The following is a 288,358-nucleotide window of genomic DNA, read 5'->3' as shown; positions in this document are numbered from 1 at the left end:
CACTCTTCTCCCTGCAGTATCTCCCAGCACTTCTGGGGACTCCAACCCAAAATTCCACAACAGCAGTTACAAATTCCATGTAGGCACCTAACTCTACTGACTCCTGAGCAACTCCTGACAGGAACAATTTAAATACCCATGTAAAGCTAACTTGTGTGTTTACAAAACCCCAAAAATCTCTGAACATTGTCCAATTCAGTAAATTAGAAACTCGCCCTTTTTCCCCAAACAGAACCTGATACTATACAATTACCAAAATGGGACTTTTTTTTTTCAAAATTTAAAAATTCATTTATTCTATGTATGGTAACAACAGCATTTATAGATTAACATCCAGACTGAGTATAAAATCTGATAAAAATGCTATTGTATGCTGGAAGAAACCTGTTTTAAAGGAACTTAGCAAAGAAAGGGAGGGCTTCTAATTAAAGCCTATCCAATTTGGTAATGAATTTTGCTGATTATGCAGGGAACACCAAGACCTTCAGCTAAACACACCAGGATCTGACCAGCACCACTGGGCCAGCTGGCCAAAATTAATCAAATTAACCAAACTTTGAACAGGTGGGAGAAGTGAGAGTCTCTTACAGGGCAGACAGGACAGTTTAATTTGTAGAGCCCATCCTGCCCACTTCGGGCAGGAGAACAGTGCCAAACCAGAGTCCAGACAACAGGGAAATCGAGAGGAAAAATCTCCTTACGTTGTTCAGAGGAATAAAATGCATATTCCTCTACTGGTTTTGCACAGGACTGTGAGTTCTCATGGATCCTGCACATTTGATTAGAGCTAAAACTGTTCCTCATTTCAATAGAATTCCTTCCCCACTACTCTCCTCCTTACCAAACGTGAATTTAAAGCAGAGAGAGAGAAACCACAGAGGAGACTGTGGCCCCAAATGCTGTTTTAGGGACTAGATTTGTCTCCCCCAGCTGACCACACTCCATGGAAACCAGACTCGCATCACACAGCTGGCAAGACAACACTCTGATAAAACAACTGTGTTTTATAAATTCCCCAACTCCAAACTCCAGGCTTCAAAATTCATTACTGTGACGGCTTGTGTCTGCCCTGCAACTGAGAGCAGAGATAGCAAACACATTTATTGTGCCTCTCATAATGCTCCTCTTTGTTTCAGTCAGCAGCTGGTGGAAGGCACTCCAGATCTGCTGCTTTCAGATACTTCTACTCACAACTATTCATACTAGCCCTTTTTTTTTTTTTCCCCCTCCTCCTCCTCTTTTTTTATTAAAACTGTTGGGCAACATGATAAAGCACAGACAAGCTAAACAAAGATAACACCGTGACGTAGTGTCTGCCTATAGAGCAGCTCTGCTCTCGCTTGACACCAGCCCATGCAGTCAGCAGGAATGTGCTTTACTTTAACCGCTTCGGAGCCTCAGCGGAAAGTGCTCTGATCCAACACATGCAAACTAAATGTCTGTCAGGCCAGCAGGGCTCCTCGCAGCCCCGCACAGCCCTGGCACAGCTCTCTGCCACCAGTGCATGTCCAGCTCTGTCTGCGAACAGTGCATGTCCAGCTCTGTTTGCCAACAGTGCATGTCCAGCTCTGTCTGTGAACAGTGCATGTCCAGCTCTGTTTGTGAACAGTGCATGTCCAGCTCTGTTTGCCAACAGTGCATGTCCAGCTCTGTCTGTGAACAGTGCATGTCCAGCTCTGTCTGTGAACAGTGCATGTCCAGCTCTGTTTGTGAACAGTGCATGTCCAGCTCTGTCTGTGAACAGTGCATGTCCAGCTCTGTCTGTGAACAGTGCATGTCCAGCTCTGTCTGTGAACAGTGCATGTCCAGCTCTGTTTGTGAACAGTGCATGTCCAGCTCTGTCTGTGAACAGTGCATGTCCAGCTCTGTTTGTGAACAGTGCATGTCCAGCTCTGTTTGCCAACAGTGCATGTCCAGCTCTGTCTGTGAACAGTGCATGTCCAGCTCTGTTTGTGAACAGTGCATGTCCAGCTCTGTCTGTGAACAGTGCATGTCCAGCTCTGTTTGTGAACAGTGCATGTCCAGCTCTGTCTGTGAACAGTGCATGTCCAGCTCTGTTTGTGAACAGTGCATGTCCAGCTCTGTCTGTGAACAGTGCATGTCCAGCTCTGTTTGTGAACAGTGCATGTCCAGCTCTGTTTGCCAACAGTGCATGTCCAGCTCTGTCTGTGAACAGTGCATGTCCAGCTCTGTTTGTGAACAGTGCATGTCCAGCTCTGTCTGTGAACAGTGCATGTCCAGCTCTGTTTGCCCTTCTCCGCTCAGCGGGAGCCGCGGCCCCAGCAGAACGTCCGCACAAGGCAAACACCACTACAGCAAAAGGCGTGTTTTCACAAGTGTGCGCTCGACAGAGAGACACCAGAGGAGTCTGAGATATGTCTGAGAGCTCCAGGAGTCACCAAAGACTGGAAAAAAAAATATACACCACTCTGGCAGCAAGCTTCCTTCCTGTGACCCAGCGACTCGGGCTGCACGGAGCCGGGGCTGCCATATCCTATCCCCCTCCCAATTTCCTCTCCCCCGCTGGCTGCCTTTAATGCAGAAGGTCTGAGCATTAATTACAACCCAGAAATGAAAGGCTTTGTCTTGCCAGCTGAAGATTGACATGATGCAGACCTTAGACAGGTTAGAATAAAAACTCCTCAAAAGAAAATCCCGGCACTGCCCTTGCCCGTTTTACTTTTCTGTTCTGCATCTGACAGATGGATTTATCCACAAGAGTGAATTCCTGACAAGTTTATTAACTTTTAGAAAAAAAACCCCAAACATTTAAAATTCCTCAGTTGTGGCGTTTGTCATGAGGGTCCTCACCTTTAAGGTCTTGGATTGAATTACCATGACCTCAGGCCATTCTATTGATTAAAAACATGGGCAAGAGCATTTAACAGACTTTAATTAATGGGCATCACACCTTTAATTACCTTTACCAATACCTGCAGACAAACTCTCATTAGTGAAAGGAGCTGCCTCATGTTCTTAAGGCCAAATTCCCAGGAATGAGTAGTACATGAAGATCTTCAAGGGCAGTTTTTTCTGTTGATTCAAGATCAAAATTTACTTTCATGGCATATGCTGAAGAGCCAAGATCTTCATAAAAGCAACACAGATGTGAAAAGGATAATATAAAATAAAATTTATTTTTTATCCCTATATTCTAAAAATCATTAGGAGATTGAATAACAAATAGATTGGAATGAATTTATAAACTATTGCATGTTTTATTCCACTATGGCAAACACAGAAGCCAGTCTGTGCCAAGACAAATTGGGATAAATGGCGTAAAAGTTTCAATTCATGCACCAAAAAAAAGAAATAATCACATGATTTGAGATATCAAATACCAAGCAGGGAAGTCACCACAAATTACTCAATTCAACAAGTCATCAAAACAAGTTATCAACACAGAACTGCAGTGCAGCACCAGAGTCCCTGTGCAGATGCTGCCAGCTGCCTGCTCTGGGTGTTCTTTGGCCTCACACAATAGGGTGGGAGAGGACTGATAGCCCTGGCACTGGGAAATTCCCCAGGAATCAGAGCTGTGTGAAACAGGCTGCAGGCAACCTTAAAACTGTGCAGTTCAAGGCAGATTTGCTTCACTTGCTTGACCAAAGACAACGAATTAATCCATTCATTCTCCCCAGGAGGAAACCTTTGGTCACCATGAAAGGCATCCCAAGAAGAATTACAAATTATATTACTTATATCATTGCTGAGCACTTCTGCAACCCCCACTCAGACCAACAAACAAAATCCCTTTCCCAAAAACTAGCATTCTGCACCACTACTTTATTTCTGGGTTGCTTCCACAGAAGATCTGATTTAAGATGAGCTTAAGTAAGACTTAATTCTGGGAAGCAGTGTATCAAACCCTGTAAACAGAGTCACAGTAGTCTGTATTTCCTTTAGAGTACATTAAACAGGCCTATCTGGAGAGCGTAATAAAACAGCAAACTGCAGAACCACAAAAAATTAAGTATTAATGGCAGCAGCCTGATGAAAAAACGCTGCTATGAAATCAGATCTTGAAAATATTCTCTATTATAACTGATAGATTTCTTTCAGCAGGCAACTTACTGATTCCTTTATCTGACACATATTTTACTGGCTTTCTGCTATGATAACAAAAAACTAATTTAGGAAACCAGAAAGTCACATATACATGTGGAGAAAAATTGGCAAAAGCCTCCTCTTCTCCTCCGTTTACAAAACACATGAAAAGCACTTACTCCTGGAACCAAGCTCTGGCTACCACTGTGCAGAGATCTGTATGCCAGAAAACCCATGGCCAAAACCAAAATACAGTGATTAAAGTGACTGCTCTGTGCTGGCTCCTCCAGCTGCCCCTGCCTGCCAAGGAGGGACACGTTATGCTCCACACTGCAGGCAGGGACATAAAATAGTGACCTCTGCATTCAATCACCTCCACCCACTTTCCTCATCTTTCCTTCAAAAGCCTCACAAAGGAGCCAGAATTTGGTACAGCAGCATCACTGGCAGCCTGCAGCAGGCTCACTTGAGGATCCTGCCAAAAATATACTGTTAATCAAAATTAGAGATGATTTCTACTTAATAGGTCTTGAAAATGCTGTATTGTGTACCAAAAACTACAGTGCAACAGGCAGAAAATGGCAAACTGGCCTCCCCCGAGCCAACATCACCCTATTTGTTCCTTCAAAGGTAGTGTGAAAAACAGACTACTCATCTTAAGTTCTCTCTCATCACGCTGTAAAAGCACAGCTGTACAAAATACCATTGCTACATCAACTGCCTTGGCTGGGGAACTGCTTCAGCTCCACAAACTATTTCACACGTACATAAGATTAACAAAAAGTCTTTGCTGAACGCTTCAATAATGGCTGAAAAATTCCCTCTGCTCTGCTAAGTAGGTACCAGCTGAGGGAGTCTCCTTGGTAAGGAGGCAAAGATTGATGGCATGGGAAGAAGGAGGGCAGCAGATCTGCCACAGGGAAAGCAGGATGGAATAAATTCTAATGCTGTGGTCTGGCAGAGCTGCTTAAGATTTCCTCTGTCAAACTGCAGCTTTCACACCTCAGCAGTGTGACTGTGAGGCTGTGTTCAGTGCCAGCCCAGCAATGAACTCAGCCTTGGGTCTAACTTAAGAGCATGAGATTACCTCATAAATTTGCAGCTCTCACTTGAAGATAATGTCCCATTTAGGTAGCTCTTACAAAACTCTGAAAGAAGCGTTCTTTTCTTCTGCTTAGAGTACCTGTACTCGTGCAAACTGTGGCTAAAACAAGATTGCAAATATCTGGCAGGCAAGATTTGGATGTAATCAATGCTAAACTACACTGATCTCCAGATAAATAACACCAGGGTTGTTTACAAGACTTGTTAACATCAATGTCAGAAAAGGATTTCTCCGTGTTCCAGACACAGGATGGGTTTGTGCTCAAAGAGCTGGGTTCCTCCCTAGGAGCACTCCTTTGAGCCTTTGTGCCAGTTCTCCCAGGAAAAACCTGCATCAACCATCTCAAGTCAGTTGAGGGACTAAAAATTAGCACAATTATCATTTTGTGTTGGCTCAGAGAAGAACCAAGCTCTGGGCTAAGCCCAGCTACCGAGTTCAGCCAAGGGCAGTCGTTTGGGCATCCCAAACACAGGAGGGGAGAAAGGAAGACAAAGGGAGAAGAACCAGCTACATTTCCTGCAGAAAACAGTAAATTCCATACTCTTTTATGCTTAGCAAACAGGACATTCCTCTTTACTGGGCACCAAAAGACACGTGTGATAATGTGGTATTATTGAAAATGTAGAAACATTATCAATAAAAAAATTTTAGTGAATGAAATATAATTAAGGCAACATGTTGAAGATGTTGTTTCCCAGACCAAAGGTGGTTCCAGAGCTAGGTGCTCTTTTTTTTGTCACCCAGTCTGAGAGTCTTAAATGACTTTGTTACATAAAAGATGACAAAGCTAAACTGATCAAAGACCAGCCTGTCTTTTAGCTGAAACAACCAAAGCCAGACCTGCCATCTATTTCAAAAGTAAATCAAAGTCACAGCAAGGTCACAACAGAAAGAATTCTTAGATTGGGGGCTAAGGCAGTATTTCAGTGCACTAAATCCTACCTTAGAGCAGTATTTTAATGGGATGGCAAAGAGAGACAGATTCAATTTGTGAAAGCTCAGATTTGACTAATTCCCCCTAAAGAGAAAATATTTACTACCCTCCCTCTGTTTGTTTGTTTTTTTGATATTATTTCTATTAGTGGATACTCAGGTTTAAAACACCCCCCTCTGCTCTGATGGCTGATATTCCATGGATATGATCCTGTAACACAAATTAAATTCTGGGTATTCAGTGTCCCTTGTGGATATGAACAGAGTCAGGATGCTCTACAGCAACCATGCTCCAAACATTAATTCTGAGATGTTCACTTGCAATGGGGTCATAGTAAAAGTAAATCCAATAAATCGTGCACTCTTTCCTTCATAAGGATTTGAAGCAAAAGGTGCAACAGAAAGGTAAAAAGAATATTCCACTTATTTCAACTGGAGCCTATTCTTAGCAATACTACAAGCTTTTATTGCAGTTTAAAATAAACATGCTCTGAACACCTTTTCTCACATTATTCTCCTTTGCTACATGTGGAAAAATTTGGAACACCAAGAAAATGAGCTTTCTAAAAGAGCTGTGAAATCTGATATTGCGCTTTTCCAGAAATGTTTCTTTTAGTCCCATTTTATTTTTCCCCATATTCCCTACCTGGAAGATAAAATGGCCCTCAAGAGAGGGTAGAAATGCTTTAAAATACGAACAGAAAAGCAGATGTATTTAAAATGTTAGCAAAAGACATGCACAGGTGGGTGCTGCCTTTGGGATGGATCTGGAATAATGCAGGGTCACTCTGCTGGCTGCAAGTCCTCAGTGCCCACTCCCTGAGGGGATCCCTGGGGGTTGCATCCAAGTGACCAAATTCTCTTCCTAAACCACAGTGAAATGAGAAAAAACAATCACATTTGGCCCCGTGAAGACAGGAGAAAGTTGGATTTCCATTTGGTTTTGCTACCTGATGGCAGCCTCACAGGCTCCCGTGTGAGGGACACGGAGCCCCTTCGGCCACGCTGGACAGAACAGCCAAGATTTTAATCCACTGAGCAGCAGAACAATTCCAACCCATCTCCCACAAAGAATCCATTGTGGAGAACAAAATCCCTTTGTCCTTCAGAACGGGCTCCAAAATCCCTTCTGCAGAGGGAAGCGAGGGAGCAGTGACAACTGTGCAGGGCACTCGAGCACTGGGAATCCTCAGCAAACCACAGCAGCCATTCAAAGGGAAACAAGATCGTCTTTTGACCATGCTCTGGCCATGGAAAATGAGCAGGACGTGCCAGTTCCTCATGTGCAGGGCTTTGCTGAGGCTGAGAGAGGGCCCAGCCTCTGCCTCAGATGGTAAAATAGAGCAAATTGAGCTCAGCACAAGCCCTGCAGGGTGGATCATAAAGAACCTTCAGCCCTCTGGATTTGTATTATTTTGAGACACACCTCAACACTCGTTCAGATGCTGCTCTCATGCAGCATTTTAATAACCAAGAACTTGCAAAGGCTTCTAGAGGAGTGCAGAGAACAGAGCAGCTCGTGAGATACAGAGGAAAGGATTCCATATAACTTCTCCAGGGTTATGGGTGCTGGTATAAGAAACATAAAATCTAAAATATCACCCTTGTTCCTGTCAGGACTGTCTTCCAAAACAAACAGGCACATACCACCACTAAGAAAAAGATGTTAATTCTGTGCCTCTGACATAGCAGTTTTTAATCTTGGGTTCATGACACACAACTACATTAAATTTACTGGGGGAAAAAAAAATGGCTATGAAGAGATGTACAGAAAAATTTTAGGGAACCAGAGAGCACAAAAGCTTGAAAACTGTTGCTGCACTAGAAGATTCAGCTGTGAAAAAGCTGGTAGCAGAGAATTCATTCCTGCCCAGAAGGACTGAAGGTGGTGGATGTGAATTCAAACACCCTCACCCAGCCCAGCAGCAGTGCTGGGATTGCTGGAGGCTGTCCCAGGGATAAAAGGGAGCCAGTCCCGTGGTGCCAGGAGATGGATGGCAGCACTGTCCAGCTCAGAGCCTGGCTGTTTATTTCATAAGCAGGAGGGTGGTTTGTGGGGCCAAGCTGCAGGGTCACTCCAAATCAGTGTTCTCTCCAAGGGGAAGCTAGGGCAGGGCAGATAGAGGGAGGGATTGTGTTTGCTACCAAGAAATTACATGCTGCTGAGCAGCCTTTCTCACAGTTTTCTGGGCACTGAGGACAGGTTTTCCAGAACTCTTGGAAAAGCAAGAACAAGCAGAGGTTCTTATTTTTGAAGTTCTCTTGACAGCCATGGGGTTGGAAGGGGTGAGCAGTGCCAAAGTTACACTCTGCAGCTCAAAGACCTTTGATTAGGGCTGTGTCTTCCTGCCCTATACCTACTAGTCCTTAGCCAAATCTCCCTTTTGACAACAACTCCAGGCTCCTTCTTGATGTATTTCAGAGAAAGAGAAGCAACTCACTCCTGACAAAACCCAGAAAAGAGAGGGAAGTGCAGATGGGTTGGTAAAACAAAGGTAAAGAAAAAATGTCAGCTGTGTGTTTGTGACTCACTACTCACATCACCCTATCCCCACAGGAGCCAAACCTCTCACTGCATTACTGTGATACCATTCCCCAGTGAAATACCTGTTAAATCCTTCCCTGTCTCCCTTGAAAAACATTTCTGCACATCTCTACCCCCTTATCACACGTTAAAGATGCGCCACCCCATAATTAAGCAGGGGCTGTACTAACTGTGAAGCCTTTAATGGAACCAAACAGCAGTGCTGGGGGCAGTGAGACACTGCATTATTAATTAAGAGGTTTGGGAGCACTGCTTGAGGTCATAAATGGGCTCAGCCTGGCTTGCACTGCACGAGCACAGCTGGACTGCTGTTTCATTAAGTCTCTGATCCCAACTCATCCTCCAAAGAGAATATAAAAATTAACTGCCAGCATCCTGGGCACATTCCTTTTCTACAACTCAACAGGCTCTGCTCTAAAGGAACAGACCTGGGGAGGTCCTGTGGCTCAGACAGGGGAGCTTCAAATTCTTCCCAGCATTGTCTGTAAGGGCTCATTCCTTTCATCAGCTAAACGAACTCAACTGCATCCACTGAAGGAGATTCCATCACCTCAGTTTGGGTGGGGTCCACTACAAAGGGGCCAAAGTCACAATATTTTGGTCCAAAAGCTCCTCTTTCCCCTCCATGACTGCTGAGCACAAAGCAAGGATCAAGTCCATACAGCAGCAGTCCAAGTCTCATTGTTTTGGTCTGCTTAGCTGATTAATTGCGTATTTTATTTGCACATATCAAACAGGTAAAAGTAATTTTCTTTAGTAAGAGGTCACCATAAGGTTTAGCAGCTATGGCAAAATATTCCAACTGAGGCACTTGGAATGCTGTCAGCTTTATCCCAGATTTCTGTGAATTCAACCACTTACAGCTCTTAATTCCCCACTGTAAATAAGGATAACTTTCACTGTTTATTTCACAGGAGTGGCTAAAAGTTGAATTAACTGGGCTTCTGTGAGAGCACGGATTCTGCAAAGAGGATTAAAAATATATGCAAATGTGAGTATTACAGTGTTTGTTGTCATACTTGTTTCTAAATGCACCAATTGAGAAACACTTGAACTCAAACGGGGTAGTGTTCAATTTACTGTACTGCAAAGAAAAACTCAGAACTTAGCTGTTAAGGCAAGTATAATGTACCTCAAAGCAGTTAAAATCTTAGATACTCGGACTTCTGAAGGTTTTTAAAGAAAGATAACTTAATTTTTAAATTTTTTTTTTGTGATGAGCTGAGTTAAATACATGGATTATGTAACATCACAGAGAGAAGCATTTTCAAAGATACAGAACCCAGCCAAGGCTCTGTGAACATCCTTGCAAATGCTGGAATTCCTATTTTTGCCACCCTTGGCAAATAGCTCAGTGTGATGCCTAGAGAGGGACAAGAGCAGAGTGCTCACCTCTGGAGCTGCAGCCCTGGGTTTGGAGTGTGCACATCAGCATTCCCCCAGCCAGCCCGAGAAGATTTAATTCACACCAACCACAGAGGGGCTGCGAGAGCTCTGCAATGCCACAGCAGGAAAACTGCAGGGTGGGGGTTAAACAAGCACCAGTGCACACCAGATGTCTGGGGAGGACATCTAAAAAAGATCCGGAGCAGGAGGGAGAATATTAAAAAAAAAAAAAAAAAATCCCCTTCAATGCCATAAATATTTCTACTAAATCCAAGGAACTGGCTGAGTTCAAACTTGTCCTATATGAATCATACAGCACATCCCTCACCCCATCTTCATTTCATGTGTTCTGGATAAAAGCTCCACAAAGGAGGTGCCACAGTTGTGTCAACTTCTTTTTCTGTATGGTAAGAACACTTTTTGTTGAGCTGCTTTACAAGATGTTACCTTCCAAAGAATATAAACACAACAACTAAACAGTCCTATTTTTCTTGGCTAGCTCTTGTGCAGCATTTACTGATCTTCCTAGATCATTTAGATTCATAGAAATAGTTTCCTTTTGCCTGAACAACATTAATTTTCGTTATAGGGCCATTTAATTACAATTAGCAGAGCATCACAGAGAAAACAGCCCCAATGTTGTAATCTGGAGCCAAGAAACCATAATCTTCTGCTCTGGAAGTGTCCAAACCTGGTATTGTCACAAATATCTTAATTTACTTTCAGAAGTGAGACCTACTGAACATTAGCAATTAACTTACATTAATTGGAAGTCTCGATACCATCTCTAAAGTGCAACCACAGCATGTTGGTATCATTTGTAAAAGAAGTAAATCCCCACTCATTCCCAAAAGAACAGCAGCTACTCAAAAAGATCCATTGGGCAGCTTTGGGTTTCACTCTTCTCATGCAAAAGATGGCTGGGCACTTTGTAGGGTGTACAAGAGCTATTGCCAATCTGCTGGTCTGGGATTTTGAGTTAAAACAAAATATAATAAATGTTCCAAATTGGCTTATATTCCCCTACAGCAGTGCCATTCCTACCCTGGGCAAAAAAAAAGAGGTAGGATTATTTACTAAATCTCTCTCACATCTAACTACAACCCATATTTAAAAGCAAAAAAAAAAAAACCTATTTCTGCATGCTGAGAAATAAATATTAAGCCTCACAAAGCAGGAAAGTGCAGTGCTGGGAGGTTTCCATGGCTGCCCTGTCAAATGGGTTTCCAGGAAAAACTACTGCTTTTTAAACACAACCGGTTCCAAACTTTTCCTGGGAGAGCAAATATATTTCCTGGAACCTGCTAGCAACGTTTGGAAGAAAAGGAGGAAAGTTAAACACTACAATGCCTGGTTCTCACAGCTGACAGGGAACACTCCAAACTGACGAGGAGTGAAAAGGAACATGTCTTTAAATAATCAGAGACTCTGGTAACAACGGGAATTAGGAAAGGACAGGAGCCACGGGGTTTGTGAGGGAACTGAGCTGGCACCAGCCTGCTGAAGGCAACTTCCCTTTCCCCCTGTGTGCGACAAAGGCTGCAACATTCCACTTTATCCCGAATATTACCTGCCTCCATCCATGAACACCCCATTGTGGATGAGCTTTGCCTCCAAAACTAAAACGAGGCACAAAGCATCACGTAACATTTTTGGGGGGAAAAGCTGGAGTGCACCAAGTGCTACTAGGTCTGACAAGTTCTTGCTTTTAACAAAGCAACAACAAATTTTACAAGGAAAGGGAAAAAAAAGTGTTACTTAAAAAAAAAATCTGATACGAAACAGTGCCATGAAATTTAGGAAAGGAAACATTCTAAACTCTTGTTTAAAAGACACCTGATACCAACCAGTGCTGTGAAACTTAGATAAGGAATGACTCTAACCTCAGTTTCACACTTTTATCCCCACCACCCATATTTCTGAGATTTAAGGACTGCCACTCCTATTAAAACTAGACCTCTGAAGATCTTTGATGCAATCCCATCACCTCACCGAGGTTTCTGGGTGACTTCTTCTTTGGCTGGAGCCAGTGCTGTGGTGGTGCAGGGTACCTCAACTGCACCAAGGTTGCACAAGAAGCTGCACTGAGATGTTTCTTAACAAGGAATGACCTTTTCTAAGGAAATGGCCTGAAGCTGCATCAGGGGAGGTTTGGATTGAAGATCAGGGAAAGGCTCTTCCCCCAGAGGGTGCTGGGCACTGCCCAGGCTCCCCAGGGAATGGTCCCGGCCCCGAGGCTGCCAGAGCTGCAGGAGCGTTGGGACAGCGCTGCCAGGGATGCCCAGGGTGGGGTTGTTGGGGGGTCTGGGCAGGGCCAGGAGCTGGACTGATGGTCCTTGTGAGTCCCTTCCAGCTGAGGATATTCTGTGATTCTGAGAACTAAAGTCCCCCAAGCTCGCCTTACCCTACAACCAGTGCCAGACTACTCCTGCTATTAAGACCAAACCTCTTCCAGCTCCATCCATCTGTGACATGAGGTTTACAAGTGGACAGAGATAACCCTAATTAAGAGCTCAACTGCCTGTTCAGTGCCCTGAAGGATCCATCTCCCCCCATCCCTCCCAGGACACACACCAGTGCTCCCCGAGCTCCACATACCGCTGAGCCCACTTGTAGGGACAGGAGTGAGAATGAGAACTCCTAAAAAAGCTGTGAGATGAAGCGCCGGGGGCAATCTGCCTCCAGGAAATCCAGAGGGAGTCTGTTCGTGTCCCCCAGCCTCATCCCACAGTTCTCCCCAAAGGCAGGGACAAACAATGCCCCTGTGTGTGCAGCTATCCGTGCTGATCTGGGGAGCAATTTCCAGGGAGATGATACAGGCTGCAGGAAAAGCTGGCTGGCTTTAAAGAAGGAATTCAACCCCAAACCCCTCACGGTTCTTCAACACTGAGGAAGTATAAAGCCATTTTTGTAAACACTCCTCCAGGAACTTGTGTTCACCACTACCTCACACTATTATCAGTGAGAAATTATAGGCTCTGTCCTGCTGGATTATTGTTAGTGTAAACAACTTTGCTAAATTGCTTGGCACTCTGTCTGCATGCAGCATGTTCAAACTCTGTAGTCTATTCAGCCAAAATCAAATATAAAGGCCCATCTGTATTAAACCTCAAGAAGAAATTAATAGACAACTATTTTCATGCAAAGCAGATATTTAAAAAAGGCAAAGCCAATACATATGGATGAACTTTTTCATTCATAATTTTAGATGCCACACAATGAAGACTGTTGTTTAAGCTTTATTTTTTCTCTAACAGCTCTCCATACAATACAGTGCATTGTTCAAACTCTGGAGCAATTTAAGCTTTTTCAATGTCTCCTAAAATCCCTGGATTTATATCCAAAGAGACCTGGCACTGTAACAAATTTGACTTGTGAGTAACAAGTTACAGCCTTTAAGCAAATTGCTCATTAACACAGAATTCAACTTACTGCTACAAACCTCACTACCTTTTATCTCAGGAAAAAAAATATGCTGCTTATCTTATCTACTGAAAGCTGTGGGATAACACTCTATTATATTTGAGTTTTTAATTTCCTTGTTTGAGTTCTCAGTACAAATGCTGAACTAGCATCCAGGACGAGAACAACAGAACTCCAGGGGAAAAAAAAAAAAAAGGTTAAGTATGACCTAAATCTATCCTGCCTTTGATGAACGAGGAAAATAAACTGAATTTTGATGTCAGTACTGAAGAGGATATTCCCAACTTCATGCTAGGAGGAAATGAGTAAGAAAAGCCCAACTGTGAAGCTGAGGCTCTTTGTTTTTTCCTGAAGATGAAAGAGATTGAAAAAGCAAAACCCACAGAATGTTCTATAAATGGGGAACATTCTGTAGGTGCATCTTAATTTACATGGCTTTGAACGGAAATTTTACACTGCATTACAAATAAGAACACTTAATCCGCTGTGAAGGAGATTCTTATCCCATTCTTAGCAGAAGAACAGTGCTAAAGCCATTTTATATATTTAGAAACTAACCCAAACTTTGGAGTTAATAGGAGAAACTGATGTTACAAATGCAGAGAAAAATGCAAGGTCAGCAGAGAGAGCTGATGGAAACTCTTCTTTAGAACTTAAGAAAACATGTTGCATTTCATTAAAAAGCAAATGAAGTTAGCAGAATCTGTGCCTCTGATAGCAAACATCTGAAGTGGCCTTTGGGGAAGACAGACACATATTCAGGATGCCTTGCAGTGCCCTGAGAGGACACTCAGCTCTGCAAGCCAAGGAACGCTCCAGCATTACAGGAAGTCAGTGAAATAATTATGTAATATGCCACTAACTAATGAAAGCTGTCCTGAAACCAAAAAGGGGTGTTTTTCTAGAAATCTGGATCCAATTTTCTTCATTAAAAAAAAAAAAAAAACCAAAACCAAAAATCCCAGTCTTCTAGACTGTCCAGAGAACTCTGCATAACTATTTTGAGTGCTCCAAGTCTCGTAACACGCCTGGGGGATTTCTTAGCATCTTATTGCATTTCTTTATGCCTCTCCCAGCACAGCAGTTCCAGCCCTGAGAATGCAGCAATAACCCAGAGCATCTGAAACTGGGAGAGAGAGAGGAAGGAAGGCAGAAATCTGCCTTCCAACACACCACCATCTGTACACTCCCTCGGATAAACAACAGAATGAAACAAATCTGCCTGGAGACTGCACCTCCTCATGCATATTCCGTGGGAAACCAGGAGCCAAAACTCACTGGACAGCCCTGGAGTCAAAGAGCAGGATCACCTGTGCTCTGTTTTGTTTAACTCTGAGCACTCCATTACCTCACACACCGGGCTGAGAAAGAATATCGAGCTGGAGTTAAATGAGTTTCCACCACAAAACAAGATGCAGCTGTTCCAGCCCTGAATACCTGCCCGGATCAAGTGCCTGTCATTTGATAGGAAGCACTGGGAATGCCAGCCTGCCTCAGAATGGTGCTGCTCCCCGGCCTCTGCACCTCAGCGAGGGCTCCCAGGAGCTTTCTGATGTCCCTGAGCTCATTAGGAAGAAAACAATGATATGAAAGCACTCCTCATTAAACTGGCCGTTGTTGATCACTGGCAGCAATGTTAAGTAGAAGAATATCAGATGTATTCACATAAAGATAAGCATCCAGATGCCAAGGCAACAATTCTCCAATTATTTCTTCTTTTCTTTCCTATTGCACCAAATATATTACAATATATTGCTTGAAATGGTCAATCATCACTAATATAACTCATTTTCCATTGGTGAGGATTAAACAATCCCATTTGAATGATTTAAAAATTTTCTTTCACTGGGGAGGGAGACAAAACTCAAATGTCTCCTTTATGCAGCTTGTGAAAAAAAACACCAACTCATTGAAATTCAGATATTCCTCCAAAAGCATCAGGTGGATTTGAGATTATCATGGGACATCATGGGGGCTCAAAACTAGTAATAAGATTAAGAAAACCCTCAAAAGGATACAAATTATCCGTGTAAAACTAACAACCTTTAAGAGGGGAAATGGCTTTATTCTGGGCTTCAGAGTTATGGACCCCCTCTCAGAAACTCTTCCCCCTCGTCCCTGGTTATAATCCTTTTCCTGGCTGTTTTAATTACATGAGTGTGCAGAACTTTCCAAGAGGCTAAAAAGGCACCCCTAGAGATCATCTAGAAACCTCTTGCTCAAAACCAGTCTCAACCAGGCTGGGATGCTCAGGGCTCCCGGTGGGATTTGAGTATCTCCAAAGGTGGAGACTCCACAGCCATTCTGGAGAACCTGTGCCAGTGTTATACCAACCTCACAACAAAAAAATAAAAGAAATCATCCCATGGTTGAGAAAATAGCCAACCTCAGGTCAGGTTCCACAGCCTCCCTTCTGAACAGTTAATGGGGAGAACTTCCAGATCTCCCACTCCCAGCCCAGCCCCAGCAGGACACTTTGCTGCCCACAAGGCAGATCCCATCTATGTTATCACCATTTGCCCTCTTCCCCCAGAGAGGAAGGCAAAATCAGAAATGTGTTTAATGACCCAAACAGCACCTGCACACTGTTTCTGTGCTGGAAACTCCATGGCTGGAGCTTGATCATGAATGGCACCATTTAGGAACAGCAGGAGATGAGGTTCTTGGGAGGTTCCAGCCCCTCCCAGCCAGGGAAGGCTCTCCAGGGCTGGCATTAACTCAGCAGCCTGCAGCTCACAGATAACAAATTGCTATCTGTGACTCTTGCTGGGCAAGAAAAAGCAGGACTCCTCTCGGGATGCAAATTACACTCCTCTGCTCCATGTTGAACTAAAGGGCTGCCAAAGGCACACGCTGGAGGAACTTTCCCTATTTATTGCTTAGGTACCAACACATCTCTCGTGCACAGGCTGCAGCTGCAAATCCAATAGTTGCAGTGCCAGAGGTGAAGGAGTAAAACCACCAGTAAACTTCATAAAACACTACTGACCCATCTCACCAGCATACACACCATCTCAAAAAACAAAACCAAATGTTTCAAGAGGGAATCTAAAGGAATAAGGAACCCATCTATTTCCTGTGGCCTACAGGCCCATCCTTCTTTCCTCTGAAATTTCAAACCTGTTTTCCCATCACATAATGTATTTGTATCTTATCCTTTATCTTCAAAAGTACTTTTCAGGAAGGCATCAATTTATAAGTAGTTCAAGTGTGGCCTTCAATAAATCCTAATTAATTGAGTTTGAAAGGGCATTTTGTTGTCAATATAGTAACTACTGCAACAGTGTTCCTGGAAAGACAAGATCCATCACTGCTGACACAACTCACTTGTAAAATAAATACCATGGCAGAGGCCTGGAAGATCTGTAGGCATCTCTAAAACACCCTTTGAGTTCAGAGCAGATGTTGCCAGTGTTTATACTTTTTAAACCATTGGGATATAAACACCTCACTATAAACACCACTGAAGTTTTGCTTTTCTTTTCTTGATTTTGTGTGTGTTTATTTTAGTGTTAAAAATGTTAACTTCCAGAATAAGGAAAATAGCAACAGATGTCTAACCTAAACAAAAACTGCTCCAGTAGAGTGTATTCCTTTAGCTGTTCTTTTGCTTTTGAACCATTAAAGCTAGGATCTGGTTAAATAACAATTACTGGAGAAGAGGGTGGGCAAAAAAAGGGGGCTGGAAAGAATAATGTTAAGCATAATTACAATGAATTGAACTAATGAGCCAAAACTACAGATCAACAAAACTTAGTCAACAAAACACTCAGAAAGATGTATTATGTAAATAAAGCTTTGCATAAAATTCCATGGTCTTCACCAGAAGTTATCAATTGCCTCCAGTGAAAACACTAATTACTGCAGGGAGCAAGCAATGAAAATTTAAATGATCCTGAAATTAGAAAGCTAAAGGATCCTGAAGGTTGTTTTTCCTTTTCCTTTTTTTTTTGTTTGTTTTTTTTTTAACTAGTTTTCTTGCTCTAACAAAGAAAGTATGGGATAAGAAAGAAGTTGGGACCATTGAATCCGAGCTCTGTACTATTCAGCTCAATCTTCTGTAAAAGAGCTTTATTCAAATGAATATATACATATTTGTGCAGGAAAGAAAAAGAAGGAATAAAAGGAGAAACAAAGATATTAACAGTACAACAGGGAGCCCCTCCACTTCCTGAAGGGAAGAAACCGTGCTGGTTTAAGGGACAGAAAAGACTGTAATTTCCAAAGTGAGATTCAGCTGCCTGTGTTCTGGCCTGGCCTTTTTCTGAGCAGTGTGAACAGAAATCTCCTTGGCCTGTGCCTGCTCCGCATTGTTTCTTTCCTGACAACTCCAGCAAGTTTATTTTCCAAACGAACATGGAAAACGTTCCTGCTGAATCAGAAAAAAAAAAAAAAAAAAAAAAAAAAAGCGCTTTTCGCCGTGCTTGTGTGTGGCTACAGCAAAACCAGCCCCGCTGCCAAGCCGAATTAGCTCAGCGGTGCCTTTCTCTCCAGGCAGAGCCAAGCCATAACCACTTCTCCGAGCCGCACGTAGAGAAAACTCCGCGAAGATCAAGAAACTGATTTAGCCCTGTTACCTCAGGCGCCTTCCCAGCAGGGCCGAGAGCGCCGGCAGCGTGCGGGGAGCGCGGGCCGGCCCCGCCGGACACCGGGGAGCCGCGTTGTGTAAGCCCGGCGGGGCCAGGCCGGGCGGCGCTGGGGGAGGCGGCTCCGGGGGCCGAACAATGGCCAGGGCCCCGCGGGGACACGCCGGACACGGGGGACACGCCGGACACGCCGGACACTCGGCCCCGGCAGCGGCCGGGCCCGGCCCACACGTGTCCGGCCGCCAGCCAGCCCCGCGGCCGTGGGAGACGGACAAACCCCCGCCCGCCACCCCGGCCTTTAGTCCCGGCACTGCGGCCGGCGAGGGAAAGGAAAGCTGGCGCTGAGAACGCGGCTTGTGAAAAAAAAAAAAAATATATATATATATGAATAAATAAATGAACAGAAAAAAAAACCCCTCAAATGGAAAGAAAGAAATCCCTGTCCTGAAACAAAGCTCTGACAACAGCCCGCGGGGCGTCCCGCACCGGCGATCTCCGAAAACATCCCCGCTGACAAACAACAGCGAGCACCGCTCGCCGAAGGGATCCATCCATCCCTCCCCGTGCGAGGGCACCACTGATTTCCCGTGGCGAGGCACCATTACCTTCGTAGCACAGGATGCCGATATTGTTGTTCATCTTGTCCAAGTACTGGTAGTTCAACAGGTCCATCCTCATAAACAGCATTTATCGGGCTGGCGGAGAGGAGCGGCTCCGGGAGGGGGAGGCGGCCGGGCAGACGGTGCCGAAGCGCTCCCGGCTTCCAAACTCCAGCAAAGGCCCAGCCTGGAGCGGGTCGGGAAGGGGGAGCGGGCTCCGAGCGCTCTCGCTCCGCTGCCAGCCCGCCGAGGGGAACGCGCTGCGCAGCGGAGGGGGGGCCGGGGAAGGGGGGCCGTGCGGAGTTCTTCCCAGTTAAAAAAAAAAAAAAATTAAAAAATAACAATAATTAAAAATGAGAGTGTAAAAGCGAAGCAGAGGCGGCGGGGCAGGGCAGGGCAGGCAGGCAGGCAGGCAGGGAGGAGGGCAGGTCCGCGGGCGCAGCCCGCTGCGAGCGCCGGCGCTGACAGCGGCAGTGGCCGGCACTGCCCGCGGGCCCCGAGCCCGCTCCGCCGAGAGCCCGGCCCGCCCCGCGCAGGCGCTGCCGTGCCCGGGACGCTTTGTGCTCCCGAGCGGCCCGAGCGGAGCGGGGGCCGGCAGAGAGGCGGGGAGGAGGGGAGAAGGGGAGAAGGAAGGCAGGGAGGAGGGGAGGAGGGACGGCACGGCCGCGTCAGAGCCGCTCGCACAGGAAACGCCGCCCGGCAGCAGCGGCAGGAGGAGGCGGCTGCAAGCGGAGGAAGGGGAGGAAGCGGCGGCCGCGGCGCTGAGGGGCCTCCTCCGGGCACGGGCGGCAGCACGGCAGCTTTGAGGGGCGGATGCTGATCCTCTGTTTCAAACGAATGCTGCCTCTCCAACGCGTATTTCCCTCCCCAGCACGGCCTCAGTGCCTTACAGCGAGAAGTAATGCGGTTCTACAGCAAGAGGACAGAACAGCAGCCATGGAATGGCGGGATGGCATCGCAGGAATGATAAATGGAATCACAGGAATGAGAGAGACAATTAAAATAAAAGGCGTGAGCCAGTGGCCATTTCCCCATGTACATAGTTTGTATATAAACAGTTTAAAAAGGTTTCTCCCCATGCATATAAACAGGCATCGCGCACATTGCTACAATTCCACCAGGGCACAGCCAGATCGGATTTTTCAAGGGCTATTAGGGGTTAAACGTTCCGGGCTCTGGATCTTCAGCAGCTGCCAAAGCTCCAGTTGAGGTGACAGAAATGATGGAGACTGGTGCTGCAACTCTCTCATCCCAGGATGTGGGCTGCCCTTCTGCAGTCCCAACCTGGAGCACAAAGGCTCCGGCTGCTCAGACAGATGTGTGCGACTCATCTGGGAGGGCAGAACATCTGGGAGGGTGGCAGCATGCGCGAACCTCATGGGCACCGGTTTGCATTTCCTGCGGCTGATCAGCACTTCAAGTCTGGGGTTGATACAAAAAGAGAAATAAACCCCGGGGAAGTTTGCTCCAAGAGAAACTAAAAAAGGTATTGGAGTCCTAATTTTCCCTCTGCCCTCTTCAGCCTGGAGCACGGCTCATCCCTGCCTGTCTGGAACAGAGAATCTTCATGGTACACACAAGGGCAGACGGTGAGAACCAGTAAAACACTTTAATTTGCACCCTGAGAAGTTCTCCCCTCTGCTCGAGAAGGGGAAGGTAGGACATGACAGAGCCAAGCCACAGGGTGACATTTTGAGAGTTACTGCTTGAATGCTCTGGGTATTTCAGTGAGAACAGGTGGTTTAAATTTACTGCTGGTATCTACTGAATATTCTAAATAAGTTTGCCTAGAACATAAAAAAGGTTTCTCCTCACTTCAGATACACAGTGCTGAGGTAACAGCACGTTTCTTGAATGGTATCCAATAAAAAGTTGCAGTTGTTCTGCAAAAGTTGCAACCACACAGACCAAAGCAGCCCATGCTATTTTCTAAAAATAGAAATACCTTTAACAAAGAGTAGAATATAGTGATTTTTAAGCAGGGCACTAGAAGTTTTGCATATTGTGCATACACAGAGATACTCTACACCCATCCATCAAATTAAAATAGCTGTCTAATCAAGACATCAAGAGAAGTCTGAGCCCCCTAAGATATAAACAGCAATAAAAATCCACACCCGCAACATTAAAAAAGAGAGGCACGCTTCTTCAGCATGAAATGCAAGTTCCTCACCAATTTTGGGGACAGCATTTTGATATGTACAGTTTTTAACATAGAGAGCATCCCTGAATTCACCTGAATGCAACACATTTATTGGATGCTTGGGAAGGACAAGAAGTATTTAATCTTTTCACTTTAAAATACTTGAATTTTTGTGGGAGGTGCAGGAGATGAGGAAGAAAAGAAAGCACTATTTAAACTGATTTAAAGCAGTGCCCTACTAGACAGGGGTGCACATGGGCATTACAATTCCAAGTCCAATTTGAATTCTCCTATATATTCAAAGTTACATATTTCTTCAAGCTGTTTGGAAAAGCATGGTTGGGTGTTGTCCACAAACCACTGACTACTCAGTGCAGTCCAGACATTAATAAAGGAGTTAATTCTCCTTTATTAGACCAGCAGTCACTGGTGTGCAGGTTTTTGGGCAATAATGATCCCTGTTAAGTGAATGGCTTTCAGCATTTCAGTGCACACTCTGATCAGACTTGTCAAATGTTGCATAATGAGCAAGCTTCACAACAAATAATAATAAACTGGTACCAAACACCGGGAGCATTTTTAACTTCTAAATTAAAATATCTATGCTGAAAACAAGGCAATGCCTACTGAAAGAGTGGGGGGAATTATCAATGTAAACCTATCTCATATTACATTTTAAATCCAAAATCCATTCTTAGGAAAACTGTCTTTGAAAGAAAATGTATCAGCTCAACAAATCCAAATCCAGCAGGCACTGACCTCAAATAGTGACAGGGTCACTGTAAAGTACTTATTTCCTGTCAGCAAATTCTCAATTCAGATTGCTGCTCATCCATCTGAGCGTCCTTCCACCGAACTGAAACCAATAATCAATGCCTCATCGGTGGGTTAGAAAAAAGGCTATTTTTCATCAATTCCTTCTACATCCTGATAGCTGCAGACACAGTTCCGTGCTGTGGTATCCCTGCCTCACATTGTCTGGAGTACTTCCTCTAGGATTGCACGCTCCCTCCTCCTGGCAGGCAGCGAATCCCCGATCTGGGATCCGCTGTGAACCCACTGAACTTTAACACAACAGCAGCCTCTAGAGGCAACGGGAAAGCCGCGGGCTCCAGTGGGATTTACATGGGATTTCAGTCTAATTATCCCTCAGAGCAGGGGAGAGACCTCAGCCTCTCAGGGCTCTGCTGCACTTCAACACAGACAGCAAAAATTCACTCTGCACACAACAGTGTCTCACCACAGAAGTGTTCTGAGGCACAAAAAGCAAAATAAGGGAAACAAAAAAGAGCAGGTCAATCACCACTGTCAATAATAGGACTTAATATAAAAATAAATCCTTTCTACTGGATATTATTTGTTTAGCTGAATTTTTATAGGGAAAAAAGTCTCAATATATCAAGTCTATGATGTCAGATTTGACAGTGAGAGTTTATATGGGTTTTAGAGCATTTGAACATTACAAACATACAGGGAGATGCGCTTTTTTTTGCCTTTTCTCTGCCCTCCTCCACCCTCTTGTCCCTCTGCTCTCTCACAAGTGCTGCCGCCTCAGGCAGTGCTGAAGAGCCTGAGAAAATAAAATGCCTTTGGTGCCTGCACTCCACATCATCTTCCAGGGGGAAAATGGGCAACACTGGCCAAGAATCAACCCCACAGATGGGAGACAACTGAAATTCCACCCATGAAGGTCATCACAGAGAGCTACTATTGAAACAGCGACCAGTTCTGCAACTGAGAGAAAATAAATAGGCTTTCTAGAGGTGAGACACACTCTGATATGTCTGTGTGGCCACGCAGTGCTGCTCAGTATCATTCCATTTTTGAGTGGATAATTATCAGCTGCACCTCCTCAGGTCAGACAGGCACCTACTGAAACCTCAATGCACACCGAGGAGGAGGTGGAGGAATAAAGCAAGCACATTTAAAAACAGGTTTTACCTTTTTTCTTTCCCTAGGAAAGGAGCACGTTGGAGTTGAGGGTTGCTAGGTGGCGATGTGCCTGAAGGAAAAGGCTTTTCCTGCACACTCCCCTGCAACACTGCTGCTCTCACCACCCCAGTTCTCACATTTCTGTTAGAATGGATTTCACAGCAGAAAAGGAAAATAAGAATTCTCCTTGAAGCGAGATGGGGTGTTTGCTTTGAAATCCATTCAGGTGTGATGAGGAAATACAGTTAAAAAGGACTGAGCACGCAGCAAGTCCAGAACAGTACAAGGAAAATGACATTTCAAGTTCCTTGCAAGCAGCAGTCTCACAGCTGAGCCTCTGAGATCCACAGAGAGCAAACACAACTCTTCCCTCAGTGAGTCAGACACCACAAAACATAACTTTACACACTTCTTACAAAGCATTAAGTACTCACAACTGCACCAGTGAACAGAAGATATCAAACCACACATTCTTCCCGATGTGCATTCTTCCACTTTTCTTCCTTTTAAGTCAGAAAGTTGCATTGCAAATAGATTTGAATCACACCAAACTAGCTGTTCCCTTAAAATAAATAAAAAATTAAAGAAAGCCCCACCAGGCAGAGCATCTCTGAGCTAAAGCTGGTGCCTTCCTTCCTCTTTTACCTGTCCCCCAGTTAAAGGTTCCACCAACATGCCAGACATTATAAACACAAAAGATGCTTTTATAACTATCACTGGAGCTTCTCAAGACTGAAACAGTAGGCTTACACCCAGTATTGACTTGTAACAAAAGAATTTGTATATTCCACCATTCTTGTCATACCCTAAACTTAGGCAGTGCTGCTTAAAAATCCCAAACACAGCATGGTCTAGTGGGGAAATCTGTTTATGAGTGTGTGTGTGTGTCCCAAACTAACTTAGGAATTCCCAGCAGGACCAGGCCACCAGAGAGCCTGGCTTCAGTTCCCACTGAACAAAACACCAGGGAAACCAAAAACATGGTGATGCCTGAGACTGTCTAGAGCTGCAAGCACTTGTAGGGCCCAGGAATAGATGGTAAAGACTTGTCTGGACTGGCAGATGGATTTTTTAAGTTTTTTTTTTATTATTTTTAAAATATGCCTTGCTGTAGCGCAGTTCTTATTCTGTACTGTGGTTCTTATGCTGTACTACTCACTTTCTCAAAGACACAGAGGTTTTAAACATCACTGTGATGGTAAACAAAAATTTCAGATAACTTGTTTGTAAATATTTAGCAGTTTAGGACCAGCTATTTCACACCAGATCAGAAAACTCCAAGGTATTTATCAACTCAAAAAGCTTTTGGTGAATTTAAAACCTGCCCTCATCAGCAAGAACCATTTGTCTCCCACCCTAAACTAAACACACCTGCTGTCCTTCCACAGCCCTTTTCAGGTGGGAGTTGGGGCCAGGAAAGGCAGGATCCAAGGCAGGGCACAGACAGAGCTTCCCTGAGATCCCATTGGGGCTTGTAGGGGTTTTTTGGCAACAACCACATTTAAGTTTGAGTGAATATATAAAATATTCAGAGGTGCTGTGTGAGGCCTCTGATTTATCAAGAATGTTTTCCATTTCTCAATGGTATCTTGCAGCTCACAATTTGCAGTAGTTTTTCTCTTTTTGTTTTCTTAGGCTGTGCTGAGAACACTTCAAAAATGCAGCTAAAGCACACACAACAGATTAATCTAGTTTATCTGGGTGGAAAAATTGTTACGTGCTAATTAAAAACTTGATAATCTTTTCTGTTATTTGCATACTAATTTAAATTTCTGAAGGGTTGATGATAATCACAAACATAATTCAACTTGAACTACAAAGAGTCTCAAACACCACCAGAGCCTCCAGATGCAAACAGTGAAGTGCAAACATTGCCATGCCCTGACACTGTGTTAGCAGGGCAAAGAAATTACTTTGTCTTCTTCCAATATGAGAGGATTAAAAAAAAAAAGAAAATTAAAAAAAAGACAGAGTACTAAAGAAAAAAAACCCTATTTTAAGTCAGCATCTAAACAAGTTTTAGCTTAGGAAAATTAGGAGCCAGACCTTGTTCAGAGGTTAGATTTCAAAATTACTCTGCATATCCCTCAGCTTTGGGAAGAAGCAAATCCAGTTTCCAGCAGCCACTAATTACAGGGTTTAGAAATAAAGCAGAGAGCTCCAAGATCACTGAAGTCTTTGAAAACATTTCCCCTTATAGCTCGCTTGGCAAGACATAAAATATACTCCTTAAAATATAAATATATATACACACACAGGGCCTAATTGAGCTTAGATGTCAACATATGTAAATCTATGGAGCTGACCTTGCTTGCACACAGACTGAATATTACAATAATTAGAACTACCTTATAAATGAGATAAAACCAGGATTCCCAGTGCTGTCCCATGCACTAAAATCAATCACACATTTTCTTACAAAACAGAATAATTTTGGCTTCTACACATTAAAGCAATTACTTATCCTAAATATTAAGATTAAAATATTAGTAAGTACCTATTGCAAAACCCAATTATAAAACTTGCAACCTAGTCCATTAAATTTAAATGAAATTTCGTTCATGCTCTAAGGCTGTTCTTTTCCAATTGAGGGTCTTGTTCTCTATTATTGAAAAAGTATTTGACCTTAATAATATTTTTTTACCACACCAAGAAAAGAAATTGCCCAACCTTAAACACGCTCTCACTTATCCCAAACTGCAGTGCTCACACAAACCCAGCCACCCAGAGAACCTTTGCTCAGGATGCTGAGGAGCATCCTCTGGATCAATAGAAGAAAAAAGAACAATGAGGTGATGCCCTTGCATTGTTTATTAACACAAGAAGAGTAAGTTTTAACTGTATCTGATTTATTCACACACACATGCATGTGTGCAGTGCTCTGTAGGACACAAGTGGAACGTTATCAATTGTATTAATTCCACTAAATAAATACTGCAGAGGATGCCCTTGCTGTCCAAAAATACAAATTCAGGTCTCAGAAATAGAGAAATAATAGGGAAAAACCTCACAAAAGTAGCCAAGCCCTCCCTGTTCCAAAACACAACCTTCCAACATTGCTGCTCTGCAGCCAGGACAAGGCCTGACAATGAATGGGAGCTGAAACCCTTTTTCCAAAGGATCAAAGTCACCATTTCAATTTCCACAGCTACACAAGGCAAGACATTTCTCCTTCCAAAAATGAAACCTAGAGAATGCTGAAAATTCTCCACCAAAGCTATTTTTCACTGGAATCAATGCTAGCTTTTCTTACTATGCTTGTGCTGTTTTCACTTTAAAAAAGTGGGGGGAAAGGGTTTTTTTTTCATGTTTTGCATTTAAAAAGACACTTATTTGTGATTAACTTCCAGATTTCTGCCAAAACAGTAAAGTCTTTATTTGCATTTCCCATCACTTCCCCTCTGCCAGCTCTACCCTGCTTTTCTTAGGGATCTCACAACCATCCCTCACCACCTTTAGCAGAAGGGACCGTTCTTTAACTCCAAATGTTGGTTTTTAATTTACCAAAAAGTCATCAAAACCTCCCTCTGGTGAGCACTGCCCATGCCACAGGTTGTACTCAAGGCTATGAAGAATCCCAGGTGCTGCAGGAATTTGCAGTGACCACAACCCGAGCTTTGCCATGTTTCAGCACTTGCTTGTTTTTTTTTACCCAGAGAGGAAAGGATCACAACTCCCAAATTTCACCCACCAAAAAAAAAAAAAAAGCCTGGGGGGTGCAGATTTATGGGTACAGATCAGTTTTTTCCCCCAAGGCTCACATCTACCACCCCTTCACTTCCTGAAATCCAATTTTTCCCAAACGCCACAAATATTCCACAACGTCCCCAAAATTTCTTCAGCCTGTCCAAGGGTTTCCCATCTTAACACCCCCTTCCACTCACCTACAAGCTCCTCTCTCTCTCCCTCTCATCCCAACAATCTCAACACTCTTCCTCAAGATGTGTTCTCCAGACACCCTAAATCCCATCCCTCTCTTCCTGAATGAAGAACTTTTCCCAGCAATCCCACCTTACCCAGAGCCCCCCCATCCTCTCTCACCACAATTTCCCAAACAAAGATTAATTCTTCATGACCCAGGATTTAAAAATTCCCTCTTTCCCTCTGGATCAGCCACAGCTGCTCAGCTCCCCTGGTTCTGGTTCCTGGCAGCTCTGGAGCCACAGGACAGCACCAAAAGCTACTTGGTCATGGGATACTGAGATCCCAAAACTGAAGTGACAGATCACACTCTCAGAATGCCTCCTTATCTCTCCCTGTCTTGGTCCTTTTCCTCTTGACCTTTTATTTCCTTTCTCCCGAGCTCCAGGTGCTCTCAGATACGTGAACTCAAGATAAGCAATGTTTGCTTCTCTAACTCAGTGATACTCCACCTTCTTTCCAAAAAGCTGGAGAAAGAGATATCCTGAGTATACTGGAGTTCACATCCTCCTCCTTCCAGGGGAAATGGTAAAAAAGGCATTATTTTGTGACAGGACTGGTGGCTAAAGGAGCAGAAGAGTCCTAATGGTCCCAGCAGCTCCTTCTGATAAAGACTCCACTCCCCTATAAACAAATCCCAGCTCCCAAGCAAGACAAAAAAAAAAAAAAAAAAAAAAAAATCAGCTGTAGGTGGTGAGCTGGGCTTATTACGTAAATCAGACTAGTGCCAAGAATTCTGGGCTTGTTGCTTCCAGAACTTGGAGAAATTGAACTGTCATATGAAAATGAGTGCTCGGGCTGGGCCAGGACAATTAAATGAGGAGTCACATCCCTGGTGTGAAGCGCTGATTTGCTGGAACGATGATAAACCAAGAGGCAAAGAGACACAGCATGCACCAACAAGCATTCCAGCCAGGCATCAAAGTCAGGCAGTGGAGCCTCAGAATCAAAAGCTCCCAGTTTACGACCTTAATATTGAGTTAATGTCAGCCTTGGAAATGTGTCTGGAGCAAGAGCGGCTGCCAGGTGTGTGAGCAGCGCTGGGTAACTGTTCATGAGCTCCAAAATGCACACACACACCCCCCAGGAGCAGCCTGGTGCTCCCAGCACCCCCAGCTCAGCTGCTTTGCTGGGCTTCTGTTTTAGAAGAAGCAGCAGCAAAAAGGTTACAAAGCAGAGTTTAACAAAAAGCCAAAAGTCCTGAGCTGGAGACGTTCTGCTCTTTACCACGACATGCCTCAGGAAGCTGTTTTCAGGATAAATGTTGTAATAAAATACAGACATGTTTAAAGAGTATTGCTCCTTTTTTTTCTGCATGTTCTTTACGTTGCAACTTCCTAATATTGCAAAGTTTTGCAATACTGATGCTTTTCTTAAAGCCCCTTTTCTCCCCTGGGCACCTGAAGATATTGCACACAATTTATGTTAATTTTTTTTCAGCTTTTAAATCTAACAGATAGAAAAAAATAACAATGTAAATTAGGCCTCAAAGTGAATCCACAAGCTCAGAACTGGAAATTAGTGAAAACCTTGGAACTGAACATTTTTGAAGACCAATCGTGCAGCACCAAAATGTTTGGGTTGGGCAGAACACAACAACTTTTTAAAAGTGCAGATGGATAAAGACTATCAAAATACATTTTCTTCTTAGGTGTCTCATCCATCAAATGCACTCAGCCATGAAGATATCTTCTGTCTCAGAACAAATTCACTATCTTGAGCTTTCTCTGAAGCCAGATACTTAAACATCCATAACACAATGGAAGAAATTATTGTATGTTCCAGTTACTTTCCCCAAAGAGAAGAAAGAACGCACCTAGACCGAAGCCATGTATTTTTATTTTTGAAAAGGTGAATTCTCTAAAATCTAATACAGACAACAGATTAGAAATATTGCATGCACAGAACTTCTATCTTCGAGGAACCTCACAAACATGAATACATTCAGATTTCACCTGAGGCAAGTATCCACCTCTATGGCAGCTGGAGAAATCCAGGCAGGAAGATGAGATTTCCCTGGAGGCACAGAAGCCAGTCAGATCCTGACTCTCCTCGCCGGGCCAAGGACCACGCCTTGCTTTCATCCACTCTGGTAATTAGAAATAAAAGAACTCTTGGTCTGGATGTTCTTTTCAGGCAGAACCTGTCTGACCTGTTAATGCACTGACAGTGTGCTCAGGAAGCCACCAGGCAGCCAGGGGAGCAGCTTTATTAAAGGAATCCTGGTCCTGCTCGTGGAACACCCTCCTCCTTTTCCTTGCTCCAGCCTGTGCTCAGGCTGCAAACTCCTCTCTTCAGCCTTGTTGATGGGGGATATAAACTCAGATTCTTCCAGGGACCACGAGGAAGGCTGGATCTCACAAGAAAGTGAAGCATTTACCCTCTGCATGAGAGAGAAGCAGCCAGTTCCTGCCTGGGCATCCTGATTGGCAAGCCCAGCGTTGCAGCAATCAAAATGTTACCATTTGGGAAGCTGGTTGAGTTGCATATCTTCCATATTCCCGGATTCTTGTGACCCTTCACGCATCTCAGTCTTAACTTCAGCTAAAAAACCTGACTTTAGTCTCAGGAAGATGTCCTCTCACAGTTTCTCTGTGATACACCCAGATCAAATATAAGAACGAGGACTCCACGTCCACGAACCTCACAATAATTAGAATTAATTATTGTTCATGGGAATAAGCCCTGGCAAGGCAGCAGCCTCAGTAAAAAAATCTGCAGTGCAGATGATCCCAAGATCAAAGTTCACCTCGCAGACTTATCAGCAGCAGGATGCAGCTACAAAGGGAAACTCACCGTCGGTTATATCAGATATCCCCACAGATTCTCCCTGTGCACACATCCCTTCCACAGGGAAAGCCAGAAGAACATCAACCAGGTGTCTGTTGATTTTCCCAAACAAATAATCCTCCCAGCTCAAAAGCCAGTAAGTCCTTGATACCTTGTCAGGCTGCAGCAGATTTGCCACAGGTAAATTCGTGCCACTAACAAAATAGGAGATCAGCGGTGCTGCCAGCGTCCAGCAACACTCACACATCACCCTGCCAAAGCTTCTGTCTGAATTCTTATTTTTATTGAATTTTATGCCACCAAGAAAATCCATCTCTGGTGAGCTGTGTACCATCTCAAGGTTGTGCTTATTCTCTGAACACAAATGTGTACATGTGGAACACGAGTTTTTAAGTTTAACCCACCCTTCGCAGCCTGGCAGTTTCGCTCTGCTCCCACTGCAGTCACCCTTCTCACATCACTCTTACCTACTGAAAGGCAGTAACTGACTGGTTTTTATACCCCACTTTCTCCTTGGGTTTTCCACGTACTGAACAAATATGGAACCCTCGGAGCTCTGTCAGCCTCAGAAGTGTTGGTAAACTGTGCTGGAGCTTCTCTCCAATCAGACCAACACAGGAGACAACCATCACACTACTGGATACTTCAACACCGTTTCTGTTGAGCTAATTTAGGCTTTGTTTTATACTTCCAGACAGGCCAACCAGCTCAGCTTAAAGCCTGCTCGATTTAGGTTTCCTTTGCTTGCTGGAAGACTGAATTTGTGTCAGGAATGTCTGTGCAGTGAAGACAATCCCAAAGAAACCAATTAGCCACAGCAGCCTGCGCAGCAGCTGGCTTGGGACTCAGCATCAGGAGCGATATCTGAGCACTGCCAGAGGTTATCAAACACCCAAAAGTTTGCAAAGTCTCACAGAAAAAAAAAAAAGTACTATAAAAAAGGGATCCAACTGGGTTTGCTGTGTTGCATAACAGAGGTTCAGAATAAATCCTGCACCTTTGGATGCCAGCAGCAGAATTGAGCAATGTTGTTTGTGATAAGCTCAGCACAGCAGTGATTGCAGACAAACAGGTCCAAGTGCAGGGTGTCAGCAGATGGCAGAGAGGCCTCCCAACTCCAATCAGCACACACAAATCCTGACAGAAACAGCAAGTTCTTGTCTCCTCACGCTTACATGTCTCCTCTAATAGTCCAGTTACAAAGCTTACTCTTGGTCTGATCTGACTGAAGTGCAGTCAGCCCTCTGAAGATTGGAATCAATGAAAATGCCTGTATAATGATACAGTGTGTGTTAATCACATCATCAACTCACTGAGCTGATGCTGCTGTGTCATGATAAGGGTCTGGTTTCACAAAGTTGGTTTCCTGTATTGTTTTCCAAGTAAAATTGATAATACACAGCCTAAAACTGGGAACAAACTGGGGGGGGATGTATTGATGACGCCAAGATTTGTCCTGCTGTTATTTCATCCCTCATATTATTACTTTATCCCTGCCATTGCACCAGCACAAGCTGTTGTCACTGATTTAAATCACAACAGATTCAGCACCTGCTTCTCAGTACAGTGACAAACGCAAACCCCACAGTCTGAAAAAACAGTGATGGGCTAAAATATGATTGTAGCAGACTTTAAGGAATAATGCTGCAGCTCTTAAAGGATCTTTTAAGTTGTCAGTTCTTTTCTCCTCACCTCCAGCTTAATTCCCTGTAGAATTCCCTATGCTGTTCCAGTTTCCTTCTCATACTTTTGCTTCAGAAGAACCTGGATATTGAACCTTTTAAAACACATATCTAAACTCATAGCAATTATGAGCTAAAACAACAACTCACTCCATGGCAAAGAAATTGTACTAAGAATGTTCTAACACAGGACAGCCTTGTCCTTCTTTCACCCCCATTTTCACCATTTCTCACCTCTTCTTTCACTCACTGTTAGAGTTTTCCACCTTTGGAAGAGCAGCTATCAAATTGCAGAGGTACATTTCAGTTAAAGCTGATGACACTATTTCAACAAAATGCAAAAGAAACTCTAATTTAAAAAACAACAACAACTGTTGCTTAAAAGCATTAAATATTTTAAATGTTTCATTACATTAATAACAATTAATTTCTGTGCAATCAAAATAATCTCAGTTACTTCACAAACGACATTGCGTGGATTTCCTTACAGCCATACAAAATCAAGGACACCCATTCACATGGAACATTTAATTAAACAGCTGGCCCATGGAATTTAATCCCAGCAATAAGTTGCACACTCATTTGCAGCCTCCAATCTATTACCCACACACCTCTGCCTCCATAATGGCAGGTAGAAAGAAAATTAAAAATAAGACCTCAGAGAATGCAGAAAGTAAATTGAAAGAGACCTTAAAAAAAAAAAAAAATCTTCATTTACAGCTTCTATTTCTTAAAGAAAACACCAGTTATTCTACAGCTACCAGAGAAATTACTTATCTTTTCTATGTTTTAACAATCAAAGGTCACAAGGTAGCATCATTTGCATCAATATTTTCCTCTTACTTCAATGAACATGCAATTTCAGCCAATTAAAAAGGAAAATTATGACCCCTTTCCAACTTAATGAGGAGCAGGAATCCAAAGAGGAAAGGGAAACAAGGAGTTTGTAAAAGTATATTTGGAATCTGTCATGTCAGAATGAAAAAACTTTGTCCCAGCCAAAACCAGGACATAATCCAATCTGAGAAATAAATAAAAGGTCTTCCACAAAACTCTTCTTTGGTACTTTACAGACGTTAATTGAAATTACTGCAGTGCTACCAGAACCTGCTGTTATCAATAACTGCAGTTGAGAGGGACACGGGTTGGAACAGATCAACAAGGGAACAGCCTCCAGCAGTGGTAAAAATCTACATTTTCCTACTGTCAGCCTTCCTCCCGTTACTAATTAATATTTGAGTGTGACTGAGAGCAGAAAGTGGCATTAATGGGATTGCATTAAGGTCAGTGGAACAGCTCCTAATGCCACTGTGTCTGATTTCTGAGGAGCAAAAAGAAAAATAAATTTAGGATAGAGCTGCCAGGTTATCAAAAGGTCAGACAGACATAGGCATGCAAATCTGAACAGAGAACCATAAAAAAGAGTCTAGGCAGGGACATCTAGACTGGGAACACAGCAGAGTACAGGCAGAGAATAATATCCAAGTTTTTATTACAACATGACACCACAGGTTTGCCAGTTCCCCTCTGCTCTACCTATAGGTATGGATAAATTTAATCTTGAATTCTTGCAAAAACAGAGCCCTTAGAACCCCAGTGATTGTGTCTCTGGCCATTCAGAACCCCACCACATCCTAATTGCTCCCATAATCTCTGTTCTGACATGGCACTACCCCTTTAAAACATGCCCTGCCAGTTGTTGTGGAAGTGGGTATGGTGAGATCGGGTTGGATAACTCGGGAAGTGAACAAGAAATTCCATTCCTGATGTCAACCCACATTCCAGCTCTGAACTCTGCTGGCACACTCTGGGAAGTGAGGAGCCAGCCTGGACAAAGTTAAAGTGACCTTTAAAGGCACAACATCCGTTGGGAGTCATGAGAAGCTCAGCCCAAGGGATTTGGGGAGCTGAGCCCATGGAGCCACAGGGTGCCCGTGGAGCAGCTCCTGGCAGGAACCCACCGAGGCTCATCAAGAACAGACAGCTCAGAGCTCTCCATTGAGATTAATAACTATTATTTTTAAAAATGCAACAAACAAAAAGCTAAATTTTTCTTAATTTTCCAAATTCCTCTTTCTTTCTGCAGAAGGCAGCAGTGGAAAGCCCATTACTTTCCTTCATATTCAAACATTGACAAATGATATTCTTAATAAGCTGTGCACCTATTTTATTTAACATATGAAAAACTATTGATTGATAATTTTATTAAGGGCTACTATCAATGTTGATGTATTTAAAGCTAAGTAACTACTCAAATACACTTCTAAACTCAGAGTTCATCATTTTGAAATAAAGCAATAGTTTGAGTAGGTATAAATGTAATATAAGATGATATAATTATGTAAGTACCAGCATTCTGCAATAAATATACTCTGAAATAAAAATATTCTGAAATGAAAATATTCTGAAATTCTCCCAAAGACAGATCCTTGCACAGTAAGATCCCAGATTTCAACACTGCTCAACTTGAACATATTGGAATTCCAGAGCACTACTGGAAAACCATTATATTGTCTATTGATGAGGTAAATCTAAGGATAAAAAAAACTGAAAGAGGTCCTTAATAGACCTCATCTTTTGGAGGGGAGTTCAAATGGGAAAGTGGAAGTTTTGCATGTTTTACAATCAAATATTATTCCAGGTCAGGCTAAGCAAGAGGTGCATTAAGACACAGAAACTGGAGAGAGGGAGGGACGGAACCATGGATGAACTGGGCACTCTTCTGTCAGGAGCCAGATCCATCCAGCTCCAAAGAAAGCAAATAAAGGCAGGAGATTTCCAGTAATAAAGTTACAGTTGTAACACACAGATGTTTTCACACAAACCAAACAGACAGCGTGGGCATGACCCAGAAAATAACAGCAGTTGCTGCTCCTGGCACAGCTCCAGCAAACCCAGTGCATGTCCTGAAACTGTTCCCTTTGAAACTGAAAACACACAAAGGGCCGTTTCTGCCCAACTGTTCAGGATTTCTCTGCCTTACAGAGCAATAAACGTGTATCTAAAGCAAATTTGTGCCAGCACTATGAAATTATTATCACCAACAACACTGTTGCAGGGGATGCACAAAAATACTCTTGTGGTGTTTTGGGGCACCTTTCAATGAACGTGTCATTAAGCTTAAAGTCAGAACAGAAAGGGAAAAATAAAATCAGAGGAGAGTAATAAATCACTCTTCACTCTTCAATTTGCTAAACAAGAAGCATTTCTCCTTTTAAGCTTATGGATGACAGACGTTTCTGTGGTGACATTGTTTATAGCTGCCCTGCCGATTTGTAGCCAGAATTCTGCTTTCACAAGTAATTGATTTTTGAGTCAGCAGCAAAAGACAGGGAAAAAAATAAAAGTAATTTTGGTGTTTGCTTCGTGGGGAAAAAATAAGTTCTCTTCAGCCTGAAGCAAAGCACTGCTGTTTTTTTTTTTTTCCTTGTAGAACAACAGGACAAAATGCAGAAGTTAGTAAAGCAGAGTGTTAATTGACTGTATCCTCTTTTTGTTTCACAAGCCATTCCATCGGATCACGCACCTTGGACTGGAAAATCCATGTTCAGATCCCTCCTCCTGCAGGTCAGAATTCGAATGGCATACCAGAAATAAAGTCTGGGTTCCCAGCCAGGGAAAAGAAAATCCCAAACAGATGCTCATTAACTAAGAACTTGCATGTTGCTTTTTACAGCACAACTGTAAAATTCTGTGATCATTTCACTAAAGACTGTGTGACTGAAAAGGGAGTGAAGGTTGCATAGGACCACCTCCATTTTAAGGCAATTTTAACTGCTTCTAAAAGAATTGGGTTTATAATGCTGAGCCTGGTTTAAGGCACGGTGTTAGAGGCAACAAGGAAGTTGCAAAGTGCTCTATTCCAACCCTTCCAGACACTTGATAAAGTGCTGAAATAAGTACCTACAGAAACAAGCACATAAAAAAAAAGTAGAGAAAGTAGTAAATATGCCAAATCCAAAGTGCTGCTGAAATCTCTTAACTCCTTTCCTCTCACCAGTTCTGCCTCGCTGCCTTTTCGTGTGTGGCACTGCCATTTCCAAGAATGTCCTGTGTGCTCTCTGTGCTCTTACAGGACATCCTGGAAAGCACCCTGCATTTTTCTAGTCAGCCTGTAGTACTTCTAATTAGCAAAGAACTCTTTTTTTTTTGCTTTCTAAAACAAAATTAAACACACCAAATCCTATGGACCACGAGAAGAATGGCCAGATTTCCACAACCTAGCATATTCCAGTTGTAAAACCCAGTCCATTTCTGCAGTTTTCATCCCCACCAGAAAACTTCACAGACCGAACCTCATCGGTGAATAATTTCCCTGCATTGTTGGGGAATTCAGGCTGTAAGAAATCCGAGTTCTGGTAAAACAGACAAGCTGAGCACAAATCCCAAGCCCAGCATTAGAGACACGACAATCATTTAGGAGCATGTGCACTGACAAGTTCCATATGGGATGTGCTCTCACCCTTAACAGCGCGGTTTTCAGCCAGCTGTGATTTTCAGAGCCCTGCCTGGTATCTGATGACAAATTCCATCCCAGCGAGAAGATTCCTCCCCCTCCACTTGCCAGACAACATTTAAAGAGAGAATGTTTCAGCAAACACCGTTTACTTGGGGGGGGGGGGGGGGGGGAACACCACCACCAGCCCCCATATTTTATCCCCAACGAGCTGAAAAGGGCTCAGGAAGAAAAGCCACATTGTGTGGCTGCCGCTGCTCAGGAGCTCTGGGCAGGAACATCTGGGATGCTGAAGGATGCTAGGACGTGTTTACAAACTGCAGGCTGCTGAACTTTTGAAAAATTAATTCCAAAGGAACACGCAGGCCCTTTGTTCCTGCAGGAATTTCCAGCCCTCCGCTGGCTCTGCTAATGGGGTTCCCCTGCTACGAAAACACATCGAGGCGCCAGGCTGACAATTGCCCCATTTTCCAGCCTATTTAACAAGTTGAAAACATTCTTTTATTTTCTTGCTACAATAAACTCGGAGAAAAAGAGGGTGAAACTTTCTGGGGGTAAGAATAATTCATTGTTTTTTTAAACCAAAACAAGCCAAGCAAGCAGCTGTCCTACGTAACACTCCTTCCAAGAAAACCCTAAAATTAATGGGATGGCCCTGACACCACTCACAGGAAGCTACTCTGTGAGATACTGAGTAATACAAACAGCTAAAGCTTTTGGAAAGACAAGAAGTGGGATAGCAGGAAGTCAGTCATTCAGATATTTGACTGAAAACCAGATTTACTGATATTTAAAACAGAGACAATATTAGTATTTTCTGTGTGGCTCATCAATTTAAAAGCAGAGCACTCTGCATGTTATTACTCAGAGTTTTATTATTTCAAGCTTTTGGTATTCATACAACATCAGATGAGTCAGGCTGCATCTCAAGGATTGAACCACTTACGTTTTTCCATCACATTATTACTCAGCTGAAACATCACACTTCCATGTTTTTCCCCTTCCATTAAAAAAAAAAAAAAAAAAAAAGGATTATTTATGTCACAAATTCCACTCCAAAACTAACAGGACTCTATCTACCACTGATCAAACATTACTTAAATGACAAACTGATAAATGTACTTTTAACACCTCTCATAGCTGTTAAGGGATTACAAATGTAGATTTTTGCTGACACTGCTCCTCAGAAATTAGAGCTTCTCCTTCAGGAAATTTCCATTTCTCTTTTCCTGGACAGCACAGATAAGCCCTGACCACAAGCACAGTTGCTAAATCATAAAAACTATTCTGTTACTTAATTACACATTAATTTCCACAATTAAAGAATCCAGGGTATCAAAGTGAGTTGCAGAACACCACAGTCTAATCACACCTCTAATTTTTAAGACCAACTTTTTGTGTATATCAAATATCTGCCTCTTCTCTGAACCGACCTGGCAAAAAGACAATCAAATCAATATTTGAATTAGTCATAAAAGAAGAAACAAACATCCATGTGGTGAATCCATTTATATTCACATGAGAAATTATCCTGGAGAACTTCTTATCCTCCTCTCAACCAGACGAGGTTCTGAAGGAGTTGGCAAGCTCTAAATCAAAGCTCGTGCTGGGTTAATTAATAAGAGACACCCAAGAGCTGACAAACCCTGATTAAAAAACCAAGCTCCGAAAGCACTGAAAAACAACACGCATACAAAATACTGTTAAATTTATTTACAAAATGCAAAAGAAAAATCTGAGTTCAAGTGGTTGTGTTGCCCTCAACCAAGGAGGATTGCAGCAAGTATTGTCCCACAAAACAAAAAACTGCATTGCTGGAGGAGTCCTGGAAGTCCCAGGAAGGAAGATTTTTAGTAGAAGCGTCATATACAACCTTTTCATCCTAAGGAAAATTCTTATTTAGGCTGAATTGGGAAAAGCCAAGACGGGGATTTAGTCAGTCTCTGGAATGACTCCCAGGTAAAGGAGCAGAACCCAACACCCTCCAAAGCAAGGAATTTCTTAAGGACACAAACATATTTTAGGTGTCAGAAGAACCCTAAACACGCTCCAGGATGCTCTTCTTAAACCAACTGGATTCCCTTGCACCCCTGAAGCAAAAGCTCCATGAATGAGCAGCAAAACTGAAACCTCTCTGCATTCAGAACACAGCCAAGACCTCTTCCATTTATTTCTTTGTTACAAGATTTGCTGGTTTGGACCTACATGTGCCAATGAAAGTACAAAGGGCCATATGATAACAGTGTGCCCCACTGGAAATTTTTCATTGTTCTGAGTAATGTTTTGCCATAGAGTATTTCTTGTCCTTACACTACAATTCCTCCCAGTTCTACTTGGAATGGGGGGAACTTGTGAGCAGAAAACAAAGAAAGGTTGTGACATGAGACTGCTGTTTCACTTCTGTGCAAAACTGCCTTCCTGGTCCCCATTTTTCTGAAGCAGGTGAATCTCTAGAAAAAGGGAAAACAAACCCCACACAACCAAACCAATGCTGAAAAAACCTCTAAATCCTCCAAAAAACAAACTGCAAATGATCCTTGAGACTTTCTTTGCACCAGCTGCATTCATAGAGCAAATTCCATCCAATTCCTCACTTTCAGTCACCCAAAACACCTTCAGGATCAGTGCTGATGTAACTGTTCCCACAGCAGGATGGAAGCTCTTTAAAGTTCTGCAAACATTGACATTAAAACCTGCCTCAGGCTCACTGCCCATAATTTGCCATAAATTTACACAACAAACAGTAGCAGTGTGGGTGGAAAGTCCTGGTGATGCTGGAAATATTTCATCATTAATATCTTCAACACAAATAACAATACTCAGGTCTAATTCTGCTATAAAAACTGCTTGTTTTTTATTTAAAACAGTAAGCTTAAAGAGTCATCATCTTCCTCAATAGTGCTAAAAAATAATAAATTCTCCTCAACTCAGCCTTGAAGCAGGACCTTTTTTTTTGGGATTAACTATCCAAAACAAATAATCATTGCATATTTATTCATGAGGAGGTAGCAGCCAGCACAAAATTCATGCTCCTAATGAACTCCTGATACCAGAGAAGAACAAGTAAAAACTCATTGGTGGCTCTTGTCTACACGAGGATTTTATTACAAAGTGGATTAGGGCAGGGGATTTTAAAGCACAATAATTCTTCTGTACTAGAAGTATCAACTGTATGGTCTGGCTTAATTATTTGAAGTGGATTAAGCTAAACCACATAAAAGTAACTGTTGCCAAACAATAACACTGTTCACTGGCAAGAAGTGTGGAACAGCAATTCCAGGCTTCCCTGCACGCATGTGACTGATGGCACATGTGCAAGGAGCATGGCTTCATCAAAGATAATTCCTTTTTTTTAATGTAGCTCTGTATCAGTTTTGCAGAACATAATTCAAGGCTCAGCAGGTATGGACTCAGTTCAAGGCATTAAAACACAAAGCTGTTACCCAGGACTTGGTGGTGCCATTTATGAGCTGTCTCCAAACCTTGCATTTCCTTAAGGAAGTGTACTTTCTCCTGCTTGCCCACAGCAGACTTCACTAAATTTCCCTGAGGGAGTGAGAAAAGACATGGTTTGTCTCACTCTTTCCCATATTTTTAAACTGGGTTTACATATTGGAGCTCAAAATCCATGCAGTGCTCACCACACAATCTGCAAGCACAAGTCCTGCTTAGTATTTTTCTTCCCTGTTTCCTCAATAGCAAGATTATGCTATTTAAAACTCTGCTTATAACTGCAAGACCAGTTCCCAAACCCCTTATATGAGATAAATACAAAATGCTAATCCTCCTTACTGCTTGAATACTTGCTTAAGCCCTACCAGCTTATCCTGTGCTCCTCTAAAAGCATCCAAATTGAACCCTGAGCAGATGAGAAATCAGAACAACCCCAGCAAGAACAGTGCAGGGAAAGAAGAGGGACAGAGGAGTAACGAGTGTCAAGCATCTCAACGGAAACTACAAAAATCAAGTTTACAATACCCCAAATTCTATAAGGTTTAAGGCATGATAACAATGAAAAACCAGCACAGATGCACATCACAGAGATGGTTGCTTCTTCTAAATCCCATTCCTGAAGCCCTGGAAAGATCCCAGCAAAACCTTACAGGTGCCACTTAGAGATGAAATAGTTGCACATTACCTATAGCTCCTCATCAGGATAAACAGACTTTTTATGGCCTTTCCTCCACTATTGACAAGTCAGAAAGGAGTGACAAGCCTTTAAATGTCTGGCTAATAATGACATCACTGCCTGTCTCCCTTCGTTCAGCCTTCTCTTCATTTTTTATTACAGACCCTCTGTACCATAAACCTCAGTAACTGCCTACATCTCTGTGGTAAGAGTTAAAATCCAAAACTGCAGTAGCCATTTCTGCTCCATAATTAATCTTTCCCCTGACACAGCAGTTAAACAAATGTGGTTCATAAATTTGCATTGCTAACAAGTGCAGGATGATTTAAACTGGGAGCTGTTGAAACCCAGTCCATAATTCCTAAACCAGAGAGGAGACAAAGCAGCACCCAGGGTTAACTTATCACCAACCAAGGAACATCCTGCCCAGTATGGAAACTGGGGGAATCAACTGGGGGCCACCCATCAGTGCTGGCCATCAGTCAGTGGATCTGTCTTGGGTTTTATTCCTCTTTCTCTTTTCATTATAATATTTTATTTCAATAATTATATTGTTCCTATCTCAACCCACAGGTTTTACCCTTTTTTCTGATTCTTCTCCCCACCCCAGCAGTGCTGGGGACATGTAAGGGAGCAGCTGTGGTTGCTGGCTGAGGTTAAGCTCATTTCTTTAAGTACTGCTAAGTTGAAAAGCACTTGTTTGAAACAGTTCAAAATCTGTACATACCCCAAGACAGTCCAGTATTACTTGGCCCTGCAGTGAGTGCCCAAGGAGATAAGAGGATCCTTCACATTTCAAAGCATTAAATTCATGAACACTGGCAATATTCCTGCACTCCTGGTCATAGCTGGACTATTGGAAACTCTGCAGAATTCTGTTTTAGACAAAGCGAGTGGGGATACAGAAATGCAGAAAGCACCACTGCTAGAACCTCGCTGAAAGCTCAAGCCTAACTGCTAAATTCAAGATCAAAACTAACTTCCAAACTAACTTCTTTTTACCCAGAATGAGGTCCTAAAGCTGACACAGAAAGGCACAAGCTCAGGGACTGCTCTGCTCATTTCTTTCTCTCAGCAGCTCCTCACGCTGCAGCACTTTGGGGTGTGATACAGCAGCAGGGCAAGCTGGAGACAGCACAAGTTAGAAGCTGCAGAGTGGCATAAATCTAATTAAGTCTAAGTGGTAGGACTAAAGGAATGTAAATTAGAACCAGATACACATCAGCTCCCTCACATGCAAGTGGCACTGAATCAGACTTCCTCTGGATTCTCTAAATCCAGCCCAACATTCCTACCCTGTGCAGCTCAGAATCAAACTACAGTCTTAGGCAATAGTTAACCAAAAAGAATGCATTTAAGCTCAAGAAAATTGAGAATACATATTCAAAATATACTTTTTAAAATGTAGCCAAAAGAAATCCCCCCCCAGGCCAAAACCATGATTGAAATTATTTCTTCAAGGAGCTCCATTTCTGTTCATTTCACCAGTAATAGTCAATAACTGGGGCAAATCAACCAGATCATCCCTCTGTAGTGGCACCACTGAAAACTTGGTACTTATCCAGTAGCAGAGTGAACATGCAAGAACAGCAAAACCAATGTTCATTACAAAGCAGATTTACAGCAGTAAACCAATTATTTTATTCAACATTCAAGGCAAACAGTTTTCAAAAACATCTACGGAACAAAGACCAAAAAAAGAAAAGCTGCATTCATCTTAAAAGGTGATTTTATGCTCAGAAGCTACTCACAAAAGCAGCTTGAAATCCAAAATAGAATTTTTCAAGTCAGCACCTCCTGAGGTTGATACCCAAAGTGCACACACTGCTCAGAAAGCACCAAGGACACTCACTAGTGAGCATGCAGGTGACAATCTGATCTGTGAGGTGGCACTGAAGCATGGCAGAATTGAAAATATTGTTCTAACATTAGTTACCCCACCTGAAACTCTTACCCTGAATGGTAAAAGCAAAAATATTACCCCAAAAATGGGCAACGTGAGCCTCTGACTGTGTTCCAGTCCTGTGACTCCCTTTTGCTGAAGTGAAAGGCAAATGAAGAGCTCCTCACTAATGACAACAGTCACTCCAAGAGTAATCAAGTGAAATCTTTGCAACCCACTGGTGCCCACCCAGCTGTGTGCTCTTAAATGAGAACAGGTCTAACCAAAATTATCAGAGTCTGAGTTCCCAAACTGGCCTTAGTTTGGCAGCAGCTCCATCACAACTTTTTGTCTGCTAGCAATGCAGATGCAACTGGGAAAAGAGAGGAACCTTTTTCATGAATTTATTTTAGAGTAACAGCAGGGATTCTCTGCTGCCCACTGACCAATTTAAACACAAGGTGTTGGGTTTGCACCAGGGAGGACAACCTCTGAAGGGTTTTCTTCACCTCTACATGACCCTGGAGACAGTTTTCTACACATCTTGGGCTCAGTAAAATTCCAAGCTGGATCGAGCCAGCCTCTAGGCTGATCCACAGTGCAAACATAAAGCAGCTGGATCCAACAAGGCAGGGAACTTACGTTTCTCATCATCAGCATGTACCAGAGATGCTGCTCTCGACAAAACATCCAAGGGAGTCTCCATTCTTCTCTGGACCCTGCAAAATTCAGAACCAAGGTTTCAGAGAGTAAACTTAAGGCAACGCTCTGGGTGCTGTGCCAGCTGTTGAGAGCACTCCACAACAGGTTTACAGAAGGAAGCAGTGATGCACAACAGGAGCACGGCAGCAAAAGGAATCAAAACCCCAAGTTTCTGCTGCTCTTTTCATGCTATACCAACACAGGACTCACTAGAAGTGTCATTGCTGAAAACACTGGGATTGGCTTTGCCACCAGCTACTCACCCAAACAAAGCAGAACACCAAACCCCTAGTGCTGGAGCTGTTGGACTGCTCACACACGCTCCAACAGGGTTGTTACCACCTGCTGGAAGTGGGTTTGCCTCCCACCCCAATAAACAGCTACTGGAGACAATACCCAAAGGTGCAGGGACAGCTGGTCTGGATTGCTACAAGGGCATGGATTGCTTTAGATCCTCAGGATTCCATACACTTCCCCTCCATACTCTCTCCTATGCCCAACACAGGATCATCCAAATTTTATAAATTTATTAAGATTTTTTTTTCCCCCACTAATAAACACATAGTTGAACTCTGGGTATGTGTACGTACAACCACACACAGAACTGTATTTTTTTCAATCATAATCACACCTCAGTAGCTGTTTGTTCCCTGGGTTTTGCCCCTTACAACACACAATTCCCATCCATGAAGAATTAACCCCACCACATTAAAAATGCCTATTCCAGCACTACACCAAGCAGCAGACTGCCATAACACCAATGATTGCATTGCAGCTCCTCAAAGTTTCACATGAACGGCTTCAAGACTTAAATAAAAAGTCCCAATATGAAGTTCCAAAAATATGAAAGGGAAAGGAAGGAAGAGAATAACACGTTGTCAAGATGTTTTTGTTGTAAGGCAAACAACTTATATGTTTTTCCAAATAAAAAGGCAACAGCACAGGCAGAACTGTTAAGAAAAAAAAATGGAGAAAGAAGAAAAAACCCAGAACAACTAATGGTTTTGTTGAGGTTTTTCCACAAAAAACTTCACAAAAACTTCTCCCATAAGAACTGTTTACTGTAACTTACTTTACAGTATGATCTTAAAAAAAAAAAGGTAGTGGCAGCTCCAGAAATCTCAAACACATGTCCTGCATGTACATTGACTTAACAACAAGCACATGTTTGGGAAGCAATTTCCTTGCCTTTGCACTAAAACAATAAACCTCACTATCCTCACTCCCTAAATAAGTCAAAGTCTTTCAACTAATCAAAGACTTTAAAGCCTAAGAGAAAGGATTTTAAAGCATTTGTAAGTTGAAACAATGTATTTTTAAGCTTAAAGCATGTATTTTTCAGTTTAAATAATGAAATCCAGTAAGATTTCCATAGAGATGTGAAAGAAGAGACAAACTTGAAATAACCAAGTGTGTTAAGGATTAAAACATGCTTCTCCCTCCCTGCCAGAATCAGCTTTTGCTCAGGAAGAATATTTTAAATAAACTCAAAGTCAATTAACTCATTTAAAGACAGTACCTGTGAGCAAGAGGGTTTAAAAACAAGATTTTACCTTATTTTACTAAGTTTGTTTTCATTATTTATTCCTTTCACACCTGGCCACATTCTCCTCCAAAGCAAAGCAAAGACTGGGAAGAGGGTGTTCCCTGAAAAGCCTTCAGCACCATCCCACTTGGGTCCCTCAGCCCTTGATGCTTTATTTCTTTCATATTTTTGTTTTCTTGGAGTTTAAAAGAGCAGGCTGTCCATTAGTGACCCTGTCACACAAATTCCTCTAACAGCGTGAAAATTCAGTTGGGAAATGATTCAGGTTTGTCTGACCAGGGGATGCAGCTACACCAGACTGAGGTAACTCAGGATTCAGTGCTAGCTTTGTCCTACGCTTCAAAGACAGTAATACAAATATTTTTGGTCAACTCTTCAGGAAAAAGACCAGCTCTTGCTAAAGAACAATGTAAAGGACAGTAAAATGTCTCATTAAAAACAAATTGCCCTTTTTCCTTCAGCTTTCCAGTAATTTTCAAATAATGGGAGCAGCAGATGCCCAATCCCTTTCCAGAGCGTGCTCCCAGTAAGAGAATTAACTGGTGACAGAAAGCCACACTGGGAGAGGGAAACAGGAACCAAGTCTTAAATCTGCTCAGGAAATTAGACACTTTAAAAACAACTCGACTAAAAGTGGCCTCAATAGAGTTCTGCACTTTTGTGTATCATTAAAGTTCAGATCATGAGAGAGCTGCTGAGGGGCTCCCCTGAGATCGAGGCCTTGTGAAGGATGCTGTGTTCATTCAAAAACTGCAAATCCCAGGGTGCAATACCAGATATTCTGTGACTTTTAAAACAGATTTTTAAAAATTACCTGCAAGGAGCTGTACACTGCCAGATTATTTTTCAAATAATGTTAAATATCCCTTTATTTTTCAAATAGTGTTAACTATCCCTTTATCTCTAAATTAGACTAACAAGTTGGTACTTACGGTTGAGGAAAGAAATTAAGGTTGCCCAGGAGAGTGAGAGAAGAGGGATCCTCTCTTAGCTCCAAGTTTAAAGCCCTAATTTGATCAGGGCAAGGTCAGCAAGTGCTGCAGCTGGGCCAGGGCTGCCTTGAGAAAGCAGCCCAGCCATCCTGGGGGAGTCACGTTTCAGAAAGGAAAGACCAGTGCACTTCCCAGGGTTCCAAGAAATAAACAACAACAAAATTTAAAAAAAAAATGTAAAAACCAAACGAACAAAAAAAGAAAACCACACACAAAAAAAAAAAAAGCAACAGTTAAAAAGGAGACTCCTGACCAAATCCTGCTGTTTCTCAGTGTGACAAAAAACCTGTGTATGCAGCAGAATCCAACCTTGAATTTTTGTAGGTGTCCCCCACCAAAACCCAACTCTGTGCATGCACTCGGTAAGGGAAAGCAAGCGAGGAGTGAAACACAAGATACAACTGGACTTTCCCTGGCTGATTTAACCACCATGGAAACAGTTTCCCCAGTGTATCTCACTGGTTACAAAGTCTGAACTGTTAGACTCGAGGAGAAGCGAGCCAAAAGGACTTTTACAAGCATTCAGGATATTTTCATCTACTGTCATTTCAAATATTAGTTTAATATCTCAGTCAGTGCTCTTATTTATCAGTTACTGCTCCCACTCAACACTGCCCTGTTCTGGCCTCTCACCTACACAGCAGCAAAGAAACACTCTGGAAAACAGCAAAGACATGAAATGTGAACTCAGAGATGTCTAAAAACTCATCTAAACACCTGCATTTTTTATGCAGCACTTGGAGCCCACAATGCCCCATCACTGAAATGAAACAGCACATTATTTTCCCTCTCCTTTTCACATTTTTGCAGGTTCCAGAAACACAGTACTCTCAGCTTTGCAAATGCCTGCTAATGTGCTGTTTTGGGTTTTTTTTGAAGGCTATAGAGAAGTGAAAGCTTTAGAAAATGAACAGTTAAGGGATTTATACATCACCTCCCAAGCACCAGGAAGAGCATGCAGGGAAAAACCCTGAGGTTGCTTGTTTGGAATTCAGTCAACAGGCAGCAGAGCAAGCAGCAGCACTCACTCAGCCTGAACAGAGAGACAATTATTGAATCCCTCCAGAGTTAATATTCACAGTGGGGGATGTCAGGAGAGACGGGAGATAAAGAGAAGAGCTTTACATTTGATTTTAAAATAGGGGGAATAGCAAAGGGAGAGAAAGGAAAGAGAAACAAAGATGATGTTTGGGATGTGATCTCATTATGGAGTTAGCATGGATTTGGCCTAGCACAGACCTCAGCTCAAGTCAGATGCCAAAAACAAGGGCAAAATTGGGTGGTGAGAACAAGAGACATGAGTGCAGGCAAGACAGAAAGAGAAGAATTTTGATACAGTTTGGATATGAAATGCCAAAGGGAAGTCTCAGCCAGGACAATGCCTGGATTTCAGGAACAGCAGCACAGCCTCTGCAAACACCTGAGGAACACCAGAAACAGCTGCTCAAACCTGCTGAGACACACATCTACACCTGCCAGGGGAGAAAGGCTGAACCTTCCCATGATGGACAGAAAAGCCTGGTACTTGAATTCCCATCTGGAGAAATTACACAGATAAGGTTGGAGGGAGAAGAGAAGGATTAACAAACAAAGCCCATTAGAACAATGAAAAAGTGATTCAAGAATGGGAAGGCACTCGAGAAACCATCAAGATTGAAGTGTAGATAAGCACAAGTACAGGGAAAACAAGATTAATTGAAAAGCAGGGTCAAATAGGTCAAGAGCAGCTCCCACCTGGGGAGATACAGGCACAGAACTGCCCAAATTCATCCCCAGAAGTACCTAGAAAGAGACAAACTCTGCTGATTTCAATGGAAGAAAGCGAAACTGAAGAGGAAATCCAGATACAACTGACCAGCACAATCAGTCCACACAAGGAAGGGAGATAAAGCAGAAGTTTGATGAAAAATAGATAAATATCATTTATTTTTTTATGACAGAAGAGAGCAAAGCATATTTGCCCCATGAATGAGAATAATGCTAAGCATGTTGTAATCAATATCTTTTTCAAAGAGTTACCAAACATTTAAATTTCTTCAGCTATGCTTAGACCAGGGCTTCTACTTGTGGATGGAAAAATGCTGTGTTGAGATACCCATGTAAAATGTTAAAAAGTGGAAGAGCTCTCTTTAGGTCATGATTACCAAGTAGCATTGATCATCCCTACATTTACAACTCACAGTCTTGAGTGTAAGTTCAGGCTATTTGGTTAAATATCCCTTTTTTCTTTTTCTTTTTTTTTTTTTTTTTTTAAGTATTTATTCACTACTTTGGGGGTTTTTAAAACCATGCTTGTTATGCATGTGGAAAATGTGTTTGAACAGGCAAACCTTCAAACAGAAACAACGATTTAACTCATCACACAGAAAATTATAAGCTTAAAGCAGAGCTTTGGTATTTTTCCTTGTGCTTTTTGTTGTCTTGTTGCATAAATCCCCCTTAACAAGGCAACATTTTAAGAAGAAAGCTATTAGTAATGCTATTTGAACTGAAAGCTAACAAAGCTGAGAAACTTAAGGTGGGAAAGTCCAAGGTGACCTTGTCTTGTACCTACAAGATCACCCAGAGCATCCTAAATGTTACACAATCTGCTGCAAACACATTATGAAACGTTTAACCACAGTAAAGAGAACTGAACCAAAGCTCCCTTTTCCAGCAGAAAACTTTCAGGTGTCTCTGGAAACAAACCAGTTCACCACTGCAGTGTGGAGATGCTGAGGTTAGCAAAGCTACTCATATGTAAATAAGAAACTGATGGTTTATGATGTGAATGCTCTTAATTAACCTGCCCCAAAGGTCTGTACAAATGTTTTCTATCCTATTTTAGCTACCGGCCTTATTCTGTACCAGACTGTCGGATCTGCCCCTCTCAGCAGCGCTCCTGGGTGCTCACCACTTCAGCTCTGGCCCAGTTACTGCTCTAGGTGGGTGTAAAAGCTGACCCCCATCCCACAGAGAGGTTGCTGTGCAGAGAAGGAACAGCATCCTGCACCAAAACATCCCATCCCTGCTCCCTACAGCGTCCATCCCCCACAGGGGATGCTGGGGGATTCAGCAGCAACTCTTCCAGCCCAGGCATTTAAATAAGAAAATGCAAACGTGCAACAGGCAGGATCAAATTCTACCAAGAGTCTAACGGGTCAGATCCATTTCTTGTGAATCAAAGTAGTTCTTGCAACTGATCCCAAAAAGCCTCATAGCCTGATCCCAAATATCACGATTGTAACTGTGTATCGATGAGAAGAGGTGTAGAGAATTTAAGCTAAACATTCCACATTAGAAATCTCCTCACAAGTTCACAGAGAGGAGAATACAAATAAAGGTCTTAAAGCCTGGAGAAGAGTCTTAAAAAAGTTTATTATTGAGGCAGGGGAGGGATGTTGCTGCCCAATTTTATAGAGTTTTGGATCCAAGGGTTCTCAGTATCACTGCCTGCAAAGAGCTTCACTCAGGTTTCCCAACTTGCAGCTTGTTTCTCTGTGAGGAATGCTCTTTAAACAGTTCTCTGTTCTAAAGTCAGAGAAAATCTAATCAAAGATATTACCCTGCAGGAGAAATCCTGGAACTCTTGATCAATCAAGTCGTCTTTGGTTTAATTTTAAAAATGACCATTACTTCTTGTTCCTGATAATCCTGAAGCACCAACACAGCAGAAGGGAAGAGAGCTGGCTTTATGGATTCTCGAACGCCAGTGGAAACGGGCGTTAAATTCCCATTCATCCACTCTCAGAAAAGGGTGCAGTGGTATCAGCGCGGACGGCTTAACCCAGGGAATTAATGACTGCTGATCACATCTGGGGAACACACAGCGAGCCCGACCCCGCACTGCTAAAGGCTAAATTAAAAACCTCTGCCGATGTAATATAGAGGATGCAGCGCCAAAAGCCTTCACAGCGCCCTTGGGACGCGTTCTAGAAGGTTTCACCTCTGCTACCGAGACGGCGCCGGGGATTTTCCCTGCCGGAAGAACGCGCTCGGCGGGAGCCCAGCTGCGCGCTGCGGACGGCGGGAGCGTCCCGCTGCTGGGGATACCCCGGCACAGGCGCTCCTGCCGGGGCAATTCCTCCGGGTCCCGCTGCCTGTGACCCCGTGGGTCCCTCCCCACCTGGAGCCCGACACCGCCGGGAGAGCTCGGGAGCTCCGCGGCCGCCCCGCGGGGGTTCCCCGGCCGCCGCCCGGCCCGGCGCGGCTCCCGCGGGGAAAGCCCCGCGGCGCGGAGAGGACGGCCCGGGGCAGCCCCGTCCCAGCCCCGTCCCGGCCCCGTCCCGCCCGCCAGCGCCGCTCCCTCCGCCCCCGCGGCCACCTGTGCGCGCTGTCCCCGCGCGGCCGCTCCCCGCGCACTCACCGCGCTCCGGGCGGGCGGCGGGGCCGGGCGCTGGCGGCAGCGCGGCCGCGGCGCCCCGCGGGCCGGGCCGGGCCGGGCCGGGCGGAGCGGAGGCGGCGGTGTGGGCCCGGCGGCGGCGCGGAGCAGGCGCGGCTCGCCCGGCCCCGCTGGCCCCGCTGGCTGCGCGGGCCCGCCGAGGAATCCCAGGAATGATGGAATTCGGCTGCGAGCAGGTGGGGAGCGCCGCCCGCCCCCATTGGCCCCGCGCGCCGTGACGTCACCCCAATTAGGGTAATGAGGCGCTGACGTCACATCCTCGCAGGTAGGGAGAGCGCGGGCCCGGCCCCGCCCCCGAGGAGGGGCTGGAGGGAGCCGGGGGAGGAGGGGCGCGGGTTCGAGCCCCGGGAGGGCCGGGAACGACACGGAGGGGACAGGAGAGCGCGGGCGAGGACAACGCTGCTTGTCTCCCACCCTGCTCTAACCCTAAACCTTCTCCTCCCCCCGCAGGAAAAACTACAGGCAAACAACACGAACTAAACTACACCTACAGGAAAACAGCAACAAAAAAGTCTCTCTCAAGAGGAAAGCACTTTTTAAGAGCAGAAATGCGCGTTTCGAATTAAAGCGCACTGCCACAGCATCTGACAAAGCGGCTCGGCAGCCGCAGCCGCACTGAAACACGCACGAGTGACGAGGAGCGAGTGTTTCAGAGCCTGATGGAACTGGCTCGGCTCGGCTGGAGGATGGGGGTCACATCCACGCACCCCGCACGATTTGACGGTAATTGGTGTGAGCAGATCCGGCACTTTGTTTCCTGTTTACTGCTCGCACTGCAGCGGGGTTTTACAGAATCCCTGCTCCCGATATGACTCACTCGGCCATGGCAGGAGCTGCCAGCAGCCAGGCGTGTGTGAGAGCAAAGCTGAGCCCTCGCCATGGCCAGCGAACTGCTCCCCTCCCCTTCGTCTGCGGGGCAGGCGCTCCTCGGCACCGCTGCACAAAATCGGAGCGTCCGAGCGATCCCGTCCCCGCACACCGCGCTGCTGGCAGAGCATCGCACCTCTTCTCACCATCCCGGCCCTCTGAGCACCGGCACAGCCCCGGGCATTCCCATGGCAGCGCTCATTCCCAGTGGGCCAGTTCCAAGATTCCGGCAATTTAGGAGCCAGTCTGGCTGAAGCACTCTGCCTGTTTTCAGCAATGTTCTCAAATCAAGCTGTCGGGCAGCTTGTGCATCGGGAAGAGCCGCTTCCCAGAAGCCAAGCCAAGGTTTCTCCAAGGCATTCTGAAGAACCTGGGAATGCTGTTCCCAGCAATAGGCTTGCAGAAATTAATTCCAGAGCAGGAGAGGATATGGGAAAGTGCTGCACTGACTTTCTGGTGTCCACACTGAACATCAGTCGTCACCAAACAGGTCCTAGAGTGCTGCATTTTATCCTCACAAGGATCTGAGGTTGCCTCAGGCGGCTCTTGGAGTGCATTGCAAAGGGAAAGACAGAGAACAAATCAACCGGAGCCCCACCAAGAGCCTTAGGGTTGCAGATTTGTGGTGGAACCCAAAAAGAGCACAGGGCAGCAGAAATAGTGAGGGTTTCCATGGAATTCTGCTCGTGGCATTTCTCCTGTCCAGCTCCCTCAGTGTGACAATAAATGCACAAGTACAGAAAAGGCACCACAAATGTCTGTGTTTGCTCAAGGAAAAGAAGCACCAAGGCACAGCAGGGTTTATTTGAGATGCTGAAACTGGGATTTCTGCATGAAATGGTGGAGGGAACACAGCTCCCACACGGAGCCAGAGGTGCAGCCAAAGCAGCAGCCCAGCCAGGCAGTGTGGGAGGTGCAGGGCAGGGAGTGGCCGGGGATGAACCCACACACCCTGCACTTGGATTCCTTGAAAGATCCAGAGCCCATGAAGGCTCTGCGCTGCCCAGTTCCCATTTAAAAGTCCATCAAAATCATGCAAGAATAGCTGACACTGAAGTATTTTCATATCCTTGCAAGGACAGGTCATGAGATCTCCGGGCCACCAAAAGCTAGCCAAAAAGCACATTCCAAACCTAAATTAAACCCAGATTTAGACTCCACACACTCAGTATATCTAATAGGAACACTTCAGTTGATAAAAAAAATGAAATGCATGCAGTGTTGGAACAACCATGAACCTCATTTCATCCATGTGGCAAAACCACCTATGACATCTGTAACAATATAAGGTAATATTTATATATTTTTTAAAAACTGATATTGTATTAATAGACTAGTGGAGATTATTTTCATTACCAGTAAGCAAGAAGAGGAGTTTGATGACCTAATAATTGGGGAAAAAAGTAGTCAAAATAGTAATATAAAACTTGTTTGAGAAAACAAGATACTGGACAAGAAAAATACCATGAAATATGGAAAACAAAACCACAGGCACTGAGAAAAGATTTGAACTAGACATTGGTACATATCACAAGAATTAATTGCTGCAGACTAATTACAAGGGTTTTTAATATGTATCTCTGAGAAAAAAAGTCTGCCACTCCTGTTTATAACTGCTGGAGGGAAGAGGTGGGAAGGGTTTCTTTGTTTAACCAGACAGAGCTCCTGGGATGAGGAGGAGCTTGAGAAAGGAGAGGTCAAAACAGCTTTTGATCCTTTGGAGCTGCTATTACAGCTCCCAGCAGAAGTTTTAGAACAGGATATTTATTAAACATCTAAGGAGCCTGAGGAACATCAGCTGGCTGGGAACTGTGACCCCGTGCATTCCCCTGCAGACAGACTTCCCACTGCAGTGAGGTGTCAACATCTGGAAAAACCAAAAAAATGAAGTGCAAGTTGTCAAACGTTGGAAATCTTGGAAAACAAACCTTAACACAGCATTAGAAAGCCTTGTTGGAGCTGCTGAACTCAACACATGCTGTTCACCGGGCAAATTCACAGATGACGAAAGCAAACCCAGTCTTGGGTGATGAGCTGCATTTTGCTTTGCTCGGGTGTTGAGATTTGTCTTCATTTAGCACAAACTTTCTAACCCAATGGTATCAAAGGCTCTTTGCCCACTCAGATACCAGCAAAAATTTATTCTGCTCAAACCCCAAAACTGACCAAGATAGTTGAGGGTTTGTAGGTGAACTAAGACAAAAGTAGTGCTTCAGCACCCAGGCAAGGCACCCAAGGCATGATGCAAATCCTGGGCCAGACTGCAGCTGCCAATCCTGTTCCAAATGGATGTTAATCACCAAAAATTAAGCCCGTTCTCCACACAGCGTGGCCAGTGCAAGAGAAGGCTTAACCCCTGCATGAGGGAGCGGGGACTGTGGCTGGCCATGGATCTCAGCTGCCTCAGGACAATGTTTTAAGACTTTTTTGGGTTTTTTTTTTCAGTATAGAGGCAGGAAAGGTCCTGAAACCAGAGGGGGGAATCCCATATTCTGGCAAATGCAGTCGCAGTCTGCAGGGAGACCCCATGGCCTAGTCCTACAGACCCTACTCAACCATGGATCCTGTAATTATTACTGAAATGAAGCCTGGCATCTATTCCATGACCAACCCAGAAAATAAAGCATTTCCACTATAATAAGAGTTTCTTACTGCCATCCCATTTTGTTTTTCAAACAGCAACAATACAGATGCTTATTTTCCAGCAGCCAGGAATGCCTGAAGTTCCCTGGAGTCTGCAGAGAAGCCCAGTGTGTACCAAACTCTGCACAAAGATGATGAAATTGGTGCCAAAAGCAAACACCTTTCTCAGAGCTATCACAAACCCCATCATCTGTCACAGGTTGAATAAGGCATGGCAGTGCTTTGCCCCCTCTGTCAGTCCAATGCATGCTTCCATCTATCCACACCTTCTTTAAATAAAACTGCTTAATTTTACACCAAATGCCAGCAGCTTTTAAAATCAATCTCAAAGCATGCTTTATCACACACAGATTACCTGGCCTCAGAAGCAAACATCCCTCCAGCAATGTTAACACTCCTAAACTCTGAATCTAAAACTCTTCCTGGCAAAAATCCACATTCATCTACACTGCAGCTCAAAGCTGCCTTATACAAAAACATGCCCAAAATTTAAAACACATAGGATTTAAATTTTCTTGAAGATAGTTTATTATTTCATTATACCACAATGTGTTAAATTGCAGTAATTCCAGCCAGACAAGTCGATCCAAACTGTAAGTTGATGGAGATGGTTATTTATTACCTGCTTCAAGACAAAGCTTGCCCTCTTCATAATTGTCTGCCTGATCATCCCAAGGAAGATGAAAAGAGACAGTGTAATTTCAGATGCAGCAGGGTCAGAACAGCAGCATAATCTTCGAGCAAACAATGAGATACTTTCAGACTCAAACAGAACCATGAACACCACTAACTCTGCTCTTTCAGAACATTTAACCACAAGAACTTTTTGCTTGCTTTGTTCTAGAAAAGGTTTCACCTCATGGAGGTTCCCATAAGATGAAGACAGACAAGATAGCAGAAAAAAAAATTAAATACAAAAGGAGTGTCAGATTAACAAATTAAAAGCAACCTTTTGCCACAAGCCACTGGTTTTAATTTGTTAAAGTTTTGTTAAACGATGATAAAAAGACCACAAATGGTTCACAGCAAAACTCCAAATGGCAAATTTAGTGTAAAGGAAAGGTCAGTGTAGTCAGTGATCCACAACTGAAGGTAAATATTCAGAGGAACCTCTTTATTACACACATTTTCCTTATGCAGTATACATCCATTCATAGATTTAACTCCCTATTTGATTTGTATCCTCTCTCACACAGGACCAGATGAACTGTAGTCCAGGTGGCATATTAAAATCATGAACAGGTTGCAGCTCAAGATGAGATGCAAAATTATTTTCAGATTTTCCACATTAATTCATGGTAAGTGACATCATTTACATACATTTGCAGGCTGTAAGAAAAGGCTCTTCAGTCAGCAGGTCAGGCTCTGCTCCCAGGGAACAGGGACAGGAGGAGGAGAGGGAACGGCCTCAGGCTGGGCCAGGGGAGGCTCAGGGTGGACAGCAGCAGGAATTTCCCCATGGAAAGGGCGCTCAGGCCTTGGCACAGCTGCCCAGGGAGGTTTGGAGTGCCCATCCCTGGAGGTGTCCAAGGAATTCCTGGAGGTGGCACTCAGAGCTCTGGGCTGGGGACAAGGTGGGGATGGGGCACAGCCTCGACTCGGTGGTCTGGGAGGGCTTTTCCAACCTAAATTATCCTATGATTCTCTAGTACAAATAGCACAGCAACTTTCAATTCTATACTGGAAGAGGAATCCTGCTAAGTCACAGATAAACTGGACAAACAGAGGAGACATTCTTTAAACAACAACAAAATAAAGCAAAATAAACCAGATCTTTACTCTAAAAGCAGCTGTGTGAGTATAACCCTCCAATAGAATCCACTTAAAATGCTGTAAGAATTTCAAGTGCAGGGATGCATTTCATCCTCAGCTGTTTCCTGCAGGGAGCTCACCTTCAAACTGCCAAAGTGCTGCTGACTCAGTCTGCTCCTTGGGAAGGGTCTCATGCAGGGATGCAGGGACAGAGGGAACAGGGGTGTGCAGAATGAGCACAACTTCACCACCTGTGACCCAACACCAGACTCGGGAGGCAACGAGGGGAAAGAAAAAGAGGGGAAAAAAAAAAAAAAAAAGAGAATGTCCAGAATTTCTTGTGCAAATAACTTGGTTTTAAAAAGCTTTGCCCCAGGCTGTAAAGCCAAAGCACTGGGACAGCATCATGAGGCAGACACTGCTCTGTGTCAGCCCACCCCCTCTCCTGCAGCACTTCTTGAAGCATCCCAGGAAGGTACAAACTTCTTGGCTCTCACTCTTGTGCAGGGAGTGAGCCAGACATCTCACCACTGCTGAGAGCAAGACAACTTGAGGGTGGCAATATTAACAGAGAAAACCAAAACCACAACCAAAACAAACAAACAAAAAAACCCACTGAATGCTCCCCTTTCATGCTTCACTATGAATTTTAAAATAGGAGGTTTAGAGAAACTTTGGCAGGAGGCAGATTAAGCAAATAATCACTGTGTGGGAACACAACCTTTCAAATTTACCACGTGCACCATGGAGCTAAATAGGTCCCATGTAGAGAAGTAATACAAATTAATTCAATAATGAGATATTTTACTATTTATTTGGCTTATTTAATTGAGTAGGGGAGGTATCCTAAACATCAGGTTCAAGGCTTTCAAAGGTCTCACAGTACAACAAAGGGAAGCGAAGGAACCAAAACACAGAGTGTTATGATCAGGTTTTGGTTTGTTTTGCTTTTAAAGACAGCTCCTTGTGGCTGCAAATTTCTAAAAATCAAATTTATTCAAATTTAAAACCAGGAAGAACCCTCTATACCCACCACACTCGCACAGATTTTCAGTCAGATCAGAGTGTTGTCTTTGCAGCTGCAAGACCTTCCATTTCTCAGAAAAAAAAGTAAGTGTATAATCATGCAAATTGTCCCCACCACTACTGGAAAGGATTTGGCAGAATGCCGGATTATGAAGGCAAAAATGACATGGAAGTTCTTAAATTAAAGAGATAACTAAAATGTTTGGAGTTTGGATGAATAATTTCAGAATGTACACTCTGAAGCTTCCCGTTCATGTATTAAAACTTAATCCACTTCTAAACATTTCTGATTGAACCAGGCTGAGTAAGAGGTTAAACCACACAGGAGAAAAGCGATTACTGCCTCTCCCTAAGGCAGACATTAAGTCCAGGATCAGTTAGCAACAGTGGTGGAGATTTTTATCTAGAAAAACAGGTAAATAAGGTCACTGCAAAACTTTATGAAACCACAGTACCAAAAGTGACAGAGCAGCTGTTGGCTCAAACAAAAAGCAGAGCAGAAAATAGCTGTGTAGAGGTTATGTCTCTTCTGCTGCAGTAGGCAATACAAAGAAAATTCATTTTCTACACAGACTGTATGGCCAGCAGAGTGACTTTGAAAATGAAGAATACTTTGTCCTCTCTCAACACCTTACCCACAAAAAGCTATCAGACACACACTGACCTGATATTCTGACCTTCAAGGCATATTTCAACTTCAATTCTATTTTTAAAATAATTGCTGGGAAAAGGCATGAGTCACAACACTGCTTGGATCCCCCTGCACTGGACACTCACCAAGGGCTGTGTTTATTCTGAAGTTTCTCAAGTCAGAACAGGCTCTTGCATTACCACCTCAATGTGAAGAACAAGGTCCAGTTCCCTCAGCCACCCAGGAATCCTGGCCTCTACATCCATTCTGACCTTCCCAATTCTGGCACGGATGTGTATTACAAACATCAGGAAGCCCTGGGATACTGCAAAGGATTTCTACCAGAGAGGGACCCCACTTGCTCAGCTGTCTGCTACCCATGGGCACCTTCCTTATGCTCAGGTTGCAGCATTTACTCCAATCTGCTGTCAGTGAAGGTCAACAAAATGCAAAGAGAAACCTGAGGGAAGCACAGGTAAGAAACACAGGCTCTGCACTTAGAGATATAGGTGGAATTTGAAGGGTCCCACAGCCAGGCACCTGGAGAAACTCCCTCCTCCAACACTTGGAAAAAGGGGAAACGTGCAAGCGATGAGGAACACATACACATGCTGATGGAGGTCAGCAGCCTGGGTGGTTCAGCTTTGTGCCCTCCCCAAACCGAGTTTAGGAGCAACCAAATGATTATGTATCCAGTCAAATTTTGATTTCCCCTTCTTCCTGTGTCATCCAGTTCATTCCCTCTGGAGCATGAGGCTGTTACACACCCCACTGGCACTGTGGATGTCAGAGGCAGCGAGGCCCATGCTGCTGACTCACCTACACAAACCCTCAGGAGTTTGATTGGGTCCAGGCTCTTCATTACAAAGAAGCCTTTTAAGACATCAGAAATAAATCATCTGCCTGGTTGCCTTTAATGAAAGCTCTGTTACACAGGAAAAAGGGGGAGGGAGCATGAAACAATATCCATGGTGGAACAGCCAAGCCAGAAAAGAAGGATGTCTGAAGAACAGAATGAAAGACTTGAGAATTAACTCAAGAAGAGAAACAATAAAGCAGCATGGAAATGGAGCAGGAAGGTATAAACAGGAAAGTTACAAATGGAATGAAAGGCTAAAGTGGCTTTTTTTGTTGTGAAAGAACAAACACACCTCATTAGGACAAAGAGTCAGTAACATATTCCCATGTACCAACTTCCCGTGGAACGATCCCCGGTTATTTTAGTGGATTACAGCTGTATGACCAGAAGAAATCATTTCCACATACTGGTGGGGAACTTCAAAAGCAGCTAACAAGGCTGAAATCAATCTCTCTTCTCTTAAAAGTTTTACATAGCAAAGCCCTGTAACAACTGCCCCGAGTATTCTCTTAACAATCGCGAGGAGTTCAGAGCAAGCTGCTCAAGGCTATGATTCATTCGTGGCTCTCTGCCAGAAAAATAAATACATTCAAGACCAGTGGCCCCAAGGGGAAAGGTAGGCCACTCTTTAAAAAGCACAAGATAAATGATTTACAGAGCAGAATCCAGTTTTCAGCCTATATGGAGGAGGAAGAAGGACTTTTTTACGTCTCCCAAAGATTTAGTGCACAGACTTGGATACTGGCAGTGCATCAACAGATGGAGGGAACCAGGAACTATCGAGCTGGGATTTGCAAAACTCACTCCAAAGAGCAAGAAATGATCCCTTATACTGCTGTACACAGAGTTCATAAAGCCAAATCAAGACTTGCAGTGGGTATCCAGCAACACAAGACAAACACAGCTGGCTCAGGTTACAGGGAAGTGCAGTAAAGTCACACCTGTGCAGGGATCCTCTGGCAGAGGGACAGTGACAAACAGCTCAGAGGTGGGCAGGGCCTGACGCCACACGGCCCCTGCTGCACATAAAAATGGTTAATTAGCTGCTAAACAACAAGCAGTACCTTACTTTTTTTTTTTTTCCCCACAAGAACATTATTTCTGGGATAAATGCTCAGCCAGGGAGGTGCAGGATGGAGACTGGTGTTTCACTGGCTCATTCTCACACCAGACTGATTTGTCACTGCCCTCTAATGTTCTTTCATCCAGAAGGTCAGGGCTCCATCCTGAATCTTTTCATTTGTCCAAGAGCTTTGGATCTCTCAGGGTCTGCTTCTACCACTGGGATCAGTATTTTCTGTTCCTAACCTTCCCACTGAGCACACTTGAGCAAGTCAACACCTGGCTGTAGATTGCTTTTTATAAAGCTTATGCTGAAAAATGAAAAGTGCTTTGGCTACTCCAAGTCCTCACGACACAGGTTAATATACTCTACCCACCTTACAACTACATATTAAAGACTTCTAGATTATCTAGAAAGGAACCTCTTCATGCTAACAAAAAAATCCAGCCAAATCCCAAGGTTGAGTTTATTTAAGTGGCTTCAATTCCCTAGTTCCATTTTTTATAATATAAACTTTTCAAATTGGGGACTTCAGCCTCTTACTAATAGGGACAGAGAATGCCAGGGCCATACAAACATTCTTTGTCCCCATAAAAAGTTTAGGCAGCCTTGTGCCATCAGCAAAGGGGCATTTGAGGGGATTTGTTTTACACTTTCTATCACCAATAGATAATGCAAAGTGTTAGGAATCTGCCTCTGACGTTAGAAAGCTTCACTGTGATTTATTTCCTATTTCACAGTAATTATTTCCTGAATCTGGATTAAAATTTCACATTCAAATATTTAAAAAGAATCAATATTTAAAGTTTCCCTGTGATTAGAGCGAGCCTGCATGAGTCATATTACATACAACAATGGGTTTTCTATTTTCTTTCTTAAATTTATGCTCTGAACTTCTCTCTGGAAACAATTATTGGACAACTTCATTGAAATAATTTCTTTTTTAAAGTGAGATCACTAAATCAAATGTAGCATCAGGGCCAGAGATGGCCCTGATGATCACATAATACACAAGAATAAAAGCAAACATGCTAATCAGGAAAGATAAATTTTATTTCCATTTTTACCATTAAATTATTTTTATCATTGACATTCCCACAAGTAAAATGAAATCTTTGCTGTATTTATTTCTATTACAAAAAATTTCCCAAATTAGCAAACCCACCTGAGTCAGTGTGAAAAATATTCTATTTACAAAAGATCCTGCCAATTTATTGCACCAGACATGGATACTGCCAGTAATGCCCATTCTTTCATGGCAGGATTAATGTAACAAGTCATGTAAAACCCCAGTTTTCTTTCCTTTAGCTAATTTAAAGGGAGTACAAGCTCCATCTTTGTGGGCAGTATTTTCAGGGGAAAAAAGATTATCAAAGAATTTAAAAATATATGCTTTTGTTCATAATACTCCCAATTTTCCAGTGTTTGGATAGAATCTTCTGCCAAACAACACCTATTTCATATGTCTGCCCAAGCAGAATTCTGATTTTCCTTCCACCTCTGGCCCTTGTGACAATGTCTGTGAGTTGGGCACTTTTCATCTCAGCCTCATAAGAGGAACACACAGTTCTATTGTTACTAAATATCCTTATTTATTAACATTATTAAATATCCTTCTTAAAGGATCTGACAGCGGCCAAGCCGCTCATTTCCCTCTCCCACACTGTGGCAGCTTTTTGGATTCAGGATGTCACACACCTGAGAAATAATTTCCCATTCACAAGGTCTGCCCTGCAGCAGCACCCAGGGAGCATCCTCAGGAATTCTAAGGATGAACCTGGCAGTGCAGGAATGGCAGAGGACAGTTCCACACCTACTTCAAACTCCATGGATTCCCCAGTTCTGTAAATCCCTGAAAGGACTAAATTTGGGACATTAATTATTTTGAAAGAGACCCTGAGGGTATTTTGGGAAGTAAAGCTAACAACACATAGAAAATGAGTGACTTTGGGTTTTAATCCATCTGTACAATCAATGTTTCTTACTTAGAGTTCTTCAAAATTCAAGCTCTAATATACAGGAAAATTCATTTCAGTATTTACAGAGTATAATTCCTTTGCCCTATTGCCAACAAACCTCCCATTAAATGGAAAATTGGGCATTTAAATCATCAGAACAGACTTCTTAAATACACTGTAATCTTCTCAAGTATGCAAAGTCACATCTGCAAAACATTTAGAGAAAAAGTACCATTTATTTACCCATACACAGTATGTAAAGACTCAAGATGTCTTCTTTAACCCTCCTTTTGTCATCTTATATAATTTCTTCATACTGTAAGTTATGGATTTCTTTGCCCCTAAAAAGCAAAAAAAAAAGAGGAAAAATATCAACATTTAGGAAGGCTGACTCAGAAGGTGCTTAGTACATCAAATGAAGTATTTCCCTGGGGGAATGACAGCCTAATCCAGCAGGCAGACATGCAAATAACCTTCCTGTCACAGTCATAACACAGTAAATAATGACACCAAAAATACTTTTAATGCTATCAAAGCAGAGAAAATAGAACAGAATTCTGGTAAATACCATGCCATTGCACTTGGCATACAGCAAAGGCAGAGATCTCAATTTTCAGAGATACAGCAGCAGTCGTTGCCTCCATGCATTGAGGAGTTTTAGATATGATGGGATTGAGGATGACCCCCACACAATTTGTAAAATGTATCTTCAGAGTTAAACAACTTCCGAAGTTCTACCAGAGATGACAGACCTAGAGTAAAAAACCCACAGCCTTTTGCTGGGTTTAGTCATCGAGTATTTGTAAATTTAAAAACAAAACACTGTTAGTCTTGGCATTTCAGGGAGGTTCTGAGATCCCAGCCAGTGCAGCTACTTGCTTTTCCTTTTTTGTTTAAAAAAATCACCCCAAAACAAGCAAAAAACCCAACACAACACACAGAGTGACTGTTCAGGTTACAAGGCAGTTTAATCACACCCTTACAAATTCACAACTGAAAAGGCAAGTTTTTAATGCTGCACAAAAAGCTCCACTTTTGACACCTGCACAGATTAAAGGTATAGTAGATTATACTTACTACAATCTTTGCTATGTTTATTTAATTGAACACCTGATAATACTGACTAAAAACACACAGAAGGAATTTAGCCAGAAGTCAAACAACATTACAGACCAGAACACAAGGAAAGATCTGCAACAAACAAGCAACCTCAACCCAAGTTTAGCCATGTGCTGCACTGGATTTTTTAATTTTTTGGGGGCATAATAATAGTTGATTTGGAAAGACCTCAAGAAAAAGAAAGAAAAGAGAAGCAAAAGAAAGAAATCATTTAAAGATATAATATTTTAAGTGATAGATGCATTCAAATTTGAGTTGCAAGAAGTCAAATGAGTAGGCAGCAATAAGGAAAAGTGCACACTTTTATTTGTGAAGGAATGTGACAGAGTAAGAAGGCTCTGATAACAAACAGGCTGCAGACAACCATTTCTGCACTTCTCATGTCTCCAACTGCAATTTAAATAAACACAACTTCACCTTTTGTAAGAAACCATCCATACATGTATTTTGAACTCACAAACCCATGTGCATCCCATATGTATGCTCCAGCTTTTCCATATTTAATAGGTTTTTGTAAAAGCAAGCACACTAATGGAGTCATGACAGGCTTTTCTTTGCAGCATCTCAAATAACAAGTAAATAACCATGTAAATCCTCAAGTGCCTGACATATCTGCATGGAGCTTGCACACACAGCAACAATTCCTGTTGCAGCACAAGGCCAAGCTGAGCTCTGGCACAGCACAAATAAAAGAAGCGGTTCCAACCCACAACGTTAAAACTGTGGCTTTGCAAATGCCCAAGCTGCTGGATGCAGCCCCTCTGACAGAGGAATTGCTCTGCCATTCCAATGAATTCCAGGTACTTCTGGAAGTGCAGTCCAGCGTGTGGCAGAGCCACTGCAGCACAGCTGAGCTGGGCTGGCACTGCAGCCTGCAAGGAAAGCGCTGCTCCCAGCCTGCCCGGCCCTGCAGCCTGCAAGGAAAGCGCTGCTCCCAGCCTGCCCGGCCCTGCAGCCTGCAAGGAAAGCGCTGCTCCCAGCCTGCCCGGCCCTGCAGCCTGCAAGGAAAGCGCTGCTCTCAGCCTGCCCGGCCCTGCAGCCTGCAAGGAAAGCGCTGCTCCCAGCCTGCCCGGCGCTGCAGCCTGCAAGGAAAGCGCTGCTCCCAGCCTGCCCGGCGCTGCAGCCTGCAAGGAAAGCGCTGCTCCCAGCCTGCCCGGCCCTGCAGCCTGCAAGGAAAGCGCTGCTCCCAGCCTGCCCGGCGCTGCAGCCTGCAAGGAAAGCGCTGCTCCCAGCCTGCCCGGCCCTGCAGCCTGCAAGGAAAGCGCTGCTCCCAGCCTGCCCGGCCCTGCAGCCTGCAAGGAAAGCGCTGCTCCCAGCCTGCCCGGCCCTGCAGCCTGCAAGGAAAGCGCTGCTCCCAGCCTGCCCGGCGCTGCAGCCTGCAAGGAAAGCGCTGCTCCCAGCCTGCCCGGCCCTGCAGCCTGCAAGGAAAGCGCTGCTCCCAGCCTGCCCGGCCCTGCAGCCTGCAAGGAAAGCGCTGCTCCCAGCCTGCCCGGCGCTGCAGCCTGCAAGGAAAGCGCTGCTCCCAGCCTGCCCGGCCCTGCAGCCTGCAAGGAAAGCGCTGCTCCCAGCCTGCCCGGCCCTGCAGCCTGCAAGGAAAGCGCTGCTCCCAGCCTGCCCGGCCCTGCAGCCTGCAAGGAAAGCGCTGCTCTCAGCCTGCCCGGCCCTGCAGCCTGCAAGGAAAGCGCTGCTCTCAGCCTGCCCGGCCCTGCAGCCTGCAAGGAAAGCGCTGCTCCCAGCCTGCCCGGCCCTGCAGCCTGCAAGGAAAGCGCTGCTCCCAGCCTGCCCGGCGCTGCAGCCTGCAAGGAAAGCGCTGCTCCCAGCCTGCCCGGCCCTGCAGCCTGCAAGGAAAGCGCTGCTCCCAGCCTGCCCGGCCCTGCAGCCTGCAAGGAAAGCGCTGCTCCCAGCCTGCCCGGCCCTGCAGCCTGCAAGGAAAGCGCTGCTCCCAGCCTGCCCGGCGCTGCAGCCTGCAAGGAAAGCGCTGCTCCCAGCCTGCCCGGCCCTGCAGCCTGCAAGGAAAGCGCTGCTCCCAGCCTGCCCGGCCCTGCAGCCTGCAAGGAAAGCGCTGCTCCCAGCCTGCCCGGCGCTGCAGCCTGCAAGGAAAGCGCTGCTCCCAGCCTGCCCGGCCCTGCAGCCTGCAAGGAAAGCGCTGCTCCCAGCCTGCCCGGCGCTGCAGCCTGCAAGGAAAGCGCTGCTCCCAGCCTGCCCGGCCCTGCAGCCTGCAAGGAAAGCGCTGCTCCCAGCCTGCCCGGCGCTGCAGCCTGCAAGGAAAGCGCTGCTCCCAGCCTGCCCGGCCCTGCAGCCTGCAAGGAAAGCGCTGCTCCCAGCCTGCCCGGCCCTGCAGCCTGCAAGGAAAGCGCTGCTCCCAGCCTGCCCGGCCCTGCAGCCTGCAAGGAAAGCGCTCTCCTCCTGCCCCTCCACTCCCTGAACTCCGCGCACCGCACGGAACGAGCTGCTCGCACCGCTGCCCCAGCCCAGGCACAGCGAGGGTTTGTCCACCCCGCTGCTTCCCTAAAGCAGCCCTGGGGCTGATGAATCACAGCTGCAGTAAAAGTTAATGGTTGTAATTACGGCTCGCTCTCAGAATCCGAAGCAGTTGGACCACATGAAAATGTCTTTCTACTTCAGCTCTGAATCTGGGACTTGGTGGTTCCACCTCCCCTTTGGATTTTTCCACTGTAGGACACAGAACAAAGCCCTGATGCACATGGGACCAAGCCCACAGCATTTCAGTGTAAACACGACTTGTGCCTGGTTTCACTTAATCCACGTTGAGTTTTCTGCAACTATCAGTGCTGGAAGACAGCATTTTGGCTGTCAGTCCCCCAAACTTTCCTGGTGGGTTTGCCCAGCTGCAGTGCCCTGTATTTCCTTTTGAAAAGGAACACTGATGCAGGTACTGCTGAAGAGCTGCCATGTGGAGCAAACAGTTTATATATTTGTAGTGCACATGCAAACCTTGTACAGATATTTACAGTGAAGCCAGTGGCCTGCAGTATCTGCTCAGGCAGCTGCTGAGGAGAGTAGTTATCACAAAACCAGAGTATTTTATATGTAAACCTGTTCCTTAAAAAGAAAAAATCCTTGAATCATTAAAAACAAACACTGTTCAGAACATTCGTGCTAACTTAAAAGCATCTTGAACAAATGCTTCAACTGATGATTCAATCTATAAGGTTGTATTTATAGAAAAAATTTCAAGGCTTGCAACATTCCTTGAGTAAAATATAGAGAAGAAAGAAGCTAAAGAAGTACCAACATCTCCTTCAGAGGAGCTAAATATAAGAGCTGCAGAGCAAGTTCCCAAAGCCCAGGCAGACTCTGGCTATGTGGGAAAACAAATCAAAGCCTGGTGCCATCTCTAATGGGAAACAGAGAGGCAACCTCACCACAGACTCGAAGAAATACACAGGCGCATTTTCAAAAACTAAATAGGGCATTTAACAACAAACAAAAACAGAGCTGGAGCTTGACTTGAAAACCACATTGGCAGAGAAAGATGAAAAAAGTTCTCTTAACTGGGTTGAAATTTCTTCTTGTGCTCGTGCTTCTTGGCAGTAATGTTAATACCCAGCATGGCATCTCAGCACAGCTATTGCTGATTTAACATTGAATTTGGAAATGCTGTACCTTGCACTGCCATGCTGTGGACCAGAGCAGGCATCTCACCTTTGCTGGTGTTGTTAAGATAAAATAATCAGCTAAGGAAAACAGAGTGTGTGCCCTATAACACTTCAAAAAGAGGGATGGCCAGCTAATGAAAACTCTCTTTTGCAAGCAAAGTATTTGTACAGTTACTAGGAACAGCAATAAAAAGTCAGAGCTTACTTCATGGAGCCACAGATTTCATGGATCTCTTCCATATTTCTTTTATTTAAGCTACTGTTCTTGACATAAGCACTGTAGAAGGTCAGAATCTTATACTTTTCCTAAGGTCTCTGCTAGAAAGTGTGAGAACAGGTCTTAGGGGAACAGAATAGTAGACAAGATTTGGATAAAGAATAAAGAAAGAAATGCAGCATCCTTAGGGACTGAATTTCAAGCTCCACATTTTCCTGTAAAACACATTCCTTGCCTGAGTCAAGCAAATACTTCCATGTAGGAGCCACATTCCTGTTTTCTCTGTGTAAATTCTGTATCCTATGAACATGGAGAGCCCCAGGAGCTGGCACAACCAGAGCAGCAGCAGGAATGCTGCCCTAGGGATGCATTTTAAATTAAGAAACCATGACTGGGAGAAAATCCAGAAGATACTGACAGATTTAACAAACTCAATGGTGTTTGGATATCTAAAAAAAAAAAAAAAATTAAAAAGAGCAAAAGGTTTTTGCTAACTAACTCCTAAAGCCATGGACACCCATCCCTCCTCAATTCCAGGGCAGATCACACAAACATCACACCTCAAAAATACTGAGGTGACATCCCTGATCAGTTAAATTTCACTCCTGAATTCTGTCACTAATGATTTTGGCCAGATTCTGGCAGAAGAGTGTAAATACATTTAAAAAAAACCCAAACCTGAAAAAAACCTAAATTATGCAAAAAGTAAGAAAAATCCACTCCCCCAAGCCTCCTTGCTCAAATTTGGCTTGTGCTGGAGGCAAAGGACCAAAATTGCTTTGCTCTACCTGAATTAAATCATAAAAATACATTTCCACCACTTAAACCACTAATAGAAAATAGTTTTCAAATACAACTCTCCATAACTGACTGATTAGAAGGAAACCATAGTTTGTTTTAAAGCTAAAAAAACCCCACTACATATAAAGCAAAAAGCAGTTAAGACAAAGGGAAATAGAGACATTTCACAAATAACTGGTTTCAGGTGCACAAACCATGATAAAAATTACAAGTGCTATTCAAAGATGCATTAGGACCCCCCAAAGTCCCAGGGCCAAGAGAGGCTGTCAGTGATTTACTGCATGACACACAAGAGGAGCTGACGAGCCCCAGAGGTGATTTTCTGTCCATCAGAAGAGGTAGGGAGGGAGCATAAATAATCCACACAGCTTAACTATTTCTGCTCCTACTCCTGCACTTACACAGAGAGCTCTGCCCACAGGGCACTCAGGATAACTTGAATTCAACAGGAATAACAGCCTTTAAACCCAGTAATGGCATCATTTGAATATCATTGCTTTAGTGGAAGAATTGGGAATAGGTATGAATAAGTTCAGAAATTTATTTGAGCAACTTTAAGCCTTTTGAATACAAAAAGTGAAGTTCTAGTGTCCATCAGCCAAATCTGGCCTGCAGAGAAAATAAAATTGAACCCAGAAGCTGTTTTTTCTTACTTTTGGGTTGTTGAAGGGTTTGTTTGTTTATTTAAGAGTCACACAGACTGCAGTTCCTTTCAGCATTTTATAATTTTACAATAGTTACAATAAAGCCTCTGCTTTAAATGTTGCTTTTATTTTCCAGGGACTTTTAATTAAACACACAAAAAGTTTATTCTTTAAACTCCTGTAATGAGACAGTCTGGGGGCCCTGTCATTTTTCCTTTGTGAAATCAGAAGGCCCATGTTGACAGAAATCACACACATTCTTACCAGCTGTCAGGATGGTTTTAGCACTCTGCACTATACTGGAGGATCTCACAATTCCTGAAATGCCTGCAGAGGGAAAAGCACACAGATGTTACCCATCTCAGCACTGGTGTGGGGATTTTTTTTACCCTCCACCATGCACAAATTAAATATTGTTCCAGTTATACACTCAAGCTAGCCTGAAAGTAAAACATACACCTAACACAGAGAAGATTTGGGTTTGCTCTGCTTTTTCATACTAATTAAAAGTATTCTCTAAACTATTTTAAATTATTTTATGTATAACATACAGAAAAAAAAACCCAGATCAATACTGAAACAGACAACAAGCAGTAGGAATTGACTGAATCCATTTATTTAGTGTTCCCATTAGTTCTCTACTAAGAGGATTAATCACAAAGGATTCACAGATGTTTCATCTAAGTGCTGGTAAATTAGCATTCTAGAGCAGAACAAATTATACTCCCTGTTTACTTCAACATGAAATTGGGATTTGGCACTTCTCTGATCAAGCAGACCTACCTCTGTTGTGCAGTGCTTGCCTGGCTTTCCTAAATTACAGCTTTTGGACATAAGGCTTGTTTACCACTTTGCACTGTGGCACATTCAGTTCTCATTGTCCAGTGGTTCTTAGGTATTAAAAGAATAGTACATAAAACCTTAATTTTTTTTTTCAAAACGATTAAGTTGTATTTGTTCTACCATATATAAAAGCATACTGATATGTACAAAACTACTCCCATCACTAAAAAAATGAAATAAATGTAGAGATGCAGCAGTCCCGGAGCTAGTCTTCCAAACGGACACATTCCGCACTGGCCCATAGAATATAATTTCAAATATTTTTAAATCCTTCCTTCAAAGCTACTTCCATAATGAAGAACAAAGCTTAGCATAGTCCATGTATAAGTAAGGATACAATATTCCACTGGAAAACCATTTGAGGGGTAGGAATAGGGAAGAGAAAGGAACAAATCATGACTATGTAGCAAAATATCTTGGGACAATGCAATTCAACTTGAGTAATCAGCTTTGTCTTGTAGGATTCCCAAATGGCTTGGCCTGGCCTTTACCCAGCTTGATGAATTAGTAAAATGCTTTGGCCACAAAAGTAAGAGCATCTTGATTTGTTCTCCTAAGAGTTTAAACTGCTGGGCCTGAGAAGACCTGTCCAGGGCTTGACACTGAACTGCTGCTCCCTGTGCAGCCACAGCTGTGCCTGCCAGAGCTACAGAAACACAAGCACCAGCATAATGAGCTCGGGGGGGTGACTCAGAGCTCTGTGTGCAGCTCAAACACTGCATCCCCTGCTCCCAGATCCAGCTTTTATCCTGGTTTTTATCCCATAATTGCTGCAGCCCAGCACAGAAGGTGTCATGAAAGAAGCTGGACACCTCCATGTCCAGGTGCAGTTCATCCCACGCTGTCTGTGGAGAACTGCAACACCCAGGAGCTTTGTTTGCCCCAAAGAAATCAGCCTGAGAGCTCCCTCAGCAGCTGTGTCCAGTGGCTCCCAGGCATCTAGGGAATTTTTGTTGTGCTCAGGGAGCTTGCAAAATTTGCTACCTGGAACAGAAAATGTGTCAAGTTCTTAAAATACATAAAGGACTTCAAGTACTAAGCTTTTTCATTTCTCTGCAGTGTACCAGAACATCGGTGTCTGCAGCATCAGCTTTAACTTGCTCATATGACATAATCTTGCCTCAGAGCAGTTGTGCTGATGAGAAGCACCTCAGCCTTTTCCCTCCAAGCTGGAGCTCTCTGCCAGGGCTCACATGTCTGGGCTAACCACAATGACTGGGAAGGGTAATGTCAGCAAGTCAGAAAATGACCTCAGCCTTGCAGTGTATGACTGGGAGGATATAAAGCTTAATATTTTGATGAAGTTTTGCCTGAAGATGGAAGCATCAGAGTTAGGTGATCTAAGCAGGCCACACTATTCCCTAAGTGCTGCCTCTTTCAGGACCCAAACCACAACACATCTTCCTATATCACTAGGAATGCTATTGATAGTATTTCAGATAAGCTGTTTGCAATCAAATCCAAACCCAGGCTTTTAGGAATGTATTTCACGATTAATCTCCTGGATCTTTTCACCCTTCTCTTTAAATCATCCTGAAATAGAAGATCATACACAATAGATTTGTATATCTATCGTTTCTTAAAGGAGATTACAGACATTGGTCCAGACCTACCTTGATTCACCACAAATCCACAGTCAGGGTCATGGGCCACTTGCAGTAAAATTTCTTCCACATCTCTGTTCTTTCCAGGAGGGTTTACCAGAGCAGTTATCTTTTGTTGCAGAGTCTTTGGCAAAGCCATAAGCTGTGTAAATTGACCTTCTGGACTTTTATCAATCTGAATGTTATAAAAATAAGACATTAAAAACATTCAGTTCTTTTTTTTTTTTTTTTTTTTTTTTTAAAGAAGTCAGAAAATTGACCTGTGATAAATGTCTCACGGAACCTGATCCATTTCACTAGAAAAGGTCATTGACAATGCTAATAAAAACTTCCCAAGCACGGGGAAATGCAGTATCTCAGGTCTCAACCTGAAGAATGACTCAATGCAAGGGTTTTTATTCAAGGGAAGACACACATGATCCTGCTGTGTCTGCAAGTAAGTTTTCATTGAAACTGTATCATTTCTGTTGTATCCAATTTCCTTTGGAAACATAAGTACACTACAATAAAACAAAAGTTCCCCAAAGACCACTTAGCTGAGTTTCTTCTGCCTGAGTATAATCAAACTGCAGACACACACACATTTCAAGTTCAGCTTGAAAACCATTTTCTCTGCTTTAAACTCCAAACCACATCTGGTTTGTATAATTTGAAGAAAACATTCATCCCACATTTTCCAATCTAAATCAGAAATTCAACGACCCTTTTTTGAATACAATGATACCAACATGCAGGCCTGTACAGATTTCTCCAAAATGTAATGCAGGATGGGGCAGAGCTCTCCAAAAGCGGAGGAAAATCTGAAGAGCTCCTTTCCTCCCACACAAGGTTTTAGACACTTCATGGAGACATCAGACAGAAGTCTGGTTGCCCTCTCCACTCCCTTTTGTCAGTGTGGAGAAAATGATCTCCAGATGAGTCAGCCACAACTCCAGAGGCAGCCGGCAGTGAGCAGCTCTGAGCACTGTGTGGGAGGAATCCGTGCCTGAACCAAAACTCAGAGCTGGGGGCTGCCTTGCCTTGGTTCTGAGGAACCTTTGAAGGAAGAAATTTTCTCTGTAGCTCTGCATGTCCTGGAGCAAGGGGTTCTATTCTGTGCTAACTGCACCCCCAACAGTAGTCAGCCACCTTTGGACTCCACTGGGGAATTACTGCCAATACCCAGAGGAAGGTGTGAGCAATAAAGTATTAAATGCTTTGCTTCAAATCAACAGCAAAATGAGGGCATTTAATCAACAGTCTTGATGACTATTGTGGGACTGTGGAGAGATTTATTATCCAACAATAAATTTGCAGTATGCTACCAGGATTTGTTTAAAGGTAAAACAACAGGGAGTTTTTTCTTGAAGGAAGTATTACTAATTGTTTCCCAAATTCATTTAAATACTGCTTCCACCAAACTGTTCACAAGCAATAAGAAAACATGGAGACAGCTGCAGTACAATACAGATTTGCCTATGTTTTATTCCAAAGCATTGCAGTAAAACTGTTTACTGTGCTCAAGCCTGCAGTTAAGCCAATTTCTAACAAATACACATCCTAAAAGGTGGCATTTGGGAGAGAATTACCCAGGCTTGAGGATAAAGAGGTGCCCATGCCCATGAGACAACTGGTGCTATTTGTGACTTCACCATGAAATTTATATCACACACGAATGTTCACACAGGGACATGCAGATTATAAGAGGAAAAATTGCTGCTGACTGTGGCATCTCTCCCCTAAGTGCACTGTTATACCAGAAAGGTGGAATTTGAGATACTGGTCATTCTGGATTTCCCAAAATCTAAGGAAAAAATGGTTTTGTATGGGTATTAATGCCAGAATGTCACTTGGGCTTAGTCAGTTGATCGTCATAGCTAGCACTTAATGAGGTTTTTCATGAGTTTTTGATTGCAGAAAGTTGCACCTCTGAGTTACAGCCTGATCTCTCTAACACAAACCATCTGTTTATTCCTCACTTCCTAGCCTGTTATTTCCATATGGAAATCATTAGAACACACGTTTTACAATGATCTGTGCTGGTTGCCTTGCTGGGGTCTAGTTCTGTGCCCATACTCAGAAAATGAGCAGTAGTTCCTCCATATGAAGAAACTGGTTTGTAAGGCAAGTCTTCTGGTGGCAGAATGAACTAAACAACAGAAACATAACAAACAGCAAGTACAGAGCCTACAACTGCTCTCCTTTGTGTGTGGCATAATTCCTGCCTTCTGTCAGTGTGATAAAGCACTTCCACTTGCTTGGTTTAAAGCTGTTTAGAAGGAGAACACTTGCCTCTAGCCTTCCCAGATGGTGCTTGTACACCACTTGAGGGCAGTCCTGGAGTATGTTACTGTACAGCTTCTGGAAATGGGCAACGTTGGGTTTCACTATGTTCTGCACTTTGGATTTGTCTTCTCCTATTATCATTCTGAAATCACCTAGTCAGGAAAAGAGAGGGTGAAGCCATCAGGAAAAACCCAAAAACAGAAAGAAGGAGAATATAACAGATACCAACATAGTACAGAGCTGTCATCGAAAACTCTGTTCTCCAATACTATATATGCCTATACAATCCACAATAAGGTTCACCTCATAGTGAAAAGAACTATTCAAATACCTTCAAGCACAGAAAAAATGTCCTTGAAGGCACATATTGTTACATGGCCCCTGATAAAATGTCATCGGCCCATGTGTCCACATTTTCACTTGGGCAACAATATAATTCCAGCTGTCAAGTGGCAGTAACAGTTACATTCTTTGCAACCACACCTCAGACTCAACAGATTACTAAACAAATTGCCCAGTCCTCACACTTAGTATCCACAAGCAAATAAACTGAAATTTTCCAATTTGCGAGGAAATAATTTGCATTGTTTCTGCACTCCAAGGGCAGTACCTGGAGTTCAGCTAACGGCACTCATGGTAAGATCACTGGATCACCCTTTCCTCTGAGCCATGTATTGTGTTAGACGTTTCAAAAAGAAATTCCTTTCAACACCACTGTTACATTACTGGCCTTTGCACTTTCTTTTCTGATACATGACTGAAAAGTTTCAAAGAGAATAAGTGAAAAGACAGTCAGTCTGTATGAAAGCATTCCACTACCTCTGTTAGGTACTAGCCTGGCTGTTTCCTGGGTTTCCAGCCAGGAGTTAGATGCTCAGTGTAGCTTGCATCAACAACCAAAATTCTGAATCAATTCCTTTTCCCACTTCCCACATTCAGGAGATAAATGTTGTTGAAAGGTGGCAACTTGCTAGCCTTCCTTAGTTTATTTCAGTTTATGCCAAGCCACAAAACAAACACTTCGTATATAAATGGTACTGACTCAGTGCTCTCAAAAAATGCAGAAAAAAATAAAGGATAAACATTTTCTAAATTAAAGCTTGAACAACTCTTTTCAGCAGTCTCCAAGGAGACTGATTAGAGTAACACATAAAATCAATTTTGTCTACTAGTACAGCCTCTGAAAGACTTAACGAAACGGCAGCAAAATAAATATCCACAAGCAGCCTTTTTCTTGTGCATTCCCAACTGGGAGCTGTATTGTTTTAGCTTTGTTCACACAGCACAGCCAGTCTCAGCACTTTACTGGTTTTTGTTTAATTGCACTGTTTCAAAGAGTATATAAAAAGTATCTTGGTCACTGGTGCCCACCAAGAATCCAATGCCAGTGCTGGGCAGGCTTCAGGTGGGCAGATAAGCAACAAACATCCCTGGCTGGCAATCCCACTGTCAGCACCCTCTTCCTGATGCTCTAAAACGGGCAACAATTCAGAAAAGAACTGCTCTGGAAAAGTGAGTTGCAATCTGAACTGTGCTCTGAAGTGTTACATAAAACAGCAATGCTCCTCAGAATGGCCAAGCTGGCTTAGACCCCCCTGTGCTTTCTTTAAAAGCCAAACTTGCATTTCTGTATGAGCAAAGGAAGTGCTGTGTAAAGCACAACTCCAACCAAACTTGTTCACAGTAATTACAGTAAGGATGTCAGCATTTAAAAAGCAGTGCTGAGTTAAATTGTAACAATTACTTCTTATATCAAAGAGCCATTTGCAGTAGTTCCTTCAATATTTTTCTACCAATTTCCTAATTAATGACTAAAAAAAAAGAAACTCAACAAATACCAACCAGGAGTGTTAAATGTACATCAAAGAATCATAATCTGGATCTATAAGTTAACTAAATAAGAACCTTAAACACAGCACACTCAAAAGGAGATGACAAGGTATGAGTCAGACTATCAGATGACTCAACATTGCACTGAGTGGAAAGAAAAAATTTTTTCCCAAGGTTTTGAAACATTACACCAAAATACAATCCATGCAAACAGAAGAGAACCCACATTATTTCATCATATCCAATCACTCACACTTAGCTGTTCATAAATCAAGCAGGTATAAGCAGTGTTGCTGATGTACCTACCCCTGTTTCCTGTGAATAAGCCCAATTAGTGTTCTGGAGCTGTTATGTAAGCCACCATTCAGACAGAATTTTTGATGCACACAGCAGTGCAGGCCCAAAGCAAGAAGGCAGATAATTTATCACACATGAAATTCCAGCTGTGGTACAGCAGCTCCAACTACAGCTCTTCTCCTCAGCCACTTCAGACCCCACAGACTCACCAGAGTAGGAGAGTCCTGCAATCTGCATGTAAAGGTCCTCTTCAGAGAAGCTCTCTGGCAACATGAGAAAGGCTGCTGTGACTGCACTCTTCAGGTTGCTGACAAGAGCAGCTTGCAGCTTGCTGTTCTCATTCTGGGCCAGGATTTTCACCTGGAAAAGCAGAGCCATTGGAAGCAAAACTTCAGGAAAGCGCTACTGAAGATGGAGCTAGAAATGTTATTTATTTTTCATGCTGGATTGATTAAGAAATTAATTTAAGATTAGATCTTATTAGTGTGGTACAGTAAGTACTAGAGTATCCCCTTCTATTTACACCATGTGAGAGAGAGGAACATGTTTTTAAGAATTAACAGTCTGCTGGAAAAGGCTGTTTTTACACACAAGTTTGGAACTGCTATATGCAACAGACATTAGCTAATCTCTGACAAGCTAGTCACCTTTTCATATTCATCAATTTAAGGTTAATCAGAACAGGAAATATGAATGCATCAACAGAAATACTTCATATGGGATTGTGCAATAACAAAAAAGACTATTGTCACACTGAAAGAGAACCGAATGCCAGACAGAGATAAGTTTTCTTATTCATCTTCATTCTTTTTATTTTTTTTTAATAGAGGACTCCCCTATCAAATGCTTCAAGTAGTTTCTCAGAAGTTGTCCTAGAAGAAGCAGGGCTTTATTTCTGTACTTTGCATGAGAAGAATGTGAACTCGAGGGGATCTTCACTTATCCATGAAGAACAGGTCACTTGAGTGCCTCTACCTTCCCCAAGAAGTGTTTATTTTCAGGAAACACTGAAACTGTTCAAGACCAGCTACAGAATCCAATCACCTAGGACATGGAAATATACTGCAATAAAAGGCAGATCTTTGGTAAGAACTGAAGATAGAAACGCACTGTTACAGAACACCAGGCACATGAAGGCAGCCTGGTTTAGGAGATGGATAACTATGCACTTCTGGAAACAACTCCCCTAGGAATCCCTGCTTGGTGTGAGTTTGTCTTTTTCAAGTGTTCTGGTTAAGCAATACTGTCTTGCTTACAAAAGATGTCTTTTCAATGTTTGTCTACTCTACAACACCTTAAAATTCAAACCTCAAACCCACTGGCCATTGTGAACAAAGGTATCCCCCTTGATTTTTCTCAAATCCCATCAACCAATTCACTTAGATGTATGTTCCTAACTTGCTGCTACAGGGAAATCTAAGGGAAGTCAGAACAGAAAAATCTGTGGCGCCCCAAGCAGTCACACAGGTGACTGCAATACCTTAGGATTGGCATAGAAACATCAGCAAGTTATGGACATGTTAAGGACATCACAGTTAGAGCCTTTTACAACACGAGACTCAGCAGAGATACTATTCCTCCTCATGGAAGACCCCAGCCTTGTCTTAGAGAAGCAAAAGGAATAACCTCCTCCTTTTGTAAAAATCCCCCCCAATACAAAGCAGGTTTTTTTCAAATGAAAATAATATGCTAGGCTTCAAAATCTGAATGCCTGAAACACTGATAGCATTTACGAACAAATTTGCAACAGTTCAGAGAGCTGTAAATCTCCCAGGAAGTCAGAGTGCAATAGTTATCACCCTGGTACAACAAGGATGAATGTTGATTCCTGGGGTAAAACTGAAAGAGCAGCAAAGTTAAGGAAGGCTTTTTCACAGTACAGAGAATTTATATTCACTGTACCATGTCACAAATCAAAGCAGCAGCAAATGCAGTCACACTGAAAATAGCTATTCACTATTCACTGTTGATATGACATCCAGAATTCTTGCTCAGTTATCTTCCTCAATGTATTAAGTTTCAGTCTTCACAAAGACAACAGCTGCTCTAACCTGGATCATGCTGTAATATGTCTCTGGAGATAAAGCCAGCAGTCTGAGACAATCTATTCAAACTTTCACTCCAAATTTTTTAGTTAAAAGCATAATTAACTTGTGTTCCAAGACCTGAAGGGATTTCTCCTCTAATTCTCCCCCTCCCCTCCTAACAAATTTTCCCTTAGCACTGCTGCCATCTGCTGAAAGCACATCAAGGCAGGCACAAGGGGGAAAGCAAAGACTATTTTTTATGACCCAAATATGGAGGAGAAAAACCAACGTGCAGAACCCATGGTTCATTCAATTATGAACCCGACAGTAACTGCACAGTAAAGCTGCTTTCACCTTTAAAGATTTCCATTCTTTAACCGTGTTAAATTTTGGCCACCCCTATAATCTGTTATAAAAGGCAAATAACACATTTAACATTGAAGGGACTTGACATTAAAAGAGTCCAGTTATTCAAGATCTACTACAGGCAGAAAACTGTTATTAATATACTCACGTTTAGGGGTTCTTTTTCCACATAACACAGAACATCATTAAGAACCACATTTCACCTCCTTTCTGAGAGATTATCCCTCTAGGGCTACACCCCTAAATCAGGGCAGATTATTTGTGCAATACTGATGCACAGATCCCTAACAGATAAAGTTCAAACTCCAACTGATCATTTTCCAGCCCTGTAATTTCTTGCATTTCCAGAGAGAGAACTGAGCAGTTACCGGCTTTTGTAGGCGCCCAGCGACATAGAGAGTTTTCCAGTGAAACAAATCCTCAATCAGGGCATCAGTGCTAATTACTCCATATTTTATCATCTGGAAAAAAAAAAAAAACAAAACAAAACAAAAAAAAAACACCAAAGCAATATAAAGGCTTTTGAAAAAACCTATACTTGCATTGTTTTCCCTACATGCCATAACTGTCCCTAATTCTAAGGAACACGCACCTCCAATAAAAAACTGGATGCGTAATAGGAAAATATTTATCTGTTTTAATTAACACACAAGGTAAGAGAAAAATTTCCCATTTATAAGCAAACTTTACATGTTGGAATAATTCACATTATGATATTGAAAACACTCAAGAAATAGTTTGTCAGAGACCTAAATTAAAACCTACAGACATTTATGTATCCTGTTTTTGGGAGGTGGGTGTGTATCAGGGAGTTTTTTCTCTTGCTCTTTGATATTAGGAAAAAAAATTGTGATTTTGTAGCTTATTTTATGTAACTGGAAAAGTCATGGTACTTTCCACAGTTTGTTATAAATTTGTATTACCTGAATTTCCAAAGATTATCACCACAGCAAGGCAGCCAGCTCTAGAATTTCTGGACAACAAGGGACCATAGACTGTAATAGGACTGAGTCATTAGAAAATAAGACCAGGGCATAAAGAGCCAAGAACACAATGCCATGGCCAAGACCACTGGTCCTTCCCATGAAATCCCAAATCCCTTTTTACATCAAGCAGATAAAACTTAAATCCTGAAATCTTGTACAGGGACAAGAACACCAAGACTGACAGAGTGTTTCCCTCACTCCTTACCAAACAGAGGTGCAGGACTTGCTGGATGAGAACCACTCACCAAAATTATTAATTACACTCAAGCCTCGCAGGTCAGGGCATTAGACATTAAACCACACAAATGTCAGTTCCAGCTTGCTGTGTTGGAACTTGAATTTTGTATCAAAAAAATGGTAAAAGACCACTTTGCTGTTACTACATGGTCAACTGCTGAAATTAAGCACCACCAGAACTTTACCACCACCAAAACTGGCAGACAGCAAGGGATAAGGAATATAAATCCAGTTCCTGAAGTGCTTTAGCTTTACGTTCCAAACACTGCTCACACTTTCAAGGTGCAAGACCAGCTGCTCTGTTTGCTTTTTAATTAAAATGCTGTTAGTGAAGCAGTTTGAGACATAAATATTGAAGATACCACGAGTTAATCTGCAATTACAATCTGCAATATTTGCTGCCTGAAATCTGCTTTAAGCTAATAATTTTAATACTTCACAGACAGAAATATTTGACTTAACTCACTCAGACTACTTGTACTTACCCTGCCATTGCATGGCACTAAGGTGTTGTAGTAAATTCCCGCTCCATATCTTTGCATGGTAGTTATCTTTTTGGGGCCAAAAAATTTTAGGAAGGAATAATGACTCCTGTTCTTTAACAAGTTTGCCATATGCCAGCTCACAGCATCATCAACAGCAAACACGAAGTCCAGCATATTGTTCTGAGGATAAGGAAAAGAGTGTTGGGGTTTATATGTCAAGAAGAGCCAATGTTATCATAATAATTTAAGATATACACAGTATCAAACTTCCAGCTAATCATTTTTCAGGAGCGAAAAATAAAAATAAAACCCAAAATGGAAATATTAGTGTCAGATCCTGCTTAAAGGTTCTAATGAAGTTGTATGTTTATTGTCAGTCTATCAGACAGTCCAAAATTTTCCTGTCCTGGTCATGACCAAGCTTCAACCCTCCAAAACAGGGGAGCAGGTGTAAGATCTCCACCACCCTAATTCACAGCTCAGTGGAACAGCTTACAGTACTAATGAACAGCACTTTTTGGCCATGAATGGAGGGACGTGGGCAAATAAAGGCACCACCCGAGAGCTGGCAGCAAGGAATTGCATTTCTAGCACATTCTTTTCTAGTGTATTCCTTCGCTTTTGTCAACAAAACAACCCAAAGCATAAAAATAAACATTATATCCAAGCTGTTGGCCCTCAGACGATGAGGAAGCCCCCCAGACTGCCATTTCAGTGCGGCAATATATTTTAAATTCCCCTCATACGCTGCACAGCAGTTGGACAAGCTGCAGTAGCTCTCTTTAAAGGCAGTGGTAAACAACCTGACACACATCGGTACACACTGGGCTGAAAGGGGACCCCGAGCCCCCCACAGTGACAACCCCACTGCCGGGGCCACGCCGGGCAGCCCCTGGGCACGGACCGGACCCCCGCCCCGCCGCTATTCCCTCGGGGATTTGGGATCTTCGCCCCTTGCCGTTCACACGCCGCAGGGCCGGAGGCGGCTCCGGGATCCGGAACGCCGCGGGGCCCGAGCGCTCACCTCGCCGTGCTCGGCCGAGGCCCCCGCCTGCCGGAACACCCCGGAGCCGTAGGCGAAGGCCAGGCTGAGCTCCTGCGGGAACTGCGCCAGGACCCGCCGGAACTTCACGGCCGAGCTGGACAGCACGGGCAGCGCCATAGCCCCGGCCGCGGGCCCGCCCGGCCCGGCCGCTCCCGCCCACCGGCGGCGTGAGGAGAGGCCGCGGCGGGGGAGCGGCGGCGCCGCGCTGCGCCCCCTGCAGCCCGGCGTGGGCATGGCGGGCTCGGCCGCGCCCGCAGGGGCTGTGCCGTCCGCGGGGCGCTGGCAGGGGCCCGCTCAGCGTCCCCTCAGTGCTCCATTCAGAATGCCCTCAGTGTTCCACTCAGCGTCCCCTCAGCGCTCCGCTCAAAATGCCCTCAGCGCTCCGCTCAGAATGCCCTGTGCTCCGCTCAAAATGCCCTCAGTCCTCCATTCAGAATGCCCTCAGTGCTCCGCTCCGAATGCCCTCAGTGCTCCGCTCAAAATGCCCTCAGTCCTCCATTCAGAATGCCCTCAGCGCTCCGCTCAGAATGCCCTCAGCGCTCCGCTCAGAATGCCCTCAGTGCTCCGCTCAAAATGCCCTCAGTGCTCCATTCAGAATGCCCTCAGCGCTCCGCTCAGCATCCCCTCAGCGCTCCGCTCAGCATCCCCTCAGCGCTCCGCTCAGAATGCCCTCAGCGCCCGACTCAGCGCTCCCCTCAGTGTTTCACTCAGGATCCCCTCTGCTCCACCCAGGACTCCCCTCAGCCCTCCCTTCAGGCTTCCCTCAGGGTCCCGTCATGGTCCCCTCAGTGCTCCACTCGGGACTCCCCTCAACGCTGCCCTCAGGACTCCGCTCACAGTCCCCTCTGGTCCCCCTCAGGCTCCTCTCAGGCTGCCCCCAGGGTGCCCTCAGTGTCCCCTCTCTGTCCCCTCTGAGTCCCCTCAGGGTCCCCTCCCCCGAGCTGTGCTGTCCCACCGAACCCAGCAGCCCCAGCACAGTGAGGTGATGCTCAGCATGTGTGTCTAACATTTATTCTTCCGCCCCACCGCTGTTCTGGCTTAATTTTTTTTTAGGTCATCACAAATCTGTGCCCCTTCTTTGATTGTTTTTCCTCCTCTCTTTTTTTTATTTTTTATTTCTTTTTTAATTCATGCTTTATCCTGTTCCAAGGCTTTCCTCAGGACTTGTTGCCGGCGTTACAGTTCTTCACACATCCCCCGAGGAGCACAAACACAAACCCACAGCTTTTAATCATCGTGGCTGTGCTCAGGGCTGTCTCACGCTCTCCTCGTGCAGAGCCTGGCTTGGTTTGAATGCTCGAGTCCTAAATAATAAACCTGTCTCAGCTCCGTGCGAGTGCTAGATGTATAAATGTGCCTCATGAAATTGAAGCGTGCCTTGTTCCCTCATGATTTCACACTTGCCTGAATCTGGTACCCAAAAATCACATTTTACCTTCCTGTGGTTTATGGCTTTCAAAATTCCTTACCTGAGCTCTAAGAAAAGGCCAGCAGTCAGAGATAAATTTATGCTCACACTAAATTCCAAACACAATTAGATCTTTAAACATCACCGGGCTCTTAATATCTGCTTCAAACAAACATGAAATGTGCTGTAACCCTGTTACACCCACGGAAGTTTGATATACACAGCTAAGTCACCGTCTATACAACTGTTACTCTGATGGCAGATAAACACATGATAAATCAGCCCGTGTGTGACCCTGGGCATTGGGAATTTTGGGAGGGAGCACCTGAAGCAAGAGAACAATCCTTTTATTGGCAAATAATGTAAAACTTTAATGGTGTGAGGTGGGTTCCACCATAAAACTGCACCAGACCTCAACTTTTCTGAGCTTATCTACATCAAATGGTGCAGCCTGACAGACCCTTCTGAAGTCTCTATTCTAAATATCCATTTTCAGAGGAGAAAACAGCATGCTAAGAGGAATGTGTTTATATTAGAAAAAATCACATTGTAACTAATGAATTTTTACTACTCTGAATAATAAGATCCCAAAGGTCCAATTATGGCTGGGGTTTGGAGACTTTTGTTCTCCCCTAGGATTGTGATTCAGTGCCCAGTAATGTCTCTGAACTGATTTAACTACTCATAAGTCAGATCATGGACCTTGTTCTTTCCTTAGTAAAGGTATTTTAGTTATTAAAGGTATTAATAACACATTGATATGAAACACTACATTATTATATATACACTATAATTAATAATTATTATTTAAATACTTCATGGCACACAATATAAAGAACAGTAGATTTGCTGAGCTCACATTTTAAGTTTTTTCCTGCTGCTTAGGTTAGCCAAAGGTTTTGAATTACTTTTGAGAGAACGATCTAGCCCCACACAGTTTATGGAAGTACACAAAGAAACATTTTGGTGGTATAAGTAACTGGTATTGCTTGGCTAGTTCTTTTTGCACAACTGAGAAAGCTTCATGCAGAAACTTTCAAATATCTACACTGACTTACTGGTCAAGTTTGTTTTCTAAACTCTATTCACCTTCTGTGCTGCTATAAAGAAGTCTAATTTCATTCAGTCAAAATAGAAGCTGGAGGCCTTTATATATATATATTGTTATGGATGGTACGGAACTAGAATACACTTATTCTAATAAATAAGTAAAAAAGGGGAAGCTTCTTATAAAATTAACGGGCTGGTAACCTTTCAGAAGGAAGTTATATTGTTGGCTGGCATTAAAAATTAGAGCAACAAAGCAAACTTTTGAGAGGGTATGATCTCTGGGACATTTTGCCTTGGATATTTGTGTATTAGAGGAAATCTGGGGAAGAAGTTGCTCGAGTGTTGCAGAATAGTCCATCTCAACCTCTACCTTGCCAGCTCAAATTGTCTCCTTGAGGCTTCCAAGGTGGATTTTGTTCAAAAACTTAAAGGCCTTGTTTTTCGGCTTTCCTACGACTTTATTCTTTGGCATTCTTCCTTAGCTGACTTTCATGTATTTTAGGCTAAATCTAAAGTTTGTCTCTTGCATCTACTACTGACTTAGAAATTGATTTTGTTTCCAGTAGCACAGTCAGTGTCGAGACTAATTGTCATCTGGGACAAAACTCAGAGCTCATCTGTAAGTTTATATAAAGCTATCTTACACCTCATACTGATTCTGAACTTGGCCTCTAATCTGTTTTTCAGTGGAAATTTTGCTTTGCTAACTTTGGTAAGAAAGCCTGCAAACACCAGAAGGTCTTCAGTTTGATTTTCACTCTCAGCCAGCACTGCTGATGAAGGGAGCAGTTTTCTTCTACCCGCTTGTATCAGTGTAGGTGTTTGCGTGGCTGCAGATCAGAACAGATTGGGGAATTGATGTGGGTTCAAACCAACTGTTTGGGGTTGTTGGGGCTTTTTAAACCAGTCTAGTTTTAACCAGGTCACCGATGTGCTTCACCACACATGTTTGTGTTGGTACAAGCAGGAGAGATGAGAAGATTTCTTCTTCTGTTGACAGTGCTGGTTCAAAAGAGAAAAGTACTTGTTTGGGGTTTTTTAACAAAATTCTTGCACTTAAAATCTTGGCTGTGATTACATCCATGCATTAAAGTTGTGTAAGGAAGGGAACAACATTCTGCATGTTGCACAGTCCATTACTTATATTCATTCCTTTCCAGCCAAGTAAGTTCTAATACTTACTGCAGTATATGAGAGAGCGTGACAGGAGTGTGACCTTGAGCCTTTATTTTATTTTTTTGGCAACAAAATGCACATTTTGAATAGCCCCCACACAACTGCACGTGTGGTTTTTGTTTCTGCCTTGCCACCCCTGTGCTCTCCAGCTCCTTAGAGTGAAGGAGCCTCACAGAGGTTGACTCTGTTCAGTGTCTGAATTCCAAGAGATATTTGCAGCTCCCTGTATCTGTTGCCCTATAGAAAGTTCCAGTCTGGGTCTTCACAGTTATCTTAATAACAGCATCTTCAATTAAAAGAACTATTTCACTGACTTACTGTGGGAATCTGAATATTCACAGTCTGTCAGTCCATGGGTTGGTGGCAGTCTGGAGCTGGGCTCAGCTCTCCTGTGTGGACCAGTGGCTCCTCTCTGCAGCATCAGGAGTGCTGTGATTTGGGAGGTGCTGAGCACCTCACTTATGGTGGTTTTGCTGCCCAGAGTCTGCTCAATTGGTTCTTCCTCTGCTCTTGCCTCCGTGGATCTTTCTCCAACAAAACTGACAACTTTGTGCCCTTCGGATTTTCAGTAGTGGGGAATCTGTCCTACTTTTCCATAGCATGTGTCTGTTTGGTGGAGGTGGCAGACTCCTGTGATTGTAGAGTTGCTACTTCTTGCCTGTAACTGTTGTAAGTAAAAAAATTCATTTTCATAAAGTAGTGGCAGCATCTGGAATCAGAAACTCATGTTGTTTGTTTGAAATATCTGTGTGTTTCTGTGATTGCACTATTTAAAAGTCTCCATCACTCCATCTTTTATTTATTTAAAGCATGGGTTCTGTTAATTGTTGCTGGTGCAGCTGCATACACATCTGAATTAGATTGCTGTTTTTATACGCTAACAACTAAACACCACCAGGTGCCCTCTGTTTCTGTACCAGATCTGAATTACCTCCTAGAGATCCTCCTCTGGATTCGAAAATATTCATTTTAAACAAACCCCAGGGGTGAGGGGTGACACACAACCCTTTTTCTCAGCTTTGAAGAGGTTGTGGTGCGCAACCACTGGGGAGTGTTAGGGGATGTGCGCTCTGGTACATTTGGCAGTACAGCTTTCCCCCTCACCCCCACAAGCTTATTTGTGACCCTCTGACTCATCATATCCAAGGGATTATTTCCCAGCAAGGACAGAGATGCAGCTGGATATTTCCAGTTGTCTCTTCCAGACCTGTTGCTGAAACCAGCTCAGCCATCACCACATGCAGGCTCATCCTTCTCTTGCCCAGAGATTATTGGCAGGAGCAGTTAGTAGCAACCAACACATGCATTTTTGCTAGGCAAGAATAATAGTCGAGATAATTGAAATTAAAATGAGCATCAAAGTTGGTTAAGTACTGAAATTTGTGTGTTTTCTTCTTGCCTTGGTCCTGCCTCCTTGCTTGTTCTAGTCAGGAAGGGATTTCTGTGACAGACTGGCAATGTGTGAGAGAACATGTTTTTACTCAGCAACACATCCCTCTGTGGGATGCAGTGAAGCACTGGGAGATGAAAATCGTGCTGTGTCCTTGCAGGTGGTGCACTGCAGGCTGCTGCACCCCGGGCCAGGGAGATTTATTTTGCCCCCAGCCACTTCTGAGCCCCGGAAAACTGACCTCTCTCTATGGGAGCAGCTGAAATCCCTGGGGAGAGGGGAGCCCATTTTGCAGAAGTGATCAATAGCACTTGTTCTTCCTGAATGCTTTAAACCATTTTAAGTATTTGGATAAGCAATAAGAAAAAACCCCCACATTTTATGTTTTTTTTCCCTCTCTATGGAGACATCAAACAGCAACAAATGAGGGGGTTCCATTGCGCCATAATTAGATGGAACAAACAGGAGCCGTAGGTTATCCCCACTTCAATACTTTCTATTTCAGCTCCCTACTCCTGAATTATTCAGAGCCCTGGCTCTGGAGTGGTAACAGAACTCCAGCTGCATTCCCAGCAGCATTAACCTAGAGCCACACCAGATGGTGGCTCGCCAACGGCTCTGTGAGGCACTTGATGAAACCACCTGAAGGTGACTTCAGAAAGAAGTGATTTCAGTGATGGCAATGCTTTCAAGGGCACTGACTGTGACAGGATGTTTCCTTACCACCCTTTGTTAAAAAAAAATTCATTTTGTGAATATTTCTAAACATAATTGGGTGATTAACCATAATGTTTGTTCCTGTGATATGTGTAGATGGTGATAAGTCATGTAAGGGTGTCAGGCTGAGGGTATGATGGCTTGAATTGCTGAATGATCCCCATGGATTCTGCAGTGGTATTCCTGTGAATTTTAATTGATCAGCTGTTAATTACAGCTTAGCCACATTTGATTGCATTCTAGTTCATGAAAGTGAGATCTTGTAGTTAGATCGTACAATTTGTGTGCTGGAGGAACTTTATTGGACAACAGCTTGAATTCGAGTGTCTGAATTAAAGTGAATTTAGCTGCCTCTGTTATTACTAATATGCTAATATATTTAAATCATAAGGAAGGCAGCTATACAGCTTCAATACAGGACATTATTTATTAGCTTAATAATTGTAGCCACCAAACTGCATATTCTCATCATGATGAATTACCAAAGCAGAATTGAAATTCTGTGCACACACAAGAAAGAATAAAAAGGATCATTAAGCAGAATAAACAGCAAGTGACACAGAAAAATACATTACAGTGATATTTTAAGCTAATGCTTGTGTGGGCTGTGCGAAAGCACAAAGAGTTTATCTCCTACAATCATTTCTGCAGTTCTGCTACTAAACAAGGGGTTTGTTCTGCTGCTTCCTTTTACCTGGCCAGGCTGGGTAAGGCCCTTTATGTTCCGAAGCAAGAGAGGGAGGACAGCAAGGTGAGAGGGCTGCAAAATGGGATAAAGATGAGGGAAGGTGTTGATCTAGAAAATGACTATCACACAATTGGTGGCCATTTCTTCAGAATGTCATTTTCAAAAACCTTCATTCATTTTTATAAAGAGGTTGGTCTTAATCAGGAGGAATTCTTCGTCCCTCAAAAAGTGTTCATTTATGTTCTTTATCCTTTCTAGGTTCTAGTCCAACTGGAGGCCCTGTGTTGGTATAAACAGCCTCGTTCCACAGATGAAAGGGCAAATTGTCATTCTAATTCCTCCTTTATGACAATATTCACTTGTGTTACATTGTTATCAGTGGCATCCTAGCTGCTCTTCCATTGCTTAAGCTGATTCACTTGAAATTGTTATAGTGGGAGATGCAATCAATGGAATTCATATTCTGTGAAAATTGGAGCTTTTAATACTGAATATAGGTCATAATGTCATGGCAATAATGTATTATGATCATGAAAAATGAGAATATGCATTTTTTGGCATTTTGTAATAATTTAGAAATGACCATTCTTATCTGCATTTCACGTGAACTTTGTTATCTGTTGTGGAAATGAAAAATATTTAGAAGGCCATTTTCATGTAGCTAATCAGTGCTATAGTGTTTATGTTTCATTTCTTTCACCATAAATGCTGCTCCTTGAAGTGCCTAAGCAGTTCTGTCTGAAATGCCTGCAGTCCACATGTGCAGTTCCCCTGAGTTGTGGTTCTATTTACTTTCCTATTCTGCACTTAATTCCATAAGGCTTTGTTTTCTCTGCTTCGAAGAATCTCAGAGGATCTGAACTCCATTGCAGAGCAACAGTTACACACTAAATCTTTCTTGTGGTGAATACTTTTCCTTTGGTCTCTCTTGTAGTTATGAAATCTTCAAGACACTGTGTTAACAAACATCTCTAAACTTCAGTGCACTCATAAATGGATAAAGGCAAAGATAAAGAACTGAATTTTAACTTTTGTTGGAAAGGCTTCTCTTTGCTTTCATTTAGAGGTTCAAAACTGTTGCAAAAATCCCAGTGATGAGCTCATTTTGCCCCAGCTTTGCAAGCTGCCTTGTTTGTGTGCCTTATATGATAACTTATATGACCCATAGGTAATACAACTCTGTAAGAATATAGCTTCACTTTTTCTGGGGAGGGTGGAGCTAGCTCCCTCTAATTGTTACAAATTACATTAATCTCATAGTTAATTAGACTTCTAAAAAGAATGCTATAGAATGAACATAATTAGTCATTCATAAATGCTTTCTGTATTTCTTCTCCGTTGAAAATAAACTTCCTTGGGCTGCCACAACATCCTTGTGACCAAAATGGTGAGGGATGGGCTGGATCAGAGGTGATAAGCTGAGCTGCCAGGCTCTGAGGGGAGCAGGCAGTGGGGCTCAGCTGGAGTGGCAGCTGGTGACAAGTGCAGTTCCTCAGGGGACAAAACCGAGTCCAGTATCCCTCCATAGTTTCATGAAGGGAGTTTGATGCTGTCTGCACACCCTCTCTCCCTGCCCCATGAGTTTTTTCATCCAGGTGAATCAGTACCTGTGCCTGGGTTTGCTCGTTCAATCAATCCAGGCTCATTAGCTGCAAGCAGGCGATACTTCAGTGCTGAAAAATCCCCCATTTCGATGATCAAAGTCCAACCAGACTATTGCTATTTTTCTAAAAGTATCACACTTCTATTAATTATTGGGATTTATTTGCCTTTCAAATGTATTGGTGCTGAGACAGCAGCTTCTATGTGCAGACCAGTGAACATCCCAGTGTGGCCAACAAAGCAGTTTGGGTTGTATAACTGTGTAAGATTTGTTGTTGCCAGAGGGGAAGTAATTAGATGTTCTTGGCCTTGTTAGTACTCTGAGATCCTCAATAACCACTTTGATGTGTGTTTCTGTTTGTACATATGTTTTGTGTAAAATATTCTCTGGATTTCCAGTCTGCTTCAGATTCCAAAACAAAATAGAATGTTACTGTTGAATTTCTTTGAAGAATTTGTGATAAGCTGATGAAACCAGTCTTGCACATAGGTGCTGAAGCAAGAAATTAATAGTATAGATCTGTAAAATACATCTTAAACGTGTCATGTCCAAAGTAATAGTAATCATAAATAGTTAAATCTGGAGAAACCTTTTTATCACAGGAAAAATGAGAATTCCCTGGGAATCTTAACTTTGAGAATTCATCCCAAATCTTTGAGATGCTCTAGATGGAAGTGTTAAATTATCTGGCACAGTGTTTTAAAATCAGGATGTTTCACAAAATCTCATTAGTGTTTTATGATGGAAATGGTATCAAATGGTATGGAGAGGTGTAATTTTAATTCAGGTAGGTGGTTGGGGGATTTAGCACTGCTGAATTGAAATTAAAAAAGGAAGAGAGATGAATGCATTTCAGGATAAATGATTTATTACAGGCCTACCAACTTCCCCACAGAAACAGTAAAAGGAGTATTGTTTCATGCATTTAGAATTCTCTCAGACCAGGTAGTAGAGCAGCAGGAGGGAGCAAGAATTTCTTGGGAGAGCAATACACCTATGAAAAATCTGAAATTTGACCTGATATCCCTTGTGTACAACTAAATCACTGCCCAGCTTTCTTCAGATCAACCTGTTTGAATGCAAGTGTTGTGCTGTGGAGGAAGCAACATGAAATATATTCTTTTTAGGTACTAGAACAGCAAAAAGTAATTTCTGATTGTTGGATTTTCTCTAAATTGAAGGGCTCTAAATATTCAGTACAAACTGCACTGAGCTACTGAAGAGATGGAGGCACACAAAGGTGAACTTCAGAAAGGTTTTGTCTACTTCTAGTTCTTAAATTCTTACTTATTTTTGAAAAAATTCTGTGTTCCGAAGGCTGAGAACTACCTAATGAATCCAGTAAAAAAAGCAAACTGTGGATAAGCAATCAATTTCAAACCAAAACAGGTTATTAAAGGAGCTTGAAGTGGTTTTAAAATTTTTCTGTGCTCCAAAGCCACAACTTTTGAATTGGATAACTTGCATTTGAGTACCACCTGTGTGATGCTCTTTTGGCCTCATGTTTAGGGTTAGTAGGAAACTGGATTTCTAGCTGTCATCAGAGAATCTGGAATTTTGACAGCTGTGAAGGATGAAGATGAAAATCACCTTGGTCGATTCAGATGCACATAGAATGCTCTTTCTGACATTTTCTGTGACATAAATCATATTTACTTAAATACAAGGTTGTTAAATAGACAAATACAGACTGTATTACCTAGACTCTTGTGTCCTACATGTAGTTTACATAACCTATTCCTGTTTGGTTTGCTTTTAGGACTACTCTTATTAGCTAAATAATAGATTTAGAAGAAAATTCTTGACAAGATTACTAGACACCTTTGCTGGAGTGAGACCTTGCTTTCATTAATTTTGTCCAGTAGCCCGTAGTAACTATTTTTGTAATGTATCTCTTTATTGCAACTGCATATTTGAGTGCCTGAGTTTTGATCAGTAATTTGGGATGTTCTTTGGCGTGCCAGTAAAAATTGGGAAGCAGCATCATAGCGTTCTAATGAATCTGAAATCTGAGAAGTCTTGAGATAATATTTCAGCTTAATCTGAAGTAGCAATAATATTGAAGGGTTGTATGTTGCACAGAGCAAAAAGTTCCACGGTTTCTGACCCGTAGTGTTAATGACATTTTCTGGGGTTTATTTATGTATTTTCTCCTTGGACTATTGCTTCTTTCATTTGCTGTTTTGTCAGAGCAAAACCACAGACTTTTACCAGAAGTCTGGAAACACTAAAAAGCTTTTGCTTCAAATATCATTTACAGTTCATGGACTTAGAACACAGATCAGGAGTTGTTTTTCCCAGCAACTTGAATCTACTGCTCTCAGAATATATTAAATTTTGGCTGTTTGCTCTGTTCACTGAATTCCTGAATTACTTAATAATTACTTGCCTTCAGCAAGGGATAAAACTCTTCTCACCTTAGTTATCCATCTTATTTAGGCAAAAGTAGTTCTGGTAAGTGGCAATGTTAGTGGCAGAGCACACACTGAAGCAGTTGTGTTAGTCACTGCTCTCAGTCAGCACAGAAGGTTCTCACGTTGAATCAGGGAGATGTCAGCTGCATGGCTGGGTATTTTTAGTGCTTTCCTTAGGTTCTAATTAGCAGTGTCTTAAAACACAGCGAAAATTCAGATGATTCCTGGACTGGCTGTTTATCTTCATAGTAAATGAGAATAACAACTGTTTCTTGGTAGAAAGATGCTGTGTTTGACTGCCCTGTTAGAAACAGTCTGTTCTAATGCTGTAGGTCAGCTTCTGTAAAGATAAATAGGTTTCCAACAGCAGTTCTTGGAAGGGTCACTCTCTGCTCTAATGATGTCAGGATTTAGATGCATGTTTAAGGAAACTGAGGTGCTCCTGTAGCCTTTGGGAAAGGATGTACAGCTCTGCTAGCCCTTCACAACAGCATTAAGGTGTACCTGCCTTCATTAACATCAGTGACCTAATTATTCTATGCATACCTGGGCTGGGAACCTTGGATACATTTTGAGCTTAACCTATGGGATGTAACTGTTAACCCTTTTTTCAGTGTAAGTGATTATATAGCAAATATAAGCCCAAATTTAAAGTTAAACTCTGATATTCTTGAATTTTGGACAGCAGTTTTTATAATTTGGTCAGTGCTAGAATCCTTTCTCCACCCTTATTTTAAGTTAAAGGGGTAAGCAAGCTTTAAGGGTTTTATTTCAATATGCTGCTAATAGTTTTATAGGTCTGTTTGGCAGACTAAATTACATATTACTGAGGAGAAAAAGGTTTCTGTGTTAGTTAAGTGAAAGATATCTTCACCTTTACAGGTACCCCGAATTGAAGGAGTAGAACATAAACTGGGTCATTAAAGGGAGCTGCCAGTGCTACTGTTTGTGCAGTGACTGGAACACATTTCACATGGCAGGTGACCAACTTTGGCTGGCTGGAATCTGCCCAGTTCATGACTAGTTCCTGCTGTTTGTGCATCTCCAAAGAAAGAATATCCCTATAAAATGTGTAGATTATTGCTATAATTCTGAATAATTACAAGGCAGCACAGGAGGCATTTCTCAAGGTGAGCTCTGCAGTTCATTGCCAGAAGCGCAGGAGAGGTCGGAGCAGCGACTTCGTGCTTTCTGTTGCTGGTCTCTGGCCATGTAGGAGGTTTAATTCTCAGATCTATTTTTCTGCTGTCTTCCAAGAGAATTGAAATGTCACTGCTTCAAACTCATGTTTTCAGAATAAAATGCACAGCCTCCCAAAATACGGTATTGACTGAGTAGTTCACCCACTTTAAGCCAGATTTGTAAAGAATCCAAGCCAATTAAGCTGGCTCGGATCTCACTTCTTTAAGGCTCCTCCATTCCAGAGCAAGAATCAATGTCAAGTGTTTCTGTTGACATTCTGGGCACTATTTAAAAAACCCAACCCAGTTTCCTTCTCTAATAGCAATAGACTGATCCTTCTGACAACCTTAGGGTTGGATTTCAAAACAAAGGTTTCAGTTTTGATTTTAAAAAACCTATATAGCTCAAGGAACCAAATAATAAAAGCACATTGGCAATGCAGGATACTTCACAGCTTGGCACTGAGTGCTTTCTTTTACATGGTGACATGTGCAGAGCTTCTCAGACAAAAATGAATCATGAGCAAATGATTTTCTCTCTTACAGAGAGCTTTGGGGAAAAATAGAACTGCAAAATACCAAAAGATGTTTCCCACAGGAAAAGTAGAGGGAAGTATATTAGGGTCTTGTTCAGCAGAAGACTCTTAATGGATTGTAGAAATTTCTGCTGGCACACAGGGTGGCTTTTCTCGAGCTCTGATCTGGGCAGATGCAGCCCATCAGTGTCAGGGAGCCAAGAGCTTCTGCCTGCAATAATGAGACCTGCTGGGGAGCAGAGTGTGAGAATTCAAGTGCTTGCACTGCCTCTGGGTGTGCAAAGAAAACCTTTTCTGCCTGTGACATATCCTGTGGACATACAGGTAAAATCTAAACTGCTAGAAAATTGCTAAAATGTGAGAAACCGCTCATTATTTAGTGAGTCATATCCTTAATACAGCTGTAGGATGAAGAATAATAAAGTAATGTGTAAGAAAGAACTTGTGTTATTCTGAAGGGAAGGTGAATTAGTCAAAGTGTTGCAGAAGAACTTGAGCATCTGCAGCATTACTGGAATTTTAAATGCAGGCACAGATTTATTTTTTGGTTGAGCATCAAAAATTCAAGTCTTGTGTATTCTGCAGGTAGCAAAGACTGATTAGGGATTCAGACAGATGTAAACAATATTCCTGTCAAATTTTCCCATGGAAGAATGTCCATCTTTAATTCAATCAAATGTCCAAGATTGTTCATGTACAGATTTTTCTTGGGGCATTTCTCATTGCATCAGGTTCCCAGAGTTTTATTTCAGGACCTTCCTTTAACCATATTCCCCCCTCTTCCTTCACTGTACCATCACCCTCCCTTCATCTCTAGAGTTTATCACAAACTTCACTTTCCCCTGCAGAGTGTAACACTCAATATTTTTTCCCTTGCCTTTCCTCCAAGCTCTGATAAGCCCAGCCTGGGCTCCCCCTCTCACACCTTACCCTGCACATTCTGGCAGCACTCACCTCGAGCTGCTCCACTTGCCTTGGGGTTCTCCTGCACTGCACAAGGACACCCAGAGGCTCCACGCAGGATGGTGAGTCTGGCATTCCCTGGGGTGCAGCATCACCATCTGCTGGCCCCATCCCCTCTGGACACTTTGCTAATGCAGAAGGGGAGGCAGAAGAAATGGTCAGTGCTGTTCTGTGCATGAAAGCAATTCTTTGGTGTTTTCCACCTGCTCTGGGCTCTGAAGTAATTGTTGCACTCTTCTTTCCAAGAAGAAAGGTGAGATATGAAGTCCAAATAGAGTATTCCTGAGGTTTCGCATTCCTTCACTCAGGATGGTTTCAGGAGCCTGGCTCTTAAATAACAGCAGAGAGACATTTAATATCTGAATGACTCTTGCGCAATGAAAAAATACTCAGAGGTCCAAAGTTCTTTTAGACAAAAATGTACCACAGTATAATCCAGATGTACCCCTGATAACATAAATTAATTCCAGTGTATGAGGGCAGTCAAGGTGGTTAATGTCTCTATGTTACAGAAACACGTCCTTTTCTTATTGCTTTTTTTTTTTTTAATCCCAACTTTATGGATCCTATCCATAAAAAAAGTCTGTAACCTTTGCCATCACAAAACCTTCCAAAATTGATTTGCTTGCAGATTGTGAAGTTTTCTGTGGAATTCCAGACTGTTTTAACTCTCTGGCCGTGGAATAATGACCATCATTCTCCCTCCCCTCCTCCTTGGTTTTAGTGTCAGTACTGTATTTACTACATATGAACAATTTCACATATGATGACTATATGAAGTTGTTTGTTCACTACAACACAAATATCATTTGGGCCTTTTTCCTTGTGGTCAGTCCATGTAACCCTCATTACAGCATGATTTAATAATTAAAATGCTTCTCCTCCCAAAGTTTCCTTCCCTTGCTGAATTTTAACAGGAAATTTGTGGGTAATCAAACATATTGAGCACTAAGAAGAGGGGGGGGAATGTATATTCTCTCAGTCTAGATTTATACAAACAGTCCAGAATTAATTATATAGTGAGGAACAAGCAGACTTCAAGAGAAATTAAAGAGATTTTAATATTCATGTAAGAGAATATGTCATATAGTTTATTTAAATATATATATTTTAAGATACTCATTAAAATGGTCTTCAGATCAAATTTTGCTTTCAGTTGCCAAATATCTTGCTGATTCATTTCTCTTAAAATTTGGTGTGCTCAGAAGGAACTTGAAAAGAGTAATCAGTTCAGTTTTGCAGCTGATGATTTCTGCATTTACCCAATTTGACCATTTAAAAGAGCAGCGTAAGTGAAATAATCTGTTCCTATAGCAACACCGAGAGTCTGGAGGAGCTTCCATGGTGTAGAGATGATATTGGAGCCTTAGAAAACCCCACAAGATACAAACAGAAAGTATGGATTCTGAGACAGCCCATCTATAATGAGCAGTAGGAGGACATAGCTTGTGTTAGGCATTAGAATGCCCTTTATTAAGGTGCCTTTGACTGCTTCTCAGCACAGGTTTTGGGAATTGCAACGCTTGCCTGACCTCACTGCTGCGTTTGCCAAGCAGCTGATGGGGGCAGTGGCAGCGTGCCTGACTCAGGGAGCATACAGCATGAGCCATGTGTTTAAATACTGAGGTGCTGGCAAGAGGCTTCTTGTGGAGAATTAGAAAATGATCGGTTGTTTCGTTCGTTGTCTGGCTTTTTCTTGATAAGTCAGACTTACCTTTCTCATTTATTCGTTGGTTGAAGCCTTGAATTCCAAGTAGAATACGGTGATCTCTTCATTTTCTTCTTGTAGTCCTGCTTTCATAGTGAAGAGATGAAACCAGTCCTTGTTGAAAGACAAACTCCAAGTGCTGATGAGCAGTCAGCTGTCCTGGTGAACAGTGCTGTTTGTCTGCCAGTCTCGTACAACAAAACACACAAGGCAAATCTGTCTTTTCTCATGGACATCGCTGTAGAGCAACATCAGCGGAGAGTGAACCTGGTGAAGCCAAAAGGTTTGGAAGGGCCCTTACTTGGAGAAAGCACAAAGTCAGAACTTCAAATACAAATAAGTGGAACCATGTGAATGTCTGATAGAAGAAGAATGATGGTTTTCTGTTAATACCATTTCTAAAGTTTAATATAAATGCTGCAGTACAATTCACAGTTGCCAAGTTATAGTTTGTGTTGAAAGTCTGTATTAAAAATTTCTTCAGTACAAAGTGTCTAAGATGAGAAAAAAATGTATGAAACTGAGAGAAGACAAGGTTTCTAGCAGTTGAAAACCTCCATTTTGTTACACACATGATTAAATTATATATAACAGGATCCAAATTTCAGGGGGGGGAAAGCTGAAGTTCAATACTAAAGAGAGCTATAATTTAATGATGGAGATGTACTGGATTAAGAGCTCTGCTTATTGAAGGAAAAAAATCTGGTGATTTGCTCATCCTCATTTGTTCCTCACCATGATCCTGCCCCTCTGTGCCCCTTTCCAGCCCAGCTGTAGGGGTTGTCTGCGGGCTTAGGCTGAGTCAGCTCCAGCACCCGGGTCAGCTCCAGCACCTGGCAAACTCTGCTCTGAATTGGGCTGTCACTGCTTCCAGCAGCAGCCAAGCACCAGACAGCCCTCAGGCAAGCAATCCCTGAGTGTGTGGAGATGGGAGAGAGTAACAGTGTTCCCCTTTCAGGTCAGCAACCAGGGTTTCTTGCTTAATCCAGAAGAGAACTCCGAATTCATCTGGAGTTTTATTTATGTCTCTAACAGTCTTGATCTTATAAAGATGTTTACAAATAAATGTATTGATAATTTCTTATTTAATTTTATTTTTAAAAAGAAATTTATAAATCTGTACAACTCAATAAAAATCCAGTGTTTTTTGTTTTTTTTTTTTTCTGAGTTCTTGCATAGCTCTCTAAGAGCTACACAAAACAATTCTTGTTTGAAATGAGTTCTTGACTCCTTTTACTGTGGTCCTAACAGTTAAATTGTTTGCTTGTGCAAAATAGCATTTATAAGGACCATAATATGAGTGCTTGCAGTAGCTCAATAACATATGTTAATCCTAAAACAGATTTATTTTGAGTTTCCTTACCATTTATGACTGGTGAGGGTAGAAAACTTTGGATAATAGAAGTATGAAATCTATAAGGATGAAATCTGTAACTGTTTGTTAGGGTGCAGTTTATTCTTCTGTCTCCATTGTATTTCCATTACCTTTCCCTAACTGGAAAATTATCTGAGCTAATTTAGTACATTGAGAATAAAATTAGTGTTCCCTGTCTTAAAACAATTGGTTTTAACTTGCATGTTAATGTTTAAGAAATGCAGTACAACTGTAACATTTTGTATTCAAACTAGAAGGAAAAGTTCTGTCTCTTGTTGGTTAATCCAGAAATTCTGTTTTTCTCTCTTTTTTGTCCTTACAATCTGAAAATGAAGTCAGGTTTCCTAACAAAAATTACTTTTTCATTCTCTTATTTGTACCTTAATCTTATTATATTATTAACAGCTAGACTAAATAATTTATTTCTTTAAGTACTTGGAAAGCACTTTCTGGTTATTCATCCTGGTATTATATGCAGTTTATATAGATATAAAACTTTCTCTGTCCCCACTAGAACTGTCCAGGAAAGAAAAGCCTGAACACAGAACTAAACTCAAAAGCCCACTTTTTTTTTTACCTACTAGAAACACGTACGTGTTACAGGGTTAAGTTAGAAAATCACTTGGGTTAGGGAACTTGGAATTTACTAAGTGTAATTAATTGATAATATTTACATTACTAACATGCAATTAAGAAAGGTGTTACAATAAATCAGAAGAGGACTTGGATGCCCACGATGACGACGACGACGTGGATGACTGAGATGACAACAGTCACTTGGATGACAGTGGCAACAATGATGACTTGGACACGGCCAGTGGTGACTCAGAGGCTGACTTGGATGTTCACTTGGATGAGAGCAGCTCAGATAAGGACGTTGACTTGGATGTTGATGATGAGAACAGCTCAGATAGTGATAACAACTGGGGCAATTACAATGCCAACTCCAACTTGGATGACTTTGATTTGGATGACACCAGCTTGGACAACGTTGACTTGGATGGCTTTAATGTGGATGGCAATGAATGCTGAGCCATGACCACAGCACAGGGCTTCATTCTGTCCCACATATGAAGGGCACTGGGACTAACTGCTCTCTTTAGCTGTGTCATTACTCCAAAAATGCCTTGCAATGAAATGTTCCTTCACTAGAGACTGCGTTCTCTTCCCTCTGCTTGTACACAGAGCTGGCCTGTGAGCAGTGCTTCATTTTGCATGCTGTGGCACTGAAAGGTTTGACCAAAGCCTCCTTGCCTTGTGCAGGGTTCAACAAAGGAATTTGGCACTTCACAACTTCTTAGCATGAATATAGTTGTTGCCTTAATAAATTCATTAAAGTATTTTGTCTGAAAACCCACAACCACATCCTTGAAGCCCCAGAGCTTTTTCCATCCTCCTTTTTCTGTGTTTGTCATTTGTGCTTTTTGTCTGCTGATGCTTGGCGTGTAGATAATTTATCTCATTTGATATGTCAGGCAGTAAAAGCATTAGAAATGTCTTGCATGCGAGAGGAAATGTATTTTCCATTGTGCAATGCTTTCATAATTTTTCCAAGTGTTCTGTGAGAGGACGGTAAGGCAAAAGAGAAAAAAGAACATTCTTTTGAAATGTTTCGAGTCACTTGCACTTCTATTTTCTGCAGGAATTTCATCTTGTGCATCCCTATATAGGTTTGAAAATTAGGATAACACAGTTTGCACACCTGTATTGCAGACTGCACACACCTGTAGGCAAGGGTAAATATTCTGGTCTGCAGGTGATATTCAGCTGCTTATAAGTAGTGTGAAACAAAAGCCAGTGCTGTAGAAGTTCAATCAGAACTCTGGGCCCTCTATAAAGCCCAAGGAATTAGACCAGGAAGGCTGTACCTGATAAATGTGGAACACAGTCAGAGACACTTAAACTGATGGATATGGATGTAAAACCATGTTTGAAGAGGAGCATACTGCACTGTCCCTGTTAAACAGCCAGTTTAACAGGAATGGTGTTTTGCACACTTGCTGCAAGCTCTGGGTAAATCCTGGAGCTTCTTTGGGGAACACAGGAATAGACACAAACTCCTGCAAGGCAACGAGCAAAATGAAATCCTGTTTGCCTTTGCTTTTTCTGAGTGAAATAAGAGTCTGATAACTCTGTCAGCTCTAAGTGCATCAAACATGGCTGAAATGTCTGCGTGGGAAGAAACTTGGATTCGATCCAAAGGTTTTGAGGCATTGCAACTGGAGAGAATTAGTTCATATTATACGATGAGTTTTGTTTAGATAAGTTCAGGAGTATCTTTCATTCTTATTTAACACTGTCTGTAGCCTTTAGCACTTGTAATATTCTGATTACCACATATGAGGGTGAGCCAACAGAAGGCTCTTTCAAGTGCAGAACCACAAACTGGCAATATATTCAAAGTTGCTCACAGAAACATTCTTTCATTCTACAAAATCTTAGGAAAATATATATCCCTGTTCTTCACTGGGAGGATCCTAAGACTTTCAAAAACATTTCTGAGAAATGCACTTTAAAAAACATTACTGAGAACAGTAAGAAGACATGAATAGAGTGAATAACCTGAAATATTAGCGTATTTCCTCTCTCCAGAAAGAGTGGTCTCCCATTATACTGAGTGCCTTTATGGCTGAAATTTTGTTGAATTTTCCCAGTTGTCCTTTTTGGAGCTGTACAACAATGTATAGCTATTTGTATTGCCAAGATTCTAAGTACCTGAAATCCATGCTCAGAAAATCTTTTTCTGAATTGTGAACATTTACAGAAGATTAAATACATGAATTAAGAAAGAGGTGGCCAAAGGGCAAACTGTTGGCTGGGGAATTACCTGGGAGCATGGGAGAAGGACAGAACAAGGACTTAAAGTAGTGGTTTGCACACTGCAGCCAATTGTCACAGTCAACAGACTGTTTCTTTTGGCAAACCCCCCCCCCATGTCTAATTAAACTTCCCCTGAGCAGTGGGTGTCATGGCCAATACAAACTAAGCAGGGTTGGAATTTCCTCTCTGCATTTCCAAGTGACTGACCGTCCTTTTCTTGTTTCGGGCCTTGCATGCAGCATCTGCTGGGCCACTGACCTGCAAGAGTGAGAGCACTGTGTTTCTGTCTCCACCAGGCTGCTCAGAGTTCCTGCTCTTCCTGAGGGAGCTGTTTGCCTGCCCCTGCTCCCTTTTTGCCCATCCCCAGCACAGGGACCTCATTTCACAGGCATCTGTGCATATCATTTGCAGCAACTGTGAATATACCCATGTGGAGACACTGAATATTTTTGTCTCTGTGTTAAAGAACTGAAACTTTGTTATGCACAGTGCCCTGTATGTGCCTTTCACTGTTTAATCAAGGTGAAGAGCAGAGCTCCTGAGGAAATTCTGTAAATAAGCACACCGAGTGCTGGGCAAAGAAATTAGCAGTCATTATTTCTGTATGGTTAAAAATTTCAGACAAACCTGGGTTTTGATTGCTTGTTAATATTGATTCACCTGTTCTAGAGAACTTATGTATTGTCTTTTGCCTGGGTGTCAAATCTGTGCTAGGGGCAAGCTTGGCAGCATTTGCAATCCTGCAGCACTTTCCTGGCTTGTTTTTCCCCAAGTGACAGCCATCATCACGTCAGGAGGTAGAAGTGGCAGTAAAAGTAGTGGTACCTCATTTTGACTCTGAGTAGTTATGCTTTTTAGCTATGCCTTCCAAGGAAAATTAGGTGAGATGGATGCTAAGTGTTGGTTGAATGAGGTACAAGAGGTGCTGTCAAATAGCAAAAATAAATCTTTGTCTAGATTTTAAAGATCAGTTTATGAGAAATCCCTGGGTGGAGGTGTGGGTGGACTGCCTGCCTGGCCTTGCCTGAGCAGCACATTCTGCAGGGTGGTACCCAAACCCCAACTCTTCTACTCACACATGTTCCTTTTCTCATCTAATGGGCAGCTAACAGGAGTTCATTTGGCTCTTCCCAGAACTCTTTCTGTTCAAACTCTCCTCAGTTACTGGATTATCCAGGAGCCCCTCCCATGGAGCCAGCAAGATGACTCTCATTCAGCAGCCATATGAAGCAGATATCCCTGTATTTTTAGACACAGCCTTAATGCCTGGCTGATGCTCCCATTTTGTGCTTTGGGGCATAAATTGATTACTGCTGAAATCAGAAGGGAAGGCCATCTCTGAATCTCTGCCTGCTGCTCCAGGGAAACGGGCTGGACACGTTATTGGCAGACTGTATTCCTCTATTGCTGGCTTCTAACTCTGCTGTTAACGTGAGGTTTGTTCAGAATGTAATTACAAATTGACAGGTACATATTTATTCTAATTACATTTCATAAGGCTACTTAATCTCCATAAAGACACTGAGTCTGCACAGCGTCTCCGTGTCACAAGCAGTGACTCACCAAAAGAAGGAGGGGAACACAGAACTTTACGTCTTTATGGTGCTCTGTCAAAATCTAAATGGGCCTAACAAGATATTCTATCTTTAACTTTGTAATCAGTCTCCTTTGCAGGACACTTTCAGAACCTACTATTTCATTCTGACATTAGATGTGGAACTAAGTTATAATATGCATTTATAAAAATATCTGGAAACCTTTTGTTTGGGATTTGATAGCTGAACATCAGGGGTTTTCGCAGCAGTCCTACGGTGCTTATTTTCTGTTCCTACAACCAAATTGCTCTGGAGAGGAGAGGATATATGCATAAGGGGAAAGAATAAAGGAGTCAGTGCAGTTAATAAAGCAGGATTTATAACAAATCAGTTTGACAATTTCATTATGCTTCCACTCACTAAGGTGATATAACAGAGCAACGCCAGGCAGATTGAATGATCTTCCTACATCCATTGATCATTTATGTGCTTACTGATTGCTTAGCTCTAAAAGGAATGTTTTGGGGAACATTTGCAGATCCTTGGAGGGGGAATGGAGCTGTGTGAGATGGGTGTTTTGTTAGCATGCTGACGGTGAGGATGGTTCTGGCAGAGGCTGCAGGGCTGAGGCAGCATTCCCTCAGTCACTGCACTGAAGTTCTTACATCCTTGAGGTGTTTGGATCCTCTCTGGGGGCTGTCTCTCACCTCAGGGAGTGGGACAGTGAACAGCAGCATGAAAGCTGAGAGAAGTGTCAAACAGTGGTTCCAAACAAGCTGGAACCTGGCTCTTTTGGGCTCAGTTCTTACTTTTGCCGGTTACTACTGGTGTTTCTATCTTTCTAGAAGTGATAGATAAGAATATTCATGTATACACATGGCTAGTCCCTTGGGCAGGAACTGGGAATGTGCCCACCCATGGGGAGTCAGAGCTAACACACCCCTTTTAGCAAAGTCCTGGGCACCTGAGGTGGTGAACAAAGAAAACCACTTCATAATGAATTGCTTGGCAGTTTTGCCAAGACCTTAACCCAAAAGCGATTTTTTCCCCCCAACTAGAATGATGAAATCTGCATTTTGAGAGGGGCACTCTTCCAAACAGGCTGATTGTCCCCTGGATGGAGTGGGGGTCACTTACAAAGCCTGAAGGACTCTGCTGCCTGGCCAAAATGTAAATATAGGCTTTAAATAAAATACATTGTTTGGGCTGACTTGCCCTGGTATTTATGACAAAAAGCCCAGGGCTCATCCCCCTGGGCTGCTGCCCCTGCACTGGCAGAAGACAAGACCCACCTCTGGGGAGTTTATTTTCATAGAATCCTTTGGTCTCAGCACCATGCAAACTGCAACTGCAGAGCTTGCACCAGCTTGGGTGCAGGCAGGGATCACCATTTAGCCATCAGACAATGATGTCAAGGCAGAAGATTAAACTGGGGTCAGAAATACAGGTTCTGCTGCTTCTGTAGTCCCAGGAATAGGACTAGCACAGGAGTAACAGCTTTGTGTTAAATTAAAGCATTTCTTAAATCTTTAAGAGTGAAAAGTATTCCTGTAGAGTGTTTTTGAAAAGTACTAGATAAATACAGTAAATACAGCCTGAATGGCCTTTTCCAGAAATTCCCATCACAGCAGCTAATGATTAGAGCGTTGTTTAATTGAGTTGCTAATATTAATTCATTAGCCATAATTTGTTTGTGGCTCAAAGTTAGCATCCTGCTGTAAAAACATGAGATGGGATTTTTAAATTGAAATCCTATTTAATGAGTTAGTGTTTCTGAAATTGGGAAGGCTGTTGCTTGGGTCCTGGGATACTCACCTGGCTTCATGGGTTAATGATATCTCTGAAATGAAATATAGGATATTCTTCCTAGTGTATATTCAGCACTCATCTGTTCTGTGATCCAAATAATCTTCTACCCATCCATCATCCATACCACTGAAAGGAAAGCTAAATGGCAGCCTTTAGCAATGAACTGGATGAGATGGGATAGAAATGATATTCTCACTTCCCTCTGACAAGCCATGTGATTGACAGTGAAAAAATTCCTTCTGAAGCCTGAGCCAATACTGCAGGCAGGGCCGGGGTGTTTGTGAGAGTTTTACAGAATTCCTCGTGTCAGTTAAACCTTAGGAGACAAATCCCTGTGAGCTTCTGCAGAGGAGCAGCCACACTTCTGATAGAGAACAACACAAACCCCTCTTATCCCAGATCCTGTGTAGATTCTGTGAAGGGTGTGGGTACAGAGGAAATTGTGGATTTGGATTTAAGGGTATTTGGGGCAAGAGAATCCAACATACAGATATATTTTTATCTGCTAGACATAAATAAATCCTACAAAAAATTTCAAGCAAACCAAAAGTGAGTGTAATATAGGTAGCTGGGATTTTTCTGTGCCATATTTTGAAACATGAATGTGCTGCCTGGAGGCAGGCCTGGGAGAAGATGCAGGGGCAGTATTTTGCTTCCCATGTAAGTGATGCTGGTTTCCTTTGCATAGCTCCCTCAGAAAGTACCAATTAGAATGTCAGCACATGGCTTTGCTCTCTGAACAAGGCAAATATAACACTTAACACTGGGGATTTAAGATCTTAACTCAGCTCCCTGTTGTGTATAATTTAGAATGCGGTCTCTAATGACATGATCACGTTCGTTTTCTCTCGCTCTCTTGCACACTCTGTTTTATTTTGGTTTTTCTGCTCCCTCCCTCCACCTCAGTGAGAGCACTGACAGCTTGGGCAAGATGAGTCAGAGATGTTCAGTAAACAGAGACTATTAAATTTCCCCTTCCTATGCTAAAAAAAGTTGCATCACCTATGTCTAAATAGCCACCTCTTTGAAATTGTAGAAATGGTTTTCAAGAGGATTTTAACCCTGCTATAATAGACCAGTTGCTTGCAAATATTGAGAGCATAAAAAAAAGACTGCCTGGACAGACTGATAAAAACAGTGGAAACTGTTGAGTCATGCAGGCCATTAATTACAAAAAAAAAGAAAGGGAAAACATCAAGAGAATGTTGTTAAGACACAGCTGCCTTTTTATGAGTAGAAAAAATCAGGCTAAAATTACTTTAAAACATAGCAGTCGGAGTAAGTGATGGTGAAAAGAGATGGAAAAAAACCACCTTTCTATGATCATAGGTGTTTTGATTTAAAACACGATGAAAATATTTGTTTAGTTTAGTCTAAACACTTATATGACACATTTAGCTTTTAAAATGCTTGAATCTCTTTGGCATTCTTTTACACTGGCATATGGAGTGATAAATGTGCCACAGTTTCTCAATTCTGCCCTTTACATTCTAATTAAAGGAGAAACAACCCACTTTTCTGACTGTTTTCCAGAAGGAGGAATGATGAAATTTATGCTGGTTTGTGAGTTAGAGCCTTCTCCCACTTCCCCTTCACAGGACCTGAGAGAACAGAATCTATTTCATAACTGTTAGAGGTAGGAATCTTCTAATGAGAGAATCTTGACATAAAAATATCACAGCTTATTTCTTATCCTGAGAGAGGGTAAACAATGAAAGATTTCTTATGTTCTCTAGTAATGGTGGCATTTTGGATGAACCAAAACCAGAATCTTTCTCTCCTAGGGCTAATCTGACATGTGGCTAGTCATTCTAATTGAAACCAAATTAATGTTCCAGAGTTTTATGTGGGAAAAAGAACACTTAATATTCTCAAAGGAAGTTTCTTTACATATCACTCCAGTTTATCATTCCCTCACAGAATCAGAGAGTGGAAAGGACCCCTGAGTGTTCCTGTTACAACGCTTTTGCTGCCTGGTAATTGTAATTAATGACACTAAATGCCCATAGTCTGTCCTCTGGGTGTTGCTTCTATCTGTAGGAGCTTTATCTTGTCCAGATCCAGCAGAATGTGCAGAAGGCAAAAGCAGGGCTAAACAAAAGAAAAGAGTGCCAGAACCAAGAAGTGCCTGGGAAGTGCTGCTGGTGAAAACGGGCATTCTCACCAGGGAAAGGCACCAGGGATTTCAAACCAAACTTGATTTGAGGCATTCTTCACAACTGAGGGAGAGTATGAAAACATTCATGTAAGTCAAATAATATCAGCAAGATAATTGCCCTTAGTGGCCATCCAGGGGAAGGCCAGCAGGGACAGAATTTTTGCAGAGTGAGCCACCAGAGAAGCACCAGAGGCTGGAAGGGTTCTCTGGAGATCACCTGGACTAAGTTCCCAGGCAAAGCAGGACTGTCCCTGGTCCTGGACGAGCCAGCCAAGGGTGTGAGCAGCTGGCCAGGGGCAGAACTCCGTCCCTCAGGGCACTGCCCAGGGCTGCAGGGCTGCTGAACACGTTTCTCTTCACAGCCCAAGGGAAAGACCCAAGCTCCAGGCTGTGGCTGCTGCCCTGGCTTTGCTCCCTTGCAGGTTTTGGCCAGTTGTGTTTCTGGCTGCCCTACAGACAGCTGTGACCTCGTGTCAGATGCCTCTGTCCCCTCCTCTTCACCAGATGAGCCACCAACTGATAGATCTTCAATTAAGCCATTTAATTAAAAACAAATGCACTTCTACTCTGTCTCCCACAGCGAGTATTTCCTTTTGCTTTAGGATGTAACTGCTTCTCACTCACATTGCAGGACTTCCTCCAGTTTCCCTTCTTGCACCATTGCTATTCCTGCTTGAGGAATCCCTGCTGTCCCTGTCCTTCCCACAAGACAACTTCACTCCATACTGGGTTTTTTTCCCCTTCTGTTTATCATTTCCAATCCATCTGTGTTTTTTGAGGTGGGACAGTGGGAAGTCACAGTTCCCCCAAGTGTTCCTTACAAGAGTGTTATTAAGTAGCAGAACACCTTCTAATCTTCCAATTCCTTCTTAATCCTTTTCCTATTACTTTCTTATATTTTCAGTGTCTTTTCTTGTTAATCCTGTGTTCTTAGAGAGCCACCAGAGCATCTTCCATATATTATCTGAGAGGTAACAGCTAATTTTAAAGTTGTAATTGGGTAAGCAAAGGAATTTTTCCTGACTATGCACTGCTTTGCACTTCTCGACATTGTGCATTTGATTTTCTCATCACTCAACGAGATCCTTAAAGCCTGCTTTAGATTTTGGTAGTCTGAAAAACTCAGTGGGTTTCACCCTTTCAAAACTCAGTGGTTTTTGCCCTTTCTTGCAGAACACTCCTGCAGGTGTTTAACTGTACCAGTCCCAAAAATTGTGCTTGGTGACCTCAATATCAATATTGCTTCTTCGTGAAAACTCTCTGCTTATTCCCGACCTTTTTTGTTTGTTAAAAGATTAGTCCATGCAAAGGCTTTTCTTTTTGTTCTGAGGGGATTTATTTTCCTGAGGAGCCTTTGGTGGGATGTCAGAGGTTTGACATCTCCCATTGCCGTGCACTTACGTAATTTTAGCTGATACACTGATTCCTTTTAAGAGCTCTAGAAGATTTCACTCAGCCTTTCTGGGAGGGCTGCATCTTCCCTTTTTGCTTTAACTTACATTTTTCCAGAGAATTTTCTGCTCTCCTAGAGTTCTTGTCCTCATTTGCTTTTAGCATTTGTTTGTTTGTTTGGTTGGTTTTTCCCCACCAGCTATCATGCCTAATTACATGGCTTAGGTTATTTTAAGCAAATATGGGATGCACAGAATGAGCTAAATGGTGGCTATAGGAGAGTTGTCATTGTAGTTTTTAAAGAGAAGCCAATTAATAAATGCAGCTTTCAAAACAAGGCCTGAAAATATTATGGAAGCTGACTGGACTGAAAGCAACAGAAAGTGGTTTAGGTGTGGCTGATTAAATAGAAGCACTAAATTCTCTGGGTATGTCTGTGCACAACCTTACAGAAGACGTGGTGATTTTTCATAGTTGCATTTATTCCATTTTTTGTAGCTGCTCACTGCTTCTCCAATTTACAGCTGGAGCAGATATTGTTACATAACTGGGTTTGTCATTGTATATGGATGGGATTTTCACACGGGAGCAATGAAAGGGCCCCTCTCTGTGCACGATTTTCTGAATTTCCTTCAAGAGAATTAAATTTCTGAGCCATGCATCCCAAAGGTATGGGCTTGTCATTTGTTGGAGTGACAGTTGTGACACTGATTGACTGCTGCTGGAAATGTGAAAATGAAAATATTTGTGCTTGGCAGCTGTCTGGAGACAAGACCCAAACCTCTGACTTCGTGGTGACACAAATACCCACATAAAGAGGAAAACAGGAGCTACAAAAGGAAGGGTGTTATTTCTGTTTTAAACCTCTCAATTTTCCTTCTAAAAGCTGAGTGATAAGGGCCACGTTTCCCATGGCAAACTCAGCCTTTGCCCGATCATTTTCAGTCACAGCCCTGCAGGGAGGGCAGTTTTTGCAAAGCACTGATTTCTGTTTATGATCAATTACAATCGTAAAAGCACTGCTGACCAATATGGAAAAATCCTACCATGGTGTTCAATTTCCTACATAATCCCCAATTTTATTTTTCTGCAGATGCATCAGATACTGTGCAGTAGAAATATCTGCTCCAACAAGGGAATTGTGAACAAGTTTAATAAATTGTAGATGGGAAAGGCAAGAAAGAGCTCACACACTGGTAACTTGCACATGTAGGGATGCTGCTGTTGTTCTGTGCAGCAGACACCTCCAGCAGCTGTAAATCAGCATATTTCAGCCCAAAAAAAGCCCTCTCTCTGAGTGTGGTGGTTATGCACAATTGCAGCATTTATCCATTTTTAATTTCAAGTGGTTTTGGTTTTTTTTACTAAAAGACAGATTCATATCAATAGGCTCTAACTTAGCCTATTGATTTGTGGAATCATGGGATGGTGGAATTGTGGAATTGTGGAATCATGGGATGGTTTGGGTTTGGAGGGTCCTTCAAACTGATCCAGTGCCACCCCTGCCCTGGGCAGGGACACCTTCCACTATCCCAAGGTGCTTCAAGCCCTGTCCAACCTGGCCTGGGACACTTCCAGGGATCCAGGGGCAGCCACAGCTGCTCTGGGCACCCTGTGCCAGGGCCTGCCCACCCTCCCAGGGAGGGATTTCTTCCTAATTTCCAATCTGAACCCACTCTCTATCAGTTTGAAGCCATCCCCCTTGTCCCATCACTGCATGCTCTCCAAAAAAGTCTTTCTCCATATTTCTTGTAGCCCCTTCAAGCACTGCAAGGCCACAATGAGGTCACCCCTGGTCTCTTCAGTCTGGACAACTCTCCCAGCCTTTCCTCCCAGCAGAGCTGCTCCATCCCTCTGCTCATCCTGGAGCCCCCTCTGGCCTCTCTCCAGCAGCTCCAGGTGCTCCCTATGCTGGCCCCAGGGCTGGGGCAGCTCTGCAGGTGGGGTCTCACCTGAGGGGGCAGAGGGGCAGAATCCCCATCCCTTTCCTGCTGCCCTCGCTGGGGCTCAGCCCAGGGCACCGGGGGTTTCTGGGCTGGAGCAGGTCCAGGTTTCACCCATCAGCACCCAAAGCCCTTCTCCCAGGGCTGCTCTGGAGCTGGTCATCCCCAGCCTGGATTGGTACAGCAGATGTAGCAGCAGAAGCCTGGTTTATGGACAGGTGGTGTTTGTAATGCACAGTCTCTGCAGCTGAAAGGTCCCTAAATATTGTTTTCACCAGGCTTTGTTCCTACAAATCGCTGTCTCTCCAAGTGGCATCAGTGTGGGAAGGCAGCTGGCAATATCATGTGAATCAGAATGTGACTGCTGGCAAAATATTCCGAAAACAGTGAGTGTCACTGGAGCCCTATAGATTGAGGATTTCATCTGGCAGGTTTCTCAGCTTTTCTGGGAGAGCTGGGCTCTAGTCTTTGAGCCGTGTAGTGTTCATCTGTATCAAGGAAAGCTTCCAGCTGTAAACACAGCTAAGGCTGTCTTCATGGCAAAGGGAAACCTTTGGAAAAGAGGCAGGAAGCATAAAGTAATGAGTGGGTGCCTTATATGGCAACAGGGCATGCTTTTAATTACAAGGTGCAGCAAAACCTCTGGGTCACCTGCTTTTCCCGCAGGTCCAGGTGAGCATCCCTTTGTCCTGGTGCCAGTCCTCCTCCAGACAACCTGACAGCCTGGATTCTTTGCATTGCTCCCCTTGTATATCCCTTTCAATAGCATCCTTCAATTGTCTTATTTACCAGAAATGTCTTTACAGAATTTGATTCCAGCTCCCCATGAAGGCAGGGAACTAAACAGCAAAAAACCAGGACTCACTCCTGTTTTACCTATCAATGGTCTCATCTAAAAGTTTAACTATAAACTTGGCTGCCTCCCACAATGGCTGCACAATGCAGTTAGGTAGGTGCAGTCTGTTCTTTTCAACAGATAACTTGAATAAAGAAACTCTTTTGGTGCCTGCTTTGAGGGAAAACAGCAGCATGAAATAAAAATGTGGGGCCTGTGTTTGTCGCAGGCGTAGTCTCTGCCACCTTCCATGTGTGATGGCTGCTTTTAAGAAACACAGAGCTTAAAAATTTCCAAAGTGACTGCAGAGGTGAATTATGGACAATGTTCTTTGTTCAGCTGCACTGTAGCAATTTCTCTCCCCCCAGGGGAAAAGAGAACATAGGAAAGGTGAGTAGAAAGGTGGGAGCAGTGTGTCCTCCTCCAGGGACACTTTGGATAGAGCATCATCCTATTGATAATCATCTGCTGCCTCTGAGAACAGCCTGTTCCTGGGCTCTGGAGTTACCCTGGCCCAGCAATTCTCTGTGATTTGCTTTGTTCCAACAGGCCCTATAACAGGATACTTATAACTGGAACACAAGATTTGAGTTGGGCTCTTTCTGAGCCTTTGATTTTATTGGGAGGTGGGGAGGGAGGGAATCCTTTGGCTTTCAAGTGTAAAACAGAATCAGCAGTTTGTATGTTTTGCTAGTATTGCTTTTTTAAACATTGTCCTAGACATAAGTGGTGTTGAATCTTTTCCATTGAAGAAGGTAAACAGAATTGATTTTTCTCTTCATGCATATTTATCTTCAGAAAATCATTTATACATTCTCTAATTTGTGCTAATAGTAAAAGTCCTCAGATGTATTCTATCAGTCTCTTTGAAGGCTGGTACATCATTTCCATTAGGGAAGCCTAAGAGGAATATAAAGTAGACTTTTCTGATATTTTTTTAACTCAATGAATAAAGACATAGATATAGATGTGGCCATGCAAGATGCAGAACCTGTCCCTGAAGAAAACCAAAGTTAATACAAAAGTATATTGATTTGGGTTGAATGCCAATTTTGCTCAGAGCAAAACTCCTGCTCATTAAAGTGGTTCCTCTGAAATAAAAGCAACAAAAATGTTGTGTATTTTTGCCTCTCTGTCCACCCTCCCACTCCTGTCCTGTGTTCCTCTCCCCCCGTTTCTCCTCAAGGGGAGGCAGTGTGGCTGTGCCCACCTGAACCCTGGGCTTTTATTCTTTTCTTTACCATTGCAGGTTGGCTCCTGATGGAATGCTCTGGGCCTGAGTGTATCTCGTCAGGAAATCACAGATCTTTAATCTGATAAATATTGTCTCTCTGATCTTGCCTTGAGTCTTGTTTAAGGAATTGAATAATGTGAGGGTAAACCAATCTTGTTTGAAGGGGCACTGAGTGAACACAGTTTGCCTTCCCCTCTCTGACCATTTATTCTACAGGGCAAATCACTAGAACTGTGCTCAGTCAGGACAGGTAAAGACTACTTCTGCTTTGTAACCGAAGATCCAGACCAAATTCCAAGATTCCCATGGAGATTCCCATGGAGATTCCCAGCAGTGCTGGTTCCACGATGCTTCCTTTGATAAGAACTGGATCTGTCTCTGAGTTTTGTTGTCTCTTGCTGTGTGACAGTGGTATCAGGAAACAGTTGAGAAGAAGGAATACATTTGTCCTTTAAAAAAAACCAGCAACTGTTCCAAACTGGGTCTGTTTAAAAGTAGGGCAGCTATTAAGATTTTTTCCTATATTTTTTTATTTACACCTGGGCTTTTGTAACCAGCTACAGGTGGGTTTGTGTTGTAACTAAAAAATGTCATGGCTTGTCCTGGGAGGATAATCTGAGTTATACAATTTCCATAATTTATTAAAAACAAAGTAACCACACCCACTTAATCTCTCTAATAGGAACTTTTGGAGAGGGAGAAGAAAGCTTGTGTTGGATGCTGATCTCACTTGTGTGAATGGAGCGACACTGAAGAAATAAGGCTGAGAAATGGAACTGTGCAATCCAATTTTTATAAAGAGATCATTGAAAATTCCTGCTATGATCAGTCTAATTAATGTTAATTATTTAAGGCTTTTGGATGCAAATAGCCACAGGCAAGCCATCGGGTAGTATGTAAATACTTGTGAAGGAAAGATGTGAAAGATATGGGTTTATTTCACTCATTCATGAAAGCTTATTAAGGATATGGCAATGTTGTCAAATCAATGTTGTTAAGCACTTAAATTTTATCCAACTTTGGAATCCTCAGGCAAACCAGGCAAAGTGTTCTCTCTCCCTCTTTGGGATTCATCAGTACTCCTTATGCTGACCTCTGCAGAAATTCAGCAGAACAGAAGTACAAATCAAATTTTCTCTCTCTTTCAAGCTCCTTGACATCCATTTAGTCATCTTTTGAAATGATGAGAAGAAATGAAAACACCTATTATTTCTGTAAATCTCTTTCTGAGTGCCCCTGGTCTGCAGTGACATTGTGCCAGAGCAGGTGGGAAGGAGAGCCACAGCAGAGGCATTTCCCACAACAAACTGTGGATTTCTGTTTAGAAAGCTTAGAACCAGTTTTGAAAGCCACTTCTGTAGCATTTGACTTTAATAATCTTTATTTATTATTACTTTCTGGTGAATCAGTAGGAGATTTCCATAGTTAAGGCCTTTGTGGTCATGGATCACGTTATCAGAACTTTCCCAGTCAATGAAAAATGGAAATGCAACTGTTGGCAATTTCTTAGAGAGGAAAGGAAATCTGAAGAAAGGAAGGCTGGAATGCTGCATGTCCAGTGAATAATGACCTTGGAAAGTTCATCTGTGTCTTATACTTTGGCTTTCCATTTGCAAAGGCAAATACTGACTGTGTTATCTACCTCTCAATCATCAGATTGCAGGTCACGAGCTCATTTTGTATTTTTGGGCCATGCTCAGTATGGAAATCCAGTTCCAGCTGAAGTCCCTCCATACAGCACAAACCACCCCCTTCATTCCCTGCTCATTCCCTGGGCAGTTTTGGAGCCAGCACAGGCAGGCAGTGTTTCTGCAGCCGTGTTTAGGAGCAGACAGGTCAATCCTGACCTGGGGACTCTTCTTGCTGTGTTTGAGCAGTGGATTAAGGCTGTAAATGCCCTCTGGCTTGGAGTGGCAGAGAGAGCAATCCCATATTGCATCCCTGTGGGGCTCAGGATTGCTCAGGCACTCATTGAGTCCTGGCACATTCCGGAGGAGTTGTGCTGTTGTCTCAGAGACATCTGGTGATAGATCATTGAAATCTGCTCATTTGATTTGTGCTTTATGTGGGTTCATTTCTGACAGATCTTATTAAAATAAAATAAACCCCAAAGCATTCCTGCAAGTGATTTCTTGCTTTTGCCTTGTTTCCAGGTTTTTCCCTAAGTGTAGCTTTGCCTTGTGCTGCACAATAGATGTTCTGAGATTACCCACACTGAGCTGTTTTAAATCCTGCAATTACAAAGTCTTTCACTAATTTTTATCATTTCTATCAAACGATTTATCTTTTGTTTATCAGGTATTTGGGGGTTTCTACTGAACTATGAGGAAATATTTATGTTTTAGAGAGACACTGAAATTACCTGGGAGAATGAAAGGAACAGCTTTAATGTACTTCATCAAAAGTGTATTTGTCTCTAGGATTGTCAGTGACATGTGTGAGGAACTGCCAGAAACAGAAAAGGTGGAATACTTAGGATAATCACTCTGAAATACTGAGCCTGTATTTTATTTTAGGTGCTCGGACAACCAGTAGGATCAATCTATAGCTAACAAAACTTATGAGTCACGTTGTTACAGAAAATTTCCTCACAATTCACTTTTTCTATTATTATTATTTTAATCTCCCACTCCGAGTGCAGAAAGAATCCCAGTAAAAGGATTATTACAAACCCTGTTATTTTCTACTCCAAGTATGAAGGGCAACACTTCCACATTTCCTCCCCAACCACAAGCACGTCACAGCATTCCCAGTTCTGAGTGTGCTGTGAGTGGTGGGAGTGTGGACAGGGCACCTGTGTGTGCCAGAGGTTAGCCAGGCTACTTAATACACACAGCAGAGAGTGTTTAAATGGATGTTACTGCCTGACTGAAGTACTGAAAACACAGCAGAACAATGAGGGATGTGTTTGATGACAGAAAGGTTTGGCGGAAAAAACCTTGATTGCCAGTAAGGCATGAAATCTGTAGTTTAGTTTTGTAGTGTTTAAAGATTATTCTCCATCTTACTCAAACCCTACTCCTATCATTGTTTAGAGTTTCCTGCAGTCATAAAGTTCTTTTCCTCTCCCAGCACTGATGTGCTGGCATACCCTTCCTCTTTTTAGAGACTTCCTGTTGCAATATCACCTGACCTGGGTAAGAACCCAGGGTGAAGGGGTGATCACCTCTGTGAAAAACTCTACAGAAGCAGTTTCATACCTGATTTTTGCAATCAAATACACAAATAACTTCTGGGAATAACTTATTCTTGTTTCACCTCACCAGCTACCAAGGTACCAACATTTTTAAGAGTTATCCTTCTTTATTTCACTGGTGAAACTCCAGATATTTGTGTTTTCCCTGAGCAAAAGGGCACTTGTACAACATGCTCTGTGCTGCTGGTGACTGTTATCCATCAGCATCCTGTCATGACTCAGTCTTTCTATCTCCATTCAGAGCTATATTCTGCTAGGTCATCTTTTACTGCTGAATGTGAGAAATGTTCAAAATAACAAATGGAAACTGATTCTTAAAATGCACAGCCAGACTGACTGAGACACAGGGTGAATGGCAATGAGCAGTGGTCACAGAACGTCCCTCCAAGGAAAATCAGAGCAGCACCAGTGGGCTTTTAGCTCAGGGCAACATTTGCTGAAGTCAAACTGCCTCTGGCTCAGAGAAAATGAAAGTGCCATTATTGGCCTTCAGGAGAATGCTGGAACTGTGTGTGTGCTGTTCCTTTTGAGAGTATTTGCTTCCCATCTGACACACACATTAAGAACCAAGAGTAAATACTCAGCTATCTTAATTATCTTGCTGCCTTTATTATGCTGTGCTTGGTTTTCATCCTGGGAAGTCATACGTGAAAGCCTTGCAGGATCAGTCAGACAGAAAGTCTGGTTTGCCTTCCTAGAAACAAAACAGAAATCACTTCTAAAACAGAGGTCAGCCCAAAGTGGGGCTGTGGCAGCCTTTGATAATACTGATACTGTGCAGCATTAATTCATAGTGCACAGCTTTTATTTGTAGTTAGCAGAGATGTGCACCCTTGAGCCTCATCTAACCTTTCAAGAGTAGGTTAGAATTAGAAGTCACTGGTGGAGGGCTCATCTGTTAAAAAGCAAGGAGCTGAGCTGCTTCTGGGTTTGCTTTCCTTTCTCTGCAGGCAGTGAGATGCCGGCTTCTTACGTTAGCAACACAAGTCCCATTTGCATTAATAATGCCACAGTCGATGCAGTGAAGTAAAAGATGCAATTAAATTTCCCTCAATAGATGCAGAGCAGGTTGTAAAGTGCTAAAAAGTAAATCTGGCAAATGAAGTGCCCAGATGAGCAAACCAAGTGCCGACATAGAGACAGGGTTCCTGGGAAAATCAGGTTTCACTTGTGATAATTCAGTGTCTGATTTAGGAGATGTTTCCTGTAGAATAGTATGCAAAACCATTCCATCATATATTTAATCCTATCTGACATTAGTTGCCTGAGAATTGTCCCGCACAGGTAACAGGAAAGGCAATATTGAAATAAGGATTTCCTAACCATCTTTCCTTAGCAACTCCTAAATTATTTCTGATGCTCTGAGCCTTCCTCAGTCTAGACTTGCATTTTAGCTGCTGTCACAGAACCTTTCAAGAGAAAAAAATCCCAAAACAACACCCCCCACTCTAATCTAGAAAGGATGGGTTTTGCCTAATTAGCAATAAACTGATTTTTAATCAGCATAGTTGAAAAATTTGTAACAGAACTTTAATGTGAACTAACTGCTGCACTAGATCTGCTGGTCTTTGACTCTCTGTGATAAAAGACTGCTATGGCATTTCGTTGATATTTGGAAGATTTTGTTAATGATCCCAAGAAGTCATTAGGTAAACTTTAAAGAAGACTAGACTAGACTAGACTAGAAAAATGTGGTGTTTGTGTTTTGCAGGTTTCGCTTGTTATCATTCCTAAAATTAGTCAGGGAGTCTTAACTCATTTTGATGTTACTTTAGCTTATTATACTTGTAGCTAAATGGAGAAAACTGTGTCTTGTACAGGAAATTAACTTCTCAGACTCTGGAGCAACACTGTGTCTATCGACATCTGATACTCTCTGAGCTTTATGCCACTATTCAGGCTGGATGTAGATTCAAATTTGAATATGCAATATCTCCACAGTTAGGACTGTAACAGATCTCCAGTGGTCACACGGTAGAGCAGAACTCCATCCCTTTCTTATTAAAATCCAAAGATTCTTCTTGACCAACAATATTTTCCTTTATGTATTTCTGGTATTCCTTCATCTGCTGGACACAGAACAACCTTCCTTGGTGTTGTTTAACTTTCTGTCTCCTCTTCAGAGTCAGGAAGTTTGCAGAGGTGATGCTGAAGCTCAAAGTGAGCTGAGAAGGGAGCAGGAATATTCTGCAACAGGAATATTCTGCAGCAGCACTGAAAAATCCAGCTTTGTGTTCATCCAGAGCCATCCTGACCCCGGGCTGGGAGAATACCACACTTCCAACTCTGTGCACTGCTCCTTGCTCCTCTCTTCCCTCAAAGCTGCATTGAATTCCCTGCATTCAAAATATAACCCAAGCTTTATACCTCGTTTTGTGCACAGAACTTCTCAACTGGTAATTAAGCAGCCATTTAATTTGCAGCGAGCAGTTTGTCTACCAGAAAAGACAAAGCAAGGAAGACTTGTTTGTTAATGACATTGTCTCACTGTTGGGGTTTTGTTGCTGCTTTGTTCTCTCATTCTTCTTAATAGGCAGCAAGGGAACTGAAACTAAGTTGTTCCTGGTGTGCAGGGAGTATTTGGGATAGGATCCACCGAAAGCTTTGAATTTTAATCCATCTTATGTTTCCAGAAGAGACCAAAGAATTTTCTGAGGCTCCATAATCTCCTCTACTGCTGCATATTTTGCCGTACCATTTACATCTAGGGCATTTTCAGACCATCTGGAGCAAATCTGTGTGCAAAAGAAAAATGGAAAAAAACTCCATGTTCCTTATGGAAATCTATTCCGTGAGCCCCTCCTCGAAGTGAGGCTCTCAGGTTTTCGCCGTGTTTTTCTCAGGATGGATGGAACTCTGCTGCTTATGTAACAAAGCGACGAGTTTGCCTTTTAGAATCAAAAGTAGGGTAACTAAGCAACAAAAATCGTCCTTGCCCTGAACACAAATTGCTTTCTGATCGTTAGGCTGCTAACACCAATACTTTCAAGAATTAAACACTGTGAGCAAGCAGCTTTCAGCCTTCTCATTCTCATTATGTTGTTTTAGTAATGCTCTAATGGTTTTAGATCCCTTCTTCTTGTGCAGGGAGAAGCTATGGTCCGGCTCTTTACTCTAACCCACACAACTTCCAACTAAATGCTGCTGTCCTCCCCAGGATGCTGGCTTGCTGAGTTTGTCTGCATGTGTAAATCAGGATACAGGCTGCAGGTACTTTGGTTGAGTAGAATTTAATTCCATTAATTCAGATTTGTTGCTACCCTCCCAGTGCTAGCCTTCAAAAACTGAACGTGAAGTTTTAAGCCAGGGTTTGCTGGCGCCTCAGCTGAGCTGCCAGATGCTTGGCCTGGTGGTCACCTCCAGACAGGGGCTGTTAATAAGCCAAGAGCTCTCATAAAACTCCATATTATCCACACACAGAACACAGGACAGGGCAAGCCTTGGTTGGAAGTACCACCTAGGGACACATGAGCATTATGACACTTTCTTACATAGCAATGTGTGCTGTATGTGATAAAGGAATTCTGTTTAAAGATACCATTAAAAAAAAAAAAAAAAAAAAAAGAGAGAGTATTGTAGTCAAATTTTGAACCACAGGCTTTTTTAGGGACCACAAATGGAAGAAGGGACTTTATCAACTGTGGAGGATGAAAATTTCCAGACTTACTTCAATGCAGACTTTCCAGGTTTTAAGTTATTTCAATTTCTACTCGTGTAAACAAAGGCTTAAATAGGAAAGAGGACTGGTATGGCCACAGAAAACACAGCAGGAATGGGGAGTCAACAAGGCCATGAGGAATTTTGGCATAGCCCTTGTTTCCTCTGGGGTGGAGGAGCATGGATGCAAAATTTGGCAATACAAACTTTGTTTTCCTTCCCTTCAGAACACTCTCTGTCAGCTGGGGCCTGCCTGCCTGTGCCCAAGACAGAAATTTGGTGCTGTAAATACACTTGTACACTGATATTGAGAGCTTTGGGTAAGGAAGTTGTATCTTGATATGGAGGAAAGGTTGTCAGATAAGTACACACTGGAAACCAGCACTGAAGAAATTAACAAAAACAGGAATTAAGGAGACGATAACCAAAAAACCCTAAACAAAAAGAGAGGATGTGTAGCAAAGAGTAGTCTGACAAGTGGCCAGAGAGAAAATATCTGAAATAAAACACTGCATAGAGCAGCAGGAGGCAGAAGTACCCATCAGAATGGAAAGAGGGTTCTCCACAATTCCCAGTATCCAGGGGCTGGGGCAGAGAAGCTGAAGGATAAATGCCAGATGTGGAAGATCCTAAACACAAGGAGCAGGAGAAGATCTGTTGCAGTAACACAACCGAGGGTGAGCTGTGTCTGCAGACCCAAGGGAGGGAGCACATTTTGGGGTTTTGTATCCATGCAGGCTTGGGCAGGACTAAAATCACTTCAAAGCTGGAGCAAAGAAAGAGGGTTTGCAGGAAAAGTTATTCAGAGATGAGATCCTGACCACACTCTGCCATTTGCTGTGTTGTGCTGACATTAAAGGGAGGAGGGAATGAGGGCGAGTTTAGAGCAGCAAAATCCCCATGTCTGGGACAGTGGGAGCGGGGCTGGGAGCAGAGGATGGGAGCTGGATGATAACCAGTGGAAGGTGAGCTGAGTATAGAGGAGAGAGGGATTAAGTGTCCCACTGGATCCAATAGTTTGGGGATTTACAACTCCCTTGCTTTCAGTTTGTGCTTTTCATTTGTCACATGGCACACGTGGGTCTGTTCCTGACCAAAGTGCTTTCACTGTACCCTTCTATCTGATAGGAGCTGCAGGACCTTGCTGGGCAATGACAGCTCAAGATCTTGGGAGGAATAACAAGAAATGGGATTGGATTTATCAGGATGGAAGCAAATAGTTACATTTAACTGCATTACTACATCAATACTCTGCTGAATTTTCAGCACACTGTGCTTTGAAATTGCCATCTTTATCAGTTCTGAACGAGTCCATGCAAAGCCATTAGAGGTTATCAAAATACAATTTCCCAAACTACCAGGAAGATGGCAAAATAAAAATCCAGGGCATGATCATGCTTCAGCCTCTCGGTGCCTCAGTGAAATGGGTACCAGTTCCTCCTCCCAGGGATCCTGAATTCCTTAATTAGTACTTTAAGTGCTGAGTGATTTGGGTAGGCTTGTTGTGCAATTACAAAGTATGAATTTAGCATTGACATTGTCCCTGGAACTTTACTGCTTCTCCTAGATGTTTCTTACCATCCTTTCACTGTACTCTGGCTGCACTGCACTGATTTCCACAGTTAAGCTCAGTTTCCTGTGTTGTGCTCCTGAAGAACAACTCACGATCTCTTGCTTTGCTTTTCATTAAGAAATTGATTGCTTCACTGAGACTAACAGGAAAACATTCTTTTTAGCAGCTTAAGATAAATCCGTAGTACTCGAGTTTAAGTAAAAGGCATTTTCATTTGTTGTTTCTTTTTGGCAAAGCCTCCGTAATTCTTTCCCATGTTATAAATTCATTGTGCAGAGATGTGAGGGAAGCACAGATGAGAACCTTTATCCCAGCCCTCAGGAACTTTCCTTTTCCCTCTCAGGAATGACTGTTTCTGAGAGCTTCCACTTGCAGAGAGCTCATCCACACAGTGCATATTTTCTAGGAGTAAACTGAATTACTGTCAAATGCAGCATGGGATGGAGCTGTTGGGAAGCTTTTGTGGTTGTGTTCCACAAGCTCTGCAGAGACCTGAGCCTTGTGGAGAACAGCTCCTCTGTGGGATGGGAGTGCCCAGAGCCTTTGTAGATAAAGGAGAAACAGATGATATTTCTAATTCTTCTGCAGTCACTCTGTGCTCCTCTCAGTGTCTCTGAAGAAGGAAGGGATGGGACTGGGTTGATTTGTCTATGACTGGGTATTCCCAAGCTTTCCAATGTGTAACTTTCCCACGTGCAGCTTCTCCCTGGGCTCTCCAGGTGTTGCTGCTTGCAGCTCTCTGGGGCTCCCAGCCCTGCACTCCTTCAAGGTTACACCAGCACATTATGGGGTTTTAGAGTATTTCCTCCTTCATTCACTTCTTCTAAATAAACTTTGCACATTAGACACTTACTGAGAAGAAAACTGCCACGAAACAGGTTGGGAGTGCAACTGGTAGACACTGAATAGGATTTAATGGAAATTAAATATTTACAGAAGCTGATAGCTCTACAGATTTCCCTGCACAGTCCCGGGGACAGAAACCCTCTCCTGGCTGGCCTGGCCCCAGCAGAGTGCTTAAGGCACAGGGGGAGTTTCCCCGAGGTGGGTGAGATTAGGGATGTGTGTTTAAGTGCTTTGCTGGACTTCAGCCCTGCAAACACTCTGCTTTCATTTCCATTCCCCTCTTAGTGTTTATTTTTATGTAGGGATATGAATCTTCACGGGTTCATTGCCTCAGACAGTGACACCAGAGAGAGACAATATCAATCTGTAAGTATCAGTCAATACCTACAAATTGAAATGAAGGCTGGGGTTTGGTTTTTTATTTAATAAATATTTAACAACTGCCCTTAAGAATCACTAAACCTCTTCCATTCGTAATAAATTACCTCCAAAAACAAATTTACTTTTGGGCTAATGGGAGCCAGTGTGTTCTGCTCTGGGTTTAGTTTCATGGAGGAAAAAGAAAGAATTTAAAAGCTTACCTGAGTCCCTTCCAACCACCTGAGTCCATGGAGCTGCTTCAAGGGGAAATTGGTTCTGGGATGAGCTGTTTTATTTAAGTGACTGCTTATGAGACAAAAGGTGTGAGATGTGAGTAAAGTGTCTGTCCATGCTTGGATGCCACTATAAAATAGAGTTTCTTTATTTAACCCCTTGGGTGAAGACAGTAAATCAAAGTACTGATTAATACAAAGTCATTCTCTATCAAAGCCTAACTGGATCAAAATAATTACCTTTAGTGAAACTACTATTAAATTAATAATTTATTTCGAGCAATGACCAAAATAGGAATTAATGATTTACACGATTAATTGAAATGCTGAAAATTCAAATTTTATTTTAAAAAAGCAACAGCACTGCCAGTAAACATCCCACAGGGAGTATGAAAATCAGTGTGTTACAAAAAAATCAGATACTTAAATAGTGTTCTTAATCTAATAATCTATTTATATAAGATCAAGAGACAGTCCACAGGACAACATTTACAGTTAGGAAACCTTGATGATGAAGATAAATAACAAATGAATATAAAATCCATTTAGTGAGACTGAACAGATGCATGGCAGTAAAGGTTTGCTTCTGTTTTGCTCAGATAAACTCACAGGAAGTTTTCCTGCACTCAGAATGGGAGAATTCCCCCACTGGAATCCACCCAGGATGGTTTTGCCTTAAAGATGGCATTGGGTGGTTTGTGCTTGGTTCTCTGGCAAGAATGAACCCTGTCAATAGTTCAAAGCTCTCCTCAGAGTTTATTTGTACCCCGTGGTGATGAGGAGCAGTGTGTGACACTCCAGCAACAAAGCACCTGCTGGCACTGGCTGAATATAGAACTCAGCCCAGATAATTCATTAATTTAGGGGAATGGAGCCTGCCTGTCACTCTGTGCTCTCTGAGAAGGGAAACACTGGGCAAACTTTTGGGTTGGGTGGTTCAGGGTATTTGTTTGGGTTTTGTGGGGTTTCAGAGGGAGTTTGAAACTTAAAGAACATTGTTTTGGTTTTTTTTAATGCTTAAACATGTTCAAATACCTTTTTTTTCCCTTTACATTCCATGTTACTGGGCCCAAATTTTGCATATTCATAATATTGAACAGTCTGAGTGTCAATAACTCCCTGGGGTTTTTCTCTCCTGGCAGTAATTGACAAAACTTTCAAGCTGTTTTAAGTCTAGACTTAATTCCACAAATTTTCAGTGGGGAAAAGCCTTCTTTAACCACTTAGGTCTTGGATAAATACTTTATACTTGCTTTAGACCACCTATGTTAAAATGTGTTTATTTAAGGCAGCAGCCATAGCAGAGTTCTAACAGGGGAGCCACAAAAAGAGGGTGAAATAGTAATGCAGTGAAATAATAATGCAGTGAAATAATAATGCAGTGAAATAATCATGCAGTGAAATAATAATGCAGGACTGCCAGGGGAGCCCTAAGAAGCCATGAAAAGAGAGGATTAATCCCTCTGGGGGTAAACTGATGGATGGAGGGAAGAGGGACTACACAGGTCACAATGTTTCATGTTTTGAAGGACAGAATGATGACAGAGAAACCAGGTTTATCAAAAAGGAGGCAGGTTGTGCGGGAGTCAGATGTGTTATATTGGGGACCAGAGATCTTTGATGGGTGATGATTTATTTATTTATTGTACCCATTTCTGACTACCCTGAGTTGAAGGATGCTCTTAGATAAGCATCAGCACTGAAGCTCACTTTGAATCAAAGCTCAAATATAAAACACAAAAGCCCTAAGAACGTAAGAGCTCAGTGTCAGCCTGGATGGTTTCTTGTGTCTAAAATGAAGTTGTTGCCTGATTTGCTAAATTCAGTCTGCATTCTCTCTTACAGTAGCAGACTTTAAAAGCAATGCAAAATTTTTTAAGACAGGTGACCTTTTCTCACTTGTTTTGACAGCAGGGAAAGGATGTGACTGCAGAGGGTGTGCAGGTCTGCTCAGTTGTGATTGCAAAACTTTCAATTTATATTACTAAAGCTTAAAATAAATTGGTTTAAATTATCTCCAGGCAAGTGAATGAAGAAAAACACCTGTAGGATAAAACTGCATTGAAGCCCTGAGCATGGATTGCTTTCATTACACATGCAATTAAAATTGTCAGCACTATTCTTTTGATTGGGGAAGATCATTTCTAGAGCCATAAAATATTTAAAATAGAGATGGGATAGAAGTTAAAAGGAGAGTCATTGCAAAGGTGGTTTTTAATGTTTCAACACTTATTTACTCATTTGTTATAAAAAGAGAAATTGAAATAAAAAGCTCTGAAAGGCCAGAATCAACTTGGCGTGAAAGAACACAGCGACTTGAAATAATTAAAACAATGTTTTCTGAAAGATAAAATGGTAATATGAAAATGAGCTGCAAAGTATTTTATGATATTAAAAACCTCCTAGTATTTAAAATCATGCCTGTGAACCTTTCCCCACGAGGATTGCATACCAAAAGCGAATTCTACTTTACAAGATCTAATTGAAGTCACAGCGCCTCATTTTCAGGGACTTTTTGTTTGGCATGAGATGCATCCGACAGAAAAAATAACAGCATTTAGTTATTTTGGACCTATTGTGGAGGACGGTGAGGGGAATAACTGAGTGAGCAAAGCCTTTAAAGAAGATTTTACTTCAGGGTTGCAGCCATGCCAGCTCCTGACCTGCTGGGAGGGTTGGTGGGGAGAGCTTTCCCCCTCTCATCCACCTCGAGGCTGTGTTTGCCTGAGATGTCTGCGATGTCCATGGCTTTTAATCAAATTAGTGGGGTTTCAAGCAGTCTGACTGCTGCATTTTCAGTGGAACTCCTCTCCACAGGGTGCATCTGTGCTGCTGTGCTCTGCACTTGAAGCCTCTCACCTACCTGACGGTTCTCTAACCATGCCTGGGCATTATTTACACGTGTCTGTGCAGACCCACTGTCTTCTGAAGGAGTTCTGACACGACATCCCATAAACCTGCCTGAAAATGAAAGACAAAGGCATGGAACATAGATTTTACAGCATTTCTGCTGCGTAGCTCCTCTGGCTTTTCAGACTCTGCAGCTGGAGATTCAGGCCCTGAGCACTCAGCCAGGGGGGAAGTGTCCCTGTCCCTGCACCACTGGAGCAGGCACACTCTGAGCGTGCTACAGCTTTCATCTCTGCTCTTCCTTTATCTCAGCCAGTGACTCATACTGCAGTGCAACCAGAGGCATCCCATTTGCATCACCCATCAGCTTATTATTTAGGGCAAAGTAATTGTTGTTGGCATCTTAAAATACCCCACCGAGTCCTTCAGACTTCGTTTGTGAAATATTAGGATTTTTCCTTTGAACCAAATCTCTTCAGCTTAAATCAGCTTAATATGTCCATGAAACCCCCCTGGCTCTCTTGTTAATGTTATTTCTAATGATATATTTTTTTTGTTCAGCTGGTTTTGCAACAGCTGGCAGGGTGTGTGTTTGCAACCCTAAACCTTGTCTGAAGGAACATGTCTACAGTATCAGAGGATGAAGATAAAGAGCCCTGGAACCTCGTAGAACTTTCCAGGCTGCTTTCAGACCAAGATTTGCTGACGGAATACATTGCCAGAAGTAGAAAAAGGTTTTCAGGACTGGTAGGTTAAGGGCAGACATTGGGGTGTTTGGACCAAGTGTAGCAGTGAGTTTCCTATGGAAACTAAAAAGTGCCTTTTTCCTCCCCTCTTGATTTCTGTGTAAAAATAATTCTTTAAACTTAAGGTGAACTTCGTTTGTTTCTATTTTTCCTGGTCATTGAATGTATAAAAACTGATTTTCTTATGAAATACCTCTCTTCAAAGTGACTTATCCTCGTTTGTGACAAGGTTATCCCCAGTCTGCTTGGTGACTTTATTATGCTGTATCTGCAGGCTGTAATTAAAAGGGTTTCAGAACTAATCACTTTTCCAGATATTCTGCTTTTTAATGCTAACACACAATAGGAGAGCAGAGCCAGCACAGGGGAGCAAGCAAGGTGCAGAGCAGACAGAGCAGCAGATCTGTGAGCTGTTCACACAAATTGTATTGTCCCATGTGTTTCTGCAGCCCTTCAGAAATGTTCTGCTTTCAGCTATAGCCATCAATACCCAGTTCAGTTAAATCCACCTCTCAGGACGTGCTGCATTTTGCAGGGACTGGATTTCAGGATGTCCACCTTCATTACAGGAAGGTTCTGCTGCAACGCTGAGGCTTTTTTTTTGCTTTTTACCTGCCACTAAACCCCTGTGACTGGCCCAGAAATATTCTGTCGGCCTGCATGTTTCTACCAAGAAGGTTTTATTTCACTATCCCTTAAATTCTCTTTAATACCTATGGAACCACTGCCACAGGACCTAGTCCTGCTTTCTTATTTATGAAGCAAATTGGAGAAGGTTTTGATGTTTTTCTGCCCCAAGTTATGCTGTGTGTCTGGAGAAACCTGTGAAGATTTCAGTTTCAATCCAATACATCAGCAAAGCTGTGATTCAAGTCCAATCAGAAATTGGAGGTGCAGCAGCAGCCAGGGTGGTGCTGGCCCAGCCTGGTGCTGCACTTTGTGTCTGTCTGTCTGTCTGTCTGCCAGCAGAGCACGCAGCAATTAAAAGAACAACACATCTATGCAGGTAACTTTCTTCCCAAAGGCCCTGCACAGCTTAATCCTCTTCACCCCGAGAGATGGTTTAAGATTTGCATCGTGCTCATCAGTGTTTGATGTGTGGCCCTGGAAATGATTGGGGAATTCAGCAAAATGCAGCTCTCGGTGGCCTCGGAGAACAAAGCAGAAACACTTCCCTGTGTTGTGAGTCAGGACACAAAGGTCTGCTCCTCCCAGCTATTTGCTTTTACCAGGGCTGAGCTGTTTCACATCACAGAACTCTGAGCACTGCTGGTGAGGCCCCTCGGTGGCTCTGCCATCCCTCTGATAGGAGAGAGCTCCGTGGCTGGGAGATACTGCAGGGTTTGTGTGTTTAACCACAGCCAAAGTGCTCCAGATGTGTTACAGCTGCCACGTGAGCTCATTTCAGTGTTCACAGTGATGCAGAACTACCATGAGGCAACTGCTTAAAACACAAATGCAAGTGAAATAACAATCCATTATCAGAGGTCCAGAGCTCTCACAGGATGTGAAGGAACCATGAAGAAACAGCTGCTGAAAACACAGATATTGGTTACTACTCCTAGTGAATGACTACTCCATCCTATAATACTGTAGTAGCAATAACCTATCAAATCTGGGAAGGTCTTGGTGCGCTGCAGGGTGCTACCACGCTGGCCAGGTGACTCAGATGACCAAATTCATCATCCTATTTTCTCCTTTTTTTTTCTTTTCCCCCCAAGGGCTATAATCAGAGCTATTTGTGAGCCTTCAGACTCATTGCTGGACAAAACACAAGGCTCTGCTACATCATTAATGAACTGAGGGCTGAGAGAACACCCAGTAAAGGATTCCTGGAGGCAGAGACATCAGATTTAAGGGTTAATTTACTGCACAAACCCAGCACTGACTGAAACTCTGACAGTGTGCAGCACACTGCTCTATTTTTATGACTTAACCTTTCCTGCTCTGCATCTGTTAATCAGCTCTATTTTATGCACATGATATTAATGTTTATAAAGATAGCGTTTATAAAGATATTCATGAATGACCTTGGTGCTCACAGCACAAGATTTTTGGGTGCTGTTTTTAGTGCCATTCCTTGATGGTGCTGCCCTCACCTCCTGGATGAGGCTCACTGATCTCTCTGCTTCCCACTGAGATGGGACGGTTGCTCCTGTAGAGTGACTCAGCTCAGCTGAATTATTGACTCTTCTGCCTGAATTTGAATATTTTGCCTGTATATGGAACTAAACCACAGGATATTCTATAAAAATATACTCACAAGGAAGTCCATGTTAATGGCATGTAAAGTTATCTAATCCCTTTCAAGTACTCTGCCAAATTCTGTGAAAAATCAAGATTTCTTGCAAGGTGTAAGCCCCTGACTTTTCCTGTCAGCCTCATTGCCTTATATTTACTATTAATAGTTATCCATGGATTTGGGTATGTGAAGAAGCATCTTATGGAAAGCACCCTGAGCCCCTGACAGCAAGTTAAAATTGCTGTGCATATAGGACAAATAGTATCATTCTAGAAATAAAAGAATTAGGCATTGAAATAAAAAATCTCCCCCAAAGCTTTCCTAGCTGGCAAAAGTGATGTTCCCTCACAGCTAGTTGGCATTCAGGATTCCTGCTGTGCAGGAACCCCCCGTGTTTGCACAACCAGTGCCCTGTTTGCTGGAGAGACAGCAGCTGCTCCTGGAGGAGGCACTTCTCTTACCCCAGTGATCTCCTGGAAGAGCTCCTGCCAGCTGTCAAAATTATTTATTTGCTTATTTACTGGGGCAGGGAAAAGAGTACAACTTGGGCATCTCTCCTGGTCCTAGCAGATGGCAGAGAGAGAGGCTCACCTTTGGAGTGATGCCTGTGTTTCTAGAACAGAGAAAACATCAGTGAAACAGAATAAATGCATTTTGCATGAGTACTAACACCTTGTTTTAAGGGTTCTTGTGTCATCTCTAATTCCCCATCCCATGGCATTTCACATTTTTTCCCCCATGCTCTGCTTTGACTTTCACTCACAAGCTGCAACTGTTACTCTGTGAAGGGGCAGGAAAAATTAAGGGTTTTTCATCCCAGAGTGCTGAGAAGTGCCTTGTGCTCAGATCTAAAGGTGTGAGAGGGAGCAGCTGAGAAGGAACTACAGCCAAGCAAAGGTCAGTGACTGATGGTGGAACTCCCACACAGATAAGGTTTGCAGAGATCCATAACCTATTTTACTATTTTTAAAAAGCTTTAATATTATCCCCTGTAAGCAGGAGCAATGGAACTTAGTTTATGTGCTTTATGCAGTAGTTTTATTTTATTTCACACTGGAAATAACAGGAGTAGCACTTTTGTAAGGAGTGGGAAAGGTGATTATTGCACCAGTTTTAAAAAGCCTTGTAGCATTTCTGAGTGTCAGATGCCAGAGATCAGCTCTTGCTCCCTTTCAGCTCTGTAAAATAACCAGAATTAGTCTCCAGACTCTAAAATGACTCTGAGAAATGGAGTGCTTAAAGCACAATCACCCTCAGAGTAATTTGAACATATGACAAAATAGCTGTAACACATCAAAACTTTGAAATCCTCCTGATTCGCTGAGACATTCAAATCTTCAGAAGGACCTAAACCTGCTCCTCTGTCCTGCCCTTTTAGTCCTATTGATCTCCAAGAGCATGTTGGAAAGGAGATTTCTTTCAGTTTTCCTCCATTCATGGTCTCTGAGTATTGCAATCACTGAGACAGATAAAATTTAAAAACTGATGTGACAGTTTTAAGAGTAATTACAGCACATTAGCAACAGCTGCTTTATGATTTCAACTCCCAGCCTCATATAAACATGCCACTGTGATGCACCAGTCTTCATGACAACACTCAAGTAGGCTGGGGAGATTGGTATCCATATTTTGTATAGCTGTCTCCTGGTGTTTTCAACTGGGAACATGGTGAAGATCAGCCTGCAGGAAGCATTCAGCCTTGTATTTTATGTCCAGCTGATTATTGGTTGGGTTCTACATCCAAGACCAGAATGGAACATGTGCTTAAGGTTGTGCTGCACGATTGCTCAGGCTGTAATTAGTCCAGAAGCCTGGGCTGGAGCAGAGGCCTTTCTCAATTGTCTGGGAAAATTAGAACCCTCTGAAATTGTCTGTTCTCTGATTGGGGGGCAGCTAAAGCAGCTGCACCACTTCAGATGGTCACAGATTGATGGTGGTGTGGCCACAGGAGGATTTCAGGGCACGAGTGATGACAGAGGGCTCACTCCATGCAGAACTTGCAGCAGAAGAGTTTGTACAACGTTAAATTTCCTCAGCTAGCGCCAAGTTATTCTGGTTAAACACAAAGTGGAAATCACCTGCTAACAGCAAATAAGTTGCCATTTTTTTGTGCAGTCTCTTGCACAGATTTAATCAAGGATTTAGCCCAAAGTTACCAGCAGATGCTCAGCTCCAGGGCAAGAGGAGTGTCCCTTCTCTCATGGCCTTACTCTGGGTATGCGTGAGGACATCCAGGTTTTAAATCTCCGTGAAGGGGAACCTGTGCCAATTCTGTGCATCTGTAGAAAGAGAAGAGGACCTTTTTTTGGCTACTCATTGAAATCAGCTTCTCCAATTCACACAGCTCTAATGGGCAACAAACTCTTTCCCAGCAAATACACAGTGCTAAACTTATTCTTTTTATTTTCAGATCACTTGCCCTCTAAATTTTTTTTTTTTTGTTTTGCTGGGTTAAAAAATTCTTCGAGTTTTCCTTGCATAGCAACTGGATGATATTAAACTCACTACAAGCAGAAAAGTGGAAATAATTTTCTGAAGAACACTGTGAACAGAAATGTGACAACACCTGTGCAAAATGCTGAGGGAGATAATAACAGAGTATTTGGCAGCCCTGCCAGAAGGGACACAAAAGAGACCTAACAGCTCTAAATGTGGGGCTGGCTGCTTTTAATTGCAGTGAAAAGACCAAAGTCACCTGCAGCTCTGTAATTCTTGTGGGTACACGGCCACTCTCTGCATTTTAAAAATAATTTTTAGCAGTTAATAAGTTCTTAACTGCTTAAAAATGTCTAGAAATCTCTCAGTAACCTTCTGTCTTCAATGCTGTGGCACACAGGTATCTGAGACATGAGATTTCAGGGTAAGAAGAAATCTGTATGCAGTTGAAGGACAGAAATCAAACCACGGGCTTAATATGAACTTTTGTCATCTTGATCATGGAATTAATAGTGTTTTTCCCTTACTGGGAGTCCCAACAAATTTATTTTTTATTCCTAAACAACGATGTAATCAGTGTTTGTGATTTCTGTCTTGTAGGAGGCTATTTCTGACTCTCACAGGGAAGGATTTATTCCCAATATCCAATATCTCAGCTAAACTGTCTTTAAAAACCCTAAAATTGTATGTAAGACATATCAGGGACTGGCTACCCCAACCTGGGTATCTCTTCCAGGCTTTTAGAGGAAAATATTGGGCTTGCCAGTAACAATATCTGCAAGTTTACATGGTGAGTGTCTGTATAACACACATGCAACAGCATGTAAGATTCATGTTGTATACTTTACCTGTTACTTCAAGAGGAGTATTTTTATTTTTTTTCTTTATACTGACTTATTTTTATGTCTTTTTGTACAATTGATCAGCATTCACTGATGATGGGGAGGGGGAAGGTAATTTTTAAATCCAACACACACTGCACTGTACTGGCTTCTGCTTTATTTGAGGAAAAAACGAGTAACAAAACTTAATTTTATTGTTCATCTCTGTGCTGTCATCCCTTCAATTCCCTGCTCATTTTGCATGTTACACTTATCAGGTTTTCACATACGTGGTATTCAAAATTAATTTGTGGTAACTAAAGCAGGCAATTAATTAGGTAAATTTGCATTCATCTTCATAATTTGATTAGTCATTTAAAAAGAAAATTGCAGTTTTCTTGTGATACCAAACTGGATTTAAATGTCATATTTGTTTGCTGCATTTCAGCTTGAATTGTGGTTTACAGTGCTTTATTCATTTTTATGAGAAGCCAATGCTGGGTGTATTTTGCAGTACAGGACTGTGCTGCAGTTGGTCTCACATTTATCCATTCAGTCAATTAGAATATGATTCAGAATGGTAGGACACTTTCACTCTACATTTCATAATGTAAACAAAACATTTGCAAAAGAAAAATGTTAGAAAAACCCAGACCAAACCACTTTTGTGCTGATTAAATTGATTATCTGTGATTTACCTGGCAGACTTCTTCATCTTCAGGGGATCTTTAGAGACTGTTTAACCTCCTGTTTGGAGGATGAAAATTGTACTTATTTATCGTGGGGCTTTCTCAGATTGGGAAGATCTTCAGGTCTGACAGGCCAAGAACCCCAGGCTGTGTGAGCACAGAAGTGCAGCTGGGGTAACTCAGGCCCCAGCTCTGTTCTTCTTTTGTCTCCCATCCCTTTTCTCTGGCATTTCTATAGCATTTCTTGTCATTTCTATTCTTTAGATACCAAAGTGAAGCTCTAAATGATACAACAAGCAGCAATACATTAAGCAGAGCTTAAGAGGAATTGATCTTTTTCTGCTTTTCAGAAATCTGTTTGCTCTGCTGCCTTGGTCACGTTCCAGGGTAACATTCATATATGGCTTGTTTTTGTTGCTCTGAACATCTGCTCTTTGTTGCTTTTCATGATGGTGCCTCTCCTCCAGGCTGAGAAATGTCCAAGTTTTGTTGACAGGATTCTCCCTACGTGGTACCTGCAGTTTGCAAACAGTTTGTTTAAAAAGATCTGCCTTTACTCCTCTGCAAAACACTGAGCGTGTCTCACTGGCTGGGGCTTCTGTAGCAGTTTGTTTGCTGATTTTTCTGTGATGCAGAGCATGGGTTGTAAGAGGAAGAACAGCTCAGTGAGAGGAAAAGAAATAAACCAGCTGTTTCTGAGATCCAGAGTAAAATAAGGGCAGTGGTCTCAAACCCAAAACCCAAGAAGTGCAGCAGGTGATAGGGGCAGGGCAGACTCATTGCTGCATTCCTCCAGAGGTACAATGCCAGTAAACACCATTTATATCTATTTTAATATACATATATTACCACACAAAGTTGTGTATGACACACACCTCTTCTTTGTCTGTCCAGTTTGTCAGTCCATATGTGCAATGGTTGTATTATTTTAAAAGAAATTGTATTTAAAATTAATTACTTAGACTTCTGTCGCTTGAGTTCTGAAATATTTGCAAGACTGCCTTCAGCTTTTACTGAAGATTAGTTTCAGTAAGGGCAGTGGTATTAGAGCTTTAAATATATGTCAAAAGTGTTTGAAGTTCCTTTGTATTTGTATGAAGGTATTTAAAACAAATAAACTTTAAAAAAATGTTAACTATGATTAAAGTACAGAATATACTGAACCAAAAAACAGATAATTTCTTAGTAGGAAATGGAAGATAACTGTTACTGCTACCATAACTTCAGGTTTTGGGAGAGACAGAATTTCATCACCTGTAATTATTTATTTAACCTGTGATTGTCACTCACACGGGTTGTCACCTGCCTGTTTCTGTTGCAGGTTGTTCTCGTGTCACACACAGAATTTGTTTTGAACTCCCTCTCACATCCCAGCAGGAATTATTCATGAGACTACAAAACCCTCTTCTGCAGCATGAATTCATCCCTGCTCAAAGCTTGCAAAGGTAGAAGTCTGGTGTCTAATGAGTTATGATTTATGAAATGAATTGTGGTGGGGTTTCTGGATAAGATTTCGTGCACTGCTGAGCGCAGGGCATGGACAATGCGGTACCAGTTCTGCTGTTGCTCCCTCAGGAACACGGCCATCACTCAGGAAATGACACCTGACAAAAACCCAGTTCTGGTTAATTGTGTTCCCTGATGATGTTCATGGATCAAAGCACCAGAGCCTGGGCTGGGGAGGGAGGCTGGAGCTGTCTCTGTCCTTTCTGAGGCCGTGGGGGAGGCAGCCCCTCGCTGCTGGGGCTGTTTCTGACACCTCTTCAGATGGCTCAGCTGCACCTCTGCCACCTTGGCCAGCCAAGAGCAAGGGAGACCAGAAATAGAAAGCTGACAGGTTTTTGCTTCAGGGACACTGTAACAGCAGGAGTTCTGGGAGAATTCACTGGAGTGTCTACTGAAACTCACTGGAAGAGTGCACGTTGGGATGCATAATTCTTCCTTTTCTTCTCCTCTCAGTTTGCCAACACAACTAATCCCCACTAATTTGATCTCTTTCAGCATTTTGATTTCAAACTTAGCAAACAAAACTGAGTTTCAAATTGTTACTGTGTTCTCTGCTTTGCCATTGAGGCTTTTTGTCATTTAACACACCAGAAATTCAGTATTCTCACTTCCTATCAAACATGATCGTGCTGAATTATCTCACAAATGTGCTGTGAGGGGTTCAAGCATCACAAACAGTAGTCTGGACAAAAAATGCCACTAGTTCTTTTTCAGGCACAGGTTTATGTGCTGTTAAATTCATCGAGCTCCCTGTAATATCTGCTGATACTCTTTCAACAGAGTTTTCCATCACAGTAACAACAGGGCTACACAGAGAGCTCTGCATTTTGGGTTGTTCTGCACTAGAAACCAAGTTTTTGATACTCCCAAGCTCAGTTGCCAGTTGCCTTGGTGCAGTTTTGGATTTAAGGTTGCTACAATACTCTACAAGATGTTTAGAAACCCCTCTGACTGTAGCATTTGAGGATATTTTTGAAGATTTTTGTCAGCACAGCAGTGACAATGTAAAGAGGTAAATTAAAAACCAGCCAGCAATCAAATCCCACAAATAAAACCCTGAGAAGTTGCACATAGGGAAGAACCAATGCATTCAGAGTGAATAAAGTGTGTAAATTGGGAAATGCCATCTATTTTAAATAGCCATGCCATCTTCAGAGTGCACAAGATGGGTGAACAAGGCTCCTGCTACTCACCCAAACACCTAAGAGTTAGAGAAACCATAGAGGGCAACTGTTCTGAGGAGTCTGGTAGCCATGGCTCCAACCAGAATCAGTCCTTATGACCTGAAAGTAATTATTGAGACTGTACAAGGAAGCACCATGGGCAGAAACCAGATTTCATCAATAAGAAAACAAGTTTTGCACAGAAATATGTAAACAGGGCCAGGTCTTGTATCACTGACATCGGAGCAGCATAACCACTCTGTTTAATCTCTTTTTTTGATTTAGTTTTATAGCAATGGGAGCTGAAACTCAGATTGTTCCCATCACTTCTGTTTGCCACGTGCACCTTGTGGTCACACAGAGAGCACAGCTGACACTGCAGGTGGGTTTCAGCCCTGTGGAAGAAACCTGGCAAATCTGTTCACGTGCCCAGGAGCACGGAACACGGCTCATCCTGCCACGGGGAGTTTGGCTCTGAGGGAGCCAAATCATCCAGGAATGCTGTCAGGACAACAGGGAGCATTGTGTCCAAAGCAGGGGTGTTTTTATACAATCACCCCTCAATCTAGAGTGGGAATTTCACAACTATTAAAATATAATTTTCCTGTATCAGACCTGTCAGGAGTGCTCTCAGTAATCTCTTTGTAGGGATGATGAAACAGTTTCTATCGTACAAAAATTCATATTTTGTATAAGCAACCACTTTTACTTTGCCTTCTGTTTAGCTGAGAAGGAAGGGAGGATTGATTACAGCTATTGAAGCAAGGCAGAATGAAACAATCCCTCAGTCTTGTGAGATTCACCACCTTTGCATGTGTGGTATGGGTGGAAATGCCCCGTTTGCACTTGCCCTGGTGAACTGCAGTGTTCTCCCTCTGTCAGTGACCTGCTTCCCTGTGCTGTAGCTGCTCTAACTCTCATTATTGCAGGCAAGCTTTTCAGAAACATGAACAGCCCCAAGATATCTCAATACTACTGAGAAGAAACGATTCTCTCTAGATCCTACTAGACCTAAATTTACCCAGATTTAACTGCAGGTTCACAACTTCTCTGGCAGCACAGGCCACAGAGTGCTGAGGTGAGAGGAGCACTCTGGCTGCAGCTGTAGCTCAGGGTGGTTCCTCTTGTTTACATTTTCTGTGCCCTGTATGCCCCAAGATGCACCCGTATGGAGCCCACACCATGGCTTGGCAGAGGCAGCATTTTCCCCCAGTGTGCCCATGATGTTTAAAGCACAGCCTTTGCCTGCCAGCCGTGGTGTTTTATTTGGCTTTGTCATTCTAGAGCACACAAATGATTCTAAATTCAGTCCTTCCTTGCAGAATCCTGCACAGTTCTACCTTCCAACGTGTAAACTTCAAAATGTGGAAGTGTTAGTACCAGGGATTTCATTGAAACTCTAACTTGAAAAGAAGTTGTTGCATGAATTTACTGTGTTTATTATTAGAGCACCTGTTACTCTCAATGTGGCCTGTAAAGATCAGCAGCAAAATGAGTTGTGATTGTGTGTATCTTGGATAAAAGGATAAGGCCTGAGCGATGTGTTTTATGTTACACAGAGTGATTACCCCAAAACTCAGGGGAAAGAAAATTCTAATTACTCTTAAATAAATTCTCACGACAACATAGAATTGCTTGAACATACACAGCACTGCCCCTTCATCAAACTGCTTTCTGACATAACCGGGGGGTGGGGGGGGAGGGGTCTGTAACACAGGATTCATTAATATTTCGGGGGATGCAAGGGCGGCAGTGCCTGTTCCTGCCCCCAGCCAGAGCTTCGGGCCGGTGCTGCTGCCTCTCCCTCGCACGCTGCAGTCCCGAGGGCGGCGGGGATGCTCGGCCTGGAGCTGTCCAGGGGATGCTCGGGCTGGAGCTGTCCCGGGGATGCTGAGGCTGGAGCTGTCCCGGGGATACTCGGGCTGGAGCTGTCCCGGGGATGCTCGGCCTGGAGCTGTCCCGGGGATGCTGAGCCTGGAGCTGTCCCGGGGATGCTCGGGCTGGAGCTGTCCCGGGGATGCTCGGCCTGGAGCTGTCCCGGGGATGCTGAGGCTGGAGCTGTCCCGGGGATACTCGGGCTGGAGCTGTCCCGGGGATGCTCGGCCTGGAGCTGTCCCGGGGATGCTGAGCCTGGAGCTGTCCCGGGGATGCTCGGGCTGGAGCTGTCCCGGGGATGCTCGGCCTGGAGCTGTCCCGGGGATGCGCTCCAGGCGCGGTGACCTGAGCCAGCGCGGAGCTGTCCCCAGCACTACTCCCCTCTCCATCCGCATCCACCACAGCGCTGAACACGGCGGGGCTGCTGTCAGGGGGAGAAATTGCGGCCCTCGTTGTGCCGGCTGGACACGCCGCTCCATCCTAGCGCTGGCTGCGGCCTGTCCCCATCTGTGTCCTCATCCGTGTCCCCATCCCCATCCGTGTCCCCATCCCTGTTCCCATCCGTGTCCCCATCCGTGTCCCCGTCCCCGTCCCCATCCGTGTTCTCATCCGTGTCCCCATCCCCGTCCCCATCCCCGTCTCCATCCCCGTCTCCATCCCCGTCTCCATCCCCGTCTCCATCCCCATCCCCATCCTGGTCCCCATCCCGGTCCCCATCCCCATCCGTGTCCCCATCCCCATCCGTGTTCACATCCGTGTCCCCATCCCTGTTCCCATCCCCATCCCCATCCCTATCCCTATCCCCATCCCTATCCCCATCCCCATCGTCATCGCCATCCCTATCCGTGTCCCCATCCCCATCCCCATCCCCGTCCCGATCCCTGTTCCCATCCTCATCCTCATCCTCGTCCCCATCCCCGTCCCCATCCGTGTCCCCATCCCCGTCCCCATCCCCATCCCCGTCCCCATCCCCGTCCCCATCCCCATCCCCATCCCCATCCCCATCCCCGTCCCCATCCCCGTCCCTATCCCCATCCCCATCCCCATCCCCATCCCCATCCCCATCCCCATCCCCATCCCCATCCGCGTCCCCGCGTCCCCTGTTCCCATCCCCGTCCCCATCCGCGTCCCCATCCCCGTCCCCGTCCCCTGTTCCCATCCCCGTCCCCATCCGCGTCCCCATCCCCGTCCCCGTCCCCGTCCCCCGTCCCCATCCCATCCGCGTCCCCGCGTCCCCCGTTCCCATCCCCGTTCCCATCCCCATCCCCGTCCCCCGTTCCCATCCCCGTCCCCTGTTCCCATCCCCATCCCCGTTCCCATCCCCGTTCCCATCCCCATCCCCATCCCCATCCCCGTTCCCATCCCCGTCCCCATCCGCGTCCCCGCGCCCCGCCCGCCCCTCGGCCGCCCCCTGCGGGCGGGCGGTGGCAGGAGCGGCGCAGGCGGCGGCGCGGCCGCAGAGAGCGCGGAGCGCTGCCGCCGGCGGATCGCACATCCCGCTCCCGGCCCCGCCGCAGCCCCGCCGCGCCCGCCCGGCCAGATGATGAACTTTCTGCGGCGCAGGCTCTCGGACAGCAGCTTCATCGCCAACCTGCCCAATGGCTACATGACCGACCTGCAGCGGCCGGAGCCGCAGCAGCCTCCGCCGCCGCCGCCTTCCGCGGGCTCCTCGGCCCCCGCCTCGGGCTCGCCGGCCGCGGAGCGCCGGCAGCCGCCGCAGCCCGCGCCCCCTCAGCAGCAGCAGCCGCCGCCGCCGCAGCAGTCGACGGGCAGCAGCTTCTTCAGCTCGCTCTCCAACGCCGTGAAGCAGACGGCGGCCTCGGCAGGGCTGGTGGACGCGTCCGCCGCCGTCTCCGCGGCTGTCGGCAGAAAGTTCAAGCTGCTCCTGGTCATCGACGAGCCGCACACGGACTGGTAGGTGCCCCCCGCATGCTCCTCCGCGCCCTCATCATCATCATCATCATCATCATCATCCTCCTCGTTGCCCCCCGTCCTTCCCCCCATCCTCCCGCGGTCCCTCCCCGGCAGGTGCGGGCTCACCTGGGGCGGGGGGCGCGCCCGGGGCCGGGCAGAGCCCCCAGACCCGGCCCCGCTGAGGGGCTGGAGCGCAGCCTCACGGACTGGAAGATGGAGCGAAAAAACCCAGCGAGCCCCGGAGCGCCTGACTAGTCGTGAAATCTGTTTTCCATCACAACACTAAATAAAACATGTTTACCGCCCTGACCAAGCATATCCTGTGTTCTCTGACGAAATAAAGAACCCGTGTGTAGGGGCAAGTTGGATCTAGGTGTCCTGGGCACGGATTTCTGTGCGGAACTGCGTGTGGTTGTAGCGTTCCGTGGGTTAATTCGTGTTTACGAGCCGGTTTGTTTTCACGCAGCTCCCGCTGCTCCTGTGGCAGCGTCTCCGATGCGCGTTCGGGTGAAGGTCCTTCAGGATGCCGGGCACCAGCCCTCGCTCTGCCCTAGCTCCGGGAATTCTGCTGCCGTGGGCTTCATTAACTCGGCAGGTTTTATTTGGGCAGCGTGTTTGGCTTTTAATGATACCATTAAAAATGCGGGATTTACCAGGCGTGGGACGTGGCCAGCGGCGCGGCTCTGCCCGTGCCTGGCTGGTACGAGCAGGAGAGGCTATGGCTGTTCCAGACCTGTTTATCACGGCCGGCTCTGGTGGATGCTGTGCTCTAGAGGGAGGACATATTCCTATCAATCCCTCGCTGACTTGTTTCCCTGTGTGTTTGCACATCAAGCTGAGAATCGTCTCATTCGCTGTTGCTAATTACAGTGCAGGAGGTCTTAGCAGCGCCTTAAAATAATACAGAGTAAAACAAGTCTGTTTTTGTAGCACTGATATCATCCAGTAATGGATTGTGGGTTTAGGGTTTTATTCTCAGCCTCTCAAATTTATAGCCTTACTGGCTGGATGGACTCGTGCAGTGCTGTGATCTGATCCAATTTGCTTTCAAATGGTACTTTAATAAAATACTTGAAACGAAAATGTAAGCCTTTAACTATAGCAGATATGTTATTTACGTTAAGATAACATTACCTGTTACATTTTCCAGGCTTTTTCTTCTGGGGATGGTTTTGTGGTTGGTGGTGTGGGGAGGGGATGGTTTTCTTTTTTTTTTCTTCCTTTTTTTTTTCTTTTCTTTTTTTTTTCTTTTTGGAAAAAACAAGGTGGTTGTATCTGCCAGACTCAGGCAGCCTCTGTAGCTACGTCATGGAGATGCATCCATGGACACTGCTCCCTGCCTTGCAGAAACATCTATTTGTTTAATACTCTGTAGTGCACAGCTCTCTGCCTCACACATTCAATAACTGCAGATGTTCATAATGTTTGTTTCTGGGAGATTTTTCTGTGCTCACTGAAGCCACTCTGAGTATTTTGGACGTGGTTTTACATATGTGGTTTTGCATACTTGATAAGTGCACCCCAAATTAACACAATCTGTTGACAGGGGCAAAGCTTTTAAAGACCTCCGTGGGGAGTTCCCCCAAGAGCACTCCAGGTAGGAGTCTCACAAATCTACACAAGGTTACTCATGCCTGCTTGCTTTTGCCTTTTTTTTCCTCCCCTCCTCATAGTATGTGACATGGATACGTAGTAGTTCTGGAAAAAGCAGTTTGTTGTTGCACTGGCTCTTTCCCAGAAATCACTCATTCTGTAACTGAAGATTTTAAAATATATCCTGAGAAACGCCCTGTCTGACCCTCGTGGCTCCCATACAACTCCAGACATGTGTGAATTCTGGTAGTGCATGCAGAAGAGTTTGTTCCATACCTTGGGCAGTACGGCTGTCCATGTGGGCACGCACTGATCTGTATGGGCTAAAATGGAATGTGGGTTGTCATTTGGGAAAGGAAAAGAAGGGTTGGGATGGGCAGCAGGTGAGTGCCAGTGGCGTGCTGGGCACCCCCAGCTGCCCTGGCCTGTTCTGCAAGGGGGGGTTTGCAGAGCTCTGTCATGTGATGCTGCGAGCAAACCCTGTCAATAACAGGAGGAACAGAATCACCCCTGAGAGCCTCCCCAGAAACCCCTCACAGCTGATGGGCACTGATCCTGAGAGGAGGAGCTGATGCTTGGGGCTTGTTTTTGTCGTGTTTTGAGCTGCACTGTGTTTGTTTTAAATTGAGAACGTGTGTATTGCTTGTGGGTTGCAGCTTCAGTAGAAATCAAAGGATTTCTGTCTGGATCACACTGAAATCCTGCTGGTTCAGTATCCTCTCTTCAGCAGGGGCCAGAGGAAGCATAAACACCTTCTTCTGTCAGCAAAGCATGTTCCCTCTTACCCCTGGCGTAAAGGGACATCTTGTTTCCAGTAGATTTTATTTCTGTGAAAGGTTGACTCATACTTCAGGCCAAAGATTTGGTAACCCAACATTGTTGCTGCTGCTCATGGAATCACCTGGGACATTCTACCTGGAACCAAATCCCAGTTGTTGTAATCTTGATCTCAGTGACATCCTTCCTCGATTTCTTGCCCCAAGAGGTTTGTCCTATTGCAAGTTTTGAAATTCTCCATTTCAATTGCTTTACTTTTCTGGCATGGGACAGGATAAAAAAATGGGAGCATTGCCTTTCTATACTAATTAGTATATTTTTTACCATTTTCCTGACTTCTTAAGGCAAGAGCAAATGCAGTTGTTGTGCCAAACCACCCTCCTTTCTCAATCCAAGGTGTGTTAGGGCTGTAAAGAAATTTCCAGAGGTTCTTTGGAAACTTGCAACCACATTTAGTGGCTGTGCTTCTCCTAAAGGCAGGACTGCAAAAGAAGCAGAATCAAAGACTTTCCACCAGCCTTGGTGGCAAGTGAAGGGACAAATCAAAAATAGGCTGAAGGCTGTAGTCAATAAATCCATGGCAAGTGGTCTTTGCTGGTCCTGGCTCTCATGGAAGAATTTCTCTTGGCCACTCTGTACAATGAATGACCCTCTGGTCCACAGGTGGAAGCAAATAGCCAGCAACCATTTCCACCACCTATTGTAGAAATTCCCTGTCATTCCAGAGCAGCCCCATGAGGAAGTGGTGACCTGCAATGCAAACCCTTCCATGGTCCAGTGCTACTAATTAGTATAAATTTACATGAAGGCGTTGGAAAAGCTGATTTCATTTCCAGGCCTGTTCTTTATGCACTTGAATGTGATGTCCTTTTCATCTGCAGCTGCACATTGAGCAGCCATTTTCCATATCTTGATCTCCAGAACCCTCTGATGAGTTCACACATCTGGTGGATGGGTTTTAAGATGCAGTGGGAATGTGTCTGATGCACAGATGCTCCAGGGATCTGCTGGGGAGGGGAGAGCTTCAAGAACCACTTGTTAGGTTTAATGGTGATTGGATGGGAGATTTCAATGGTTGTTTTACAGCTTTGAGGATCGTTGTTGATGTTTTACAAATAGAGGAAACTAAGAGGTGAAATAATTTGTTCAAGGTCATCCAAGCGACTGCTGACAGAGCTAAATTAAAACTCAACAGCTTGCTTCAACTTCTCTTTTAATTCTGCATTAAGTGTCCAAAATTTTCAGCTAGATAAGTTTATTTTTAAATGTGTTTGATTTCCTCAGGAAATAACCCTTTTGTTCTGTACACAAAAAGTCCTGAATATTCAGTGCTGAACAAGCAATTGATGAGAGGCCATACATTGGTGGCAAGGGGCCAAGACGCTGTGTAAAGATTATTATCTTTATTAAAAGCTTATGCATGAGATTCAGAAAGCTGTTTCAATATCGAAAACTAATCATCACTTCGTGTGTCTTGTCCTTTAAAGCTTGAATATCAGACTTGTTGGCAGCAGCAATGAAACTATAAAAAAACAAAGCTGGGAAATTTTGTTCTTGTGTTTTTTTAAGCACAAATCTGGTTATAAGTATCAGTACCTTTTTTTTCCCCCAGACAATTACACATTTCACTTCATGCTTACTGCCTGAGTAGTTACTCAGCTTGTGACAGGCTCCAAAGATAAACCCCAAATGGCTGGGACAAATGCTGTATGAAGAGCAAACTTTCTGGTTTCAAAGTACCGAGTCATTTATGGGCCAACATTGCTCATCAGAAATATTTTTAATCTGAACACTGTTGTTGCAGTGCAGAAAAGCACTCGTTTATGACACTAAAATTTCACGAAGTGAGCAGCATGAGTTTCTTAGGGTTTGTTTTTTGGTTTTTAGGTACTTTTTCATTCACTAGAATGTGGAAACCAGTTTCAATTAAAGCTTTGTGTGCTGTTGTTTTTTGTAACTACCAAACTTGCTTGAACACACTACAGTGAAAATTTCCCTGCAGTTTTTCTGTTCATTAGGGATGGTTCAATTGTGCATAACTAATTAGCAGTTCCTAACTTCTGTTGGCCTAGAATAGTCATGTTTTTAGTTGTAACATTGATTTAGTAGCTGCAGCTTTCATTTCATTCACTGTAAGCCTTCAGTGAGCAAGTTTTCCAAATTTAGAAGGCGTCACTTGATTTTAATAACGCATAAATGAGGGCAACTGCTCTGCCAGAGCACTCTCCTGTCCTTTGGGATGACTCAGGAGGAGGAAAATGTCCTTGCAGCCTCCTGGCACGGCACAGCTCACTGCTACCAGCATAAAGTCAAGAGCCAGGTGGGAACTGGGGAGGGAAACCCAGGGTGTGCCAAATGTGGAGCTGGTGATTGACAGAGGGAGGGGATGGAAGGGCTTCCCTGGCACTGGGACTGAAGGTGGGATGTGTTTGGAGGCAAATCCAGCAGTGTTGTAGAGGAGGGAGGAGCTGGTTTTTAAAGGGTCTCAGCTCTCAAGACTTTGACCAAATGTGGAGTGTAAGGAAAAGATAATCTTATCAATATGTATATCTTATATGGGAGGAAAACACATATACTAAATCACCTTTATTAATTTAAAATTCCCTTTGCAACAAGAAACTCTTGATATTAAGGAAAATAACCTTGCCTTTGGTATAACACTGTCATATTTCAAGGAGGCAATAGGTTCCTTAAAACCTCTGAAACTGAGCAAGAGTGACAAAAGTTTTACTTTCTCTCTAATTTTTGCTTCGTATGAAAGTGTCCCATTTCAAAACAATCTTTGTGAGATATTTCAGTCTGACTCTAGTTGTGGCCTTTGAACTGGGTTCCCAGCCCTCCAAAAAGGAGCTGGCAAGCAGCTTTTGCATGAGGCCAGTGTGTGCTCAGACAGCTTCTTCCAGCCAGGTAATTAGATCAGCCCTGCTTCCCAGCACGCCCTTCACTGCCAGCTCTGCATTAAGGGCTCTCTGCCTCTGCAATCCAACTACCAGCACAATGAAAGGAGGGATGCAGGCACAAACAGCACAGCTCTGCAGGCTGGGAGGGCACACGCAGGAAACCACGAGGGTTTCTGCAGAGTTCATCCTGAACTCTGTCTCCTCAGCCACTGCAGGAGGTGTTCTGAGGGGTGAAGTACATCTCATGGGGCCTTGACACTGCTTCTTTGTCCATTTTTAATATCAAGCCCACACGGGGCAAGGGCTGGAGAAGCAGGGCATGCAGCTGAGCTAACTGAAGCTGTGTTAAATCTGAATTTGTAGTGTACAGCAGCCTCACACACGTTGTGTTCCGTGCCTGCTCTCCCAACAGCCAGCTGGTGCTGCCCCAGACAAAGTGTGTGCTGGCATTTTAAGATGATCTAAGAGAGAAAATTGCTGGTTTTTTCTGTTTATCTGAAGTTCTGTCGTGTGCAATCCTTGGCTGTGTTGGTATAAATAGCAAAGCACAGTATGTGAGAGAGATTACCTTTGGGACAAGATGTAGAATGAAAACCAGATCTCTCAGTGGAAAACGCTTTCCCCTCCGTGCTCTGTGTGCTGCTCTAGCTAAACAAGCTCTTCCAGGCTCTGATGATGCTTTAGGCTGCTGAGTGTAAATGACCACAGATTTGGACAGATTCTCTCTGGTGTCACCCCCATCCCATCCCTGATCCCTGTGCTCAGGATCCAAGTGGTTTTCTTGAAGAGACAATAGAAGTGTCTCTGAAGCCTAATGAAAGCTATAGTAACACGTTGAGTTGAATGGGTAATATTAGAGAAAAAAGTTTGCCAATGTTTTCTTCTAAAGTTTGCCTTCAGAGAAAGGAAATAGAAAAATTGGCAAGGAAATAATGAATTTTAGGGAGGTACATTTCTAAGTAACAAGACTGAAGTGAGAGATGAAAAGAATAACAAATTGCTTGGTAGACCATGGAACCAAGTAAAATAAGAAATTCTACTTACAACCTATTCAGGATTTGATAATGGCTTGCCAGTAGCAAATTGTAACCTGTTGAAATAGGAAAGGCATGGAACAAAAGGGTATTAAAAACTATAATATTGGATGTCTTATTGTTCATCTTGCAAAAGTGTGTGTAGAGGGCTTCCTGTTTGAAATGGATGGGGTTTGCCATTCTGTAAACACTGCAGGACCCTGGAAAAGCCATGGTTGCTGGAAGCATGTTTCCCCAAAAGATTGATGCTAAATATTCCCACAGGATGTTCCAAAAGTAGTGACTTCATTTTATGCAGTTTTAGTACCCAGTTCCTAATAGCACCGTGTGAGTGACCCATGGAAATACCATATCCAATACCACATAATTGTATCCCATTAGGAACTCTCTAAACTACAGAAATCTCTTTTAATACCACTGAAATAGACTGATGTTGGGGGGAGGTTATACATTTATAGATAAGGTACACTGCAATCTGCATTTAAAGATGTGATAAGGCTTCAGTGAAAATATGTCTGAGTTTCAACTTGTGTTTGAGGAAGGGAATAACAAGTGCAGGCAGTCAGGTTTGGATACAGAACCTCCACAGAAGGAATTTGGACCTGGCTGGCTGAACACAACAGCAAAGGGTAATTACAGGCAGGTGGAAAAATTGTCGAGAACGGAAAAGAGTAAATTGGCAAAGAAAGCAATGTTGTAGATGACAAAAAGCGAAGCCATAAATGATGAAGTAGAATGTTACCTGCAGTAATGACATTGCTTCCAAAGACGAGGCAGCTTGCCTTGTGGAGTGACAAAAATGTGCAGGGAGGTGATAAAACCTCACAGACACCGTGGGTGGGAGGGCAGCCTCAGACCTGGGTCTGGAATGAGAGCTGCTTGCTTGGTTGCACTGCTGCTTTTAATTAAACAGCTTTATCTGTGCCCAGTGGAACTGGCCCTCTCAGAGAGAGCTCAGTGCTCCAGGCTGGCAAGGACAGGTATTTGAGCCAACACGAGCTGCAGGCTGCTCCAGGCTTGGGCAAAAAGTGTCCATTTCCCCGTCCTTACAGGTGTGTCCCTCCCTGGCTGGCACACAAATGAGAAAGAACAGATTCCTAACAAACAGCTGGTGGGAGGTCAAATCCTTCTTTGTACTTCGTGAGCTGAAGTGATAGAAGTGTTTAATTCAGAGGACTCTGGACGCTGAATCCAAGGAGGCTGGTCCTGGTTTCCCTGCAGACCCCAGGTGTCTCGGGCAGTGCAGGGCTCTGGAAGCACCAAGGCTCAGCTCCAGCTGTGCCAGGGAATGCTGAGGGATGTGTGGGCTTCTGTGGGATCCTGGCTGCCCATCACCTGCTGGCAGGGCTGCCAGGGCACACCTGCTCACTCCTTTTGGAATTCAGGTGCGGGTGGGATTCATTTAATTCATGGATTGCTCCAGGTCTGTGTGTACACAGCTCCGTGCCTGACCTCAGGTTTGTTCTGTCTGACCTCATTTCTTCTTTATTCCTTCTGATTTCTTACTAATAAAACTGATTATAATTCCACTGAAACAGCCCAGATTTAGGGGATTAAACTCCAATATGAGATCAGTCACAGTCTCTTAAGCCTCCCATTTGTTCAGGGAAACCAGGATGGTTCCAGAGAGGAAGATTCAGCATTATTTCACTACCTCGTAGTTTGCTTCAGTGGTTTCTTCTGCACTGAAAATCATTTCCAATGAAAGCTCTCTATGTATACACACGCTTCAACACTGAGGGAGTTTTAAAAGATGTTAAAGGTTTCTAAATTAATATTAGAAAACCATCATGTGAGATTTGTGATCCTGGAAGTGTGATAAAAAGGTTTAATGATAAAATATGATAAATACATCCAATTCCACTGAGTGGCAATATGGTTTCATAGCGTGCTGTGACTGCAGAACTTGTTTTACTTAAGAGTTGTCTCAGCCATCTACTGTTCAAGGTAAATAAAAATCCTAGGGATACTTTTAATTAGGAAAAATTATTTATGAAGCCTTTGTCTTTGAACAGATAACCAAAATGAATTTTTTTGAGTCTTGTGTGGCTGTTCCATACAATATATATTAATAAATGACAAGAGTGTTTGTGACAGGCCTTTTAAAATGTGTTTGTGTGTATGTAGCCGTGTACATCTGTACGTAGAAGGGTTTTTTGGAGAAGAATTTGTAGGAATTTTCACTGGTGGATGTTGTCCAGATAGAAAATAGTTCATGGCTGTTGTTTTCTTGCTGTTGGGTTGCTCTGGAATAAAAGGAGGCTCTTCCACGGTGCCAGTGAAAAGTCAGCTGCTGTTTTGAAGACAGGTCTCATGAGGATCTATTGTGTGGGTTGCAGTGCAATGGGATTTAGAGACTCAGGGTTTGTCAGGCCGTTCTCTGCCTAAATTCTTTTTGTGGGACCCATGTTCTAGGATTTTTGTGCTGATGAATTTTCTTGCTAAGGAAGAAATGTCTGGCGTGACCCAGCAGCAACCCAATGTACACGAGGGTAAGATTAACTTCCTTGGCAATAGCAACACATGAGAGGAGTCAAGAGAGACACTCATATAAAGCATAATTAGTGTGAAGGAAGGTTTACATTATTTCTACTAAAATCTCTTCTGCTGGGTTGGTCTTTGCTCGTGGAAGGTGTGGGTGGCAGCAGACTGCAGCTCTGCCCTTGCCAGGCTGGGGAGGGTCTCACAGCAGGGCTTTTCTCTCAAGGCTTGCGGTTGTTTTCTTCTTTTATTTGCTAGAAGGCTTTTCCAAGAAGTCAGGCAGCTAATGAAGCTTTGGGGTAATTGCTCGGTGGTTTTCTTTGTTGGTTTGTTTTTTGTTTGTTTTTTTTTTTTTCTGAATATTGTGGCCCATTATAAATATCCTTTTCAGCTCCCCAGATCCTTGGCTGCTGGGCTGTGTATTGATGACAAATCAGCTCCTGAGTGGCCTTTGGAGTAAAATACAACAGCACAGTGAAGCAGGGTGGCAGAGTGTGATTGTTATTGTCCAAATCCCTCAGTGATAATGTCCATGTGTTTCAGGAACAGCTCTCTGGAAGGCTTTCAGTGTAGAATAAACACACAGGTGCTGTTATCCTGAAATCCAGGCTCTGGGTGGCTTTACGTTGCAACAGTAGAATTAAATCTCCATTTTCTGATTTGCTGGGCTCCTTACTGGGCTGATGGAGGCTTTCCCCTGAATGTTTATTGGTCACTTCTTATCTGATCCGGAAACAGTGCATTTGTGATGCTTTCTGTGGAACAGAATCCCAGTATTGGTTTCAGCTTTTTGAAAAGCTCATGGCTGGCTCTATCTGTCTGTCTGCCTGCCTGCCAAGATGGGGTGAAGACTTGGTACATGTAACTCTTTACCAGACACTACTGTAAGGTTTAAAGCACATGACTTCATTTCAAGGCTTGGTTCCGTTTGTGAATTTTCAACTGAGTGTTTGAAAGGAAGTGAACCTAATTGGTATCACGAAAACATTTATTTTTGAGGGATGAACAATAGTTCCAAAAGTCACTTTTGTATTTCTTTAATTAGTGTTTTAGAGTAGGGGGTTTTTTGATAGATAACTGAAATTCTTTAGACCTAGACTCTGGACTCCTCAAGGTGAGAACAGAATATTTTCACTTCGAGGACTTCAGCAAGTAACTTTCATGTTGGAAAGCAGGATTATGTGTAACACGTAAATCAGAGTTAATGATGTTAATCAGCAAAAGCAGCTTGTTGTAAAGCATCCAAGTCCCCATCTCTGCTGCACCATGGCTGGAATGGTGTGCAGCTAATCCCATTAACACACACAACTAATTTCATTTGGGGCAAGAAGCAGCTTAAGCTGCACATGTGTGAAGGTGTGTACACATCTCTGTCTGTCTGCAGTAAACCAGGAGCATTTTCCTGAAAGAGCTGTCCAGGGCATAAAATTATTCTGCATAGTGAGGAGAAATTCTTCAGTTTTGTCTGAAACATTGCCTGAAAACTCGGGGTAAAAACCTGTGGCTGTGGGACCAGTAGCAGTTCCGTAAGCCTGTAAATGGAAAATAAATTGATTAGAAACAGCTCCGATCAGATGGTTAAAATTATGAATATTCAATTATCTTTAACACCCTCTCAAAAAATACTTCTGTTTAGATTTCAGTGCACAGGACTTGCCTGTGTAGATTATTTTATTGTATTCGAATGGAATAAGGTTTTTCCTGTCCAAACTCAAATTAAACTGATGCCCAGGTAGTGCCTTTTACAATTCTGTTTGTTAGCTGTCCCCTCTAATGCTGCTGCGTGCTCTGGGGCACTTACCCGTGCTAAAAATAATAGAGCAGGTTTCAAGAACTGTGTAAAAGTTGCAATTTTTATTTAGAAAGAATATTTTAGAACCTGCTTTTGCTTGAATCAAGCATCACCGAAACCACTTGGGAAGGGTGAGGGAGAAAAATCCACATATCTGTGTTTTTCATGCCACTGTCTTTTTTTTATGAACAACTTCTAATCTGCCCCTTTATTTTGAAACCAAAATGGAACATTTAGGGTGAAATTACTGTGGAGGGCTGGAAGTGGCAGTGAAAGAGATAGAATAGTGCTTAGGCATGTTCTGTTCACAATTCCTGTGTTTATTTACTCTTGTATTGTTTCCACATGAGCTGTGGAGTATCTTCATGGGAGAGCAATGATGTGTTGGGGAAATAATGCACTGTGGTTAGTCATGACATTTTTACTTGCTGTTCCTTTTTATGAGAGCTGTTTCAAGCTGCTTCCTGGGGATTAGTTGATTTTTCTGAGAAGTTGATTCCTGACTTTAATCTGTCACTCTTCATTTCAAATAGGCAAAAGTTATGACATTAAATGAATATGACAAAAATGGTGATACTCTGCTCATAAATTTCTGGCTTAAGCTGTAAACTGATGTAAATACCTCCACAAAAGCAGGAACTGGGAGGCTCTTCCAAGCAAATGAAAATATTCAGTGGAATGCAGCTCCAACACAGCTCTGGGACCAGGAGAGCTGCATTCCATGATCATTGTGACATTTTCCAGTTCCCCTTCCCACGAGCCATTAACAACCACTTGGTGGGTCTGGTACCCTTCAAAACCATCCCCAGAGGGTGGGAGAGCCACAATCCACCGGGAATTGTCAGCTGGGAAATTCTCTTCCTGTTCACCTTCTGTTTTCCTGGAGTCCTCTCAAGGAAAAGTTGGAAGATAGTGGAAAAATTTAGACTTTTACATCAAGAATTCCTCACAGAATGAAGAGTGACATAATTCTTATTGTGCAGGTCAAGAGGTTGCCCAAAAGTAAAATACTTGCCATTATTCAAACACATTTTCTCTGAAAACACATTTACCTGCCTGATTTCTGCATAAAGTGTCCTTGTAGCTAATGCAGGCTTTGTTAAAAAATCCCCTCTCCAGTACTTGGGTGGGACAAATATGGGTTTATCTTATGCTTTCTTCACTTGCAGAAACATTCACTTCCATTTATAGCAGTAGCATCTCTTTGGAGAAAAAACCCAAATCAAATGATTGGGACTTGCAATTCTCTTGTGGCTCAGCCACTGGGAGATCACCTTGCTGGAATTTCTTTGTGTTGGGATAATGGGGATTATTCTCCTGTTTCTGTAGCCTTCCAAGAGCCTATTATGAGCAGCATGATTAAATGCAAATGATGGTTCCACCAAAAAGGCACAAGGCACTGGAAATTGGGTGCTGGAGATTGGCTGCTCCTCTGCTCACCTCGCTCCCTCCGTTCTCTTGGATATGGGAGTTTGTAGCAGAGACAAGTTTTCCCTAATCCACGTTTCTGGAAGTTTTGTTTTTGCTTTCCTCTCATCATCCCTTCCCCTCTCCCATTCCTGTGTTTATTCCTTTGGTCATTCAGCTCTCACTGATTAGAAATACTCAGCTTGTAAAGGGCACATGGGCTGGAAGAAATTGTCCTTGCTCAAGCTGTAATAATGGATTTGAAAATTCTCATGACTGGTTATTGATATACTCAATTCATCACTAATATGTTGAATTACACTCAGTACCTGAACAGATTATTGCTTTGCCATACATTTAAATTACAGGATCAAATGCATTTAGGTTGTCATAATTCAAAGTTCTTTCCTTGTGCTCTTGCTGTCTGTGTGAAATTAACTTTTCCTCTTGCTGTTCCTCTTTAACAGGATTTATAGAAGATAAAATACCAGTGCTCCTAATTAATTAGAATATTTATTTTTAAGAATCTATTATTACCACTCACTCATGTTCCTCTTTATCCCAATACCTACTCCTTCCTCAAAGCCCAGGTGACTAGCCAGATTCCCTGTGATGACCTTGGTGTTTAAAAAGAATCAGACAAGATGTGTGTAGTACTTAAATTTAGATGTTGGTTCACCTGAACTGACATCATCTTGTAGTTTCAGTAGCAAAGCATGCTCTGGCAGCAATTTGGTCCCCACCACTGGATAGCACAACTCAGAAATAAATTACTGTAATATCCAACATTCCAGACTGCTTTTTGGTGAGTTACAAGTACACTGGAGAAATATCAAAACTGCATTTTCATAGGGAAGTGTTTGAAATGTGCATCAACTTTTTCCAATTTTTCCTGCCCTTTTGTTGGACACATTTTTAGCATTGCAGCAGTTGAGCTTTTGAGAAGACAGATTGAGCAAGTCCTGAATTTTTCGAGTGTGTTGCAGGATGCTCCTGGAGAAGGAACATCCATTAATAATCTCAAATTTTTTGTCTGACTCGGGATTGTGATCCAAGACAGAATCATATGGAAGAAGTGACAACACTCATAAGCAACTGCTTACATTTTGCAGTTAAGGCCAGGAATTATTGGAGAAACAATTCCTCATGGCAGACTGGGGAATGAAGGAAAAATCTCATTCACCTTGTCAAGAAGGGCAGGGCTTTCCTGAGCCTGTGATTTGTTGCTGGGGTTTGCTTGAATCATGGGGCACAGTGTTACAAATTGCAAAATAAATCAGGAGGAGGATGAAATTGAGAGTTGGACAGCTTTGAGTTAAGACTCCAGTTCTGCAAGGATGGGCAGAATTGGGACAGGAGATAATTTGGTTCTTGGTCAGGTATTGATCCAGAAAATTACTTAAAAATACCACAACTTAGTTGTGATCAGTACAGGGATTGCACACAAACCCATATTTGCATTTTGGGGTTTTAGTTTTCTTACAAGTCAGGAATGCTCTTGGTGATGAGATGTGGGGAACTCTCTAAATTTTAGGTTTTTAAAAAAAATTTAGCAGTAAAGAATTACCATGTGAGTGAGAAATTCCATCCAATTAAGCAAATGGACTTAAATTCTCGTCCAAGCTGTGCCCAATCCCCACCTTGTCCCCAGCCCAGAGCCCTGAGTGCCACATCCAGTCATTCCTTGGACACCTCCAGGGTGCACCAAGATTGACTTTTGTAGCTTATTGTTGGTAGATTAAGTATTTGTGGAACACAGTGACGTTGTACAAAGCAGTGGAATTCAAAATAAATAAAAAGACCTGGTTTTCTGCACTGAATTATTATTTATCACTGTTTCTTTGCTGCTTTTCAGACACATCCAGAATGAGTAGCAAAACATATTTATCTCCACGGGCATCTAGCAAACATAGAATTAAATACAGAAATACTAACAGAGAATTTTCAGTGAAGTAATTATAAAGTGGCTTCAGTCTCATGTTCCATGTGCTACCCAGCTTGGAATATTAAAGGTCTTTGGGTGGCAAAGAGCTCATTTTGTTCGTTTGACTTTTACACTTTTTTTTTTTTTTTAATGATTATGATATAATTCCTGCAGTTCTGAACCTTGCCTTTGGACTTGTTTTCTTTCACTTGGCTTATCATTTGGAAGCCATTTCAAGAAAGGAGCTTTGACCTCCTGACAGCTGATGGAGAGCAAAGACTAAACCTTGTCCATTGTAGCAAACCATTGGAACAGATTTGCCACATTTCTAAAGCAGAGGCTTTTCTTCAAAGGAATTATATCCTAAACTCAGAGTTTGGATCTGTCTCCTGAATTTCCAGGGCTGGTAAGAATTTTGTGACAAATATAAAATTGTGTGTATTTGTCCTGTATCAGAAACCAACATGAGGACAGGCAAATACTTTGTAGTTTAAATAAATGTCATTGTTTGCATAAATTAGTGGACATGGAAATTGACACTAATTTTTTATGACGATGTATTTGATTTCGTCCTCGGATTCCAGCAAAAAACTGAGCAGAGATGCTGGGGGGAAAGGGGCGTCAACCACGGAACAGGGATAAGGATGCGCTCGTACCAACTCCCAGTTTAGACGTCAAAACGCTGGAGGTTCAGCCCTGAAAGGAAGAATCACTCGTCACAGCGACGTCTGTGAGCTTGGAGAGAAAATCCCTGGCGGGGGGAGAGGCAGAGCCGTGACTCAGCTGCGGCTCCTGCCCCGCGGGGCCGGGGGCGGCCGCGCTGCGCTGCGGGCGGAGCCGCTCCGGGGCTGCCGCTGCTTCTGCTGCTTCTGCTGCTGCTTCTTCTTCTTTTGTTTCTGCTGCTGCTTCTGCTGCTTCTGCTGCTTCTGCTGCTGCTTCTTCTTCTTCTTCTTCTTCTCCTTCTCCTTCTCCTTCTCCTTCTCCTTCTCCTCCTTCTCCTTCTCCTCCTTCTCCTTCTCCTTCTCCTTCTCCTTCTCCTTCTCCTCCTTCTCCTCCTTCTCCTTCTCCTTCTCCTTCTCCTTCTCCTTCTCCTTCTCCTTCTCCTTCTCCTTCTCCTTCTCCTTCTCCTTCTCCTTCTCCTTCTCCTCCTCCTCCTCCTCCTCCTCCTTCTCCTTCTCCTCCTCCTTCTCCTTCTCCTTCTCTTTCTCCTTCTTCTTCTTCTCCTTCTCCTTCTCCTTCTCCTTCTCCTTCTCCTTCTCCTTCTCCTTCTCCTTCTCCTTCTCCTTCTCCTTCTCCTTCTCCTTCTCCTTCTCCTTCTCCTTCTCCTTCTCCTCTTTCTCCTTCTCCTTCTCCTTCTCCTTCTCCTTCTCCTTCTCCTTCTCCTCCTTCTCCTTCTCCTTCTCCTTCTCCTTCTCCTTCTCCTTCTCCTTCTCCTTCTCCTTCTCCTTCTCCTTCTCCTTCTCCTTCTCCTTCTCCTTCTCCTTCTCCTTCTCCTTCTCCTTCTCCTTCTCCTTCTCCTCCTCCTCCTCCTCCTCCTCCTCCTCCTTCTCCTTCTCCTTCTCCTTCTCCTTCTCCTTCTCCTTCTCCTTCTCCTTCTCCTTCTCTTTCTCCTTCTCCTTCTCCTTCTCCTTCTCCTCCTTCTCCTTCTCCTTCTCCTTCTCCTTCTCCTTCTCCTTCTCCTTCTCCTTCTCCTTCTCCTTCTCCTTCTCCTTCTCCTTCTCCTTCTCCTCCTTCTCCTTCTCCTCCTTCTCCTTCTCCTTCTCCTGCTGCTGGTGATTCTGCCGCTGCTGCCCTCGCCCACGCACCGCCCCGGTCCCCGCAGCTCTCCGGGAACACTCACACACGGGAGAGGCTTCACCCTGCGTGTGCAAGATCATTGTGTTACAGACAGCGCGTTCCTAGAGTAAAGCAGACAGGCAGGAAGGTGGAAAAATACATGGAACAGCGCAGTCTTTAATGTGAGCACTGGGATGTCTCCGTCCTCTGTAAACACCGGGAGTTTGTCACATTTCCAGTGAAGTGTGGCTGTTTTTCGATTCAGAAGAAACCGGTCGAATAAAGACTTATTTCTTTGTGCTAAGACAGCTTACATTGTTGTAAAAACTGTCAGAGGTTTTACTGAGGCTGGTTTTCTTTAATAGGCCAAAGATGATGGGCAGCTGTCAGACCTTGCAGGAGGTGAAAAGGGGAGAGCAGAGGGAGGTCAGGGTTGCTTGTGGTTTTGGGAGGACACAGCAAAGGTTACACTGTCCAGGCTCTGCATTGCTGTGTCTTTGGGAATGAAAGGAAGAGGAAAGATACGGATTTCCTGTATCCCATAGTGTGGCAGCTGTTCTTGTTGCATTGATTCCTGGTTTTGTGTTCTCGTGTGTGTTTCCGAGCTTAGAGCTAAGTTATACAAGAGCTCCAACATGGATAGAATGATAAAAATTCAAATTATTTACTCACTTGTCGCACTGTTTGGAAGTCCTTGAGGATTTGTGTGTGTGCACTCATTCTCCTCCATTTGGAGTCTTCCAGGGGATCTGTTCCCATTGCATCTGTGTTACAGCTTTGCCGTGGACATCTCACCTTGCAAATCCCGTTCTTCCAAACCAGTGTTGGCATCTTATCAGGTGGACTTGACCGTGTGGATATCAATGCTGAGGTCAAATGTCACTGACCAAATATATTGTTTAAGTTCAAACCTAACTCCAAGCCCAGCCCAAGTCCCAGTTTTCTGCATGACACCCCTGCAATGTGTCAGGTTGCTGCTGAGCAGCTTTTGTTCCTGCTTCTGTTTGAAGTTGCACCCTTGCTCAGCTGATAAACTGAGATTACCTTTTCCAATTTACAGATTGTCTAAAAACCGATGACCTGTTACTCTAATAAAATTCCCCTCCTCCCTTCACTCACTGACAGCTTTTTTAACTCTTAAAATGTTTTTCTTCATTGAATACTTGTAGATTATGAGGCTAATTATAGTGGCTTGGACACACCTTGGTGGTGCTGGCATTTTGAACCGTGTTTCGTAGAGATCAGGCATGCAGCAAAGATCTGAGGTTTCAAGATGAAGCTAATCTGACAGGCTTTACAGTTGTTTTAAAAGGTGCCAGTTGGGAAGATGTTCTGGGAAGTTTAGAATGCAATCCTGGAAGACTGAGGGGACTACAGCCTTAGTTTATTTTCTGTACAAGTGTTTAAATGTTATCTGACAAATCATTCTTGCTCTTTTTTCCTAAGCCCCATTTGGCAAACCAACAGAACATTCCCCATGCTTCCTGCCCTTTTCTGATGTAAACAGTTAATCAATTGGTTCTGAGCTGATTGTGGAACACTTTTCCCCAATCAATTGCTCTCAGGAACTCTTTGGTGCAGCAAGATGTTTAATGATGAAAGAATTGGCCAGAATATTTGTGAGCAACTTGGTTTCCAGATCAATTTCCAGTGGGAAATTATTTGGATAGGTTCTGCTGACTGGTGAGATGAAGCCTTGGATTTCTGGATCCATTTTAGATAAACAAGTGGCAGCAGAGAGCTGGTTTGAGTGAATGTTTTATTGCAGCCAGGGAGATCAGTATTTTAGATTTAGTTCTTGTCAGTAACAGTGACAACATTAAAGTACGAGTTGCAGAAAGTTATTTTGGACTGAATAATCACAGATTTGTTTAGTTTCAGATCAGAAAGGCAGGCGTTAAGAAATTCCCTATTGTTTACTGATTGAAAATCTTGAGAAGAACTTCTATTCTTTCAGTTGTGTTTTCATTGTATTGTCTTTAGATTTGGTGATTTTATGGATTATTTTTACTTTCCCAAGTGGCATCCAGGTTTACACTTTGGCAAGATTATCTTGCTGAGTAAACCAAGTTTTCTGCTCAATTTTTTGTAGAATAAAACAAGTTTTCTGCTCATTTTTTTGTAGAATAATTCAGGTTTTCTGCTCAATTTTTTCATAGAACTTTATATTTTCAATGTCTATTTAAAATTTCAGGATTTGATTTTACTCTTTCCGAACTCTGCAGTGAGAGAAGCTTTGCTTGGCATGTCATCCACTGCCCTGAACCTGTTCATGGTGTTCCTAAGCTTATCCTTGCATAATTGAGGCAATGTCATTAATGGCAAACATTTTGAAAAGAATATTTTAAATATTTATAAATGTTTACTGTCTGCAAAATAAAGTGCCACAGTGCAGAATAACAGGGTCCTTATATCTCAGTCAGAGTGGTTTCTTCATTATCTAACTTATTATAAATTCTGTATCTAAATTAACTTACAAAAAGAAGGGAGCAAAAACTTAGTAACAAAAATATGGAATATTTAAGCTTCAGTTTCTGTTTGCTCATAGATCTTGCAAAATCTTTGGACATTTCTGCAGGTGGAGTGTGCAAACACAGCCTCTTGGTATTTTGTTTTACTGCAATGAAATTCTCTGAGTGAAGCCCTTCAGGCAATTCTGGGCTGTGTCTGATAGTGCCAGACAGGGACCTCAGAAGCATCCTCAAAGTGTCCAGGATGAACTACTCATCTACAGATTAGACAAAATCGAGCTATGGGGTGGAAATCACTTTAGATCCTGTGAGTAATGAAGGCACCTTGCTGCATGTGCTGCTCTGATTGCTTTATCCGTGTTCCCTTCCACCTCAGCTGAGCCATTCCATTCAACATCCCAGTGTTTGTTAGAGGGAAAAGCTCATCCCAGTAACCTCAGGAGAACTGAGCCCCACCAGAGGCTTCAGCCAGTGCTGAGAGTCACCACCTGGAGCTGCCTCAGGTGTGACACCCACGGTGTTCCAGCTGCAAGGAATGCAGAGTGATACCAGTGAGGGTGGAAGGGGGTTTGTCGTTTTTATGCCATTGAAAAAGATGTTTATAAATAGCTGAATAATGTAACATGATAATAAAATAAAATAAAGTAATATAATATAATATAATATAATATAATATAATATAATATAATATAATATAATATAATATAATATAATATAATATAATATAATATAATATAATATAATATAATATAATATAATATAATATAATATAATATAATATAATATAATATAATATAATATAATATAATATAATATAACGTGCTCCTGGGCCACATGTGCACGGTGGGATGGGGATGGACACAGGCATGGCTTGGTCCCCCTCACTCTGGAGCTCCAACCCTTCACTCCCAGTTTCCCCAGTGCCTCCCCAGTTGGGGCTGCCAGCAGAGCTGCTGAATAATTCCAGTGTACATCTGCAAAAGCCAGCGAGGATTGCCAAAGCCAACACCACTGGGTTGTGCTTGGCCACTGTGCTACTGGGTAGTGCAAAAAATGACTTTACAAATTATTTAATGGAGAGTAGAAGCATGGAAGTAGAAGAGATTACAGTGAAAATGTTTCCAGCTGTACTTTCTGTGGTGTGTTTTAGCTCATCTGTGAAATCTCTGTTAGAAAGGACTGAGTGGTCACTAGAGCTTGTGGCCAGCCTGGCCCTCAGCGAGGTGAGATGCATGATTCAGATTTTTAACATCTACAGGGAAGGGTAATAACTCAGTTTTCCTCTTTGAAGTATCAAAACTTGCATTTTTAGTGGGATTTCTGTCAAAGGCATAGCTTTAAACAGATGAGTGCTATGTCCTGGTTGTAGTCCATGCAAGTTTCCAATAATTCCCTTTTGTTAAAGAATAGCAGTGAAAAAGCAGCCAAAATAAATGTGGATTTCTTTTCTTCTGGAGTTACATTATAAGTTTGGCTTTGTTTGTTTTATTCTTTAAGGAATAGTAGCTCGACCAAAGCAAGACTGTTTCCTGTGTGTGCTTAGGAAATCACAGCTGATCTGTGGAGGTCGTGCCACGAGGAGACTGAGACTGAGTTTTCTGAGGGAGTTCATAGTTCCTCTGTGAGAAACTCTGTCTTGAGAAGCTGTTGGTTCGAGAGGAAAATATGTTATTTATTTAGTACTTTAAAATAAGGCTGAGATGAGTTATTTCCAGTCTCTCCCAGCAAGCTACTACTACATGGCTACAGGCTAAAAACTGAATTCCCAGCTCAGCTCCTTTCCAGATCCTTCCCACTGGTGACAGTCCTTTAGCTTCACAAAAATGGTTTGTGAAATACCTGCCAAGTTTTACCTTGGGAATAGAAGCTGCCAGGAACGTTTGTGTGGATTTTCTGTGCATACAGAGATTTTCTCCGGCCGTTTACCAGCAGCACTCCTGACAACAGAGTAGTTGTCCAAAGTTAGGTGAGGGAAACACTAAGCTTTGTTGGGAGGGACTGAAATACTGCTAATTTGGGTTAATAAAACCTCTTTTCCTCCACTCTTTGGAAGCTGGGTAGCGTAGAAAAGTGTTGTTTGACACTCTAAAACCATTAACTTCACTCTTTATTCATTATCTTCACTCTCCCATTCTGATTAGGTCTGGTTTTATCTCAGCAGCTCATATTCCCTTCAGGGAATAAAGTGTTATCTAAAATAAGCAAGTTTCATGCACTGGCCTATATAACACATGCACGACTCTCACCAGCCTTGCAGGCAGTTTTTTGAGAGTTACAGCCTGGATCAATCTCAGGCTCTTTGCTTTTACTGGCATCCTTAATTTTAATTTGCTTCCTACGCCGTTGGAATGTGCGAAGGTGTGTGGAGGAGATGATGATGTAAAGGACAGTGTTAGGAGAGCAAACATCAACAAATACCTTTGGTTTTATACCCAAAAATCAGGCAGCAGTTTCCCCTGACAGGGAAAATTGTAGTGTTCTTCAAGAATAGGTTTGCAAAGAAAGCAAAGAGGCAAAATTACCTCTGCTTTGGACAAAATTTAGGATGGACTTTCCCGTGTGGAAATACTTCCTTGAATCCAGTACTTTTCCTTCTGTAAACAATGTAGGTGTGTGCTTCAAGTGCTAGCACAGAGTGTCACGAAGGCTCTAAATGCATGGAGAAATGATTGGCTGAGAAAAAACCCCAACATCTTGATTTACTTTATTGATGCAACGAACCATTCCATTGAAGGAGAGGCTCTGCATGGGTGCAGAAGTCATCCTAAAGCTTTGATTGTGTGTTGCTGTTTTACAGAGCTTCTGTGCGTGGCTTAAAGGGCTGGGCTGGGATCACCTCGTGAGCTGTTTGTTTGTTCAGTGGTTCTGGTGACAAACCTGTCAGAGGTAGCACATCCCCAAACACCCACGGCAGCCCTGAAGCCAAAACGAGCTGGTGCTTTCTGAAATGAGTGCGCTCAAGAAAGTAAACCCAGAAATTTGTGATGTTTAAACAGATATTAACAGGTATTTGTGATGTTTTATTTCTCAGGTTCTACTAGTCTTACCTTGCGTGTGCACTAGCCAAGGTACAATTAATTACAAGGTAAATTAATTATTTTGTCACGAGACCAATTTTGACAGCAGAATTTACTCATGGTGCTAAAAGGCTGTTCTTGCCTTTCTCTACTGCTTGTTCTGCTAATTAACGTCGGCGTTTGACTGATAATGCATTTAATAATGTCCAGGTTGTTTGTCTCAGCTTCTCTAAGCAAATGGAAACTCTGCTGTCCTGTGCTATCCTTGAATTATGATCCTGGCTAAACAACTTTTCCTGCCCTTTCTTTAGGTTTAGGACGAAAAAGGCTTCGCAGGATGTACTGCACGGGGCCATCTCGAGTCCCCGAAGTTGTTCCCTCCGCCAGTAAAACCCTGGGGGTATTTGGGGATGTTCCTTGAGGGTTTTTATACTCTTGGGCGGTTCATCCCTGGCATTTTGCCACCAACATCCCGAGTTGGCTGAGCACGTTTTGGGCAGGGTGTGCCAGTGCCCCAGGGCTTCTCAAGGGCTCCCAATCCCTGTCCTCCCACTCCCACGGTGGCACTGCCATCCCAGCTGTCCTTTGCTGTCCCCTCTGGATTTCCCCCTGTGCTGCCAGGATGTTCATCTGTCCAGGGGAAGTTCAACACGCTGCCCGACTCCTCGTGAGCTGGGCGTTCAGAAATGTGTGAGGTTTTACACGTCTGCACAAAAGGGGAGGAGGGGCCTCAGATGAAAAGCCTGGCTTCCGATCAACTCCTTTCCCCTGCTATTTACTTTAATTAATGGCTGTGGCATTCATGGATATTTTAATAATAAGAGGAATTTGGGTGCCTTGGCATTGATTGCACTTGATAACAGGTTTGGACACACCAAAAATGAATCTCCAGCTATGATAATTGTGTCAGTGTTGACAAGTCCTGCTTCTCTCCTGCCAGCGCCACGCTTTGCTTTATTACAGTAGAGCCACCCCACTGCAGCTTTTGCTTTATTTTGGATTTACTCTGGCATGAATAAAGCTATTCTACATCTTCTGTAGTACGGTTATGGTGCTCGCTGGATTTGCTGTCAAAGTGACAAAATGGGACGGCATGTGCAGTGAGATCAGTTCTGTGAGGTGCAAAAATGGAATTTAGGCAATTACCAACCGTGCCGGTACTTTGGGTTCTGAGCATTATTGCAGGATGGCAGGAATTACTCACCTCTGAAGGATGAGCTGAGTGTTGGATTGTCCCAGGGTCTGCGATAGGATTCCTTTTTGATTCCTCGCAGAGGGGGGGTGATCCTGGCACAATGTCCCTGTGCCATCCTCTCCTGCCCTGCTGCTTTCCAGATGACTCATACCAGGGAGCAGCAAAGGGCCTTGGGATTTAAAAATAGGCTACTTCAGATAGATTTCAGTAAATATACAAGGGGAAGAGTATTGAGCCTTAAATGATTGCTAAATACCCATTTAGCGCTGACAATGTTGAAATCAGGCAGTGCAGATCTCAGGAGGAGATTTGCATGGGCTCTTTGAAGTTTCATTCAGGAGATGGCTCCAAGCAATCAAGGCTTTGTGGTTTTGGGAGGGAAATCACCTCCCATGATGATGCTGGCTAAATCCACAGTCAGGGTTTCTCTTTTGGGGCTGACACACAATAATTATTGCAGGTTTTTACTAGAGCTTATAACAGACCTGCTGTCTTAGGTACATATGGAAAAAAGGGCACAAAATGTGAGTTTTGAGCTGTTTTAGCTGACCCAGATTGCTACTCAGTGTTTATCCAGAGCTAAGGATGTTCTAGTATTTCAAGTTATTTTCTCAGGGGATATTTATTTATTTTAAAGGTGAAATATCAGGTCCTTGTATATTAAATGCTTTTGCTAAGAGGACAACATTTTGCACTTTTAAAAGACAGTATTTTTTGGCAAGACTTAAATACATTTATGTGTTAATGACTTCACTGGTAGCCTGCGAAACAACCTGAAAATTGCATAAATGTTCTGTGTGGATAACCACAGCTGGCCATGAATCCTCGACATTACACATTATTTGTGCCCTGAGATACTTTGCTCTGGTTCTCACAGCTTTAAAAAAAAAGCACTGAACCCACATGAAACCCAAGCCTTGCTCTCAGAATAAGCTGATATCGATTTTAGGCTCCACTTACTCAGCTCCTGAAATTCCTGGAAGCTTCAGGGGTGAAGCGTTGGCATTCAGCATCCCTCAGCAGCAGGCTCTGTCCAGGGTTCTGTCAGAGCAGCCTCCGACCCGCTCAGTTTGCAAAATTAGAAGTCCAAACCACAGCTCTGCTGCTAAAATATCCCGTGTTTGTAGATAAAAATAGGTTTAGAAGCCAGGATTTAGATACTGAAGTTTAAAGAATTGTAAGAATTTGTTGTGAAAGGAAAATGTGTAAGATTTTTGGTTTGTGCCTTTTGCTTTTTGGGGTTTTGTTTTCTTTTTGTTTGTTTGTTTGTTTTTGTGTTTTGTTCGGGTTTTTTGTTAGTTTGGGGGAGGGGTTGTTTGTTTTTTGCTTTTTCGTTGGTTCTGTCATTTCATCTTGTGTTGTTGTGTGCTTTCTGAGGCAGTTCTCTGCAGCACAACCATTAATTCTTTGCAGTAGGAGCAACCAGAAAGGGGTGAGCAGAAGGGGAAAAACCAGTTTGTAAAAGTTGCTGCTACTGGTGGGGAAGGAAGGGAGGAAAGGATCTTTAGGGCTGCAGAAAACACAGGTAGGAACAGGAGCTGCTGTGGCCATGAAGCTGAGGAGTGGTTGTATTGGGTTTTTTTGCTTATTAGGAAAAAAAAACCCTCGATCCAAATTCAGTTTGTTTTGTTAGGTTTTTTTTTCCCACCAATCCTATACACTTATAAATTTCTCAAAATCCATTCTAGTTGTGGCAGACAAATCTAAATAAATTGCTGTTTTTATTATGTGCCATTCTGCAGTTTGGGAAGAAAATCAAATGGGAGAAGAGCAGACCTGAAAAGAAACTTGGATGGTTTCAGCTTAAGCTCCGTGTGCAGGAGCTTTTTGTGTGAATAAGCAGAAAGGCAGGAAACTGGTTTTGGAATAAGCATTTCAAGGTGTCTAAGCCTTGTTTAAGCAGAATTTAAAACACTGAAGGTCACCTCTGCCACTGGAAAATCTAAAAGAAGTTTCAGTCCAGCTAGTACAAGGCTGAGCCACTGCAGTGATAAAATTTTGTTGTTAAAATCTAGAACAGAGACACGTGGGAGAAGTGGAAATTATTTTCCTATTCTTCTAAGAGGGCAGGTTGTGGTTCCCAAAGCACCCGTGGACAAAAATGAACTCTATTTTCTGTATTTTCTCTTTGCAATTCTGCTGATCAGAACAGAGGCCAGGGAGGGAAACAAATGCTCTGTAACAGTGAGTGGCCACCCACTTAAATGATTTTTTAAAAAAATTATTTCCCCCACAGAAAAGTTGCTTACTCAGTGGCAGCTGTTTGAATAGAACGGGGACAGAGTTCTCCCTGACATACAGGAGATTTTATTTAGAGTTGTGCTGAGTGGATGCTCAGTATATTTCCACTTCCCCTAGCTGAAAAAATGGGTTCGTGGCAAGAGGAATGTGAGCTGTGCTCTCAGCAGCTTATTTCTTGGAATAACTATATTTAAAGGAAGAGATTTTAAGAAATGGTACTGAAAACCCCCCTTAGAAAGAGGAAAAGTGATCATTTTCTACCTCTATTGACATGAGAATTGACTCCTGCTGCAGCAGAGTTCAGCATTTCAGCCCTGCTGTATCTGCACACGTTCCTTGGCCCAATCAGTGAGAAATTATTAAAACACCAAGCCTGTGTCAGAATTATCTGATAATCAGGGGGAATTTAAGGCTGGCTGAGGCTGTGCAAGGGGCTCTGCTCACACTCATCCCTCTCAGGCTCCACGCTGCTCTCTTTTAACTGAGATCATAACAATGTTTTGCCCTCCCTGTGCTCGCCCTGTTGTGACTGGTTTGTATCACAGAGCTTGGAACCAGAACCCCCCAGCATGTGCTGGATGCTGCAGAAGCACAGAGCAAACACAGCCCTGCCCTCACCCTTCGAGCCAAATTGGATTTCAGAATTTATTGTCACGTCAGTCAGCAGAGCTGATGTGAAGGATGTTTTTAACCAATTAATAGGTAATCATTCCAGCCAGTGGAAAACAGCATGGCACACTCATAAATGAGTGTATCTCTCAAATTTTTGTGTCTTTTGTGCTTTTACAAATCTGTCTGGCTCCATGCTCTGCAGAGCCTCCCATCAGGTGTTTGTACACATTGGTGAGGTCCTTCCAGAGCCTCCTCTTGTCCAGCTGGGCAGTCCCAGCTCTCAGAGCCTCTCCAGTGTCCGGTGCTCTTGTCCTTAAATCATCTTCATGGCCCCTCACTGGGTTTCCTCCAGTAAATCCACACCCTCCTCTTATCCCTTCTCCTGCTTCCAGGTAAATTATTCCTCAGTTCTGTAAGAGCAACACAAAAAAGGCCGACAGCTATAAAAATTAAAGTGAAGCCTCTCATTGAAATGTCCTCAGATAGTTGTGGTTTTTTGAAAATTCCTTGATTTTCTGTTAATAAACTTGATGTGGTTTATGAAAAAAATAGGGGGGTTTTTGTGTTTGCAGTTGTTAAGGTTCAATTGGGTCTTAAAACCAGACTTCCTGGCACAGCCTTGAGTTCCTAATCATAAAACTTTATGTATTTTATGATATATGGAGCTGACATTTATTTATTTGTTTACCAGCATTAAATTCTTGTGTAGTAATTCACCAACCTGGGAACTAAAGAACAATCCACAGCCTGGGACAGCATCCCAGATTTTGGCAATAAACTTAGGATTCTGGGTTTCATGGAGATGGTTTTTACTGCTCCTGAGCATGTAAACTGCCTGTTGATTTGATTCTATAGACCATAAAATTTAGAAGCACACGGTTATCTTCAATATAATATACAGTTTAAAGATAATAACTGCATAAAAAATTGCAGGAGAATTGCTCTTACTGAGTTTGAATGTAAGAAAATAGAAGAGGGGAACTCTTCTGGAAAGGAAATGGAAAGACCAGGGAAGTGGAGGAGAACAGATCTGTAAACATTTCCACTAAAGGCTCCATTCAAGCCATGTAAAGAAAATTATTGGAATCATTTGCTTTTAACACCTGAAAGAATCTGGAAAGAGTTTCCTCTCTTTCTTCTAAGCAGAAAAGTTTAGTTTCTGAATTTCTCAGTTGTGGGGGGCAGGGTAAACATCAAATTTTCAGGTGACAGGGACATAACCCAAGATGTGTGCACTGAGAATTCCATAAATGCTGTTTTCCTAAGGCCACCTGGCAGAAAATAACTTATGTTTTTACAAAGTGACGGCCTCCTCATTTCACAAATGTAAATTGAGGTTCAGCCTTTGAGAAACATGGGCTGTTCCTCTGCAGTTATGAATAAATTCTGGTTACAGGTTACATATTCCATAAAGCTGTTTTCAAGGAGCACGGGCCTTGAAGCAGACTGGGAATTATCCTGGAGGAAAGGTTTTATGTTTTTACCTGACTTCTTGTCTTGAGGATCACAGAACTTCCTTCGGCAGAAAAGGATGGGAATGCTCACAAAGCCCAGAAAGAGTCCTGCAATAAAGGGTTAAATCATCCCTCCATCAGATTCCCTTCAATAAAAACAAGGAATTCTTTTACAGAGTAAGTCTGGGTGAGTTCTGACAGAGAGGGGATGGACTGCTTAAAAACATCAGGTTTATTACACTTCTCTAAAATTAATCTATGGTGAAATAGTGATTATGCTGGTTATAGTGAATAAATGCTTTCTCTCTAGTACCATTCCCTTCACTTTTTTGAAGGGTGATTACACTGAAATTCAGGTCAGAAAGGTTAAAAATCAGGGGGGTTCTGTTTCAGGTTTGAAGTTCTTTTGTTTATTTATTTATTTATTAACTTTATTAAGGATAAATGGAACAAAAGTCACTGGTATTATCCAGATGCTGATGCCTAAGAGGAAGGTAATTGTTTTGTTTACATTCCACAGGGTTTCTAAATGTCTTTTAATGACTGTGTTCCCTGGGCTGTAGCATTAATTCCACGGGCTGGAACACTGAATTCAGGAGCGAGCAGTTGAGTGCCACAGACACCTTCCAGCAGGAAAATTCAGCATTTATTTTTCTACAGCTCATGGTTTCCCTCAGAACAGAGATTTGCTCTCACTGGCTAACCCAATAAAACTCTATTTGTTTATTTTTGAGCTGAGAATGTGTAATTAGGTCGATTTCCGTGTGCTGTGCCCAAGGGAACTTGTCAGACGTTTTCCCACCCACTGTGTGGAAGCTCAGGTTCTTCACTCCCAAAGTGCTGAAACCACAGGGGTGGAGGCCTTTGCATCCATATTTAGTGGCAAGGGGGTTAGAAAGTTCCCCTTTCCAGTAATTTGCAGTTTCATTGAGTTCCTCAAGCACAGAAAACCTGAATAAACCAGAAAAACATGAATGATAGGAAAGAGGAGTAAAAGCACCTGAACCTGGTGGCATGGAAAGACAGGTCTGCAAAGCAGTGAATATTAAGCACTGACTTTGCTGGCATTGCCATGAAAAGGAAAAAGAGAAACCCCAAAGCCAGACAAGTTTATGGCAGGATCTACTTATGCTGCACACGGAATATTTGCATATATTTTCCACACACACCATATGGCAATTATTCAGATTGCAGCAGCCAAGAGTTAGGAACTTATGTTGCTTATTTCTAAGTATAGGTCAAATATAGATTGCTGTGCTGATCAGTTTGGTGCAATTTTCATTTATTTCATGCCTCACCTTTCAGTACTCAACATTTTTTGCCCTTTTCAGTGATGAAGAGTTGAGTCATTTGCCTTTGAACATTTTGCCTCCAGTCAGAAGCCAAGTATTTTATAAAAAGCAGAACTAAAATGGAAGGAAAAGGCATTGTGTCTCGTAGCTGAACTGAAGCAGTATCACAGAGATGCAGAGGCTGGACATTTGTTTTAAACCAACAGAATTTTGTATCTTTAGTAATGCCTTTATTTGAAAACTCGAGGTTTTGATGTGCCATCCTTCATTTGGTGGCTGCCTCAAGAACATCAAATGATTTCTAATTCTTCTGTTGCATTCCCAGAAGTGGAGTGGTCTACAAAAATAACGTTTTGCAGTCATGTTAACCAAATCTTTTATTAATTTGCATGGCAGTCTGTGGATTTTAAAAGGTCTGAGTCAGCGTTCAGCTACCAACTTCAAAGGAGGAATATTCAGATTAAAGTAGAGTGTATGAGTCAACTCACCAGCTTCTGGAATGTGCTTTTTATCAAGGCAAAGCCGTGCTGGAGCTCAGGATATTTGGGAAAATAGAGATGCTATGAATAAGTTAGGAGCAGATACAGGGTTATGCAGATTTCCAGCTTCCCGTGAGGTATTATTGGAATCTTCTTAGGCTAATCCAGCACCAGAAACTCTTGTCCAGTTTGCAGAAACCAACAAACTAAACAGGCACTACCCTGTGCAGAAAGTAACAGAAAATGAGGTATTCCATGGCACTGAACTCAGTTTGTGTTTGTGTGGGATGGGGGCAGTGAGTACACACACACAAACGTCGTGGATTCTTCCTTGGAGTCTTCCTTCATTTCTCTGTAGCTTTTTGCTGTGGTTTCAATTTCTGCTCCCATTTTCCATCATGGTATTCCTCATGGGTTTATGTGCTCAGGAGTTTTACTCCTTCCCTGATTTTTGCCAGTTAGATTTTTTGTTGTTGTTTAAACTTATTCCTTACATATTGTGCATTTGCCAGTCCAGTTATTTTAGTCCAAGCTGGAACTTATTCAGGCAAGTTTTCGAGGTTCCTGTGAAAATGGGGATGAACCTGGCTAATATCTGTATTTTCCATTGATTAGATTTTCCACAACGTGACATAATCTTAGGAATTAAAGAGAAACGTCTAAATTTATACATTAATTCTGCAAGTACTTGAGGAAGCAGGGTCTTCTTTTAGGACCAGAGCTGTGCATGGAACACACTGAAGCAAAATTATGTGTAGTGAAAGTGACAAAACTTTGGGATTATTTTGCTTGTCAGCAGCAAGTCACACCTAAGTAATACTAAACATTTATTTTCAAATGACATTTTGACATCTGAGGGTAGTCATAAGAGTATTCCCAGGGAAATGGGCCTGAAAGGACTTCAGGTATCTGACACTTATCTTCTTTGCACTTCTTGTTCCTTCAGGATTAATTTTTTCTTCATTTTTTCATGAAAAAGAAGTTAGAAACAAGTTCTTTTAGTAGAGCTGTTGTAAATATGCTGCACTTCAAGTAAAGCCTTGGCAGCAGAGGTGGCTCAAATTTTGTTGTGGTTCATCTGTTCCTGTGTGATAAAAGCCCAGACAAGCTCCAGGACATTAGTCACTGCTTTCTGCAGATTGCTGATTTCCCTTTTTTCTCTTTTTCACTCTGTTCAAGCATTACTGATGTTAATTTGTGCATCCAGCCTCAAAGATAAGCTGTGAAATGAGAAATGGAATTTGGCTTCTGGTTCACACAGCTCCAGAGCTGAAAGGATGAAGAATGCTGCTTAGGATTGATGACTTTTGAGAGATGAGGAGGTCAGGCCTAAGTGTCATCATTTGATATCACAGCTGTCTGTTGGAAATCTGCTTTTTCAGAGGAGCTAAAACTGGAAAAATGTAAATAATTCCACACCTTTCTTTTTTTCTCTTTGTCCTGGTTTTTCAGGCCCTTGTTCTGCAGAACACCCGTGTCTGCACTCTGCTTGGGGTTCTTTTTTAATAGTGATATTTTGGAATGGCTCCCACAGAACGTGTTGCATCTGGCAGGAGCTGTTCATTTATTTACATCTGCTAATGCCAGAGGTACCTGCTGAAAGTTTCTTGTCATCCTCAGGTTTGCCTTTTTTAATGGAAACTTGCAAACGTTGAGGGGAACCGCAAAGGTTGCAAACCCTTTGGAATCCTTCCAGCAGGAGACCGTGTCAGATGATGCCTTTCCTTCATGAGATCCCATCTGTCGTGTCTGTGCACTGAAAAACCACCCATTTCTCAAAGTCAGAGCTGAGGAGCTGAAGGAATTCTGCGTTTTTTATGCCAGAATAAAAGCTCTGCTAGCCATTAGTGTCTAGCACTTCGCAGATATCTTGGAATTCTAACCTTTGTCAGTGAGAAGAGTTCCAAAGGGCTGTTGCTGTTGGTGGCTGGGTCTCTTCCCATCATCTCCTCTGAAAGTTGTATTTTCTGCTCAAATATGATCAGCATACTTTCTGTGGAATGGTATTTGCAGTTCTCAGACCTTAAAGAGAGTGAAATCTGGTTTTAGGAGGCAGAGTGGGCCATGGTTGTGTGAAAGGTGGTTTTGACACAGGTTTTTGGAGCTGCAGGTGGTCAGTGGCTTCCAGTTACCAGTTTGCATTACCAGATTATTTCATCTGGATTGTTCCATGATGGTCCTGTCCTTCTTTCAGAGAAAGATGTTGCTTGTACATGACAGGGCTGACTTTTATCTGATACAATCAGGCAGATTTAGGAGTTTTGCTGCAATATAGATATTTATCTTTTTTCCTAAATAAATTTTTTTACAGAATACTTGTCCAGTTTTTTCAGAAGTGTTTTTCCAACACCAATATGCTTTCACTGGTAGAAAATGTTGGATTTTGGAAATAATACAACAGCAGGTTTTTACAGGTTTGGCTAATAATTTCTTTTTGCTAGTGCTAAAAATGGAGTTGAAGTATTAAAAAACAAACTGCAGGGCACAGCCAGATTTCAGATATATTCAGAATGTTCTGTTACAAATGATGCCACTTGCTAATTGCTTTTAAATTAGGGTGTTTGTGCCCATGGTGATTACTGCAAAGCATCATTTAGAGTCTAAAAGCTGGAGTAGTGTCCTAATTGGGGTTTGATTTGCAAGAAGTACTTGAAAAACTTGGGGCTGTGGACTTGCAGTCACATTTGAAGTCGTCAATGGCTCTCAGGATGCTCTCCTTCCAAAAATGTTATCAGTACTGGGTGATAACTCTGCAGAAAATAAGTCAGGTCTGGGTTGGGTGGAATGGTTGGTTCAGAAGTATAACTAATTTCTTAATCTATCCTCTAAGAAATTGCTTCAAGATTTTTAAAAGGATTTGGCTTAGTTTAAAAATCTGGGGCCTGGTTCAGCATCAACAATATTAAACTTCAAGAGACAAAGTAACAGCACAGAGAAGGAAAAAGCTGTTGGTTGACAAGAAGGCCCCTGATGCAATGTACAATACTCAAAGTGGGGAGCAAAACAGAGAAGGATGAAAGAAGAGGTATTTTATTTCTTTACCTGAGAAGGTAAATATTCCTCAAAAATATTGTTCCATCATTAGAAAATCAGAACAAAAAAATTACAGATTTTTAAATTATCTGTAGATCAGTAGCAGAAACCCATGTTTACCTTTTTCTTGAAGAAATCTTATTGCTGTAATCACAGACCTTAAATATTAGAACCATCTCTTTTAGCAATTGTTTTGAGAAATTCCTTTTCTTTTCAGTGCCATGTATTCACTCTAATTTCTCTTGCACAGTCAGGGTTTATGAAATACAATCCCTGGTATTTCAATAATCATTACTAAGGGATGCTGTTAAAGGCCTTAGTTATTTACACATCTTTTTTTAATGGCTGGAAGCTAAACCCAGGAAGGGCAGAGAAACTCTCTTTATGGATTTAATTTTTCTTAAAAGTCAGGTACAGTTTGTTCTATTTGAAATGCTTTCCTGTATTTTGATCCAAATGAAGATATTCCCTGCCAAATTAGCCATGAATATTAAAGAAATGTGCAGCCAATATTGCCCAAAAGACATTTTCCTTTATGTCTTCAGCTGTGTCTTCACTGTATCCAGGATGTTTACAAAGGGAAAAGATGATTTCTCCCCTCTCTGTTTAATTTTTGGATTTGTGGGTTCAAATTCTAGTAATGCCTCTCTCATACCACGGTCAGAGTAGGGTCAAACCTTGTCAAAGTGAAGAAAGGATTTTAAAATCTCATCTCTGTGTTTTTTACCTAATTCATAATTTTTTATCATGTACTCTTAGTTACTCCACTGTTGTTCTTTTCCATCTTCCCCTTTTACCCTTGGCTTGTCACAGACTTCTGGTGACCTATGAAGGGCACATCCCCCCCGCTGGTGAGTGAAAACCAAAACAAAAGCATTAATCTAGTTTCTGGGAAAGCAGGCGAGTGCAGAGAGCATTTCTAATTTACACAAAATTTAACTGGAGGGAAGGAGAAGTTATTTTCTGTACTGACTTATTTTTACCTGGAAACAAAAATCGAGCCAGGGAGCTGTGAAATCTGTCAGCTGGAGCGGTGAAACCCTCAGGAGCAGTCGTGGCTGGTGGGTGAGGCTGGTTTCTGGTTTCTGTTGTGTGCTCCATTATCTGTTGATGGCATGAGCAGTTGCTCTCCCCGGGGTGTGGAGCTGCTTTGAATTGGAACAAGGTGGCTGCAGAGAAGTTTTATGAGCTGTTACAGAACTTCAGCAAGCCAGCACCAGGCGCAGAATTGCTTGGCATCTGTTTGTGGCTCTGTCTTCTTGTTTTGGGCGTAATGCTGCCATTAACACAGAGAAAGCTTAATTTTTAACTTCCCATACTAGATCATACCACTTAGCCCAGTGGTTTCAGTAAGAGGAGCACCAAAGAAGGAAACTTGGAGAAGAAAGATCCTTGATCTGTCTGTAGTTTAAGTCAGTCATTATTTTATACATTGATTCCAGTTCACCTTGGAAGCACTGTTGCTCTCCTACCTCCATTAAGTGTTTCCAATGTAGCAGGTACAGATCAAAGACTTTAATGCTCACGAACATCCTTTTTGTGGCTAAATATCCACAGAATGCTCGTCCCCCACCTTCTTCTCCCACCTTATATTCCAGTGTGCTGCAGTGCTCTGTCCTTTCCCCAAGCTCCAAGGAATAAGCAGCTGGAATCTGGGAAAAGCCATGGGAATCTCCCGAGGCTGGCAGAGCTCCAGGAGCAGTGGGACAGCACTCCCAGGGGTGCCCAGGGTGGGGTTGTTGGGGTGTCTGTGCAGGGCCAGGGGCGGGACTGGATGATCCCTCTGGGTCTCTTCCCATTCAGGATATTCTGTGATTCTGTGATTTTCTCTGCCAGATCTGGGGCATCTTTTACCCGAGTCCTGGCCAGCAGATTCTATGGATACCAGCTGGAATGTGGTGTGAGAGCAGAGTAATTTGAATGTCACAAAGAGAACAAATGGTTTCAGGCTCGTAGCAGAGCTGCCCTGGTTGCAGGTGCTGTCTCTGGCTTCACAGCCCAGGGATTATTCTAAAGGAGTCTGTGGAAGGTGACTAAAACCCCAAATTCATTAAAGTTGCATTGCTGTCTGCATGGGTGAATTCCTAAACGGAAGGAGAATTCAGAAATAATTCCGAGGAGGTGGAGAACAGCCTTCCCCGAGGGATTCACCACCTCCAGCCTTTCCTCACACCCTCACTGCTGCGTGTTCCTCTGGCCCTGGCTGCCCCTGACCCAGCTGGGAACTGTTCACTGTGTGAGTGCTGCCCTGAGCTCTGCTGGGGCCGTGTCCCAGTGCCAGCAGCAGGTGCTGAGCCTTGGATGGCATCGGGAACAGCTCAGTGTGGGGCTGGCAGCAGGGCTGGAGGCACCATATGTGTGCACAGACACTCAGGAGGCAGCAGCAGAGCAAATGTCCCCTCACCCCACACCAAAGAGCTCTGTTTGACTGGCTCCTTTCTCACACTCCTGGTCGTGGCTCAGGAAGAAGGAAAGAGCCAGCTGGGAATGGCCCTAGCCCAGCACAACCTGGTTCTTTAGGAGGAGATCTCCTCGTGCTTCTGCAGGGGGTGATTGCAAGAGAAACACAGGAGAAAGGAAGGATTTGGAGAGGTATCCAAAATCACACAGAGGTGCTTGGCTTGTCTGGATGGAATCCTTAATGTGTTGGCCAGCTATTGCTCTGTGAAGAGATGCTGGGTTAAGCATTTTTATTCTGCCTTGTATTATTTTCACAGAGCTAAATGGATTCCAAGGCTCTGCCTCTCCCTCAAATTGAGCTGGAAGTGCCCAGAACATTACCACATCACACAAGCTTTGCTTCTATGGGAAACTGAAAACTGCGTGTGTTTGTGCATAAAATTCATCAGTCTAAATACTTGTTCTATCTGATTTTCCTTTTTATTTCAGCGAGAAAAGCATATGAGTGGTAACTGAATTTTGTAGGTATTTGTGAGGATATCAAGTGCCCTGTAGCTGTTATCACATGTTAGGTGCCAGATGCAATTAGTAATACTGGGAAATGATCGCCTTAAGGACTGTAATTGGTTTTAGTGTGAAGATGCAGTGGCAGGACATGACAGAAAATGGGTTTTGTTACCTGACTCAGACCTGCAATGCAAGAATTTCAGTTCTGTAGTTCTGTGAACCAGATGAACTGCATGAGTAAGGCCTTAGCCTTGCTTTTTAAAAATTAGTCTCCACAATTTCTCCATGCTTTGCTCATGTGAGCCTATAAAAATGACATTTTTTGACCGTTTAAGTGCTGGCAACAAGGCAGGTGTTCTGAACACAGCCCATCAGATGGGGCTGACTTTGGATGTGGAAATCTGTTGTGTGAAGCACCTCACAAGATGTCCAAAAGCATCAAGGTTAATTCTGGGTATTCTATCCAACACAGTGGCCATACAGAAGAAATGTGGGAGAGAATCCTACCCGTTACAATCCACAAGCCTGTCTTCTCCCAACTGGAATAATTGTTAATAATTTTATGATTTCTCTTTTTTTTTGGTGTTGGGTTTGTTTCCATCAGCTGCTTCAGATTTTGCAATCTCATGACTTTACAACAATTAAATTCACCATTACATATTTGTACCCAAAACTATCTCTGTCCTTGCTGGTGTGTGAGGAAGACACAAGTGAGGTGAGTAAGGCTGGTGCTCAGCAGGTAGAGAGATTTGACTCTGCTCTACTAAGCAAAATTTAAATGTGAAGCTTGATTTTTCCCAGCTGCCAAGTGCCTCTGCTAATGGAAGCACTCGTTTTATTTTTGGGCACTTCTGTGCCTGAGTGCCTAAATGGTGAAAATTGAGGCACGACTGCAGGGGAAGTCGTGCTGCAGGACTGAAGCACAGCTTAGGGGAGAGAACAAAAACACCACAGCTCTTTGCTAAATATGTGTTACACAGGGGGAAGTGCATGTAAATAAGTGATGCTGGATTGATTTTTGCCTTTTTTCCTTTTATGTATTCTCTGTATTCTTCACAAGCGTATCTGTAGCTCTGTAGCCTGTTGTTGTATTCGTGGCTGCTTTTCCCAGCACTTTTCCCTACCTTTTCCCTAGGCAGAAAGACAAAACACATTCCAGAGCCCCTTCTTTCTGGGAACCAAGGCTGAAAAACAGCTCTTTGAGAGCTTCTTGGTGATTTTTGTCAATTATGCTAATTCGCTAAACTTTTGGGGTAATATTAATATAGGAGGTAATATAAAGGTTGGTCTTTATTGGAGGGCTCCAGGGGCAGATATGGAAAATGTCCACAAAACCCCACCCTCCACGGGGTGAATACCGTTTTATAAGTTTAGCAAATTAGCATGATTGACAGAAATCACCAATTAGGAGCACAAGTGGTGATGCAATTCCCCCCCACCCCAGTTCAAGCCCTTCCTAAATCCTCCCCCCTCAGGTGGGACTAAGCTTTGTTGATGAAAACTCTCCAAGAGCCGGTTTTTGGGTGAGGTTTATACACCACAGGCCGCTCTGCACGTGCCACCAGCACTGCAGCCTCCCACAGCCCACACTACTCAGCCTCCTGCACCATTCCAGGCTGGAGATTTCCACGTGTGGCATGGAGAGGGCACCACGGAGGGCATGGAGGAGTCTGGGCTCTTCCTGGCCGTGTCCCCGTGCAGTGACGGAGGCACGGTGCACACCCGTGGCCGTGTCCCTGCTCTGCTCCCTCGTGCCTGGCTGCTCCTGGCTGCCTGCCCTGGCCTTGGCACCAATACTCCTGAGCAGCCAAACCGTGCCAGGGCTGAGCAGCACGGAAATGCTGCTGGTGCTCAGCCCTGCGGTGGAAGGCGGGCAGCGGATTCTCCCGGTTCTGTCTCAGGCAGAAATCGTTCGCAGCAAAGCTGTGGTCACCTTTTAGTTTTCCCCTGTGGCATTTGGATGAAATGGCTTCTGCTCGGGTGGCAGCATCTGAGTCAGCTGGACACCAGGCAGGTCTGTTCTGTGAGCTGCTGCTGCTGCAGGGAGAGCCCACGGCCACTTACTCACCTTCCATCTGTCGGAAAATACGTCTGTGTGAGCAGGGGGAGAAAATAAACCCACATTTTGCATTGAATTCAGCTCAGAGTGCCTGATGATGACAATTCCAGGGGGATATTTTGAATATGAATCCGTGATTCATGTCTGAACGTATTTTTTCTTGTATTTTTCACGTGTGGCCCTTCTTTCCCATGTAATAATGCACAGTTATGACTGTTCCTTCACGGAGGATTTAATTTCCTCCTTGCTCAGGAGTCAATCTGTGCACAGCTCACTGACAGAAGATCTCCCTGTCTTTACCACACAGGAGCTTTTGGAGAAGTGGAATGAAGTGATTTGCATCTCTCTATATACAGGGGGTGTGTGTAAGCAGGCTGTGGAAGTATGGATGTGAAATTAGGATTTCAGCTGGGTTGGGGACTTGCATAACCGTGGCTTCCAGTTGACTCAGAGTGTGTAGAGTGAATTCATCTCTTCTCTCAAAGGCCATCTATTTCTAGAACCTTTGTGTGCAGTTCAGCTGATCACTGAAATAAGTCACTGCTTCAAGTACAAGAAAGCAACGTGATTTTATTCATCAGATGGACTAATTTAACATATTCAAAGTAATGGATAATAAAGATAATAGGAAATAGCCAGTCTTCCACGTGAAGCCAGTGTGGGAGGAGGTGTTTGGATTGTGGGGTTTTTTTAAAGTCCACATTTGCTGGGTTTGGGGATATAAAAAAAAAAAAAAAAAGCATGGCTTTTTCTTCTGAGCAGCACACAGCAGATTTTTCCCTGGTTTTATTCATGCTGCTTTCAAAAAGTCATAATTATTTAACATCGATGGAACAATGCTCTTGAAGAAATGGCAATGCTTTCTTTAAATGGGAGATTTCTAAATTGCAATGGATCTGCAATTGTAATATTTGTAAGCATTTGGTGTAATTACAGATTCACAAAGCTGGCTGCCACAAAAAATGGCTTGGTGTTATTGCAGAAGAATTAAGTCAGGAATGCAAAAAGCAACAAAACAGTACTTTGGAAAATGTCACCCTGGAAATTAAGTATTGGTCTTTTCAAAATCCTCAGGAAAAAGTCCCACTGGAGAAAGGAAGGGAAAATGAAGGATACAGAATACAGACACAAAATTCCTTTTCATAGTTCAGCAATGTAATAATAATCCGTGGAATAATCCATCATTTGCTATCACCAATTATTTCAGGTGCTGATAAATTCAAGATAAAATATTTCTGTGAGCCTGTGTACCAGGAGGTATTTGTGTACTGCATCAGTTCTGAGCAGTTAAATATTTTTGTGTCAGTATTTCTAATATGGATCCTCTTGTCACAGAGGTACTGCTAGTATAGGCTTCTGGGTCTCTGTGGGGCTTTTTATTACTGTTTTTGAGGAAATTCCTCAAAAACATGAGGGTGTTTTTTTTTTTTTTAGATGCCTGGAAGTAAAAAATTTGTTCCTTCAGCTGCTGTCCACTGTAGAGAGAGGTGGGGGAAAAGGCTTGGAGAGAGAAGAATTGTCGTGAGATTAACAATTGCAGGTGTCTCAGGATATGAACTTCAACCCATTTTCGTTAAATTCTGAGTACACCACTTTTTAAGTCCCACTTCTAAAACCTCTTGGAGCATCCACAGAGCTCTGCAGTGCCTTGGCTTGGCAGGAAATGCCCTGCTCTGTGTGCCAGGCAGTGTCTGCCCTTCTGCCTTGGCCATTCTCTGTGGCACAGCTCCTCTGTCATGAATAAATTAAAATGTGGCAGCTATGGGAACACACAAATCCAGATCCTCTTCCAACTCTGGCAGGCCATCATTTACCACATATTGGTCTTAAATCCATTTAAAAGCTTTTGTACTTTGTGAAATAATGCTTCAGCTTATAAAGTTGATTCTCTGGGAAAAGTTTAGGATGTTTTAAAGATTACTTGACATAAATTTAGTTTTTTAAAGGGTAGGGCTGTTGGTTTTTTCACCTGGTAATTCCATTGTGATACTTCAGCTTTAATAAGGTCGTGTGGCTGTAAAAGGAAGGAAATTGGTGTAAAATGCACTTGGATCCATTCGTGTCCTCAGGGGAAGAAAAACAATTCTCTCTTAAGATGGAATAAATTTACTGATTTAAAAATGCATCAGCAAGATGTGAAAAAGTCCTGGCAGTCCTGGCTGCTGCTGTGCCCAGGTGAGTGAAGCACCGGGGGTGGGACTGCAGCAGAGCTTTCAGCGTGTCCTGGCTTTATCAGGTGCCTCCAGCAGCTGGTGCCATACTCATGGCCAGAGCCAAAGGGATGTAAAGAGGGAGAGAGGAGAATTACAGCCCCTCAGTGCACAGGAGAGGGAGAAGGGATGAGTCACCAGCTTTTACACAATCCCTGCAATCCTTCCTGCTCACACTCCAAATGGGTTGGCACTGGCTGCATCTCCTTTTGTCCCTGTCCCTTTTAGCTCCCCTCTCAGCACAATGAGCTTTGTCATTCAAGCCACACTTTCCTCTCTATTTTTTATTTCCTCTGAGCTTTTTTCTCTGCAGGCTTTTATCCAGTGCCACCTGTGCTGACGTTTTTCTAATTAAAGCAAATTTAGCTGCGGCCACAATCATGAAATCACATGCAAAAGGACTTCTCCAAAAGCAAGGAGACCCTCACAGCTGACTGGCTTATGCAAGACTTGACATCGTTAGGAATGCCTTGCTATGTAAATTCCATAGGCCAGAGGAGCTTTTGGGGCTGATAATTCTCGTGTCAAGCATATTTGAGGGCTTTCTTTATATCTTCTAGCACAATAAAGACATTGGTTTATGAAGTAATCATGCTTTTAGATTTCAGGTTGAGGCAAAGGGTGATGAAATTTTGGAAGGTGACGCTGGCATTACAAAAGAGTGAGAAATAATAGCTAAGTACGCATCTAATATTCTGGTTTCAAAGCCACAGGGATCTGAAGGATGCTTGGGATTTGCAGGGAATACATTTTGGTGGCATTTGGTTTTGTGGTGAGCAGGGCTCTGAGCACAGATCCCACCTTGCCCCACACAAGATGAACAGCATAAACTGTGAGTGAGAGCCCTGAACAGCACCTGTGGCACCAGGGGCTGGAGCAGGAATAAATAATAGGAATAAATAGGAATAAATAGGAATAAACAGCTCCTGCCTGCTCCGTTTTTAGGGCTGAGCACAGAGGGCTGTGAGCTCCTCGGGACAGGGATCCCACTGGAAGAGGCTGGGAAATAAGGGCAGGGAAGGAGGGAATGAGCCTGTTTTTAGTACCCCTGCAGGGAGGGACAGACATTTCCTGGGCTGCCTTCAGCTGTGGAATCTCAAATCTCCAGCCTGGCATTGAAGCCGTGACAGAAATTGTGGCTGGGGAGAACGTGGGGTGAGAAATGACCTCTCTGCTGTGGTAATTCCTCCTTTTTCATCCTGGGGAAGATCAAACCAGCCTCCCCAGAGTCGTGGAAGCAATGAAAAATAGAGGTAATCCTTTTTGTCTAGCTCATTTATGCCCACCAGAATGCTGGCAGTTCTGCCAACTCCCAGAATCCAGGAATAATAAAGTCCCTGAGAAGCTGCTACTTTATTGGAACATGCGAGGCTCTGAAGTACAAGTTATGAGAATGAAGGCACACGAAGCCAAATGCTGTTCTATTTTCTTATTCCTATTTCCAAAATTGTGTTTCCCCCAATGTTATCGTGTAGAATCCTTTCTCCAGTCCCCGTTCCCGTCTGCTGTGAATTAAATTCTCATGAAATCACGGTGTTAATAATAAATATGCCTCCGAGATTTGCCATTTTCAGAGCCCAGGTCAGCAACAGGGAGGTCTGTTAAGAGCACTGAGGGGTCCATATATTAACTACCTGCACTGAGATTTTCATTCATCATTCTACCCAAATGACCTTGAGCAATCAGGGCAATCTTTCTTCTGGAATACTTATCAGTGGTGCCCATGATTGGGAATTGCATGGAATTCCAATTAAAGAGAGCCCTTTCTGCTGGGCAGACTTTATTTTCTGTCCTGAGAGTCACTCAGGCCCATGGTAACTTCTGCTGTGTGTTGATAAAGGAACAGAATAATTTTGGTTTCATATATTCCCTAATCAAAACCTTGTATTGACTTTTTGTTTCAGCTGAGAAATCCTTTTTGCAGTAATGCTGTTCTTTGTTAATTGAGAGAGGAATTTGGATAAAGGGAAATAAATTGCTTTACCTAAGATTATGTGTCAGCTTTCTTACAGGAACTTTCTTGTTCCCCTGTGCCTCTAAAACTGCAATTTTAGGGGGTTTTTGTGTTCTGTTAAATGACCTGTGCTTTTACAATGAATTCCAGTGAAATCTATCCCATTTGAATTTTTCTTAGTTTCATGTTAGATCAGAACATTGGAATAACTGAGCAGGCATTGACAACCTGTGTCAGTTCAGGTGATAAAGATCTTCAGAGAGCTGGGGAATAAAACTCCACAGGGAATATTGGACTCCCCAGGCCTAGAATAAATTTTACTCCAATAAATGTTTTTCTGAAATTTGCTTAATATATTCTCATTAAAAAAAAAAAAAAATAAAAAGAAGCACTTGTTAAAAGCCATTACACCAATTTGCTGTAATTATCTTTTATACTGCAAGGGAATGGAAGAATTTTCCCTTGTTTCCTTTTGTTTGTTTGGGTTTTTTTTTTTAAGTAGTATATAATATATATCATCTATAAAAATATATATCATATATGTCATATATATCGTATGTATACTTAAAATATTTTATTGGCCTGAAATTTATGAATATAAAAGGAGTTTAAATATATACAATATATAAATATATTTTACATTGATCTAAAGATAAAAAAAAAATCTTTATATATAAATATCTATTTAAAAAATTAACAGGAATCACTAACAAGATGTAGCCCAGCAGAACTGTTATTTATGGAGAATTGCAACTTGCACCAAGCTGGATTTTGTGGATCCATTTCTGTGCTTCTTTAAGGTCACCTACCAGTGCTGCCATTTAAAGTTATGAGGCTGTCCCTACCAGTCCCTGCCTTCCTACTGCTCCCCTGACAGCACAAATGTTCTTGAGGCAGCAAGAAAAATCACTTTTCAGTCTGTTTCGCTCCACTGGCACTTTCCTTCCAAGCTCCTTCCTCCTCCTGCCTCCTTCTCTCCATCCTGTCACTATCGTGCTGTGGATAATTCCACAAATTTTCCACGTGCCTGTGAGTTCTGGGATGAGTTTCATTGGGAATGGGAAGCCCAGGAGAAGTCAAATTAAGCTTTGTGCAGAAAATTATAAATTGTTGGAATAGCAGGTAAAAAAAAACCAAAAAAAAAAAAAAAACAAAAAACCCCCCCAAATCCTCCTAATTGTGGATATTTTTTCTGTGCCTTTGCTGGGAGGTTGAGCAGCAGACCATGGAGGGGCTGTTGAGGGAGGTTCCACTGTGCCCATTTACCTCCTCTCCTCGTGGTGATGGCTTGCAGGATAACTACTGAAAATGGGCATTCTGGGCTCTGACTCAATACCTGCACTCTTTAAAGGAAAAGCCAGGGATTTATGGAGGAAAAGGGAATTTTATGAGAGGAAAAGTGACACCTGTGTCCTTGCAGACCTCTAAACACACATCTACCTGCGTGGTTTTGTACGCATATATGAATAATTTATACATCCAGGCATGCCCAGACATCCAGCCACAGACTTCCAGCAAGTTTGGAGATGGAAACAAACACTGATGTACCTCTGAGGAAGTTTAGCAGTTAATGAACCCAACAAAACCTTCCTTGGGCCTCGTTTGTGTCCTTAATGTTGTCCAGGGAGGTTGTTCTGCAATGGAATTGGTGCTGAGCAGCAGCCTGGTCCAGTCCCAGCTGGGTTTGTCTTTTCCACACCTTAAAAAAGCCAGCCCAGGTCACTGACTGCCCTGCTATTGCAAGAATTTGGAATTTTCTTGGGAGTATCTATTTTGTTGCTGGTTTTTAATTAGGGTTGCACCTTTTGTAAACAAGTAATGACCCCAAGTCCTCCTTTCAAATAAATCAGGGTACACTTCCCTCAAGGGGAGCCAAAAGCACACAACAAATAAAAGGAATCACGCGTCTGTTTTCTTTAAAATACACGTTTCCTCCTGAAATTTAGGGATCTCTGTGGCCAATCTTGTGATTTTTATCAGGCCTGTGAGTCAGATTTTTTTAATTTTTTTTTTTTTGTATTCTAAGTTTTCGCTCTAACAGATTTTGCCTGCCCACAGACTACCTCCCATCTGTTCAGGTTAATGGTTTTTCTGCCTGTGCTCAGAAAGGAGCATATTGCAGGATTTGAGTGAGGAATTTCATCTCAAGACACCACTAGTCCTTGGAGTCTGCTTAAACTTGGTTGCCAGGACTACTCCATCCAAGGCAAATAGGATAAATAATTGGAGATTGTCTTGCAGGAAAATGAGAGCTGTAGCTTGCCTACAGAACAGGAAAAAGAGATATGGGTGATAATGGAATGGAAACCTTGGATAAACGTTGGGATTGGGAAGTGTTCGAGCTCTCAGCTCTTAAATACATGGTGGGGGGTGAGAGTGAAGAAGGGAAAAGGAGGAAGAAAGTGTGGATCCAGGGATGAGACAGAAAGTTGTGATGCCTTTTGTAGGGGGAGAGTCCCAAAAGGAGCCCTCAGGAAAGTCTAAACCAAGTGATGTCTCACACTGGGACAGCAAATTAATCACAGTATCACAGTATTGTGGGTTAGAATCAAGCCCTTAAAAAACGGCCTGCCTCAAGCTGTTGGTCCAGGAAAGAGGCTCAAAATATGGGGATTCACACAAGTATGGAAAGGGTGACATTTTGAAGCCTTGACCTGCTACCTTTGGAGAACTCTTTTAAAAAGCTGAGAGGTAGAGGGATTCATAAATCCTTCCCTTCCTTGGCTGTGAAACTGTGCCTGTCTTTCACTCCCAGCTCAGCCCTTCGGCTGCAGAGGTCAGGGTGTTCCCAGTCCTGCTGGGCTGGCTGGGATTGGGGTTGGTGTGTTCTTATTTGTGCTGCTGAGAGTGAACACAAGAATTCCCGTTCCCCCAGCTGGGTGCACTCCTGGATGTGCTGGGTGTCATTAAAGGCATCCTTGAGAGAAAGCCAATATCAGACCCTCCCAATTATCTTCTTCCTCAGCAGCACAGTGCAGAAAACAGCCCAATTTGTGCCTGTGGAAGTGTTTCCAAGGTGTTTTTCTAGCTGGGGATTGTGTCTGGATAATGATCCTCTGCTTTCTGTCAGGCCCACCAAGGAAATAACACAGCTTTGGACAGAGCTGCTCACCTTAATCTGTTCCTTTCTGGGCACATGCGTTGAAAATGGGGGTTCTGAATGGTTTCAGACACATTATGCTGCCACAAGGAGTGTGTGCTGGGGATAATTTGAGGGAAAGCTAGTAAGGGAAGGTGGAGAGGAACAGGGGTGCAGCCATCAACGTGTCACTGTCCCCAGCTGTCCTGTCTGCCACTGAGGGCTGCTGGCAAGTTGTGGATGCTTAAAATTAAATTAAATTAAGATTTATTCTCTTACAAATGATGAAAGCTGGGGAATTTTGCTGAATCCTTTATTGCCTGTGTAGCTACCCAGTGATAAACTGGACTAAAATGACCATTTCCTCTTCTTTCTTTTTGGATGAATGATGCAAAAAAAATCTCATAAACTGGTACTGAGAGTTTCCCCATTTTCTTTGTCTCAGTATTTGACACCTAGACCTGTCTTGTGTTCGTTTCTGAGCACAAGGCTCCACTTTGCTTCCCCTCCACTGCTCCCTGTCCAATGTGGAGCTTTTTCCAGGATCTGTGTCCCAGCCAGACGAGCTCCAGGGGTCACATTCAATAATGGGGGACCAGGCTCTCCACAGCTAGCAGAACATAGCAAGTGAGATTTACTACGGTGTAAGAAAGAAAACTTTGGGGACTCTAATCTAGTTAATATTATTTAATTAAATAATTATGCATTAATGGTTTTTTTCATCTGTTTTTTGAATTTTTCAGTCTCTCAAACCGGGGTAAAATGTAAAAGCAAAAGGCAGAGATGGATTTTGGTCCTTTCCAGCTCTGTACCTGTGTGTCTTGTGGAAGCCTCACTGTACCTTGGATTGTGATAAGTTCATTTCCTTAATTTTGATCTAAAGTACAGCTAAGAAAATACCTCAGCTCTTTCTTTTCCCTCTGAAATTTTGCAGGATTAATAGAGCCCAATGGGTAGCAGTGGTGAATAGATGGAAATTACTGCTCAAATCACCTTTAGTTGCTCCGATTTTACTTACAGCGATTTATGTTTTGGTTTAAAATTAAACCACCATTACTTTTAATTAGTAATTAGATTCACACATTGGTGAAAGCTCTCCCAAACTTGGGTGTTTTTGCCAGTGATTTTCCAGAGCTGCAGCTCCCGGCAGATGGCAGTGCTGGACTGGATGTAGGTGAGGATCTGCTCTCCTCCTGCCTGGAAAGGGAGCAGAAGCTCAGATTCCCTCCAGGGATTCGTTATTCCCTAAAAACACACATTGTAGAAATGGATCTTGGTTTGGTTTGCTTCCCTTTTCTTGGCGCCCCAGTGAAGTCTGAAATGGCTGGAGACACCAACTATAAATATATATATATAATATTTATATAATTATTTATTATTATATATATATAAAATATATATTATATATATTATATAAAGAAATGTATTATTTTTGTCTTAAGCAATCCTGGTTGAACTGGCAGAATGTGAAATGCATTTAGAAGAAATGCCCATAAACACAAAAAACTTTATTAAAAGTCACTAAGATTGGCTTTGGTTGCCCTTAAATCTTTGTGAAGGAACCTGCCCTTATTTGCTTCACACCATCAGTGCATGTCATGGCTGGATTATCAGAAAAATGAGATCCACTCATAAGAAATCTTAAAAATAACCTCAAAACAAAACATCAAATACTTCAGATTCTGTCTCTAACTCAACAGTGCAACTTTTTTTTTTAGTTAGCTGCTGGACAATGGAACAGGATAAGTAATTAATGAGGATGGAGAAACTCAGACTGCAGGGGCTTACGATGAATTAATGAACACAGTGCTCACCAGGTGTGCTCTGTGGAAAATTGGTGTTGGTTCAGACAGTTATAAAAGCTACTGGGGCTAAGAAAGAACCTCTAAAGTGAAAAAGGAGAAGAGGAGAAAAGATAGAAAATCCTGATTTCAAAAGTTGTCAGAAAGATTCATGGACTTGCTTTTAAAAATTTAATGGGATGGCCACGCCTGCGAATCCTGGTGAATTTTCTCTTGGTTGTGCTGTTAGGGTCTTAGGGATTACTTGCTCATTTTGGGTGCTCTAGTTTCTTCCCTGCTCAGAAATGAAAAAGAGAAGGATTTGAGGAGACACTGGCAGAGTGCCATTCTGTGGGATTTTGATAGGAGAGCTGCCTCGAAGCGATCCCTGACAGAACTACAGACTAATTGTGTGGATGCAGTAGCAAACCACACTGAGGGGAGCAGCAGCTTTTTCTGAAGAGAATTAAACTTGCAGGATGGACACCCTGGGTCTCCAGCTCCAAGAGGTTTTCAACACATCCTGAATTTGTGTCCCAGCAGGCCTTATTTTGGAATAATCACGAACACATTCTCCCTCGGAGTGCTGTTATTTGTTCATGTTTTGTTTACTCGCCAGGGGGATCGTCCTTGCCCAGAGCCATAAATTCACAAGTGAAAATATTTACCAGTAACCAACTGCAGATTTGGCTCCTACGTAACCAGGGCTGCTGTGGGGGGCTCTGCCAAATGGCAGCTCCTCCATGGGAAAAGCATTCCCATTCCCTTCTCCAGATGAACCAGTGCCACGGGCTGCAGGCTTGCCCAAGGATCCATCAGCAGGGAGGTGACCAACAGCCTCATGCAGCCTGGGGACCATGGGTGAATCCCACAGGAGGAGGTGGGGCTGGCTCCAGCTCAGCCCCTGGGCACCCTGGGCTCAGGGCTGGGTGTCACCCAGGGAGTGGGAAGGCAGAGATCAGCCCTGCTCAAACCTCTGAGGTTTTGGAACAGGCTTTGCTATGGTGTACAGAAGAGAACACAGAGAGGTCCTGTTCTCAGCCCTATAGGCACAGGGGGAATTAATCCTATGGATCTGGATCCTGCAGTTGTGTAATTATTGCAACTACTGCTACGTGTGGCTGTCAGTCAAAAGAGAATGTTTGTTTGAGTCTTAGTTGCCTCATGCCTGTTACACTGCCATGTTTTAGCAGTAAATCTCAGATCTGACAGCACTTAGTTGTGCAAAAAAAATAAAAAAAGAGGGGAGGGGAAGGGAAAATTTGTTGGAATCTCATCCTGTGTCCAGCACAGCCTCTGCTCCTCACAGCTGGGAGGGCTTGGCGTGCTGGGGTTTGCAACAACCTCTGGGGACACTGCTGCTCAGTTCCCTGACACACTGCTGGATTCCCAAATCCCAAACCCGTGGTGCTCCATATTGCTCCACTGCAGAGCTGGACGTGAGCTGAGTGATGCAGACCTTGGCTGGAGTAGTTCTGCACCAAACACTTGGGAGAGTGTGGAGCTTGTCTGATTCCAGTGGTCATCAAGCACTAAAAACTTGGCTCACTCCTGCTTTACAAGTGATGAGAAGGGTGTGAGCCATGGTGGGATTTTGTGTTGTTGCATAGTTACACCAAAAAGAGTGGGCCTCTCTCTCTGACAGAGATTTTTTGGTTTTAGTTCAGCTCCTAATTAGATGCACCACGAGCAAATTAAGTTTGCACAGCTGCCTGTCAGACACCACTGTCAGGAAAGTCCTCTCTCATCTCTGCTGGCTTCCCCTTTGTCTCAGCATCCTCATCCTGGGCTCTGTTTTGTGTCACAGATCCCAATAGATTTACCTGGCTTTGAGCTTTGTGGGCCGTTTTTGTGTAGGAATTTTTAAAGTCTGTATTCCCACGGTCAGGTTCACCTGGAGAAGGGATGGAATGTCCATGTCTGGAGTATTACTTGTGGTGCCAGTTTATTGTAGTGAAAAACGCAGTTCACTCACCAGCAGTACTGGAAGATTCTGTTCTTCCCTAATCCATAGTGAGAAGCTGAAAAACCTCAGAACACAGGCTCTCGGTTATTTGGCTTTGTAGAGAATATTGAAATCAATAAACCAAACATGGGTATTTGAAGTACAGACAAAATTATGTGATTGTATTTCAAGGCGTAATATTAAACTACAAGGTGGTTGGTTTCGTTTTCTAACACACTTGGGGAGCTTAAAAACAGTGAAGAGGTGCTACTGGCAAAAGTATTTTCTATTTTCTTGGTATCCATTTGCACTGAGATTTACCTGTACAGTGTAATTCCCATGGCTGTTGGAGCTTGAGTTTTTGTGACAGCATTCTGGGCCTTCCCCAAAAGCCAGCAGCTAGGTAAAATGTGCATTTCTGAGGCTTATTCTTCCATAATAACTGAGAAATTATTTTGCTTCTCTGCTGAGCAGAGTGCATGAAATTCTCCTTCCCTCGAGGCGGGGAAATTGCACTGGAAGCACCACCCAGTGTCTGATCCACATTTAGTGTCAGAGGAGACTCTCATGAAGCCAGTGGAAACTGTGTCTATGTGGGAGAAAAAAGCCCACCTTGAAAATATTCATTAATTCACCTACAAATAGCAGAGGGTCCTAGAAAGCATCAGCAATTAGTGGTGATTTAACCCATCAGATGTGAGTGATTAATTTCCTTGTGAGTTGTTGCTAATGCTGTGGGAAACACATCGAGAGTGGTGTGGCTGTTGCTGTTAATGTGCTGTTTCTGGTGGATTGAAGCTGCTCACAGGCTGTTCATGGCACATGCGGTGCCTGTCGCCCATCCCTGAGCACAGGCAGGCACTGGAATATTCCCACTATTTCCAGCCACCTCGTGGGTGACTCCTGCCTGCCCTGCTGTCCCTTAGAGCCAGGAAATCCGGGGTTTGACCATGGATCTGCTTACCTGGGATTGGAAACCAGTCTTTAGCCAATCTCCTCTGCATTTCTTCCTACAGAAGAGGGCAGCAAAAGCCATCGACTCCTTCCCTTCCTGCCTCTGTGCAGATGCTAAACCAAGATGAGGTTTTCTGATTGATCCACTCAAAAAAAAAAAAAAACCAAAAAAAAACACCAAACCAAAAAACCAGGGCAGCACGTGACTGTCTTGAGTATAAGCATAAAAGCTTAAGTTTCAGTTGCATGAAAAAAAATAAACTGAAACATCAAATGCTGTTTTACACCGATTATTTGGGCTTTTTGTTCAAATGGGGCCTCAAGTATTGCTGTAATGTGATGTTAGTGGGAGTGCATGACTTGCATCTTCCCCGTTCTTTCTTTCCTCCTTTCTGGACTGGCTCGTCCAGAACCTCAGAGGAGTTTTTAAGATACATTTTCTGTATTAAATTCAGGATCCTCAAAGGTGAAAATTCAACCAATGTCACAGCCCAACAGGTTATATGTGAAGTAATATTCTGTAGTGTCTCCAGGCATAAGTGATTCAGATTTACCTCACAGAGTCACACATCTTCCTTAAAGACATCTGAAACACCTCAGAGAACTCGGCATAAATAGGAAAACTAAAAGGCAGATGCATTTCTGATGAAAAAATGGATTGGATTCAGTCTCAGAGGCTCTTTCACTCCATGCTGCTTTATATGGCTTTTCAGGTGTTGCCAGAAATGACCTCCTGGCAGTGTAAAGTCTTTAGGTTCACTTCATTTTCTTTACCTCAATAAGAAAAAATAAATTTACATATCTCAAGATTCTATTTCTAGCTGGTTTGGGTGTTTTCTGTCACAAATTATTCACCAGGGGCTGCACTGTGGGACATTTTAGCCGCTTACTCAAGATGATGTGCCTTCCTTTCTGAACAGGATTGCTCAGTAGCAGTTTGAACTCCTTTCTCTTGGTTATCAGCAGCTGAAATGGAAAGAATGGACCACTTAGTTGGTAGGGAAATGCCAAATTTGTTACTTTATCCTGCAGTATTGTTTCCTGGCCGTAGGAGATAAGGAACTTAGGGCAGCTGGTGCAGAAGATGCAGCTTGAGGCTTGAGCACCAAGCACCAATAAAAGCTGGATTCAGCACTGTAATATTTCGTAATTTGGCTGATATGTTTTCCTGTATAAAAGTTGGAACTTTCTGTTCATCTCATGAGTACAAAATATTTTTATGACCCCAACCCTGGGGAAGTGTAGTAGTCGTCCTAATGAGTCTAACAGATTCGGAAAAGGTTAGGGTGTGTTGCACCATGTATTAGGTCTTCTGCTGATGAGGGAATGAACATTTAAAAATACTCTCATTTGTCATCCAATCTGCAGCAAAGGAGCTCACAGAAGTTACATCGTGACTGCAAATCCTGCAGAGAAGTAATGGGCTAATGGTAAATATTACATAATGGGAGGTGTGGGATTCGGAGACATTACCAGAAAGGCAGACTGGTGTTTGGGCATGAAAGAGGACTTGTTTCACCTCGAGTGGGCAGAAAATGAGGCATTTTCAGTTGAGCAGGCTGCTTAAAAGACCCATAAAATTTCAGTTCAACTGAGAGATTCAGGAGTAGGAGGCACTTTCTTCTGCATCACATCTCTAGTGAAAACACTGTGCAGGCACAGAGCAGAGGGACAAACCCTCCAGAATAAAGCAACAGAGATGCTTCTTGGGCTGGAAAGAATAAAATGGCTCTGCTTTGTTTAAATGATCAGAGTAGAGGGGATCTGATACATGCCAAGGGATGGGAGAACTTGTTAAAAAAGAAAGGGCTGGTTATAAATTAAATAAATTAGGAGAATACAAGAAGGCATTGAGTTGGAGGTTATAGAAGCCTCTGAAGGTGGCACACATAAAGCTGTTGTGAAAAAACCAAAATCACCTTTCTAGCAAGAGAGGTGTGCAACCCAGGCGGGGAAATGGAATAATTGCTGCTTAATAAAACTGTATTCTTCATTTCTTGAGAGGCCATGGGTTATTTTAAAATAAGGTTTTAGACCGGAATCTCTTTGGGCAGCTCCTCCACAGCCTGGGCAGGGAAATCCTTCACTGAAAAGTGTTTACTCTGGTTTTTCAGGAGTTTGGCCATCCCTGGTGAAGGGAGTGGGGCAAGGTATGAGGGTGCATGCAGGAGGTTTGGGTTTTAAGCAGGTGTTTAGCAAAGTTCTTTGCTCCAGGCTGCAGAAGGGAGGGCAGGAAAGCCTTGCAGCAGAGGAGCAGTGATTGCCACAGAGATGTTCTCCTGCCCTGCTCAGTTTGAGCTCTGGGGTGGCTGTGCCCTCGTGGTCCTCAGTAAAAGTGGGCAGCTCAGTGATAAAGAAATCCTGCAGGCTGACAGAATTAACTGTGTCAGTGCCAGGGTCAGGCCAGCTGGGAGGTCTGTGCTGAGATGCACCAGGACAGGAAGTGCTTGCCTTTGTTCCCACTAATTCTCTTTCTGTCCCTTATGATTGACAGCTCTGGTGTGGAAATATTTGATACAGTGATTTCAGGTGTGCAGACAGCACAGACAGAAGCCTGAGACATACTGGCAAAAGCACCTGTTTTAGGAGCAGTTTATTTTCCCCTTCAAAAGGCTGGACTGAGAGTGAAGAGCTGCATCAGTCGGGTCCTACCTGGCGTGCTGGGGAAAAAATATTAGTATGAAATAAATCAAACTTCAGTTGGGGTTTCTGTGAGTTGTCACCTCCCAGGGTGAATGGCTTTGAAGGGCAATCCCTGTGTCCTTGCCATGGCAGTGCCTCTGCTGGGGAGGGCATTCTGTCCAGCTGAGTGATTAACAGCAGAGCAGAACTGCTGGAAGTGTGAGCCATGGAACCTGCTGGAGGAACCTGTGCTGTCCCAGGGCCAGGGAAATGTGCTGCTGTGCAGACTTACAGCTCCTGCTAGTGGAGATTGTCACTGATCTAATGAAAACCAGCTCAGCAGGGAGCACTTCTACAGCTAAAAGTCGCTCAAAGTCACACGTCTGATGTGTTCTGTCATTTGTTTTGTGGTGATGGCCTGCTTCTTCTGGGGCAATTTCTGTGTGAAGTAATAGCTTGAGCAAACATCACTGTTTCATGTGAGAGTGAAATACTGGCTGGGTCAGGTGCCAAGGGTGGAACTCCACCGTGCAGAAACAAAAAGGACGTGTTCTAAATCCAGACAGGTCTTTGCAGAATCTGAGTAACACATTTAAGAGCATCAAGGTCTTTCAGAGTCAGGTTTTAAATAGGATATTTTTTTGTTTCATATCAGTCTCTTTTTGCAGAAATGTGGAACAAGTGAAAAAAAGAAAGTCTGTAAATCACTGTGTTTGCAGTGTTCTGGATAATTTCTATTTAAGCACGATAACCTCAGCATAGGTGAGTTATCCAGATGATGATTTTCCTTAGCTTGGCTGATTGGGAAGGCAGCACAGCAAATGTTGGCCTTGTCAGTTGTAGAGCACATGGACATTGATAGAGAAATCCCCCTGGTCTCAGCAGGTTGTGGTTTAACTCCCATAAAATGGAAATGCTGTGCAGATCTTAGCATACACTTGCTTTTGTTAACAGTATCTTATGGTCTTCCTGTATTTACAAAAGTCTTTTTAAATTGATCTAAAGAATCAATTATTTCCAATCAGATTTGCCCTTGAAGACTGGGCTCAACTTGAAGTCTCAGCCACAAGACCAGGCTTGGTTTTTCTCCAAGGTGTTTTAGTTTGAGATTAGTGTAACGAGGCTTTTTAAGTCCATGGAATTACACACTGTGGAACTGTGGGTATGTGAAGAGGGAAATACATCAGATTTTTTAATATATTTGAAACACCTTTAATGACTCTGCTTCATTCCTTGTCCTTGCCAAAGTTCAGTGAGCAGAGTGAGTTCGTGTCAGGCTGCCTCTATGGCAACTGCATATTCTCTGCTTGTTTAATTTTAAATATGGGTTGTGAAGCAAGGAATGCATCAATATTTCAGGTATTTTGAACAGACTCTGACTATCAGAGGCTCTGCCAGTGACTGCAATGGGCAGCATCCCTTCCACAGCTCTCTGCTCTCTCTGTTGGCTTTGGAAAGCAGTGTTTGAGTTTCAGGGGGATGATGGTGCTCCTTTCTTTCCTCCTCTTCCTTACCTACAATGCAAAAAATCATCAACAGCAGGCAGCCAAATGTTACCTGGTGTGGGGCATGTTTGTTTTTTAATTTCACTCATGCTGGCAGCTCACCTCACACTCCTCAGAGACCCTGTCCTGGAAAGCTCTGAGAGCTGGTTGCAGCCATTCCATGCTCCATGCCAAGAGTAATAAGGCTTAACAGGAATTTTAAACTACAATTGAATGGAATCCTGTAAATCAATAACACCAAACAATTTCGTTCCTCAGCTCCCCTCTCTAAAAAAAAAAAATTACCATAAGTATGTGATGAATGTTTTTATGAAAGGATTGCCTCTTTCTTTTATTGAAAATGGGAAATAATTCAAGCAGGGCATGGCTGAATTTCATAGGTAGAGTAAATAGAACAAAAACTGGGTTCTATTTCACAGCAAACACATGCTAAGAAACTCTTGGACTTTGTTCTGAAATTCTCGAGCTATGAGTCTTCAAGTTATTTTTTAGAGATACCAAGATAAATTCTTGCAGTTTGTGGCTCAACATTTGGAGAATATTGTGGAATATTATACATTTTTATAAAAGCTGTTGGCTAAAGCTGCTGTGAAATTAAATCTCTTTAAATGACTGAATGTCAGATTTGTTTTCAAGCCTCAGATTGCTTAACTTGTCCTCACTATTCCTGTTTATTTTCAAAGCTGAAGTCATTTATTGAAATGTGAATCATGCCAGGGTTTAGCTGTTTGGAGGTTGCCTCATGTTTAAGTAGAAAGACCGAATTTAGAGGAATAGCATCTCACTAATTAACAGTTAATGAGTATTTTGGTTATCTCACTAACACATACGTGCAGTGGACTTGGAGTAAAGAGTAGGAGGGTCTGCCTTGGGCTGTCTGTGGTTTCTCAGTTCCATTTGCTCTCTCAAAGAAGTACCAGTTGCTGATATTTGTTAGGGCAGGCCTTAGGGGGAAGTTTCATCTCTGAGGATGGCCAGGTTTCGTTCAGATTTGAAGAAACTTGAGTATTATTCTAAACTTATTTTCCAGTGCCCAAGAGGAACCTTCACTATAATGTGGCCAAGATAATTCTATTTAAATTAAATGTGTTGTGTGATGCCCTATAATGCATTTACCTCACCTGTTACAGCATCAGAGAGAAATCCAGGAGCTTGTCCTGCTCCCAATAGAATTAAACCAGAACAATGCTGTTAAATTTATGGGGACCAGAAACTGGACTTTAAGTATTTTCTTCAGGGGTAAATCTTTAGTTTTTCAGAGAGGCATTAAAGCTGTCTGTTGAGGTGAGCTGGATGCTTTCCTCCTGAGGCAGGTGTGGTGTTGGCCCTGATTGTGAGACCTTCCTCCCTGCTCTGGCACAAATGCCCTGGGTTTTCCCATAAAACATGCCCAGAACCTTCAAAGAGGGGATGCTCACATTCCTCTTATGGGATTCCTAAACAAATTTGGAAAGGGAAACAAGTAATCAATGGCATTGCTGTAAATTAGGTTTAACTTCCACTTTTAGTATTGGCAAAAATATTTGGTAACACTAAGCTGAGTGTGCACCTCCTATAACAAAACAAGGATTTCAAACTTCATCCTCCCTGTGTATTTATTGCAGGAATACAGTATAAATAATAACAATAACAATAACAATAATAATAATAATAATAATAATAATGTTTTCTTCCTTGTTTTCTTCTTACCAATTGCATGTTTATACAGAATTAATGGTTGGGCAATATTTTAGTGTGTGGTTTCAGTATAAACACTTTTTTTTGCTTTCTGCCATCCATTATTCATATCCTAAAGCTATCCTTAAGAAATATCCTTATTCCTGATGAAATGCTGCCCAAGGCAGTGTTTTCATTTGATTTTTATGAAGTTTGCTTCTTCCACTATTGAAACCAATGGTGAAACTCTTCTGGACCCCAGTGGTAATAAGCAAGGATAAATTGTTAATATTTTTATTAATATTGCTTTCATTGGTGATGTAGGTTTCATGTAATATAATAGCATTTTGTTAGATGTTGAAAATGGACAAAGTCACTCTTCTTTAACACTTGAGGTGACATTCTGTGGTGTTATGGTTTGGAATTGTGCAACAAATTTTTCCTTGTCAAAGAAAAAAGCAGGGAACATCCTCTAAGCTTTGGCTTGAGCAAGGAAAACGCAGAGAGACTGATCCCATATTCCTTTAACAACTTCAGAGTGTTAGAATAATTCCCTTTTATCAAATCTTTAAAAGATTTATCTTTTTTGTTTAAATTCTCTTTTAATCCAAAGCAGATACATGCTGCCTGAGGGATACAAGGGGTGAATTCCTAGAGGAATATCTGGTGGTAAGGCCTGGGAGGCTGGATCAGTGAATTCAGTTCTGTTTTATCACAGCAATCCTCATGCATAATAACTGCTCATAAGCTCTCCTTCACGTTAACTTCATCTTAAGTTAGTCTAGAGGAAGGAAAAGTGGTTAGGAAACCAAGCAGGCACTCAAAGATCTGACAACAGCTGTCTCCAGTACCCTGCTACTTTAAAAACAATGTAAAGTTTCTAAGCATAGTGCTCCCAACAAACCAGTTTTTCTAAATAAACTACGTGGGTAAAGACGAACATGAGTGGTGGGTAGGAAGTTCTTCACATGGCAATGAATTTCCAGGGGCATTGTTGGCTTTGAGAGCATGGTTGTACCAGTTTAATGGGCCTCCTTTTATATGATTTAATAACTGTGAAATGTGGACTTCAGAATGGTTCATCATTCCAGTGTGTTTTCACTTCGGTGTTGGAAATCACATTGTGCTTTTTACTACAAAATGCTGTGGGATGGAATGGAGAATACAAGGATGGCAAAGAAGGGGAATTGTGTATGTGCAGTGGGCAGTTTAATTAGTATATCTGTGTGTTTTCAAGACATTGAAGGCAATACAGGAAGTTTTCTACAGACACTGATTACAGATACAGATATCCTTGATTTTCTCTCCCTTTTTTTTTTTTTCCTGCAGGGCCAAGGCTTTTCGTGGAAAAAAGGTCCATGGAGAGTATGACATAAAGGTGGAACAGGTAACTGACTTAACCTGCATGTTACTTTTATATGTGTGCATTTAAAGAGACACACATCTATTTAACACATATGTGACACCTCCCTGGAGGGATTTTAAACTCATGTGGGTGTGGCACTTGGGGACATGGTTTGGTGGTGGCCTTGCATTAATGGTTGGACCCCATGATCTGAGAGGGCTTTTCCACCCCAAGTAATTCCATGCTTCTCTGTGCATACATGTAAAGATAAATTCACAATCTTTGTACCCCAAACCCCTCACAGTTCAGGAGATGAGACAGTTTTGGCTTGGGCAGAGTTGATTTTCTCCCCTGTAGCTGCTGTGGGGTTTGGTTTGCTCTGCCTCCACTCACAGCTTTGGCTTTATCTCTTGAATTCTGTTTATCCCAACCCTGGAGTGTTCCCACTTTTACCCTTCTGGTCCCCTCCCCATCCCTCTGGGTGGGAATGAGTGTGGGGCTGAGCTGCCAGCTGGGGTTAAACCACAACAGCCCTTTTTTGGCACCCAACGTGGGCTCTTCTTAGAGGATTTTGACCATAATTTTCACAGCATGAAAAACATCTTGTGTTCAGAAGTTGTTGCTTAGAGACTGTGAAGTTCCCAGACACTCCATGAATTACGTGTGGCAGTTCTGTATCACTAATTCCCCACTCAGGAATATAAATGTGCTCTGGGTGCAGCGCTGCCGTGTGGGGATGTCATGGTTTAGCAACCAAACCACTACAGGGGATTAAAAAAACCCCATAATCAATAGGAATATATGTGGAGATATAATTTAGGGTGCACTGGAATTATAGCTATTTTATCTAAGCTGAAAGGAGGGATTTAAATAAGTCTTTTCACTGCTTTTGAATCTTGAACTCCTCAAATAGATGCTGCTGTAAGAAGCATCAGGCCTTGGGTTGTTTTGTCATTGGATTTTCAAGGAGTGAGGGAAAATGATCCCTTTGTGGATCCAGCTGATCTAAATTCACTGAAATGGTGCAGCATCCATTCTGTGCACTGCTGAATATCTGATGCCCTTGGCTTGGGGACATGGAAAGCTTTGCCAGGGGTCTTCAGGAGAATTGAGGGACAGGCAGGAAAACAAAGACAACTGATTTGTCCACTCACACCTAGAACAGAGCAGGCAGCGGGCAGCACACACACCCCATCTCTTTAACAGGAGCAGAAACTCAGTGTAAACCTGGAAATTCCTTCCTGAGCTGTGTTGTGGGACCAGAACTTTAATCAGAGAGAGATTGGAAGTTTCTGAGCCACACAAATCCCTTTGTAACACGTCAGGACAGCAACAATCAAACACCAGTAACAACTACTGCTAATACCATTTATTATAACACTAATTATTTCATTTGTACACTGCCTTTCTTAACAGACAACATCTTCTATCATGTCCTAAGCTTTTAAAATGATTTATTAATTGGAGATATCCATTCTCAGTCTGGGAGCCAGCAGATTGCAAATGATTCTTTGCCATTTTCAGCACATACACAAATATTTCATTCTCTCCCCATTTGCACTGTTTTTGCAATAAACTTGGAAGTGTCCCCCGTGCTTGGAGCTGTGTCCCAGTGATCCCAGGAGGTGTGAGAGTGTCTGGGTTTAGTGAGGAGAGCTCTGAGCTGGAAACCAAGCACACACTCCAGCGCCTGAGCTGGAGCAGTGGGAGGAACAGTTCAGCACTCCCTGCACTGAGCACCAGAGTGTGAAAGCCTCCCAGATCTCACTGAGGAAGACTTGCAGTGATACCATTTTTCAAGAGGAGACTAATGAGAATTGTGACACTCTCTATTCTGTGCTGGTGTCCGGGACAGCAAAGACACTTTTCTTTATCCACCAGAAGACAGTTGGCTGCATTTCAATTCTTCTGCTGGGCAATGTTATTGTAAAGTGCCTTGAGAGTCTAAGCTGGTGAAAGGCTGGGGATAAATGAAAAACATCCTGTCCTTTCCTTTCAAATAACTGGAGATTCAGAGTATGGGAGCGGTTCCTTTTAAATTCCACATTTCCAGTGTGAGAAGACTTTTGAAAAAGTGCTTTAATTGAGAATTTTGTGAGACAATTGTTCATTGGCACCAGATCTTTCAAAAAGACCAGTAAATGCACATAAAGAAAATAGAACGGGGTAAGCACTACGAGGAGACACAAAATTCTATAAGAAAATGTTATTTTAATTCTGCTTTTGTACTCTTTCCTTCAAAACTTTATGTCAATGTTGAGCCTGTATTAATCTCTTTGATAGCATTAAAGCAAAAATATAATTCCTACATTTCTGTGCAGACATGGATGAGTAAATCCGCTTGCTACTGCCCCACAATCCATTTTGACAACATTTTTTTTTTTTTACCTTTTGCTCTCTTTGGATTAAAATCTTTTCAGATATGATGTGTCATACTTGGCAAATACTGCTGGATCAATGTCCTCTTGGTGCTCATTTTATTTCAAATGTTGATTGCCAGCGCTTCAGGCCCTGGTGCTTGAAATAAGGGAGTTAGGAAAACAAAAGTAAAATAAACCAGACTGACTAACAGGAGTCTTCTTTTCATAGGCAGAATTTTCAGAAATCAACTTGATAGCCCATGCTGATGGCAATTATGCAGTTGATATCCAAGTAATTCGAAATGGCACCAAAGTCATCAGGTAAGGAAAACTAAACAAAATGACAGCAAAAAGCAGTAAATGGCATCATGTGTGCTGAGGGGTTTGGTTGTGTTTGTGGATTTTGACTGGTGCCCAACAGGGAAAGTAGAAAATAAAATATGTGATTTGTGACCACCTTTTTGTGACAGCAAGGATGCATCTTGACATTTTTATCATGGGGAAAATGGATTTATTAAGGGAATGAAGTCCAGAATAAAGAATTATGTGGTTGGGAGTTCAGGGGATTGACTTGGGTTTTATGTTTGTTACAGAAAGACACGGGTTTGGTGATTTTGTACCTGGCACACTCTCCCAGATGAGCAGAATTTATTTCTAATGTGGAATATTTTCTACTGGAACAGACCAAGTCACAACTGCCCTCTCAGGGCAGTTCCTGGAATATTCCTGCCTGTTTGAAACACTTCAGTTTGAACACCTCAGATTTCCCAACAGCTGTTCTGTCTAAAAAGGATGATGCCAATTGAAGGCAGGATGAATTTAAGTTGTTTTTTTCAGTGAGGACACCAAAAGCCTCCTAAATGTGAGGGGAGAAAACAGGCTACAGTAAAAGCTTAAGGAAGTATCAGAAAATTTATATTAGCAAAATTATATTGGCAGAATTATTATATTGGCAAAATTATTGTCAAAATTATATCCTATATTTTATTTAAATGGTGAGAATTGCTCCTATTTTGGCTGGTGTGAGTGACGTGTAGCAGTTGTTTGGCTGAACAATTGGAGCCACACAAGCATGTCCTGGATCTTCATGGTTTGCAGAACATCTCTCAAAATAAAAGATCTCAAAATGTCTACTCATTCATTTTAAAAACCCAAACAAAAAAAAAAACCAAAAACCAGGAAAAAATATTCAAAACAAGTTTATGCTTCAAAATTCCAACTCTTTAATCTCTGGCATGTTTTAAAAATATTGCAGTTTAATACAACAACAATGATCTCGTGCCAAATCCGCAAGATTATTTCCTCAGAAGAGATTTGATTTTTCTTAGGGTTGGTGGAATTTTTTACTCAATGATGGAAGTTTTGGAGCCAAGAAATCTTGATCGCTGCTCCCTAGTGGCTTTTCTGTAGTACTCCAAAAAGTATTCCAAAAAATATCGAGGCCAAGTTACCATCAAAATATGTCAGGAGAAAATGAGGGCTGGGAACCTCCAGAAAACAACATCCACGAAGATTTGCAGTTCGTGAGAAGACTTGCTAAAAGTGCTGCTTGTGTTACGAAACAAAGGAGCCTTGTGCCATCAGATAACTCTGAGAACGAGATAAAAAGGGATTTTGTAATATTATAGTTTTGTGGGTAATTTATTTACCCAAATAGAAGTCCCTGAAGCTGATAATTTCCCCTCAGTTCTGGTGTGAGATGCCTGGATGTGTGTGTGGTTTGTGGTGTGAGGTGCAGATATGATGGGAGAGTGGCTCTCTGTTTCTGTGATAACTGGAGATATTTGTTATCAATTTGAGGTCCAAAGGGACCTTGTATCGTAGATTTATGAGCAGATTATTAGTTAGCTAAATCATAGAGATTTTAATGATAAAATTTTGCTGGTTTAGTTTAGGAGGAAAAAAAAGCAGCCACCAACTTCCTTGATTTTTGTGAATGAAAACCACACCATGAAAAATTATATTTTGTGTATCATATGCTGAGATCTTGGATCTTGATGCTTGAGCCAGAATTAAACTTTTTCTCCTGACCTTCTGCATGCAGTCACTCCATCCAGCATTAATTACAGAAATAGAACAATTACGTGAATGTATCAGAATCCTTTGAGGGGCTTTTGCAAAGCAAAAAGTACTTCTTTATTTTCAATTTTTAAAAAGCACATTCCCTCCATCCCCCAACTGTTTCATTAAATTGGTTTCTGAAAGGACACTTTCTAGTCTTTTCTTTGGAACCACAGTGCTGTCTGGGATGTGTTATCCCCCTTATTTTAAGTGATAAAGCTGCCTCTCTTTCACTGAGGGATCTGCAATTTTGATTAAGGCATCATTAGTCCTCTAAGTATTATATTCCTGCTGGAGCAGTAAATTGGATTTCCATGTTCCAAACTCCTGGCATCCCCATGAAACCCAGATCACAACATCTCCGAGCTGTGCTGCGGATATTTTTCAGGAATCCTGTTTAAAGGATCTCTTTACAGGTTTTGCTCACTGAGCTTCAGGGCCATTTCAATGACCCTTGACAGCAAATCTATAAGGTTGCTTTTGCCAAATCATGCAGGTTTGGGGTTGTTTTTTTTTTTTTTAATTTTTACAGTGGCAGTGGTAAAACAGGGTGCCCAGAGAAGCTGTGGCAGCCTCTTCCCTGGAAGTGTCCAAGGATGTGTTGGATGGGTTTTGGAGCAACCTGGGACAGTGGAAGGTGTCCCTGCCTTCCACTAGAAAAGAAAATGAGCTTTAAAAGCTCCCTCCCAACCCAAACACTTCTATGATTCTGTGATTTGAAATTTAAGAATCCAGCTAATCTACTTTGACTTCTGCATCCAGGCTGGGATCTCAGAGCTCCTAAAACAATTTTACCATGGATTTTAATTGTTTTGTTTTTTGTTCTACCAGACTGAGACTTCCGAATCAATTTGCAATTTTCAGAGTGTCTCACTCCAGTACACAGCTTGTATTTGTTCAAGGCATGTAAATAATTTCACCAATTTACTACGCTAATTTAATTTACCCTGCAGTTATACCTCTTTTAGGAGCTTGAAATCTTCAAGCTAGTCAGGGTTTTTTTTCCCCTATAAAACTGGAATGCAGAAAAGACTCTTTCAACAGTCAAATTTAGGAGTGAATTGGCCTGTTCTGGAGGCTCTGCCCCGTTGTTTTGTGTTTTCTGTTTTCCATAACCTTCTCCAGTAACAAAATGTCAGGGTTGGAGTAAGGTGAAGATGGTGTCAGATTGTTGGCAAAGGTGCAGGGTGATAGGCAGGAAACCACAGAGAGCAGCAAGGGAAATGCTGATCAGATACCAGAGAGAAAACAGGGAAATGCAGTTGTAAGTTCAGAAATTCATCTTGACAAGTCTCTTGATCAAAAGTTCAGTTTCAGAATGGGATTTTCTCCATTATGATCTGATTCCTTTTGCCAGCAGTGTGGTTGCTTCATCTTTCACTGTCCTTAAAACAGCCTGACGAGAGTTGTGAAACAAAATTGTTCCCCAAAAGCCCAAGTCTGTGGCAGAGCCCTTTGCCTGCTTTAACTTTGCTTGCCACTGCTCAGAAGCTGGAGAACACAAACTAAGGACATACCCAGAGACTCTAATGTGATTTATCTTTCAGCAGGAAAACAACCTGAAATCCATGATAATTTCTCTCTCCTCTTAATGGAGCCCCATTATTGAGGGGATGCTGAACAGGTGGAGGATGATGCAGATTTTCACAAAGCCATCAAGGCTCTTTCCATCTTTTATCATTTCCCTTTGGTTTGGATGTTCTTCCAGCCCTTCCCTACCCACCCACCAGCCACGTTTTCCCCCCTGCCCGTTTTGCTGTTGAAGGAGAACCAGTTTGCTCGTGGATTAGCAGCACTGTGTCTGTTTCTTGGCAGGTCATTCCGGCCTGACTTCGTGCTGGTCCGGCAGCATTCCTACAGCATGGCCGAGAACGAGGACTTCCGTAACCTGATCATCGGGATGCAGTACGCCGGCATCCCCAGCGTCAACTCCCTCGAGAGCATCTACAACTTCTGTGACAAGCCCTGGGTGGTGAGTGCTGCACCTGGAAATCTCCTGGGCCCGGGAATTCTGCTGCTGCAAAGCCTTTCTTTAATTGCCTGTTCCGTTCCCCTTCGCGAACGTTGGTTATCAAACTGCAAACCTCCCTCGCCGAGAGGTGAAATAGTGGAAGGGTTAAAAACCAAACTGAGACATTTAAATAATGGGGTTTTTTTTCAAAGAGCCAGTGTGGGGACAGAGAGGAAAAATCTTTGTAGTACAAATAGAGAAACAAGTGAGGCATCCAACGGAAAGGCTCCCCACTGCTAACACACTTCCTCAAAGTCAGGAAAGAGTGTTCACAATTTGTCTGGGAAAAGCAAGCTGAGAATATTTCTCATATTTGTGGCTTTGAACATAATTTGAACAGGCTCTAGCCAGTGTTTTCCTCATTCCTGTGAAATTTTTGGGGCTATGCTTTAGCAAGGAAATCTGAAGCGACTCGTTTCCTCATTTGAAAGCCCTTTTCATAATCCTGTGCCTCTGGGGTAGGAGTTGGGCCTTTCAGTTACCCCTGAGCCGTGAGGTACCCTGGAGAGCTGCTGGTCTCTGCCACCTTCAGTGGAAAAGCCAAGGCAGTTTTTCTTGACATGCTTTGTAGAAATGGAGGTAGAATTTGGTGATCCTTTTGGTTCATAAAGAACTAAACATGAGCAACAACAAGTTAAAATGTGGTGCTGTAAAAGGTGATGATCCACAGAGCAGTCATTGCTCCCACAGTTCCATTGTCCAAAAGCTAACACAACTTTTAAAAATCCCACTTCTTACAAATAGGCAAAGCTTCACTTTTTCCTCTGAGTAAGAAAAGAACAGTTGTCAATATTTTTGCCACTGCAGGGAAGTTTTACTACAATACTTTGTATTGCCTTGAAGATGTTTATTTTTTAATACTCACTATAAGAATCCCTCCAAACAATTGTCAGCACTTTTTAGCATATACATCTTGCAGCTGATTTTATTATCCTTTTATGCTGCAGTAAACTGCTGCAGGGGGGGAATAAATAATTGATAGAGCATTTGCAGCTTCTCAGTACATACTGTACATTGGTGAATTCATTATCTTAGTGCATCACATCTTCCAGCTGTGTGGCATTTCCCAGTGCTTTAATTCACTGGGTGCAATAGAGCTGGGGGGGAAGCAAAGCCAGGAGCATTTAGATGCAATAATGATGCAATAAAAAGTAAAGCAATAATTCCTCCTTACAGACATCCATATCTGTGTCTTTATCACTGCCCTTTAGTGGGTCCTAATGAGGAGTGTGGGCTTTTAGTGTGAGCACAGGTAGAGTTTCTGTACAAACCTAGGGGTTTGTTTGGCTGCTTAACCTGGGATATCCTGCCTTGTGTTCTTGGGGGTGCTGGAGATGTAGAGACAACTGTGTATATCCCAGAGCATCATGAAATCCTCACCAGATTTAGGAAAGGAAAGCAGAGGAAGAACTCATGGCCCTGTGTGGGGCCAGGAGCTGGACTTCAATGGCCCTTGTGGGTCCGTTCCAACTCAGGATATTCTGGAATCCTGTGAAGCCATTCCAGCCCATACCCAGAGGGTAAAAATCCATTAACCTTAGACTCAGCCAACTTCATGGCTGGTCAGATATTGCAGCAGAATCCAGGCACTGTTGGTTTTGCCAATACCATTGTCTGCCTTGTTTGGTTGGATCAATCTCTCACATGCTCCCTGCCTGGGTGAAATCCCTGCTGAAATTGTTGTGGATGCCTGGGAATGCACTCCTCAGTCTGCTGCTGCCTGCTAAAATTAAGGGTTTGTGCTCCTACATGGCCATGGACATGCTGGGATTTCCCATCAATTCACCCCCTCTTCACAGCATGGCAGGGATTTCTTCCTGCACAATCCCTTTGTCAGCACCAGTGACCTGATGTTCGTGTGGAAGCTCTCTCTATAAACATTGCAAGTGCAAAAGCCCCATGGAAAACTGGGAAGCAGAACGCTACATAAAGCCATGAGTAACAACCTTTACTAATTCATGAGAAATAGATTGACTTTCCTGCAGGTAAAATTTGGAGTGGCAGAAGGGAATTACAACTTTGATAACAGCGGGGAAGAAAAAGGGGGTGTGCAATGGAATGGGCCTTAAAAGGATGGGAAATTATTGAGTTACCCACAGGCAATCAATCTTCCTTACATCAGAGCAAAATTAGGAGTAGTATAGAACTGCTAGGAGGGGAAGTAGGGGACGTGAGAGTCGTTATAAAAGGGCTCTCAAACAAAATGAGAGTTGGAACTCAACATCCAAGATCTTTGTGTTTTAAATGACTGTTCTGCACAGTGTCAGGTGTGGGGTGTTTTTGGAACACACAGCTCCAGATGTACAACTGCTTTTCAGCTCGGGGGGCAGATTCACCCTCTGTGCCACAAACTGCAGCACCTGCCCTTGATTTTCCAGGAAAGATCTTTTTGTACTTTGGCTTTCTGTGCCTTTGCCAATAGACAGTGAACAAATGTGTATTTGATCTGAGGTGTATTACTGAAAGGTGGGGTGTGGTGGGACGACTGCCAGGAACATACTGAGAGCAGGTCTTAAACCTCATGTTCTCTGGTGTCAGGGCATGCACAGCTCCTCCAAATGCACAGCAGAAGTTCAGAGCACTGTGAGGAGCTGGGCTGCGAGCAACCAGGGGGAAGAAAATGTTGGAATGAGTGTGTGTGGTGAGATGTTTGTGTACTGAAACATGTTCAGGGCTTGGGGTTGTTACAGGGCTCGGGTTATTTCACTTCTGTGATAACACTTAGCACTTAGCTCATGGAAAATTCATGGCCCTGGCTCGGGATGGGTTTCACTTAAATGCTAGTGAGAGTGTCAGAAAGCTGGGGGGAAAGCATGAGTTTTATAAATAAAGACTAAGTTCTTTATTGCTGAGCTCATGCAGAGCTGAGGAGGGACCGTTTTAAGGTTCATGCCCTCGTTGAAGATTTATTATTAAAACATTAGAATGTTTCAGGGCAGGGTCGTGCTGCAAAGGAATAGTCTTGGGCATGACATGTCACACTAAAAGGAGACTTTAAATTTTACCTGGCTCAATTTACAGCTACACTGAGTTAAGGGGAGGCAAAAACATCCACTGTCCTTGTAGGATTCCCAATCCACCTCACAGTTTTACTCGTGTCTAATGGGGTGTGGATCCTGCTGTAAAGCATTTATGAAAAGAAAAAGTAAAGAGAAAAAAAAAAGAGCACAATTAATTCTCCAAACTTAATATTTGATATTATTTAAATTATCTGTTTTCCTTTAGAAAATGTCATTCAGGAAATAAGGGAGGATTCCCTTAACTGAGGCTTGGGAGCTTGTGTGCAAACTTTCTCATAATGCATGATGTCATTGTCCCTGGAGGGATTTAAGGTTTAAGTTCCACATAGATGCGGAACTTAAGGACAAGGATGAGTGGTGGACTTAGAAGTTCATGGTTAGTGCCTGGTCTTGGTGATCCTAGAGGGCTTTCCCAACCTAAATGATTCTGTGGTTCCATGTAGGTGAGTGAAGAAGTAATTGTGGAGGCCAGAAGGAACTGGAAAATGTGATTATGATAACAGTGCTTGCAGCATTAGGTAAAATCTCATTATTTAGACTAGGGAAATAATACTTTTAAAACCCCAGCAAAACAACATGTATTTAAAAAATACATAACATGATTTTCCAGTGTCCTGGGATGAAGTTTTTGAAAAGTTCTTCTGCCCTGCATGCATCCCTTTGCATGCTTGTCATGACTGATGTGAAACTTGCATGCTGAAGGGTTTCCTTCAATTGAACCCTGCTGGATTTTAGCTTCAGCTGCAAATATTGGTGATAGGGGCACAGCTTTTTTGGAACACCCCAGTTTATTCTCTGCTCACCTCACTGTGTCCAGCAGCTTGCTGGTAAGTGGAGTCAGGCAGGGAGGTGGAGTTGAGTGACCAAACAGGCAAACTGATTTCATTGTCAGGGGCTGCAAGGTTCAGTGCCCACGACTGCTGCAGATAGAATATAGGGTTGGGTTTTATTTCAGTTAAACCTGACTCTAATGTGATAATTGCAGGCATTACAGGGGCTGGATTGGTACTTCCAGGTTCTTTCTGACACTGATAAACATTTCAGCAGAGACTCCAGAATTGCTGCACTTGTGTAGAGCAGCTGTACATGACTGAGGAGGAAGAAAACCCTCAGAAAATCCTATCCACAAGTGCAGTTCTGGTTCCTTCAGTGCAGAGGAAAAGCATCCCAGCCCCTGCAGCTGGCTGCACATCTGTTCTCCTGGGAGTGTGTGTGTGTGCCTTGGGAGGCTGCAGGGCTGGTCTGGAGGCTTCAAAGATCTGCTGATGCCTTAATCACACATTCACTCTGCAGAAGGAGGGAGCACAACCTATAATGACCCTCAGTTGTGAGCACTGTGACCCCCTTTAGCTGTTGCCAGAGTGGTGAAGGGTCTGTATTTAGCTGGAAGCACGGAGGGAGGGAATCCCAGAGGGATTTGGGACGCCCACATGTGCCGAGCTCAGGCAGAGCTGTCCCAGGCTGTGGAGAGGCAGCTGAGCTGGCTCTGCAGGGATGGGAGCTGGTGCTGAGCAGCTTGGCCCCAAGCAAAGGGCAGTGCTGGCACAGGGACACTCTGCTCCCTCACTCCAGGGATGTGGGAACAGAGGAACCAGCGAGGAAGGGTTTTCTGGGCCAAAGCTGGCAGAGACACCTGTGGGTATGTGAAGAAAGCTGAAAGGTCCTGGTGTTTTTCACACAGAGCTCCAGATGGGAACCCATCTTGTGCTGAAACATCTTCAGATGTCACACTCTGCTCCATTGCAGGAATTTATTTTTATTAGGGCTTTTAAATGTTAGAGAAGTGACACAGACACTTTGTCATGCCAGACCTTCTTTCCTTGCTCACCCGCAGCCATTCTGAGGGAAGGCTGGGTATGGCTCTTCCTTTTGTCAGGCTTGGGAGTTGTGTAAATCTTACAGTTGTTGTTTGTTTCTTCTCCTACACTTCGGGAGTAGACAGCCAAATATTTTTTTCAAGTTTGTTGATATTTTCCTTACTTTGCTCCTCTTGCCAAGCTTACACAATTCTGTGACTTCATGTGCCGTGTTCTGCTTTGCATTTCTTTTTGCAGATGCTCTTCTACTTATCTGTCTTCATCTTTCTACTCCAACTGGACATTTAACTTCTCTGGTTTTACCTTGCTTTCTTGGAAGGTCTGTTTTAACTGCCCTTTCTTGCTGTTTGATGGGTTCTAGTGCTCTTCCCCACCTTGTTTTCTCCTCCATGTGTTGCTGCTCCAAGTTGGTCTCTTGTGCTTTTTCCACTCCCAGTTATACTTTAATAATCTTGAGCAACAGATTGGGGCACTGGCAGGACATTTGTCGGGACTCTGCAGGGAGGAGCAGAAAAAAAGAGATGAGCTCTGCTCCTTCCAGCTTCCTGTTGACACAAATTATTGAAGCTATGCTAATGGGAGACACAACCACGCAGAGGAGATTCAATTTTGTGTCAAAGCATTTTCTGGAGAGTGAAAAACAAACAGAATGAATGTGTGCAAGAAGAGAAGCATTTTGAAAAGCTACTTGCTGTAAATCTGGGAGATTTTCAGTGCTATTGCCTGTTGGGTTCAAAGAAAGAAATTCTCAATGTTTGTTTCACTATAAGAAAATCCTGTGCTCGTTACCAAAAGTCAGATTTGTGCAATAATGCTGAGCAATGGGATAGAATTTGGCTGGTTATGGCTCTCTTTTATGTGCCAGAGGGGATCTTTTTAAAGGTCAAGGCTGGAGAATGCTTACCTGCAATCTGGTTTCGGCTCAGATAGGGAAGACATTTAGGGATGCTCACACTCCAGTCTGCCATCATGATAAATGTTAGAAACACTGAGATGTATTTTAGTCAGTTTTATGTATTTCATTTGATCAGACCTGGAGCCAGCACTGAACTTTCTTGTTTCAACCACTCTGGCAAGATGGATCTCACTGGCAGGTACAGGCAGGGCAGCCAGAGGTGTGCAGTGGCCTTTTCCTGCCCTTTCACTTCAGGAAGTTGCTGAAGTTCCTTTCCCTGCCCCCAGGACTGGACCAGGGGCTGCCTTCTCTCCCAAGCAGGGCAGAGTTGCTTCCTGAGGCACTGGACACCAGGACCTGGGTGGCAGGGCTTGAGCAGCCACATGTGATGATGTGTGGCAATCTCTGTATCAAATTCCATGTGCCTGACAGCAAATATTTGCATCAGTGGCCAGTTTAGTGCCCTTTATTCCTAGGAAGGGCATTGGATTTACAGAAGGGTGTTGGCTTTACAGATTTCAAGTGAAAGCAGAGGTCTGTGTACCTCCAGGGCAGCCAGAGAACAAACAAACAGGTGCTTTTCCTCTGAGCAGAGCTTTCTTAGGAATAAACAACCTGCAGTTTAATGCTCTGTCAGCCAGGGAGGGTTTTGGCCTCTTTGCCCAGTCTGCCAGGTAAAGCAAAGCACGTTGATGGATTTGAAGTGCAAGAGCTGAAAGTGAATTCACAAGACTGTGTCAGAAGGAGAGTGAAAACATTGTAAGCTTTTTGGTCAAAAGCCAATTTAATACGAGGTTTGAACACTGAACTGGAGCAAAATTCATAATTATAAGTTTAAATGCATAACCAGAAATCTAAATACATGAAACCTAGTAGTGTGTTTGTTCTTTGCACCTCTTTATAGAGCTGGTTTAGTTTAATCTAGTCTTGGAATAGGAAGGGAATATTCCAGCCTTCCTTACTGATTTTGCTTTCCTAAATTAAGTAAGCTCACTTGAAATTCCTGTAAAAAGAAGAAAAAAAAAAAAGCAGAGATCCTTAAATAATAAATAAATCTCAGTGAGGTGATGATTTTTCTGTTCCATACAGCCATTTATTCTTTCAGGTCTGTATTTATCAATCCTTGCTTGCACTCTAAAGTACTTTATATATAAACTGAGTATGTGAATATTTTGCTTTACCAGCATTTATGGCCATCAGGACAATTTAATGCAAAAGCAGACTCAGATTTTTTGACTGCATTCCTGAATTTTGTGGTGGGTTGTTGCCACTTTGCCCTGTTCTCCTCTACACTAAAAAGCAGCAGTGGGAGCTCTTGACATCCATTACAGACTTTCACTGCACTGAATATTTCTAGTGGCAGAAAATTCAAACAGACTTTTAACTGTTTCTTACCTTCTAGTGAAAGAAACTCTATTCAAATAGAGGCTGTAAAGTTAATATTCAAAACAGGACTGTAAAGCTGTGGCTCGTCCTTTGTATTGTCTGCTGGTCCTGTTACAGTAGAGAAACCCTTTTGAGCTTGGTTAAGGCAAATGTCCATAGCTGGAGGCCAGATTATGGAAATTAAGTTTGATTTCTTGTGCAATCTTAATATGTAATTAAAAAGGAAACCTGTGTGTTATATTCCCTATTAAATTATCTTAGAAAATCATTTTTTCAGATAAAATCTAGGCTATATCTGCTTCTTTGGTGTGTGGCTGTGGCAGCTCAGAGCTGAGGAGAATCAGGGGGGGTGAGACTCCCCTTCCTGACTTGGAATCTCTCACCCATCCAGGAAAATCCTTCCTGCTGTGATGGTCGCACCAGGGCAATCCCCACTCCATCCTCTCCCTCTCCTCCAGTGCAGTTCCCCCACATTATCTCCACAGCTCCCACCAGCGCTGCCATTGCCCTCTGACATTCCTGGCTGTTCCACTTCTGTCCTTAGCTCCTGCTCCCTCTGAGGTGGATGCAAGGTGTGCTTGTCCTGGTTTCTTTTTGGGGTATGTTGGGTATCAGCCACCCCGAGGAGTCCTCTGGCATTCCGTGCTGGGCCCAGCAGAGGATGGCTGGTGGTGTCTGAGGAATGGCATTGCACCCTGGAAATCCACCCTGGAAACCCACCCTGGAAATCCACCCTGGAAATCCACCCTGGAAACCCACCCTGGAAATACACCCTGGAAACCCACCCTGGAATCCCACCCTGGAATCCCACCATGGAAATCCACCCTGGAAATCCACCCTGGAAACCCACCATGGAAATCCACCCTGGAAACCCAGCCTGGAAACCCACCCTGGAATCCCACCCTGGAAACCCAGCCTGGAAACCCACACTGGAAATCCACCTCAGAAATCCACCCTGGAAATCCTCCACTGATTTCTTCCTCCACAAGCTTCGTTGAACTCAGTATTTTTATGGAAACCTCCTATTTGAACTGGACCTCATCTCTAAAAAACCCCACAAACAAGGAAGTCTCCTTCTGTTGCAGTGAGCCCCAAACCCTTCTGAGAAGTGCTTAAGCACAAGGCCAAGTCCCATCAAAATAAACAAGAGCACCAATGTTTCCCTGGTCAGAACACTGAACTCCCTGTTCCCAGAGCAGTGGAATAAAGTGCATTTTCTCACTGCTGGAAGAGCACCCAGGAAGGAGTCCCCAGAGCCTCTCACTTCCATAAACTTCTTTTTTCCTTCTGTAACTTTTCATTCTGAAACAAAGAGCTCCAGAGGGCCTCTCGACCTAGGCCTCATGGTATTACCTTTTGCTAATTCTTTAGTACCAGGCATGTCTTGATCTGTGTTCTACCCTTCTATGACCATAGGCTGTTTTCCTTCATTTTAATCCACATGTCCTCCTTAAATCTCGCTTTCCTCACTGTTTACACAATTTGTCAGTGCCTCTTCCACCAGCCAAGGTGTCTCTCCTTGCCAGATGCCTTCTTGCCCAACCCTGCAAGCCAGGAGATGTTTTTGTGTCTCTGACTGTGACCCTTTTCTGGTTCTTTGGGATTTTTTTTAGTCCTGTTTTTCCAACTGTTGTAGAAAACTTTTCTTTTTTCTCTCATGGATGCACTCTGGTAATTTGTAAGCCAGTTCATGCAGTTCTTCCAAGGCCATGAGGTTTTTATTTAAGGCTTTTTTTTTTTTTTTTTTTTTTTGCATCCTGTAGAAGCTCTTAATGGTTTGTATCTCATCATCTGTGATTCTAATGTGAAAATATTCCAGCAGTTAATTACAGCAGTGATTAGCAGCAGCAGAGCTGTGCCTCTCAGGTTGCAGTTCTCATGGTGCAGGGGAGGGGCAGGAGCCAAGAAATGCCCTTGGAAATTCTGGATAGCTGGAGCAGACAGCCCAAATCCCTCTGGGAAGGGTCAGCACAACCCACAGGGGCTGAGCAGCTCCATGTCAGGAGGTGCAGCAAGAACCCCAGAGGGCGAGGAGGGAGCTGAAGGCATGGAGGTATCAAGGAGCAAATCAAATGTGTGTGAAGTCAGCCTTCTGGAAAAGTCTTCAGTGTTTGCTAAAGGGCAAGAGAAGAAATGCTGACCAATTTCAACAGAGAAGCACATGGAGAGCACAAAAAGGGTCATGCAGATGCTTCCCAGCTAATAATAATATTAAAAATACAGTAATGTAATATGAAAATACACTACAGGCACCATGTTTAAAATGCAGATCTAGTAAAAAATCTTGGCCAAAGTTAATTGACTCCCACAGAGTCCCTGTGTCAAATGTATCCTTCCAGCCCCTTCCACACAGCTGCCTCCTTCCTTCTCCCTCTGAAGGATCTCGAATGTTTGTGTCTCAATTTGTTGGCCTGCAAGGACCCCTGTTATGTTTGTGCTTTTGAACATCTCTTACTCTCACAAGGTCATCCAGCCTTCACGGCATGACCAGCCACATTTCTGAGCCTCAGCCTGGCAATGGACATTACAGCCTGAAAAGAGACATTTCAGCCTAAAAATGGACTTCAGGACATTTTTCCTGGTGCCATCTGGAGGGGATGAAGCAGTCAATGTGTCATTTTCTTTGTTAACTCCCTATAACAGAGCTGTAGCAGGATCAACTCCTGTTTCAGCTTCACAAACCTGCAGAGCCTTCAGGGGCCCTGTGCAGGTCACTGTAGGGCAAAGGGATTTTCCCAATGTGTATTGAAAGGGAAAATCCCATTGCAGAGACCCCATCCCTGGTGAATGCTGAGATCACATTAGAAACGTAGAAAATTTTACTTCAGGAATTGCAGCCACAAGTTCCGATACCCATTAATGCATTTGGGAGGAGGCAGGTTTATAGCTGGACATCCAGAGGTAAACTGGCATTTCATGGAATTTCTTCACCCTTAAGATGAGCCCACACCTCAGAGCAGCCAGAGATAAGTTAAATCTCAGCTAAAAGTGATGTTTTTTATGACAGACAGATTCAAGAAGTGTTCACCCATCCAAGTTTTCCCATTTCTCTGCTCCTAGAGAACGCCAGCTCCTCTGGGTGGGTGTAAAAGACTATCCAGAGAATTTAGGGGTTGTTTTAGTTGTTCCCATGAAGCACTAGATGAGCAGTTGGAATTCTCCTACTGCCAGCAGGAGCAAACCTCAGCTTGTAAAGAGAACAGGTAATAAACCCTCAAAAAAGGGAAAACTCTGACAGAGAGGGTTCAGTAAAGTCCACAGCCCAGGGGTCCTGCCTGAACAGGGAACAGCAAAACAGGATGCAGTTCCTTGAGTTAAAATCCTACTCACCACACCAGGAAATTCCCCTGTGGAATGGGCAGTGCTACAAATCCTCCAGCCTGTCAAGAGGGATTAGCAGCTTTCCAGAATTAAGGATAGCACCATCTGCAGTCATTAGTTTTAAATATCATATCTGATTATCTTCGAGGGAGAAGTTGGTGTGGTTTGTTTAGGAACAAATCCGAGCCTCTCAGAGATGGCATGAATGTAATTAAGCACACTTTAACTCCTCGAGAGTGATAAGCAAAGTAATTATCTAACTCTTTATGAAGATAGCAAAGGGATTTTTGGTAACTCCTGCTTGGTTACAGCAAAATCTGTGCAGTCAAATTTAGAGTTCCAGTCTTGGCGTGAGGAAACCCCAGAATGATTTGGTATGAAATCAAGGGGCATAAGTTCCTTTTTGACTAAATATTTATTCTCTGTGTCACACCTTGTTGGAGAGGAGGAAAAGCACAGCAGTCACTGTCCTGTTCTGGTATGGAGGAACAATCCATAGGCTGGGTGTGGAAGCATTTTATCCTGCCTAGAAAAGAGCTGACATTGCAATGAATGCTACAAAACCCAACGATTTTCCTCTTAAAATAATAATCTGCAAACTGTAAACACACAAACCTGAGGATATCCCTCTCTGAGCTGAAAATAAGATGCATAATTGGAAAATGAGAAGTAAATTCAGCTTGCTAAACTAAGAACCTTTTTCCACTTCCTTTGATTTTTCTTAAGATGTAAAGAAGCTTCTGCTGAAATACTGAGCTCTATGAGTTGAGGGGTTTTTAGATGATCATGGGATTTGATATCCATATAAAATACTTATTAGTATTAGGCTCTATTAGTACTTTCTATTTCATGAACATCCCATGTCTGTAAACGCTGAGAATTGGATTAGATAATTCAGTACTTTATCATCTAAAAAGATGGTGCTCCTGCCCAGGACTGGTGTTCATTTGCTTCAGCTGCTGAAAGGGACAATATAAAAATATATAATCCAGATCCCACCTGAAAAAATGATAGAAGGTCATTAAAACGTAAATTAAATTCCTCTTTATAAATAGCAATTTATAAAGTAGCAATCAGGGTAAATAACAAATATTTATGGCAGTTTATGGATGTACAATTAGAATGCTGTAATTTTATAAGAGTTGGGGCTGAATTTATCAGGTTGCTCTTTGGGGGAGAAATGATTGACAAGGGATTCCCAGACTGTAGACACGGAGGTGAGGCAGCATCTCAGCAGGGTAAAGGATAAATCATTCCCCCATCTGTGGGAGTTTGAGAGATTTCTCTCCTTTGCCTCACAAATGGAAACCTACCTCCTTTTCCCACCTGCTATCTCCTAGCTTCATTACTGGATTAGAGGGTACTTTGGAATGATACACATGTTATCTGTGGCTGATACTATTTTATTTTAATTAAACAAGCATTTGCTAGTAGTTAATCTGAATTACATCTTTCTTACCTCTTGCATCAACACCACAATCCCTACAAAAAATGCCAGTTTCTTACTGTCTTCTGCTCCCTTTCAGTGAAAACGGAAAAGAAAGTAAGGAAAGAATCACAGGAAATACAATCATATGATTTTTTTTTTTTTTTTTCCATTGGAGGCTTTTACTTAAAGATAGGTGAATAGATTTATTTTAACCCAACAATTATTTGGCAAGAATCGTGCATTTAATAGTAAGTATTTTCTTGTGGAATTTGGAATTTGGCTCTTGGATCAGAACAGAAATAACGAGTAAGTTGTCAGGAATCCTATTCCCAAACCACCTTATTTTGGTAGCTGTGATAATATTTCCTTTCCTTGAGGCCTGATTTGCACAGCACACAACCCAACTACAATTTCTTAGGCTTTTGGTGAAGACTGCTCATCATTAAGGTATTTTCCACTGGCCTTCCAAATTTAAAGATGTATTTTACCAAACCTAAGTAAACACCACTAAATTAAACAAGTCCTCTCTGCCAGCTGGAAATGCAAGCAAAGCTTTCATGGGTTTTTTCCCCTTTAAACAGTTTTTGCTCTCCCTGCCCCCTGAGCCTCTTCTCAGAGTAAGTATTTTATCTGCATTATGGACAGAGTTCTATTGTTCTGTGCTTTTTGTGCTGTTTGCAACCAGCAAATCCCACTATTCAAAGTGTTGTGCTGAGTTGTTTATGTCCCGTGTTGGCATCACGACAATTGAACACATCACAGGCACGGCCGAGCCAGAGCTTTGGAGTCCTGGAACAGTGGGCTTTGGCTGCCAGAGCCCTCCTGCTCCCTGGAAACCTCAGCCCAGGCTCAGGAGTGATTTAGTTTTCCAACTGTTACCAGAGGAGAGTTTATCTGCTCAGTAAAGAGAAAGAACAGCCCCAAACCCATCTCTATTTAATAAAGAATTCTCTTGTTCTGCACGTAAATGTTGTTCAGCGTAAAGCTGCTGCAGTCCAGAGTGCAGGTAGGCAGGAGCATTGATAGACTATCAGCATATTATATAAAAAACATGAATAGAAATGGTATAACATGGAGCAGTTGAAATCATCCCCACCCTTGGTGGTGGTGCAGGGATGGCCATGTGGGAATGGCCCGTGGCTGCAGCCTGGGAGATGAAACTTCTCCAGTTTGTTTCTCACCCGACCTGTTAACATGGCACAGTTGCTTTTATCTCTTTGCCAACACTGCAAAATCAATGTCAGGGAGGTGGCAGCCACTAAATGAATGATAAATGCCTGGCCTTTAGGTTCAAGATGATAGAAAAGGTGAAATTATGATGATTTTACTATCACAGAATCATCTTAAAACATACAGACAACGAGATATCTGAAATCCAGTATTCCCCTGTATTTCATTTTCTCTACCTGTGGGGGATTAACTTTGCAAGGTGTTTTTCTGTGTTGATCTTTACATGAAGCCACAGCTTGGGTGGATTAAAAAGGTGTGTGAGGAGGAGGAGAGAGGCTGTGTGGGCTGTGCCCTTGGATCCTCTGAGTTTATGAAACACCCAAGAGAAGAAGCAAAATTTCAGTATGAGCTCATGTGGGCACGATGAGGTTCCTCTCCTAAGCTTTCTGTTTTGTTCTGCTTTGTTTTGCAGTTTGCCCAGCTGGTGTCTGTCTACAAAACTTTGGGCCCAGAGAAGTTCCCTCTAATTGAGCAGACGTTCTACCCAAATCACAAGGAGATGGTAGGTGCAAACAGCAGTGCTAAATCTGCTTTCTGTGCCTGTAAAACAGGGACTGTCACAAACAATTCCTTTTTCCCCATTTACTGTCTATTCCAAAAGCCATTTTGGCAGCTTTTGGAGAGGTGGGACTGGGTGACCACTTGAAAGCACTGTGATGGTGAGCTGGAGGGTGCTCAGATGGGAAGGTGGTCCTTTTTCAGCTGCCCGAATTCAGATCTCAGAGAGATTAAATGGTTACAAGGACACTGAACAGCTATTAAAGTGCAAGAGTCACCTTCATGGTTTGTTTTGCCCCCAGTCCTTCCTGGTGTGTTCAGAGTGTTTGCTGTCTTTGGAGATGATGCACTGGTCACTGCAGAGCTCTGAACTCAGCCAGAATCAGGGTGGTTGTGACTGGTGATCTTCAGGTAGCTGAGCTAACACTGATTCCCAGTGCTTTACAGACATAAAAGTACCACAGATGAGCCTTGGTCAGAGTCCAAGGAGCAGCTGGGTGATGCTTTTAGGGTATGGTTTAGTTTTAGGCAGCAGTGAGGAGCAGGGAGTGGGACATGATGACCCTTATGGGATCCTTCCAACTTGAGACTGGCTATGATTTATTGAAAAAGCAGGTCTTTGGGGTGCATTGCTAAACTGCAGTACACAGAAACAAAGAACATATCATTTTGGGGCAAGAACTAATGTGTCAGACTTGTAAGTTTATATGGCATATTTTTCTGAGGTCAGCAACTGTGTGAGTGGTTTTCCCTGCCTTCATTCCTCTACATTGCTCGTCAAAGTCTGAACTAATAAGTTATTTCTCTTTTGTTTGAACTTCTGAGTGTTTTTCTCCACAGTCATGTAATTTTTTTTCACATATTTCTATGGTAATGAATGTTAATCTAGAGAAAATGAATATGTTTGGGTGCTGCATTGCCGCTCAGAACTGCTGCAGTAGCTGCCTGTGATGACACTCATTTGTTTGGTTTTATTCCTTCTGATGAAGGTATTTGGAACTTGGTGGCTTGGGAAATAATCAGGCAATGTGGTACGAGATAACATTTTGTTTGAATTCCTAGAGTGGGTTGTAAGATGATCTGGAAATCAGAGTCTTCTGATGCTGCACTGATACCATATCATTTTGTTTTGTTCTGGGTTTTCAACACTTTATCAACAGCTGGCCTCATTTGCATTTGTTGATGCAGAATTTGGCCACTAATTGGCAGTTTAAAACATTTTTTTGGAGTTCCTCTTGCCTTTGCTCCTTCCCTTTTTATTCTTCAAATGGGAACCTGGAGCTGTCCCCACCCTCCAGTGCAAACCAGCTCAGGGGGGACGTGGGGAGAGGGAGAAAGCCCCAGATCTCTGGGAGCTGAGGGCCAGCTGTGCGTGCCAGAGGTGCTCCTTCCACCCTCTGCTGAGCGTTTGTGCCAAGGCTTTGGGCAATAAAAGGTAAATAAACAAAGATGCCACTATTTTGTGTAAAAATGGAGCTGCTTTAATGAAACACTTTTTGAAACAGAAATATTCATCCCAGACTGATGACACAGAACGCTGGGAGGCTTTTGAACTCAGTGCTGGTTGAGTCATATCTACAGCCTTTCCCTCAGTAATTAGTTCCCTTTATTTCACTGCATTCCCGCCTCTTCTGTTCTCTGCCGTGGCCAAAACAACACGGCTTTTTCAACATAATTGCTGAACAATTTAATTAAACCTTCACTGGAACGCTGAGGAAACACCAGCAATATTCCAGGTGGTTTTTTTTCTCCCCTGTTCACCCATACAATCTCCCTTCACTCTTCTTTTCTTTCTACTCTTATCAAAAGTCATGTGAGTCATTTCCAACTTAAAATCAAACATTGTGCCAGGCTGCATTTCTGCTCTACCCTCTCATGTAATGCATGCACAGTTTCAAGAAGTAAAAAGAAAATGGTGTTAAAATAACCTGCTATTGATAATATATCACTGCCACTACAGAAAAACTCCTGATAGGAAAATAACATATTCAGAATGCCACGCTGCAGTCGAGCCTTTTCAGAATCTTCCTCAAGGACAATAAAATCTCATTCTGAGAGGGGTTTTTGTAAAGCTTTTCTTGCCACATTTATTGATATGAGGGAAAAAATTAACTTTTGTACCATCCATTGTGGGAAGTTTGGGCAGATTTATGCTTGGCCAGAAATCAAAGTAGACAGACACTAATTGTGAAACACCTCATGTGGGATATTTTATGGCAGGACAAATAGAAAATGTTTTTAAAACTAATTGTGGCATGCAATTTGTATTACAGTCTGCCCATAAATATCAGAGAAAGCCTTTATTTGTGCAAGGTGCACAGAGAAGGCAACCTGGGCTGGGTGAGTTGAGTTTAAGGTCTGGTTCGTGTAAAACTGAAATAGAAACAGAGCTCTGGTGAGTTGAAAAGCAGAAAATATCTGCTGCAGAGTGTTCCCCAAAAGGCACCATCCCCTCAAAATGGATTTGGAGACAAATGCTGCAGGACTGGTACTGAATATTAACCATTGAATATCAACCTTAGGGGTTATTGAGCTCTGTGGGATTCTCTAGGAGTTGGTTTGATCTGACACGAGGAAATAAGGCCTGGCTCCGAATCTTTCTGAACATTAGTAATACAAATGCACAGCACTGCCAGTAAAGAGCTCTGCCAGTATTGTCACTGCAATATCAATTCTTTTTTGGAAGAAATGTAGCTTTTTTATTCTTTTTGTTGCATTTATGTAAGTCTATGGTCCAAATTATTAGTGTTAGGAAATCTTTGGTTCGTCTTGAATAAAGCAGAAAGCAAGCTGGGCTTTACATTTGGCAGCACATATATATAGGTTTGATTTAGGGTTGTAAATTAAAAGAGCCAGACTGATTTATGGTAAATCAAAAGTGAAACATTGGCTTTTATATATCATGGGACACATATTCCTCAAAGGAATAATGACTTGCTTTCCTGTTGGCCTTGCATGATTTGCATTTCACTGGAAATGTATAAACTTAGTCACAGAAAAAGTAAATATTTTTGCTCAGAAGAGTGTTTCCAAACCTGTCCTTTAGATAAGGGCTCAAGGAATTGTCGAAAGAAATGTTAGAGACACGAAAATGTGACACAAAAGATACTTTATGCAGTGGGGTTTCTTTCAAGTATCTGTTATCTGTCCAGTGCATCATGTCCTGGTGTGTCCTAAGGTACGTGGGACACGCTGCATTTCATGTCCAGACTGCTGCTCGTGGGATTGAAGGGAGTCAGGGATGTGCAAATGCTCTTGGCAAGTCAGATCCCCATGGTTTTGTCAGGACTGTCCAGCAAACAGGCTGAAGAAGCGATTTGGAAACCCTTGAGCCCATGGGCAGGAACGTGCTGACTCTGACTGAGCCCCCAGGCTGGGAGTGCCCCCCTGGGCTTGGCAGGAACCTGGAAAACGTTTGTGTGAACCCTTTAAACAGACCTGATCCCACCACATGAGATCCCGTGAGAGCAGAGGAGAGCTGAATCTCTGTCTGTGAGAGAAATCCGATGGAGAACACTGGGGAGAGCAAAATCTGTCAGAAATAACAGCTACTGGAGATTCCCATCCTGCCTGAGGGCTCTCCCCCAGTTTCTGGGACACGAACAGTCTGACCTTTGGCATTTGCACTTCCCCAAGTTCCACCACTGTGAATTGAATTACTTTTGTAAACTTAAATACATGTGTGAGATTAGTTACTAACTCCAGTCATCAGTTCAGGAAAGTTAACACACTAAAAAATAACAGGCAAAATGTGTTTTAACCCTTCTCTAGCCTGAGTTCACAAGTAGTTGAATTCACTGACAGAGTACAGTGGGTGTTCATGAATTAAAAACAATTAAATCATATTAAATAGGGTCAAATATCTGAGAGCTTCCAGAGACCACTTGCAGTGTAAGTTATGCAATATTTGTTGCATATCTTTTCACATGAGGTTCTAGTGCTGGGGTACAAATACCTGGTCATGTATTTCAGGAGGTGTTAAGGGCTGCAGCTGCCATGAGGATGGACACGATTTTTGTCATTCTGAGCAGTTTTAGCCTGTCATCATTTGGGCTTGGAATTTGTTCCATGGAATGCTGAAGCATGAAACATCTGGGTTTTCCTTCAGCAAGGTGTGGCTATCCATAGGAATGCTGACTTGGGAAGGGGGGTTTTGATTATCAAGGCTGTTTCTTAACTTTGTTATCAATGGAAGTTACAACTCCATGGATAAAGGAAGCTGTGACATAAGGAACGTACAAAATGTGGAGCACAGGTTGTTTTAATCACAGAAGTGTTCAACTTGTTTCAACAGATAAGGAAATATTTGTGAATCTTTTTTTTTTTAATAGCACATTGTTATAATACTTTACATATACACTGTACAATAATTCTTTTGTATCCAAGACTTTCATACAGAAAAAAAAAAAAAAATAGTTCTATAAAACATTCCGTAGTTCATTGGAAAGATTTGGAATAAAACACGGGGAGCTCTTAATCTGCAGGTTATCAAACGGGGGGCAAAATTCTGGCAATTCTTTTGTTCTTGTACATTCATATTGGCAAAAGGGAACCTGTTATGCCTTGGAGGACACAGGGGAGCATTGCCAGCCCTCTGTGCAAAGCATAACAGAGCAGAGCAGGTACCTCCAGGAGGTTTGTCCCTCGTCCTGCACGAGTGCCAACCCCACAGACTCTTTACAGGACAACTGGTGTTTGTTTCTAAGCAACAGATACATGAGACCATGGCAGTTCAAAGCTGTGAGCGTGCAGGGTCGGATGGAATGAGCCTCCAAGGGTTTGTTTGTGGTTTTTTTTTAGGAAGTGAGCCCTTCAAGGTTCGCTGATGTCGATGAATTCCTTCTCGGGGGGAGGCCCCCCTCGGTACCAGCTGCAGGTGCCGTCGCTCCTCTTGATGCAGGCGTAGTGCTTGGCCTGGTGCCCGTAGAGCTTCCTCTCGATCAGCCAGTCTGTCCACAGGCACTCGTTGGGGGCCGTGATGGAGCAGGGCACCATGTAGCACGTGGTGATCTGGGGGCAAAGAGCTCGGTCAGCACCCTGCAGCTTCCTTTGGGCCGGGGTTTGCGCTCAAAAATGCGACTAAAGGGCGTAGGAGGGAGCAGGCATTGCTCTGCTCTGCACTCACCTTGCAGCCACAGCCCATCTGGTACCTCTGGTTCAGGCTCTTCTTCTGAGACAAGGATAGATCATCCCACGGCTCGATGTAGTTGCACAAATGGATGAGCACTTTGCCGTCGCTTAAAATCTGGCCTGTGGCATGGAAAACACAAAAAAAGCAAGGCAATAAAAATGTTTTCTAAACATTGGAACAGGAGTGTAAGAAGACCTCAAGTTTTTAACTAATTGCACCAAATTAGTCATACTTAAAACATTTTTTTTAATTAATTTAATTATAACTGAGAGAATACTCTTCTGATTGCAAGCTGGGCAGATGTAAAAGATTGAAGAAGGGTATTTTTCAAAAGATGTTGATAATCTGCCTGCCAGGGGTGCATGCGAATGCAGTGCTATGTTAAACTGGATTTTAGGACTCTCTGGAAAAATCTGTGGTTACATTGAAGCCCAGACCTGCAAACACACAGGCACGTGTTGGCTCATTATGCATGTTTGCATTCCTGGGAAAATCAGTACTGTTGGTTTTAATTGAATAATAATGGCAAGTACTGAATCAAAATTCCTTCTCTTTATTAATTATATCATCATTGACCTTCGCTTCCTTTGGAACTGCTCTAAGATTGCTGGAGGAAGGATGGAAAGCATGTAAGACCACGCTATAACTGCAGCTGAACAAAACTTTTACATCCCATTGTGTTTGCATTTAGTTTGCATTCCTTTTTAGCATATTTTAGCAAATTCACTCTAAGCAGTTACTTCTGGCTTTCCAGGAACACTAACTGTGTTTCATTTTACCTGTTAGAAGATACTGTTTTTTGTTGTTGGCTTCTAGTTTCACTCCACAGAGTGATGAATCAAAAGGGGTGTAGACATACTGGACATCCTTGAGCTTTTCAAATCCTTTAAACATCTGAAAATGATCAGAAACAGAGAGTCAGTAGTGGAAAACAAGCATGAAAAAACAGTTGCAAACAAGAGCTGGAAGAGGTACAGGGCGAGTCTCTTTAAAGGAGGCTCCAAAGTCTGAATTAATATGAGAAAGCACCAACAATTGGACTTTTCTCTCCACTTAATGAAACACATCCAATAGTTTTAGGAGGAAATTAGGTAGGTCTTCATTTTTTAAATGATAGCTTTTAAAATGTGCTTTTTCAGTGCATTTAATGGCTTGCTAAAACTTTCTCCTCAATTTATATTCTACTGGCATCTTCCCTTTGAGGAGCAATGCAGAGACAGCATTCACCCCAAGCAAAATGCAAATATTTCTCGGTGTATTCACGTGGGGAATTTTCTCTTGACCTCTGTGGTTGTTGGGATCTCCAGGGACACCAAACATGCTGAAGAACTGAGCATTTTCTGAGCATTGTTCTCATGTTTGGTCACTAAAGCAAAGTAGTTTTCCATATCCAAAATTCTCACCAATGGGACCTTCTCAAATAACTGCTGGAAAACTTGATCCAGCCCTTAGGATTTACACCCTGCAGCCCCAAAATGGAGAGATTTGGGATCAGTGCAGTTTTCAGACTGGCTGCCCCTTAACCAGCAGTTTCAACCCCGAAAAGAAATCTTAAATGAGCCATTAGAAGATCCAAACAAGCTTGGCTGTGTCCAAACACAGCGAGGAGGGAGCAGAAGGTGCTGCTCAGCCTCGGAGTGGCTGTCATCACCTCGTGTGCCACCACCAGCCCGGTGACATCATGCCACGTGTTGACAGCTGGGGACAATGGCAGGGGCTCACAGCTCTCCCAGTCGCAGCTGGTGTCACTGGAAAATGTGTTTGTGTTCCTCAAGCCCTCCCAGGAGATTCAAATAGTACAGGCCACTAGAAAATACACTGTAATGTGTTGGTTTTTCTGAAGACTTGTTTATGGAGGGGGGAAAAAAGCCAACGTTGCTGTCACCGCGCTGCCGATCCAAAAATATTAGATGGGGTTTGAAATACTTCAGAGAAAAAAAACAAACAGGCCCAGCCAGAGCAAAACACAAACCAAACTGGCACCCTGTCCAAAGCAGCAGTGGAAATCACAGAAAACCTCCGTAATGATGAGGAAAATGTGTCTGGGACAGGGCCCCACGTGAGCTCTGCACGTGTCCTCTGCCTCAAGCTCTCTCCACGTTCAGAAACCTTCAGGAGATTGTAGGGAACAGCTTTTCCATGGATGTCTCAGCCCTCGATCTCACATTTGGGGGCTTTATGCAGAAAACACACCTTGATTTAGCCATAAAACTCCCTAAATATGCATAGCAATGCACAAGAGAGATTTAGTTAATATTTAAATGAGTTTGATGCTTGTTTTGTTGCAGGTATTTTGGTTGCTTGGTTGGAGTTTTTCTGAAATTTCTGCCTGACTTATCTCTGGTTTTGACCTATATAATTGTTACAGCATTTCTAAAGATTATAATCTTGTGCTTAACTCAGTAAATCATATTTAATCTTCTAAATCATATCCTCCCATCTCCTAAAAGCGTGGCTATTTCTCCATAAAGGGATAAGGTGGTTGGATTTGGTTCTGCATGGTCCGTGGACACCTGAGCTCCTGGTGAGACTTTACTGAAGCAGGGAAACAAGGTGAGGATTTGGGGGATAGAGAGATGTGAACCTGCTCCTAAAGTCTGTATGGACACTGTCCCTGTCCTCCTGAGGGGTGTAACCAGCACCAACACATGTCTTGGCTTTAAGATTTGAGAAGGAGTATGATGACCAAGTCAGTTACAAAAATATTATGGAGAAATATTCAGTTTCACGTAAATCATATATTATCTTCTCTCTTTAATATCATGCTGTAAATATTGCAAGAACAGAACAATAGTGGAAAACATTTACGGCTTCTTGACATGCCAACCCACCCCTATAAAATGAATAACCCTGTTGTCAACATTTTTTTATTTCTGAAAATTAATACCAAAATAATATCCAATATTTCCATCTAGAGTAGCAACGTTTTAATGCTAAGCCTAATGCACTGGATTTAAAATCAGAGAGACAGAATTTAAGCCATCCACATTAATGGAACAGCTCAACAACCCTGAGAGCAACAGAGCAGAGAAACAGCAGCACTGTGCTGTTACAGTCCAATACAACCTCCAAAGGCTCTGTGTTCCCTTTCCAAGAGAGGAGAATTGATGAGGGAAATGTGAATATCTGAGTGGCCTAAAAACACTCCCCAAAACTCACACCGAGGTGATAATCATGGATGAATTGTATAGCTCAAAGGGGATGATGGGGCAGTCTGTTCTTCCCTGCTGTGTTACACAAAGCACATTCCTGGCCTGTCCCCCACCCTGTGCCTGCTCCTGCACTGGGTTGTCCAGAGCCCCGTGGTCAGAGCCACTGGACATCCAAAGGACCCTTCAGTTTGTAGGACTGCAGGGCACCAGGAGGAGTCATCAGTAGTGCTTGGGAGAAGGTCAGAATAGCGAGCAGAGAACATCCTCCCCCTGCACACACACACTGCTGAGTTAAATTCTTTTGAATTTAACTCTTTTAACTCGCCTGAGGTGAGCCATGGTGGGACCAAGCTGCTGCTCTGGGCTCAGTTACTCAGCAAACAGAGTCATTGTCCAGCAGCTTTAATTTTTACCTCTGTGCCACCTACCAATTAGATCCTTGGGATGCCACAGCTTACCTCCCCCTCTGTCACTCCTGTGGGGTTTATCAGGTGCAGCCGCCTTGCTGGGTTTATTCTGGTGCCACCCTGGGTGCACAGGTGAACCCCCACAGAGGGTGGGCAGGTCACAGAGCTCCTGTTTTCCAGACAAAATCCTTCCCTTCCCAAAATCCCTCCCTCCCTGGAGCAGAGAGCTGGGTCCTGAAGTGGTCCTGAACCCCCTCTGCTCAGAAGGAAGGATTTGAGGGGTGGGGGCTGTCACTGTTGTTAGTCTAAGCTTGTGTGTGATGATGTAGAGCATCTTTCATTAAAAAACACATCTCTGCTTTGTCCAGGCCTGGCTGACTTGCCCTCTGAACTGGGCTGGAATTAAACAAACATCTCCTACTGCTGCCCGAGTTCTGAACTGGCCTCCACTGGTGAAAATTAGGGAGGAACTCCAAAGCAGCTGCAATACACAAATATATTTCAGAGATTTCACACAGAGATTTTTGTGCTGGGGCTGAAGAATGGGATTATAGATTGAAAATAATCACTCAGATTAGACTTCTCATTTTTCTTGTTTGTGCTGAGGTAGAAGATGATTTGCATTCCTATCAAGTCACCGAAGTGTTGCAGAGTAGCAGCAGAACATTAAAGTGCCAGTGGGAGGAAAGGGAATTCTGTGGCATTGATGTACTTATTTCTGTAAAGAAACATTTGAATATATCCTTAATATTTAAGAAGACAGAAATTGGCAGATGGTGAAGAACTTTGGGGTTTGTTTTAGCAATGTAGAGACTGACTTGTAGATGCTGCTGTAAAACCTTAACAAAAATCATGTGTGATAACCATCCTTATGAATACTTTGGGTTATTCTTGTTTACCACAGATTTTTCCTACTTAAACTCCTGTGAGGGGGTTGTATCAGTAGATACAATATGAATGATTGAATTTTCTTTTGAAAGCATGTAGCCATTCATAATGATCTTAACTGCTCCCAGTAAATGAAAATATTATATACTATTAATAGTTTATGGTTTATAGTTTGTATTTTAAATGTAAATATTAAAAAATAATATTCAGTGAAAAATAAGAGATGAAACCATCTGGAAAAACAACCAACCAAATCAAACCACCTGTGCACACTCACACATTTTAATTTAGAGAGATTACTTCTTGTGTATTCCAGAAAAAGGTAAACCATGATCATTTGAACTTCAGTCAGAGTTTGACAGTGACTTGAATGGGATCAAGATATGTCTTCTTAAAATGTATTAATGAAGGCATCTCCTTATTGGAGCTGAACAAATAGTGGAAAAATCTTGTGAGATTCTGGATCTGTGTCTTTGGGTGTTTGCTTCCCCAGTAACACTCATACAAGTGGATTTTTGTTTATGTGAGTGTGAGGGAAGGACTCCTGCCCTGCAAATATCCCTGTTCACAACAAACACAGGGTTTGCTCTCCCAGCTGGAAATGCTCCCCTCTGTTTGGAAAGTTTGGATCATCCAGAGCTGCCACAGCATCAGAGCACAGGTGATCAGGAATCCTCCAAAACCAGATGTACTGACACCACTCACAGGCTAAAGCACATTTTTTGGAACCTTCATAAATTATCAATAACAAAATTTCTCATCAAAATATCATTATTTAGCAAAAACCACCTGGATGTCAGAACAGCTTTCTTTTCTTTTCTTTTTTTCATCCCTCCTTTGGTTTATTCTGTGTATTTCATCTGGGTCTAACTGTGGAGGCAGCTGGAGCAGCATTTCCAGCTTCCCAGCACTTTGGGCTAAATTATTTTGGGCTGAAATATGCAGAGGTTATCAGCATTGAACTTCAAAAAAGCTGAGTGATTCCATGTACCTTTATTTGTTTGATTTCATACCGGATCATTTTGTGGGTATCAAGGGGATCATCACTGGCAGGAACCACCTTTTCACTGGATATTTTTGCTCGGATCACTGGAAGAGAGAGAGAGATTGAAATGCAAATGAGCAGATGCCCAATTTTACAAGCAGAAGTGAAAATTACATTGATAGATTTCAGCATTGTTTTGACACTTCAGCTACAAGTAGATTTTAAAGATTTTACCATAAGAACACCAGCTGAGCTCCTGAAAACAAAAGCAAGTGGGCTGTCTGTGATGTAAATCTGAATTCCCAAGTATCTGGAAACCTGATTGATGTTACCACTCAGTTTTGACAAAAACTGTCCATCAAGATCTCTGGAAGACTTGAATCCCATAAAATTTGACAAAATACCCATCATTATAATCAGTGAGCAGAGGAAAGGGACACTGCTGTTGATGACAGAATTGCTGATCAGATAAACACACTTGAAGTATCACCGTGAAAGCCTGGGCCAGGCAAGATGAAAGCATTGATTTCATGCCTGAAATCAGAAGAAAAGTCTTAATTCACTTTTCTGAGCCTTGACAGGGCACACCATTAGTTGTGTTAACCTGGAGAAATCAGTGCTCCCTGTTTGGATGTACTTAATTTATTTCCTGTTCTTTAATCAAGGAAAGTAGATTTTACAGAAGAAATGGATTCTTCCCCCCTCTCTTTGTTTGAGGCATCTCTGCTGTATGTGATGTTTAAAATGTACTACAACTCTGGCACAGTGGTTCTAAGAATATGGTACGTGGCCAAAATTCCTCTTTGGATTTTTATCCCCCCAAATCAGTGAGAGCCCCAGTTTTGCTCCATTCTGGATGGCCACTGCTACAGCTCCTGGGTTAGAACAGTCTGTGCCTGTGGAGAGGCACTGGCAAAGGCCAGAGCAGAGGAAAGTTTTGTGACATCCTCCCCAAAAACTCCTCATTTCTTTGCTAGATTAACCTGGTTTTTATCACATTTAACATCATAGTTAAAGAAAAGGAATAGGAAACCCAGCCGGGTAGAGGTCAGTCCCACCTCACCCTGGGCAATTCCCACTTCCTCACTAATTAGCAGAGCAAACCAGATGGAATAACCAACGTGATGCAGATGCCTGCAGCTTCCAAGCTCCAGCCTCTATCTCTTGGCACCATGCTCCCTCCTCCTGAGCCATTTAAACCCTTTTTGAGGAGCATTTTAGACTTATTGGGAGGAAAGAGTTCTTTTAAGTACAAGCAGCAAATTCCTCATTTCACGTGGTAAGTGGCAGCATCTCTTTAATCATCTGCAGATGTGAGCAATCCCACAAATTAACTGTGTGTCTGCAGTGCTCTGGTCTCCTTCCAGGGGAAAAGTGGTGTGGATAGTGTGTGCTCTACACTGCTGGCAGGCACAAATTAGGATTGTGTTGTTTTGAGATGCTCTCCTTTGCATCATTACTTCCTAAAAAAAAAAAAAAAGGGTTTTCTCATTAAAGAGTCTGTTCAATTCTGAGGGAAAGGGCTGAGAAAACAATGTTATTCTCCCAGAACCATAACATGGTTTATATGCAGTAAATCTTTTCCTGCCTACTCAATGTAGGATAATTGAAACTACTTTCCCCCTTGTGTTTAATGTTGCAATGTTGTGTATTTCTGTATTTTTATGAAATTCTACTTGTTAGCACAGGAGAGGAACGTATATATGACCCCTGATAGATCCAGAGGTCTCTGTGGAGTTGTGCAAGACTGAAAGTGTAACATCCTGGGGTTCATCATGAAGAGACCCTTTTAGTGCGTGTGGAGAAGAGAATGAGAACTATTTTTGTGTTGTGTGTGTTTCATTCATTTGTTTGTTTGCAAGAAAGCTTCCAGACAGCAAAGGAGGGCAAATTGAGATTTTGTTGGGTTTTTTAACAGTAAGAAAGTTTTATTGTCTACATTTTTAGCTATTTGGGTTTTACCCTTCTATTCTCCTGAAACCAAACTCAAACACACAGAGATCTTTTGGGGCCTTTTCATCCTTCTTGAGTTTCTCTTTTTATCTGTGCATTAATACTTTTTTGCGATCAGTGTCGTCTAGCTGTCTCCTCAAACCTCTGATTCATGTGGTTGCTTCTGTTTTTAACCACAAGCACTTCCTGCAGGAGCATTCCTGGGCCCGGCCATCTCCCTCTCCTCACTCGTGGTTCAGGGCTGGTTGGGGCTCAGGATTCCTCCGAGTCTGCACTTCTTTTCAGGACACGGTTTCAAGTGTTCCACGGCTGGCTTGGCCTCTCAGTGTGAGTGAGAACAGCCTCTGCTTGTTCAGTAATAATGTCATTTTATCTGTCAGGCAGTTATTGCTTCCTTATGAGGAATTTGCATATATGGAATACACATGCACAGACTTCGTGTTCCAGTGCCAGTAATTCCGAATGCCTCCGATTCGTTCTGCACTGAAAATACAGAGTTCAGTATTTCAGTGGGAGGATGGAGCTTTTCTGTGGGACTCAGCTTTGATAAAATGCATTTTTTTTGTCTCCACTTTGCAGCTGGAGGTTGTCTCTGGTGACTGAAGTGAAAGGAAATGAATTTGAGCTACAGGAGGACCATGCTCAGCCCTGGGGCACTCAGGGTTAGAAATGTGTTAAGGAGATATTTACTCCTCCTTTCCTGAGTAACAGTGAACCTCTCCCAACCATTTGTTCATCAGCAGAAGATCATTTTAACCGGGTAAAAGACAGAACATATCGAGTTTATCATTTGATACCTTTGTGTTTATACAGTCAGGAGAAAAGTGAGGGGTTTGTACCACACAAGAGTGTTTCTATGCAATAAAGGGTAGAAAGTTAGGCATTAACAGCATCTTTCCCTAACCTGGGTGATCCCCTTCTGGAACTAGCTGCACTAATTGCCGTGATGATGTGCCATCACCTTGTGTGTTAGAGGTTTTTGTGATTGTGAGGAACTATTTTACTGAGGGCACATTTCCTTCTACTGGGTAAATTCCCTGCCAAGAGATTGATTCTACCCCACCACAGTGACAAAAGCCATGAAATATGAAGGGACAGAAGACACAAAAAGCTGAGCAGTCACTGGAGGGCCCATTCCAAGGCACGGATATGGATGGAATCCGGATAAACCGAATCCTTGCGCTTTGCCTACTGAGATTCACATATTCCCTAAAATTTGTGTCCTTTTTAGACTCTGAGTTATTTCTAAGACAACAACAGAGGGGAAACTGTTGAGTGAAGAATTACTGTCATTGGTACAAATTGGTATTATTAAATAATATATTCTCCATCACAGTATCTAATATTTTATATAATATTGCTGTGCTGACACAAGTGGTAGGATTATCCTCCTTAAGCTGCTTTTCACAGTCCGAGTGTTTGAAGAAGGGCAACTTTACTCAGCTAAAGTAATCAACTTTACTACTCCTTAAAAGAGGAAAGGAAATTGGAGTTTACTCCCCAGATAAATCTCATAATCCTAAGAAACAGGAGGTAAGGAGAAGATAAAAAATGGATGAACAAATGATGTCTTTTCCCCCAGTATCTGTTAAGTACCAGCAACTGCACAGTGAAAAACAATTATCTAGGAAGATATTTAAGATATTGCTAGATATAAGAAAAAGAACTTAGGTATTATATATAAATCCTTATGTGCATTCTTGTTTTAAATATATAAATATCAAAATACAGAAATATAGAAATATGAAAATGTATAAATATACAAATATATAAATAGATATAAAAATAATATAGACATATACAAATATATAAATAATATATGAATATGCAAATATATAAATTTGCAAATATGCATATATAAATATATATGTTGATATATAAATATATAAATATATAAATATATAAATATATAAATATATAAATATATAAATATATAAATATATAAATATATAAATATATAAATATATAAATATATTGAGGAAGAATCTCTTTCAGTTGTGCCTGCAGTTCACTTCAGCTTTTTTACAGACTGCACCACAGCTCTGTGAATAGAAATATGATCTCCATCTCCTCTCAAGAAATCCTCATCCTCTCAAGAAATCAGGAAAGTTTAGCTCCTATCTCACAAGTTTATGATCAGAATCAGCTCTGCTACAAAAACCTTGAAACAAGACCTCAATAACCTCGGTTGACAGGAAAAGATGTAAGCTACTGAAAAGTTATGATAATAACTCATGAAGCTCTGGTTTTCTCTTATATTTTATAGGCTCAATTTAGCCCTTCCATTTAATTACCTAAAGTATAAGGAGCAGTTTTTGAGCACTTCTTCCTGCCTGTCCCTTTAGTGTCTGACACTTCAGTCAAGCTGCTGAAAGATGTTCTTGCTCTCAGAGGGACAAGGAATAAATGGCACAAGGAGAGGGACCTAAATAAAAGTGTGTGGCTGTTACACAGTTGGGCTGGCATCCTAAATATAGATAAAAAGCACCCAAAAAGTGCTTTTCTGAAGCACCACGTCAGTCAGAGGGTGTGGTATGAAATGCAGCATAGCTATGGACACAGAATATGGATGTGCATCATTTTAAAGGCCCTTATATTCCAATTAACTTCTCCATATACAAATCTGTCCTTTCACCTAAATGGAAGCACTTTCATACACAACATGCAGCTGTCTCTGCTGTAAGATTAATTTGAATTTCTATTATCTATCTATCATCTATCAGAACTTCTTTCCTCTTTGGGGTGCAGGAGCTTAAAACTTGCTCCATAAATGTCTCCAATTCCTAGAAGATCACACCCAGAATTTTGGTAAAAGGAAAATCCCACAGTGACAACTGCTGGAGCCCCAACCTCAGAGACCTCGAGTTTATGGAAACTCAGTTCAAAAACTCTTCTTGTCCAAAAGTGATGGTTTTTGGGGGGTGGGAGAGAAGAGGGTTTTGCTTTCCTCAGAAGTGCATATGTAGACTTCTTTTTCCTCAAAAGAAGTTACTGAAAGAGGATTTTGCCTCATTGCAACACTTTTGTGAGATCCAACGCTGTTTTACAAATCCAAAGGAGCCCCAGTGCCCCAGACATGGCAATCATTCCTGTTCCATTGCCCCTTTTCTTGTTCCATTGCACTGCAGCCCTTCCCATCCCAGGCCACTCAAACGTGGCTGGGACATGGCACCGAGGTGTCTTGGGTTTATACACGGAAAGAATTTGTCAAAAGAACCTGCAAAAGAGTCCACATTGGGGGTTTGGAGCTGTGAAGGTCAAGTTTCCAGGTCCAGTGGTTCAGAATAATGGAATAGAATTCAGAAAAATAGAATAATGAAATAGAAGTTAGAATATTAGAATAATATTAGAATAATATTAGAATAATATTAGAATAGAGCAGGAAAGAGCTGCACTGGCTCTGGGCTCTGCAGGCCAGGTGGCAGTGGCTGTCCCTGTCCCTGGGGTCCCAGGCTGGGGTTACTTCCAGGTGTGTTGTTTTTCCTTTATTCTGCCTGCTTAACTGGCTGTAGCAAAATAGAAATGCATTCCCAGTTCACCTGTGGCAGTCTTGACAACTTTACACTGCCTGGCAAAGATGTGTCTGTCTGTTTTTAAGGTCTCATTTAAGTAACTGTTTTTCTACAGTTTATTATTTTATACATGTATTTTTTTTACTTTCTACATTTATTATTTTATATGTCCTAGTTTATTTTGTAGTCATGTAAGGGAAGTTCCCAGAACTGCTGCTTTAGCTAATCAATGGTGTAATACTGATGGTTTTCATTTGAGTATTGGGATAAACCACTTAGAAATACCCCAGTGCAGTGTTGGTGCCACAGGACTTTTTCCCAGCCAGAACAAAACCCAGCCAAGGGTTTTCCATTAAGAAATTTTCTCAACCAAAGATTGAGATGGTGATTTCCTTCAGGGTTTACTGTGGGATTAAGAAAGAAGGGGTTTTATTAACACCCTGTCACTGCAAGTGCTCAAATTTGTTCTCTGTAAGAGAAGATGGGGGACAAGTGGGATAATGAGATTTTCAGCAGTGCCCATCTTCAGTTTGGGCAGTGAATGAATTCAGAGGGTTCAGCAGGAGACCAGAGAGGAAGCTGGAAATCCCAGAAGGGGACTGGAATTCTTTCCTCCCCTCACCAGAGCTGCTCCAGGGGGAATGTTGGTGTGCAGCCTGGCCAGCAAACACCACTGCAGCTCAGATTTGCCTCCAGCTGAAGTCAGGCATCTGGAACTGGCCAGGAATTTAAATGTGAACAACCAGAAAGCAAAATAACTTCAAGTTTGTGAGCAGAACCCCATCTATGCAGTCACCTAAAGCCAAGTTATGGTAAAATAATGCAAGGAGTCCAAGAAAAACTCTGGAGAGGGGGTGTGACCACATTGTTTCATCGACTTTCTTTGTGTCTGGAGGCCATAGAAGCTGAGCCCCATCTATTATGGCCCACTCTTGGTCTCTTGGAGGAGAATAATGGCAAGAAATGCTATCAGAGCTGCCAAGGAACACAGTCAGGAACACTTGGGTTTCAGGAGTACACAGACATGACAAAAAATATTCTTTAGATAGGAAACTAGACATCTGAGACACTGAACTTTTCTTGCAGAGAGGGAACAGAGTCAGCAGGAAAGGAGAATGAATAATCAACCTCACAAAAAGAGAAATCTGCACAGAACTTGTCACAACAGACCAAAATCAATGAACCCCCTTAAAGCGACGCTGCACTGGATAGAAAAGGTAGAACAGGTATCTTGGCTAGAATTCCAAATTAAACATGGTCTGTTGGCTGCTGATTTAAATTGCCCACAAAACCTCTAACTTGTGCAAGAGGTTGTAAGAGTCTTTCTCTGTAATTTAGAGCAACTGTCCCATCTGCTCAGCATTGCCACTCTCCCTTTCTCTGCCCTTGTTGAACTAAACATGCTGGATTGTTCAGCTGTGTCAGGGATTTTCTTGCCACATTTGTTTGTGGTAAAGCTTTGATTCTCACCAATGAAGAGAGCAAATTAACTTGCTTAAATATTCATGTACACAGAAAATACCAAAATTTCTCGGAATACGCATGAGAGGAGGAAAGAAGCATTGGTAACTCTGACTGTAACTCTGATTGAAGCTCACAGGTATCACCAATGCTGCCAAAAGGAGGCAAAAGTTATTGGCTGGCATAAAACAGTATTGGAAAAGGAGTAATTTAATACCCAGTGTGTACCTTTACATACACACTGATGTTTTTAAAGCAGATTATTTTAGAGATAATTTTGGGGAGAATTAAGGGTTTGTTTTCTTTGTGTTCCAGTGTTTGATCTGCACATGTTGGCTTCCAACAGGAGTGGCACTCGTGCTGTGTCAGTCATTTGAAATCTCTGGGAATGTCTGTGTGCATTCCATACATCCCTGGGAGCAGGAACCTTTTCTGCCACGAGCAGCCATCTCTGCCAGTGCCACCAGGGTGATGTTTTGGCTCAATAAATTGCCCTTAACCTGAACTGTTTAAAACCTTTCCAAAGCAAGTCCCTGGACAGCAAATATTCTGGTTTTTTCTGCCCATGCTGAAGGATTTGCCAACTACACTCTCATGAAGATGCCAATATTTTTTATCCTCTTCCCACTTCATTTTTCTCTAGTCTGAGTCCAAAAGAAAAGGCTCTGCTGGTGCTGTAACTCCATTTCATATATTTTGAGGTGGTCTGTATTGCATAAGAAGGGTTTGTACTCTGGGTTTGCAAAAGCTCTCCTACTTCTCCCTGCTTCAGGTATCTGCTTTTCAACTTGGTGGCTTGTGAATCCTTACCTTTATTTACAATAAGCAGCCTGAGCTGAACTCAGGCAACTCTCACTTTTGCAAATTAACTCATATTTAATTGCATCTTTCAGAATCTGCTTGTTATGAATTTACTGGGGTGCTTCCAGTCAGATCCAGACCACCTCTGCCATGGGTGTCCAAGTGCTTTACCTCCAACTGGCTTTGCTGGGGGTTTTTTAATCAACACTTGCTGGCCACCATCACCACCTCTGGAGATAGATCAAAATATCCATTTGGATATGGATAAACCATCTGGTTTTTAATGTTTATCCAGAAGATTCCCAGTCTTGGGGCAGGGGTAGGCTGGAAGTGGAGTCTGGGTGCTGGATGAGGACTGATGTGTGTCAGGATGGTTCGGGCAGTGTTTTTGGGAGGTCACAAATGACTCCTAGATCCCCACTGGAGTGCTGCCAAACTCTTGGTGGTACTGCCAGGCTGGGGATGAGATGGATACAACACATTGCCATGAGAAAAAATCTGGGAAACCTTTCCAATGGCTCCTGTCACAGCCTTGGAGTGCAGGTGTCCCTCACAGACTTTGCCTTTGATGCTTTCAACATCCAGGAGACTGCACCCACTCTTTTGCAGCGTTGGTTTCTGAATTATTGCACAGCTTTGAATAGTTTCAGACTTCAGCAGAGAGAGAGATGTTTATTTCAGGATCTGCTGAGGTGCTACTTCATCCTGACTCTTTCAGGAGTGGAAACCTAAGATTAAACCCCTCCATTTTTATTTCTCTTTTGAGAACCAGTGCCTGTTGAATGTTCTTTGAATTATTTTTAAACAGCTGAAAAAGAACAAATGTGTTTGGCAAATGTCTCATCTATCAATTAACCTTTCAACAGGACAGAGCAGCAAACAGTAGCTTCATTTCCAGTCTGTAACTCAACTCAGATGTTTGGGGCTGTGGGACAAGCTCAGTTCTAGATGCAAACACAGTGAGCAGCAGCAAAGCTGGCCCAATACTGAGTGAGAAGGAAAAAAATCTTCTCCTCTGGATTTGCAGGATGGATTTCTTATCTGTAAGTCTACATTGTCACTTGACCCAAAGTCAAGGAATCTTTAGTTCAGAAGATGTTTCTGCTAGTTGGGATAAAGGCAGTTTTATTTTTCCTGCTCTGTATTTTTGTTTCCTGATATTCCATCCATAAATGCTCATAGCCAACTGTAAAGTAACTGAATCATCAGCACAGTAATCAGCTGAACCACGGTTCTAAAATCATGAGAAAGAAAAATAGTGGAGCTTTGTGGACTGTTTGGACACAGTTGTTTTGGATCTGTAAACACAGAGCTTGTTGAAGAATTTAACTGTACCTGTAGCAGGATTTTCCCTTTATTCTATGGAAAGCAATGTATGGAAAAGCATTTCCAAGTCTTGGTGATGCTTCCAGTTGCATAAGAAAAGGGTGGTTTGATAATCCTATCTGTAACTGAGAAATCAAAGCCTTACAGTGAAGTTCATGACTTGGACTAAAACTCCCCAGAAACTTTTGAAGAGTGAAAACCCCATAAATACCCTCAAAGTTAAGCAGATACCAAGGATTTTTTAAATTACCTTGTGATATGGGTATGAATTTGCACTGCATTATTTCCCAGTGTAAATGCTTTGCAGAATTTGGTTTCTCTGTAGGGTTTTATTTACACAGAACTGTTCTAGTCTGCATCCAAACTGCATTTCCCGTTCAGGCATCCAGGTCTATGCTTAAGCTCATTAGGACTCTCAGGTAGGTCAGGATTTTGTGCATCTCTGTGTTTTTGGCTCAGGATGCAAAAATTCCTCATGTTGAAGGCAGGAGTTGATCGGGTTTGGCTTCCTTGTTAAACCAGAAGATTATGTGGTTTTATTTTTTTTTTAATTTAGAAGAATACATTCAATTTATGATGGTGAGGTTTTAAAATCTCACTTTCATAAACATTCAAATAGAAGAGGCGAGTGTATTTTTAACGGAAGTGTGGGATTCTTTTAACTTAAATATCACCTAAAAGCTGCCCTGATTTCCTAATGTTGTTCAAGGTCAGCTTTATTTTCCTGCACTGTTTTCACAGCTGCTCCTCATGTTACCAGAAACATTTCTCTCTGCTTTACAAGCCTCAGATACCACATCATTTGACTGGTAATCAACATCTGCCTAATTTCAGCTGAAGAATAACACCCTCTTTATGCTCCAAAGACTGTAGAACAACATGCATGATGTTATTGTGGATTTCCATTCATGGGGACGCGGCCCTTCCTCGGGGCGGAAGGAACCCCACATTGCTGAGATACTTTTTAATGAGAGAGTTTGGGATTAAAGTTGGCACATTAATAGGATTAAGATCTTGGCAGTCTTTCATGTTCTCTGTTTTATATTATTTAATCTTTGTTTCTAAGCCTGAGTTTTGTTCTCCGCTCGGTGTGTGTAGAGTGTTGTTTTTGAAGTGATGGGGTTTAGTTTCCCAGAATTACAGCAAATGCTTTTAAATAAAAGTAACTCAGCTTTTTAGTTTCCTTCTCCTGAATTTAGAGCACACTCAGCAACAAACTGGGATTACTGAGTTACTTTTAAGTCAGGCAACCAGCACAATTCTCCTGAAATTTCATTCTACTACACAATAGCCAGCTCTGGGTTTGTTTTTCTTTTTTTCACTAAAGCTAAATTATGTTACAGTTTTCAGCTCTGTTGTAATTGACAGGAATGTTGTGCTCAGTGGGTTTGGCTCCTTAAAATCCCGTCCCGTTGTTCAGTTTTGTGATGCCACCTCATTTTACAGCTACGACTTTGAAGTGTTGGGAACACTGCCATGAAAATCCAGCAAGCAGAGGGAAGGAGAACGACTGGGTTTGCCCTGAGTGAGCCCCATTTCCGTGCTGAAATGGCAGAATTCTGAACACCACTCATCTACAGAATACTGGAAATAATTTCTTAAGGTTGCATGAGATTGGCAGTGTGATTCAAGTCTTGAGTTCAGCGCTGAAAAGTAACTTAGGACACTAACTTTACATGGATTTCTTAAGTTCAAAGTGTTTGCTCCCATCCTAAACCCTCAAGTAATCGTAGGGTTATTTGTAGGTCCTATTCAGGTCTTATTCTCCCTATTCCCAAACAGGAATTCCAGGCTTGATCCTAGGAAGCTGTTTCACTGATATTTTAGTGACATTTATTTTCACTGTTCAGCTGCAAAAGGAAGGACTCACAGCTCTTCCCACAGTGGCATTCCAGGAATTCATTGAATGGGAATACTGAGGTGCTTCACTGGACCTTCAGGTACAAACACACAGAATTGTAATCAGTGAGTGACACCACAGCATTCCTGCAGCCAGAGCAGCCAGGTTTCTTAGGATTTTTGCATTTTTTAAAGCTGTTCGAAGTTTCAGACTGTGATTCCAAGCAATTTATATGTACTGCAATAATTCCTGAATTGCCATCCATGGCATTTTTATCAGTGATGGGCCTTTGCAGGGTGCCAGGTATTTTTTTTTTCTCTCTAAATGGATCAGCAGCTACTTTAAACTAAACAACTTCTTAGAATTCATGCTGTCCAGTTTATTAAATTTTTTATTTGAAAGTGCTATTAATATGTATAAAAGTATTCATGAAAGTAAGAAAAATTAATTTGTATTTATTTTGTACTTAGAGAAGTAAAGAAACCTGTCCCCTTCTCTGTAACTGAGTTTGATGGGCACTGTACAGTCAAGATAGGTTGAAATGTCTATTTCTCAATAATTTTTGTTAATGAACCTAACATTTGTCATCTAACAACAGGGAAGAGTGATTGTTAATGATTCCTACCTCCCAACACTGCTTCCTGAGCACTGGTGGGACACACAGGACTGGAATTCTGCTTTCCTCAGCCCCTTGCTGAGAAAAAGGCAGAGACTTGCCTCATTTTCAGCCCCTCTGCATTAAACCTCCCACCATGAGTTTTGAGATCAGGATAATTTTAGCTTGTTTCAGGAGGATTCATTGGTTATGGGTTCTGGAGATGTAACTGGCAGCATTCTCCCCCAGTGGCACCAATGCTGCCTCCCCACTTCTTTTCCACAAAAATCCTTGCAGGAACCTCGCTCAGGTGTGGAGCTTTGCCTGGTTTTGGGACAGAGCTGGAACAGCACCAGCCCAGTGCAGCATTTCTGCCACCCAATTCCCAATTCTTGGAGCAGAAACTCAGCTTCCACTCCTGTGTGTGAGCCCTGAGGAATGGTGGCTGCATGTTCCTTCCTGGTCAGTGACAAGTGGCTCTGGAAATGTGCATTATTGGCACTGGTTTGCACCCTAGGGCAAGGAGGGGTTGTAAAGCAGTGGGATCTGCCTCTGCTTGGCAGGGCAGGAAGAGAAATGCAGATATGAGTTCTCCATGCCCTGGGGAGGTCCAAAAAGCTGTAGGAATTCCAGGATTGCCCATGAGCCCAGGTCAGAGGGTATCTGGAAGCATTGCCCAGGGCGCTTCCAGGAGCTGTCTTGCCTAAGCAACAGCATCAGGAGCCCGGATTTTTAATAGGATTCATAAAAACCTTGCCAGAAAGCCAAGCCCTCATACCACAGCCCTTTGGGGTGGCTGTCACTGCTGGTATGGACACTGTGTCCCCAAGGACACGAAGGGCAATGACATCACTGCTAAATTTGGTGCCAAAGCTCCCCTGAAGGGAGGACATGCAGTGACCAGACCTGCCCAGTGCCACTGCTCACTGGGAATAGAACACAGCAGAGTAACAACAAAACATTTCATTTCACTGTTCACCTTTCCTCTCCTCCCTTGGAAGAAGCACCATCCCCATTTCCAAAACATTCCCCAACGCTGATTTTTCCCATCAGGCAAAAATTACTTCCCACCTAATAATGTACAAATTAATCCGTTCCAGCACAAAACTGGATTTTATAGAGCACAGAGGCAAAACTGTGGGACACTGAGCCATGAAAGTTTTCATTTGAAATTCAATAATAAAGAAATAGCATATTGTGACTTTCTCCCAGAGGAGCTGACTCTGAAAACTTAAGTCTGGCATATTCAAAGCAAGTTTTTACTGTTATGTTTAAATGTGATTAAAATTTAATATATCATCTGGCACATCTTTACAATGCTTGATCTCAGTAATCTTGGGAGATTTTAACGGGCTGAAAAGGCTGCCAAGCTCCAGCTGTAATGTTTCCATCCTATTCTGAAATGTGCCACTCTTCTCCAAAGCTGCAGAACTGTTTTCTGAAGTTATATTATATATATTCGTATGCAAGACCTGTTCCTCATTGCTGCTCAGCAAAAATATAATTCTCAATATATTCTTAAGAAAAAACAACAATAAGATGGTTGAAATCAGAAAGAATACAACGAACTTTGAGGGGAGCTGGTGTTACACAGCTAAGAAATGTGAAGGGTTTACATATTTGTCCTACTGTCCAAAAAATAGCCCAAGGGGAAAAAACAGCATGAATTTAAAGTGCCAGACTTTAGAAAGGAATCAGTGCTGTCCATACCCCATTTCTGTCTCCAGATTGCCTGAAGTGCACATTGGTTTAGAACTGAGGCCAGGAAGACAAATTCAGTGGCAAAAGGGAAATCTGTTATCTTGGCACTATCTGGTAAACTCAATTGCATCCATGTTTCTCTCCAAAGAAAGGCAATTATCCAAAGGGTTTTTGTGTATTGGCTTGGCACTCCAGGGCCTCACTACTGAATTTGTTATCCAGCACCTCCTTCCCACATTTTTGTGAGGAGAAAACCTGGGCAATGTGGTCAGCACTGATAATTAGCACGGACATCCTGTCTAATTAAACCTCTCCATTCCCAGGGAAAGTCCTGTGGGAAAGCAGAGGTGTTCTCTGGGGGCTGGAGGAATTCAGCACGTCTCAGGAAGGCCCCAGCACCATTTAGAGGAACACAAGAGGGATGTGTCTCTCGTTTTTTGTAAAAGGCATGTATCTCATGGTGCCAGGCCCTTCCTGCTAATGAGTTACCTCACCCTGGAGTGAAATTTAAAACTACTGAGAAGCTCATGAAAATTTCTCATATCAGTACAAAATTGCATCCTCTGAAGGCTCTGTGGGAAGATGAACAAACCCAAGGTCAGATAAATGGCAGGACTGGCACAGCACTCCTGATTTACCCTGGCAAATCCCATGGCTCTTCCCATGGTGTCCAACCCTTAATGCCTGCAGGGCTCTCCACTCATCCCTGATTTCAGCTGAGGCGGGACCAGGAGCTCTCCCTGACTCTTATCACTGTCAGGTTGCTCAGGTTCTGTGCTACCTGTGGGCATTTAGAGCCACAAAAACTTGCTGGCACTGAAAGACAAAGTGTCACAGCACCAATCATCTTAACAAAAGCCAAAGCCAAAGAGCTCATCCCAGACGTCATGAATTTCTCTGCTTGTTTTCCCTTGGATCTCTCAAAAATGCTGTTACTGGGGGGCTTCACACATTCAATTAGAGGTTCAGGTAATGTCAATTCAATCCCTCCACTTCCATCACAGTCATGCTGAAGGAAATTGAAAATGTCACATTTACACCGTGGCTGAAGGACACGTGATGGTCAGCAGCTCCATGAGCGAGCCTGAGACTTTATCTCTGGCTTTTCCCTGGGGCTTTGGGTCCCAGCATCTTTATTTTAATAAGCTGTGCTGGGAAATACTGCAAGGAAATCCTTGGCCGTGTTTGTGGGTGCAGAGGATGAATTCAATAACCGAAGAACTGGAGCAGTCTCAGCAAAGGGCTGGCCCCCGGGTGGCCCTGAGGCCACAGGTGTGTCCCCAAGGCACAGCCCCAATTCCCAGGGGAAGGGCAGTGCCTGGCCAGGGCTCCAGCCCGGGGTGCCCCTTCCCGCCGGGCACAGCTCCTCTCCCGGGCACAAAGGCTGCTGGCACCGGCCTGGGGAGCTGCCTCTGCCAAGCAGAGTTTCCTCTCACACAGGACAGGCAGCTCCACTCCAGCTCCTCCAAAGGGGTTTTGCTCGGTTTATGCAAAATATTGTGGCCAAAGCATATCCAGTAATTCAGCCATAAATGCTTCGAGCAGGTTTTATGTGTGTGTCTATGCAAATGCACGCACAGAAATATGTATACATTCATAGGAAGAATTCCCTTCATCTCCCATTTTATAATATACAGAAATGGTATTTTAAAATTATAGTGAACAAAGGGATCCTTGACACAAACATTCCTCAGCCAAAAGAGGAAGTTTACTTAGATAGGAATATTTATAGGAGTGAGAGCTTGAGCATCAGGTCCAAACATTGTAACATAAAACTATCTTCAGCTTTTAAATAAAAAGGAGCGTGAGATGGTTCCTATTTGCAAAATATATCTAAGAACTGAGTAAATATGAATTTATATCATCAGAATGGCTTCCCTAAGGAAGGCAGCCCATATGAATATTTTGAATTTCCTCTATACGGTAAAATTGTTAATTTTGGAAAATCTTTACATTAAGTGTGTTGAGAAACTGTCACAAATGCACAGGCATGCAGCAGGCTGCAGCAGTTAAATGTACATGTATTTAGTTGTAGCACAACTTTTATTTCCTCTCGCTCCTTGAACACCCCCAAGCGTGTAATGCCTGGTGGAGGTACCTCCACGAAGGAGATTGCTTAACACGGGCAGATTAAAAACCAATTTAACTGATGGCCACAAACAGAGCTTAGAGTTTGTCATGGCCACAAAGATTTTCTGTCACGGCATAAAAGCAATGAATCAGTATGCAGAAGGGACTGCCTGCCCCATAGAGATGCTAATTCTGTGACACTTTGGAAACTCATGTTCTACATTTACTGTTCACACCCGATAGAAGCCAACCAGCCTTAGCCTGAGCTAATGAAATCAAAAGGCTGCAAAATGTCACATTTTCGCAAAATGTCACATTTTCTCATCCCCATGCAACCTAACTTTGCGATCTTTAGGCTCTTCCTGTAAGTTATTTGACAACCACGGTGCTGCCTGGCTGTCATGAGACGCAGTTGTCCCAAAACCGGAAAGTCACATTCACACAGAGCTGCTGTAGCCAGTTTATCTGCAGAAAATAAAGGGCCTGTCAGTTTCCTGCTCCAGAAGATGACAGAAAACCACAAGAATAAATTAAAGAAAGTATAGAATAGCAGAACAAAGATCAAAAGTTTCAGCAAGTTAGCATTGGGGACTTATATTTTGTGGTCCTTTGGTTTTGGGTTTTTTTTTCCCCTGAAGTGCTATAAATGCACAGTGTAGACATTGCAGGCATATTTCAATAGGAAACTTTATATATAGCAGACACTGCTAACAGCAGATATTTGAAAGCTCAGGTATTCTCTAAGTTAGGACCTAACATAAAAATATATCAAAGAGGGTAAGAGTAGGGAGAAAGCCTCTCTCTAACACAGCAATCCCAGCCATTTATAACCACGAAACACTCTGGCAACGCGCGGGAAGCGGAGCAGCTCCTGGCACCCATTCCCCTGTGAAAGGGCTGTGCAGAAGAGCTTCCAGCACCCAATTTCCCCGCACCCCTCGCTGCCAAAGGGCCCCGCGAGAGGCGACCGGTGTCCCGCGGAGCCGGACTCACCGAGCGCAGCATCGCACAGCAGCTGCTGCGGGTGCGCGGGCGCGCAGCTACAGCCGGACACGGCCGCGGGCAGCGCCGCCAGCGCCAGCGCCAGCACCAGCGCTGCCGCCCGGCTCCCGGGGCTCCCGGGGGTCCCGCTGCCCGCTCGGCTCATGCTCCACACGGGGAAAGGCTCTCCTGGCGCTGCGCGGTGCCCGCTGCGCTGGCCCGGCCGCTCCGCGCTGCTCGCTCCGCGCTGCGATGCTCGCGGTGATGCTCGCGGTGATGCTCGCGGTGATGCTCGCTCCGAGCGCCGCCGGGGCTCACTGGCTCCAAAGTGCCCTGACATGGGACCCTCTTATTTATGGCCCCGGCGCCAAGTCCCGGCTCCGCCTTCCCGCAGTTAAAAGCTCATTTATTGGTGACATCGGCCCGGGGTACCTCGGCCGGCAGCGCGGGAGTGGAAATGTTAATCACCAAAAGCCTTCAAAAAAACAGCTTTTACGAGGATCTGAAGCAGATTTTCTGACCGTTTTATCTCGCTCGAGTAAGTTTGCGTCCACTTTGGATTTAAAAGCCAGCCCTGCGAGCTGATCTTGGGCAAGTAAACAAAGCTGTCCTGTTTTAGGCTCCGTTTGCATTCGCAGCCCCCGATCTTCCCCGGCACTTCTGGGCATTTTCCTGAACTGCCGCCCCTGTTCGCAGGCTGGACAGAACTTCATTCATGAAAAGGAAACCTCTCAATGCTCTGCTTGTGAGCCTCCAACAATCGCTGGTTACAGGGAATAATGAATTACAAATAAAAGCTGCAATAAAAAGCATTTTAAAAAAATAATTTCATCACAGAGTTAGTTTGAAACAGCAAGGAAAAATATCCCAGTGGTGTGTTCTGGAGGCACGGCTCTTTCCCTGCATTCCTTATTAATGCAAATCCTGCTCAGCACAGATCTGTGCCTGTATTTCCTGGCTGATGTTGTACGTGGAATACACACAGAAAGGCAGAGTTCAGGAATCCTTTCCACCTTCAGAGCTTTGGTTGCTGTGGCGATCTGGATGTGTGTAACCTGTGAGCACCCTCTGTTTATAAAGAAAAACATTTCATGAGGAGGCAACCCGAGGTTTGATTAGAGAGTAGTAAAGAACATCTCCGGATTGACGTGCAGGACAGGGCTGCTTAAACAACTCTGGGTTTTGTCACAGCCCAAATCAAGCCTAGGAATTGAAAATTCGTTAACATGACCTGAACCATTCCAATCCAGGCTCATGAAAATGTATTTTGTTGAGGCTGAGATTTAAGTGTTCCCAAAGTAGCTTGTTACCTTTAGAGAGATGTGTACATGTTTCACAGCAGCAGATTTATTTCATTTCTGGACAGTTATACAAATATTAGTGCTCTGATTCTTTTTCTTTTTAAATCCCATCCCCCTCAAGACACACTCTGTCGGTTAGAAAAAAACCCACAAATATTCAGAATTATTCGAATTGGGTCTCATTTTTAGACTTTACATCCCCACTGAACACTGAGCCAGGAACCCTGTACACTATGTCCTGATTTCACGCAGCCATACTTGGATTTTTTACTTTTCCAGTCCAAAGTTTTGGCTTCAAATCATAAGGTTGGATCCAAGCCCGGGACTAACACCTGAAAATAATTTAGACCTGTTAACATCTCTGTTCTTACCTAGAAGAAACGGACTTCTTTCAGGAGAGGGAAAAGATGAAAAAGGCTGGAGCCTTGCACAGGAAGTTCAAGCTGCAGGAAGGCAGTAAAACCCCCGGGCAGGTGTGCCAGGGGTCTGGGATCAGCACCTCTGGGACTACGGATTCTCAGGCCTCACTTAGGGCAGAGGACGGGAAAGTGATGAAGGAATTAATTGGGAGCCATTGATTGGTTCCATACGACGTCACAGGGTGGCTGTTATAGGTGATCTAAACAGACCAGTTTGAGGGCTGCTCCCACAAAATTCAAATAATAAAGAAATATGCTGGGCAAACACTCTTCCCTACCTGTCCCTGAGGCACATTTTGTCCAGGATTGTCCAGAACACATCCAGCTATGTTCAGGGTGTCCTAAAGGCTTTTATATCTACCACAATCAAACAAATTACACAATCAATAGAAGAATATTATGCTCAGAACAAAATTTTAAAGTAATTTCATGACAAGTCACAAATTAAGGTCCACTATATTTTAGATATAGAAGAGGATTACATGCTTTCAACTGAATGTGTGGAAAGCAAAAGTGCTAAAATTAAATCTCATGTGCCAGTTGTGCAAATGCCATTAATATATGTTAGTTATGGTCTTACCTAGTGTTGCCTGCGGGGATAATTCAACTTCTAGGAGTCCCTCAAAGGCAGCTGTACACAGGTGGAGTATTTAAAGTATGATCACACCTAGAGAAGTGAGCGGCCATAAGAGAGGTTCTCAATAAATGTGTTCCCAGATGGTCCCAGCTGGCAGTGGGAGGGATGGGATGGGAGATGCTGTGTTTTTTGAAACCTCAGCAGAACCATTTTCTGATAAATCTTCATTCCAAAATGGTTTTGTCAAATTCTATCTGAGTTTAGGCAACGACGTATTTACCTCGTGGCTTTGAAAGGGATTTCAGTAGGTCTGGAAACCTCTGTGCTGGGGAATACGCTCTCACAAATGCAGGAAAATGTGCTTTTAGGCTGTGTATCACAGGAGACAAATGCTGCCTGTGTCTTGTGCTGGTATCAGGCAGAGCTGGAGTACCTGGTACCACTGAACAGCACCAGCAGGCACTAGGGCTTAGCTTGAAGCTGCATTGGCCCTTTTTATATTGGATATTGCAGAGGTTGTTGTTAGATAAGGAAAATTACTTTTAGGGAGTTTAAAAGGAGCTCCTCTGCTGGAGAGCCATGCTGGGAGAGCTGGGGGTGCTCACCTGGAGAAGACTCCAGGGACACTTCAGAGCCCCTTCCAGAGCCTAAACGGGCTCCAGGAGGGCTGGAGAGGGACTGGGGACACGGGATGGAGGAGCAGAAGATAACCCGGAGCTGAGGACAACTGAGGGCTGGGGATAACCCAGGATTTCAGGATAACCCAGGGCTGGGGATAACCCAGGGCTGGGGATAACCCAGGATTTCAGGATAACCCAGGATTTCAGGATAACCCAGGGCTGCAGGATAACCCCCTGTGCCTGGCTGGGCTGGGATTTCCTCCTGCCACTGCTGTCTGCCCTCCCCAGTCCATTTTTCCAGAGGCAGCACTGCCCAGTCAGTTTGTCCATCCCTGGGCACTGCTCACCAGCATTTCTCTGGGGGGTTGAGTTCACACTCAGGCTGTGAGCAGTGTCAAGGAGCACTGAACTCTGCTGCACAGGGATTGTCCATACAGCTTTTTCCAAAGGTTTTTCATTGTCATGGGACATGCCACAGCCACCTTGCTGTCCCTTCCAGCTGTCAGGCAGTTTGAGTCTGCTCAGAGTCTTTTGCTTGGGCTGCCTGCTCTGTGCTTTAGCTTCTGGCAGTGCACAGAGTACAATTTTTTATCTGTATCCATCTGATTTTCTCTTCATTGTGGCAAATGAATCTTACTTGAGAATGGTAGCAGGCAGGATTGTCCACAGCAATAATTTATCTGTTGCCTACTCAATGCTTTTCCTCGGTTCTTTCCTCCCTGGTTCTCATCTGGCATCGCAATCACTGCTAAAATCTACTTTCAGTTTACCTGATAAAGTCACACCAGATATCCTGTACCAAACCTATAAGATCACATTGAAAATTCAGAGTTAGAACAGCATTGCACAAAACAGGCAGGCTTTCATGGATTTTAAATCCCAGTGCCTCCGTGTCAACTACAGCCTGCTTCACACAGGAGGGCATTTATAGCTGTCACCTCTAAATACTACCGTAAAAAAACCCTTACAGTTTATAGTCACAGCAGTTTGGTGATTGTTTTATAAGATGGCAAAATGTTACTTGACTTTTGAGGCAGGAGTTTTCCAAACAGGTGGTGGAAGGATGAGTTCAAGACTGACACGCCAGAATCGAAATGTAATTTGTTTCTGCAGAGTTTTTGTCTTCAGAATTTCTGCCAGAGATCTGTGGGAGCTGCTCTCGTGGATTCAGTGCAATTACACTTCGTGTTTTCCTCCCTGATGGCAATTTCTGTTTTCATGCTGTGCAGGAGTAGAAAACAGCAGACTTTCTGCCATCAGATCACTTTGTGCAGCTTTAGATCACTGCGATTTTTTGATTGACCAACCAGCTGTGGGCACAAAGGCGTTTTAGGTGGGTCACCTGGTGAGCAGGTGGAGTCACTTCATAACCCAGGATCATCTCCAGCCTTGCCTGACTTCAGGGAGCACATGGAGCTGCTTCGTGCAGCTCCAGCCTCTCCAGGTGGTGCTGGTGGCAGTCAAAGGTGTCTCAAAGGGAGCTCAGAACTTACAATTCTGCACCAGTTCCCACTGATGTCCCTGGGAATTGCGGTGGCCCTGGGACCTGTATTAGTTCACAAAGCACTTTAACCTTCTGTTTTGGGTCCAAGACTCACAGGTAAGGTGCATTTTCCTCTCCCTGGCACACTAATAAATTAAAGCTCTACTCTTTTTATCCCCTTGAACTTCTTGTTTCTTTACTGCCCTGTCTGAAAAGATAACACAAATCACCTCAGCTTCCCCCTGGGCTCAGGGTACTGAACCTTACTCCTTGCAGAGAGAGTTTAACACCCACTTTCAGCTGCCAAGTGGAAAATGTGGCTCCACATCCCCAAATTGTGCCTGTGTTTGTTGAGGCCAGCAGCTGGTGGAGCGTGAGGTTTTCTGCTGAGAGGCCAGGGCTGGGCTGGCCCTGCTGGTGACGGAGCTCCTGCCTGGCTGAGCCCCCACTCTATCTGGAAATTGTGTTTTCTGCAAACCAAACAGACCAGAGAAAGTACATCTGCTGCTTGTTTATTGATTTAGGGCTCTTCCTGCCTGTTTCTGGGAAAGAAAAAAAAAAAAAAAAGAAGGCCACCTTCATTATTTCACTTTTAATTTCCTTTCTCCAAAGTAAGCAGAGCAAAATTAGATTTAGGCTGATGCATATTCCACAAATAAATTACATGGACCTAGAGTGGTTAAATGAACTTTGCTTGGGGATTATTGGAAAGATAAATATTTAAACACTGAACTTGAGGTAAGTCATGTTTATGCAACATCTGGGGGTTTTTTGTCATTGCTTCTCCGCCCCCTCTTTTTTTTTTCCTATTGTGGCTTTTCTAGTCAGCCCTGAGGACATGAAAGCAGGGTGAATACCACCTTCAAAAAACTGTGTTGTCTGTATTGTTGCCGGCAGAGGGTTTTTTTAAACTATTATTTTAGCAGATCATCTTTGCCTGGTTCTATTTTTATAGAAGTCTTTGATTATATTTCACACTATGCCTCGGTTAAAAGAATTCAGAGTAAATTTAGAAGAATTCAAAGTATATCTCTTGGAAAAAAGTCAGCTTGTATTGAAACTGTTCAAAAACACTTAAATTACAGTAGAACCTATAAACCTTTGGGCACCATAATGTATGAAGCTTAAATTTGAAGGTTTTATTTTAAATTAATAGGCTTACAATTGCAGGATGACACTCTACTAACCAGACTCAGAAACTCCAGAGAATTTCTGCAGTAGGGAAGGATAAGGATTTCCTTTACATATGGAAAAATGCAGACAGCAATCCAGATGGGGACTGTGCTGGTTAATTCTGTAGCCATCTACGGGGTCACTGAATTACCTGCACTGCAGATCAGCCAAGGTGATATTGGAGGTACTGTGGAATTTTATCAAACCAGAAAATTCCTTCCTACAGTAAAAAAAACATGCTGAGCACAGGTGTGAAATCTTTAGATACTGAAGATTGATACAATAAAGTACTTGCCTTTTAAGCTCATAGTACAAAAAAAATCTTCAATTTTAAAAGGTTGACGCAGATGAAAAGCTAAGAAACCATAATTAATAATAATTATCCTTGCTATTGTGACATCAATAAGGGAATAATGAAATGAACTGGATTTTTAGATTTTCATGCTCATCTAGAAGAGAAATTTATCCTCTCTAGAGTATGTCCCCAGAAATGAAACACCTGAAAATGCCTCTGATTGGGAGGAGTTGGAGATGGCATTTTATTTTCCAATTTGAGCCTGGTTGACTGCATGGACTTCATGGGTAGATAAAATAAAAAAAAGGAGGCCCTTTTAGTGACTTTTTATTGTGTTTCTTTGTAGAGATCTCTGGGCAGTGTTACCATCCATTAAATCATCCTCCAGTGCCAATATCCCCCAGGATTCCCAGGCACACATGAACAGGGATGGGGTGTGCTGGGCCTTCCAGGGCTGGCTGTCCACAGTTCTGGGATCTCAAAGCTTGAATCAGACAATTCCTTCCAAAATTCTGGTGGAAAAACCACTTTACATCCTGCAACTCCCAGACAGGGGGAAAATATAAAATCATTAAGTAGGATTTCTGACCAGGAGCCTTGGGTTTGGTCTGAGGTAAGAAAGAATAAACTGAGCGTGTTTGTAAGAGAGATGTCACATCTCTGATGGCCACACAAAACCTGAGGAGCCACCCTGGGTCACCAGAGCAGCACCACTTCCAGCTGCCTCCACTGCCAGGGTGGGTTTTGTCTCCTTGGAAAGCACAAGGGAAGTTTATTTGGTGGGGTTCACTGCAAGGTTACAAGAGTTAGGTTAGAAGAGTTTTTCCCTGCTGCTGCTGCAGGAATTGCATGCACAGAACCCAAATCTCAGTTTAAAGGAAGCGGATTCAGGAAGGAGAGAAGCATTTCTCAGCTATTTCCTAGCAGGAAGTACTATGGCACACTACTGATTTTACTTTTTATTTTTCATAGCACATCGCTGAAAATGCTGGTGGCAGTATAACATAAAACCAGCATTTCTTCATGGGCACACCATTAATGTGTGACCTTTATGGTTTTGGTAATTAACTGCTCAGGTGTCAGAACTGTAGCACCTATTCCTGTGCTTTCCTTTCCACACAGCAGGTTTGGGGTTGGTTGTTGTTTTGGTGGGGTTTTTCTGCCCAAATTCCCTGGCAGCTCCACACTGGGGGGTTCAGCACCAGCAGCACCCTTGGCTGTGGAGCTGCCCTGTACTGGAGGTGAGTGGGCAGAAATGTTGGTTTGAACAATGTCAGTGAACACTGTGACAAACACTCTTCATTTGGATAACAAATTAACTCTCACAGAAGAAAAATATGGATTCCTTCCTTTTCTCCACAAGAAACAAATCCTCCACCAAACTTTGAGAGATGAGGAGAAGGGAAATTTTATGTTTTATCCACGACAGTGTTTGATTCCTCACACTCAGGGAAGTGCCCAATCAAAGTAGCACCTACTACCAGTAGTAGTTAGTCATGGAACTGAGCTGTGCAACTTATCCAAAGTCAAGGTTCCGCTGGAATAAAATAACAACAGGAGAAGTTAAAACCACATAAATGAAAGTGTGTGGACCAAATCCATCTTCGTAACTTTTAGGAGCTGATAAAACAGATACAATTTGAATATTCACTGATGTTATTTTGATTAATGGCATTGGATTAGCAAATGTCAGCGTGTTCCTCAGCTGTTTGTGTATGTGTTCCCACAAAGAGCCAGGAGTTTTTCCAGTTGCTCCCAATATTTATTACCCATCCAATCATATTCATATATGACTATAAATTTGGAAAACTTTATTCCACGTTTGCCAAATATTCTGGTTTCTGTCTAATTAATAATGGTGGTTTATTGCATTGCTATTTAAGCTAGAAGCCCTTGTAATCCTATTTTTTTATTCTGCTGTATTTTGTGTATATTAGATGTATGTGGAAGGGCTCATGCAGTACAGCCACTTCCATCTCTCACATTTATGAACTTGGCAGATTTCTCAGTTTCTCTTGTTGGTCTTTGGGTTTTCCCCCTCAGTTTTTAATTGCCAGAGGCGAATTTTTACTTTCCTGAATTTAAGAAAGCTTTCAAAAAATCAGCAACACTTTTTGTAAAATAGCCTTTTCCCCTCAGTGGTACTTTTCAAGGCAAACAGCTTTTATAGCAGTAATTATAATGTAAATGATAATTATCAGTAGTTATAATGCAAATGTAAGGAAAATCCATGGAGCTGGTAAGTTTTCACGGTCTCTATCACACTTTTATCATATGTAATGTTCATCAAGTGTAAGAATAGTCTGGAGAGTGCCTGTTCTGCCAAAATGACCAGAAAAGAGCAGATTGGGAAGTGGGATGGGAGGACTCAGGTCAAGTTTTCTTTAATTTCCGTGGGACATTTCAGGCTTTGTTGGCAGAACAATCCCCTGGGCACAGCTTGGTGACAGAGGTGTGCTGCACAATGGCAGAGGGAAAAACTGGGATAATTAAAGTCAGAGCAGGAATGAAGGAAAAGCTGCTCAAACCCCAAAATAACTCCAACTGCTGAGCCCTGGCTTCATGGCCCTGTCCCAGGGAGACCTACAAACAAGAGAAGTGCTGCAATTACTGAGCTTGGCCTGCCTGGGTTTTTCCTCTCCAAAGTTTGAACTGCAGCATCCAGAGCCTTTCCTCTGGCTGCCACCTCTGCCCTCAGTCTGTGCTGGGATGTGGTGGAGCACATGGAATCTCAGGATCAGGGTCCAGAGAAAATGATGTTGCTGCATTTTTCTGAGGGAGGAAGCACAGATTCTTTTTTTTTCTTTTTCTTTTTTATTTTTTTTCTTTTTCTTTTCTTTTAATGTGTTTGTTCCTGCGGCCCACAGAGGATTCCACAGCTTTGGGATCACAGGAAGATACGTGGTCCTGTTAATTACAGGAGTGCCATCTGTACTGCTGTGCTCAGAGGTCTGCCAGCATTTCCATCACAAACCCCAGAGCAGTGGTTTGCAGTTCAGTCACAGAAATGTGGTGCTGCCCTTATGAATCTTGAGTCTGGCAATGATTTGTTCCCCTCCTACCCCCAAAAATTGAAAAAAAAGCCCTGGTTTAAAATCTGAAAGTGATACACCAGTGACTAGATGTTGACTAAGCAGGAGCTTTGGTTCCTGCAGTTTAGCAAGAACTGTATTCCTAAATTCCTGTGTAGGTGGCCTTTACTGTAAAATGCTTTTGCAAGTGCTTTTGGTTATTCTGAAACTAATCAGTGTCTCATAAAACCTCTAACAATTCTTAGTTTATCTTCTAGAGCATCAGCTTTGCCTCTGATTGTGTTTATTGTGCTGGGATGTGGCACTCAAGGAAGGGTTTGGAGCCTGTAACACTGTCCTGCTGCTGCCCAGTTTAATTACATGGTGAAGGTGTTCAGATTTTTATTTCTAGTTCTAAACCTCTTCTGTGAAATATCTGTGTTTATGCTTGGGTGAGAGAGGTTAAATATAGGCACATTTTAGATGTAAAAAACCCATGTCCATGACTGGGAGATCTCAAACTTCTTCAAGTGAATGATGGAAGTAAAAGTGGTCACCCACAGCACTTTTTGAGAGACAGAAGCATTCCCATTTCATTGAATAAAGTGTTTTCATGTGCTTCTGTATATTTGATTTCCTACTCAATGGCTGGATTATTCTTGGTTATTCCTTGCACTCTAAAGCTGGAGCCTTCCCTAGAAAACCTGGATGCTCTGTATCACGAGCTGGGACCTGCCTTTAAAGCAGGTTTTTGTGAATTATACATCACTGCTTTCATAAGTGGTCACAATGTATTTACAGCCCTGCTAAACGATGGAAATCAAGGGGAAAAGGTGGTTAATTTGGCATCATTAATGATTAGAACCTTGGAGAGTTTGTGGGTGAGAAAACACAAAAGCAAAGCTTAAAATAGGAAACAGCAGAAACTCAATTTAAAAAGTGAAAGTTGAAAGGAAGACATAAAAAGTTAAATTAAGATTAGTTAAGGACACCAATTGGCTGCATTGGGAATAACATTGTGCTCAGAAAACACACCCAGCAAGTCAGGATGAACAGTTTGAGGCACCACGTGGCCAGAACAGCTTTGGCCACATTATGATCATGCTTAAATGATTTCCCTAAATGGTGTTGTTTAATCATTGAGCTCGTGGTCGCTCTCTTCTCTGATCTGCCTGTTTTGTTTCCCCCCAGCTCACAATGCCAACCTTTCCTGTTGTTGTGAAGATTGGACATGCTCACTCAGGCATGGGAAAGGTGCAGATGCTGCTTGTTGCATGTTGGGAGCCTGGGCTCTGTCCCTTACCTGTGCATGCTCCTTCCTTCCCTGGATATTTTACCTTTTATCTGCCCAGACTCTGTCTCGGACCCCCCCTTGCAAATCTCTGCTCAGAAAGCATCTCTCTTCAGGGAAATAAAAACAAGGACAAAGTATTTTTACGACGAGGCCTTTGCAGTTTAAGAGTTGCCCTTTGTGGGCTGTCCTTTGAAATATGCTGAGATGCTTTCTTGAAGCAAAACCTTGTTTATTAATTTGCTGTCTGCACTGAAACTCTTCAAGAGTCAAGGTCTGTTGCACAATCCAACTTTTTGGAGCTGGGAGTGTGGGAAGGTTTTGCCTCGGTTCTTTATTGGATTCAGCTTGGTACTGAACTTTGATTCATTTCCTATCTTGATGTGTTGTCTGTGATTGTTTCTTACCACTGTATAACTGCTGCTTTCTTTCTCCTAAGTAATTGCATTTCAGTGGTGAGTACAGATGTTTTGGTATCACTTATCTCACAGTGCTGGGCCAATGGGAGAGCATTTAAATCCCACCTTCACTGCTAACAGTGACAATTTCTGGTCATTGCAGAGTAACTTCACTCACTGAAAACACTTCAGTGCTAGAAGTGGTTTAGATTTTAAAAGAATTAATCAGAGAATAGTTACATTTATCATCCTGAATCTCCAAACCTCCATGAACATAATCTTTGCTACCAGCAATAGAAATAGAAAACTGATTTAATTGCAAGTTGTACTGTATGTTATCTTTTGCCTATGACTGTTTTGCTTTGTTTCATATTTAGTAAATCATTGGAAGTCCAGCAGCCACTTTAATTGAGAGCAAAATGAACCACTAATTAAGCTGCACTCTCTGTGGATTGCATATGTGAAGTGTTAGAATGTTTATGCTGTACTTAGGATATTCACCCCTCATTTAGAGAAAAGGGGAAATAATGCACAGAAATGTTCCTCGTATCAAATGTCTAGAAATGAATTTAGATTTTTCTTATAGCTATGAAATATTTAAAACCCTCAAAGATTAAATGCAACAAGAGAGCAAAGGAAGGTTCCCCTGGACCCCCAGCCCTCTCTGAGGGCACTGCTGGCAGCAGCATTTCCAGAGGTTCCAGTCAGACCCACACAGGCCAGTCAGTTTTCAGGAAATAAAGTTGAAACGAGGCCTCATGCCTGGTTTGTGGCTCTCAAATGGCGAATTACTCTGTACCATTCTCCATCTGAGAGCTGGGAGTAAATACTTAGACTTCAGGCTTTTATCTCCACCAAATTCCCTTAATTGTGCCACGTCCCACCTCCCAGCCTGGCCCTCAGGTTCCCTTTTCAGTCCCAGAAGAAGGAAAAGCAAACGAGATGCTGGGCTTGCAAAGAGCTGCAAACTCTCCTAATATTGGATAATCCCCACCTGCCTCCTCACCACTCTGAAATGCCTTTGGGTCAGTGTGGCAGAGTCCCACCTTCCCCCTCCCATTTTCCACTGGCCCCAAGGCTTCTCTCCTGAGCCCCTTTCACCCCCTGCTTCACCTGCTCCGAGGTCCCCCCAGGGATATGCCTTCCCTGCCCAGAGGTGAGGTCTCTGTCCTCCCCCTGCCCTCTAAAACCTCCTTCTCCCTCTCCCCTAGATCAGCATTCCCCACTTTTCCATCCCCCTCTTATTTCAAGATGTAAAAGCTGATGGTTTAGTGCAGAGTGTTCCACGCCTGGGAAATCCCCCTCCCAGAAAGCCCAACTCCTTCAGAGAAGAGGGGAAAATGCAACCAGTGGTTCTGCTGCCTGGAGCCAGCCCTCTGTGCTCCCTGAGAGCGTGCACCCACCGGGATATCGGGATCCTGCAGCCCTTCCCTTGTGGGAGAAGCTGCTGGGATGGTGTGAGAGCTCCTGGTGGGCTCCACATCCAGTCAGTTACCTGAGCAATTTATAGACCCACCAAGAACTCTACATCAGTTGGGGCTGCATGTCCCACCTAAAAAAAATTTCTGAGGCCTGCAGCTCTATAACTGACCAGCATCACTGCAGAAAAAAGCAAAGAAATTTTAAAAAAAAAGGAAAGCAAAATAAAATTCCACTGTCTGCAAATCGCTTTCTCTGGATAAGCAGGCAGTAGTTTGCCTATAACAACAGATATTTTAAAGCAGGAATGTCATAGAACCTAGAAATCAGATAAAATATCAGATAGTTTTTTTTTTTGATGCTGTCAAAACCATGCTTCTCATGAATGCCATTTGCAACCGGATTCCACATTTTATTCCTAATTACTCTTTTTTTCTTTTGTCTGTGCTGTGTTCTTGTGGCTTGATGGCTCCAGATCAAGGTAGACAACCACTACGATTTTCAGGACATAGCCAGCGTGGTAGCGCTCACTCAGACCTACGCCACCACTGAGCCCTTCATAGACTCCAAATATGACATCAGGATCCAAAAGATAGGCAGTAACTACAAGGCATACATGTGAGCCAAATCCTTATGTTCTTTCCTGCTTTTGTTTCAAAGTTGATAAGCACCAGTAAGATTAAAGAGTGTTGGAGGAGTCTCTGAGCTGATGCCTCCCCTGTCACACTCTCTGGAAAGAGTATTTTAAACTTTCTGGATTTACCAAAATTCTTTGTATCGTTGATTGGGACTGGGAGGAGGAGAATGAGATGCCAGGTGAGCCTGCTAGAGGGTTTTTCTGCTAACTTGTGTTCATTATTCTCATTTAAAGAAAGGAGCAGTTGGAAGAGGGTTTTGTTTCACAGAGGACTTATTAATTCAGATTTCTCTGTATCTTTTCAATTTAAGAACAAATTTTCTTCAGATTTTTCTTCTTCCCTCTGAGGATAAGTTGGAAGGCATTCATTCACACAAACAAACCGGAATTGTCACACTTTAATGGAACCAAGTCCTCTCCTTTCAACAGAACACATTAAAGAAACAATTCAATCTTGCAGTGACCTTCACAGAGATGCATGAAAACCTCTTCCAGTTTCAGAACCCAGGTGTTTGTTTAAAGGCCATGACTAAAGGAGAGGCTCGAAGGATGTTTCAGCTTCACAGACAACATTAAGCTGGAGCAGCACACCAGGTTATGATGTAGCAGTTGAGCTCTGGTACCTGTGCTTATGCAGATTTTTACTCTGTTTCAATTATCAGGCAGTGTAATCTGCCAAACACTCCTTTAATTTCTCATTTTAGGACAAGTTAGATCATCTCATGCCTTTGTTCCCTCACACTTACAATCCTGAGGCAAGGAAAATAGAACACGGATAAAAATACACATTTACATAGGCACACCCACATCCCCACACAGGGATATTTCTCAAGGAACTCCTGAAGACTGGAGGGATCAGAGATTCCTTGGAAGTTGTTTGGAAGGTGCATTCAAGTTCTTTATCAGTGAAGAACTCCAAGCAAACCATAAATGTTGAGAAAACCTAAAGTTGGAGCTGGATTAAAGCAAATCCATAAAATGTTTTATAGTTCAAAAGACAGGGTTGATGTTAAGAATCAAATAATTTAGAACAGCCATGAGAAAATAGAAACTTTGGTCCAGGGTGGGAGAAGGGGAAAAATTTATCTCCTTAGGTTGATATTGGAAGGCCACATTCTCTTCTCACCAAGACATTGCTCTCACAGCAGCTGCTCTGTCCTGACCTGGCACTGAAGGGGCAAAGAACATCCAAGGTTTGGCCTTCCCAAAACAGCTCAGAAACCCCTCCACTGCTCACTTACACATGAGGGGCCTCAGGAAAGCACAGAGCTGGGTGCAAGCACTGTTCCCATGGGTCAGATCCACCCTGCAGCGTGGACACTCAGTTCTTCTGCTCCGTTTTGAACCCAGGATTCGCTAAACGTTGTGAAAACAGCGCGTTGGAAATTTGAGTTGTACACAGTGACCACAGCAGAGCACCCACAAAGCTCACAAGGATTCCAAAGTGTCTGGAATCCTCTACTATTCAGTGTTTTCAGTGACACAGGACTGTGCTTTAAGCTCCCTGTGGGATTCAGGTGTGTTGGGCCGTCCCCCCCTCTCCCTACAGGTTCTAGAATCTCAAACAGATGATGCAGCTTTCATCCCCGAGCTTCTCCACGAGAGTTAATTCCAACTCTGCTTGTTTGTCTTACACTGGAGCTCCAGACTTGCCTTTCCCTGGCTTTCCTCCCTCTCTGAGGACACCCATCCCAGTTTTTCTGACAGCCCCGTGTCCCTCCACCCCAGTGTCCCCTCTCTCCACCTGTCTGGGCTGTGCCTTGGCCCAATCCCACTGCTCTCCCAGACTGCTTCAACCTTCCTGTCTCTTCATCCTTACCCCTCATTCCAGAGCTGTTCCCATGCCCCAGGTTGTGCCTCAGCCCTTGGATTTTCCTCAGTGCCACTCACCAGCCTTGCTCTGCCCCTGCTCCCAGTCCCAGCCTTCTCCACCATAGACCTTTTCATGCCCCTGCTGCTGCCTCTGCAGGGCTGGATGGGGCTTTTCTCTCTTTTTCTCTCTTTTCTCTCTTGTTGGTGCTTTGACAGGCAGATTCCTCATGTTGTGCTGCCCATCTTTCCCCTTCTCTAATAAACAGAGCTGATTTTTCCCACTCTTACAGCTCCCAAGGGTAGAGTTTTAGGAATAAGGCCCAGCTCTTGATGGCTACAATACATGGCCAGCTACCAGATGTAATACTGGGCTCATCCCCTGTGATAGAAATTGGACCACAACATTTTGTAGGAGAGAGCCCCACTCTTTTCCCATTGACTTGAAATTTAAATGCTGTTCAGCATCAGGAACAATTTTGGAAGAGTCAGCCATGGTAAATTTATCATTCTGAAACATAAATGTTTCTTCTTCGCAGAAGAAGCAGTTGGCCTAAGGGACAGCAAAAATAAGTTAAAATGACAGCCTGCTCCTCCTACCTTTTATTTATTTTTAAGTTTCTGCTCAGAAACTCTGGGTTCATCCAAATGGTAAAAGCCCAGCGATCATTTTTTCTCTAGATTCCTTCATACCCTTAAATCACACACCAGAATGAAATACGGATTCGTTATTACAAAGCATCGTGGAAAGGAGAAGATTTACCAAATGCCTGAAGAATTCTTCACGTGCACATGCATATACATGATGTCAGGAGAATATTGTTCTACAGCTGGTTCTCATTTTGCTCTGTGACACAGGAACAGAGCACTTAGAGAGCCACCACAAAAAATACCAGCTGAACATTTGTTTTTGTAGTTTAAAGAGAGTTATTAAGAGCCTCAGTTTTATAATTCTGTGGGAAATTGTGGTTTAAGTGGATCCATGAGTCACCAAACACGGGTGCTTATCGTCTGTCAGTAGAGATTATGGCCCAAAAAGGAGGATTGGATCCCTGTAAATACCACAGCCCCTCCAGGGGCTGTGTGACACACACTTAAGTGCCCTGGGCACTCGGGCAGGATCCAGCTGACTTCAAGGAAATACAGTTTAAAAGGGTCACATACAATGTTGAAAAACAGAAATACAAAAGCCCTGTACGCAAATCTCCCCTCCAAAGGCAGCACTGCGAGTCCAGGGGTTAAAGTGCTTTGATCAAAAGGTCAATAAACCAAAAGTAAAGCACATCCAGCACGGGAATAGTGTTGGAGGATCAAACCACAGAGCAGGCTGCCTACCCAAGAATAGCAGGCAGACATTTCCACATATTTTTCTGATGACAAGTCCCTGTCCCAGCAATTTGGATTGGGTACTGTAAATGCCACTAAATAAAGCAGGAAGGTGTTGGAAAAGGGGAAGCTCAAGTTACTATGAATTGTTCAGCAATTCTAAAACAGTTCTTCCTTCTTGCAAGGACCAAACCGAGTGCAAACATGTTAAGCCTAAGTGTAAAGCACTTAAAGCTGCAGGAGTTGGTTTATTTACTATTCAGTGTTTGGCTAAAGAGGAGGGAATAATGATGTGAAAGATTCTTGGCAATTATCAGAAGTGAAGAAGGGTGAGAAACCTACATATTTGATATATATAATTACAGAAATCATCCCTAGGGCTTAGGGTGTCTGGTTGGGTAGTTTTGGAGCAGTTCACCATGGTCTCTTGTTCTGGAGTTCATCTGTGTCAAACCCACAGTTTCCTGAGATTCCACCAGTCAGTTCTGTGTCCACAGCATTCCTCAGCCCTTCTCTGGTCCCTGCAGCATCCTCACAGCCAGCCAAGCATCCATTGGGAGACTTCTGCAGGAGCTTTTCCCACTGTGGAGGGAAAACAGGGCTTAAAGCAAACCATCTTTGCCTCTCGAGTCAGTGGTGCTGGGATTACATCCCCGCAGCTGAGCATCTTGAACTAAATACTTGCTACAAGCCTTCAGGATAACTTTTTGCCCTGATTTGGTCACATCTTCCTTCCTAAAAGACACCTAAAAGAGTCCCTTCTAATTTATTCCCGTGAGAAGTCTGCAAGAGAATTGAACTGTGATTTGTGAGATTTTCTCTCTGATGCAGAATGTGTGTGTAGAGTAGTATTGAACCTAAAATCAGTAATTTTTGAGCAGTCACATGTATATAAAACATCACCTTAAAAAATGGAGCAGAAATTACAACATAACCTTATTGCTGGGCAAGGTTCCCTCACACAGCACTCAACAAGCACCTTCTCTCTTCTCTCTTCTCTCTCCTCCTCTTCTCTTCTCTTCTCTTCTCTTCTCTTCTCTTCTCTTCTCTTCTCTTCTCTTCTCTTCTCTTCTCTTCTCTTCTCTTCTCTTCTCTTCTCTTCTCTTCTCTTCTCTTCTCTTCTCTTCTCTTCTCTTCTCTTCTCTTCTCTTCTCTTCTCTTCTCTTCTCTTCTCTTCTCTTCTCTTCTCTTCTCTTCTCTTCTCTTCTCTTCTTTCTTCCACACACACAAAGGACATGGCATCACAGAAGAATTTTCTGCATTAAAACCCACCAAACATTATGAGGCTCCCAGAGAAAAGTCAACATTCCCCCACAATTGCTACTGACCCTTGTAATTAACTTAATGGAAAAATGGAGAGAAAGCTCTTGCTGCTGCCTAATGTACTTTTAATACATTGCAGATGTTCCCATGATTTTACCAACTGGAAACACTTCATAACTTGTATCCATAGCCTATTCCCAGTACAGCATTTAGCTTTCACAAAGCAGTAATCTTCTCAGCCCTGGTAGCAGCCCTAAGGTCTGAAGAGAAAAAAAAAACACTTTACATGGATATTTTCTTTCTTAGAGATTAAACAGAAGGTGAACTGACACAGTGTTTAGATTATATCAGTAAACAGCAAAAACTGAAAACTGGAGGAGAACCCAAAATCCAGCTCCAAAACACACCTGTAATCACTTCAGAGGTGTTAGAAACATAAATATGTTTCTTTTCAAGTGTTGGGACATGACCCTGCAGTGGGGGTGGGTTTGACAGGAGAAGCTGAAGCCTCTTGACATTTACCTTTGCAGTACCAGTGTGTGTTACAGATAATCCAGTGCCTTTGCAGCTGGCACCAGCTCATTTCTAACACTGCCCCTTCATCAGAGCAGGCTGGGTTTTTAAAAAAAAATCTTAAATAAATAAATGGGGAACAGAAATTTTGCAGCCCTGTCAGTCTTTGCACCTCCAGTGAAGTATTGCTGACAATGCTCTTACAACCCCTCACGGTTCAGATGTTCTGTGACAAGCTGCCAGCTAGGAAAAAGGGGTCAGTGCTGCTGCTGCACTCATGTGGAAAGCAGAGTCATTTGATAGTGAGCATATGAAACCACTGGCTGTCTTTGTAATGTTTTCCCCCTTTCAGGAGAACTTCCATATCCGGGAACTGGAAGACAAACACGGGCTCTGCCATGCTGGAACAAATTGCTATGTCAGATAAGTAAGTCGAGTCTCATGTAAAAGGTAATTAAAACAAAATTAATGGTGTTTTATTTTAAATGAATTTTTAAGGAATCCCATTGTTGGTACACAATTCACAGTAAGTGCATGTCTTGTGTTCATTTGGGGAAAAAAGAATCTCTCGATTAGGTGGAGGAGCAGAGCCAGGAGTTCATGTGGCTTGTCCCAGAGTTAATTACCCACACTCAGGAGCCCTGGGTGTTACATGAGCCCTTGGGCTCCTACATCCACACCTGCACCTAAAAAACTGCTGGAATTCCCTTCAGAAAATTAAATTTCACAGATTCAACCTGTCAGTCATTTCTCCTGGTTCATTTGCCCTCTCTTACCCACCAGTCTTACCCAATGCAGTTTTAAACTTTTCTCCTTCTACATCCTGTAGCCTAGCTGAGCAATGCAGCCTTCACTTTGCCTTTTTAAATCCCATTTCTCTTTTCTACTTTCAATCCCAAATTCCTTACTTTTCATTTTATAAATTTCCACTGAACTGCACTGTGAGGCTTTTTCCCCTGTTGCTGGGATACACTGAAGCTCTATTTCCCTTGTGCCATCATTCCAGCTCTGTACTTTGGTTTACTGTGCTTTTCCTTTTCTTTCCCATTCTTATCCTGGATAATTCTTGCAGTCCAGTTGAAAACATTCATGCAGCACCACTTTGAAGCTCAGAACTCTTTTCTCAATACTCCTCATTTGCTCCACAACACATGAACCTCTTTTCCCTGCAAAACAAAATCTGAGAGGCTTTTGGATGGCTATGAATTTTCTGTTGTTCAGCTTCTCCAAAGGCTGCCACCAGTGGAAGCTGAAATAAAGTCTGTGCAGTGAAAGTGTAATTTAAAAGGTGTTTTAAAGTTCAACAGTAGTCATGTTTTGGGGGGGTGTTGGTTTGGGGTTTTTTTTTTTAAAGTCTGGAACCTACAACTTGGTCGCTCTTACGAGCTGAGGGAGACACAGGAACTGAACCATTGCCTGCCCTGGAAAGGTGAAAACAAGAAAGACGGGAATTCCAGCTCCCTGCTGTCCAACCCCTGTCTAGACTGTGTCCTCACTGATCTCCCCTCTGGGGATGGACTGGAGCCACATTATTTTCTCTTTCTCATTCCCTCCCACCTCCCTCTAGCAAGTGAGGTTATGTCTTCCCTGGGAGGGAGAGGCAGGAGTGAGCTCTGGGGTGTGTAATTACAGTCCCCGGGCTGTGTGGAAACACAGGAGCTCCAGTTCTGCCCTGAGGAAAGCAGTGCCAGCAGCAGTGGGAAATGCTCCCCTCGCCCTGCTCCTGCTGGAAATGCTCCCTGAGCTTTGCTCCTGCTGCTGCTTTTCAGTGTAAGTTAATTAGAGCAGAATAGGGATTTTCCCATTAAAACACTGGCCAACAAAACAAAACTTCCTTTATGCTGATGAGGCCAAAAGCATGGAAAAGGTGGAGGTTTTCCCCTCAGAGAAAGGGGCGTGTGTGACACAGCCCTGCTTTAGTGGGATTGCCCACGGAGTGCTCACAGCAGAGCAGGGCACACAAGGGGAAAAGAGACTTTTCTGAAGAGCTGGAGCAGTTTCACCACACAGCAGAAACAATCAGATCTGCTGCATTTTGGTTTTAATACAGGCCATGAATGAGGAGGAAGTGCCTTGAAAGCACTGCCTGATGGACATTGTTGGCTGAATACAAATCCCAGCGCAGAAATTTAGAGAAGAAAGAAGAGTGTGGCAGGAAGGGACAGTGAGAAGCAGAGGAGCAGCACAGTTCAGGGTCACGCTCTCTCATTTACCCCCTGTTCCAGAGCTCCTGCTGCCCAGAAGAACAGAGAGCTGTGCCAGCAGTGCCCACCTCACCTGGCACACCTGATATTCCCTGCCAGCCCCCTGGGAGCAATCCTTTATCCTTTATTGCCTGCCAGCCCCAAGGCTGCTGCTCACACTGGCTCTGGGAAAAGAGGAACCGTGACCTTTTGTCAAACCTACTGTGCAAGCCTTGGGTTTAAAACACTCCAGGCTGCTCCATCCAAGCCCCCTCTTTCCAAATGTATTTTTCCAGCTCTGTGTTTGTTGGCAGAAGATAGACCATTAAATATACTTTCATAAATCTGATTGATGTTGCAGTATTTTAAAGAAAATTTCCTCATTTTTGTTTTCATTTCGAGTCCAGATATTTTCTGTTCAAGACAAGTTTTGTTGTCCTCGTGACTCTCTAAGATACACAATATTTTACAGAAAAAAAAAAAGTTATTTATAAGCAAGTGCATGCAAAAAGTCCAGTCAGTCAGTGCATCTACAGATGTTGAAATTGTCAGGCATCCAAAAAACCCTCTTGTATTGGACAAAAACCATGTTTCTCACAGGAAAAAAGAAATTAATTTCATTGCTAAGATATTACCATCAGGGTCTTTTCAAACAGTTGTATCAATTTCTTTGTATTCTGCTTAAAAGAAAAACTTTTCCACTGGAACAGATTTGATATAAGAAAATATAAAGAATGTGACTTAATAAGTTTGCTTGGAAAGGATGCTCTTCCTGGAGATATTTATACATGAGTCAGACTCTCAGCCCAGCAATGAATTTCCTTTGATCCTACGATGAAATCAAATGCTTTGTTTATTACAGCAGGGGTTTTTTCAGTGGAAAAGACTATGAGGTGGCAAATCCATCATCAGGGCTCTAGGGCTGCAGCAGGAGAGGGGCTGGAAGAGGAAATAGCTCAACTTTGGACTCATGCATGAGCCAAGGAAAGAGGGAGAATTCATGATAAATGAATGCTTTAAAAATGGGGATTTTTAGCAAATCATGTCCTTCAGCTGGTGACATCACTCTGCATCATCCCTGGATCATTTCCTCCCTGCCTGGTGTCCAGCCCAGCTCTGCTGGGAGTCACTGAACATTCCCAAAGGGATTCTGTCCTTGCCTTTGGGCTCTCAGAGCTCTGTGCTGGTGTCCCTGCAGCTCTGCCCTTGGTCACAGGAATTGCCTCACTCTTCGTCCAGTAAATCCCACCTCATCCTCTTGTTGGACAGTTTCTGTCTTCTAGAAAAAGAAAGGGAAATAAATCATATTGCTGCTTGTGGAATGGGTCAAGTGTCCCTCCTCAGTCTGTGTCTCTTACCATGACATTACAGAATAAGCTGAAGAGTTTTTATGCTCAGCACTGTGTGAAATAACCTTTTCAGGAGCTGTAGAATTCCTTGGAATTCTTTAAAATCCAGTTGAGATTTGCTGTAGTTGTCTATAACCCGACATGAGGAACATAATCCTTGTCTGCATGCTCCATAACACCCATAATGTCATATCTTAGGTTATCCTGCACCCCCTGAGGGATTGTCCTGGCTGGATTTCTCCTTTTGCTCAGTGCTGTGGGAATAAAACCAGCCTGGCTCCTTTAGAAAACAGCTGGGGCCACGATTTAGGATGGAGCTTCTCACTCATTTTGCTGATACAGGAACCAAACCCATCCAATATAGTGAAAATTCTCAATTTAGGATGAATGTTATGTTCAACAAATTATTAGGTGAGCCTCTAGAAAATCAAGAGCCTGATGAGATACTCACAGAGTAAATTATTTTTACGAAACAGGTACAAGCTTTGGGTTGACACCTGTTCTGAAATATTTGGTGGTTTGGACATCTGTGCTGTTAAAGCTGTGCATGGGAAGGATGGAAAAGATTATATTTTTGAGGTAAGCAACCCCACTTTGTTTTTTCAATATATGCTTTTACATGTTACAAACACCCAAGGAAAGAACCCTTCTGATCGCTGGGCATTGGCTTATTTGTGTTTCAGTCAAGGTTGTGTATTTTTGAGCACAGTTTAAATCATGACACAAAGCCACAGGTCCAAATTAGTGGCAACACTTGCTGGAAAACGTAACCCTATAGATGGAAATGTCTTTTGGTGTTTGAGGAAATGTACACAAACTGCAAAACAAAACCAAATGTGGATGGCACATTTTCCCAGCCCTTATGATTTCTTTCCTGAGCAGGCTTACCAGCTTTTCCTGGAAGGTTTATAGATAGCACTATCCCAAGGGAACCCCAACAAAATTATACCTTGCCATGGAAAGGGAGATTAAGAATGAAGTGGAAACAACTTTGCTGTTTTTTCTAGCCTAAATATTGCCCTGAAGATCTGAATCCTCATGAATCAGAAGTTTCTGCTGTAGGTAATTTTGAAAAGTTGAAGCTTTTTTTCACTTTGAGTTGGTTATGGAGAAATATCACTTTGTGTAACCATAAAACAAATCATCACTTTCTTATCACACAATTCCTTCAGCATCTTCCATGTTCCTAGGATTTTATTCAGGAGGTGGGCAAGGATCTCCAGAATGCCCCCACTCCAAAAAGCAAAAGGTGAAAGCTTTTTAAAAACGAAGTAGCCCCTGCAAATTCTGTGCTGGACCAAGAGGCTGCCTCACTTCCTGCTTCTGAACAACCCCCCTGATTTTCCATGCCACAGGCAGTCACACTTTCTAAACCCCAGAATTCCAAGAACTGCAGGATCCATCAGGAGCTGGGTTTACAGAGCATTTTAATCAGGGTGCAGAATAGATGTTGCAATTAAAGAAAAGAAAAAAGAGTGGATGGAAGCGTGATAATTCCTGCTGTTGTACGGAATCAGCTGAATTGTTTGGGAGATGGGAATGCTCGTCAGCAAGGATATTCAGAATCTGTAAAAGACTTTGAAATGTGGGGCTGTTTGCAAAGTTCTCATCCAGCAGAACATCTGTAAAACTTACGATCATCTGGTGCTAAAGAGGCAGCTCACATCAACAGCTATTACACTGCGATTTTCACAGAATTCTGGGCTCCAGTGAGGGCTGCAGGACTGTCTGCACCAAGTTTGGGAGAATTTCCTCCTTTTGTGTCCTTTCAGCGTGGGAAAACAAACGCCACTGAAGCTGGCACGTGCGTGCTGCACTCGAGGGGGCTGAGCAGGGCTGAGCAGTCAGTCCATAAACCCTGGGCTGCACTTCCATCCCGGGAGCTGTGCCCTCGTGTGTCCATGGGGATGCCACACCTACGGAAAAACGGAGTGGTTTGGTACCACTGACACCTTAATCCTGCAGAGATCACCTGCCCAGCAACACACAGGCTCCTGAATGGATGAAACCATGTTTGCAGATTTGTTCTTCCCCATTTTCACTTGGCACATTCTGCCAGTGTCACCTCCAGCAGGAGGACACAGGTGTGTGTCACCCACCCACCCTCGGAGGGAATGGGAATTAGGGGGGGATTCTGCTGAAGTACCCTTCAGATATCCAGACCAGTTTTGCTGAAGACAGGAAGGACAAAATATTGAAGTGATATCATTATTCAAGCACAAAACTTGTGTTTTTCCTGGAAGCTTTGGGCTCTTTGCAGTTTTTTAGGTGGGGGATGTAAGAGGTAACTTTGCCTTTTAACAAACAGGGTTTCTAAAAGTGCTTCCTTGAAAAAAACTTCCTTGTCCAGAGGAACACAGTGCTTCTTCCTGCCTGCCACTGCCCTCCTCCAAGGAACTGTCTCCAAACTCCTCCTAAGGAGGAATGGACTAATTAAAGGATCACCCAGCCAAGCAGAGGGGCTGGCAGGTTGATCAGGAAGAGGGCCAGGTTACGACTCTGTGTAACAGCCTTATCTCTTCATTTAGAGTCTGTTCTTCCCCCCTCAATGGGAATTCTCAGCTGCCAAGCATCAGACAAGCTGTAGAAACAGGATTTTTATTAACACATCACTGCAACATGCAGCTATTTAACTGCCTCCCCTCTTCTTCCTAATAAGACATCAAATTAAGGTTAAACTTTCAACTTCTTAAATAGAAGGGCTTTTTCCCTTTTTCAATTAACACTTCTGAGGTTTCAATACTAGGAGGAACAGAGCATTGTTTATATTTCTGACCCCAGTGGATAGTATCTTTCCTGTTTCATTCTTGGAAAACCAAAGCTCTGGGAAACTAAACAAAAGCTCAGAGCGTGGTGATGAGAGCAGTGAGAGAGAAGAAATATAAGAGAATACTTTAGGGTGGCCTCCCAGAAGTCTCCTAAATTTTTGCTCCAGATTGAATGGGCTGCTGCAGGTGTCTTATTCCCATTGGTCCATTTTGCCCTCAGCTAAATTAAAATTAGCTCCCAAGTGGGGGTTTTTTTGACTTAGAAAGATGCAAACTGGATTTCATGAAGAAAACTTTCAGCCACTGAAAACCAATGCACAAAAGGAAGAAACAGTGTTTGTGCACAATTGTATGTGAAGTTCTGCTCTTGGCCTCAAATTCTTGCTGCCAGGTGCTCAGAAGCTCAGCTACTTCTCCTGCCTTCCCACCCAGGACAGAATATCCTCTGCTCAGGTCAGGGAGGGAACAAAATCCAGCTGTAATAGCTGATAAACTCAGAAGTCTCTCACAATATATGGTCTGGAACCTCGCTCTATTCACAGACCAAAGGGAATGGTTTTGCCCAGTTCTCACCCTCCCAAGGATGGACCTTCAAAATCACCCTGATTTAATTCCCCCTTCCTCTGTACTTAGCAGTTATCCTACCTTCTCCTGGAATTCCTGGGTCTTTTCCCTCAGGAGATCCATATATCCTGTCAGCCTCCCTGGGCACTGCTGACTGACGGCCCTCTGGCTGCCCCCTCATGTTCCTCTTGTATTTCAGCATCCTGGGAAGCACCTCCTTCTCCCACTGTATCCACAGCTCTTCACCTCTGCCCTTCCTTTACCCTCCCCAGCTCTGCCTTTCCCAGCACCATTTGGGCTGGGTCTTCCCAAGCTCTGCCCAGTTCATCCCAGTCCTTGGGGCTGAACTCAGGATGCAGCAGAGCTGGGTGTGGGCAGTGGGAATTTCTCCCTCAAACACGATGACCCCTTTGCAATTACTGATATCTTATAATTGCTCTGGCTCCTTTATAAATCCCATCCCATTTCCCTTCCCAATCATCAGAGTTAAACAGAATTTCTCTTCTTCTTCTTGCCAGTCTCAGACTTGCAGCCCAAATTTCAGCTGTTTACCTTTTCCACAAATATATACAGTCAGTCCCTGGGTGATAAGAGAACTTCATCCCAAAGAATTGGCTGCTGAAATGAAACTACATTGATATATAAAAGTGAGTTCACAGTGATATGAATTAAGTGACTGTAATTCACAGGGCCCCATGTTTTTACTGGCATCTGCAAAAGTAACGTACTTGATTTTATAAATTACAGATGTCCTTTTTTTTCTGTGAAATCCTCTTAGTGGGAAACTCCAATATTTTAAATAGCTGAACTACACGCTGCACTAAAAACTGGCTGGGTTTAAATGGGATTTTAAATCTAGCACAGCCTGTAAATAGACTATTTATAAACAGGGAGCTTTGTGTATGTTTAAACTTTGTCAAGTCTTCCAAAGGGGGGGAAATGCCAGCCTGACATTCCTGTAGTCACTCACAGGATTTAAAAGCTGTTGGTGTTGCCCAAAATATTCTTAAGATACATTTATATGAAATGCACTGATTTCTGTTAGTTGTCATTAACTCTTGTGCTAGGAATGGAAATAGACTGCATTCTCTGAAAAGAAGAGAAAATACACCAAAGCCACCAAGTAAAGCACCCACCTTGATCTCAGCTGCTTTGCCAGGCAGTGACAGAGGTGCTCTGTTGCCACATCTTTGGCCAACAATATTTGTGCCACTTTGGCAACAAACCAAAGGATTTTAACAAGGTCAAAACCTGTCCAAGTAATAAGAGATTGATAAGGGGAAATGGCTCTGGGTTTTAATGCCAAATCTGTTGGAATCTGCCTCAATATGTGACTGTGCCTGAAAATTCTTCATTCAAGGAGTGTAAGAACTTCTCTGCTGGAGTGGACATGAAGATCTGACACCTCAAGGCTCCCTGTTCTCACTTTTCCCACAAGTTCTGCTAAACACCATGGCAGTACCTCCCAAAGGAAGCTGATGTGTGAACTTGCAGTTGTAGAAGTACTTAAAAGCAGAAATTCAGTCCAAACCCAATCCTCCAGACCTTAATCCTGCCTAATCCTTTGGCAGGACCTTATTGGAGGCAATTTATTTCACAGTCATTCCAAGTAATTGTTTTAATGTAGGTGGATGGTAAACAAAGGGAGGTTTTCTTTGCATGCTTGTGAAACTTTCAACTGATGTTGGCTAAGAGGGGGCTTCATCTACACCCTATAGTGCATATTTTTTAAAGTAGCTCTCATTAAAAGAGATTTTTAGAGCCCAGACATCACTCTTGCTCTGAAAATCAGATGGTTTGCAGTGGGCAACCAAAAATCCAATGCCCTTCACACCAATACATTCTATTTTCAGTCATTATTAACACTTCACAGCCCTGGCACTTCGGTTCCCTCCAGGCACGATGCAAATTCCTCTTGGAAGAAACAGCTCAGGATACAAGGGAGTGGATCATTAAAGTGTTCATACAATTTTTTAAAATAGCAGTAATCGAGCAGAAATTAACATTCAAGAGCCTCTCAGGCTGCAAGGCTTCATCTCCCCCTTCAGAAACATCGACTCCTATTGGTTCAGTACTTTTCTCTCAATTGAAAACACTGGGACGTTCCATTTAAAAGGATGTTAAAATGTATGGTAAACTTTAAAGAACCTTTCAGTGTACTTATTAAACATTTCTTCACTGCTGTTGATGTGGCCCTAGAGTGGAAAAACATTCATTCAGAGGAAACATTTGTTCTGGAGTCCAATTATTATTGCATTGTTTACTCTGGGGTTATTTTAAAGCCTTTTGGCTGTGAGGAAGCTCAGAGGGGACCTCCTAGATCTGAAAATCCCAGCACAAGCCTTGCCAGCATTTTGGTTGCCAACACACAATGCCAGTGAATCTTGTAAATGAACAAACAGAAGAAAAATGGAAATTATTTGGGACTTCAAACTAATCCCATTATGGGAACAAAGTAGCCTTTGTCACTCAGGAAGAATTTCTGTAGCACTCACCATAGTTTGGAAAGCTCAAGGTTGGGTCATATCGTTTATAAGGCAGCTCCTTCCCAACTACTGCAAGGTGTAATGTTCTTTTAAATCCAAATGTCTCTTTAAACACCCAACTTCTGTGTCTAATTCCTAGAAACCCTTGAATATCTAAAAGAAGGAAGGGAAAACTGTGTTCTTTGTTAATAAAGGGGATGTTTTGTGGAGGTTGGGGGATTGAGTTTTGCTCCCACTAAATCCCTTCCTCTTCAGGAGGGATCTGTACAATCTGGGTGCATTCGTGCTCTTCAGACTGATCCCTGTGCACCCCTCAGACAACAAAATTCTTCCACCCAGACCTGTGAGAGACACCAGAGTGCAGCAGTGCAGGTGACATGGACGTGCCCTGATGCACATGGAAAAAGGATTGCAGTCTCTCAAATTAAATCCTATTATTGGTGTTATTATGTTATGTTTTACTTCCCCTGAAACAAACACAGATGTGGCAGAAGTGGATATGCTGGAGAAACAGCAGATATTCTGGAGAAATAACAAATATTCTGGAGAAATAACAAATATTCTGGAGAAGTAACAAGTGCTTGGGACCCACTGAAGGGGCAGAATTCAGGATGAGTTTTATTCATCACAATAGCTACAATAAGTAACCACTGAGCACTATTCACCTGTCACATTTAGAATGGGAATGTGCCCATTTCTAGCTGCCTCTCTGCCATCCTGCTTTCTTTGTAGAAATTCTTACTTATTCTTTGCAGCTATTTTACTTTTTTAAAAAGATTATCAATAATAATAAGGTGTTGTTTAAAGTTTTTAGTGAATCAATAGGGCCCCAGATTTCCCTAGCAAAATTCCACAAATTACTAGGAAGCTGAAGTTTTACTTTGCATTTCCAGGCTGGAATTCAGCTCATGAACATGGTGTGAGCCACCAAAGCAGGCAGGGGAGAAACCTTCAGCTGAGACAGGAGAACAGGACAGGAGTTGCTTCAGACCACTGGATAGCCTGAGAAATCTCATTTTTCTTATCAGCCCTGTGCTTCCCATTCCTGTTCCCAAAGTGTGTGCCCAGCTGGGAACTGAACCTGTATTTTGTGGGAGATTGGGAGGGGAGGGCATTGCCAAGTTGCTGTTCTCTTGTTCATTTTCTGGTGGAACACATACAATTCCTACAGCTCTCGTGTGCTTCTGCTAAAAGCAATCCTGTAAATCCTTCTGCACAGAGGAGGAGGAATTTCCTTCCCAGCACTGATGTCCTGTTGCACTTGCAGGTGATGGACTGTGCCATGCCCCTGATCGGGGAGCACCAGACCGAAGACAGGCAGCACATCACCGAGTTAGTCGTAAGCAAAATGAACCAAATGTTGTCCAAAACTCCTATTCCATCTCCTCAGAGACCCACTGCCACTCAGCAGCCTCAGGTAGGAGACTTGTGCTTTTCAAATAGAGCATCCTGGTCTGTCATTTTCAGCTCAACGTTTTCCTCTGAGAATTTGGACGCCTGTGGAACCTCAAGGATCTGAGAACCTACCAACACATTTTTATCAGTTTGTTATATTTCAGTCAGATTGTCTCCAGATAGAATCAAGAAGTGCAAGTGTTGCTGTGTTTCTGCCAGGAAATGATCCCTGTGGGCTTTGTACTGTTTCCTTTCAATCCCATATATAAAATATCAGGGAAATACTAAGAAGCTCTGTCGTGGAAAACCCTTACCCTGAGGATGTCAGAAAGAATACTGATAATAATTCTTGTTCTTGTGAGAAATTAATCACATGATAATGTTCTTTAATGTGCTGCAATTCACAAAAATACCTTAGAAATCTAGGAAACTCCTGAAATATGTTCAGCATAGTAGAAAACATGGGTCAAAGGTCACAAATAGATGTATTTCACTTATTTTATCTTGCTTGGCCTGACAGTTAAAGTGTGGGGATGCAGAGTTCTGCCCCTGGCCTTGCCACCAGCTGGATTTCAGGAATCACCTCTGTGTCTCCATTTCCCTGCTTACAAAGTGTGGGGTTTATTTTACTGATCCTTTTAATAACTTCAGGGAGTGTGGCATTTTTGTAAAGGGCTCAGAGAACAGCAAAGTTTGGAGAGGTGTGGATTTGCTGGGTGGAATTTGATGGATAAGGAATTGGGTGGGTATCTGTGCCCAGTTACAGTCAGTGTTTAAATAGAAACCAGTAACGAGTCGTGACCTGTGGCTCTGTACCTAAAAGATGCTTATAAACCCTTTTTTTACCAAGACTGAGTGGCAGGGGGATGGTTTTAAACTGAAAAAGATTTAGATTAGACACCAGTTCTTTACAATGAGGGTGGTAAGGAGTGAGAACAGGTTGTGCAGAGAAGCTGTGGGTAACACACCATCAAATCCACCCTGCCCATGACCTGTCCAGGGCTCTGGTGCTGCCCTGGACCTCTGCCCTCCACAGGGATCAGCTGAACCCCAGAATCAGCCAAACTGTAAGACAGGAATTACCAAGCCTAAATCAAGGATCTATTTTTGCTCCCAGCAGGCTCCACACCAGGTAAACAATTTGAGAACAATTTTGTGGCACACCTCAGACAGACCAGTTCTTGAGGCAGAATGACTAATTTGTTCTTCAAATATCTCATCGTGCCTTAAGATATAAAAATACCCTGTCCCACATGAAAAAAAAAAAATGGTGTGGCTTCTATTTATGTTGTAGCCACTTGAAACTAAGCACAAAATTGTTTCAGCCACAGAACCACATACAATGGAGAAGTTTCCATCCAACATGGCTCAAGTCCATTGTAAAGGGCACTCACTGAGAGAGAAAGACAAGAAGGGGGAAAAAATAAATCACCTGGTGCCAAAATAGTTCCTTTTCGGAGCAGCAGATTATCCAGCAGATTATTAAAATGAAGCAAAGAGGCAAATTTGGAGTTGCCCAGTCAATACAAGTCGACATAAATCAAAATTTAAAGCAGTAACAGACATCACTGTCACATTAAGAGATTCACATTTGATATTTCACATTTTGATGGAAAAAAGGTAAGGTCTTGGGGAGGCTTTCCTGGATTTCCGAGCAGCCAAGGGAGGAGGAGGGTTTACTGTTACTGCTGTCATCCAAAGGAACTGGCTCTTTGTTGTATGTAAATAAAGTTTCCAAGCATTCCCAAAGGAAAACTGCCTACCTGAGCCCAGAATAAAAATAGGATCCAAGGGGCATTTTTAGAAGGTTCCTAAATTCCTCAGTCATTGCTGTCACTCAGCATGTCCATGGAAAGGGATTTTTGCTCTTAAACCAGAGTTATTGGATGAATGTAGAGATAATATTCTGGGATGATGGACTTCTGGTAGATTCCTGTTTGGTTTAGATTATTCCTGAAGGATTCAGCCTTTACTGATGGCAGCAGGATGTTATTCCACATTAACCTTCTTTTCCTTAGCCTATCCTTACATTATGGATTGCACCTGAGCAAAAAAAAAAAGCTGTGAAAACCACAGAACCTTCAGAATATTTGCAATATCTGTTAGTTTTCCTCTCAGTTAGTCAGACTCTTAAAATTGGCCTCGTTATACCAGTTTAGGGCAGGTAAAGGGGACCTGATTTTCTGCTGAAGATCGTGTTTGCAAATACCCATTGATCTTCCCAGCTTTAGGGGAAAATCATGAAACACATTTTTAGAATTTAAAGCAGACAACTCCTCGTGTGTAGTTCATTTTTAGCTGGGTTTTGCTAAAAGTAAAATCAATCTGTTAAAACAAGGCTGTCCCTTTCGGTTTTGAACAGTCTTCTCCTTTTCTAATGTGAGAAATTATTTCCTATTCTTGAGAAACCCCCTGTTCATCTGCAGGGCAGGGGGACACTGCCCATTCCTACAGGTGACACAAAATGCAAAGCCAGTGATTTATCCCAAATCAGCCCCGTGTGTGTGTGGGCATGGCCTTGGAAACCAAAGTACTGGAGGTGTCAAAGAGTAACTGCTGTGTTTTGCTGCTTCTGCTTTTAAATGAGCAGCCTATGGTCAATCATACAGCCCCAGATGTGCCACGTCTGGAATTTCCTTCTTATCTGGGGGGTTTAAAAGTGTTTCTCATCTAGTCCAGACTGTAGCACTGGGTGGATTGTGCATACAAACCTGCCTCAGTTTACAAATGCCCACAGTGGTCAGTCCCACTCCAATTAAGCATCCATCAGAAAACAAATCAATGATTGGGAAAATCAGCCTTTGTTTAGCACTGGGCAGCCAAGTCTTGGTGGGAATGGTTGGCCCTGCAGTGTGCTTTGAAGGCTGGCAAGGCTCTCCCTGTCACAGTGCCAGAGGGAGCAAATTCCAAAGGGAAACCTCAGAGGGGCAGGGCCTGGGGTTGTTAAACCCATTAAATCTGAGATATCTCAGTGGGGAGATTTTTTAAATACATGTTTTGTACGTTACCTGTTTATTTACCTGTAAACACTTGCCCAGACTCTGCAGCAGGTTCTGCTGGTGCACAGAGGGCAGAGGGGCTGGGCAGGAGGAGACTCAGGGAAGTTCTCTCTGTTAAAACTACATATGGTCAAAAAAATCCTCCACAAAATGAAGTTTCTTCTATTATTTAAAAACGTGATAGCTTGTTTTACCCCAAATCATGCTGAAAACACATAAGAGAACTTGATCTAGGAATATGATTTTTAAAGTTTTCCATAAACTCTGCCTGCTCTACTTGCAGGCAATAAAATTGTGGAAATCTAAATTTACATATTTTCTAACCTCTTTGACTACTTTTGACAGGTCTCTAGAGAAGCCTTTTTCAAATTTTTCCTAAAAATCAAGCAAATGGGTTCAACCACCCAGTGAACAGCCAGTGGAACCACTTATCTCTGCCTCCAGGAAACACCACTGGCCAAAGTTCTGCTCTGGGTTTGCAGAGCTCTGCAGGAGGTGGCTCAGTGCAGGCTGGCTCAGGCTCGTTCCTGGACAATAACATAAAACAATGATGTCAAACAACTGAAACAATAATGGTCAAACATCCACTCAGAGCTGCCCATCAGGTGCTGAGGTGAATTGTGCTGGAGTAAATTCCTCAGAGAAAATGACATTGTCCATGAGAATCACCATAAAATGCAAATGTTTATGGGCGTGTGAGCAGCTGGAGCTGAGGGAAATCCTGTTGGGAAAATGTTCGTTCAGTCCTGTTGCATTATCCACGAAAGAATAAGGGATTTTTTATCCTTAATGGAAGGCAAGAAGGAGGAAGTGTGTGCTCCAACATCCATAACATGATGACATCACAAAGAGCAGAGCATTCCCAGCCACATCCTGGTTCTGTGTGGTGTAAAAGAAAGGAGTGGCACAGTGCTAATAAACCAATTACAGACCGAATGTATTCTCCATTCCCTGCCCCCTTCTATGATATTGTTTATCCAGTTTTATTGTTCCATGTCCAGAGAGAAAATTGAACCACGTGTGGGCGTAGTGTAAATAACAAAAAGTGTGAATTCTAGAGAGAAAAGCAATCCACCAGCAAACTCCCTGCTCCTGGGTTTCCATAGGATTGGCTACAGTTCTGTCACCTTCCATCTCTGGGATTTACTGGGGATTTCTTAAAGGAAACTGCTTATGATGGGCAGCAATTTGCTTCAACTCACTGAAGTTTTGATGATGAGCAGAAAATGCAGCCATTTGGTTTGACCTTAGCTGAAGGGAACACATTGAATTGGGAAGGATCCCCTCATGGAGGTATATGGGAATGGAGAGTTCAGCATTAGTCTGCTTGCTAGGAGTAAACTTCTCTGCATGAAATTTGGGGTGTGGGCTTATCCCTAAGTTATTTTTCTCTTTCACAGTCTCGTAGAGGTTCACTCCAATTTCTACCCTTGATTAGAAGAGGACCCCTTGATCCGAATAGGAGCTGCCTGATAAAATAAACCAATTAAAAGGCCACACTGAGTTATCCTGTGTGAGAGAGGGTGAATGGAGGGGCTCACTGAGGGTCCTGCAGAGCAGAGCACCCCTCATGGAATTAGGTCTGTCCTAACAGAGGGATTTAAGGCCAGCTTGCCTTCAGGAGGTTGCTAAATGATCTAACAACCCCCAAACCCACTCATGCTGAATTTCCTTCTCTTAGGAAGAGATCGAAACAGGGGATAAATGGCCATCAGTTGGCCACAAAGCTGCTGTGGAACAGCATCTCAAATACGCTCGGGATCAGCCTGACTTCTCTTTGCTCCAGGAGGGCAGCACAGAGACCCTGCAGAAACAGGGTTTTACTGCATCCCTCTGCAGTGGTTTCTCTTTCCAATTGTTTCTCGTTCCAAGCTCTCCCCTGAGGTTCCCCTGAGTGCCCCAGCTCTGCCATGGGCACACAGAATGTCTGTGTGGAGACCAACTGAGCACTTTCTGTAGTTTGCTTGAGCAACCCCCGAGGTTTCCCCTGCTCCTTGTGCACCTCCCAAGGTCTGGGGGCACTCTGAGAGCCATCAGTGCCTCCAAACACCTCCCTGGCTCTTCTCCACCACTTCCCCTGCCCATAAGAGTCCTTTTAAATCGCAGTCCTTGGTAAGATAAATTACAATATTTAATATAATTAAATAATTTTTAATCAAAATACTTACAGGCTGCTTGTGGATGCCTTCCTAAATACACTGGTAGAGAATCTAAACCATTGGCATCAAAACTCACATAGAGCAAGGCAAAATATTGCTGGGGCACATAAATCACACAACACGGAATGCAAAACCTTCCAGAGGGCATTTAAGTCAAAAGCCATTCTGAAAAGCGTCATTTTTGCTGGAGGTGGTGCCCCCCTCACAGCGGTATTTTGGTTTTTTGCATCCCAGCGACACCTTGTGGATTTTCTTGTGGAATCAATGGGCTGGGGAGTTCTCTGTTATTATTACGAAGTTTTACATCATATTCCACGAGCCCAAGCACATTAAGAAAGGTACTTTCTGTATATTTTACAAATCAGCAAATTCTCCCTACTCGAAAATTTTCTATCATTTTATTGTAGTGCGTTTTTCTTAACTTCTTTTCATTATTTTAATATGGAATATATTTTAATAGGCTACCTTAATGTGCACATATGTAAGTATGTATATATATATATATGTATATATGTGTATATATATACACACACACACAATGTTTATCTGTGTTTGCTTATTTTAATCAAAAGGGGTTTTTAAACTCTTAGCTATTTTATGGTAGTGAAAATATAAGAGCAGCTGTTACTCTTTCAGATCCCAATATAAACATATGGAATTAAGAAAAGCAGCAGAAAATAAACAAGTAGGAGCCTGGGCCCACCACATCCTTGTAAAAGGCTACATTTGGGGCACAGTTCATGCCAGTAAAATTTATTTATCACAAGTATAAAATGATGGGGGTTTTTTTTCCCTACACTGAGGTTGTTTTGTCTGTCTTTAACAGGGCAGGTTCTGCATGTGAGGCACAGAGGCCACAATGGAGGCAGGACTCAGCTGTAGCTGCTGGATGAGGGATGTTCACGTATTTAAAACAGTCCCCATTTCATTAGCAAAGCTTGATTTATTTTAAACATTTGAACTCGACATGCAGGTATTGCAAGGTATCAAAATGACAAAGTTCATGCAGGAAAATAAATCCTGAAACCTTTAATATCAATAAGGACACAACATATAAATATTTCAGCAGGAATTTGACTAACAAAGCGACTGTGAAAGTGAAAAGAACTGATTTTAAATCGTTGCTGAGCTCCTGCACCAGCAGATGGAGTGAGAGCCAAGGGAGGCACAGAGGAGCTGCTCAGAGCTGGGTCTGAGTCTCCCCCTGAACAGAGGTCCCAGGTAAATAACTGGGGATAAATCTCTGCACAAACGCTCTGGGGCTGTAGCCCTGAATGTGTCCATCGAATGAGGGTGATTAAATCAATACACAGATAATGGTGATGCTGCTTAGCTTGGTTCCATGTGCCAAGAACCAGCCAAGGGTGCCTTCACAGGGCCCTTCTGAAGGGATCCGATGGCCTTTACATATAGAAGAATATACTAAATATATTAAAGGTTTAGGGTTATTTGGTCAAAGTTTCTACTGACATCAACAGAAATTTGTCCAAATGAAATGAAGCTTTGTGGGTGTAGCCTGTTTTTTGGGTTTGTTTTTTTTTTTTTTTTAAATTTCTGAGTGCTCTGCATGGAATGCATATCACCAGCAGTGTACCTGGAAAAATAACTGATTTCTGCAGACAGGCCAGGCAAACTTGGTAAGAGAAAGAGCTGCTCACAAGAGTACCCACTAGAAGAGAATCCCAAAGGAAAAAGCCCCTGACAGGGTCAGGCTTCAGGCCCAGGAGGATTTGGGTGACCTCAGTTGTCTGTAGGATACAGTGCTTCAGCCTTAGTGCTAATTTTTTAAATCAGAAGGCCACAAAATGCTGGTAAAACTGAAAAACAGGTTTTGTTCTAAAACAGAACAAAACAGGTTTTGTTCTAAGTTTTGTTTGTATTAAGTACTCAATAGATACTTTTCCACATTTATCTTAAAGATCATAACAATAATATTCTCTTTTGTCTTCATTCACATAGCAAAATGAGGCTTTTCTTAACTTTTTGTTACCTTCTGCCACATGACCTCCTGATCGTCTCACAGTCTGCCAGTGGTGTTGGGAATTCTGACACTCCATGCTCCCTTCCCTCAAGAAAAAAGAAAATAATTGGGGTTTAAAGCAATCCTGAGCCCACCACGATGGGGTGCCTGTCTGTTCTTCTGTGAGAAGCAGCTTTTTGGTCCCACAGGCATTTTTTTGGAAACTGCAAAAATTGTCCTCATTCCATTCTAGAGCAAACCCCATCCTTTTCCAAATCAGAGCAAGGGAAGCAGTGATCCCATCGTTACAGACCAGGGAAGAGCTGCCACAGACACAAACAGGACAGGAAAGCCCAGGCTGGATCTCTGTTTTTTCTTAGTGCTGTAATTACCATCATATATAACATCCTTTGATTTTTTATTTTATTTTTCATCTATTTTTACTCTCTGATCTGGTTTATTTAAGCTGAACCTAACAGAGATATCTTTTTTTTGGAGGCTTTTCCCTGGTGTCCCTTCCTTTCCCCACCCCGTGGTGGGTGTTTCCTCTCTACTTTTTTTTGTTATTATTCCCTGTCTCCACTTGACTTTTCTGTTTGATTTCTCTGACCTTTAAATCATACCCTGTTAAACAGGGCTGGCTGGCTTTTCTCCATGTTTAACTTGCAGGAATTCTGCCCCTCTCCCCAGGCATCCCTGCCACGGTTTATTTTCAATAAGGACCATGTGCTAAAAGTGTGTCAAAACCTTTAAACAAGGATAGGCACCAAGAGAAATTACGGAAGAATCCAAACCAGAGCAGCTCATTTCCATCTACTCTTGATTTGTCCATAGAGAAAAAAAATAAGCAACCCTCACACACGGACACACTTCCAATCCTGGAATGTGGTGATGGACTTCTGGAGCTGCCAGCAGAGCAAAGTCATCTTCAGCTGCTCCAAAATCCCCCTCCAGGGTCTCTCAACTTCTAACAGAGACTCAGGGGGGGTTTCAGAGCTCAGAGCAGCCCCCAAAGCTCCTGTGGGCGGCTGTGGGCTGGAGCAGCACCACGAGGAGCACGAAGAGAATCCATGAATGGTTGTTGTGTGTGGCTCTTACCAGAGCCCTGAACTCCACTTTAATTTGGGGAGGGCTCAGGGGTCTCTCCCAGGGCCTCTTTTCCGCATCCCCTCCCACTCCACCGCTCTGTGACCCTAAAAACACAAAATGTGGATTCTCAGACTGGACTTGAGGCTGCTACATGATCTTTTTTTCCAGACTCTCTTGTTTCCAAGGATAAACTTCAGCTCTGAGTGGATCCAGTAATGATGGATCTCTGTGGCTCAAGGTGAAGTTCTGCAGACCTGAAGCCCCTCCTGTTCATGCACGGATCACTTGTCATCCCATATTTCAGAATAGTCATAAAAATAACCTACTTTTTGTTAAGACTGGAGGAGCAGACACAGCACAGCATCACCCAAAGTCCCTGGGCTCAGGGGTCAAAGCCTTCCCTACAATTTCCACCCTCAGCACAGGATTTGTGCACTATCAGCCCCACCTTATCCAGTGTGAATGCAGAGGTTCCTCTGTACACTGGGAACGAGAGAGGAAATTTACCTTGCCAGTCACAGGATGTTCCCCTGGATGTGCTGTACCCTTCCTCCCTGCTTTTCCATCTGCCTTTGAGCTCTTCCCCTGCTCCAAACTCCCATCACACGCAGTGTCAGCACATGGGGGAGCTCGCTGCTATCCCAGACTCCACATCCCTCCCTGTCTGTGGGGAACAACCTTTTCCCTGGGAAGAGCTGCCTGGAAGCTGCTGTGCCGCTGCGTGGTTTTAATGTTCCCTGCTCCAAAAGCAGAAGTGGAAATCTGACTTCTTCAAGCAATAAAAGAGCTGCATCCGTGTCCAGTGGAATTATTGCCTGGCCGTGGAAGGGAGCAGAAAGCTTCAATAACTGATGCTACTTCAGAAATTCATTTTCCCTAATAAATCAACATCCTCCTTCTTCTCTAGAAACCTCATCAAACTGAGAGGTGGGGTGGTTTTTTTTTTTGTTCAGCAGAATAACAGAAAATAGGGCTGGAATGGACAGTGGGACTTCAGCTGTTCCAGTATCTCAGGGAAACCTCTGGAGTGTCCATGGGAACAGCACCGAGTCCCTGCTGGATGCTCACCTTCCCTGAGCCACCTGCTCTGCTGGGAGCATCCCTGCCCCAGGGCGAGTTGGAAGAAAAAAGATCTTAAAGGTCCCTTCCAACCCAAGCCATTCTGTGAGTCTGATTTTTAAGATCTTGTGTAAAAATACTCAAGCAGGAAACTATTGTCTAGGGAGTAATTAGTTATCTAGCAATGGAAAACAGTCTATAAAATCTAAGTTAGAATACTTTTTAATGTTTAAAAAGAAAGCCCTTTTCAGTGCATTTTTTAAAATACTATTCCAAGTAAAAATCTCACTGTTTTGCTTGTTTTCTGCTCTGAGCAGTCATTTCCTACCCATTATGGGGAAAACTCTAACAGGTTTTGCAGAGGTTCTTTGGGAAGTTGGTTGAGCAACAACAAAAGCTGCTCTAAGTTTTTGAATTCTTTATCAAAACTTCAGCTTGAAAAAACCCCAGGCTGGCCCCATTTTTGCCGAGTGTGTTTTCCACACAGATTCCCTCAGTGCAGAAGGGCAAGGCTGGGCAGTGGAACCCCAAAAACCTCTGAAAAGCAGGAGAGACCTGTCCTCTTGCTGCCCCCTTTGCACAGACAACAGGAAGGTGGATTTTTTTAAACTCATCTCTCCATTGTAGCTGTCACTGTTTCTCTCAGTCCACAGGGAATATAAAAAACAGCAAATAGCAAAATCCTTGTAGTCCTGTTCAGTGGCACGCAGTGGGGAGATAAATCACCTGAGCCAGAGTCACCTGGAATAGGGGAAGGTCTGAACCAGCACCCAGGAAAAACCCCAGCCACACTCACTGCACACAGAATGGATGAAGCAGGAAGCACCAGTTACTAAGAGGTTTTGTATTTTTGGATGCTCCACTTCAGGATTTCACTGCTTTGCTGAATTGTACAGCACGTGCTTATTTGCAGCCCAGTTTTATTCAGTTTATACACATTTCTTCTTGGTTTCCATTGTCCTTTGGCTTGCTTTTTGCCCCCAGTTTCTGTTTATAAAACCTCTTCGTTTTACTAAACTAAGCAGATAGGTTCTTCCAAAGGCTGCAGGCACAGCCTGGTCAGTTTGACAGCACTTTTGTGAGGCAGCTCAGGTTTCCTGAGCAGGGCTGGTGGCACTGAGACCCAGCAGCAAGGCCAGCACCTCGTGCAAACATTGCCCTGAGTTGTGATGACATTCTGGGGTTTTCTCCTCACAAATCTTTCCCATTCAATTTCAGTGAGTGAGTGAGTGAGTGAGTGAGCTCTGCCTTTGCGACAGATGCCTGTCATTAGTCCATAAATAGGATATTTTGGCCCTACAGTCTTCCAGCTCTGTATCATCTACAGGTTTTAGTAGCACACACCTACTTTTTTTGTGCCAGCTTAATTAATTAATAATCTACTTGAGATCTGCATCTCACTGATGTCCTTCCCAGCAGTTTTTCTTCCATAACTGCTTTTTTCCTCACCAATCACTTCCTTACCCTCAATGTAATCCCTGTCCTATTCGTGCTTAACCTTCTTCACTGTACCTTGGCCAATCCCAGTTTTTAGAGAGACCTGGTATGGAATTCTGCATTTCATGAGTCAGCTGGTTTTCATTTCTGAGATGAAGAATGTTCTCTTTTTACCTGCATCTCATTTTTAGCTTTTATCCCACCTGCCATCCTGCCCTTGCTCCTTGTTATCACCATCTATGACACTTCAAACATTCATTTGCTATTTACCCTCTACTTAAACCATCTCAGTGACCTCTCTCCTTAGCAATCACATTTTTTCTTAGTTCTGCTGTTACTTAAGTGTTTTACTATTTATTCCTGTTCCTTTATGAGCTCTAACTCAGCTCATATTTTGGCAACTCTCAATTGATCCCTGTCCTTCTTGACCTGAAAAACGTGGCTTACCCCTCAAATATTGAAATACCTATGAAAAGCTCCTGTCCTTACATTACAAAGAAAACCAAATGAGACCCAAAAACAACTCTACGTGCTCCAACTACAGTTCACAAAGTCTTCAACCTCAGCCAAATCAAAATCAATTTTTGCTGGGACTCTGTTTAGCATCTCTTTTGCCCAAGGGCTATTTCCCTGCCAAGTTGCTGCTTTTGCTCCCACCCATTTCAACATTCTTCAGACTGTTCAAAATTCAAGTGTATATGAATCCAATCTGCATTTATAGAAAGGTAGAAAAAGAAGCAATGCCCTGATCAAATTCTAACACAACTTGCTTTGAAGAATAAACAGCTTTTTCTGCCAGTTCCACCCCTAAAATTCTAAGGAGACTGTTTCAGGTAAGAGTGGAAAGGAAGGAAGTGCTACATGGACATCTAGAGACATTTATATTCTAGATAAGTAGTGGGGGTTGTGCTCTGGCTGTAATTAGCCAATATTCCTAAAGGTCATCATGCAGCCAAATCCTCACTTGTTCTGCCCAGAGCTGAGACCTCACTGGAGTGTATTTGCAGCATTCATGTGGCTTGGAGGCTTCCCCAAGTGAAGCTGTGTTTTTTGGGGCAGTTATATAAACAGCAAACCCCTCTGAACAGGAGAGCCCCTTTAGGCAGCCCTACAGAATGTTCCTGTCAGCATCAGCACCCCCTTCTCCTTCGGAATTCGGGCGGGGTATGAAAGTTGTGCTCCACAAAATGAAAACCAGAGGGGCTCCTTCTGCCATCAGTCACCACACCTCACTCAGGTAATCCTAAACCATCCCAAACACACTCCTGTCCTACTGATTCTGCTCTTTAACCCTGAGCATCCGCATGAGGAGCTGTGCAGGGCCACTTTCCATGATAAAATCCTGCATTTAACCCTTGATCCCTGCAGTGTCTGAACCAAGCACGTTTGCAGATCAGAGCTGCAGCACAGGAAAACATGTCTGTGCTGAAAGAAGGTGTCAGGAGGGTGAATTTCTAGGCCAGGCAACAAAGGAAAACAGAAAATCAGCAAGAGGGGTGAATACATCTGCAGGACAGGTCTGGTCCAGCACCTCTGCTCGGAGAGGAGTGAGCAGCTCCCACAACTGCATTGGCACCACCTTGCAGAGGTGAGAAGAACAGCCTGCAGTTAATTTGCCAACAACTGGTGTTTTAGAAGGAGCCTGGATTTTATTAAAGGTCTTGGCTCAGGGCAGCAAACAAGGCTGGTTCAAAGCCTGTCTTTAATATCAAGTATCAAGGACTGACTGTCTAAAAGAAAGACTCTCAAAAAGGGCTGGATTACTACAGACCATTGAAAAACCATGAGTAAGATTTCTCAGTTAGGAATGTAATGCTAATTAGACATTTTGGGTCAGCCTGGGTGGGTTGGCTAATTAGCCAAAGTAATATACCCATGTGATTGGCCTGGAGTGTGGGTGAGGTTCCTGGAAGCACCAGGTGATATCTGCTGAAAAAGAAAAGGAAAAAAAACCAAGGATGTGTGGGTGGCAAAATCAGGACAGCTGCAGTCAGTGACTGGAGAGGGGGAAATGTGCCTTCCACAGAAAATGCACAAAGGCTCCAAACTCCCAGCAGAGTTAGGGAAGGATTAGCGAGCTCCTATAATGTTTATTGAAAGCTTCATTTCGGATAAAATCATTTCTTTGGGAGATGAGAGATATGCAGATTGCGCAAGGGCCGGTGTTGTCATGTCAGATCAGTGCAGTTGTGTGATAAAACCGGAGACATCTCGGTGCAAGAACAAATGGCAGATTTGCTCCAGCCTCGGGGCCCGGGGCAGACACAGGCCCTGCCTATAGGTGTTGTTCTAACATTAAAGGAGATGAGAATTCAAACTGCCAGCCTGTGTTTCTAAATAAAACATGAGTTTTACCTGCGTAGTCTTTTGTTTTAGTGGAAAAATGAGAATATCCTCATATCCTCCCTGGCCACCCTGTGCCACTGTAGAGAGCCCCAGCTTGGGCTGTGGCCCTTGGTAAGGGTAGGGAGCCTATCATGTGCTAATCATGGTAATTATAGTTATAAAATCTTGTGTGTGCTTTCTAACAAAGTCACGTGGTCTCTTTGGGCCTCCAGAAAGAAACTCTTGGAGTTCTTGAAGCCCCAATCTTGGTGGTTTCCCCTCCCAGAGCACTCTGCATGTCCCACAGCCCCAGGAGTGGAGCAGAGGCTGCCAGGAGCATCCCAGCTCTGCGACAGGGCAGGAGCTGCCTCCTCCAGGGCAGCTTTTCAAGTTTCCACTCTGGGCTAATTGCCTTGGTCTCCCAGGAGCTCCTGATGCAAATGCAGATTTTGCAGGGAGCACATTGTCCAGAGTGGATACCACAAACACTCTGGGTGCTGAACGTGCCCAGGGGAGCCCAGCAGCTCCTGCATGTGGCTCTCAAAATCAGAGCAAGGAGGGAAACCAAAAGAGAGGCCTCTTACCCACACTAAAGTGCTGTGACATTTTCTGGTGGCTTTGTCTTTCCTTACAAAAGTTTCTTATTTTCTACATATCTTCATCCCTTTAGCGGTGCTCACCAGGAGCTGTGTAACTGGGGCAGGTAAATCAAGGATCAGAGTTTGTGTGGATCATTTTTACTCCTCATTTGGTCTTCTGCAGGTTGGTAACACTGAATAATGAGAGTTTTAGACCTGCCCTGTGCCCTTTTATTTATGTAGCTAAAGCAGACAGAGCAACTTGCAGCAGCTGCATGCACTGGAGAGTTGTTGTGCCATTGAGAGCTCTGACAGCTGCACTGCTGAGCAGGAATTCACAGCACTAGGAGCAAGATTTATTCTGTAAATAAAGCACTAGGAGCGAGATCAAATACAAATCTATCGGAAAAAAAACCCGCAGTAAGCTCCGCAAGAAACATGTTTAATTGCTTTTGCATTTGCTCTTTAATAAATTCTGCATTTTTTTCCTCTTGACAGATGGCAATTTGATTTCTGGATCCTTAAAAAAAATCCTAAGCTATTGTGTCCAATGATTTAATGTCTTTCACGTCTCAAAATATTAGAGATGGGCCTAAGACAAGGTTTGGACTCAAAAAGTCATGTTCCCAGAGGGTGTTCTGCTCCAAGGTTTTGGTTCAGGCCCATCTTTTCCTTTCACAAGTATCCATGTGAAAAGGATGCTGCCAAATAAACCTCCTGTTTTGAAAAGTGAAGTATTACATGTGTTTCTAATAACATGTCAGATGGAGAAGCATGAAATAATTTCAGTTATTTTTATTATTTGTCTGTGGTTTTTGCTTTCTTCTTTCATTTTGCTTAGCAAAACAGTGAAGCTGGAGCAGCCCATCTCCCTCCCCACTTACAGCCAGCAAATCAAAGTGAAACTGTCACTGGCAAAACTCCTGCTGTGCAAACGCTTCTGGATACAAGTGAACATAGTTAAAAATAAATTATTCTTTAAATTACACAAAGGTATCTGTTGAAATCCATTTCCTATTCAGTCTGTCCTAAAAAAAAAAAAAAAAAAAGAGAGAGAGACCAGAAGCATTGAGATACAAAAAAAACCTGGTTCCTGGTGCTGGGAACTGAGGATAAAGTCCTTCCCCAAATGGAGGTGAGGTTTGGGAAGGCACTCCCTGCATCCCGATCACATGCTGCAAAGGGAAAACAGTTCTTATAAGAGCTCAGCTTTGGACTAGCCCAGGATTCATATATCATGTCAGGCAGCAACTAAATTAAAAAATGGTATTGGGAATAAATTTAAAGTGTATGTTCAGCCCCACCAATAAAGAGTTTTCTAATGAAAATAAAGACAAATTAGTGGAAAATTGGAACCGAGCTACTCTAATTTTATTTTTTTTTTCTTTTCTGTTTTCAAATGTATTTTCCAGAGTGGATCACTAAAGGAGCCAGAGCCAAACAAAATCCCACCTCAGCGACCACCACCTCAAGGTTGTTTACAGTACATTCTCGACTGTAATGGCGTTGCAGTAGGACCAAAACAAGTCCAGGCTACTTAGATAATTGAGACCAAAAGCAAGGGTTAAAGCAAAAAATGAAAAGAGGGGAAAAAAAAAATTGAAAGAAAAGAAACAAACAATCTTAATGCAACCATCCCAGTTTTGTTCAATTTGCCATTGTTTCAGTGCTGACCTGGACTGTGTTTTTTCTATGCAGTGTCAACTCTCCCGTCTGGTTGTTTCCTTGTTCCTGTCTGTGCGTGTAATGCTTTCCAACCTTCCTCTGTAAAACTTGTGATTGCAGGGCTGCTGTCAACAGTGTACAAAGAATGTGCCTCTCTAGAGCCCAGTGCCACTGTACATCATGGATGGTTAGACAGTATTTTTGGAGTATTCTATATCGTTCAGTAAAATTCCCCCGAGGTGCAAACCCCCGTCCCTTTGCTTACTCTGTGAGTGTGTGCACACTGTACTCATAGCCTTTATTTTTCTGTGCGTGTGCATGACCAATAGGTAGGTGATCCAGATATATTTTTAAAAGTCTATATTAGGATTTGCTAGTGAGGCTTTTTATTTATAATTTTATAAAGTTTATTAACCTTTGAGTTTTACTTATACGCGAGTGGAAGTCTGCTATTTTCAGTGACTCCATAAAATACGGTTCTTCCCAAGGAATATTTAAAATATCTTCTATTTTACATACTGGTATTCATATTTTTAGTAATTCTGCATTAAATTATTAGCTACAAAGCTATGTAAATGGGCCACCTATGTGCAATATCTCAGTGAAAGTGTGAGTATTTAATGTATCCTATTTCAATTAAGTAGTACCTTTTGTTGTCATTCTGAATTAGTAATCTATGGAGATTTTTAATGAAAACTAATGCAAATACTTCCAAAAAAATCTTATACTTACCTAAGATTTAAATCCCAGGGTATTTGGGGAGAAGTACCTCAAGGACTGTTAAACTTCCTGTAAGAGCTCATTTCATTTAAACACTGAGAAGTGAGGGGATGGCAGACCAAGGTACCTTTAACCAGCTGAGGCTCCTGGGTTAGAAAATGCAAGACAAAAATGTCAGCGGTTTTCTTTACCAACTCAGGTCTCCTATTTTACACCTACAAGTATCCCGAGAGCTGTAAAGAAAATCCAGTCCCGACGTTATCCACATAAATAGGGTTTGTAAGAACTGCTTTGACATCAAACATGCAAAAGGACTTGAGATGCCTGACAACTGCTAGATTTTCTGTAGGTAAATTCTTTGTGATTTTTACTTAAGTGATTTCTAATGTGATGTTGTGAGAGCTCCACAGGCAGGCAGTTAATCTGCTGTGAGAAATCTAGCCTAGAATCACAAGCTGCACACTGCTGGCATACCAGAAAGCTTAGTTGCAAGCGAGCCACAAAACTATAATTTTCATCTTGAATATGTACAAAGATGAGTAGTGGCCATTAGTTTAGTGCAAACAATTATGTTTAAAGGGAAAACAGCCTGATGTTCTACGTCTGTTTTCCCTACAAACACTGGAAAAAGTTATCAGTGAGTCTCATCATTCTTAGTGTTTCTTTTATTCGTACGAGCTGGCTGGTAAGATGAGAATTAAGGTATGCATTATTAGCTATTTAAATGTTTGTGGTAAGTGCTACTGTTTACTACCTATCAGTAAATTACATGAATATTTTGCTTTAGTGATCAGCATTTGTCTGGGTCAGTGATCGTTCCAACGATGGCATTGGCTATTTTGTTCTCTATTAAGGAAATTCCACCTAGAAATCAGGTTCACAAATCCTTACCTCCAGACACCCTAAAAGTGAACAAACCATACTGCCCTGGGGTGGAGAACTGAATCTGATGACTGATTTTCCTTTCAAGCAGTTGGTATTTTTTGCATGGAGTAGTGCCAGTATTCACAAGTGCTTTTCACACGACATTTGTGCGTTGTGTGTGTGCGGAAGACCTGGGTGTCTCAGACAGGATTCCAGCCTGTTCCCTGGGAAGGATTCGCAGGGGCACACACAATTCCTACATCCCACAGCCAAGAAACAAGCCACGATGTCTCTCTGCATGTCAGCATGCTTAGGTGCAATATTGTGGGTAACAGGGAACAGATGTTTTACAGTGTAGGCTTAATGTTCAGTTCTGTTGAGTTATTTTTGGTAAAAGTTTCTTTCATGATTGTTGCCTTTTGTACAACCCAGCTGCAAGAAAGTGAGCAAACGCTGGAAATGTGACAGCAGTATATCTTTTATGTGAAATCTCTTGTACAGCTTAATGTGCAATAAAAGAAAGTTATATCTGTCTTCAGTGTAAAGTTTCTGGCATTCAAGCCTGTACGTACAAGTGGGGGAAAGAAACCTTTCTGGTTTTCAATACTGAGTGAAAGGAGACTAATAAGAAAATCCTCCTTATTAAGATGTTGCAAGACCATGTTATCACCTTCAAATATTTCCTACAAAAGTGGTTCAAATTAATAAACAATGAAGGCACATTCCTTAACATTCAGTACGTGCTATTTATCTTTCTACACCACAACACACTGCTACAACTGTGTTAAAACTTACTGAGGCATTGGCACATGCTGTCCTCACACACACACACTGGAACCTCATGTACTAAGGGGAAAGTTAACTATAAAGGCAATTTAAAACCCAACAGAAATCATGTATTGCAGCAGTACATCCAGATACGAAGGGTTTCTTTTAGAGACCTGAGCAGATTAAGTGTTTTACTTGCACTAAATATCTATGCAAGACTAAAAAACTCCCAGATATCCAGAAGGTCTTGCTCAGTTGTGTTCTGTGATATTTACAACAGCTCTGATCCTGAGTGAAGCATTATACAAACAAATACTCAGAATTTCCCATCCTTTCTCCCCTAAAGTCAGGTGTCCTGAGTGCATTTTCATGTGCAAGTGTTCAAATTCAGTTATAACAACCATCAGTCAAGAAAACCCCAGTCAGACCTGGGAACTGAGATAAAAGCAGCAAGCCCTGATGTCTGACACAGCACTGTTTCAGTCAGAAAGCAGAAAAAACCCCACTGGATGATGCTGTAGCATCTTTCAGCCATGGATTTCACAGCCTGAGTCTCTCCTGCACGTTGTAGTTTCACGCTTCACGCAGTAGTTTGCCAGTAAAGTGCCTTCCTGGTAAAGAATTAGTAATGACTTTCTTGTGTTTCTTGTAATGTTCTTGACATATCTCACTAAGGGGTTAAGTAAGTTATGAAAATACTTTCAACCAGCCAGAAAATTTCAGCATGAAGTTGTTATACTGCTATAAGAGTGAATCTTAGAGGAATATTACAGAAATTATTTTAAGACTTTGGAGGAAGAAAACTGCAATAACTCCACAGAAAATAGTGAATGTCTTGCTGAAATAGGTATTACTGCTGTGTTCAGTTATCTCACAGCCTCTCCTTGCCTTGGGCCAAAGCTATTCTGGGGGTAACTCCATTGATTTGGTTTGAAGTCAGTACCTGGGATAGATTGGGTGCTATTTAGCAATTCTAAGGCTGATTCATAGGGGCTCCAAGCAAGTTCCTAATGTACCAGGTGTGAATAGTGCTATTGCCTCCATGCAAGCGCAGTCCTTGTGAATAGACTTTTGCCTCGAAAGTAGCGTTAATCACGTTGGAGGATGATTTTAAAGTGTTGGATATGAAGTCTAAATAAGGCCTCTTTGCAACTATAACATTATGAAGTTTTTCTTGTACTGAACCTAGGGGGCCCAGTGCAACCCCAAGGAATGCAATCCCAAAGCCAGGAGCCATTGCAGCCCCAGCGCGTGTTCCCCGCGGGGCAGGCAGCAAAGCCCGCAGCCTCGCAGCCCCAGCGGCCGCCCGGACCCACCACCCAGCAGCCACGGCCCCAGGCCCAAGGTCCTCCCAGCTCCAGGTTATCAAAGGAAGCAGAGCCACAGCCACAGCCCCAGCCAGAGCCACAGCCTGCGCCACAACAGAAGCCTCAGTCTCATCCGCAGCTTAAGTAAGAGTCGCTTTATCCATTCCTTTTTTCTCCTCGTGGCACAGATTTTGTGTAACTGGGATTTGGGGGTTGGTCTAATAGTCAGGGGGAGAGTGTACATGTTGTTCCCTAGTTTAAAATGAGGTTAAATAGTTCAAAAAGCTTAATCTCTGCTAATGGAGTAAAGTAAGCCACTGTCATTAGTCCTATCCTAAGCGCTGCACAAAATTTCATCTGCCAGTTGTGCAATTTCAGCCAGGTCTGAAAAAGCATCATCTTTCTTGTCTTTGTTTCCTCCTTTTGGTGCCACTGACTCACGGACTGGGTGTGCTGTCAGCCTGCACTCCAAGAGGAAGTCTTATCTAGTTCAACTTTTAACCTTGCAGTCACTGAGACAACAGATTTCGTTTCCAAAGGCCTGTCTCAGGCACAATCCAGGCTGGATAATGTTGGACAGTGGCTGCCAAATTGGTTCTTTATGCTGCCCTTGGTTGTGCAGGGGATGTGCTCAAGCCCTGCCCAGAGAAGGCTGCACAAAACTCAAACAAAAGTGGTTGTCCCACTTCTGGAAGATTCCTTACTCATTTACCTGCATCCAGTAAGAAATGTGGAAAGGGTCCCCCCTCAGAGCTCAAACCCAGCCAGCAGAAACCTCAGGGAAGGCATCAGCAGAGGTTTGCAGTTTTCCAGCACAGCCGCCCTGGCACAACTACAGCCAGGAGATTCTCAGACACATCTCCTTAGTCTGGTATGTACAAAGGCCTGCATGGAGTCTTTGTTTCCTCCAGGGAACACAGATCCCCTTGTTCTACCCACTCCTGTGCTAACACCAGTGGGAAACACCCCTGGGTCCTCCCCTGAGCCCAATTCAGTGCTGAAGATATGCTGGAGGACAATGTGCAAAGAGGACAATATTTCCCTTGCCTCCCTGGGACAATGTATTTCTTTATTCTGTTTTATAATCATAAGTCTCAAATTGATTCATCCATCCTTTAAATACACATAGAGAATAGAGAGGTGGGGTTTTTTAAGCAAGATGGAAACTAGTTTATAGTTTGAAACTTAACTTGACAACTTGTGGTGTTGAAGAAAAGCAGCTAAGAACAGTTACAGAAGGACTCTGCCACATGCTGGTTCCCAGCTTTCTCCTTGAAGCTTTTTCTTCACATCTAGATTCATTTTTCTCTTCTTCAAATGGAAGAGCCTCTCTTTAAAACACAATAACAAAGGAGAAATGAAAGTTTTTAAGGTGTAAGCCATAATAAGAGCAGCTTTTCTAACTTTCAGAAGCAGTTCAGGTCCACACCAAAGCTCAGATCTCCTGCCTGTAGGATTAACTCTATTTGCATGTGTATGCTTTGTATTCACCCACATGCTGTTGCCTAACCTGTATGTACATGTTATTAATCTGTGAATAAATATTTAATTAGGCTACTTATTGTGTTACTAATCAAGTCAAGTGCTGCTTCCCACCCTCCCTCTTTCAGTGAGTACAAACAAACATTTATCAGTCTATTCTCATTAGCACAACTATAATTTATGAAAAACCTAAAACGCCTGCAGCACTGTTTGCTGTACATTATTAGTTTAGAAGTAGAGAAGCTGCAAACCATGAGGAGTCTGAGACAATCTGCATAAGGAAAGTGCTTCAGTTTTACTAGAGCCAAAACTGAAATCTGTCATACTGAGATCAAAATGAAACCAGGTAACTCATTTTACCAATGCAGGGATGTCTTTGTAAAAAGTTGATAACTCATTAATGTGTTCTATTTAAATTCAAGCCTATTTTTAGATGTTATTTTATCTGACAAGTCATGAGTTAAAGTTTTAAACTTTAGCTATTTTCCTTCTTGTTTTCCTTGTAATGTTTTTTATGCTTATGGGAACTTGCACAGAAGTTACATGATAGCACTGAGGATGGAGTAGCATTGCCAGGCACTGCCTATAGACAAGAAAAAAATATGTCTGATTTGAGGTATTTTTTTAAAGATATAACATCTTTAAGCCTCTGTTAAGGATCTAATATTCAATACATATAGACAAAGGGAGAGCACGCTACAATTTAGGATTCAAACTCTTGTAAAATACCTGATTTTTCTCTGTGCATAACTGTTTGCAGCCTTACCAAAACACAATTATTAATCACCCCTGTTGGGTTGTGATTTGAATTTATAGCCAGCTCCACATTTTCCTCAAGCTCTAATTCACATCATCCAATTCAGATCTGTGGAAGGAAAACAAAACACCGGTGTGTTCCTTAAAATAAGTATTACCCTCAAGTCTCACTCTCAAGTCAGGGTGCAGGAGGGAAGTGCTGTGTGGGACCTAACTGTGGGGTACAAAACTGTGGGGTACAAAACTGTGGGGTACAAAACTGAGTGTTCCATAACCCTATTGCCGGTGGTGAAAGCCCATCCTTGTCCACGTCTCAGGGACAATTTCCCCTCTGCTCACCACTGATCCAAGTGCTCGGGGGGTGGAGGCTGGGGGCTGATGTGACCATGCAGAACCTGTTGTGCTTGTGTCTTGCAGCAAGTCGCAGTCCTTGACCAACGCCTTCAGCTTCACAGAGTCCTCCTTCTTCCGGTCGTCTGTGAACGAAGACGAGGCGAAAGCCGAGACCATCCGGAACTTGAGGAAATCCTTTGCTAGTCTGTTTTCTGATTAGCCAGCTTCATGTACACCTGAGATAGTCCCACACCGCCGTGAATGTCCCATAGGTTTTGTTCTCCCTGTGCCAGTACCCTTCTCTACTGTGCTCACTGTTGTACCAAGCAATATGTTAAACCTACAGAAACACAAATAAATAGCAGGAGGACTTTGGTGAGTGAGGTCCCACCCAGGAACGTGTAAAAACATCTGTAAAGAAGGAAGGGTTCCATTGCTCCCACAGAATGTCCAATTCTAAGGTCCTTATCCATTGTAATATTGTGGCCTTACTGTGACTGAAGTATATAATCCTATTTGAGACTCCTTTGTAGAATTGTGTTAATAAAGCATTGAGGAATGGGTTTCTCCTCGCTTTGCCCATTTCCAATGCATTGCAATGCATGTGTATTTTGTGTGTAAATGTTTAGTACTGCAGAAGTATAGTCTTGACTTGTTCTTGCCTCCCAGATTCAGGAGGCAATTCACACTGACATTCTTGTCAAGCCACATAAATAATGTGAGAAATTGAAGCAGTTTCTTCCTCCTTATCCAACCCTTCCATCAGCTGGTTGTAGACTTCTGATGTATTGCTGGGAGTTATCAGTACACTAAATGTCATAAATAGAGTGTATATGTACTACTGTATCTCCATATGTCTATTTAAATAATTTATTTCCAAACTGTAACCATAACTGGGTTTAGTTGCAAAGAATATGCATGATGTTACCCTTATTTTTGTGAACACCTTCTAATAAATGTAAAGTCCCATGCCTGATTTAAAAAAATGTCCTCTACAAAGCTTGTTTCAACATCAATATATATTGTCTATTTTGACTGATATCAAGAGGGTAACTTTATGATTATAAAATATTTGGACACAAACTACAGCTGTAAGAAAATAAACTATCACAATGAATTCCTTTGTTGAATCAGCATTGTAAAAAAAAAACACCCTATAAATTGTAGGTATCACATTTACATTTTCTACTGAGTTATGTCTTTTAAAAATATTTCTCTGACTTGTCCTAACAGAATTCATCCCAGACTTTGAGGTAGTAGCAGCAGTTTTTAACAGAAGTTTCTGAATCAAACTGAAGCTTGTTACTAATCTCTAGACCATCCATTTCCAAAAGATTTTTATGTCATTCTGAATCTCTTATCATGAATCACATGCAATCCTTGCCAGGAAACAGTGCTAACAGAGGAAACAAGAAAAAATACCTGCAATATTAACATGGCTGAGGGAGAAAAAGAGCAACACCGTGGTCACTTAAAAACCCTCTGGGATTTGTAGTGGCTTTGTAGAGACACCTCTATTTGCCTCAGAAATTTAGCTCTTGGAGATGTGGTAGTTGATGGAGCCTGGGTAAATCACAAGCACCTTTTGATGACACAAATCCTTTCAGCAGTCTTGGGTTCCTCTGGGTGCAGAGCCCGGGAGGTTGGCAGTGAAGTGTGGAAACTTTAATGTGCAGAGGTGTCAGAGCTGAGCTCACACAGGAGCACCTGATGGCTCTGCTTGTCAGCAGCCTCAGCCAATGCCCTCAGCACACGTTCTTGTTGGAAAGGGGGCAGCTCCAGGTCCCCCAGGAAGCACAACTGGCCCTTGTGGGACTGACCACAAGGACTGGCCTGGGACCAGA

At 42.9% G+C, this 288,358-nt stretch overlaps 4 protein-coding genes across 7 annotated transcripts in view; 1 reads left to right on the top strand and 3 right to left on the bottom strand.

Moving 5' to 3' along the window:
- Positions 1-49,200, bottom strand: part of VGLL4 (vestigial like family member 4) — a 73,799-nt gene extending 24,599 nt beyond the window's left edge. The window contains exons 1-2 of one of the 4 annotated variants that reach the window (XM_069028435.1): positions 49,145-49,200; positions 42,202-42,278 (exon numbers count right to left, since the gene is read on the bottom strand). In XM_069028435.1, coding sequence (XP_068884536.1) covers positions 42,202-42,265 — 64 coding nt within the window. In that variant the 5' untranslated portion in view covers positions 42,266-42,278; positions 49,145-49,200. Of the gene's footprint in view, positions 1-18,630; positions 19,162-42,201; positions 42,279-44,739; positions 44,838-48,343; positions 48,819-49,144 lie in introns of those variants that run through there. The other 3 variants (XM_069028437.1, XM_069028436.1, XM_069028434.1) reach the window with 3 other exon arrangements.
- Positions 49,201-59,053: 9,853 nt separating this feature from the next.
- TAMM41 (TAM41 mitochondrial translocator assembly and maintenance homolog) lies at positions 59,054-78,524 on the bottom strand. The gene is made up of 8 exons (XM_069028433.1): positions 78,345-78,524; positions 77,321-77,500; positions 75,981-76,073; positions 73,429-73,579; positions 71,099-71,244; positions 68,837-69,002; positions 66,645-66,707; positions 59,054-60,320 (listed from the first exon to the last, which is right to left on the bottom strand). Exons 1-8 carry the CDS (start codon positions 78,480-78,482, stop codon positions 60,244-60,246), a joined length of 1,014 nt encoding a protein of 337 aa, XP_068884534.1. The 5' UTR covers positions 78,483-78,524; the 3' UTR covers positions 59,054-60,243.
- Positions 78,525-133,970: 55,446 nt separating this feature from the next.
- On the top strand, positions 133,971-287,609 carry SYN2 (synapsin II). The gene is made up of 13 exons (XM_069027771.1): positions 133,971-134,407; positions 189,887-189,944; positions 192,492-192,583; positions 196,139-196,295; positions 209,845-209,934; positions 246,804-246,866; positions 249,196-249,338; positions 254,621-254,695; positions 258,277-258,379; positions 264,886-265,035; positions 280,032-280,092; positions 283,826-284,087; positions 286,599-287,609. Exons 1-13 carry the CDS (start codon positions 134,034-134,036, stop codon positions 286,732-286,734), a joined length of 1,764 nt encoding a protein of 587 aa, XP_068883872.1. The 5' UTR covers positions 133,971-134,033; the 3' UTR covers positions 286,735-287,609.
- On the bottom strand, positions 214,174-237,073 carry TIMP4 (TIMP metallopeptidase inhibitor 4). The gene is made up of 5 exons (XM_069027773.1): positions 236,746-237,073; positions 220,500-220,597; positions 215,841-215,955; positions 215,056-215,180; positions 214,174-214,940 (listed from the first exon to the last, which is right to left on the bottom strand). The coding sequence occupies exons 1-5, from the start codon at positions 237,071-237,073 to the stop codon at positions 214,743-214,745; spliced, it is 864 nt and encodes a 287-aa protein (XP_068883874.1). The 3' UTR covers positions 214,174-214,742.
- Positions 287,610-288,358: the final 749 nt, after the last annotated feature.

This window comes from Aphelocoma coerulescens, chromosome 12 (genome assembly GCF_041296385.1).
Source record: "Aphelocoma coerulescens isolate FSJ_1873_10779 chromosome 12, UR_Acoe_1.0, whole genome shotgun sequence".
Lineage (NCBI taxonomy): Eukaryota > Metazoa > Chordata > Aves > Passeriformes > Corvidae > Aphelocoma > Aphelocoma coerulescens.
This window is presented reverse-complemented; position numbering and strand designations above follow the sequence as displayed.

Coding starts and splice junctions, on each gene's coding strand:
- SYN2 (XM_069027771.1), top strand. CDS start 134,034: ATGATGAACTTTCTGCGGCGCAGGCTCTCGGACAGCAGCTTCATCGCC. Junction 189,945..192,491: donor ATGACATAAAGGTGGAACAG/GTAACTGACTTA, acceptor TTCTTTTCATAG/GCAGAATTTTCAGAAATCAA. Junction 284,088..286,598: donor CAGTCTCATCCGCAGCTTAA/GTAAGAGTCGCT, acceptor TGTGTCTTGCAG/CAAGTCGCAGTCCTTGACCA.
- TAMM41 (XM_069028433.1), bottom strand. CDS start 78,482: ATGGCGCTGCCCGTGCTGTCCAGCTCGGCCGTGAAGTTCCGGCGGGTC. Junction 76,074..77,320: donor TAGTGCCATGCAATGGCAGG/GTAAGTACAAGT, acceptor TTTTTTTTCCAG/ATGATAAAATATGGAGTAAT. Junction 73,580..75,980: donor CTGGGCGCCTACAAAAGCCG/GTAACTGCTCAG, acceptor CTGCTTTTCCAG/GTGAAAATCCTGGCCCAGAA.
- TIMP4 (XM_069027773.1), bottom strand. CDS start 237,073: ATGTCAGGGCACTTTGGAGCCAGTGAGCCCCGGCGGCGCTCGGAGCGA. Junction 215,956..220,499: donor ATGAAATCAAACAAATAAAG/GTACATGGAATC, acceptor GATCATTTTCAG/ATGTTTAAAGGATTTGAAAA. Junction 215,181..215,840: donor AAAACAGTATCTTCTAACAG/GTAAAATGAAAC, acceptor TCCATGCCACAG/GCCAGATTTTAAGCGACGGC.